The sequence below is a fragment of the Sturnira hondurensis genome, unplaced genomic scaffold, assembly GCF_014824575.4.
Source record: "Sturnira hondurensis isolate 20B ecotype Veracruz unplaced genomic scaffold, ASM1482457v3 Scaffold0018728, whole genome shotgun sequence".
NCBI lineage: Eukaryota > Metazoa > Chordata > Mammalia > Chiroptera > Phyllostomidae > Sturnira > Sturnira hondurensis.
The window spans coordinates 14,633,165-14,881,837 of record NW_028091359.1 but is presented as its reverse complement, the minus strand read 5'-3'; the positions used below and the strand labels follow the sequence as shown (position 1 = coordinate 14,881,837).

The following is a 248,673-nucleotide window of genomic DNA, read 5'->3' as shown; positions in this document are numbered from 1 at the left end:
CTCTTTTCCCAGAGCTCACCATGTGTGTTCCTTTTACGCACTTGATTCCTTTTCATTAGACTGCTAAGTCCATCTCACTGACCTTAGTACTAATGATCTTAGCTGGTACTAGTATTTGCTAACATGAGGGCTTTATATGCCATAGTAAAGATCTGGAAGTAGTTAGAGATTTACTGCATAGATATGAAAAGCAGTATGTATTTTTTTTTAAGGTTTATTTTTAGGGGGACGGGAGGGCGAAAAGGAGAGAAACATCTGTGTAGTTGACTCTCGCACACCTCCTACTGGGGACCTGGCCTGAAACCCAGGCATGTGCCCTGACTGGGAATTGAACTGGTGACCCTTTGGTTTGCAGGCCAGTGCTCAATTCACTGAGCCACTCCAGCCAGGACCCAGTATTTTAGGTGAGCCACAGTTGCAATAATTTGGGAGGGGAGAATTTCTACAGAGGTAGCATCACTAGAATGTTGTATAACACTGCCTGTCATGAAGTGATTAAGGTAAAATTGTTCAATGGTATTGCAATACAGAGGAATGAAACATCACTAAGATGTTTAGTGATGCAACATCACTAAGAGTGATGAAGCCAAGAAAGAGAAGTTCCAAAAAGGAAGCAGTCCCATAATAAAATGAGTAAAATGACAATTTCAAGCAAATTAAGTAATAGGAAACAGGATTAATGGGTTTATTAAATAGAAAATGAGCTGAAGAAATTTATCACAGAGTATGTGAACAGTGGGGCGATAGCAAGAGGGAAACAGGCAATGGAAGATTTGGGGGAGAGTGAATGGGAAGGTTGAGTAGAGTCACAGACTGACAGGAAGAAACAAAAAAGACCAAAGATAAAAAGTTACCAGAAAAAGGAGTAAGATCAAGAACACAGATGGATTCAGCTTGCTAAAGAAAGTTTGCTAGTATCACTTGACAAGGAATGGGGAAATAGGCACTCAAGACAATTCTGATGGTAACTGAAAATTTGAAATTTAAAATACAGTACTAAAGAGATGGAACAAAAGTAAAAATGTTTTTAAGCACATTTTCGGTGGGAAAATAATTGGTACAATCTCTAGAGAGAGCAATCCAGTACTTTAATATTAAAATGCATTTAACCTTTGCCCAAACTCTCCCATCTTTGAGACCAAGAAATTTGTCTTAGAGGCCAAGTAAGGAGACAGAATTTTTACCCCCACAAGGCAGTGATGAGGAGCCCTACCCTCTGTGGTGACAGAGGAGCCTGGATGTCCATCCCCATGGGCAGTAATGACCTGTCTCTCCTCTCCCTCTCTCAGACAGGGTGGTTCAGAAAAAGCCTGGTGGAATCAGAACTTTCCTGCTTAGAGTGCTGGGACAACTTCACAATGCAGTGTCAGTGGAGGTCATGTAGGGAACCGGAACTCCCACACCAATGCAACAGCAGTAACTAAGAGTCTCCTATTGCTTGTTGATGGAGGTTGGAAGTGACACTTCTATTACCTCCATTTGGAAGTAATGAGGCAGCGCCCTTCCCCTCAATCTTCTGCTAGAGTGGTGTCAAAAAGCCAGCTGTAAGAGGTGTAAATAAGATCCAGACTCTCAAAACACAAAAATGTCCACATTTCAACAGAAAAACACTTGTCACAGCAAGAACCAGAAAGATCTCCAACTGAATGAAGACAGTAGATAACAACACTTGGCTAACAAAGATACTAGAATTAACTGCAAAGATTTTAAAGCAGCTGCATTAGTTTTCTCCAGAGAAACAGAACCAGTACAAAATTATGGAAGCCAAGAAATCTCATGATCAGACTTCAAGGTGGGAACTCAGGAAAGCCAATGGTAGATTCCAGTCCAGATCTAAAGGCCCTAAAACCAGGAGTGCAGAAGATGCATGGCCCAGCTCATCAGTCAGGCAGAGAATGAATTCAACCTTCCTCTGTCATTTTGTCCTATTCAGGCCCTCAGCAGATTGGACGATGCTCACCCATGTTGTGAGGGGGACGATCTGCTTTACTCAGTCTATCAGTTCAAGTGCTAATCACTCCCAGAAACACACAGACACGCCCATTAAAATGTTTAACTACCTGAACATTCCTTAGGCCAGTCAAGTAGACACATAACACCATGATAAAAATGTTTCAATGAGGGAATTATGGGTACACTTGAAACGGGAAAATGAACAGCCTCAAGCAAATTAGAATACAGAAAATCTTAGGAGACAAATAGATACAATGAAAAGCCGCATGGACATTTTAGAATTTAAAATTACAAAAAAAAATTTAAATAAAAAGCTCACAGGCCCAATAGTACAATGGAGGTGACAAAGGTATGAATCAGGAAACTGCAAGAACTGAACAGAAATCATCTAATCTGAACAACACAGAGAAAACAGACTTTAAAAAAATAGAACCTAAGGAATCAGTGGGACCAAATAAAAGATGTAAATTTTACCTTACCAGAGTCCCAGATGGAGCAGGAAAAAAAATAGGGCTTAAAATAATGGCTGTAATCTCCCCAAATTTGGCCAGAGACATAAAGATTCAAGAAGCTGAGGAAATCAAGGTAACCTCAAAGGAATCCACGTAAAAATACAACAATATTAAATGTCTAAAAACTGAAGACAAAAAAAAAACAGTGAAAGCAGAGAAAAATGACATGTATCTATAAGGAAAATTAGAATGATAGATTTTTTTCTTATCAGAAACCACAAGAAGTAGCCTAATATTAGCTACATTTTAGTAGCTTAAAATGACGTAGCTGTCACTTTACTGTTCATATTTTTTATCTTAATTTTCTTAGGTAAGTCCCTTTCACATTTCATATAATAAGGGCTTGGTGATGATGAACTCCTTTAACTTGACCTTATCTGAAAAGCATTTTATCTGCCCTTCTGTTCTAAATGATAGTTTTGCTGGATACAGCAATCTTGGATGTAGGTCCTTGCCTTTCATGACTTGGAATACTTCTTTCCAGCCCCTTCTTGTCTGCAAAATTTCTTTTGAGAAATCAGCTGACAAGTCTGATGGGAACTCCTTGTAGGTAACTCTCTCTTTTCTTCTTGCTGCTTTTAAGATTCTCTCCTTTAATCTTGGGTAATGTAATTATAATGTGCCTTGGTGTGTTCTTCCTTGGGTCCAACTTCTTTGGAACTCTCTGCTTCTGGACTTCCTGTAAGTCTAAATCCTTTGCCATATTGGGGATGTTCTCCTTCATTATATTTTCAAATAAGTTTGCCATTTCTTGCTCTTCCTCTTCTCCTGGTACCCCTATGATTCGGATGTTGGAATATTTAAAGATGTCCTGGAGGTTCCTAAGCTTGTCCTCATTTTTTTGAATTATTGCTTCTTCATTCTGTTCTGGTTGAATGTTTATTTCTTCCTTATGCCCCAAATCAGTGATTTGAGTCCTGGTTTCCTTCCTGTCACTGTTGGTTTCCTGTATATTTTCCTTTATTTCACTTTTCATAGCCTTCATTTTGTCCTCTAATTTGCAACCATATTCAACCATTTTTGTGAGCATCCTGATTACCAGTGTTTTGAACTGTGCATCTGATAGGCTGGCTCTCTGTTGCTTAGTTGTATTTTTTTCTGGAGTTTTGATCTGTTCTTTCATTTGGGCCACTTTTTTTTGTCACAGCACACTTGTTATAATAATAATGGGTGGAGCCTTAGGTGTTCACTAGGGTTGGGCAACTGGCGTCCCCGCACTGTGATACTGTATTTGGGGGAGGGGTCCAAGAGGAAACAATGCTGCTTGCTCCATTCTCTGCCAGATTTCAGTCACTTCTGCCACTACCCGCAAGTAAATTGGGCCCTTCTGGTGCAATTCCCTGGTGGGTAGGTAGGTTTGTGCATGTTCTAGGATCCTCTGGGTCTAAGGAACTCTCCTTGTGAGGCTGGGAGTTTCTCCTGCCAACACAACCCCCACAGATGTTTTCAGTTAGAGGTCTGAGGCTTTATTTCCCAGCACTGGAAGTAAAGGGTTACATTGTCTGTCTTGCCCTCCAGTTGTTCCTCCTGGCTTATCTGCACATGAATGGGAGATTGCCTGGTCCTCCAGCCACTGCTTTGCCACAGGTCCTCTCTGCCCAGCTGCCTGTCTCTGCCCCTCCTATCGGTCTGGATGAATGTCTCTTCTTTAACTCCTTGGTTGTTGGACTTCCATACAGTTTGATTTTCTGTCAGTTCTGGTTGTTTTTGTTTTTAAATTTGCTGTGGTCCTTCTTTTGGTTGTGCAAGGAGGCACAATGTGTCTGTCTACCTACGTCTCCATCTTGGCCAGAAGTCACTTCTACCCAATAAATATCAATTCTTATCATCGTTTTCATCACCCAAACTCTCTTGTCCCTCCAAGCACATAGACTTGGAATACCAAGTCTATTATCTATTTCAACAGAATGGCTTTTAACAAAATCTTCTGTTCACAGTTCAAGAAAAACTATCAATATTTAAATTAGTTTCAGAGTTCAAAATTAAAATCCATACCTGTCTAAAATTAAATTAGGTTTAAGTTACTTCTGTGAATAGGCAGATTCTATAGGTATAAATTTAAGATGTCATTCTCTAATGGAGGAGAAGAAATGAAGGTGTTTAATAAATATTTGCTGAATGAAGGCCATGAGATAACATTCTGGAGGTAACTCATCTACATTCATTCAGTCAGACATTTACTGCACCCATGTCATGTGCCAGGCACTATACTAAGTACCAGAGAATATCAGCGTGGTAAGGTTATACACAGAATATTAGTACCTTTCCACAAGTTACAATATCTGAATTAAAATGACTGGAGCCACAGGAAACTCTTTTTCCCCCTCTACTTAAAAGTAAAGATTAAAATGGGTTTCATCAAGTATCATAGAAGAAGAAAAAAAATACACACATTTACCTTACAGTTTTTAATTTTGTTTCAGACAGTTTTCCCAGGCAGCTACATTCTAGCACGTCGTCAGTGAAAGATGACTCACTTATACATAAAAAGGCAAGTGAAAAAGGTCGATTGTCTCACAGGGAATTTGAATCCCCAAATAAATTATTTTACAAAAATATCAAACTTGCTTTTCTACTGCTAAAAATAAAAAAAAATTCACATTAAAAAATCTATAGATTGGTATATAGCAAGATACTCATTTTTACATACTAAGTAAGTCCTTCAAATAAATATTTTACACAAATTTAAGTTGCCAAAAATAGGTCAAGTATTCACCCTATACGTTTGCTTGGCTCGCTAAGACCATATTTGAAACTGACAACAGACTGACTGCAGCTCATCCCCTAAAAACAGTCGTTTGTACAGCACTGCAGCTGGGTCTGGGCAGGTCCATGGTACACACACGTGAAATGGCTACCACCACTGTGCACGCTGCTCCCACCAGCAGTTTTACCCTGTAAGAATCCTTTAGCCTATCATGAATAAAATTGTAAGAAAAGAACAAAGGAAAACATTTTGCCTATTGTAGATATTTCCTCAGTAATTACAAAAGAGATGCAGAAATTATCATGGTTTAAGGACTTTGAGAATACTGAACACGAGATAAAATTCAATACCGCTTACACACACCTGAATACAGAGAACATATGCAACACTCATGTGGAGTGAGTGACCATACATTACAGAGCCCAGGCTTCCACCCGGCCTGTTCCTGTTGCTACACTGAACTCTTACACAGCCTCGGGTCCTTCAAAGACGGAGACTTAATAAAATAATGTTACATTCATTTTTCTGTTCTAAAACCAACTTGACAAAGTAAACTGGAGGGTGGAGAGCTTTATCTCCTCGTATTTTAAAAGCCAATTTGATTTTTATTGTGATGTGATATTTTAATTAACACTATGCTATGAATAAAAATGACTGCATTATGGTTTTGTCCATAATATGCAAATCCCTTTTGCTAAAATATTCCAAAATAAATCCAATAAACAATTTCCACTTCCAGTGGCTTAACTGAGAGATGTTGTTTTTGTTTTTTTCAATTACACATTAGGATGAGAGCAGCTACATTAAAATCTTGTAAACCAAAGCCAATCACCCCAAAATCTAGAACACCAATACTTTCCATCCAGGATAGAAAAATGAACATCCAAAGTAAAGAGAGACACAAGATTGATCAAGTAACCAATCAAAAACCACTTCTCTGTTATTTGAGCTAATAGTCACTCGAAGCTTGAAGTTTCCGCCTTCATTATTATTGGTGGTTCCCAGAGTCATGGCTTCAATGTCAAATGTGACAGTGGACCCAGTGGTAACAGCAGGCAACTGATTAGTCATTTCTTTTCCATTTACAAAAACTGCACCTAGAATGTTAAGATAAAAAGTCATTTACATGTGAGCAACAACTAAGAACTGAAATAGACTGCAGATTATTGATAACACAGCTAATTTCCTAATTCAAATAAAGAAATCATTTTGGAATGCCAACTAGTCAAAGATAATGCATTTAATTAACCCTCATCATCAGGACAGAAAGAAGAGGTTAATAAAGCTTTAATAGCACATTAGAAGTCTGGTCGAGGGTTCTGTTTCAGCGCAGAGACTGCGGGCTGCAGCCAGGGGCACAGTGAACACTGACTGCACCATGCTTTCACCAGCACTTGAAAATGAGACTTGCCTTTTAAAAAAATTCTTACTTATTGATTTGAGAGAGAAGAAGAGGGGGGAGAGACAGAGAAACATTGACTTGTTCCACTTATTGATGCATTCATTGGTTGCTTAAAAAAAAAAAAAAAACAACCAGAAACTATGAANAGACTGCGGGCTGCAGCCAGGGGCACAGTGAACACTGACTGCACCATGCTTTCACCAGCACTTGAAAATGAGACTTGCCTTTTAAAAAAATTCTTACTTATTGATTTGAGAGAGAAGAAGAGGGGGGAGAGACAGAGAAACATTGACTTGTTCCACTTATTGATGCATTCATTGGTTGCTAAAAAAAAAAAAAAAAACAACCAGAAACTATGAATTTCCCATATGGATGGCACCAAAAGAAACTTGATTCGCCCTGGCTGGTGTAGCTCAGTGGATTAAGCGCGGGCCTGTGAACCAAACAATCGAGGTTCGATTCCCAGTCAGGGCATATGCCTGGGCTGCAGGCCAGTTCCCAGCAGGGGACTCACGAGAGGCAACCATACATTGATGTTTCTCTCCTTCTCTCCTTCCCTTCCCCTCTAAAGATAAATAAATAAATCTTTTTAAAAAAATAAAAAAGAAACTTGATTCCATTGTAAAATTACATCCTGTAGAATAGCAAGACTGTTTCACATGGAATAAAGAAGAATCTTGTTCTACCTATACTGCCCACCCACACAAAATATTAACATGTCTTAACATGACTTTTCAAAGTGTAATTATCATGATATAAGGAACCAAACAACCTGGGGAAATATAAGAAATTAAGCGAACTCTCCCTAGTGCCCGAATCTATGGTGAATGTAGATGACCTGTGCACACAACGCAGAGGTGACTCCCTGGAGCAAATCCCAGCTCACCCTCCTCCAGCCATTTAACCTTTCTGTGGCTGTTTTCATCACCTAAAAAATGGAAATACTACTCCTTTCCACTACAAAAATTTGTTAAAGGGGTTAAACAATTGATTATTTATAAAGGGTATAGAACAATGCCTGGTACACAGTAGCCACGTAGATATGTCATTAAGACCCGTACCTTCTCATCTCTTGCTATAATTGTGTGATACTGGGACAGACTTATATCTTGCTATAGTCATTCATATATTTCAAAGAGAATGACAGTTACTTCTCACCGTTTGTACTAATGCACACGGCTTGGTCCCGCTGTAGAGAGTCATATCCATTCTGTTTTTCTGCACACACGCCTATGCTGTCTCTCCTGTCTGGCTGTCCCACAGTTTCAACTCTGCAAATGTAGAGAGATCATTCCATCTTTTCTTAACATGATATATAACAGTTATTAAGCATAAAAATAATAATCTCATCACAAATGCTGTTAATAATAGCTAACATCCCTGGCTGGTGTGGCTCAGTGGATTGAGCACTGGCCTATGAACCAAAGCATTGCCAGTTCGATTCCTAGTCAGGGCAGATGCCTGGGTTGCAGGCCAGGTCCCCAGCAGAGGGTGTGCAAGAGGCAACCACACATTGATGTTTCACTTCCCCTCCTTCTCTCCCTCCCTTCCCCTCTCTCTAAAAATAAATAAAATATTTTAAAAATAGCTAACAATTACCTACTATTTCAGGCACTGTTGTAAAAATTTTGTATTCATCTACTGGATTGGCCAAAGATTCATTTGGTTCTTCAACACAATGGCTCTGGTAGAGCTCAGTTGTCTTTAACTTCATTTGAAACAATTTTGTTAGACTGTATTGTGAGAACTGTCATAGCAGCGTGCATTTTTTAAAAACTTACCAAAATTGGTGAATTTTTGTGCAGCCATTTTATTTTTTATTTATAATTTTTTTAAGATTTGTTTTTTAGAGAGAGGGGAAAGGAAAAAGAGAGGAAGAGAAACACTGATGTGTGAGAGAAACATTGATAGGTTGCCTCTTGCACACCACCAACTGGGGACTTGGCCCACAACCCAAGGTGCCCTGTCAGGGAATCAAGCTGGCTACTTTTCCGTTTGTAGGCCGGCGCTCAATCCACTGAGCCACACCAGACAGTCTGTGCAGCCATTTTAATATTGAAGGTGTAAGAAGCTATGCAACATTTTCAGCATGTCTGGGCCTGTCTTGCCTCATGCTTTGGACTTTTCTAAAATTTCTCAAATAACCAACATCTGGCCTCTGTGTATGTCTTACTTCTTGCTACGCATCCCCAGGCCCGGCACTAGTGGCAACCAGCCTTAGTTCACAGCTTGGCCACTCCTGAGCACCTCCAAGACCACCACAAGTAGCAGCCATCTGTGGAATGCTCTGTAGCTTATGCCAAGTGGCCCCAGGCAGGGCAAAGGCAGTGGCTGACTTTGCACCTAGCAGGACGGACACCTGGTGGACAGCTCCAGACCATGCCTGATTACAACCCTACCACCCCTACAGGGACACACTCAAGGGGCGGACTTGATGAGCGCCAAAGCCCCGGTGAAGCAAGTCCTGATCCATAGGGTTGACTCCTGCACAGCAGCTGGTCCTTACAGCCAATTGGCATGGGGTCAATCCCTTCCCATGATGCCAACAGCAGGCAAGGCTCAACTACAACAGACCAGTGCACACAGCTCACAGAGGCACACATCTGGAGCACCTGGCTCAGATGACTGGGGAGGCTGTGCCACTAGGACCAACAGGACACCTATTACACAAGGTCACTCTACCAAGGCCAAGAGATGTAACGGCTCTACCTAATACATAGAAACAAACACAGGAAGCAGCCAACACTGTGGAGACAGATCCCAAATGAAAGAACAGGAGAAATCTCCAGAAAAAAACTAAATGAGCCCTGGCCGGTGTAGCTCAGTGGACTGCGAACCAAAGGGTTTGCCAGTTCAATCGCCTATCAAGGCACATGCCTGTGTTGCAGGTGAGGTCCCCAGTGGGGGACACATGACAGGCAACCACACATTGATGTTTCTCTCCCTCTCTTTCCCTCCCTTCCCTTCTCTCTAAAAATAAATACATCTTTTATAAAATTAAAAAAAAAGAACTAAATGAAATGGAGGGAAGCCAACTATCAGACACAGAGTTCAAAACAATGGTTATAAGAATGCTCAAGGAACTTGGTGAGAACTTCAACACTGTAAAAAAAAACAGTCAGAAATGAAGACTACACTAACTGAAATAAAGAATTATTTACAACAAATCAACAGTAGAGTAGATGACACTGAGAATCAATTCAGTGATTTGGAATATAATGAAGCAAAAAACACCCAATCAGAATGGCAAAAAGAATTTAAAAATATGGAATAGTGTAAGAGCCTCTATGACAACTTCAAGCATATCAACATTCACATATGAGGGTACCAGGAGAAGAGTGAAAGAAACTGAAAACCTATTTGAAAAAATAATGATAGAAAACTTCCTCTACCTGGTAAAGGAAATAGACATAGAAGTCCAGGAAACACAGAGAGTCCCAAACAAGATAAATCCACACCAAGATACATCGTAATTAAAATCTAAAGGGTTAAAGACAAAGAATCTCAAAAGTAGTTAGTTACCTATCAGGGAGTTCTCGTAAGACTGTCAGGGGATTTCTCAATAGAAACCTTGTAGGCCAGAAGGGAGTGGCAAGAAATATTCAAAGTGATGAAAGCAAGGACCTACATCCAAGATTATTCTACCCAACAAACCTATCATTTAGAATCGAAGGACAGGTAAAGAGCTCCCCAGGCAAGAAAAAGCTAAAGAAATTCATTACCACCAAACCAGTATTACATGAAATGCTAAAGGGTTGAGAAGGAGGAGGGATGGGGAAGGAGGGGAGGGAAGAGGGGAAGGAAAAGATCAAATGTGAGCAACAAAATGGCAGTAAATACATATCTATCATAAACAACTGAGTCTAAAAATCAAAATAAACAAACAAGCAGAACAGAAACAGACTCTTAGATACAGAGGACATGCTAATAGTTGCCAGATGGGAGAGGAGTTGGGGGATGAGTGAGAGAGATGAACGGATTAAGAAGTTCAAACTGGTAGTTACACATTAGTCATGGGGATGTAAGGTACAGCATAGAGAATAAGTATGTATGGTTATTTCAACAGGAATGAAATTTAAAAGGATGATTACTTGGTAAGCTTTAGAATATCATCACTGGGGTCTACACCTGAAACTAATATAATATTGTATGTCAATTATAATTGAAAAATAAAAATGACTGAAAAAATAGTGTTTATTCATTAAAAAACGTAATCTAAAGAAAAAACCCAAAACAAACAAACAAACAAACAACCCTTGATTTTACACCTCAAAGAATGAAAAAGAACAAGATAAGCCCAAAGGTAGCAGAAGAAACAAATAAAGAATAGAAAATAATCAACATAACTAACAGTTGGTTTTTTGAAATTATCAAGAAAATTGACAACTTTTAGTGAATTAACTAAGATAAAGATGACACAAATAAAGTCAGAAATGAAAGAGGAGTCATTACAACTGATTGCATAGAACTCAGAAGGATTATAGGAGACTCCTATGAGCAACATACACTGAAATTAAATAATCTAAAAAACATGAATAAACTTCTACAAATACAACCTACCAAGACTGATAGTGAAGAAAGAGAAACCTGCCTGGCCAAGGAGCTCAAGTGGTTAGAGCATCAATCTGCAGCACCAAGGTTGTGGGTTCGATCCCTGGTCAAAGCACATACAAGAAACAGACAATGGATGCATAAGTAAATGGATCAACAAATTAATGTTTCTCTTTCTCTTTCTCTTTCTAACATTAATCAACACATAAAAATATTTTTAAAAAAAAGAAAGAGAAGATCTGAATAGACTTATAACTAGAAAGTATAATAAACCAATAATGAGAAACCTCCCCAGGGACTTCCCGCCAAGATGGAGGTGTAGGTGGAAACACTGTGCCTCCTTGCACAACCAAAATTAAGGACAATAAAGATTTAGAAACAAACCCACAACCAGAACAGACAGAAAACTGAACTGTAAGGAAGGCCGACAAGCATTCATCCACACTGGTAAGAGGCGCAGAGTCACGGCTGGTGGAGAGGGATGGCAGCAGGAAAAGGCAGTGGCTGGCAGAACGGGGAGCACAGGCGGCGCGAGGCTGACCACGGTCACACATTAGCACGCAGATAAACCAGGAAAAAATGGGCAGTGACACACACCACGCAACCAAGGGCCCTGGTGATGGGAAATAAAGCCTAAAAGCACCAATAAAAAGTGCTGGGAGAGACTCCCAGCCTCACAGGAGAATTCGTTGGAGAGACCCACAGGGTCCTAGAATATACACAAGCCCACACACCCAGGAACCAGCACCCAAAGGGCCCAATTTGCTGTGGGAAGCGGCAGAGGGGACAGAATCCAAGAAAGAGAGCAGAACAAACACCATTGCTCCCTCTCTGACCCTGCCCCCTGTCACAACCCAGCTACTGGGTAGACCTGCCCTAGTGAACACATAAGCTTCCGCCCCTCATATGTTAACAAGCGAAAACAGACCAAAACATTATGGCTCAAGCAGAACAACAACTCAAAGCCCCAGAGCCAATACTTCTAAGCAACCAAGAGATAGCCAACCTATCAGATGCATAGTTCAAAATACTGGTGATCAGGATGCTCACAGAACTAGTTGATTTTAGTCACTAATTAGATGAAAAAATGAAGGCTACACTACATGAAATAAAGCAAAATGCACAGGGAACCAATGGTGATGGAAAGAAAACTGGGACTCAGATCAAGGAAGTGGACCAGAAGGAAGAAAGAAACAACCAAACAGAAAAGAATAAAGAAACAAGAATTCAAAAAAATGAGGACAGGCTTAGGAGCCCCCAGGACACCTTTAAACATTCCAACATCCAAATTACAGGGGTACCAGAAGGGGAAGAGGAACAGAAACAAGCAGAAAACTTATTTGAACAAATAATAAAGGAGAACTTCCCCAGTCTGGCAAAGGAAATAGACTTGCAGGAAGTCCAGGAAGCTCAGAGAGTCCCAAAGAAGGTGGACCCAAGGAGAAACCCACCAAGGCACATCATAATTACATTAGCCAAGATTAAAATGAAGGCGAGAATCCTAGAAGCAGTAAGAGATAAGGGGACAGTCACCTACAAAGGAGTTCCCATCAGACTATCAGCGGATTTCTCAAAAGAGAACTCATAGGCAAGAAGGAGCTGGAAAGAAGTATTCCAAGTCATGAAATCCAAAGACCTACTCCAAGATTGCTCTATCCAGTAAAGCTTTCACTTAGAATGGAAGGGCAGATAAAGTGCTTCCCAGATAAGGTCAGGTTCAAGGAGTTCATCATCACCAAGCCCTTATTATATGAAATGTTAAAGGGATTTATCTAAGAAAAAGAAGATAAAAAATATGAACAGTGAAAGGACAGCACTCACAGTTATTAATAACTTAGTTATTAACAACCATACCTAAAACAAAAGCAAACTAAGCAGACAGCTAGATTAGGAGCAGAGCCACAGAAATGGAGATCACATGGAGGGTTAGCAACAGGGGAGTGGGAGGAGGAGAAGGGGGAGAAGGTACAGAGAATAAGTAGTTTAGACGGTGAGGAGAAAATAGGCAGGGGGAAGGCAAGAGTAGAGTGGGAAATGTAGAAGCTAAAAACTTGTGACACATGGACATGAACTAAAGGGGGGGAAATGTGGACAGGAAGGGGTGTGGGGATGTGCAGGGTGGAGGGGAATAAAGGGGGGAAGGGGGAAAAGTATAATAGCATAATCAGTAAAATATATTTTTTTTAAAAAAGGAAACCTCCCCAATAACCCACACATACATAAGGGCCAGGTCTAATTAGCTTCATAGTATCCTGAAATCAAAATCACAAAAAAAGAAAACAAGACACAAGAAAAGAAAACTAACTACAGGCCAACAACTCTGATGATTATAGATGCAAAAATTCTAAACAAAGTACTACACTATTGACAGGAGTGTAAAATGGTACAGCTGCTATGTAAAACAGTATGAGGGTTCCTCATAAAATTAAAAAAAGAACTACCACATGATTTGGCAATTTCACTTCTGGGTATATATCCTAGTGAATTCAGCACACTAAAAAGAACACATTACTTGTTTAATATTCCTGTCAAATATGCATAACCTGAATCCAATCATTAGGAAACATTAAACAAACTCAAATTGAGGGATATTCTATAAAATAATTGGCCTGCACTCTTCAAAGTTGTCAATATCATAAAAATTAAGAGAAATGGAGACACTGTTCCAGGTTAAAGGGGGCTAAAGAGCCCTGGCTGGTGTGGCTCAGTGAATTGAGTGCTGGCCCATGAGCCAAAAGGTCGCTAGTTCGATTCCCAGTCAGGACCCATGCCTGGGTTGCGGGCTGGGTCCCAGGTTTGGGGCAATGAGAGGCAACCAATGTATCCCTCATATATCATCAGTGTTTCTCTCCCTCTCCTTCTCCCTCCCTCCCCCTCTTTCTAAAAATAAATAAATAAAATCTTTATTTAAAAAAAGAGACTAAAGAGACATGACAACTGATTATACCACATGATCCAAGATCATTTTTTCTATTAAAAACATTAATTGGAATAATTAAATCTGATAAGGTCTGTAGGTTAGATACTAGTATTATATCATTGATAATCTGTTTTTAGAAAATACTGAAAATAAGACTTTGGAATTCCAGCCAAGATGGAGGTGTAAGTAGAAACACTGTTCCTCCTCACGCAACCAAACTTAAGGACAACAAAGATTTAGAAACAAAAACACAAACAAAACAGACAGAAAATTGAACTGTACTGAAGTCCGACAACAATGAACCATTCATCCAGACCAGTAAGAGGGGTAGAGTTGGTGGCTGGTGGAGAGGGGTCCCAGCAGGAAAAGGTGTGGGATGAAAACCCAGTAAGGCTCGCAAGGTAGCTGGCTGACTATGGACACACATTCACACACAGGTAAACCAGGCAGGTTTAAAAGCGGTCAGTGAGACAGACTGCGCAACCCAGGGCCCTGGTGATGGGAAATAAAGCCTAAAAGCACCGACTGAAAAACCTTTAGGGTGTTGAGGTCCCAGGAGAGGCTCCTAGCCTCACAGGAGAGTTCGCTGGGAACCCACAGGGTCCTATATCGTACACAAGCCCACACACCTGGGAACCAGCACCAAAAGAGCCCAATTTGCTTGTGGGAAGTGGCAGAGGGGACAGAATCCAAGAAAGAGAGCAGAACAAACACCATTGCTCCCTCTCTGACCCTGCCCCCAGTCACAACCCAGCTACTGGGTAGACCCACCTGGTGAACATCTAAGGCTCCGCCCCTCATACACAACAGGCGAAAACAAACCAAAACATTATGGCTCAAGCAGAACAACAACTCAAAGCCCCAGAGCCAATACTTCTAAGCAACCAAGAGATAGCCAACCTATCAGATGCACAGTTCAAAACACTGGTGATCAGGATGCTCACAGAACTAGTTGATTTTAGTCACAAATTAGAGGGACATATGAAGGCTAAACTAATTGAAATGAAGCAAAATGCACAGGGAACCAATAGTGATGGAAAGAAAACTAGGACTCAGATCAAGGGAGTGGGCCAGAAGGAAGAAAGAAACAACCAAACAGAAAAGAATAAAGAAACAAGAATTCAAAAAAATGAGGACAGGCTTAGGAGCCTCCTCATTTAAACGTTCCAACATCCGAATTATAGGGGTACCAGAAGGGGAAAAGGAACAGAAACAAGCAGAAAACTTATTTGAACAAATAATAAAGGAGAACTTCCCCAGTCTGGTAAAGGAAATAGACTTCCAGGAAGTCCGGGAAGCTCAGAGAGTCCCAAAGGAAGTGGACCCAAGGAGAAACCCACCAAGGCACATCATAATTACATTAGCCAAGATTAAAATGAAGGAGAGAATCCTAGAAGCAGCAAGAGATAAGGGGACAGTCATCTACAAAGGAATTCCCATCAGACTGTCCGCTGATTTCTCAAAAGAGACCTCACAGGCAAGAAGGGGCTAGAAAGAAGTATTCCAAGTCATGAAATCCAAAGACCTACTCCAAGATTGCTCTATCCAGTAAAGCTTTCACTTAGAATAGATGGGCAGATAAAGTGCTTCTCAGATAAGGTCAGGTTCAAGGAGTTCATCGTCACCAAGCCCTTATTATATGAAATGTTAAAGGGACTTATCTAAGAAAAAGAAGATAAAAAATATGAACAGTGAAAGGACAGCAAACTCACAGTTATTAACAGCCACACCTAAAACAAAAGCAATCTAAGAGGACAGCTAGATCAGGAGCCACAGAAATGGAGATCACATGGAGGGTTATCAACAGGGGAGTGGGAGGAGGAGAGGCGGGGAGAAGGTACAGAGAATAAGTAGTTTAGACAGTGGGGAGAAAATAAACAGGGGGAAGACAAGAATAGTATGGGAAATGTAGGAGCTAAAGAACTTGTGACACATGAACTAAAGGGGGGGATGGGGGGAGGGGTGTGTAGGATGGAGGGGATTGAAGGGGGGAAATGGGAGAACTATAATGGCATAATCAATAAAATATATTTAAAAAATACTGAAAATGATTTGGGGGGAAAAAGTAGAGAAATGATGAAGCAAATATAATATTGAGGAATCTGAGTGAAGGATTTTGGAATTCCTTGTATTAGTCTTGCAATTTTCCCAAGCTTGAAACTATGTTTCATAAGATTTTAAAAACACACAAAATACTATATGGATAAATATATATGTAGGAGGGATATGAGGAACACAAGATACATGAATTTTATCCTAATATTTCTAATATTTTATTTCTCTGAAAAAATAAAAACAGGCTAATATTAATTCTGAATAGAGGATAGCAGACATTTGTTACATTATTGTGCAATGAAGAAATTGGCTTGTCCTGATCCTGGGAAGTAACCTCTAAACCACTAGAATTTGGTTCTAGTGGAGTAATATCTTTGGTTCAAGTGATAGGAGTATCTTTGCTATTTGTTGTGGGCCCCCAGACCAGACTGATACTTTATGCTAATGAGGTGCTCAGGTGGGCCCCTAGATAGTTGATGCTAACAATCTGATTTGGAATGGGAGCAGTTTACCCCAGAAAGATCCATCATGTGATTAGAGGTTTGAGGCTTTGAGCTACATAATATCAGCCCAATCCCCTGGGAGGGCAGGGGAGATGAGCACTGAGTTAAGCAAGGAATGATTTAATCAACCATGCCTCTACTAAAAAAATCCCCAATAGCCCTGGCTGGTGTGGCTCAGTGGATTGAGTGCCAGCCTGTGAACCAAAGGGTGGCCGGTTCATTCCCAGTCAGGGCACGTGCCTGGGCTGCAGGCCAGGCCCCCGGCAGGTTGTGCGCAAGCGGCAACCACACACTGATGTTTCTCTTCCTCTCTCTCTCCTTCCCTTCCTGTCTCTAAAAATAAATAAATAAAATCCTTTTAAAACTCCCCAATAAAAGTCCTGGACACTAGAGTTTGAGTGAGCAGCCTTGGTTTCCATGCTCTTTATGTACTGCCATGCTAGAGGGCCACGCATCCCCAAGAACACAGAAAGCCTCTCGCTTGGATCCTTCCCAGACTGCATCTCTCCCTCCGCATCTCTTCCTTTGGTGGGTTCTGATCTGTATCCTCTTGCTATAACAAAACTGTAATCAGAAATGTAGTCGCTCTCCTAAGTTCTGTGAATGATTTTAGTGAATTGCAGGAACCTGACGGTGGTGTGGGACTCCCAGAGATTTGAAGCCATCTATGTATAGTTAGAAGTGAGGGTGGGCCCCGGGGACCCCTGACCTTGCAGTGGCATCTGAAGTGAGGATGACCTTTTGAAAGACTGTGCTCTTTTTTTTCCCTTCAAAGTAGGCACCTTTTTAAAAATTTTTATTTTATTTTTTTATAAAATAAAATAAAATTTTTATTTTATTTTTTTATTTTTATTTATTTTTTTTATTTAATTCTTGTTCAAGTACAGTTTTCTGTCTTATATTCCCAGAAAGACTGTGCTCTTAACCTTTGGTTTGGCCAACTCATTAAACTTTTCTTTTTTAAAATTAATAGTAGAACACAGAATACAATTTATTCCTCATTTCTGCTAATATTTGTGCTGCTGTGTTTTCATCAACTGTGGAAAAGATTCACTTCTCTTTTTAATGTTTTCCTCTTATCCTATCATTGTACAGAACTACAAGCATTCATTTTGTGTTATTTGTATGAATTAACAGGGTTTTCTCGTCATAGTGGGAGGGGTGTAGGAAGTGGGTGGGAAACAGAGGACCTTTCAGGTTTACAGCTCAGTGCCTGTCCCCCCTCGCTGTAGGGCTGTGCTGCCTTATGGTGGGGCTCGCTGTGAGGCAAGGTCTCCTCTGACACTCGCACCCTCATCTGGTCCAAGAGTGTCTACTGCCAGGCCCGGCATGATTTCTCAAAAGGCTGCTTGCTTCCCAGACCACTGGCACCAACAGACCTAATTCTTGTTTTCTGGATGATGCCCTCTGGACTCCCCTGGGCATTTCCCACTTTTCTCTGTTTCCTCACGCAGAGCACTGGGGCACTGCCAGTCACAGTCCTGCTCAGAGTCTTCGGGCGGGGCCTTCCCGCTCTGGGACTGCACATTTGGAGCCTTCTGACACCGGCCCCTCCACATTCGGCACTTTTTTCCTCAGCAAAATGATTTCCTCAGTGGATCTCCTGCCCAGCTGTGGCTTAGGAAGTACTGACAACTAATTTGGAATATAAGTTTTCTGTACCTTGCAGTTTTGTTGAAAAACCACTTAAGGGTCCTCTCATCTCTATTTTTGTTATTACTCCAAAAATTCAAAAAGTGAAAAAATTCACCACTAAGCTGCTCCCATGAGTCTACTGGTCCCAGAAGGTCCCCTTCTCTCTTTTGACCCCACTGGGAAAAGGCTTCACCTCTATAACTCCACTGAAACTGCTTGTGTCGGTCATCACCTTGAAAACCCAGAGGTCGTTCTCAGACCTTCCTTCACCAACGGACCTGTGGCAGGTGACACAGTCGATCACTCTTGGAAAACTTCCTCTGCTTGGCCTCCAGGTCACCCATTCTCCCACTTTTCCTGTCTCCCTCCTCATTTGCTAGTCCTCTTCAGAAGCCTTTGCTGGTTCTTCCTTTTCTCCCCAACAGTATTTTTTAATCTACATTTATTTCCTGGCTGATCTCATCCAATTCCACAGCTTTAAATGCTTACCTATATGCTAAATATTCCCAAGTTAATGTCTCCAGCCTGGCCTGTTTCACTGAACTCCAGAATTACACATCCAACGGTCTATTCCCCATCTTCCCTTACATGTCTAATAAGAAACTTACATTTAATTTGTGAAAGAATAAATAATATTCACCCAGAAATATGCTCCTCCTCCCTCAGTAAATGGTAGTTCTACCCTAACAGTTACTGAGTCCAAAACCCCTGGCAGTCAAACCTGACTCCTCTCCTTCTGACATTCTGCAACCAATCCTCCGGTGGACTGTTCCAGTTCTTCCTCCCAAATGCATCCGCATTCTGATCATCTACCATTACCTCCACTGCTTCTCCCTGGTCCAAGCCACCACTAGCCCCCACCAAGATTATTTTTACATCTTTCTAACTGGTCTCCGTCCCTACCCATATCACTTTACAGACTATTTTCCATAAAGCAGCCAAAATGACCTATTTGTCAGGTCATGTCACTCATTTGCTCAATATTCTTCAATGGCCTCCTGCCTTGCTCTAAGTCAAAGCAGAGTCCCACTGGGCTAGACTACCAGGATTTGAATCTCAGCATCACTATGAACAATCTGTACAACCTCAGGCAGGTTGCTTAATCTTGGCACTTCTAAGAAATGCAATCATGGCATTTCTAAGATTAAAGCCCCCAAATTCTTTGACGCTTCTCCCATCAGAAGTGCGGATCCCTCCCCTGGGATCATGATTCTATGACTGGCTGAGCAACAGAATGTACTAGACGTGACACTGGCAATTTCTAGACTCATCTTAAGAACCGACAGTCTCCATTTCCTATCTTTTGGAATGCTCATCGTTGGAACCCAGCCACCAGGCTGAGGGGAGGCCCAGGAAGCTCCTGGAAGACTACAGGTAGAGACACCAAGAACCAGAACCAACCTGCCAGATGTGTGATTGAGCTATCTTGCAAACAGATGCGCCGTCCCTGGTCAAACTACCCCAGCTAACACCACATGCGCAGGGATAACTGAACTTGCCAAGCTCTGCAAACTGTAGTTTCCTAAGCAAAACAAATGACTATTGTTGTTTTAGGCCTCTAAGTGTAGGGATGGTTTGTTATATAATAGATAAATGGAACATTAATTTTTTATGTTCCTTGAAGGAAAAAGTTAATAAAAATAGCCAGCCAAATGCCCCTTGATTCACCACCTCATGTTACTTATGAGAGGCAGGGTAGCACAACGGTTAAGAACACAGACTTCAGGGCTAGATGGCCGGGCTTTGAATACCAACACTCACTCATCTCCCTGTGCTTTTGTTTCTTTATCCGTGAAAGGAAGAAAACGCTATGAGGATTAAGGAAGGCTGTTTGAAAGGAAGCTCTTTTAAAGAAAAGAGGTAATAGAGGAGGAAAAGTAAAAATAGTCAGAGCAGGGAATCTTAGCGGCAAGGAAAGGGAAAGCAGGAATGTTGGGACAGGAAACCAGGGAGAGGCCTGGAAGGAGGGCTGCTAGCAGGCCAGGGCACCAAATGAAACTGGGCTCTCCAGACAGTGAAGAGCCAGCCAGAAACTGGCTTCTCTGACTTCAGCAGCTCCAAACATTCCAGAAACTTCAGCAGGAAACAGATTGGGCTAAGCAGCAGGGCAGTGCCTACAGGACACAACCTTCCTCTTAACTACGAGGAACACCCCTCAAACGACTGATTAAAAATTACCTTTATTCAAGTAGGCCCATCGGTCCCTCCCTTGTACATGGAGGTGCCCACCCAACTCACATCTTCTGACCTAATTGCTGATGCTTGAAATTCTTTTAAATAAGGAGAGGAAACATTTTCATTCCACATTCAAAGAAAAAAATAAGAAAAATGGAAAGGTATGGCTAAGATAATACTGATTTTAACTAAGTTTCAGTTCATTACCCTGCCAAGTAGGACCCAGTCCAGGGTCTCTGGAGGCACTAACTGATGATTTATTGAAGCCTACTGTCCACAGAGAGCAAGCGGATTTAAACTTGATCAATAAATATTTACTGAATGACTTAAGAAACAAATCTAAGTATGCCGTCTTTTTAAAAATATTTTATTTATTTATCTTTAGAGAGGAAGGGAAGGAGAGAAGGAGAGAAATATCAATGTATGGTTGCCTCTCATGAGTCCCCTGCTGGGAACTGGCCTGCAACCCAGGCATGTGCCCTGACTGGGAATTGAACCATGATCGTGTGGTTCGTAGGCCCGCGCTCAACCCACTGAGCCACACCAGCCAGGGCACTAAGTATGCCATCGTATCAGACCTTCCCTGTGTTCACAGAGGAAAAATTTAAAGATTTTATTTATTTATTTTTAGAGAGAGGGGAAGGGAAGGAGAAAGAGAGAGAAACATCAACATAAGAGAGAAACAATGATCAGTTGTCTCTACCACACACCCAGACCAGGGCGGGAAACAAACCCACAATCCAGGCATGTGCCCTGACCAGGAATTGAACCAGCAACATTTTGCTCTGCAGGACTAACTCAGCCCAACTAACTCAGCCACATTGGTCAGAGCCACGGAGGGAGAATTTAAAAACAGTAGAGCACCAGGTCACCATCAACCAGAGATAAAAGTCATAGAAGAAAAAAAGGTAAATGAACTAAGGTTACAGTAGCAGAAAAACTATAGATCTCAGCACTAATTAGAATCATGTTTACTGTTCCAGGAAGACAAACCAGAAGCAATATAGACTAGTCATTAAGTTCACAGATTCTGAAGCCAGACTGCCAGGGTTTAAACCCTAATTTTGTGACAGTGGGCAAGTGACCTCCCTGTGCCTTGGCAGCCTCATCCCGAAAATGAGTGACTACACCCATTTCCCTGGGTTACTGTGAGAATCAAATGACTTAATACAAGTAAAGTGTTTAGAACAGTACCTGGCACATAGCAAATACTCTTTAAATATTAACTGCAATCACTATTACTGTGATTTTTATTCTGATTATGGTCTGAGATATCTGGCCTAAATCTATCAACTCAGGAAGCCCTACCATTACATGGAAGTACCTTATTCTCAGGAGATTCACTAATGGAAGCATTTTTGTAAAGAAGGGACATAAACAAAGAAGGAGTACATGAGCAGAGAAAACTCATTATTTGGGCAATGACTTAACAGACTTTAGGCACTAGACTCCTTATTTCTCTTTCTCGGTTGGTATTTTTCTGATTATTAAGTCATTATTTATAAGGTAAGGGGTGAGAGGAAGTATCAAAAGTGAGAGAAAGTATATCTGATAACTGCTGACAGTTCAAATGCCTTGGCTGGCAAAGAACGCGGCAGCATCCAGATAACACATTCGGATACTGCCCATGCCTTATGTGACCAGGGACTGAGAACAAGAGGGACTTAGACGAGCATTCACAGTAAAATCTCATGAACTCAAAAGCCAACACTCGGAAGTGAGTTGGCCACACTGTGAGCGTGGTGAACAGCAGGCAAGCTTCACTTTCCTAAATCAAAACTGGGCTGTGGTTTCCAGGAAGAACTAGTTAGAAATATGGCCATAGAGAGTATATCTTAGACAACCTGAAACCACAAAAATAAAATTTTTCTCATACAGGAAGAAATGGACAAAGAAATAAAAATCAATTGGTGGTCACAGAGATTTGTTTTCAGTTTTATTTTATAGAGAATTACGTATTTAGCATGTTTACACTGATGAGTTGTCTCTCACAGAGACCACTCTTGTTGATTCACAAAGGAAAAAAAATTCTGGGCCTCTGAATTCTTAAGGTTGACTTTTGAGAGGTATTCTATTTACCTCTGTGTGCCAAGAAGAAAAGATCTAAACATGAGTACGTACTGTGTATCAAACATAAGGCATTTTATACACATGATCTCAGTTGATCTTCACAGTAAACCTATGAATACATACGCATATAAGAAAAAGGGAGCAAAGAGAAATAGAGAAATCTCCCCAGAGCACCACTGCCTATGAATGATGGAATAACGTCAGGACGAGTCTGAATGCAAAACTCACACATGCTCTGCCCTCCATCACACTGCCTACGCGTGACAGACAGTCTAATATCCACTTGCCTGAAAGTTAACGTCTGCCCACAGAAGTAGGTGGGGGCGCTGGAGTAGAGAACGCCCGTGGATTCCGAGTCGTTCCGCAGTGCTATGTTCCTTCGACTGCTCAGACTGTACCCCTCAAAGCCAGCTGTCCACTCTTTAAAAAGCAGAGGCATGAAAATTATTAGAATCTTTTCAGGACTATCATCAGTACAGACACATTAAATAAAACTTGGAAGTAGAAGAGATTACTCTTAGGAGTCATAAGCAATCTCAATAAAAGAAAAGATTCTTCTATGACAGGGCATTATGGTTAATCCTACAAATAAAAAAACCTTTTAGTTTATTCTTATACAATTTTGTCATGGAAGATCAAATAGGTGTTACTACCTAGCTAATAAAATCATGCTTGAGCTTATTCTAACTTGATTAAGAACTAATTAACAAATGAGTCAAAATCTGTTAAACAGAAGAGATCAATTTCACAGCATACAACTTTTGAGAAAAAGCCTCTATCTAGATATATAGTGAAGGTTTGGATCAAATACTGCAGTTACAATATTTAAAATCTGTGGTATCAGGGGAGGCAACTAATCCTGTGTGGCACTATTTTAGCCTCTGGAGATAAGAGCTGTTGAAAATTTTGTAAAATTGACATGACAGAATTTGAGCAGGGGATAAAAGACATGTCCCATGTTGGTCTCATCAATTCAGGGTTTACCCTTGGAAAGAAGGGTTGCCAGCGTGCTGCCTACAGCCCAGAATACAAGTGTTCTTACACACAGTTGAGCTTCAGGAGTGAGAAGCAACGGCATACCGTGGGGCACCAACGTGGAATGGCCCATCTGCGGGACGCTCCAAGGACTCCACTCCTGCCGGCCATCTCCTCGGGCGCAGACTCTGAACTGATAATCGACATTGGGGTCTATGTGTAACACTATGAATTCCGTTTCGGAGCCCACATATACATCTTCGAAATGATTTGAAGAACATTTACGGAACTGGAGTCTATAATCTTGGGCTGTAAAGTCATCATCCACCTAAGGAGGAAGGCTTCAGGTTAGGGAAAAATCAGAGAATAGCTTCTCTCGGCATTACTGTTTAAGAACTTTGAAAGGGGGCATTTGGGGCCTGGCATACAAGCCCGTGTGCTGAATATGCTCAATATCGGCTATTCTCAGGAAAGTCATAGGGATATTGCACCATTATTTCTCTTCTTTTCTTTACTGAACCATGTGTTTTAAACTTCCCAGTCTGATAGGAAAAAAATCTGCTTTCTTTGATGAAATGGCAGGTCTTCTACACAAGAATGCCAAAGATAAAACATTTAAAGTTCAAGAATAAGAATCCCAAAGTATATCATTCACATAACCAAGAAAGAATATCCAGAATATATAAAGGACCATTAAAAATTAATAGATCACCAATCACCTAATAGAAAAACGGGCAAAAGACATGAGTAAGCATTCTATAGAAAAAATATAAGATGCCAAAAATACATTAAAATAGTCAACCAAATTTATAATATGGAAAATGAACCCAAAACCACAAGGAGTATCATATTGGCAAAAATACAAAGTGTGACAATGCCAAATACTGGTCAGTATGCAGAGGTGGAGGAGGTCAGAACTGCTACCGGTGCAACCACTGTGGAAACGGTTTAGCATTACCTAGCACACACCTTATACTCTAAGTCCTCATAATTAACAGGTAGGTCTACACTTCAAAAAAATCTTACATGTGTACACAAGGAAACAATAATGCTTACAGCAGAAAAAAACCCAGAAACAAACAAAAGCAAGGGGGGTTTTGTTCATGAAGATTAGAAAATATTCAAAGGTAGTTAATTAAAAAAAATTAAGGCCCCCAAATCTCAAATCCATAATGTTGAAGCCACTATACAGTTCTGAACTCCCTACCTTACACCACCGCACGAGGATGCCTCCTGGTTTCTCTACCAGTTCTTCTATCTGTACTGGTGGGCGAGATGCTACAGTTCCGTGCTTAAAAATGTGGTCTTTCACTATGTTAAGAACCGAGTCGTCCAACTGAGCAGATAAACAAGGCACATCCACCAGCAAAGGCACTTCTGGTAAGCTGAGGAAACAAAGCTCATGGGTTTATGAGGCTTTTAACTGAGTTAAAAATACAAGGAATATTTTAGATCAGTCTAGAAGAATGTGGAAGCTCCCACTGAATAATGGTCTAGGCAGTGGGGGCTTTGCAAGACGTTACACGAAGATTCTCTCCCCAAATAAATCTAAGCAAGCAGATAAAAAGCTGGCAGGGTCACAGTTGTCAGATTTATACCAAAAGATCTGTTTTACTGAGATATGACCCCCTGTCAATGTTATGTTCAAATTTTTAAAAACTTAACGATTATCTTACACATTAGAATTGAAGAAAATCTGTAGTAATGCTATACCAAAGATTATAATCGCAACTGTCTTGATTAATAAAACTGGTAATGAGCAGTGAAACTTTGAAAAATACATTGTCTATCTCCCTTAATCAGAATCTTTAACAAAGGGCAGGAAAAAGGCAGATAGTCTAAATGTTTAAAAGTAAGCCCCAAAGGCACCAGCTCTCTTACCTGTCCAACTGAATGTGTGAGGCCTTTTTCGTAAAGCTCCACAGTTTTTCATTCTGCTCTCCTATACCGCCAAGAATGGCAACTTCACCTACAACCAGAAACAACAGGTCTAGTACAGTGAAAAGCAGCCACTGTAAGTAATCAACACAACCCATGTCTGGGTAGGTCTCTTGCAAATAATTCTTAAGTGATGCCACAAATTCCCCAAAAGTAAATAGGTAAACAGAGATTAAGAAATACAGATTGGCAGTTAACAACATAATCCTGGGGATGTAAAGTACAGCATAGGGAATAAATAAGGTCAGAAATACTGTAATAACTATGTATAATGCCAGGTGTGCACTAGACTTATCAGGGGAAACACTTTGTAAAGCATATGACTGTCTAACCACTATGCTGTACACTTTGACACAAATACAAAATAATACTGAATATAAACTGTAATTGAAAAATAAAATTTAAAGCTCTTTTAAAAAAATTCCCCCAAAACTAAAAGTGGACACTATTTGAGAAGAGACACTAAGGTTAAGCTCAAGAGGAAAAGGGGTCCATAATGGTGACATCTCACCAGAAATGTCTACTTGGTTCTATGCAAGGTAATGTGGCTTGTCAATGAATTATGTGCAAAGCAGAAGAACCGGGGATTTTTCCATCTTTCCTACAGAAACTTCTACCAACTCCAACAGGAGCCAGGAGTAATAGGGCATGGGATCTTATAAAACCAAAAGATATAGTCATGTTTTCCTAAAAGGGTATCATATATTAGATTAGAAATTACTCAACAGAATTATAAAAAGAAAATGTACATAAAGATGGTAATATATATATATAGAAGTTGGAGATAGATATATATATATATATCTATCTCCAACTTCTATGTCCTTCCACAGCCCCGAAGACCACTGCCAGACCTCTTTTCCACCTGAATGCACCTTGGAGTGACTCAAGTTTTCTGAGGTCACGTAACAAGAGCATCTCCCTCACCACAGAGAAAATAGAGACACACTGAACACGGCCTTAAAATCCTCAAACTTCTAGAAATAAGTTTTTATCCCTTGGGAGGGGAAGAGAGGAAAGAGTTTGAGATTTAAAATATTTCTGAAGTATAAAAAAAACCCAGAAGTATCAGAAGCTGTACAAACATGTATGGGCCTCACAGGATTTTCTACACTAAAAACATTTCTCAGTCCTCGGGGTGATGGGAGTGCACTCCTGACCTGTGCCGAACTGCTTCTGGGTTTGTTTCCAAAAGCAAAGCCTCCAGGGAAAGACATTCTGTGGTCCTGCTAAAAACATTTCCTCAGCCCTGACTGGTGTGGCTCAGTGGATTGAGCACCGGCCTGCAAATCAAAGGGTCGCTGGTTCGATTCCCAGTCAGGCCAGGTTCTCAGTAGGGGGTGCGGGAAAGGCAACCACACACTGACGTTTCTCTCCCTCTGTCTCTTCCTCCCTTCTCCTCTCTCTAAAAATAAATAAATAAAATAAAATTCTTTCTCAAAGACACTGTGATGGTCAAAAGCATATAAGCACTTCTCATTGAAGAGAAAACTAAAATATAATTCCTATGTCAAGATAATACTAGTACCATATTCTAAGTGGGACCAAAAAGGCGATTGATTTCCACTTGGATCGACAGATTCGTGAGCCATGCACACTTTTTCTCCTATAGCACTGACAGCATTCAATCTGCAGAATGGATGGTATTCACTTGCCTTCACTGGATCTCTTTTCCCCCAACTGCCCTTTAAATGTTGGCACCCCTTAGAGTTCCACCCCCTGCTGCCTCCTCTTCTCAGGCTGCAGACTATTACTTACTGGTTTTACCTATTTCCCTAGATTCAAACATGATGTCTATGCCACTATCTGACATCAGTGATGCCACGCTGACATCTCCAGGTATTCTCTCTCTCCTAAGCAACATACTCACCATTCCCAACTACCTCTTGGCATCTTAAGCACTTCAAAGTCACCATGGCCCAAACCAAATGCCTAAGGGCCCTCCAAAACCTACCCTTCCTCCTTCATTTCCTATGTCAGTAAACAGCACAATCGATTGACACACAAAATCAGGCTGGTTTTGGTCACTCTAAATACCTTCCTTTCTCCTCCAACCTATTTAATGTATCCAAAAAATCACCAATCATCAACATTTATTGATCAGTAAAATCATGAATAATTCTATCTCTGAAAAATCTTTTTAAAAAAAGACTTTATGTATTTATTTTCCGAGAGAGAAAAAGGGAAGGGAAAGGGAGGAAAAGAAACATCAATGTGTAGTTGCCTCTCACACACCCGCATCTGGGGACCTGGCCTGCAACCCAGGCACGTGCCCTGACTGGGAATCGAACTGGCAACCCTTTGGTTTGCAGGCCAGCACTCAATCCACTGAGCCACACCAGCAAGGGCTATCTCCAACAAATCTTAAAATCAGCTCTACCTTATTTTCACCTGTCACTGTCCTCATTATTTACTATCTGGATTACTGCTGCAACTTTCTAATTAGTCTCTTTTACCTACAGTCTTACAACCTGGAATCTGGTCTCCTGACTGGGCAGTATCATTTTTTTTAATGCAAATCTGACTAACTCTGCTGCCTAAAATACTTCAAAAAGATCCCTAATACACCACTCACTTCACTCGTGATGTTACTTCTGCTTCCAATCATGCTATTACCTCTCTTCTTCCTTGTCTCTTCTGTAGAATTCCTCCTACAGAAAGCTATCATACACTCTTCCAGAGTTAAGCACTTCCCTTCTGTGCTCCTATAAGGTCTCTCAGCACATATGCCTCTCTCACATGTGAACCACAAAGCACAGAATTTTTATTTAATGTACCTGACAAAGGCCATAGGAAGGATGCAAGGAAGGATGGAAGGAAGGATGGAAGGAAGGATGGAAGGAAGGATGGAAGGAAGGAAGGGAAAAAGGAAGGCAGGTAGCAAGACAAGATCTGGGCATGGTTTAACCAATGTAATTGGCTAAAGACAAAAATATAACAACTACAATTTCAGAAGTAAACATTAATCGTATTTCTTAACCTACTAAAAATGATAATAGAATTAAATTCTATAAACCATGAACATTCTGAAAAATTTTTTCCTTGAGGGAGAGGGAGGGAAGTAGAGAGGGCGGGAGGGGAGGAGGGTCGGTGTAGAGAAAGAGAGAGATTTGTTGTTCCACTTATTTATGCATTCATTGGTTGGTTCTTGTATGTGCTCTGACCTGGGATTGAACTCACAACCCTAGGGAATGGGGACAATGCTTTAACCAATTGAGCTACCCAGCCAGAGCTACGAAAAATATCTGAGGCTGAAAATGACCTTTAAATTGTTCTTTAACAGAGTATGTGAAACTACCATGGAACCATTTGAGAAATATCATTTACTCCTTATTTTGTAAATGATCATAATTAACACTTTAATTGCACTTACCCTGGGATACCTCACTGTATACATATCATCCTATATTACAAACTGTCCCAAGGTAGGAACATTCTAAGCACCCTACAGATGGCAATAAGCCTGCTGGTATCCTGAGAAATCAGCATAGTGTCAATCTGAATTTGCCACATTTAATAGGCTCCCTGGACTCCCACCTTCTTGGACCAAGTCCTCTGCAGTGCTAACTCCATGCTCTATGAGCTTCTGGCAGTCATCTAGTGGTTTAATGGTCTCTTGTTCAATGGTATCCACCTCTTGCAAAAGGGTCACCAATCGCTCATCCAGGAGCTTCCCAAGGGTTCCCTTTAAATCATTAAAATGCTGTTTGAGGACATCTCTTGTCTGTGATGCACTCTCTTTGATCTGAAAAGAAATAATATAAACACTGAGAGTCAGAATCACTACAAAAGGCTAATCCACAAGCAACACCTATAATAATTTCAAGGTACTACACAGCCATCATCTCCTATTCACTGAAAAACCATATGTGATTCACTGACATGAACTTGCAGACTTGCATAGAACTGGCCTTTGGGTGAGACAGAATGGGCTCCGACCCTGGTTCCATCATTCCCAAACTGTGTCAATTGGTGATTGACACAGGGTCCAGGTAATTAAGCACTCTATGCCTCAATTTCCTTATTTCTCAAATGAGTGTACTAATGCTCACCTCCTGGGGTTTGCTGTTAGCATTCAATAAAAATAATATATGTTGCACTCAGTAAAACAATCAGCACACTGTTGTTCTCAATAAATAAGTGTGAGAAAGTATTATCTGCACAAAGTAGTTCTTGACAGTAGTAATTATTTCAGTAAGAAATAATTTTAAATTAGAAGGGGATTAAAATTCATTTTGCTGAAAAGAAGTAAAGAAATGGTAGATTACAAAGCCACAATACAAAAAAACCCACTCATGGATAAAATGCCCTTATTATGCCAGAAAAAAACTAAGAATTTATTTAAAATCCCAAGAGTCTCATAAGAAGCAGAAAACGTTCATGAAAAACACACTTCTAGGACAATGACTTAATCTTTTTTGAGTCATAGTCCTCTCTGTAAATCTCAATGAGAGATTTATAGACCCACTTCCAAGAAAAATGAATAATCCATACCCTAAATAAATTTATTCAATTCCAGAGGTTACAAATTCCCTTATATCCCAACCACAGCTTGCTGGGAGCAGTAATTCTGAAAGCTGGTTTGCAGAAGAATCCCACAGGCTGCCTGTTAGAATTCAGAGTGCAGGGCTCCATCCCAGACCTGCCCAGCTCACAAGTGAATCTGTGATTCTGCAGCTCATACTTTGAGAAACAGTGCCCGAGGCCTACAGAGTCAGATTAAGAACTGTTCTCAGAGATAGGGCAGGAAAGTCTTTATATCTCACACAGATTTTGAAAAACCAGTTATCTATACAGACACCAGATTTTTTTAAACAATACAGATAACACGATTCACTTTCTCTCACTTAAAAAGGAAACTCTATGAGCACGGGCCTGTGAACCAAAGGATGGAGGTTTGATTCCCAGTCAGGCACAAGCCTGTGTTGCAGGCCGGTTCCCAGCAGGGGACGCACGAGAGGCAACCATAGATTGATGTTTCTCTCCCTCTCTCCCTCCCTTCCCCTCTAAAGATAAATAAAATCTTAAAGAAAAAAAAAAGGAAACTCTAACTATAAGCCAAACACTCCGTTGAATTAAAGCAAACACATACTTTACTTTCCAAACCTTATCATATTAGTTTCATATGACGTTATGCTTACTGCCCTAACCCTTTTGCTAATTTTATTTTAATGAGAGCATATGAAGTCTAAGAAAAACGCACCAAGAAAGAATATATGAAAATATGGATAAAACACAATATCTCAACAGTTAACAGGGAAATTTAGAGAACTTCCTATTTATTCTCTAATACCAAATTTAAATTGCAGAATACAAAATTATCTTACAGAAATGTTCACAATCACATAAAAACAAAAGACGCCCCTGCCAAAGGACAACAAATAAATACCAAAAAAGAAACAGTTTGATTGGCTTGGATGGGCAGATTATAGGAACATTTTTTTCTCCTTTTAACGTTAATGGAAGTTACAATGAAAGGTATGTGTGCAGTAATAAAATTCCTTAAATCACAGCTGTGCCTGGTGTGGCTCAGTGGATGGAGTGCCGGAGTGTGAAGCAAGGGATCTCTGGTTCAATTCCCAGTCAGGGCACATGCCTGGGTTGCGGGCCAGGTCCCCAGTAGAGAGCACATGAGAGGCAATTACACAATGTTTCTCTTCCTCTTTTTCTCCCTCCCTTTCTCTCTCTAAAAAAAATAAATAAAATCTTTAAAAAATAAAATGTCTTAAATCATAAAGGAGAAATCTTTATTTAAGTATAATTATTAACTATCTCTGTAAAGTTACTAAAGAGCTTCTACTAAAAAACCTAAGTTAAAGTTGCTTTTTTGGTTATTTTTTATTTTTAAAGGTTTTTACTTACTCATTTTGAGAGAAAATGGAAGGGAGGGAGAAAGAGGGGGAGAGAAACATCAAGGTGTGGTTGCCTCTCACGCGCCCCCACACTAGGGACCTGGCCTGCAACCCAGGCATGTGCCCTGACTGGGAATCAAACCAGTGACCCTTTGGTTCACGTCAGCACTCAATCCACTGGGCCACACCAGCCAGGACTGTTTTTGTTTTTGTGTTTTAAAGGGCCCATACTTGCCCTGGCCAGGTAGCTCAGTTTTTTAGAGCATTGCCCTGATACACCAAGGTTGCAGGTTCTATTTCCAGCCAGTCACATACAAAAATCAACCAATGAATGAATAGATAAGTGAAACAACAAATAGATCTCTCTCTCAAAATAAATAAAGCCATACTCGAAATGTGCTTGATTTGGTTTATCACTCAGCTGTGAGATCCTTGAGAATAAGGCCCTAACATTCTAGCACTAAGCAAACAAATATTGTTGAATAAAAATAAAGTTCATTGTGTATGCTTTTAAGACCTTATTGAAAGAACTAGGGAGTGAGTGTCTTATGATTTTGATACATCACCTGGAATATTGTCAGAAACGCAGAAAATCTCGGGCTCCACCCAGAGCTACTGACTCAGACCCTGAATTTTATAACAAGATCCCCAGGTGACTCAGACCTTACACATACCAGAAATGAGTGAGGACAACATGCGGGAACACTGTAATATAGTTCACACCCCCATCACCAAGAGGAAATTCTGCAGTGAACACTATACCAACCAGGGCCTATCTCACTCTTTAACGGATACAGCACACACAGGAAGTGCATTGGTTAGGTAAAGTCAATTTCCTCTTTAGAAAGAATTCAAAAGCTCCTTCAAGCTGTTGCAGGGCCTACGTTTTGTTTTTGTTTCAGAACCTCAGAAAAAAAGGAAGTATGAGAACACAAAGCTGTGAGAAGGCCAGGGCGGGGAGAATCCATTTCCAGATTCACCCCCTGTACTTTCATTGTAAATTGTTCCCTTTTGTTCATAGAACCCCAACCACTGCTGTTTCAAACTTGATACAACTTTGGCATCATTTTCTTCTCCCTGAGATACGGCTCATAATCTAAAGCCCCGGTCACCTTCAAGCCAATCATGTGACCAAGTGTGTTTGCTTAGCTTTATGAAGCTTTAAAAACATGCGGACTTCACTACTGAGTGAACTTGTTCCTATTTGATGTGGTATCATGGTCCAATGTACTCAGGGTTAGGTAATTAAATCGTCACACCAGCTCTGAGAGGTGGGTCTGCACTGTTTATGTTGAAGAAAGTGAAGCTAAAAGACATCAGGTAACTTCCCCAAGGCTTCCCAGTGCCAGAAACAATCTGACTCCAAGGACGGTAGTCTTTCCATGAGCCAGGCTGTTTAGTTCTTCTAGATCCTATCTGAAAGAGTTCCCAGGTAGACCTGTAAATTATGTATTGACTGAGTCACTTCCTGATGTAACATGTATTTCTTGTCCTTGCAGGAAGAATCCTGTGGTAGTCAACACTCAGCCCCAAATGCTATCCAGCCATTCTGGGGCAAAACCCAAGGATGGTTTGTAGTAGACTTACAAATACAAATGATGCGCAACTCAAGGTCTCAAAAAGGAAACTAATATACGTTGTTTATCTTGATTGGTAATATTCTGAACCAATTTTCCACTAAAACCTCTACTATAACAGACCATCAAAACTTACAAAAATTTTTTAATTTAAAAAATACTTATTTACAAAGTTTCCACTGTAGTTGCTTAATCCCCCCCCCAAACATATTTTTATATTAGTTGCTATATCAAGAGAAAGGATAGGATAGGATAGGACAGGACAGAAGAGAATAGAATGTGTATTTCAGGAAATTAAGTAATTGGAATCTTCACTACCTCCTCTAAAACATGCATCTTCATGATCTTACAGAAGAAATTTTTATCTTCCCAAGTTTAATCTAAGAATTTATTTTCCCAATTGTTTTGCAACTAGGAAACTAAAATTTTTAAAAATTAGACACTGGCTTTAAACACCATTAGCCAACATTAGAACATAATGATAAAAAATAAAGACAAAGATACAGTCAACTGAAATTGAAGAAGTTAACCAAAATGTTTCTTCTCAGTTCATATACTGCATTAGCTATTTGTCTTTGCACTTACACCAAGACATTAGTCACTAAAAATAATGACAGCAATAACAATACAGCAATATTGTTACTGAATACCTACTGTGTGCTAGGTACTTACATCCACGCTCTTACTTAAACTCTACCACAACCCTACGAAGAAAGCGTCTGTAGATGAGTAACGTATGAGTCAGGGAGATGAACCTGCCCACATCATAGAGCTAATAAAGTGGCAGAGAATTTTAATGGTTTGACTCATGTACAGACTCATAAGAGCTGCTGCATTTTCTTCTTACCTCTCTTATGATTAAACTATTTTTAATGCTTATTTAACAACTTTCAGAAAGAAAATCTTTATTACATGATGGGTCGTGTTAATTTTAGTGACCCCCAGTGAACCACAACTCGGTACTCACATCCCTATACAGTCCTCTCCCCTAGAACAGAAGCTGGGCCTGTGACTGGCAATGCAGTCCACACGCACGGCTACAGGGTGGAACTGATCCTCTGCCGGTTCCAGGCCTCTATGCCTTAAGGAAACCTGGCAACTTACGATTTTGCACCTTGGAGGGTCCTGAGTCACCATATACGAAGTATGTCTACCTTTCGGGAGAGAGCAAGTGAAAGGAAGAGGAGAGTAGGAAGGATGGGAGGGAGGAAGGGAGGGAGGAAGGGAGAGAAATGGCACTGAGGTCCCGCCACACAAGAATTCCAACTGACTCTAGCTACCACTAAGGCTTCACACAGGTTAACTGAACACTCCATCTTGAACATTCCAGCCTTAGCTGCCATCTAATTGCAATTACCTGAGTGTTACCAGCAAACTCAGGAGAAATGGTCGATGGAGCCCCAATCAATCCCCTGAACAGCAAGCAAATAAAATGACTGCTTTTAAGCCTTTATACTTTGACACAGTTTATGGGCCAACAAATAACCAAATCATATGATAAAACAAATGTTTAATTCTTGATTATCTGCATTAATGAATAGGATGCATATAATCGAGACCACAAATAATATTTTTAAATGTCTGCAAAATCACACCCACAACATTCATGAAGGCACTCATTCAGTATTTAATGAGATCTAGTATGTTCCGGGAACTGGACTTATAAAGATAAATAAAGCATGGGCCTGACCTAAAAAAAACTGTCATCCTGCTAAAGGAGATCATTGCAAGCACACGTAACTGTAACAATGTGCAGTATTAAGTTCTTCTGTAAGTGGGATAGCCACAACCTGCCATCAGAGCTCAAAAAGAGCATTCTGTTGGGGAAGGAAGCAAGAGAGAATCAGGGGACACTGCTCTGAATAACAGTAATATTTAGTGATACTATTATTACAGTTAATATGAGTATTGAGCCCTTCATATGTCCCAGACATCGTGTAAGCATTTTAAATACATTTCTGATTTTAATTCCCACATCGGCCAAGTAAAGTAGGTGCGATCCTTACCCTCATTATATACATAAGGAAGGAAAGTGAGGATCAGGAGAGTTAAGTTTCTCAAAGTCTCATGGCTCATAGAGGCAAATACTAACAAAGTGAAATAACTGCACATATAAGTGATTCATTGATACCTCTCAATAATGAAAACCTGTCCTGTATGTGTTTGGCTTTTTAGGTCATAAATTAGCCATGTTATTTTCCAGATTTATAGTAACAAGATTAGTTCTTCATCAAAACTATACATACATCAGCCCTGGCTGGCGTAGCTCGGTGGATTGAGCTCGGACCTGCGAACCAGACAATCGTGGTTCGATTCCCAGTCAGGGCACATCCCTGGGTTGCAGGCCGGTTCCTTGCAGGCTAACTACCAGCAGGGGACGCACAAAAGGCAACCATACATTGATGTTTCTCTCCCTCTCTCCTTCCCCTCTAAAAATAAATAAATAAATAAAATCTTAAAAAAAAAAAAAAACTATACATACATCACAATTTCTATTGAAAAGAAAGCTATACAGAAAAACTGACATTTACACAATTTTTAATTGACACCATTGATCTTAACATTATTGATTCATGAGGTGGGGTGAGTGGTGGGGGAAAAATGGAGACAACTGTATTTGAACAATAATGAAAAAAAACTTAAAAAATAAAAAAACATTATTGGTTCAGAATGCTTGTTTTCATTCACATATAAATATATATATATATACACACACATATATATCTCATTCTATATTGCAAGTAAGTTTTGGATTCAACAAGCAGATTTCAGAATGTCATGTTTAAAGACAATTTGTGAAAAGACTTATTCAAGAAAAGATGACTGAAAAGCCAATGTAAATACGTGTCTTTTGTATACAAACATGTGTGCACATTTTTTCTTGGTTGTTGTTCAGTATTGCTTCTAGAGCTTTGCTTCCTGTACCCTGGAGTACCCGAGTCAGTGCACTTGAGCCTACCACCAACCGATGCTCCACAGGTTCCTATGGAATGTACTCTAATGTACCTCTATGTTAAAAATTAGATGGTACATGGGAAATTCTTCATAATAAATGCTTTTGATATAGTATTAACCAAAAGAAAAAAATTGCTACAAAGTTGCATATAGTCTCTCAATTTTGCAAAATAATGTCTAAAAGGATAACCAAAATATTAATAATGCTTTACTCTGGTAGAATTATGGGTTATTTTTTAAGTATTTATTCCATTCTTGGTTTTCTCCAGCTCTATATTTGATCTTTTCTTAGGACACTCTGATAGGGGCATTTTAAGTACTACTGCAGTACAAATTATTTCAAAAATGTTTCTCCTGTTTTGAAAATAGGTAACAGAAGAGGAAGTAGGAGATAAAAGGAGCAATAATAGCTTTCTTTTCTCTGCTTAGCTACTAAGACTTCCTGCCCCAGTTCTCTGAAATAACTTTTTTTCCTGCTGAGTTCTATATCTGTCCTAGCCTTTAACAAGTATGCTATGCGTTTTCAAATCCTGTGGGAAGAATAATCTATAGAAAACCTGGTCTTGTACATTAGGAATACCAAGATTAGGAGTTAAGTCTTACAGAAATTATCTGAAGTCAAATAATAAAAATTAAAAATAAAATACTGTGAAAGATAAATGATCACACTGCAGATGTTAAGACACTCTAGGAAAGCACAGGCTTGAGACTGTCAATTATTCACTTGAATATCATTGTATAGTTATGTAAAAGCCTATGATATGCCAAAGAACGTTTTAATCTTGTAGATAAACCACAGAGATTTATGACAACATACCTGGGGTTCAGATTAAATTGCAGAAATTAGTAGAGAGCTGACGGAGTGGAATACTACACTGTAAGACAGTGCACCTCGAGCTGTAATGTGAATACACATCATTCCCGGCAATGTCGTTACTGGGTAGGTTATAATTCAGCAGGTCTGGGTGGGGCCCAGCGCCTGCATTCTTCACCAGCTTTCAGGTGAGGATGCCACTGCTGTGGTCGTGCACCACCCTTGTAGTAGCAAGGATCAAAGGGACAACACTGGCTAGAGTTGGGCAGGGTCCTCACCAAACAGTGTCTTGATTAGGTACCAGGATCTGGTGCTTTATTCTGAAAGAGCAGAGACTTGTTTTTGTCAATGCCCTGAGAGACACTGAATAACACCAACTAAAAGGCCCATGAAGGACAACACATTCATTTTATAAAGTGAAATATAACTGTACACAGTCTAGAATATCAATATTTCCCACCGTAGGCACCTCCAATTCCTCAAACTAATCCCCCTTCAATAACGTACAAGGATGGAGTTTCTAGACCTGGAAAGCTGAGGATGAGACCCGGAGAGTGGCAATGTCGTCAGGATAGTGCCACTCTGTAGGGCATTCATATCTGACTGGCCAGCTGACGTCACCCTGTGACATCTGGATCAGCTATCTCTACTTACAAGAAGCAGGAAAGCCAACCTGTAGAAATAAACAAGTGATGAAAAACACAATGGGAGTAAAATCTAAAAATGAATACACAAGAATTTAGGGGTTTTTCTCATCTGTTTTGATATTAGCGGTTATAGTCTACTGATCAGCATCAAAGGAAAGAGTAAATCCATGAAGGCAGTGGTCTGTTTCCCTGACAACAGTATTTATAGGGCCTAGGAGAATCTCTGACCTGCAGTAGGTACCCGATAAATACATACTGAGTGAATGAACAAATGAGTATTTACAGAAGGTGGGAGTTAATTTCTTTGGTATTTACACTTTAGCACCAAGGACTCCAGGGAGCTACAGAGCACTATTCTTAATAATTTCAACATCAATTAGGCCAGACTAGCTGTAAACATTATCTGATTTCCTGAAGACAACGAACATTTCACTAGTCTTTTACTCAAACAGTAAGAGTTACAGACTACCCCTGCATTCCTACACAGCACTTCCTTTTCTAAGACAGATGGTAGAGCACAAAGTTAACCACAAGAGGAGAAACTGCTACATGCTGGCAGTTGTTTTTGACAGAATACTTAAAAATTTTTACTCTTCCTTCTAGACTTTCAGACATGATTTCTTAACATGAGACAAATTTCTTAACATGAGATAAATTTCACGAGACAAATTTCAAATTACATAAAGGGTAAGAAACAAAAGCCAAGGTAAAAAGTATGCCAAGAGGTCTCAAAAAAGTTAAACAGTCACCATACCACCCAGCACTCCTAAGTATATTCAAACTAAAAGAACTGAAAACACATTCACATAAAAACCTGTACATGAATAATCTTAGCAACATTAGTCATAAGAGCCAAAAGCGAAAATAACCTGGTGTCTATCAATTAATGAATGGATAAATAAAATGTGGTTAGCCACCCAATGAATATCGCTCAGCCATAAAAACGAAAGAAGTACCGATAGGCAATACCACATATATGAACCTTGAAAACATTATGCTAAGTAAAGTCAGTCAGCCGCAAGGGGCCACATAGTATATACAGCCATTTATATGAAATGTCCAGAATAAATCCAAGTAGAGAATGAAACTAGTTTACTGGTTGCCAGCGGTTGGAAGTGTGATAGCTAATGGGTAAGGGATTTCTTTTGGGGGTGATAAAAATGTTCTGTAATTAGATGGACTAATGGTTGCATATCTTTGTGAACATTCTAAAAACTGCTGACTTGTACATTTTAAGGCACAAAAAATTTTTTTTCCAACTCTCGCCAGAGGACATGTTCATTGATTTTAGAGAGTGAGAAAGGGAAGAGAAAAACAAACCATCAATGTGAAAGAGAAACATCAGTCCAGTATGCCTCCAGTATGCACCCTGTCTGACCAGGGATTGAATGTGCAGCCGGTGTGACCTGACTGGGAATCAAATCACAAACTCTTGGTGCACAGGATGGTGTTCCAGCCAAGTGTGCCACCCCGCCAGGGCTAAGGTACAAATTTTATGGTATGCAAATTATCTCAAAAAAATTTTTAAATAATCCTTCCAAAATAAAATCAGCAAGAAAAGGAATATATGAATCCTTCCCCCACGAAAAATGTTTAACTAAAAAGCCATCTATTTTATGTAGCTATTCTGAAAATGACTGGGACCCTAAAAATATCCTAGCCACCAAACAAAAGCAGCTGCTTATTTTGATAACATTTTTGTTACACAGACCTCCCTTAAAATGCAAGTTGACAGAGGGCTTATTCTACAAACCCAAACATACAATCCTCCAGAATTAGCTTTGAGGAGAGACGCCGTGGTAACTGGCACAGGCACAAAATAGATTCCAGTTTACAAAAGAATTACAGTCTAGTCAGAAGGCAATGTCATCAGAAGGTACACTGTGATGGATGTTCTTAGTGTTTTCTGTCTCAATTCCGAGAGGATGGGCCTCAAAAACAAAACAAAACAAAGACCCGTACTAAACTACACTAAATTATCAGAAAGTATGTCCTATATTTAAATTATTGGATATAAAAATCTAAAAGAAGGTAAGTTTGGAAATTGAATACTAACCCATTCAGGATGGGACCATACAAAAAAACTGTAATGCATTCATTATTACACCAGAAATTACTAAGTACTACTCCCAGGTGCTAAACTCACTCATTTAGTGTCAACGCTCCTGCTTAACTGCTGATGCAGTTAAACAATGGTCCTGTTCATCCATAAGGTTGATGTATGTATGAACTGGTAGAAATATTAGTCATATAATGAGATGCTTTAATCTCTTTTCAAACTATGTCCTAGATTTAGAACCTCTATTTCAAAATAGCAAAAGGAATAATGCAGATGTTTTCAAATGGAAATCAAGATAAGGACATTGAGCCCTGGCTGGTGTAGCTCAGTGGATTGAGCGCGGGCCTGCAAACCACACGATCGCGGTTCAATTCCCAGTCAGGGCACATGCCTGGGTTGCAGGCCAGTTCCCGGCAGGGGACTCACGAGAGGCAACCATACATTGATATTTCTCTCCTTCCCTTTCCCTCTAAAGATAAATAAATAAAATATTTTTAAAAAAAGATAAGGACATTGAAAGGCCTTGAAAAGCATTCACTAAAGCAAGAAAACCATATCTAGGTTTTGCTCCTAAGCGATAAATGACGAGTAGCCTACCTAAAGGATTTTAAAATATATAAAACTAAAGCATGCTGAGTATCCTTAATGATGAGACCAGCCAAAGGCACTGTTATCAGCGCACTATTCTGCCAGTTGTACATTTTCAGATTCCAGGCAGCATGGAAGGTACCAGGATGACAACACAGATTAATATTAATGGGATGAAATCCCACTCACTCAAATGATTGCACTCGCTCAAAAAGCATTTATTAAGCATCTATGTTCACAGTAGTTGGAGAATTATCTGTCCTATCACACACTGGGAGCGGGTTATATCTTTTTGTGTATAAGTTCCAGGGTGCAGGGCAACCATGTGGCTTTCCTACATCATTGATAACCATGTCCATGGGGAACAGATAACTGCCATCCCTTGAAGTATATTTAGCTTCTCCTTTCAGTACTCCTCTTTTAAAATCTGTTTTTCCATTTCCCTACACCTTTGTATTCCACCCCTCAAGCATTTCATTCTCCTTCTTCTGACCTGCCCACACAACTTTACCTTAAATTCTAAACTACCTAGAACGGGGTTAGGATACGTGGGTGTTTTTTTTTAAATGCAATCAAGATCACATGAGATATTAAGTACTATTCTCAAGCATTAATCCCATTCATTTTAGTGTTTAATGCTGCTTCTCAATCTCTCTCAGGTTCTCTCTAATCCTCCCCTTCCAATACCTATTTTACCCCCACCCTCACCTGTCCAAAGTGTCCACCCCACGTTTTCGTCAGGCTCTCTAAAATCAGCCTCCATCCCCATAGCAGGGTTTCCCAAGAATCTCCACCTCCCCCAGCTCTCCTTAATCTTCACTACCGTCTGTGACGTCCTCGGGTTTTGCTCTGGTCCCTCATTCTCCCCAACCTCGGAACCCCCCACCCACACCACCACCGCACACAATTTAGGGAACGCCCCCTCACACTCTCCCTGGATCCCCCCAACAGTCTCTTCCTCTTTACAGCCCCCCGCACCTCCCGCACCCATTCCCAGAGCCTGCTTGGTCTCCCTGCACCTTCAGAGCCTTTTCCCTTCTCCCCTCACAGTTTTCGGACACCACCACCCCTCAGAGCCCTCTTGGCCCTCGCCCACTCGCGAGACAGGCTCCCCGGGGCCCACGGCGCCCCTCCGGGCGCGGTCGTCCGACCTGCCTCTGCGCCTCCCGCAGCCCCTGTAGCCTGTGGCCCAGCTCCCGCCGGTAGCTCTGCGCTGCCTCCACGTTCTCGCGGGCCTCCTGCAGCAGCAGCTCTGGATTCAGCTCCATCGCCACTTCGGCCGCCGGGTCCGGGCGCGGTTCCCTACAGTCCAGGGAGCCGCGGAGCGGCCCGGCGTGGCCCAGCGCATGCGGAAGCGCCGCCCCGCCCCGCCCAGGGCGGCCTTGATTGACAGCCGCGCGCGGGCTCTCCTCCCGCCGGCGTCTGGATCCTAGAACCGCCCGGCTCTCCGGCCGGTAGCGGCGCCTCCAGTTTCGCGTGCAGCGCCCGGTCCGCGGCGTCTACTCAGGACAAGCAAAGGGCAGGGAAAGGTTAGTAACAACTAACACCACCTTAATGGGAAGATAAGAAGTGCTTCCCACATTTTATCTCATTCTGGCCTCCTGGTATCTCAGTTTTTCAGGGGAGGACGCTAAGGGACGGAGTGGGCAATCAGCGTCAAGCGTGGGGATTTCAACCCAGGCGGCTCTTAAATTGTCATTGTCCCACCTCTCTAACTCAGCCCGAATACCAGCAGGGCCGATGTTATTGAGGTTCCTCTGAACCAGGTACCACGCCCAGGTCACCCAGAAGCTCATAGTCTAATGAGGGAGCCAAGACTGCCCTTAAACTTGGACCAGCGGTAGGTACACCAGTCCAGGCACAAGTCCCAGACAGATGTTAGCAGACTTTTCCTGCAAGGGCCAGGTAGGGACGTGAGTTCTCTGTTGCAATATCCTAAAAAAATGGGCGTGACGATGTGCAAATAAAACTATGGACACAAATTTGAATTTCACATAATTTTCACGTGTCACAAAATATTCTTGCAAATTTTGTCAACTGTTTAGAAAAAGTAAAAACCATTCTAAGTTCAGGGACCATACAAAACCAGGAGCCCTGACCGGTGTGGCTCAGTACGTCGGGCGTCCTCTCGGATGTCTAAAGTCGCCGGTTTGATTCCTGGTCAGGGCACATACCTACCTGGGCTGTGGGTCCAGTCCTCGGTTGGTCCGGGAGCATAGGAGAGGCAACCGATTGATGTTTCTCTCACACAATCATGTTTCTCTCCCTCTCTCTCTCCCTCCCTTCCCTGCTCTCTAAAAATAAATAAATAAAATATTTAAAAAACCAAAAAACAGGGGGTATGTCAGATTTGGCTCTGGGCCATAGTTTGCTGACCTCTGGCCAAGGATGTTAGAGCGGAAACTTGCCTCAGCCATGGAACAGAGACAGAACATGATTTAATCAAGATTACGCAAAGAATCCGTACTAGAGGCTACATCCCAGTTTTCCTGGACCAAACTAAAGTTCTTTCTACCACATTGTTTTGTGCTAAGTAAGTGACACTTAGAACTTAGAACTAGAAAAATTTAGAAAAGGGAAGCCCTTCTAGAGAAAATGGAAAATTAGCTTTACCCTGAAGATGCGGTAGTCAGGCACTTTGTCAATACTTACTGTATTAGCCAATGAGTCCCCTTTATTGTTTAAGGAGGCTTGAGTTGAGTTTTCTGTGACTCGCAACTTGATGGTATCCTAAGAGATAGAAAATAAAAGAGGGGCACAGACAGAAACTCATGGTGTAAGTACTTATGTAAAAGATAAAAATGTATACTAAAGATACTTATGAACATCCTGAATGAAGAAAAAGGCCATTGAAGTAGACTCAGGAAAGACTGACAAAAACAAAATATATTTACTTTTATATATTTTCAGCCTTGGCCTTTAGACCCCTCACCTGCAGGTTGTCTTCAACCTGGCTCCCAAACTTCTGTGGTACAGAAGTGAGAGAAATGACCGAAGCGGCAGATGGGCAAGTGGATGCTGGGTATCTGGAGATTTGTATTGAATGAGAAATTGAGGGAGAAACTTCAGAGCACTCGTGGAGAATTAGAAAAGGGGAGTGGAGATGAGAATATTACAGTTTCTATGATTTTTGAATTGAAGACTATCAGGAAATATGCCAATACAGTGCGATTATGGACTGGATCCATTTGCTATAAAGGGCATCATTGAACAACTGATTAAACTTGAATGGGTTCTGAGGATTCACTGATAAAGTATCAATGTTAAATCCTGTTTTTGATTGTTACATTGTAGATTCATAGAATGTACTTGTACAATGTGGTCAATTTACTCTCGAATGATTTATTTGGGGGGGGAAATGCACTGTATTTGCAATATGTCCATAAGTTTGAGATTTCCATAACTTTGAGTTTTGAAAATTTAAACATATAAAGGATTAATATAAAAATGTTAAGAGACTTATCAAGATTAGGACAATCTTTTAATTATTTTTGATTGCTGGACAGTATTTCTTTGTATGAATTGCTATTCAAAAACTAGATCCTATGACTTATTTAATTGTAGCCAGATGATATTCAAGAATGTGGTAAAAGTGTGCAAAAAGGGGAGTCAGAGAGTAAATAAACTGTCAGTGCCCAATACAGTTAGGAGCTTTCTGAGCAGAAGTCAGAGAGAAGAGAAAGAAACCCATTGCTGAGCAGATGACCAAAGTATTCTGGACTAAATCCATGTTTACCAAATAAGTCTCTGATTACAACTTGATATTCCAGCTACTGCAATTTTCTCAGTAATTATATCTGATCATGAATAGATAAATTAGCAAGTTGCTTTGTTTGTTTCTTATCTTATTAGAAATCTGTGCCCCTGAATCAGCTCACCTCTGGTTACGATTGAAACCTATGTGATGCCACATAGATTAAACAACAAAACAAAAGAAAAAAAAACCCAACTCTAAAGTTCTGTCTCATGGCCTGCTGGCTTCTATCACCGCCACCTCCAGACCAGTCTTGCATTGTGTTCAGTCTTCCTCTGTGTTATCAGCCAGAGTATTTACTCTTTAGGAATTTGTGGTCTAAAGTTAAAAAGACTGTTTTCAAAATGTCAAGCCTGGAGGAGTGATTTCACAAGATTTCCTTCACTTTCCTTTGTATCATTATTTTTTTGTATAGGGTGGATATATTAGATGCATTTTTTTTGCCTCCGATTAGTTAGTAGTTCAAGGAAATAAAGTGTAATGAGAGTAAGATTAGTGTCTTGGTTTTATAGAAGTTTTCCTTTCAAATTTTTTTTAACTTCATGTAGTAAAGCCCTCTAGGGTAGGATCAATTCTATTTAATTAGTGTTAGAGCACACAGAACATACTGTGTTCGACAATATTTAATACATTCTGTTTTTCACTGATTCAACCTGTACCTAAATTCTCCCATTCCCTTGAACAGTTTGCTTATTGTCGCCCTTGCTTTCACCAGCAAACCTCTGTAAAGGCCAACACCCTAGTTCAAGCCTCTAACTGGGGCGCCCAACCTTTTGGTGTCTCTGGGCCACGCTGGAAGAAGAGTTGTCTTGGACCACACATTAAATACACAAACACTAACAGCATATGGACCGTGGGCCATGGGCTGGACACCCCTGCATCATATTATGCTTGGATTAATGCCATATATTTTTTTCTTCTTTACCCCCTCCATCTATCCTGTGTATATTCATTTCACTGAATGAATATTTGAGAATGCACTGTATGCTAACGCGTACTTTATCTTCAGACAGACCCAAGTCCTACATCTCTTACATTTTTCTTCTGAAAACCTTGTTTTGCAAATGTCACTGCCCTTGCAAAAACCTTTGACGCCTATCCATTAAAGCCAAAGCTCCTTAACCTGAACTCCTTGGCCCTTGCTCTTCTCTTCATCTCCCTTCTTTTTTTTCATTCTTAAAAATAACTTTATTATTTTTAGGATTTTATTTATTGATTTTAGAGAGAGAGGGTAGGAGAGAGAAAGAAACATTGATTTGTTGTTCCACTTATTTATGCATTCATTGGTTGCTTCTAGTCTGTGTCCTGACCTGGTACCAAACGACCGTGGTGTGTTGGGACGACATTCTAACTAACTGAGCTACCGGGACAAGGTCTAAAAATACCTTTATTTATTTATTTTTATTTTTCAGTTACAGCTGGCATACAATATTATATTAGTTTTAAGTGTACAATATAGTGATTTGACATTTACAGAATTCACCCAGAGAAATCTATTATCCATCTGACATCATATATTGTTATTACCATAATACTGACTATATTCCCTATGCTATACTTTACATCCTCACTCTCCTTTCTTTCTTAAACAGCCCACTGATATTCCTATCTCCAAGACTTTATACCCTTCCCCACTTAGTTTTGTCCAACCTAGGATGACTTTCCTCACTACTTTTGTTTCGTTCATAATACCTTGATTCATTTAACGGATACTTGGTGACTACAACAGTCCTCCTTATCCAAAGGGAATACACATTCCCAGAATCCCAGCGAATGCCTAAAACCATCGGTAATCCTGAACCCTATACAGGATGGGGCAAAAGTAGGTTTCCAGTTCACATGAAAAATAATACAATGATTAATACATAATATTACAAGAATAAATGAACTGTGTTTTGCATACTCACAACTGTGAACCTACTTTTGCCCCACCCTGTATATACTATGCTTGTTTTCCTCTATGTACATACTTTTTTGCTTAAAGGAAACACTTCTCTTTGGCATATCCAAATTGCCAGCATCATCACCCTTGTCCTTTGGGGCCATTGTTAAGCAACATAAGGATTACTGGAATATAAACACTGGGACAGTCAATCTGATAGCCCAGATGGTTACTAAGTAACTAACTGGGGGGCGTCCGATGCAGCATAAATACCCTGGACAAAGAGATGGTTCACATCCCAGCTGGGAGGGAGCAGGTGAATTCAGAAAGGCAGAAGTTTTCTTCACACTCCTCAGAACTGCCTGCAATTTAAAGTGTATGAATTATTTATTTCTGGGATTTTCCACCTGTGGTTCATCGCTGGTAACTGAAACCCCAGAGAATGAAACCATGGATTGGGGTGGGGGGACTACTCCTGTAAACTCTAAGAGGATAGGAACTTTTGTCTGTTTTTGTTTACAGCTGCTTTGTTCATAGCTGACACATAGCAGCCATTCAATATTATTTATGGAATAGATGGATGGATGGATGGAGATAGCACAACACAAAACAGTGAGGTATGGGACTGAAATAAGATTAAAATCAGAGTTAGATATGCCACATCCATTGCCTTATTCCATGCATTTAGGTGACCCCTCCCCATTGCTTCCACCGAACTGCATGAAATATAAGCACCCCTGCTCCAAAGACATGGGAGGAGAAACTGAATGGTCCCAGAGAAAAGACCTCCACCTATTAACATTGAGAAGTTCCCCACTGGAAATGCCAGCTCATCTATTGATCAGACTGCAGTAGGGCCTACTGATGAGTCCTACCCAGGCTAAAAACTTTCAGATAGCTTTAGCAATTTTTAAAACAGCTTCATGGATATACCTAATTTGTAATAAAATGCATATATTTAATATATACAATTTGACGAACATTNTGGTCCCAGAGAAAAGACCTCCACCTATTAACATTGAGAAGTTCCCCACTGGAAATGCCAGCTCATCTATTGATCAGACTGCAGTAGGGCCTACTGATGAGTCCTACCCAGGCTAAAAACTTTCAGATAGCTTTAGCAATTTTTAAAACAGCTTCATGGATATACCTAATTTGTAATAAAATAATATATTTGTAATAAAATATATTAAATATTTGTATATTTAATATATACAATTTGACGAACATTTTCATGAGTAGATACCTACAGAACCATCATCACAACCAAGATAATAAACATTTCCATCACTCCCCAAAGTTTCCATGTGATCCATTCCTTTGCAGTTCATCCCTCCTTCAACCCCTGAACCGAGGCAATGGCTAATCTGCTTTGTGTCATTAGGGATTAATTTGCATTTTCTCAAATTTATGTAAATGGAGTCATACAGAATGTACTCTTTTCATCTGGCTTCTTTTACTCAGCATAAGGGTTTGGAGATTCATCCATGTTGTTCTACATATTAATAGTTCTTTTCTTTTTAGTATTGAGTAATAGTCCATGGTATGGATGTATCACAGTGTGTTTATTCATTTACTTGTTGATGGGTCATTCCCAGTTTTTTACTATTACAAATAAAAGCTGTTATGAACATTTGCATGTAAGTGTACAAATCTTTATAATTATATTGGGAAGGAGAGAGGAGAGAAAGTATACAGGGTGGTATTATGAGATACTTAAATCTTTAACCACTGTAACAGATCATTATTACTTTCTTTACTTGCTAAATCAAGAAATAGAGGAATCGATTGTGTAGGCAAGGGGCTGTTGGTAGCAGCGGTCCTGGTAGATATGAATTTGCACCCTCCTACCCCAGACTGCAGGGAACAGGCTTTCTGGGTTTCTGGAGGCAGGGAAGGAAGAAAAATTCTACAAGACAACTTGTGAGAGTTCCACAGAGGAATTGGGAGATGATGAGTATCAGGGGGACCAGTCAGACACAGTGGATGAGGTGGGCTCTGGCCTTGACATCGACCGAGAGGATGAACCATCCAGGGATGGAAAAGCAGAAGAGCCCAGAAGGAAGCACCAAGTAGTCACCAAAGCCCATAAGGAGCCTCTCAAGAGCTTGTGACTGGGAAAGGTCAGCATCCAGCTGGTAGCTCTCAGGAGGCCTGAGAAGAGAAGGCACTGCTATCATTAGAACATAGGATGATGGCTCTGACCGTCAGAATTTCATGCATCAGTCTACAGCTGAACACACAGAACAAACACTCCTGCAGGTACAGGAGAGGCAGGGCCAGCCAAGTGGCAAAAAAGGCCCTACTCTGAGAGGCCACCCACCCAGGGGTTGCTGCTCAGGGAGGCCAAGATCACAGAGGAGCTCAACTTACTTTCACTGAAGACATAGACGCGACTTCAGGCTGACAAAAAGAAGCAGGTTCACGAGAAGCAGAAGTGTCCTGAGCCCTTAAATACCTTTGTTCACTGACTGAATGGGAGCCAGACCCTGAGGAAGAGATATCCATGCGGAAGGACTGGATCCTGCTCCCACGGCTTCTGCATTGACTCCTGTCGGGGGACAGGACCTGTCTCCTCCTGCTCACTACTCACCTATCTTCACTTTTACTGATGATGAGACATTTGAGGAATGGTTTCCCCAAGAGCAGCCCCCAAAGGTCCCTGTTTGGGGGGTCTGCCCAGTGACCCATTGCCCAGCCCTATACCGGGATTCTATTACAGACATACCTACTGTAGCACTGTGTCAGCCTTCAAGATCATCTGTGAGGCCCAGAAGAAGCACATTACTGCCCGCAGACTGCCACCCACTGCCTCAGCCCTGGGCCCCTGCCCACCACCTCCTTTCTTAGCCCCTCTCCAGCTCAGGGGTTCCAGCCTTGCACCAGAAAATCATCAGGTAAAGAGACTCTAGTCCTGAGAAACCTCTTTCTTGCCTGACTTGGGTTCTCAATGTCTCCCCTTCCCCCAAACTCCACCCTCCCCGACTCTCTGTTTCTCCCTTTGTCATCTCTAATCTTTGCTCAGACTTTTTTTCCCCGTTTCTTTCACCAGCTTTCCCCTTAGTTCCTACTGGGGTTATTTGTGTGTTTTTTTAAATATTTTATTTATTTATCTTTAGAGGGGAAGGGAAGGAGAGAGGAAGGAAACATCAATGTATGGTTGCTTCTCATGCATCCCCTGCAGGGAACTGGCCTGCAACCCAAGCACGTGCCTTGACTGGGAATCGAACCGCGATCGTCTGGTTCGCAGGCCTGCGCTCAATCCACTGAGCTACACCAGCCAGGGCATGTTTTTTTTTTAATCTAATAAAATGGAAAGGTTTCCCTCCCCCAAAATAAATAGCTCTAGAAGTATATTACGGTAATATTTAAAAATCAGGCCCTGGCTGGTGTGGCTCAGTGGACTGAGTGCCAGACTGTGAATCATAGGGTCACTGGTTTGATTCCTGGACAGGGCACATGCCTGGACAGCAGGTCAGGCCAGGTCCCCAGTAGGTGGCATGTGAGAAGCAAGCACACACTAATGTTTCTCTCCTTCTCTTTCTCCCTCCCTCCCCCTCTAAAAATAAACAAACACACAAACAAACAAATAAAATCTTTAAAAAATAAATTTGGCCCTGGCTAGGTGGTTCAGTGCGTTGGAGCATCATCCCCCCAAAATTGCATACACCAAAAGGTTGTGGGTTAGGTTGGATTCCTGGTCAGGGCACGCACCTAGGTAGCAGGTTTGACCACAGTTGGGGTAGGTAGGGGAGGCAACTGATGGATGTTTCTCTTTCACATGGAAGTTTCTCTCTTTCTCTCTCTAAAATCGATAAACATATCTTCCACTGAGGATTAAAAAATAAAAATCAAGAGGTATTTACAGTCCTAGAAGAGTTATGAAGTAGCTACTCTGGGAAATAGAATTGGGGTATGAAATAGATATCAGCTGTGTTTTGATATTAAGTTTCCTAATTTTCTGACATTTTGGACCAAATATAGGCATTACTTTGATAAATATGAAAGTGAATAATTTTAAAAAGTAAGGGTTAGCCAGATGAGACAGATAATAAAAAACACAGGCACACTTTACATGCTACATTGCTATACAAATGTGAGAGTGCATTTAATTTAAAATTGATAAATGCTATGAGCTCCTAAGTAAAGGATGCATGAAATATTAGCATATCTAGGAATCAACTCAGTACAAATGATTAATAATGCAATATAGTTTAAATGCTTAGTGATTTAGAAGAATAAAAAGTGTTGGAGACATACCCCATAACCCAGCAACCCCACTTCTAGGTGTGCAACCTAGACGAAACTTCCATGTGTTCAAGGAGACAAGAATGCTCGTTAATTCACCGAACAACAGAAAATTAGAGACAATCTAAATGTTCATCACTAAGAAAATGAACAAATAAAATATTGTGTATAATTGGGTGAAATGTTCGGAAATGAAAGGGAACTAATCAGATCTATATATGAAATGAATGATGAGTGAAAAAAAGCAAATTGCTGAGTGACATTTACAGTATTGCTTTTTATGTCAATAAAAACAAAACCAAAGGTTTTTATGCATGCAAGTGTATATGCATGTAAAAGTATAAAAAGGGCTACAATACTATCCACCAAAGAGGTAATATTGATGGTTACCACTGGGGTGAAGAGGAAAAGACTGAGTTTGGCTGTGAACGTCAAGGACACTTTCAGTTTTCTTTGTAATTTTTTTGTTTACTTCCCCTCCTTCTACTCCTCCTTACACCTTCTGCTTTCTTCTCCTTACACTTCTCCCTCCTACTTCTCTTCTTCATCATTCTCCTTGGGCAGTGTTTTTACACTACGTGAGTTATTTAAAAACAAAGAAAACATGCAAAAACAACAGTGAATACTTAATGCAGTCTCCCTTACTGAAAAAATATGTCCAGGCCTAATACTTTTCAAAGAAAAAGTAATTACCCGAATTTCAACGGAGAAATGTGTACCCTTTATGTTGTCAAGACAATATCAAATACCACCAAGATGAACAAAATTGTCGATATCAGTTTGCATTACCCGACCTAACAATGTGCCTTCTTGTTATTATTTGATATGTCCTTTTACCTGTCTTGTTTCAGTCCTCACATACTGTGTAGTTAAAACTATGCAGACAAAATAAACATTCTCCATATTTATGTAACCGCAAATCTGATGTAAAAAAAGATAAAAGCTTTGAGTATCCATGAAAACAATGCAAGTGAAGTGTGGGGTTACCATCACTACAAGCCAGTAAACTACTGGTACTCTACCACAAGAAAACGGGCCAAAACAGCTGAGTTGCTGTTGCTCGCGAGGACGAATCCGCAGGAAGAAATGCCTAAAAAGTGTGAATGCAGACACCGAATGGGCGTATTTCGAAGTAGGACTCGCCAAAATAACATTTTATTCCGTATGGGAGAAATTATAATCAACTGTTATTTCGTTGTGTATTGTTCAAACTTCTACCTTTAAATAGAGGACAGCCTGGGGCGTCCAAAGTCTAGGGTTTTAATTCTGACATTAACGGGCGTTGGTCAAATCAGGTCCTCATCCGTGACTTAGGCGTGAGAATTTCGAATCTCCAAAGTCCCCGCCAGTTTTAAATTCTACGCTACGAGAATTTCGCCTCCTGTTGGTTCGCCAAAGATGTAGTTTGGCCCTCTAGACTCACCGTCCGCGCAGTCGCCAGAAACAATCCTAAGCTCCGCCCCCTCCGCTCCGGAGGGCGCGAAAACCCAATTGACAAGAGGTCCCTCCGAAGCCAGCCGGTCCGATTTGCGTTCGACTTGCTGTTCCGGCCGGGGTCCCAGTTCCGAACGTCAAGTCTGAAGTGCCTGACCCTAGGAAACCTCGCGGCTTAGTACCCGCGACCTGGGGTCCTGGTTGCCCGCCTTTTTTCACCGTCTCTTCCCGCGTTCGACTCGGCTGAGCCGGGCCCAGCCACCGCGACCGTTCTGGGCGGGTGGGCGGCGGGGAGTCCGAGACGGACCCCATATTTCAGCTCCTAGTTCCTACGGGAGCCAGCAGCCTCCATGGCCTCCAGGCATGCCAGGCTGGGCCGTACAAGGTCCTAGGAGCCGGGATTCCAGGAAGCGGGGAGCATGGTGGGGGTCCTGGCCATGGCGGCGGCGGCAGCTGCGCCCACTGCGGTGAAGGACTACGAGATTGAGGTGAGCTTGAGCATCTCCTTCCCTCTCTTCCGGGTGGGTTAAAGATGATCATGACTTTGGATCCTTGAGGAGAAAGAAGGGACATGGTGAGGCCCCACAATTGTGACATTGTATGGAACAATAGAGGGAATGTGTCATTTCTTCAAGTCGTGGTAGTTCCTGATGAACACTGGTATTGCGGGAGATTTTCGCTGGGCCAGGTAAATTAGGATTTAAGATTAATTCGACCAGTTCCTACAACCTGAAATGTTGGTGGAATTTGATGTTTTGGACTTGTGAAATGTCGTGGAGCACCCCAGGGTTAAGTCTGGGTTTGTGATAGGGTATTATAGAAGAACTTAAGCTTCGGAAAAGATTAAGTTCAACTAGTCCATCCATCTATCTGTTCTAGGAATGCCACGAAGAATGTCACTACAGGAATTAAACAAGGTACTTAAAAATTCGTGGCTGTAGGGCCTAATATAGAGCAGACAGGGGTCCTCGCATGGCTTACTGTTATTCTCTTGTGTATCATCAGTGAAATGCACTGAATTTCAGTGAAATACACTAAGCTTCCTTGAAAAGAGATTCTCATGCCTTGAAGTAGAGGAGTAGCATCGTACCCTAGACTGTCGCTGTATTTTTGAGCTTTTTCTTTCTTTTTTTTCATTTAATGCAGTTACTCACTATACAAAAGGAAGCACAATTATTCTCAATCCAAGAGGTTTAATCCACTCACAAAAATATTCAGCATTGGTTTCTTCTAAGTACAGTGGTAATGTTTTTCAATAATTAATATTAATTATGTTTTAGTATTAGCACACAAGTTCTTAGATTTTCACATTTTTAAATGTACAGTGAGTATTCTTTTTCTAGAGCATAGGGGAGTTATAAAGTGGTATGAGCCATTGACTTTGCTAGGTCATCTTAACAACCCACAATCTTCAGACCAACTTGACTATGCTAGATCAAAGACCTGCAACATTGTAAATGATTAGTAAGTATTTAGTTGCCTGGGTGACTCATTAAAAAATTAATCAGTAAATCACTACATAAATACATATGAGATATATATATTTCAAATGGGACAAGATTTTTATGAAATATTATTTAGTAACAGAACAGTGGTGGACAGTATAATGGGACAGAAACTAATAATGATATTCATTTTTTAAAAATATTGATTTTAAAGAGAAGGGGGCAGGGGAGAGAGAGAAACGTCAGTTTGTTATTTCACCCATTCATGCATTCATTGGTTGCTTCTTGTATGTGCCCTGACTGGAGATCCAACCTGCAGCCTTGTTTTTTCCGATGGATGCTAAGCCACCCGGCCAGGGCATTTTTAAACTTTTTCATCTCAAGCCAGCCTTGTAAGTGAAACATGCATACCAGTGTCCTTGAAGTGAGCCAAGATGAAACATTGACTGGTTGATTTATTTAACTGGAGCTCTTTCTTTTAAAAAAAATCAAAAATAAACCCCTCAGCCGAGGATATATGTTTTATTGATTTTAGAGAGAGAGGAAGGGAGAAAGAGAGAAAGACATTGATGTGAGAAATGAGAAACACGAATCGGTTGCCTCCCATACGCGCCCCAGACCAGGTATCCAACCTGCAACCTAGGTAGGTGCCCTGACTGAGAATCCAACCCACGTCTTTTTGATGTCTGGGCCAAAGCTTCAACCAATTGATTCACCTGGCCAGGGCATAACTGGGGCTCTATCTGATTTTTTATGTTTATTTTATAAGTTTTATTTTTCAGTTGTAGTTTACATTTAATTATTTTGTAATCCAAGTGTACAGCATAGTAGTTAGACAGTGGTATACTTTACGAAGTTATAACCCTGATAATTTCCATACCTACTGGTACTGTACATAGTTATTATGCTGTTATTGACTATATTACCTATGCCGTACTTTGTTATTTTTTAGAATCAGGTACCTTTTGTGTAGTCAGTGACTTGTTATGCTCATAATTATTAAATCTAGGTAGTTGCTCTCAGCTTGTCTCAGGTGTGAAGAAGGACTTTCGGTAGTTGAATTACATAGATTTTGATTTGTGTGTGGTCAGTTTGGTCAATTTTTTTAAAAGATTTTATTTATTTATTTTTAGAGAGAAGGGAAGGGAGGGAGAAAGAGAGGGAGAGAAACATCAATGTGTGGTTGCCTCTCAAGCATCCCCTACTGGGAACCTGGTCTGCAACTCAGGCATGTGCCCTGACTGGGAATCGAACCCGCAATGCTTTGGTTCACAGGCCTGCAATCTGAGGCTACATCACACTGAGCTACATCACCCAGAGCTAATCAATCTTTTTATTACAGCTCCTGCTTTTGGCACCCTGCTTCTATTTTATGATAATGATACTGTTTAGTATTTTAAGGGTAAGGGCCTTGTACACATTATTTTACTTAATATCAACCCTGTGATGAGGTACTAATAAACAATATTCTACAAATGGGAGAAGGTTAAAAATTAATTAAAAGTAATTTAAGTTAATTAGAAAATTAAAAATACTTTGCTTAAAGGTCCCGCGCTAGTAGATGTCAGAGCCAGCACTGGAACTTAGATCTGCCTGATTCTGGAGTCAGATACTGTGTCGCTGATACCATCTCAGGGTAATAATAGTACAATCCATTAGCATTTCTTCTAATACACTTACTATTTAATCTTAACATAAAATTTTAATTTGTGTATAATTTATTTCATCTCATGTTTTATCCAAATGGTGAGAAATTTGTCCCAATACCATTTACTACTTCCTTGCCCACTAACCTGAATGCTTCTGTTATCAAATACCAAGTTCTTAAATATACACTTAAGTCTTTTTCTGGTTTCCTAATCCATTTCATTAAGTGGTTTGCCTTTGTACATTGGTACTATACTTTTAATCATGATAGCTTTGTAATGTGTTTTAATTTAATAGGCATTTAATGTTCTCAGTCATTATTTATCTTTTAAATAATTTCCTAGTTATTCTGGCAAATTTATTCTAACAAATGAACTGAGAGAAGTTAAAATGAAGGAAAAGACTAATGGAGCTTTTTGTAACCAATAAGTTTTTTCTATTATGTAAGTTACTAATTTATGACCAACAAAAATATAACTTTTTAGCATTATACTCATTTTGACATTATGAGGCAAGCAGTAACTGTTTTAATAGCAAATTAAAGCACTGGAAAGTTTTATTCATGGTTTATGTCCTTCATAATTTTTAATTGATTAGTAAATTTTGGGATCCTAGGTTTGTTCACTGTGTACCTATTTCTTAGAAATAGAAATTTTGTTTATTTTTAACTAAAAAAGTAAAAATGGAACAGAATTAATATTTGCAGAGTTCCTACCATGTATCAAACTTCACATATTTTTATGTAGTATGTTCATTACAAATTCTGTGAGATGGGTGGTACTGTTCAAAGGTTATAGAATAAACAGAGGTCAACAGAAATTAACACATTTGTACCTAAACATAGTGGCCTTGAAACTTTTTAAAAATATATATTTGTTTATTTATTTTTAGAGAAAGGGGAGGTGAGGGAGAGGAACATCTGTGTAGGAGAGAAACATTGACTGGCCACCTGTAGCATATGTCCCAACCGGGACCAAATCCACAACCTAGGCCTGTGCCCTGGCCAGGAATTGAACCTGTGACCTTCTGCTTTGCAGACTGATGCCCAACCAACTGAGCCACACCAGTCAGGGCAAAACTTTTTATTGAAATTTTATTATATATATATATATTCGATGTGACGTTCTGATTTGAATTAGGTTTAACTTTGAAGCTCTTTTTCTTTCTGATCATGTTTGTCATTTTAGGGAGCCTTCCTCTTTTATCTAATTATGTAAAATACTAGATCCATGTTTAAAATGTATGTTTTGTATTATTTTGCTTGAAACAAACCTTTTTTTTTAATTGATAGGCATGCAAAAAGCGAAGGAAAGATGACGACAGATCTTCCTGTGAAACAATTACAAGATATTTATCACCAATAGGGAAGACTGAAGACAGGGTTTTCTCTCAACCAAAATCCAGTAATATTCTGGATTATTTTAGAAAGACTTTACCCACAAATGAGAAGACTCAATCAGCAAAAGAGTACAAACTAAAGTCATCTGCACCATTGCCTGCTGACGTTGGCAAGAACTATAAAATACCTTTGGAAATGTTCTCAAATACAGAGTTTAAGAACAGAAGAAAAAGAGTTAATCTGTCTCATCAACTAAATAACATTAAAACTGAAAATGAATCTCCAATTGAAATTAGTAGTGATGATAGCAAAGAGGACTCTAGTTTAAATCATGATTTTGTGGAGACTAGTACTTCTGTTTCACTCTACAAGAAACATGTAGAAATACATGCAGAAAGTATTCAAGATATCAGAAACCAGTCAAGCACTATGACCTCCAAAAAAAGTTCTAAGAAAGTAAATCCTAAACAAGGGACCACAGAGAATGTTTGTAAAAAATTGAGGAAAAGGAAGCTCCGAGAGGTAATAGACCTGTCTGGAAGTTTATCCTTGGCAGAAGAACTAAATCTCCTTGAAGATGGTAAAGATAATGAACAAATAATGCCTTCCCTAATTAATGAAATTGAGAGTACTGCAAATAATATAACTGAAACAACCCAGTTAACTGGTAGTACAATAACTGTCTCGTATGAGGAATTTTTAAAAAGTCACAAGGAAAATAAAGTGGAACAGATACCAGATTCTACAATGTCAATTTGTATTCCTTGCCAAACTGTTGATGATAGAGTCCAAAGTGGTTGTATAAGTGATACAGAAATCTGTGAAGTCTCCCAACAAGTACGCTTTAAGACAGTTACTGTTCTTGCACAGGTTCACCCTATTCCCCCCAAAAAGATAGGGAAAATACCCTCAATTTTCTTGAAACAAAAGCAGTTGGAGATGGAAAATAGTTTGTCTGATCCTGAGAATGAACAGACAATTCAGAAAAGAAAATCTAATGTCGTAATACAGGAAGAAGAACTAGAATTGGCAGTATTGGAAGCTGGAAGTTCTGAAGCTGTGAAATCAAAATGTACTCTAGAAGAAAGACAACAATTTATGAAAGCATTTAGGCAGCCAGCATCAGATGCACTTAAAAATGGACCCAGGAAGTCTTCTGATAAGCAGAAAGAGCTCAATGAAAAATCTTCAAATGAGGAAGGAAGAGACAATAATTCAAAAAAAATCATGGAAAATCCCAATGTCCAAATGGTTTCAAATAATGGCAATCCACAGTCACACACTAATAAAGGAAGTTTTCCTAAGGAGAGATGTAAAAAGCTGAAGAAAAAAAATAAGAAAGTGTTAGATACTGATGCTACTCTAGGTGAAAATAGAGAGGGAAATACTCGAAAGAAAGAAACAACTTTTAAAGGTAAACAAAATAAAAATAGGCTTAGAATGAGTTTAAGACAAAAGAAAAGAGAAGTTTTCAAAAACAGCCCTTTATTTAATAGTGAAAGTTTTGTTTGTGAAGATACAACAAATGATGGCCCTCTAAAGATTTTTTCTCTCCGTAACAATAAGTCTTCAAGAAAAACTAGCACACCAGTTAAGGATAAGGTTATACATTCCACAGCTGAAACTGAGGACTCCTTGGTAAATGTTTCTACACCCAGGTCAACCAGAAGATCTGCAAGTGGTAGCAGGACACCTACTACAATAATCATCAGAGATACAGATTCTGGGGATGCACAAGATTGTCCAGTGAAAGCTTCCACTCCAAAAGCAGCCAACTTCACAGAAAAGCATAGCTTGTACACAGCAGAATTAATAACAGTATCCTCTGATTCAGAGAGTCCTATTAGGTAAGGTTTTGTTTGTGTTCTAAAGTTTTAAGTATTCTACATATACTGTTAGCTGGGAATGAAAATACTTTATGCAGTAGAGAGTATTATTTTCTTCCAGAACATAACTGCTTTTTATAAGGGAAAAAAACAGGGATTTGGAAATGTTGATTTTCCACATTTAATAAAGTCAGTCGTGATTTTGGAAGAATTCCAGTACATTTTAGATGTGTTCTAAACTCATAACAGTTGCTGGATGAAATATTCTTGAAATATGAATTCTGTATATTTAACAAATGAGATTAAAAATAAATCATAGTTTTATTTCTTAGGTAAACTGCGCCATGCACTGTGAGATCTATATTTGCATTCTGATTCTGGCTATTAAAAGAGTGATCTTAGGGGCTGATTTTCTGAAAGGACTTATGATTTCTAAAATAAATAATTTATATTACAAGTTTAATATTTTATTTTGCTTACTTTTGAATTAGTAATTTGAAACTAATGGGGTGTTTTGGGTGTTTTTTTTTCTGTTTTAGAACTGTCCAGAAATTGGAGCTGTAGTTGGTTCTTTTCTGCATTTGGTTGAAATTGTTACACGTTAGAGTCATGAAACTGTTCCTGAATATCTTTTTTCCCCCCCCAGAATGAAATTTACCAGAATTAGTACTCCCAAAAAATCTAAGAAGAAATCTAAGGAAAGAACCAAGAAATCTGAAGCAATTGATGGAGATTTTACCTCTGAAACTAAAAAGGTACTTTTTAAATATTAAAAAGCCCTGTAAGTGACATTCTGGTTTTTTAAAAATAACAACTACCACTTCTTTTGGAATTAATACACTACAAGAAGATTCACATATTTCATAGATTGGTTATATGTTAACTACAACTCTTTATTATTTTTTTGCTATTCTATTTTTTTAGTTAATTTATTAAGACATCAAGATATCATTGTGAGCCCTGACTGGTGTGGCTCAGCAGGTTGAGCGTCTTCCCACAAACCAAACAAAAGGTTGCTGGTTCAATTCCCTGTCAGGGCACATGCCTGGGTTGTGGACCAGGTCCTGAGCTGGGGGCATGGGAGAGGCAAGCAATTGATGTTTCTCTCCCTCTCTATCTCCTTCCCTCCCCCTCCAAAAATGAATAAAATCTTTTAAAAAGAGATATCTTATTGTGAAGTGAAAGCAATTGATAAGGATGGAGTCTAATTTACTTTTTGTAAGTTTTGTTGGTGAGAGTTACATTCCAATTACTTTCCCTAAGGCTACTTTTAGGTCATGATTGAATGTTTGATTTATTTCTGTAAATTAGAGGCTAAAAAGCAGGGACTCAAACATGGTACTATTGACATTTTGGACTGGCTAATTCTTTGTTGAGTATGATAATCCTGTGCATTACAGGATGTTTAGCAGTAACCCTGGTCTTTTACCCATAAGATTCCATTAACATCCCAGCTTTCCTATTTATGACTCAAAAATATCTCCAGATGTTGCCAAATATTCCCTGGAAGAGAAGAAAAATCACCCTCAGTCAAAAACCACTGCTCTAAAGGGAGAGGTAGGATAATATGTAATAGTTTATCTACTTTTGCAAAATAAGCTTCTTGTCTCAATAGAGAATTAGATTCTCTCCAGGGCGAGTATGTATAGGTATGCATGTTTTCAAAGAAACTACCAAGGTGATTCTGGTATTTACTTGGGTGAATACTACTGCTATGGAAATTGGTATTTCTCTCTTTTTTTTAAACAGCTATTTTTTGGACTGCTTATCACATTCCAGGTACAATGCTTTGTACTCATATCATTAATTTCATAAAGTAACTCTTTAACCTTGGTTTATTTTATTTATTTATTTTTAGAGAAAAGGGAAGGGAGAGAAACATCAATGTATGATTTCCTCTTGTGCGCCCCCTACTGGGGGGCATGGCTTGCAATCCAGGCATGTGACCTGACTGTGAATCAAAGCAGCCACCCTTTGGTTCACAGGCCGCTGCTCAGTCCACTGAGCCACACCAGCCAGGGCTAACCCTGTTTTATAGATTAATGAACTGGCAGTTAATTGGGTAAGGAAATAGGTAATTTATATGTGTCTCTAAGAGTGATGTTCCCAGAGTCATACAACTGTAAGTAGTTAGAAAGATGGTTCTTAGCCTATTGGAAAGCACTCTAGAGTCTAGCTGATTATACCACAGCTAAAGGTTGAGTGTCTCTGAGGTGAACTTTATCCTGTATATTTTATTCTACCTAATTTAATCCTAAAGGGTAACTTCAACTTAAAAAAAAAAAACCTACCTTGTTTGTGCCATGTACTGCTTAGGATTGTGGTTCACTAACAAAGTTTCCAGCAAGACAGATCTCAAAATTTATTGTATCCAAATTGGAGCCCTTATCTGAATTTACTTAGATCAGTTATTTTATCTCACACCATTAATCTGTCAGTGAACCTCTCACCACATGACCTTGCTTTTTGAAGCCTCAGCCAGGCTTGTTTACTGCCTCTAGGAGAAGATCTCAGTCATTTTCAGGGAGAGATTTTTCATATTTTATGAGAATGAGAGTAGATTAGTTTTCCTAAGAGTTCCATATTCATAACAGCTCTTGCAACAAATATTTTTAGAATGGCTTTCAGAATGGCTCTGGCTTCGTTTTTTCATGCAGTAAATATTTAATGCAGTCCTATATGTTCAGTCTTGGGGAGACAGCTCCAAACAAGATGCCCATGACTAGACTCTCATGGAGCTTAAAGTCTTAAAGCAAATTCAGGCAGATAAACAGGCAGTTGAATGTATGTGATAAGGTTTATAATAAAGTGGGTACTGAGTGCTCTGAAAGCATGTAGATGGGATGCCTAACTTCCCAGAGGTGATAAACAGGTACCTAAAGGGTAGAAATTGTTCTCTAAACGTTGGGAATAGTTTATGTAAAGGCCCTGGAAGCAAGAGAGCATTTTTATTTCAGGGAGTGAGAAGTAGGGTCTGAGTTATTAAGGAATTTGGTCTTCTTTATTTTTTTAAGATTTTATTTGTTTATCTTTAGAGGGGAAGGGAAGGAGAGAGGGAGAGAAGTATCAATGTATGGTTGCCTTTCGTGCATCCCCTGCTGGGAACTGGCCTGCAACCCAGGCATGTGCCCTGACTGGGAATCGAACCGCGGTCCTTTGGTTCACAGGCCTGTACTCAATCTACTGAGCGACACTAGCCAGGGCTGGTGTTCTTTTTAAGTAGGGGAACTAACATGATCAGATTTGAGCTTTAGAAAAATCGCTGTCACTTCAGTGTGGAAAATAATTATGGGCCCAGCACACTTCCGCTGTGCCACTCTGCTATTATCAGTGTGGAAAATAACTAAAGCAGGCAAGACTTGAGGCTGGAGTTATCCACTTGAGATGCGATTATGTTTTGAAAGACCAGTGAAAAGTGGACGGAGGTTATTTAGGAAGGGGAATTTAGAAGATTTGATGGGCTGAATGTGAAAGAGAGGAAGAAGTGAAGCATGATACCTGGGGTTCTGTATTGGGCTTTTGAGTGTTGCATTTCACTGAGATAAGAAGACAGCTAGGTGTGAGAGGAAGATGAGGAGTTTGGTTTTGGAAAACTGGATCCTAGGTGCCTGTGGGATGTCCAAGTAGAACCATCTATAACACAGGTGGCAAACAAGGGGCCCACGGGCCAAATCCAGCCCTCCACCTCGTTTTATCTGGTCCAGCACCTTGCTTCTACCTGGCAGCAGCGCTGAGCTCTCGCTTAAGTGTTAAGGAGTAGTTACATTTTATACAATTATAAAGTTACTTCAGCCCTTTGAAGGCTACCAGAAGGTTGGGAGGCTGATGTGGCCCCCAGTGAAAATGAGTTTGACACCCCTGATATAATTAGCAGTTGGATCTGTAGTCCTAAATCTTAGCAGAGATTTGAGCCAGAGGGAAAGCTAAAGAAATTATTAGCATGTTGATGTAACTGAAACTCTGAAAATGGATGAGATGATGCAGGTAAAGTGTATTTGGTGAAAAGAGAAGCTGTCCAGAGATAACCCTGGGGAAACTCTGTAGTCGTTAAGGGCTGAACAGAAGAAAACATGGGCAAGAGTGAGTGCCTGAACTGGTGGAACAAGTTGGAGAATTTGGTGTTGTGCAAGCATTTCATGGAGGGAGTGGTCAATATTATCAAATTTGGCAGAGAAGTTTAGTGAGATGTGAATTGCAGTGTCTCTTGATTTTTAGCAGTTTTAGTAAGTGTTGAGTAGTGAATGCACAGGTGAGATCGTTTGTGTAAGTTTGGATGAGAGGGAGAGGATAATTAGGTTGATCTTGAGTTGGGTTTTTTCCCAGGTAGTCATGGCAGAAGCCAAGGAGGCCGAAGGAGGCAAACACATTATTAAGAGTGGTTGAAGTGATGTGCCCTGGAACCTAAACTGGGTGGGGAAGCAGAGGCTGATGAATAAGGAGGTAGTAGAGCACTGAGATTCCTGATGTATCAGGAACAACCAGGTAACAGCTGAGAGGAGAGGTGGCTAGGTCGAGTAGGGTGTCAGATATGATTATATATGAGGTGATAAAATTATGGTTGAACCCTGGCTGGCGTAGCTCAGTGGATTGAGCGCCAGCCTACGAACCACAGGATCACAGTTTGATTCCCAGTCAGGCACATGCCTGGGTTGCAGGCCAGTTCCCAGCAGGGGACTCACGAGAGGCAACCATACATTGATATTTCTCTCTCTTTCCTTCCCTTCCCCTCTAAAGATAAATAAATAAAAATTTATATATATATATATATATATAAAATTATGGTTGATTTTAGTTTTCCTTTTTTTCTATAAACATGAACTTTGAAAAATTATCAGAAAATAACTATTAAAAAACACAACTTTAAAGTAATAGCTGAATTACTTGCCAACATATTTTTCAACATTCACTAAAACATACCTTTTTTAAATTTGTTATCTTACAATTTATTTTTTACTTTTCTTTTTTTAAAAATTATTGTAAGTTGTTGAAGTAAAGTTGTCTGCATTTACCCCCATGACTCCTTCACAAACATAATCTCTTTTTGTATAATGGTTTGTTTCAGTTGTATAATGTTTTTTTTGTTTTGTTTTGAGTTGTTAATTTGAATTTAGGTAGATAATTTTGTCTTTTATTTTATTTTTTAAATATTTTTTATTGATTATGCCATTACAGTTGTCCCACTTCCCCCGCTTCATTCCCCTCCACCCGCACACTCCCTCCCCCACCATTCCGCCCTTTAGTTTATGTTCATATGTCACAAGTTCTTTAGATTCTATATTTCCCGTACTATTATTGCCCTCCCCCCTATCTATTTCCTGCCTACCATCTATGCTACTTATTCTCTGTACCTTCTACCCCCTTCTCCTCCTCCCACTCCCCTGTTGCTAACGCTCCATGTGATCTCCATTTCTATGGTTCTGCTCCTGATCTAGCTGTCTTCTTAGTTTGCTTTTGTTTGAGGTATGGTTGTTAATAACTATGAGTTTGCTGTCCTTTCACTGTTCATATTTTTTATCTTCTTCTTCTTAGATAAGTCCCTTTAACATTTCATATAATAAGGGCTTGGTGATGATGAACTCCTTGAATTTTTTTTTAAAAATATATATTATTTATTTATTTTCAGAGAGAGGGGAATGGAAGGAGAGAGGGAGAGAAATATCAATGTGTGGTTGCCTCTCATGTGTCCCCCACTGGGAACTGGCCTGGAACCCAGGCATGCACAGCTGACAGGGAATCGAACCATGATCCTTTGCTTCACAGGCCCGCGCTCAATCCACTGAGCTACACCAGCCAGGGCATGAACTCCTTGAATTTGACCTTATCTGAGAAGCACTTTATCTGTCCTTCCATTCTAAGTGAAAGCTTTGCTGGATAGAGCAGTGTTGGATGTAGGTCTTTGGATTTCATGACTTGGAATACTTCTTTCCAGCCCCTTCTTGCCTATAAGGTCTCTTTTGAGAAATCCACTGACATTCTGATGGGCACTCCTTTGTAGGTGACTGTCCCCTTATCTCTTGCTGCTTCTAGGATTCTCTCCTTCATTTTAGTCTTGGGTAATGTAATTATGATGTGCCTTGGAGTGTTCCTCCTTGGGTCCAACTTCTTTGGGAGTCTCCGAGCTTCCTGGATTTCCTGGAAGTCTATTTCCTTTGCTAGATTGAGGAAGTTCTCCTTTATTATTTGTTCAAATAAGTTTCCCACTTGTGGCTGTTCCTCTTCCCCTTCTGGTACCCCTGTAATTCAGATGTTGGAATATTTAAAGATGTCCTGGAGGTTCCTAAGCCTCTCCTCATTTTTTTGAATTCTTGTTTCTTCATATTTTTCTATTTGGTCATTTTTTCTTCCTTCTGGTCCACTTCCTTGATTTGAGTCCCAGTTTCCTTTCCATCACTATTGGTTTCCTGTGCATTTCCCTTCATTTCACTTAGTGTAGCCTTTATTATTTTCATCTAATTTGTGACTAAAATCAACTAGTTCTATGATCATCCTGATCACCAGTGTTTTGAACTGTGCATCCGATAGGTTGGCTATCTCCTGGTCGCTCAGAAGTATTGGCTCTGGGGCTTTGAGTTGTTCTGCTTGAGCCATAATATTTTGGTCTGTTCGCACCTGTTATGTATGAGGGGCGGAGCCGTAGGTGGGCCGACCCAGTTGCTGGGCTGTGATGCTGTATGTGGGAGCCAGGTCAGAGAGGGGCACTGGTGCTTGTTCCACACTCTCTCGCGGATTTCTGTCCCCTCTGCTGCTTTCTGCAAGCAAATTGGGCCCTTCTGGTACTGGTTCCCAGGTGTGTGGGCCTGTGCACCCTCCAGAACCCTGTGGGTCTCTGAGCCTGGGAGCCTCTTCCAGCACCTTGACCCCCGGAAAGTTTTTTCAATTGGTGCTTTTAAGCTTTAATTCCCAGCACTGGGGCCCTGGCTCGCACGGTCTGTCTCCTCTGCCTGGCTTATCTGCACGGGAATGTGTGACTGTGGTCAGCCAGCCACCCTGCGCCCTCACTGGGTCTGCCTGTTGCCACCCCAACACCTGGGATCTGCCAACTGCCGCCTGCGCACCTGGGTCGATCTGGCTGCTTTTCCTGCATGACCCCTCTCCAACAGCCACTGACTCCACCCCTCTTAATGGTTTGGATGAATGGTTCGTTGTTTTTGGACTTCTGTACAGTTTAATTTTCTGTGTTTTGGTTGCATTTTTGTTACTAAAACTTTGTTGTCTTTAACCTTGGTTGTGGGAGGAGGCACAGTGTTTCCACCTATGCCTCCATCTTGGCCAGAAGTCTTAGGCAGATAATTTTGAATACTAATTAGCCATAAAGTTCATTGGCCTGCCAAAAATTTTCCTAGTGGAACAACGAAAATCTGTCACTCTGCTACTATAGAAGCAGATCCTTAGCATTCGTAACCTTCTTACATATGTTCTAAATATTCATGTCTATTCTTTTTTTAAATATTTTTTTATTTATTTTTAGATAGAGGGGAAGGGAGGGGGAAAGAGGAAGAGAAACATCAATGTGTGATTGCCCCTCATGCACTGCCCCCACTGGGAACCTGGTCTGCAACCCAGGCACATGCCCCAACTGGGAATCGAACCAGTGATCCTTTGGCTCGCACCCTGATACTCAATCCACTCAGCCACACCAGTCAGGGCTCATGTCTATTCTTTTTAATGTTTTTAAAACATTTTTTAAAGGCTTTAAAACAGCAAATATTTATTTAAAAAACAAGCAGCAGAAGTATATGAAATGCATAAGATCCCGTAGCACATCAAGACAGAATCAGGTCTGAAGACCAGACTTTATTCTTATGTAGTGATCTTTTCTATACCTAGTACCTTTCAATCTTTCTCCGAAGGAGTCAGCCTAAAGGTTACTAAAAAAAGAACAGATGCCATGAAGATAGTGGGGAAATAACTAACAATTCTAACTTATACCACAGACGTCTTTCTGGATGTTTTTCACAAATACAACTATATTTATCTGGATAAATTCTCAGTTAGAAACAATAGCAAACCAAGCATAACCAGACACATTTTAATTCAATTGCCTTGGTAAAATTTGAATAACCATTTCTTTGCCTTTTATTTGATATAATTTATGATTATATTTTTCTACTATATATATTTTAATAGACTTTATTTAAAGAGCAGTTTTAGATTCTCAACAAAATTGAGCTAGAGGTACAGAGATTCCTCATATAATCCCTGTACCCACACATGCATAGCCACCCTCATTGTCTGCAGGCCGGCGCTCAGTCTACTGAACCACACCAGCCAGGGCCTGCCACCCCCATTATCAAAACCAGAATTGTACATTTGTTACAACTGATGAATCTCTGTTGGCAGATTATTACCTGGAGTCCATAGTTTACATTAGGGTTTATTCACTGTCCATGAGTTCTGGCATGTTCTGTGGGTTTGGACAAATGTATAATTACATGTGTCAACCATTATAGTATTATACAGAGTGGCTCCACTGCCTTAAAACTGTTCTATGCTCTGCCTGTTTCATCCCTCCCATCCCCGCTGAACCCCTGCAACGACTGATCTTTTTACTGTCGCCATAGTTTTGCCTTTTCTATTATTCAGTATAAAATGTTTGCCAGTGATCTTAATTAATATTTCAAATTTTTGTTTAGGCAAATAATACTTCAAAAAACGTATCAAAAGCAAAACAATTGGTTGAAAAAGCAAAAGCTTTACACATTAGTAGGTCAAAAGCTGCTGAAGAAATAGTGACACCCTTAAGGCGTTCATCTAGACATCAGATTCTTCCTGAAAGGAGCAAAATATCAGGCACAGAAGTAAGTATTACAAATATTTATTGGTATAAATTCTTTGCTAGTCTGTTGTTTGGGGGTGGGAGAAGGAAACCATTATAAATTTAGAGGTAGAATTGTAGCCTTGAGATGGCAGGAAGATTGTTATTTTCATTTAAATCTTTGGATCTCTTTTGCCTGCAGAATATAGTCTGAATCCTTATCGAGTCATTCAAGATCCTTCATGGCTGAAATAGCTCTTCCCTTTCTTCAAAGCACTGCCCTTCCTCATGTATAGTTTTGGCTCTATTCACACTAAATGATTCATTTGTCCCTAAATGGTGCAATTTTTACTTTTTTCAGTTTATAGTCTCATAATGGGGAGATGTATGGAGCTGCTAATGTAAAATGATCTTGTCTATGGCTACTACCTCTGTGATCCTTTTGAAATTTTAATGACATTAACTGTATGACATATTTTGAACATTTTTTTTATTTTGTCTTAGGACTCTGTAATAATAAATTCAAGTTCTACTTCTTTAAAGCATCCTGAGACAAAGCAGAAGAAACTTCAGTGTCTAAATGATGTGCTAGGGAAAAAACCTAACAAGACTCCTAAGAATGTACCTGGTAATCAGATTTGATAAAATTTATGATGAACATAAGAATGTTTTGGAGGGATTATATTTTTCTGAATGTTCTCACATTGATTTCATCACATGTCTTATAAAATATAACGATTATATTAAATCTTTTATCTATTTTAGTAAGTAAAGTTATAATGTGGTGAAGAGTTTTGCAAAGAGTAACTGAGTATATTTTAAGTTATTGCATTTGTGTATCTATCCTCAGTTGAGTTAGTGGTTCCCAAATTGGGCTAATCATCAAAATCATCTGGGTAAAATTTTTAAGAAGTAAATCTTTCTTTTCTTCTACACACACTAATTAAGAATTTCCAGAGGTAGGTTGTGGAATCTGTAGTTTAAAAAAAATTATTCTCCAAGAGATTCTGGCAACAAAATTGCCAGATTGAGGGAACAAATCATTATATAGAATTTTTTTTAATTAAAAAAAATTTAAGGAGTTAATCTTTTTGTAGTTTAAAAAGATAGAGATGTGATTTTGAAAGCAGCTGGAGGTAAGTGGAGATGATGAACATTAATGCTAACCTAAGTATTTCTTTTTCTAAGGAAAAATGAAAGTTGCACCTTTATTTCGTACCCAAAAGGCTCATAAAACAGCTGATCCTATCCTTGGTTTTGATGAAAGCAGGTCAGTCCAGTACAAATTTTTAAATGCCAAAATGTTTTATGGGTTGTATTTTACATTTATTCGTTTAACTTTGATAAGAAAGCATGTAAGATATCATTTGAAGTTCTAATAGGTTCATTTAATTAATTTATTTTTGAGAAGATTTTATTTATTTGTTTTTTAGAAAAAGGAAGGGAGGGAGAGAAACATTGATGTGCAAGGGGTGCATTGATCTGTTGCCTCCCAGACACCCCCAACTGGGGCCTGGCCGGCAACCCAGGCATGTGCCCGACTGGGAGTCAAAGCAGCGACGTTTGGGTTTGCAGGCCGGCACTCAGTCCGCTGAGTCACACCAGCCAGGGCTGTAGGTTCATTTTGAAAGATGACAGTATTGACAGTGCTCCAAATGAATGTGAAAATCTTAGTTTTTTAAAACATTTTGTGTCCATCTCCAAACAAAACAGTTGAAAAATAAACAGGCAAACAAAAATACCAAATAGCTGATTAGGAACTTATTTGGTAAATATTTAATTACCAAGCACTGATTTTGGTACTAGGAATATTACGAGGAACAAAATAAGACATGTTCCCTGTCCTTATGAGGTTTATACTCGAGAGGAAAGACAATCTATGACTAAACATTAATTGGGCCAATGAGTGAAATATTGCAGTTATTCTAGAAGGAGAGATAGAAAGTTCTATTAAAGTTGTTTTTTTAAAGATTTTATTTATTTATACTTAGACGGGAGGGGAAGGAGAGAGGGAAAGAAATATCAATGTGTGGTTGCCTCTCATGAGCCCCCACACTGGGGACCTGGCCCACAACCCAGGCATGTGCCCTGACTGGGTATCGAACTGGTGACCATTTGGTTTGCAGCCTGCACTCAATCCACTGAGCTACACCAGCCAGGGCTCTATTAAAGTTTATAGTAAGTAAATTTGATCTGTCAAGAAAGGCCTTGCTGAGGAAATGACCCCTGAACTGAAGGATAAGCAGGAACTCATTGGAGGGAGGAGCATTGCTCCAGTCGGAGGGAATAGTCTGTGCAAAGTTCCTACAGCTGATGGAGCCCGGTAAATCCAGAAGCCTGGAGGAACGCCGGTGTGGCTCAAGCATAGAGAGCCGGGGTGAGAGGTGTGAGCTTAAGCTGGAGGGGTGAGTGTCAGTCCAATCAGAGGGGTTTAAACATGGGTATGGCTGTTTGGATTTTGAAAATTTAGTCTGACTGCTGGGTTAACTTGGCAGTGTATGAAGGGTGGCAGAGTAGGGTTTAGAGTGGGTGTGGGGGTCCAGGTGTAAGATGATGGAAATATGGACTCAGATGTTGGGAATGATGTGTGAAAAAATTTAGGAGATAAATTTTAGAACCCTTAATGATTAACTAATTAGAGTCGGGATGGGGGAGAGGAAGGCGCAAGCATGACCCTCAAGTTCTAGTCTGTGTAAGTGGATAGCACAGTGAAAGAAGACCAAATTTAGGGATATTGTGTGTTCAGGTTTGTGTGTTTTTTTCCCTGTTTCAATTTTATTGATGTATGGTTGCATGTTCAATGTACAGATCTTAAGCATACAGTTTTGATAAGTGCATTATATGGAGATATAGTATGTTTATGTTACTCCAGAACAGTTACTCTTTTTCTGTTTTTTTTTTCACTACCACCACCACAAAAGTTTTCTACTGTTCTGATTTCTATTACCATAGATTAGTTTTGTCTGTTTTACACCTTCACATAAACTTTAATTTTATATATTTAAATATAATAAATATAAATATATATTTATATATTCTTTGTGTCTAGTTACTTTTGCTCAGTATGCACACACACATATATATACTTACATCAGCTTTATTCAAGTATGATGTACATACAATAATAAGCACTTATTTAAATAAACAATTTGAAATTTAACAAATGTACGTATGCGTGCAGTCACCACTACAATAACGACGTAGAACGTTTTCATCACTCTTTTTTTTTTAAATATATTTTATTGATTATACCATTACAGTTGTTCTATTCCCCCCCTTCAATCCCTTCCACCCGCACCCTCCCTCCCCCACCATTCTGTCCCCCTTAATTTATAACCACGTGTCTCAAGTTCTTTGGATTCTATATTTCCCCCACTATTCTTGCCCTCCCCCCTATCTATTTTTTACCTACCCTCTATGCTATTTTCTGTGCCTTCTCCCCCCTTCTCCCCCTCCCACCCCCCTGTTTCTAACCCTCCATGTGTTCTTCATTTCTATGGTTCCACTCCTGATCTAGCTGTCCTCTTGGTTTGCTTTTGTTTTAGGTGTGGTTGTTAATAGCTGTGTGTTTGCTGTCCTTTCACTGTTAATATTTTTCATCTTCTTTTTCTTATATAAGTCCCTTTAGCATTTCATATAATAAGGGCTTGGTAATAATGAACTCCTTGAACTTGACCTTATCTGAGAAGCACTTTATCTGTCCTTCCATTCTAAATGAAAGCTTTGCTGGATAAAGCAATCTTGGCTGTAGGTCTTTGGATTTCATGACTTGGAATACTTCTTTCCAGCCCCTTCTTGCCTGTAAGGTCTCTTTTGAGAAATCCGCTGACAGTCTGATGGGTACTCCTTTGTAGGTGACTGTCCCCTTATCCCTTGATGCTTCTAGGATTCTCTCCTTCATTTTGGTCTTGGCTAATGTAATTATGATGTGCCTTGGTGTGTTCCTTCTTGGGTCCAACTTCTTTGGCACTCTCTGAGCTTCCTGGATTTCCTGGAAGTCTATTTCCTTTGCCAGACTGGGGAAGTTCTCCTTTATTATTTGTTCAAATACGTTTTCCACTCGTGGCTGTTTCTTTCCCCCTTCTGGTACCCCTATAATTCGGATGTTGGAACGTTTAAAGATGTCCTGGAGGTTCCTAAGCCTCTCCTCATTTTTTTGAATTCTCATTTCTTCATTCCTTTCTGGTGGGATGTTTTGTTCTTCCTTCTGGTCCATTCCATTGATTTGAGTCCCCGTTTCCTTTCCATCACTATTGGTTTCCTGTGCATCTCCCTTCATTTCAATTAGTTTAGCCTTCATATATTCCACTAATTTGTGACTTTGTTCCTCTAATTTGTGACTATAATCTACCAGTTCTGTGAGCATCCTGATAAATAGTGTCCTGAATTGTGCTTCTGAGAGGCTGGCAATTTCTTGGTCGCTGAGAGTTATTGGCTCTTGGACTTTGAGTTCTTCTTGTGCCATCTTTCGGGTTGTTCTTGCCTGTTCCATAGCAGGATCAGAGCCCTAAAATGTTAACTAGAACAGGGCAACTAAGTCGCTGGGTTGTGTCGTTGTCTGTGGGGGCGGGGTCAAAGAGCGACAATGGCTCTCACCGGTATTGCAGGGCAACTAAGTCGCTGGGTTGTGACGCTGTATGTGGGGGCGGGGTCAAAGAGGGACTATGGCGTCCTGTCCGCCGCCTGCGGCCACGGCCCTCACCGGTGCTGCAGTTGCTGCCGTCACCTGGCCCACGCGTTTCGTCCCACTGCTCGCGAGTGTGCCACCGCCGTCAGCCCTCGCCCCCTGGGGCCTGCGTGGTCTATCTCACTGTGCGCGAATATGCGCCCGCGGTCTGCCCCACACCCCAGCTGGTTCTCGTCTGCCTGCGCGCCTGGGTTGGGGGCCCTGTCCTGCCCGACCCTGCTCGCTGCTGGCTCCACCCCTCTTACCGTCCCGTTGAACGGTTAGATGTAGTCGGACTTCCGTATAATTCAATTTTCTGTCCTTTGGTTGTGTCTTTGTTTCTCCAAACCTTTGTTTTATTCAAACTTGGTTGTGGGAGAAGGCACAGTGTTTCCACCTATGCCTCCATCTTGGCGGAAGTCCCGTTTTCATCACTCTTGATGATGCTCCCTCTGCCTCTTGCATGGGATCCCTGCCCTCCAGCTCCCACTCACTGGGCAGGTGCATGTTTAACACAAGAATATGCCAAATCATTTTCCCAGGTGGTTTTTCTACTTTAGGAAGAAACAAAGTTGAGAGTGCCAGTTGCTACACATTCTTGTCAATACTTGACATTATCATAGTTTTTAATTTTAGCCATTCTAATAGGCTACCACTATACATCATTCTAGGGTTTTGTTTTTCATCAGTTAATTTAACTTCAAAACTTACTGAGGTATAATTATATATGGTCAACTGTATGTATTTGAAGACTATAATTTGGTGAGCCTTGTCAGTCATACACACAGAGAAACCACCACCACTAAGGTAAAGATACTTACTTCCATTACCCCTAAAAGACCCCGTACTCTCTTTTGCAGTCCATTCCTCCTCTGGTCTCAGCTTCAGGCAAACACTAATCTCTTTTCTGTGTATTAATTTGCATTTTCTAGGATTGCGTGTTTATGAAATTATGTAGTATATACTGTTTTGTATCTGGCTTCTTTCATTCAGCATGTTAATTTTGAGATTCATGTTGTCAGTAATGCATTGCTTTTATTTTTCCTGAGTAGTATTCCATTGTCTCTGTCACCTGTTGCTGGGCTTTTGGGGATGTTTCCATTTTTAAGCTACTGTGAATAAAGTTGCTATAAACATTCCTGTACAAGTCTGCAAGAATTTTGTGATGATTGTGTTAAATTTATAAATGGATTTGGGGAGAATTGATATTTTAACAGTACTAACTCTTCTGATCCAAGAACATGGTATATATCTCCATTTAAGTTTTATTAATATTAAATGTAACCCGTAAGTATTTAGTGTTTTTAATGTTATTATCAATGGTACTTTATCTTCCAGTTGTTGATTGCTAGTACATAGAAATAATATTGATTTTTTAAAAAGATTTTACTTATTTTATTTTTAGACAGAGGGGGAGGGAGGGAGAAAGAGAGAGAGAAAAGTATCAGTGTGTAGTTGCCTCTCACATGCCCCCCAACTGGGGACCTGGCCTGCAACCCAGGCTTGTGCCCTAACTGGGAATGGAACCCATGACCCTTTGGTTCACAGGCCAGCACTCAATCTGCTGACCCACACCAGCCAGGGCTGTATATTTTATATTAGTACCTTGTACCCTTTCCCTTACAATTTATTTTCTGCTATAGGTACATATTGTAATTTAGCTACAACTTGTTTACCCATCTTTTCCTCGTTCCCTCCTATTAACAACAGTAAGAAAGGTTCACCTTCTCCTTCCTATGACTAATCCATCCAATCTGGCTTTAGATTTCACCTTTCCCTCATTCTCTCAAATAGGAAAGAAAGATAGAAGTAGAAGTTTTTTAGCCTCTTTTAATTATCAGCCCAAATTTCTATTCGTAGATAATATTACAATTCTCCTTCTGTGGCAGGCTTGGAAGGGTGTATAAGCTGAGACACACTCCCACCACACACTCTTTCCCCCTCGGCCACTCCAGCATCCCATCTTCTTCTCCCTCCTTACCTGCCTCCACTAAAGTCAAGATTCCTATGATTAGCAATATGAAGATAAGCAATAATAAGGGCACTAGTGTTCTTGCTGTTATATTGGAAACAGTATTACATTAGAAGTCCTGGTATTCACTTTTTTGAAACACGGCACTGATTTTGTTTTCTGAGTGTTATATGTATAAATGCATATTTTTAAAAAAAAGAAAAACAAGCCCTGGCTGGCGTAACTCAGTGGATTGAGCGCGGGCCTGCGAACCAAAGGATCACGGTTCAATTCCCAGTCAGGGCACATGCCTGGGTGGCAGGCCAGTTCCCAGCAAGGGATGCACGAGAAGCAACCATACATTGATATTTCTCTCCCTCTCTCCTTCCCCTCTAAAGATAAATAAATAAAATCTAAAAAAAATTTTTAAAAAAACAAGAAGGAAAAACCCCACCACTCTAAAATAGCCTGTTAACATTTTGGTAGATGCCATCATTTTTTTATATATGCTTATATACTTATTTAACTTCTTAACACTAATAGACTTGTTTTTATGATAAGCAAAAAAAGAATGGTTTATGATGAGGTAACATCTTAAGTGATTAAATCTTTTCCAATTAAATTAAAAGGTATTTATTTTACAGATAGTTTATTTTTTAAAAAAGTTTTGATAAACCTTAGCTTTCTTTTTCACATCATTTTCTTAAAAGTCAAGATACATTTGAAAGATCTCAGGATTGTGACGTGCAGCTGAAAGCAAAGCGTGACTTTCTAATGAGTGGTCTGCCAGATTTATTGAAACGACGAATTGCAAAGAAATCTGCTGCATTAGATGTGTACAATGCAGTGAGTACCAGTTTCCAGAGAGTTGTTCATGTACAACAAAAAGATGAAGGTGAGCTTGTTAGCTTGTTAATTGTTATTGAATATCTACTTTGAAAATGTTAGAAGTAATGTGGAACTATGTAAGTTGGTTTAAGGTGAGGCTAAGGTTTAAGTATAATTCTTGTATAGTGATTTTAATGGGAATTTAAAGTCTCTTCCTGTGCCTTGGACTCACTTTACCGAGGATGGCAGTGCAGGGTCAAGAAAGCCAAAGGCATCCTCAGCCTTTATCCCTTATGCCCGGGGCAGCAGGCACACTTGTGTAGAACTGCAAGTGCTTAGTGTTCTCCAGAGAGGCCCTATGATCTAAAAGGAAGGCACTTCCCATCTGAAATTGTAGCCTATGTGTGAAGAGACCATTTTTTAAGAACTTCTCACAGGAGTTCCAGTCCTGCCCTTTCCAAGCTCCCGTTGAACGTTCCAGGGAAATCTGTTTGCCTACTTTCAGAATAGCATTTGTAGTTTAGTACCATGCCTATTTGGGGGAATATTTTCTGGAATAGGTAACAAGTAGCAGTGCTTCCTTGCCCTAGTTCACTCTGCTCTCACGTGCGCCATGCACAAGAGTGAGCTGCCCACACAAGCCTCTTGTACAGTGATGTTAGTTTGATTATGACCTAATTCTATATGAATTTTCATGTTGTAGCGACCATAGTCTTACCTTACTTATGTGGTTTTTAATTGCTGGTAATATACAAAGCCTTATATCTTTTTTTTTCATTGTTTCTACCTAAAGTTATTTTTGTCAGCACAAAAACAACTTACTTTTTCCTCAACTGGCTTTGTGGTTTGGTTTAGTGCACTCCTGTTGTGAAATGTACACTATGTTCTTTTCATTTTGGGTTTCTGACCTTGGTACTTTCTGAGTTTTGTTTAATGTCTCACATATGGAAAACTTCCTAGTCTGTCTCTGTAATAATATTTCTACTTTTCCTTTTTTCCCAATGCTGCTGCTGGCCATTCAGCTTATGAAACCTTTCCTTGTTATTTTTTCCTACTTCAGCTTTATATAGCATTTTTATGTTCAGCTATAGAAATTAGTTTTGCTTGTTTTCCCCTGATTTTGACAAAGCCATTCTCAGAAACATGTTACTGTAAAACTTAGTGTATCTATTTGTAGATGAACAGATGAGGCTGGCACTGAGAGCACCTCTTCACTGTTACCTGGCATTCTGCTGAGCACTTGTAAGCATATGTGGTTTCATCCCCTTAACAACTCTAGGAGGTTGAGTATTATAGTTGCCACCCCTACTTCACACCTGAAGAAACTAAGGTTTAGGATCTTGCCCGCATTCTCCTAGCTAGTAAGTGGCAGAGTCCAGATTTGAATCCAGGTCCTGACTTCAGAGATTAAACGTTAAACCAGGATGTTAACTGACCCTGAAATTTTTACCATGAGAAGCAAGGTTGATTTAAAAAGAAAAGAAAATTTGTAGATATTTGCTCATTTTTAACAGTTGGGAGGCAAGACTGGGTAATTTTGTTAATGGTACGTTCCTGGAGGTGAGGATTTTTGTTCCTTATGTTCTCAACTGAGTTTGGATACTTTTGTGTTAACTATGTAGTTGCATGAAGTCTTCTTGTGTTTATGCACTTGGCATTTGAGAAACCGGTTCTATGCGAGTGAAGGTAATCACAACAGTCTCTCTCTTTAGAGAGCCGTTTGTGGCGTTTGATAAACCCGTACTATGCGAGTGAAGATGGTCACAACAGTTTCTCTCTCTTTAGAGAGCCATTTGTGGCGTTTGCAGCCGCCCTCCTGTCCTCTTCTAACTAAATGTAAACAGCCGAATCACACTGAAGTGGAGGTGGAAAGTCTCTCAAAATGCGTTCTTGCCCTTGGTGAATTTTCAACCTTGAATTCAAATTTGAAAAGTAATAATTCTGCTCTTGTGGTAAGTATTCAAAATCTCATCTGTTGTGTGGCATTTCCTTCACATCTTTTAGAGGAAAAAATGTGGATATCTACTATTGTAGCAAGTCATCATTATAGCCTAGTAAATATGTGAAGTACAGTTAGTTGAAACAGAACAATAGAAATATGAACTACGTCCTTCAAAAGCTATGCAAATGAAGTTTTTGCCCTCAAGGTTGCATTTAGTAACATTGCCATCAAGGTTACATTTTGTGACGAAAGCTCTAATATTGACTATGATATTGTCTGTAATATTGACTTATTATAGACAAAGTGGTTGGTAGCATTGTGCATAATGTTAATAGATGATGTGGGTCAGTTATTGAGTAGTTTATTCTTTATTTCAGTTTATGGGGAGAAGGAAAGACTTTACTGAAGAAGTAAGAAATCTTTTGCTGGAGGAAATTAGGTGGTCAAATCCTGAGTTTTCTTTGAGGAAATATTTTCCTTTGCTTCTAAAAAAACGAACTGAGCACCAAGTACTCTCTGAATGTCATTGTAAACAAGGTTAGTGATAATTATTTTTTATGTTAACATTTTCCTTTTGAAAGCACTAAGATAAGCATTGATAAGATGTTAGTTTATCAATGGCTCTAGTACTTTAGAGCCATTGACCTTGGAAGTGGTCATAATGAAGAGAACATTGCTAATGGTTGGCAGGGAGAATTTGTTCAACTGAAGTAAAGCGTCTTGTGTGATGCATTGTTAGCCCCTGCCATGCCAGCTTCTAGGGATGCCAGCCCTAAGACAGCTATTAATTACTCACTAAGGAAAGCCTTAAATGAGGTAATTGGAACTTTTATAGCTTGTACAAAGGCATTCTAAATAACAAGATATTCAGCTTACTTTCAGTATGCCTCATTTGGTTCTTGCCTTTCATTTGTATAGTAAGACAATTGGATGCTTTGAAGTAATATTACTAAGATTATTGGGTATTAATTTTTTTTGATTAGTAAGGATATGCATTTCTGTTTCTATATAGAAATTGTACAACTAGAGCCCCGTGTCAATCTAAAAGAAACCAAAAGGAAACGAGTGGAAACAGAAACCCTTAAGTCAAAAAGAAAGAAACCAAATGAGTACTCAGAAAACCCAAAAACAATAAATGGAAAACCAAAAGAATTTGACAAAAGAAGCAATTCCACTGGGACAAAACTAAATTCTTCCAAAGGTCGCTGTTCTAAAACATGCGGGAAGAATCCAGCTGCTTTGAGTACTACATGCAAAGTGGAAACGGGAGCAGTAGGAGATTCTGATGTTCTGATAATAGATGATGACAAAGCGTCTACCTCAGAAATATCTTCTATTCCTGGTAAATTTATTTTTCTCGCTCTGGTCCTAGAACTTTTGTTGTTGTTTTTTTAATCTGTCATTTCCCCTCTCTTTTAATATGTGCTCATTGCAAGTTTAAACTGGGATATTTATAAAATAAGAAGTGGAAGTCTCACTGATTAGAGTCTTGTATATAACCAGATTAACAGATTGGTGTTTGGTCTTTGATTTTTCTGTGCTTCCGTAAATACGTATGCTTTTTTAAAAATCTGGGATTGCCCTGGCTAGTGTGTCTCAGTTGGTTGGAGTGTCATCCTGTAAACCAAAAGGTTAAGGGTTCAAGCCTCAGAAAGGGCACATACTTACATTGTGGGTTCAATCCCTGGTTGAGGTGTGTATAGAAGGCAGGCGATTGATGTTTCTCACATTAATGTGTCTTCTAGCCTGCAAAGTTTCTTTTGAGAAATCAGCCGACAGTCTTATAGGAACTCCCCTGTAGGTAACTGTCTCCTTTTCTCTTGTTGCTTTTAATATTCTCTCTTTATCTTTAATCTTTGGCCTTTTAATTATGATGTATCTTGGAGTGTGCCTCTTTGCATCTGTCTTGTTTGGAACTCTGTGCTTCCTGGACTTGCATGTCTATTTCCTTCACCAAATTAGGGAAGATTTCTTTCACAATTATTTATTTATTTATTTGTCTTTAGAGAGGAAGGGAAGGAGAGAAGGAGAGAAGGAGAGAAATATCAATGTATGGTTGCCTCTCGTGAGTCCCCTGCTGGGAACTGGCCTGCAACCCAGGCATGTCCCCTGACTGGGAATCGAACTGTGATCGTGTGGTTCGCAGGCCCGCGCTCAATCCACTGAGCTACGCCAGCCAGGGCACAATTTTTTAAATAGATTTCCAATTTCTTGCTCTTTCTCTTCTTCTAGCCCCCTGTGATGTAAATGTTGCATTTCTTGAAGTTGTCCCAGAGGCTGCTTATACTGTCCTCATTTTTTGTCTTCTTGATGTTCTGATTGGTTGTTCTTTTCTTCCTTGATGTTCTGATTGGTTGTTCTTTTCTTCCTTATGTTCCAGATCATTGATTTGATTTTTGACTTCATCCACTCTACTGTTGTTTCCCTGTAAATTATTCTTTATTATGATTAGTATATCTTTTTTTTTTAAGAAATTTTATTTACTTATTTATCTTTAGAGGGGAAGGAGAGAGGGAGAGAAACATCAATGTATGGTTGCCTTTTGTGCGTCCCCTGCTGGTAGTTAGCCTGCAAGGAACCGGCCTGCAACCCAGGCATGTGCCCTGACTGGGAATCAAACTGCAATCATCTGAGTCACAGGCTCGCGCTCAATCCACTGAGCTACGCCAGCTAGGGCTATATCCTTTGTTTCCAATTGGATCTTTTCTTTGCTGTTGACCTCACTAAGTTCCTTGAGTATCCTTATAACCAATGTTTTGAACTCTGCATCTGATAGATTGCTTATCTCCACTTCGTTTAGCTCTTTTTCTGGAGTTTTGATCTGTCCTTTCATTTGGTCCATGTTTCTTTGTCTCCTTGTTTTGTCAGCCTCCCTGTGTTTGTTTCTGTGTATTAGGTGGAGCTGCTTTGACTCCATGTCTTGGTGGTGTGGCCTAATGTAGTAGGAGTCCTGTAGGGTTCAGTGGCACAGCCTCCCCTATCACCCAAGCTGAGTACTCGGGGTGCGCCCTTTGTGTGAGCTGAGTACACCCTCCTCTTGTAGTTGAGCCTTGGCTGCTGTTGGCAGCTGAATGGGAGGGATTCACCCAGGCCAGCCAGCTGCAAGGACTGGCTATGACCACTGACCACCAATCTCCACCCTCTGGGGAGGGTCACCTGTGCAGGGGCAGGATGGTGTTGGTCTGACATGGTCTGTAGCTCAACATTTTATTTTGTTTTGTTTTTTTTCATTGCTTTGGGAGAGACAGGAAGGGGGAGAAAGAGAGAGACATCAATGAGAGAGAGGGAGAGAGAGAAACATCAATATGAGAGAGACGCTTTGATTGGTTGTCTTTCTGCATGTGAACCGGGAAGCACAGGTGCTGAGCCTGGGGATGGAGCCCACAACCTGAGTATGTGCCCTTCCTGGGAATGTGAACTCTAACCTTTGGGTTATGGGGCAACTCACCAGTCAACTGAGCCACAACGGCCAGGGCAGTGTGGTAAAAATTATTTTTCATGTGTCATGTTTCTTGAATTATTATTAAAAATTTAAGTGTACACTTTTAAATCTTACTGTCATGAGACTTTATGGTTTTTTTTAAATATATATCTTATTTATTTATTTTTTACAGAGAGGGGAAGGGAGGGAGGAAGAAAGGGAAAGAGACGTCAGTGTGTGGTCACCTCCTGCACATCCCCAACTGGTGGTCCAGCCTGCAACCGAGGCATGCACCCCAGCTGGGAATTGAACCGGTGACCTCTTGCTTCACAGGCCAGCGCTCAGTCCACCGAGCCACACCAGCCAGGGTTTATGGTGGTTTTTGAGGGAGGAATTTGATGTGAAGAATTTTCAGTATAGTATTACGTTTTGAAAGTTTCTTTTTGGCATTTTGTAGAATATAAATACAGTATTCGTACTAATATTTATTGTTACATGAAACTAATATAAATGTCTAAGAATATATGTTTATGTCAGGGAACAAATATTTGATATGTGTTTTTTGCTTTAGATTCTGGAACTGAAGACACACTTTGGACAGAAAAGTATCAACCGCAGAACTCCAGTGAACTCATAGGCAATGAGCTAGCTATAGAAAAGCTGCATAGGTTGGTCAAATTAAGAAATAGTTTATGAATCTAGTTTTTTTTAAAATTTTATTCTGAAATCTAAAAGTTATAAAGTAATACATTATATGGTAAAATCTTAACAGAAAAAAGTACAGAAGAGTTTTAAGTAAGTATCTGTCTCTTCTTCCTAGAGGTAAACCACTTTTAAAGGTTTCTTGTAAGATCTTTCAGAAGATATTTTTACATATATTAGTTTCTTTCCTAACTAATAGGGTCATATTATTACTAATTCAAGTTCATAATCTCTTTGTCTACAATTTTCACAACCAAAAAGTTCTGAAAACTGAAAGTGTGTTAACTTGTTACATAAAGTGTATTGTGGTCTTTATTGATTTTGCTTATAGGCATTCATACATTTTTTAAAATAGAGATAGTAAGTGAGTGTGGATGTACTGTCACAGAGCTCTTTAGGGCTATTATGAAAGTACATGTACCAAATTACTATCCTAATATCTGAAAAATTCTGAATTCTAAAATTCATCTGGCTCAAAGGATTTCATATGAGGAATTGCAGCCCATAACAAGAGTTAACACCTTGAGCTTGGCACTGTTCTAAGTACTTGCATTGTTCTTAGCTCGTTTAGTCCTTAGAACTGTAGTATAAGTACTGTTGTCTTTATCTCGTAGGTAAGGAATGAGGCCTAGAGAGGCTGAGTATTTAAGGTCACACAGCTAGAAAGGGATGGAGCTAGAATTTAAACTCAGGTGGTCTAGCTCCAGACTACAAGTTAGTCTTTCTTATACTTAGCATTGTACGTTAGACATCTTCCATGTTATAACATAGTCTACCTAAATTCTTTTTAGTTGCTGGGTATTGGTTTCTTATATGGGTATAACATATGTATCTTTTCCTTGACTGTTGTACTTCTAGGTTTTTCCTTTTGTAGGCTAATGTAGACTATGTTGCAGCAAATACCCTTGTACATATAGTCTATCTATATCCTGTGAATTATTTTATTAACATACATTTTCTTATGGCAGTTGGTTGAAAGACTGGAAAAGAAGAGCTGAGTTGGAAGAAAGACAGAATTTGAAGGGAAAAAGAGATGAGAAGCAAGGTATTTTGAGTCCTTTTTTCCCATCTTAATGAAAAGTTTTAGAATTATATTTGCTAAAAACTTCTATAAAATATCTTACTCATTTTATATTAAGTGTTCTAGATTTTACACATTAAATTTTTAGCATTTATGGGTTTGGTGAGGTAGGATTGCTGTTTACGCAATTATCATTTTATATGCATTTGAATAATATTTCAGATCTGTCAGATAGCATTGACTTTAAAGGCAGTTCGGATGAAGAAGAGAGTCGTCTTTGCAATACTGTCCTTATAACGGGGCCAACAGGCGTGGGAAAAACTGCTGCAGTGTACGCCTGTGCGCAGGAGCTCGGGTTCAAGGTTAGTCACAGCTACAGTGGAGCCATGTCAATGCGGTAATTACCCTTGAATTAAAAGAGAGCATAAACCATTCTGCCTTTTTAAATATATTCTTTCTGTAGATATTTGAAGTAAACGCTTCTTCTCAGCGCAGTGGAAGACAAATTCTATCTCAACTAAAGGAAGCTACTCAGTCCCATCAAGTAGACAAGCAAGGTGTAAACGCACAAAAACCTTGTTTTTTTAATAGCTACAACATAGGCAGGTCACCAAGTAAGTAAATTATTTTGTCATACCCTGTTGAAAAAATAAAATCTAAGGGGGAAAATTGATAATTAGCATTTTTTAACTTATTTTTATTTTTTTAGAACCCTCCTCCCATCACTTCCACCCATGACTTTTTTTAATCCTCAATAAAAACATAAAAATGTATGTTTTTATTGATTTCAGAAAGAGAGGAAGGGGGAGAGAGAGAGAAACTTCGGTTGGTTGCCCCCCATGCATGCCCCAACCAGGGATTGAGCCGCAACCTAGGTATGTGCCCTGACTTGGAATCAAAACTGCAAACTGTTGTATGGGACGATGCTCCAACCAACTGAGCAACCCAGCCAGGGCCTGCCCAGGCTTTTTAATTATTTATTTTTAATTTTAAAAAAGATTTTATTTATTTATTTATTTATCTTTAGAGAGGGGGGAAGGGAGTGAGAAGGAGGGAGAGAAACATCAATGTGTGGTTTCCTCTCACACGTCCCTACTGGGGACCTGGCCTGCAATCCAGGTATGAGCCCTGAATGAGAATCAAACTTGCAACCTTTTGGTTTGCAGGCTGGCAAATAGCCCACTGGGTCACACCAGCCAGGGCATAATTTTTTTTTTTTATAATTGATTTGAGAGAGTAAGGAAGGGGGAGGAATGGAGGGAGAGAGGGAGGAAGGAAGAGAGAAGCATCAATTTGTTGTTCCACTCATCCATGCATTTCTTGGTTGATTCTTACATGTGCCCTGACCAGTGATTGAACTGGCAACCTAGAAAATGCTCTAACCCACTGAGCTATCCGGTCAGATCTCTTTTTAATTTTTAATTGGGCTGTTCTAAAAACAGTCTCAAGACTGTCATATAATTTTAATCCTAAAATTTACTTTAATAGGTATCTCTAACGGATAAGGACTTTCTAAAAAGCATAACCCGAATATCATAAGTAGACCTAATAAGATTAACTACATACCTTAATTTGATCTAATATACAGTTTAGTTTTCTGATTTTTCAAATGGTTTGTTCAAATCAGAATCCAAACGTGGCCCTACATCTTACATTTGATTAGTGTCTCTTAAATTTTTTTAATTTCTGTTACAATTCTTTCACCCTTTTCATATCATTTAGTTCAAGAGAATGGGTCATTTGTCATAAAACTTCTCACATTCTGGATTTGGCTGATTGTATCTTCATGGTATTAACGTATTTCTCTTCCTATATTTCTGGTAAACTGGCAATTCGATCTGTTCCTGATTAGATTCAGTTTCATTTTGTGGTAGCATACATGTAGATGGGTCTTGTGTACTTCCTGAAACATCACAGCAGGAGATACGTGATGGCTGGTTATCCCACTTTTAGTGATATTAAAATTGACTGACAGGCCCTGACCGGGTGGCTCAGTTGGTTGGAGTGTTCTGTGCACCAAAATAGTTGCAGGTTTGATTCCCAGTCCGGGTGCATGTATGTAGGAGTGGCTAATCTATGTTTCTTTCCTCTCTTCTTTCTCTTTCTCCTCCCCTGCTCCCCGCTTTCTATCCCTCTCCCCCTCTCTTTTCCCTACCTTCTATCTCTCAAATCAATAAGCATATCCATAGGCAAGGATTTATAAAAATTGATTGATGATTTGTTTCCAGTCTAATCCATCCATTATAAGGTTCCCACATCACTCTCTTGCCTAATAGTATTTTGTAGCTGTTAATGATCTTTGTTTACTGGAATCATTATTTCATTAGGTGTTAAATAATGGTGGTTTTGTCATTCACTCGGTGTATCTCAGTTAGTTAGAATTTTGAGAAGCACTGTTCCTCACCCACTATTTGGATACTTTGAAATACAGTGTGTGTAGGAAAGGTATGAGAGGTGCTTCATTCTTTCCTTTCACTTACCAGGTTAGTGTGTTGGTGCCCTCGTAATCTCTGAATTGACCAATGAGTTCTTGTATGGTTTTGGGGGGGTATTATTATGAACTCGGGGATTTGTATTCATTTACTGTGTATCAGTCCTTTGTGTTCATTTTTCTTTGCTGCTTTTAAGATTTCCTCTTTATTACCAGTTTTAAGCAATTATAATATACATTGGCCTAGTTTTCTTCCTGTTTCCTATGCTTGGGGGTTTGCTGGGCTTCTTGATATATTTATATATTGTAATAGTGTTTGCCATTGTATCAATAATTTGCACTTCTATCATATTAAATAATTATTGTTTCTTTTTAGTGGTTGGAATAATTAATTATAGCCTCTTAGGAAGTTTGATGATTGTAATACATTATCATTATATATATTCAATACACTATGTGTTAGATCTCTAGGATTTATTTACTATTCATTGCAAGCTTATACCTTGAAACATCTGTCCTATTTTCCTACCTGTGTCCCCCTGGTAAAGCACTATTTTACTCTCTTTTTTTATGAATTTGGCTTTTTTAGATTTTGTATATAAACAACAATATAGTACTTGTTTTTCTGTGACTTCTCATTTAGCATAATGCACTCTAGGTCCATGCATGTTGTCATCAGTGACAGGATGTGCTTTCTTATGGTTGAGTAATCCGCTAGGTGTGTATATCAGATCTTTATCCATTCATCCTTTTATGGGCAGTTAGGTTGCTTCCATATCTTGGCTGTTGTGAACAGTATTGAAATAAATGTGAGAGTGCATATATCTTTTTGATACCTTATTTTTGTTTTCTTTGGACATATACCCAGAATTGGGATTGCTGGATCTTATGGTGCTTTAAATTTTTTTTAAGATTTTCATTTTGGAGAAGTGTCTATTCAAGTCCTGTGATTATGAGTATCTTAAAGTAAAAATTGAAATGTATTTTCTAAAAATAATCTGGACTGATGCCAGCCCATGATCAAGCAATCCTTGGTCTATGACAAAAGTAGAAAAACAAAGACAAACTAATGAAGTTCTTTTTTATAAATTGAAATCTGTTCAGCCCTGGCTGGTGTAGCTCAGTGGGTTGAGCATGGGCCTGAGAACCACACGATCGCGGTTCGATTCCCAGTCAGGGCACATGCCTGGGGTGCAGGCCAGTTCCCAGCAGGGGACTCAAGAGAGGCAACCATACATTGATGTTTCTCTCTTTCTCTCCTTCCCTTCTCCTCTAAAGATAAATAAATAAATAAGCCCTGGCTGGTGTAGCTCAGTGGATTGAGCGCGGGCCTACGAACCAGAGGATCGTGGTTCGATTCCCAGTCAGGGCACATGCCTGGGTTGCAGGCCGGTTCCCTGCAGGACAACTCCCAGCAGGGGATGCACAAAAGGCAACCATACATTGATGTTTCTCTCCCTCCCCCCTTCCCCTCTAAAGATAAATAAATAAATAAAATATTTAAAAATTATATTTTATATTGAACAAGTTTCTTTCCTTTTTTATTATTTATTTATTTATCTTTTTTTTTTTAAGATTTTATTTATTTATCTTTAGAGGGAAGGAGAGAGGGAGAGAAACATCAATGTATGGTTGCCTTTTGTGCGTCCCCTGCTGGGAGTTGGCCTGCAGGGAACTGGCCTGCAACCCAGGAATGTGCCCTGACTGGGAATCGAACTGCGATCCTCTGGTTCACAGGCCTGTGCTCAATCCACTGAGCTACACCAGCCAGGGCAATATAAAATATTTTTTATTTTAAGATTATGCATATCAGCCCTGGCTGGTGTGGGTCAGTGGATTGAGCACTGGGCTGCAAACCAAAGGGTCGCTGGTTCAATTCCCAGTCAGGGCACATGCCTGGGTTGTCTGCCAGGTCTCCAGTAATGGGATTCATGAGAGGCAACCACACATTGATGTTTCTCTCCCTCTCTTTCTCCTTCCCTTCCCCTCTCTCTAAAAATAAATAAATAAAATCTTTAAAAATAATAAAAATAAAAATTATGCATTTCTTTCCTTGTGGTGTTAAAATGTCCTATTTTTATGAAATGATGATGGCTGAGAATTTTTTCAAACTCAAAAGTATTTGAAACCCTGTAATATCCAAGAGAGATGATAAAATCTGTGGAGATAGTGGGTTCAAAAAAGAATAGGACACAGTTGTGGAAGTGTGCCCGTATGACAGAACGTGAAGATTCTGCTGCGAGGCCATGTGAGAGTAAATAGGACATGTAAGGACTGAATCGGGGGCCTTACATGGAAGAAAAGTATATGTTCTAGAATAAAGGCCTGGAGTTTTCAGCTTCTGGAGGGGGAGGGATTACCCATTTATTTTTAAACTTTGTGTCCATTCTCCATAGCATCTCTAAAAAAACATATTCTGTATTTGCAATATCATTTTATTACAGCGTTAAGCAGAAATCGGCCAACAAAATTCTGTAATGTGCTCAGTACGTACTATTAACACTTTTCCTGCAGGCTTTTCTGAGCTCACATAGATATAGAGAAAGAGATAGATTATGAATATTATTTGCTTCAAGAATGTATATTTCTTTGAAAAAGAGTGTCTTTTCCAAATGACTAGTTTTACCTTCTCTACTGATAGACTTAAAAATACAGTAATATTTGACTATTGAGTATTCGAATGTAAAATGAAAGAAAATTTTTACATCTTTGATTTACAGCTGGTAAGAATAGAAATATAAACTGTAGATAACTCCATTTTTTACTATCTATTTAATTTTTAGAATATTTTAAAACGTAATTTGTTTTTGGCAGAAAAATTTAGTTCCCCCAAGAAAGTTATTACATCACCAAGGAAGCTTCCTCCACCATCACTGCAAAGTAGTGGGCCAAAGCGAGCACTTCCACCCAAAACTTTGGCAAATTATTTTAAAGTGTCTTCCAGGACAAAAAATAATGAAGAAATAGGAGAATTTCTGGAAAGTAATAAAGGTAAGACATTAAATTGACAAAGTAATTCTAACATTTTTAATACTAATGACCCCAATACATAAAAGTATGATCTTATTCCATGAATTTCTGTTGCTATTTATTAAACTTCAGCTATACTGAAGGTCTTTTGTAAAGGAGTTTTGCTGTTTTGTTTCAGTCTTGCTAGAGGATGTCAGTTTGAGCTTATTCTGTGGAAATATCCAGTGTTCTATTAGAAGTTAATTTTATATAAAATATTAATATTTTATTTATGCAGGAATCAAAAATTTTTTTGAACAGAAGCAAATTATTCAGACTAAATCCACAAATGCAACTAATTCAAATGTGAAAGACTATGGAGCCGAGGAGCCCTACCGGAAAAATGCAACATCTCTCATTCTTTTTGAGGAGGTAGGCAGTAGGCTTACAGAGGCATACATTCCTGATGTCTCATAATAAAAACTTACTCTAAAGATTACTGTATGTGTTACTATAAATTACTGTAAGGTAGCCAAGAAAGTCAGGAATACTTACTTGGATCTATTTGAAGTTAAAGCAAGTGAAACTGTCAGCCATAGAAGAATTTTTCATGAAGATGATTAATGATACCCAGGGTTATTAAATTTTTCCAATATTTTTATTTTGAGTCATATTTACCCAATGATAGGTGACTGCATTTCTTTGGTTTTAATATTTGATAATTTTTTTTACTCTTTTAACGTTGTAAGACATTGGAAGATTTTAGCATGGGTTGAATTCACACTATTTGTAAATTCATACATTTTGTCTCTTAAGAGACATGTAATATATCTACTAAGTATATGTAATGGCTATCCAGTAAGTATATTTTTACTGAGTACATTTATGTTTTTCTTAGGTCGATGTCATTTTTGAAGAAGATGCTGGGTTTTTGAATGCAATCAAAACATTCATGGCAACAACTAAAAGACCTGTAATTCTTACTACCAGTGGTAGGTAACAGTGGTTTTACAACTAATTACTTTTGGTGAAAATATTTCAGAAAAGCTGATTTTAGTTAGAAATGTTCCTTTGATGGTCTGCTAGTAAATTAAATCCTTTTTTCTAAAATGAGGAGGGTTCTAGATCATTTTTTAAACTAAGAATTATCTACTTTTGCAGTTGATTGGAAGCCTTGAGCAATTATAAAATTAATATAATACCTTGCACCCTGACCAGTGTGTATCAGTTGGTTGGGCGTTGTTCTCCAAAGCGAACGGTCACTAGTCTGATTGTACTCAGGACATATCCCTAGGTTGTGGGTTCGGTCCTTGGTTGGGGCGCATATGAGAGGCAACTAATGGATGTTTCTCTCCCTCTCTTTCCCGCTCCCTCCCTCTTTCTCTAAAAATAAATGAAATCCTTAAAATATATATATATGTATATATGTATGTATGTATAAATACCTTGCAAATAGTGATTACTTGAAAAATGGGTACTACTTTGAATCACTTTGTTGAGTGTTAGATATTTAGGTATCTGACAATAGCCTAGAATATAGATATAAAGATATATGAATTAGTGAAGAGGTTTTGGAAGGGAAAACAAAAGATTCTTCTCTTGACTCTTCCTCATACTATAATAGATCACCATGCCTTATTTATTGGTCAAATATTTTCTGGAACCCAACCTGTCTGCAGTTCCTTAATACTGAATTTGGCCATTCCTTAATCCCTGATAATACCTCCCTGATAATAAGGATTTTTGCAGATTTTAGCTAAAGTAAACCGTCATCAGATGGACAAAATCAGTCCACCTTCTTAATAATTAGCATTCAAAGTTGAATTTAAAAACTTACAATATATTATTATAATACAATGTATTGTATTACTGTTTCCTAGCCCTGGTTGGGTGGCTTGATTGCAGGTTCGATTCCCAGTCAGGGCAAATACCTTGGTTGCCTGTTCCATCGATGTTGGGACGTGTATGGTTAGGCAACTTATCAATGTTTCTCCCTCACATAGATGTTTCTCTCCCTCTCTTTGTCTGTCTGTCTGTCTCTCTTCCTTTCTTTTTCCCCCACTCCCCTCTCCCTTCCTCTCTCTTTAAAATCAATAAAGCATATCCTCTTGTGAGGGTTTAAAATTTTTTTTAATTCTCTAATATTTTTCATTGTAAATATTTAGTATAATATTTCTGATATGGATTACTCTAGGAGAATATGTCTATGTTAGACTCCATTTACAAATTAATGGCCCATTTGACAATTAGGGATTATAATATAAAAATATTGATAGGGCATTGGCTGAGTAGCTCAGTTGGTTGGAGTGCTGTCCCAGAATTCCAAGTTTGTGGGTTCAGCCCCTGGTCAGGGCACGTATGAGAAGCAACCAATGAATGCATAAATAAATGGAACAACAAATTGATATTTCTTTTTGTTTTTCTCTATCCCTCTCTCTAAAAATCAATTTTAAAAAAGAATTGTTTTTAAAACAATTTAAAAAATAAAAATATTGATAAAAATCATAGTAGTGACAAGTTAAATGGTTGTTTACTTAAAAGAGCATTAGCTGCTTTAGGTCGAGATAGAAATTCCATTTTTATTGTATAGTTCCCATGATATTTTGTTTTATTACTGATGAAATACAGAATGTTTTTATAGAAAAAGTGATTTATTGGTCACCAAGTGTTAAAATTTTTTTTTTCTATAGATCCAGCATTTAGTTTAATGTTTGATGGCTGCTTTGAAGAAATTAATTTCAATACTCCTCCAGTGGTAAGTTTTGAATTTTGACAATCATGAATTATATATAACAATTATATAAAAACCTGGTTTATTATGATAGTTATAATTTTAAAATGTGGTCACTAAGGATATGTTCAACTTTTTAAAGGAAACTTCTGGTTATTATATTTATTTTTAATTAAAAATAATTACCAACATTTTACTATTCAAATTTTTACTAGATTCTAATGTTCATTGTTTTTTATAATAAGTGTGCTTTATTGAATTTAAACTTACATAGTTACCTTCAATAAAGTATACAATTTGGTATGTATTAACATATGTAAACCTTCATGTAACCATCACACAGATGAAAATATAGAACATTTTTTAAAAGTCAACATTCCCCTCACCAGAAATAACCACTATTCTAATGTTTATTAACTTTAGTAGTAGTTTTTTTATTGTGAAATTTCAAATAATGACAAACATGTATCCTTTTGTATCTGGTTTCTTTTACTTAACATTGTGATTTTTAGATTTATCCAGGCTATTCTGTAAGTGGAATGTTGAGTCATCTACATTATGTTATTTGTTATAACTTTTAAAGAATCTGCCAAATACATCTCCAATGTATGAGAATTCAAGTAATTTATATACAGTAAAATTCACCCACTTTAAGTGTATGGCTCAATGAATTTTGACAAATGTAGATATAGAGCATGTCTGTCAAGATCAGGATACTGTTGCCCTGGCTGGTGTGGCTCAGTGGATTGAGTGCCCACCTATAAACAAAAGGGTCACCAGTTCAATTCCCAGTTAGGGCACATGCCTGGGTTGAGGGCCAGCAAGAGGCGACCACACATTGATGTTTCACTCCCTCCCTTTCCCTCTCAAAAATAAATTTTAAAAAGAACAATATTATCATACCTCAGTACTTATTGGCTTCAAAACTTGTCAAACCCTGTACTCATTGCATTTTGACAAGAAAAAAATGATGTTTCAGCACTTGGCACTTGATCAGGACTCATGACACTTGCACAAGTCACGCCATGGAAAGAAGTGGGAGGAACTAATTGAAGAACATGTGTGAGTGACCCATGGACATGGACAATGGTGTGGAGTTGACTGTGGGAGTCGGGTATGGGAATGGCAGAGGAGGGCAAAAGGGGAAAAATTAGGACAACTGTAACAGAATAACCAAAAAATCTTGAAAGAAGAAGAAAATGCTTCATCCTTTGGTACTCCTTGGTTTCAGCATTTGTCATGAGTTCTGGAAAGAATTAACAATGAGTACCGAGGTAGCACTTTATTTTCAATATCTCAGAAAGTTCCCTCATGGCCCAGTGTGTTTTTCTGTCACTATCATTTTGCCCACAGAACTTAATGTAAATAGAATCTTAGGTATTATTTGTTTAGTTTCTTTTTTAAAATTTATTTATTTTTAGAGAGAGAAGGAGGGAGGAGGAGGGGAAGAGAAAGAGAAAGAAAAACATCAGGTTGTTCCACCTAATTATGGTGTCATTAGTATGTTCTTCTTATGTGCCCTGACCTGGAATAGAACCCACAACCTTGGTGTATTGGGATGACACTCTAACCAACTGAGCTACCCAGCCAGGGCTTCTAGTTGCTTTTACAGAACATAATGCTTTTCCAGATTCATTCACGTTACCTATGCCAATAGTTCCTTCTTTTTGATTAATGAACAATAGTCTATTGTATGGATATACTTCACATATATGAGTATGTGTTGTCATAGTCACCTGTTGATAGATATTTGGGTTGTTTCCAGGGAAACTACTGTTAAGTAAAGCTGCTAAATACATATTTATGTAAAAGCTGAATAATTACATTAAAGTCCTTGGGCATTTGTTTCCATTTCTTTTCCTTAAATTCTTAAAAGGTGGAATTGTTGGTCCAATTACACAAGAGCCTAGCAGACTGTTTTCTAATGATTTACATTCCTACCAGCAATGTAAGGGAATGCAATTGTTTCTTGCATACTCAACAGAAGTTGGAATTATCTATGTTTTTTATATTATCGATATTAATAATTATATGTTGGTTTCTCATGGCTTTAATTTGCATTTCCTTAATGACATGATGTTGAGTATCTTTTCATGTGTCCATTTGTCATTCAGATCTCTGATGGTGTATCTGTTCAACTCTTTGCCTATTCTTTAAATCAGTTGTTTGTCTTACAGACTTTTTATATTCTGGACATAAGTTTGCATTGGATATTTGTTTGTTTGTTTTGTTTTTTAATATTTATTTATTTATTATTAGAGGGGAAGGGAAGGAGAGGAAGAGAAACATCAATGTATGGTTGCTTCTCATGCATCCCCTGCTGGGAAATGGCCCCTGCCAGGAACTGGCCTGCAACCCAGGCATGTGCCCTGACTGGGAATCGAACCGCGATCATCTGGTTCTCAGGCCCGTGCTCAATCCACTGAGCTACACCAGCCAGGGCTTTGGATATTTGTTTTGTAAATATTTTCTCCCAGTTTGTGGCTTACCTTTTTTTTTTTTAATTTTAAAGAGTGGAATCTTTCATTTTAATCAAGTCCAGTTTACCAAGTTATTTTTTTAATGATTCACGGGCTTTGTATCCTATTTGAGAAATCCTTACCATACCCAAGCTTACAAAGATTGTGTTTTAGAAGTTTTATAGTTCTGACATGTAGCTCTTTGATCTGTTTAGAGGAAAATTTTGTGTGCAATATGAGATGGAAGAGTCATTTGTTTTCCCAATAGATATCCAGTTGTTTCGGCACTGCTTGTTGAAAAGGCAATCTTTTTTTCCAGTTTGTTGTAATCAGTAGACTGTGTAAGTCCATTCTGCTCTCTTTATCCATGTGGAAACATGATCTTGTCTTGATTACTGTAGCTCTTCCACAGATCTTGAAATCAAGGGGTGTAAGTTCTCCAACTTCATGCTTTTGCAAATTGTTTTGGCTATCATGTCAATTTCTCTTAATTTTAGAAACAGTTTGTAGTTTTTTGTAGTTTATTTTGGTGTTTTGATGGGATTAGTATTCAATTTATAGATCAAATTCAGGAGAACTTATAATTTTACAATATTGAGTTTTCTGCTCTAAGAACAGTTTTTTTTTAGTAGACCAGTTTAATTATTTTAGCAATGTTTTGTAATTTTCATTGTACACACCTTGCACATATTTTGTTAAATTTAGTTCTAAATATTTAATTTTTTCAATGTTATTATAAATTACATTTTAAGATTTCAATTTCAGTTGTTTATTGCTACTATATAGAAATAAATTGAGATCTGGCTGGTGTGGCTCAGTGGATTGAGAGCTGGCCTGCAAATCAAAAGGTTACCAGTTCGATTTCCAATCAGGACATATGCCTGGGTTGTGGGCCAGATCCTCAGTTTGGGGCATGTGAGAGGCAACCAGTGGATCTAGCTGTTGCACATTGATGTTTCTCTCCCTCTCTCCCGCCATTCTCCTCTCTCTAAAAATAAATAAATAAAATATTTTACAAAATTTAATAAAAAATAAATTGATTTTATAGCCTATTATCTTTCTAAAATCACTTATTAGTTCTAGTAGTAGATTTCTTATAATTTTTTATTGATTGTCACTACTTTTTATTTCTTTCAAATTGGTACCTTAATTTCTTTTTTTTTTAAAGATTTTATTTATTTATTTCTAGAGAGAAGAGAAGGGAAGGAGAGAGAGAGGGTGAGAAACATCAATGTGTAGTTGCCTTTTGCACAGTCCCTACTGGGGACCTGGCCTGCAACCCACACATGTGCTCTGACTGGGAAATGAACCCACAACCAGACTGAGTACTGGTTTGCAGGCCAGTACTCAGTCCATTGAGCCACACCAGCTAGGGCTGTACCTTAATTTCTTTCTGCCCTATTGCAGTGGTTAGTGCCAGTGTACCTTCAATACACTGTTGAGTAGAAGTTAGAGTGGATATCTCTGCCTTGTTCCTGATACTGGTTGTGTATTTTCTTTATCAGTTAGCTGAGAGTTTCTGTCATGAATGGTATTGAATTTTGTCAAATACTTTACTCTATCTTTTGATTCAGTCATGTGGTTTATCTTGTTAAATTCTACTATCATGGTGAATGACGCTGGTTGATTTTTGAATGTCACACCAGTCTTGTATTCCTGGGGTAGTATGGCCATGATGTGTTACTGACTTTACATATTTCTGGATTTCATTTGCTCATGTTTTGTTATGGATTTTTGTGTGTACATACAAGAAGGATTTTGGTGTGTAGTTTTCAGGCCGTGTGAGATGGATTGGGTCATAGTTTTTGTAGTTTCCTTAGAGAAAAAATGTGCATGTTCAGCATTTCATAGTGTATTTAGCATTAATATTATACTGATTTACAGAGAATCTAAACACCTTGCAAAAGTATAAATCTATACTTTTACCCTCCTTCTTTTACGATTTGATTTTCAAGTGCTTTACATTTATATATATTATAAATTCCCAAATATAACTCTTGGTTTTATTGTTTTGGCCAGTCATATGTGTCATTTAAAGAAACTATAGGGGTAAAAAGTCAGCTTTTACATTTACCCATACACTGTAATTTCTGGTGTTCTTTGTGCCTTCCCAAAGACCCAAGTTTTCTTTAGTTTTCTCTTCAGATTTAAGCACTTTATTAGCAACTCTTATAGAGCAGGTCTGTTGGCATTGGATTATATTAGGTTTCATTTATCTGAAGATGTCTTTATTTTTAACTCATTTTCAAGGATATTTCCCCTAGATGTAGAAATCTGGGTTCTTCATTTTTCCAAGAGTCCTTGAAAGGTGTCATTCCATTGTCTTCTGTCATCATTGTTTCTGGTTGTAAGTCAGTAATGTATTCTTTCTTTTTTCAGGGGATGTGGTGGCTCATATGTAATGTCATTTTTTTCTGGATGCCTTTAACTCTATGTTTCATATTACCTGTTATTACCTACATTTTATATTTTTTATGTTTTTTCTGCTTGCGGTTCTTAGATATCAATAATCCTTAAATATATGTTGTTTCTCTTACTAGGGACATTTAGACTTATATTTTTCATATTTATTTTATGCCCATTTTGACTCTTTTTTCATCCTGGGAATTTAATTACAGGTATTAGACACTTTACATCTTTTCTTTTTTTTTAGATTTTATTTATTTATCTTTAGAGAGGAAGGGAAGGAGAGAGAAGGAGAGAAACATCAATGTATGGTTGCCTCTCGTGAGCTCCCCGCTGGGAACTGGCCCGCAACCCAGGCATGTGCCCTGACTGGGAATTGAACCACGATACTCTGGTTCTCAGGCCTGGGCTCAATCCACTGAGCTACACCAGCCAGGGCACATTTTACATCTTCTCACATGTCACTGAGGCATGCTCTTATCCCCTTCCCAGTTTTTCTGATTGCACTTCTGGTGTGATCATTTGTATTGATTTATCTTCAAGTTTATAGGCACTTTTTTCCCTGTCACTTCCATTCTTCCATGAGGCTCATCCAGTAAAATTTTTATTCTGATGTTGTGCTTTTTGGTTGTATAATTTCTGTTTGCTTCTTTATAGTTTCTGTTTTTCTCTGAGATTTCCTATTTGTTCTTTATGACCATGTTTTCCTTCACATAGTTTTGCTAGCTGTTTTGTTTAAAAATTTTTTTTTATTCATTGATTTTAGATAAAAAGAGGAAGGTCAGGGAGAAGAGAGACATCAGTTTGTTGTTCGACTTAGTTGTGCATTCATTGGTAGTCCTTTTATGTGCTCTAACTGGGGATTGAACCCTCAGGCTTGGTGTATATGGAAGGATGCTCTAACCAACTGAACTACCCGGCCAGGGCTACTAGCTGTCTTAAAAGGGAGTGAGGGATTCACCTGGGCCATTTCTTTCCTCCAAGTGTTGATTTCCCTTTGGTTTCCTTCTGCCTTTGATTACTCTCTTGTGCCTTCAGGTAGTTGGGTTTTTTGAGTTGATTATAGAGTTTATAGTTATTATCAGTAACAGGGTTTGTCTGATAGTAGGTACTCTCTTGATATTGAAAGCAGAATTCCATGTTTGTGGGAAGCAAAAGTCCCAGAAGAGTCCAGGCATGATGTGTGTGTATATACTATGTATATACATAACGCGTGCCAAAGGTTTCACAGCGGAACGTTTTTTAATTCTTACTGACTATAAAATAAAAATACTAGTAGTCCTATAAAATCTGTGAAATGCAATTACAGTTTTATTTGTTTTAGGTTTTCAAGGCAAAAAGCTTTCCATAAGCCATGATGGGAAAATAATTGTATATGTTTTGCTGTTTTACAAAAAATCTTAACACAATATTAATGTAACAGTAAATGAAAAATTTTACTTAGTCCATTTACCCTCAACAAATCACATGTTTTTCAATTTTTTTGTTTTTATTTCTCGTTTACCTACTCATATGCAATTATTACTGCATTGATACAATTCTCCAACTCTGGTTTTGAAAATTATAACATTTTCAGTATTATTATAGTATTATAGTGATAATTTTAATGGTTGTAAAATATTTCGTCAAAGTGTACCATTCTTTAATCCTAAGAGATATTCTCAAGGTTTAATAAAATCATCTCCGGGGTTCAGATTAGAGAATCTCCATAACAGTTACCTTGCTGTTTTAGATATATACAATGAATAAAATAAGTATATTGCTTTTACTATTTTTCTTTATATTTTTGCAGCTTGGTTTTATTCTCAATAAATGCTTAAGGTGTGAATTTTAGCAAAATTTTTTAGACATGTATTATTGATGTATTTCTATTAACTCTACAATTGACCATGTTTCTTTCCTCTCCCTCTTTTTTTCTCAGCTAAATGTTGCCAGCTATCTACAGATGATCTGCTTAACTGAGAATTTTAGAACTGATGTGAAAGACTTTGTAACGTTGTTAACTGCAAATACATGTGATATTAGGAAAAGCATCCTTTACTTACAATTTTGGATTAAAAGTGGAGGTGGACTTTTAGAAGAAAGGCCGTTATCCCTTTGTCGTAAGTTGATCTGTTATAACAGATTTTTCTGTGATAGGACTTTATATTAGAATATATACTATATCAAATACTTAAAAGATTATAATAACTTTTGAGCATCCAGGTATTACATTAATCTTAAAAATAAACATACAGCCCTGGCTGGTGTAGCTCAGTGGATTGAGCACGGGCTGCAAACCAAAAGGTCACCAGTTTGATTCCCAGTCAGGGCACATGTCTGGGTTGCAGGCCAGGTCCCCAGTGGGGGCCATGTGAGAGGCAACCACATATTGATGTTTCTGTCTCTCTTTTTCCCTCCCTTCCCCTCTGTCTAAAAATAAATAAAATCTTTTAAAAATATAAAATAAAATAAACATAGATATGTTGATTTTGTTGTTGAAAAGTTTTATAAACATTAAGTATGGGTTAATAAAATTAAAGTGAACCTAGAACAAATTGTTACGTATACATTTATAAATATATAGTTTCTTATGAACAAATAGAATCCTATTATTTAGCAACTTCCTTTTATCACTATTTAAAAGCATTGGTGAATTTCCCACATATAAATTATTTTTACGTGATTGCATTGTAAGGTCCCTGTTAGGTTCCTCAGTAGGTTATACTTCAGTTTTTCCTGAGAACCGTATTTCAGAAATGCTTTGTTTTATGATTGATCTTCAGTCATCATTACCTAATTCAAGTCACAGACATTCATTGAGGACTTTGTCTATCCAGGTCCTGTGTTTCCATAAATAAGACATGGTTCCTTCCCTGAAGAAGTTCTAGTTTGTGGTTTCCATGCTCCATTGTCACAGTTCTGTAGGTACAGGTCCTGCTCGGGGCAATACACCAATATTTAAACACAATCAAGGTGAAGTTCTATAGTATTAATTCCCTATCGGTTTTTTCTTTGATTAGTTCAAAATTTTAATATATTGCACTGGCTGGTGTAGCTCAGTGGATTGAGCGTGGGCCTGAGAACCAAACAGCTGTGGTTCAGTTCCCAGTCAGGGCACATGCCTGGGTTGCAGACCAGTTCCCAGCAGGGGACGCACGAGAGGCAACTATACTTTCATATTTCTCTCCCTCTCTCCTTCCCTTCCCCTCTAAATATAAATAAATAAAATCTTTTAAGCCCTGGCTGGCGTAGCTCAGTGAATTAAGCGCAGGCCTGCAAACCAGACGAACCAGACGATCGTGGTTCGATTCCCAGTTAGGGCACATGCCTGGGTTGCAGGCCAGTTCCTTGCAGGCTAACTACCAGCAGGGGACGCACAAAAGGCAACCATACATTGATGTTTCTCTCCCTCTCTCCTTCCCCTCTAAAGATAAATAAATAAATAAAATCTTTTCCTAAATAAATAAAATCTTTAAAAATTTTTTTCAATATATTTTTCCAATGTAGACTAACATGTAATTCAACATAAGCCGGTTGCTTTCACTATTTCTTGGAAGAAAATATTAAAAGTAGGACAGGAGCCCTGGTTGGTGTGGCTCAGTAGTTTGGGTGTTGTCCTGTAAACCAGAAAGCCACTGGTTTGATTCCCAGTCAACGCACATACCCGGGTTGCAGGCCAGGTCCCTGGTTGGGGGTATGTAAGAGGCAACCAATTGATATTTCCCTTCCTTCCTTCCTTCCTTCCTTCCTTCCTTCCTTCCTTCCTTCCTTCCTTCCTCTCTCTCTCTTCCTCTCTCTCTCTTCCTCTCTCTCTCTCTCTCTTTCTCTCTCTCTCTCTTTCTCTCTTTCTCTCTCTCTTTCTTTCTCTCTCTCTTTCTCTTTCTTTCTCTTTCTCTCTTTCTCTCTCTCTCTCTCTCTCCCTCTCTCTCTCTCTCTTTCTTTCTCCCTCCCACCCCCCTCCCTCCCATTCTTTCTAAAAATAAGTAAAATATTTAAAAATAAATTAACTAAAAAAAGTTTTTAGACATGAAAAATAAGCTGTTATAGTTAATAACTATCACCATGCTACTGGATATAAAACACTATATACTAAGACTTTAAAAGACACAAACTATGTATGGCATTTTTTTTCTTGATGACCTTTTATGTTTCATTTCTTTCTATAAAGAAAAGAAACACTCATTGGGAATTCAAACAGTGCAGAAATATGTAAAGTAAAAAATAAAGAATCTTCCTCACTTCTTAAGTGTAACCACTGTTAGACCTTTATGCATATACAAATTTTACTGCCTACCTATTTAGCAAAACTAGTACTATATATATTGTCAAACTACAATTGATTCACTTGAAAATTTGTCACTATTTACAGTTTTACCATACTCTTTCACAGCTGCATGCTATTCCATAATTGATTGGATATAAGAATTTAATTAACCATCTCTCTGGGGACATTTAAGTTTCCTTCAGTTAGTCATTAAAGCCCGCAGTGAATATCTTTATACATACACTTTTGAGCACATCTGTGAGGACTTCTGTTGGGAATTCTAGGAGTGCTGACCAACGGCTATGCGTTTTACATTTGTATGAGTGTGTGCCCACAAAGAGTATATGATGGCTCTTTTATGTGTGCCTTTCACAAACTAGGTTATCAGTAACTTTAATTTGCCAATTTAAAAGGTGAAAAAATGAACATCTTAATTTGCATGTCCATGATCACTGGGGAAGTTGCACGGGTTTTTCAGATATTTGTATTTCCTCTGTGATTTGTCTATTTATAGTTCTTGAACAAATTGTTACTTATACATTTGTAAACATAGAAGCTCTTAGTTTTACTAAGTGATCTGCTATTTCAAAATCATTAGAAGCCTTGAATTCTTGCCCGTTTTCTGTTGGATTGTTTTGTAAGCCCATCACCACCACCTCACTTAACCTCTGTATGCTAGAGATGATGTTTGTAGTGTGTGCTTTATGAATTAAGTACCTAAGTGGGGAAAAACAAAATGGGGGCACGGGATCAAAAGATGCCCAAGGATCTTAGAGTCTAAATAAGTGTTTGTTACAGTTTCTTAAAAATACAACTAGCTAAGATTTTCTTTTATTAACTTTGAAGGAGGAAACAGCAGAAGTGTACAACTTAATTGCTCTGAAGATGGCCTTGATTCCAAAAATAACCCCCAAAATACTAAAAGGAACCCTAGAGACCTTCCCAGATGTGACACTGGCTGTGTTGATACCTTGTTTGGCCTGAAGAATATTTTTTCTCCATCCGAAGACTTATTTTCATTTTTAAAGGTATTTACAATGTCTAGTTTGGAATGTTAAATTTATATTCATTCTCATCTTCTCAACACTCACTCCTGTCTTTTGAATCTTGAGGTTAACTTAAACTTTGCTTATCATTGTTACAGGCTTCAGGTTTTTATTTTAACACATTGGACCTGTGATAAATGATGCATCGGCATGCTCCAAATGCCCATGATAGGATTGAGACTAGAATTTAGAGATATTTCAGATTAAAAATTTCAGAGAAGTATTTTTAAAATAAATGAGCTTCTAATTATTGAATTGGGGTATATACTGACTACAGAGAATTTGACTCTTCAAATTAACAGTCTAATATTTTAGATTTGTAATACTGTTTTGATTGCTTAAGGGACTGACTCTGGGTTAATATATTATGAGGGGCAGTGACTTCTTACTGAGAATATGGACGACACCATTCCTATGGATAGCAAAACGCTCAAACTATATATTCTAACATTTCTTCACTCAAAATTGTTTTTCAGCGCAAAATCAGAACAAAAGAAGAATGGCATAAGCTCATCCAGCTTCTTACAGAATTCCAAGTGCAGAATGTAGATTTTTTATATAGTAATCTTGAGTTCATTCTTCCATTACCTGTTGACATCATTCCAGAAACAGAAAAGCTCTGTGGTTCATCAGGGAGTGTGGACACCAGTGCAACAACAAAACACACGAACTGCCTTCCTAGGAAACATGCTGGAGAGAAGCCATTGAAAAAGTCACAAAAAAAGAAACGTAAGAAAAAAATGGTAATTCTTGATGATAGTGACTTATTTGACACCAAATTGGACTTTCCTGAATTTCTTTGCCTACACCCCACATCTTCTTCCTCAAATCCAGAAGAAAGCAAAACCAAAGAAAGCAATTCAGAGACAAAGGAACTAAACAAATGTTTGAAGTCTAATACTGAATCTATTCCCTGTCCTCCTAAAACACCGGTGGAAAAAAAATGTTCTGCCCTTGTTTCTGACTGTTTAAATTCTCTTACGGAGTTCATGGACAACATGTCCTATTTAGACGCCCTTTTCACTGATGTAGGGGAACAGAAGGAACTTGGTAAAAATGACTTTAGCTGGACAAATGGAAAGGTTAAAAGTGGACTTTGTGATGAGTTTAGTCTTGAAAGCAGTGATGTGTGGACTTCTCAAAGCTCTGGAGAATTAAAGGCAGCTGTGGAAGCGCTCAGTTTCACTAAGTGTTCTTCTGCTATTTCAAAAGCGTTGGAAACCTTGAATTCTTGCAAGAAATTAGGCAGAGATCCAATGAAAGACCTTACTTTTTGTGTTTCACAAAAGCGCAACGATGTGTATTTCAGTCAGTCGGCTGCTAATTTAGAGTAAGTCTTACTTTTTATTTATTTTTTTTGTATTTCAATAGTAAATGTTAACGAGAAAATTATTAGGTTCTTCTTACTAATTTTGAAATGCTGGGCTTTTATTGATATTAATAATGTAGCTTCTTCACAGCATCTAAATGAATGCTGGGAAGAAAAAATAATGAAGGGACTAGGATGAGTTAGATTTGAGAGACTCTCGTATTTATTTATTTTTATTATTTCTTTATCCTCACCCAAGGACATGCTTATTGATTTTGGGGGAAGAGGGCGGGAGGGAGAGAAACATTGGTCTGCTGCCTCTCACATGCACCCTGTTGGGGGCTGAACCCAAAGCCTACGCATGTGCCTGACCAGGAATTGGACCCGCAGCCTTTCAGTTTGCAGGACAAGGCTCCTATCAACTGAGCTGCACTGGCCAGGGCTGGGAGGCTCTTGAATGACAGGGAAGGGGATTTGAATTTGCTGTGGCAGACAGCAGGTAGCCATTACAGATGCTTCCGTGTGGAAGTGGTTGATGGGTTGAAAATGATGTGGGAAATTCATCTGGAATCCATTTGATCCGGTCTAGATAAGAAGCAGGGAAAAGGAGACCAGAAGCTGATTGTGTTTGGGATTGTTACATTTTTATCAGGCATTAAAAATAAAAAGTAATGCATTACTTTTAATTTACAGCTGTGCTCGGAAGAGGATAGCAGTCATTAAAAGTGTATTTTCTGGCCGACCTCCTCTGAGCCTGGGGGTTAGACAAGCTAGTGCGACTGAATACTTGCCAACTCTTCGAAACATTTGTAGGTCTGAGAAGCTAAAAGAACAAGGAAAAAGTAAAAGGAGGTAAAGTCTCTCTAAGTTTTTAGTTAAATATTTCAAGATTAATATTCTCATCTGGTGGGAATATCAATATTAAATTGTTTTGCCTTGTAATTTTGACAGGTTCCTGCACTATCTTGAAGGAATTCACCTTAACCTTTCAAAAGAGACTGTGAATACTTTGGCAGCGGGCTTCCCTTAATATTCTACATTAACAGTGCCTTGTACAGATTATTGTGTGGTCGTTAATATACATTTTTATACTGATTTTCCTGGAAGTTTACATCTCTTAATGTACATTTAAAACAGACTATTTGTATATATTAGTGTGCAGATATTTAAAATGAAGACATGTGAGTTACAAATTGTATTTATGATGTGGTGTATTCTTCTTTAAATTTTTTTGTATTATCTGATTTAGCTTTGTTGGAGTATTTTTGTATGTGAGTGAACTGTTCCTAGCAGGTAGAAGTTCACTAAGATACTTCTAAAGATGTTTTACTGCTAATCCATACTCTTTCCCTTTCCTGGTACCTTTAATCCCCCACTTTCCAACCAAGTGTTAGTACTCTGTTGAGTTGTAAATATGAATCTCCTAGGGGATTCTTTTTATTCTAAAATAAGAATCTTTGAAACAAATTGGTATAATCCAGAATACAAAATTGCATATATAATGCATAAGAAAAATTCCTAAGAAAGAAATTATGTTTCATTTTTCAAAAAGATCTTCCTGCCCTGGCACGTGTGGCTCAGTGGATTGAGTGCAGGTCTGACCCCAAAAGGTCACAGGTTCGGCTCCAGGTCAGGGCACATGCCTGGGTTGTGGGCCAGGTCCCCAACTGGGAGTGTGCAGGAGGCAACCATTTGATGTTTCTCTCCTTTTCCTTCTCCCTCCCTTTCCCTCTTTAGCTTATAAACATAAATAAAATCTTTTTTAAAAAGGAAATCTGTTTGAAGATTTTACCTTAAAAAAATCTTCCTGATAATTTTATTTTGGTAAAATAAAATAATTTGGTATTCCTCCATCATATTTTACCATTGAATACTGAATGTTGACAAAGTGAAATCAAGGTTATGAATTACAGTTTTCATAAACTTTTTAGCAACCATCCATGTGATATTTGTATATTTTGTCAATTCAAATCACTTGTACATTTTTCTTGTATTTTTATATCATTGATATTTTATTTCATAAAGATAATGATGTTAATATATCTACTTCGGACAAATATTTAATGCTATTCATTAAAACTGTAACAAAGAAGGAGTCTACTACAGGATTTCTATATAATAGCCATTTTGTCTTAAGGTTATGTTCTGGAGAATATATGTATTTTTAATTACAAGACTTTAAAATACCACGTCACTTAAAATCACTTTTACAATTAGATAATCAAGTATACCTGAAAAAGTCTATTTATATTAGATTAATATTCAGTTACATTAGCTGGTGAATTACATTTTCACCTCGAAGAGGAAGGATCTTAATTTTGTGTAGTTGAAAATGTCCATATATACATGCTTAAAATGTGTATGAAGATCTATTTTTACTTATTTAACTCACTTTTTCTTGTATTGATAGTATATTGACTTAATTAAAGGCTAAAGCTAAAAGGCTTTATCCAATATGGATATAGGAATTCCAAATGTAATCATCTGGGTAAATATTGTATGAGTTTGAATATAGGCTAAAATTTATACAGGTTTTTCCTGTATATGAGAATAAGATACGAGGCATTTTTTTAAGTATATGCATTTATTTTTTTTTCCCTCTGAATAGAAGAGTTCACTACCCATAGAGCATTTACCTATTAATTCAATCTTTTATTATTAGGAAATTCTGATAATTCTCAATACTTGAGGAACCAAAGTAAAATAACTTCATAGAACTTTGAATTTATTTTTTTAGGTTTAACGTAATTTGAGGAAGATTTTTTTTCCTCAGTTCTTAAAGGTGATAAATTGCTGGTATTTTTTAGTTATTTTTTGTGAAAAAATAAGCAAATTTTGATGACTTTTCAATAAATAGCCTCCTAGCTTATAAATGTCTAATACAGTCACTTTTACTTATAGCTATTTCCAGAAATAGGTAGGAGGTAGAATACCACGTGACTGGCCTAAACAGCTCGATGGTTGGTGAGGCTATTTACCAAAGTATAAAACAGTAGTTAAGGAGGGGATTTGGAAGAAAGAGAATGATTTCAGACATGTGTAGTATGAACATCTACATAGCTACATTTCCAGGGTGGAGATACGTGCACAACCACATCCGTGTATGAAACTGTAGAGGTTTATGTGTGCATGGCAACAGAAAATAAGTGCTCCTTTCCTCGAAAGATGGTCTGACGAAAAAGAGTTCAAAGTAATATAATGAACCTGTTAGACAAGCCTGGTTTATTCAGGGCTTGATGGATTGAGTTTACGAAAATCCCCTTTTGGAGGCAGTGCATCAAACCCCATTCTGTTTCCAGAACAAGAAGAGGAATCCCCAAGTTGTGTTACCAGTTTAGCTCGATGCCCAGGATGAGCGCCACCCAGAAGAACTCATCATTCCCTCCTTCAGCAAATTCAGTATGGGTGGTACTTGCTTTTAGGTGAAGGTAACTTTCTCGTTTTGACTGGTTAGGAGGTATCTTACTGTTCAACACTTAAACCTAAAAGGTATAGAATCTCATAAGATATTTACAGATTTGGCCTTGTGTAAACCATTTAACAACCACAATTCCAACTTTAAATACACACAAACATGTTTTATTCTTCATTAACTCGGATGTCAAAAACAGTTGGTTTTTATAGCTTTAAAACTAATAAATAATAACATTAGAACAGACTGTATATTAATTATCAGAATTTTAAGGTTCAGGGGCAAATACTACTAATTCGTAGAAGGCGACAGCTTGGAGTAACGAGTCATACAGCTCCTCGATCCTGCAGTGCTCAGTAGAGGAGAACACCTGCCGGTAGTGCACTACCTTGTCTGCCGGGAAGGATGCGCGGGGCTCTTCCTTCAGTACAGAGTCCAAGAGGAGCTGCTTCACCAGATCTTTCCCACTAGTCCGCGTGTCCCCAATCATCAGTTCAAAGTGCTTCCCCACTGCACTGCGGTTCATGCTCAGGACCTGATGCTGGCCACCCTGGGCAAAAGTTGTATTCAGTAAGGCATACAGCATGGCTTCCACAATATGCAAATGTAACAGTACAGGAAACAGGGTTGAGTTCTGAATTGAAAGTCCCGTTTTTTCCAGAACATACAGGTCAGCTTTAGGAATCTTTGAAATGACTGAAGAAATCTTTAAAAAACAAAATAAAATAAGTGAGTAGAAATAATTCATTAAGTTTTATTATTTTGGTCCCCTCTCTGCCCCACTTCTACTACTTATTTATTTATTTACTTAAATTGTATCTTTATTGTATTTTTCTATATTACCTCTTAGTCCTCTTATATCCCCCACCACTCTATTTTAAAAATAAAATTTTAGAACTTACACAACATATAACGTACAGAACTTATACTGCTATTGACAATTCTGAGATCATTGGAAACATTTTATGGGGGAGTCAGGACAGCCACATTCTGGCTGTGGTTCTGTCAGACACAGGATGAGCTAAGGCAAACCATAACTTCTAAAAGTTGTCTTTTAGAACTTTAAAATTAGACAAGTCAAAACTTTTTTTATTAACCTTTCAAAAATTTCTACAGTAGAGCATAGGGTTAGAATTAGCCCCAAATCGATCACTTCTACAATGGACTGATCACATCAGATGCTTGATCGAACCAGTTTTCGCAGGTGTCATCATGATAATTACTGCCCATCTCCCAAACTTTCAAAGATTCCAGATAACAAATAATAGCATTTATAAAATAAGCTTAATGAATATAATGACGAAATTCTATAATATTTAGAATAATATACTTTACCACTGTTTTTCAGTATCTGCTTTTTGCTATATAGGTATTTCTTGAAATAAATGATTCCATTTTTAAAAACTCATTGGTGATGGGAAACAACTGGAATGGGTGAGTGGTAAAGACCAAAAGAAACTCCTTCTTCCTATTGTATTACGTGCCTTTTAGGAGCAGTGATTCACCTTACAGGGATCTTTAGCAGGTAGGAATCTGAATGTATAGCTGCCTTACCTCTTCTAAATAGACGGATGATACGTATGTTCCTTTCATCAACCGGAAGCACTCACTTTGCTGCCAGTCTAGTACTGCCAGTTTACGGTCAAGGTGAGCCCAGGCAATTCTTCGAGTACCAAAAACAATGGATACGATACTATTCACTGCCTGAAACAAAAAGGCTGGCTTAATTACAAGTGTAAACACTGAACAGATACAAAATTTAAACTACAAAATTGGAAAGCCAAATTAGTTTATATAACAAATAGATCTACAGCTTATGAACTGAGAATTGTTAAAGAAGTGCAGGAACAAGTATAAAAGGTAGCCAATAGCTGTCAGTTCTCAGCACCTAGCTCAAAATGGGCATTCAAACGTTGCCGCAGACTGCACCACAAAGTGGGCAACCCAGGAACATAGCCACACATTGTAAGAAATGCCACAACCCAACACTTAACGCCATGGAGAAAAGAAAGTCAGGGACGACTTCCTGGAGGACTAGGAGACTGAGTAAAATGGTACACAGAAAGTCACTTCACCCAGATGTCTGTGTAGTCTGACACCTGGCACTCAGGCCGTGGACTAAAGAGTACATGTGCCTGAAAAGGGCAGAGGGGTCCCCAGATTTCTGCAAACACTAATTTGCAATGTACATTTCAGAAAGATCGTGGACAGCTGTGTGGAAGATGGACCAAAGGAGCCTAGACTCCTCTGGGATTTGTGTTGGCTCCCTGTTTTATAACAAATTATTAAGGATTTAAGACAGTGAGGGCAAGAAACAGGTCAGAGATAATGGGAGTAGAGTTGATGTGTGAGATGGTCAAAATGCCTAGGTTAACTCCAGTTTCATTCCTGTGACTGTCTGGCATCATTAATGATGGAGGCAGCTGACCTGCCTCCTAAGATGACCATTGGAGGCAGGTCAGCTTGAGTAGGCTGGGGAGACAAGTTGTTTTTTAATGTATTGAGTTCAGGTTGCTTTCTAAGGGGAGATGTGTAACAGATAACTGGACATAAGGATTTAGCTCTGGGCCATGGCTGCTGTACCGTTGCGTCACCTCACTCTGACATGGCTCGTTAGTTTATGAACAAGTAAATTAACATGCTCCATAAATACAGAGGCAGAGAAGCTGGACCATTTCATGACTGTGCTCCTTCCTTTCACTGCTCAGGAATGGATAAGCATCCACTAAAGGCAGAATAGTTTGGCTGCCCAGACACCTACAAAATACAGGCCGCCTTTGGTTCTCAAGCTTTTGTGTGCATGAGAATTACTGAACCAAGCTGCCACAATACTTCATGGGCAACAATTTTTCCAAGGGCTTCGCTGCATGGTTTCCTCTGTACAAACCGACTTTAGAACCTAGGCCTCTAAATGCTCTTTGACACTGGTAAGATGCAATTCCATGATAATCTGAGTATAAACAGTAGTTTTAGCCATAAATGTTCATGAAAATCTAAATCCTGAAAAATTTGGTTCACATATGTTCCAGACCAACGGCAGCGGTTCTGTCGGGAGTCTGTAGACAGCACGGGTGAGCCCTGCGAGTCCCCGGAGGCTGTCTGCAGCATTCTGCTTATAGCTCCGCTTTTTTTTCCCCCTGAAAAGAGGATCCAGGGCTTTCATCAGGTTTCAAAAACTATCCATAATCCTCCCAAAACTGAGAACACTGGTCCACAAAAATTGTGCTTGTTATAGGATAAGACTATTTTATCAATTAAACTTATATATGTTACATAATATGCAATTATATCTCAATAAAGCTGGAGGGGAAATATTTTATCAAGTATTGCAACACAGAACTTAAGTTCCTCCAGCGTTTAATGTTTGATGTACCAAGTAATTCTAATACTTATTTTTAAGACAACACCGAAAAAGATTTGCTTTTTGAATGCTTTGTAAAGTGTTAAGGGGGAGAGAAAACTTTAAATCCTGTGGAGTGACTGGTATAATGTCCTAAAATCACTCCCTGGCCATACTGTCCCCTGCAGCCTGATCGCCCCTCAACATTCCTTTTCAATAAATGTTGCACAGGCCCTGGCTGGTGTAGCTCAGTGGATTGAGCGCGGGCCTGCGAACCACACAATCGAGGTTCGATTCCCAGTCAGGGCACATGCCTGGGTTGCAGGCTGGTTCCCTGCAGGCAAACTCCCAGCAGGGAACGCACTAAAGGCAACCATACATTGATGTTTCTCTCCCTCTCTCCTTCCCCTCTAAAGATAAATAAATAAATTTAAAAATAAAATAAATAAATAAATCTTGCACAGACCTGCTTCTCTGCATCAGTTTTTTCTTCCTAGAGTGCCCTCTTCTCCCAGCTAGCCTATTTTCTCCCTCAGAGATCCAGGGTGAGTTTCTTCAGTAAACTTTCCTCAACAGTCACATGCCACAGTTCTCTCCTCTGAGTTGCCAATTTACTATCTGTACTTTTCATTCTTGTTATTGATCACATACTACTTTGTACATAATAAGTTATCTATTAACATGTGTATGTCTGGTCCCACCAACTAAACTATAGCTGCCTGAAGAATCCTGTCTTGGTGCCCAGAATAGTGCTTTGCCAAGTACGTTCTCAAATATTTAGGCAATATAACGTGTTAGAAAAGGGGTATATACCTTAAGTCTCTCTCTTTCTATTTCTGGTTTGATAAGCTTTTTCAGTAGCCGGGTTTCCTGTGATTTTCTTTTTTTCGCTCCAGTCTCTGGACAAAGGATGGAGTTACAAACTTGAACGATAGTTTTATACTGGAACAAGGGCACATTTATTAAACTCTCCAGATTCTGAAATGGCCCATACTTTTCTCTGTGCTCTACAATATTGATGGACTTTCTTCCACGAAGCAATTTGAAAGCTTCAAGTTCTTTATTAGATGCTGTATTCAACACATGCAAGATGGAAGCCTGCTGTTCCGAAGAGAAGAGTTTGTCAAGTGCATTTCCAGACTCCTTTGTATTTTTGTCACACACGGCAACGTTGGGAATAATTTTCTTGGGTGCAGTGGATTTTTTCCGACAGGAATTATGCAGGGCCTGGAACAAAGACGACCTTATTGATACTGGAAAATATCTCCACCTCCCTAAAAGGAAAATATAGCAAAATATAAGTTGGGATGCTTCCTTAGTGCTAGTTGCAGCTAGACCAGAACCTTTGCAAAGTGACAAAGACTCTCCCATAATTTACGAACGAGTAGACCATATGAAGTTCTACTGAAGAATCATTAAAGTTGTTTTATAACCATATCTCTATATAACTAAATAATAGGGGGGTTTCTTTTTTATTCACAAGATATGTCTTCTGATTTCTGTGGATATGTCCTAAGTTTTACTATGTAGAAATGTTACTTTATGAGGCCTCCCCCCCCAAAAAAAACGGGATTATCTTCTGGTGGTCAGGCCCCTTGGGGTGCAGGCTTCCCCCAGCCAGGTGAGTGTTCTAGGAACCTATCTGTATCTGCACCACCTGGTGGTGTGAAGGGCTGTGTTCAGCTTCAGTGAATTTTTTTTGAAGACTCATCAAGTTTGCCCATTTCATGATGGGTAATTTACAAGTGCACCTGCCCATACCCTCACACTGTGCTGAGTGTTCAGCAGTTTTTGACCAAAAATGGCTTGACCCCAGTACCCTGCCCTCCCTATTTACTCTATCTCACCCCAAGCAACTTCTTTTGTTTCCCCAGATGAAAAATAATCCTCAGAGGGAAACGTTTTTGCTCATGTTAAAGAGGTGAAACAAGAAATGGCAGAAACACTTAAAGGCATCAGAATCTACAAGTTCAAGAACTGTTTTTGAGCAGTGGAGGGAAAAAAGCCTCAATAGGTGTATTGCCTCAAATGGAGAGTCCCTTGAAAGTGACTGAAGTTTAAACATGTATGAATAAGTGCATAATTTTTTATAAATAAATTATGTGTTTTGGGGGATACCCCTTGTGCCCACCAAGAAGCATGGATTTAAAATAACAATCTCTCATGTGTAATATAAATTTTTGTAGTAGCCACAGTAATTAAATTAAATTAAAACATTTTTTTCCCCTTAGCCTAGCAGTTCAGTTGCTAGGGCAGCTGCCCCATACTCGAAGGTTGAGGTTTGATCTGGGGAAAGGGCACGTAAAAGAATCAACCAATAAATGCAAAAATACGTGGAACAACAAATCGATGTTTCTCTCTCTGTATCCATTCTCTAAGAAAATCAGTAAATAAAAATAAAACAATACTTTCAACTGCATAACATTCTTGACATTTTTAACTATAGAGGGATCTCTAATTAATACCTCTTGTTAAGGAAATTTATTTTCACCTGTTTTTTACCCTGTGGAACCAAATACTACTAAATTTTGTAAGTTTATTTTAAATGTTTTAGCGGAGTGATAGATCTAAGTGATAGACTGGAAAGAACAGATTAAGTGACTGTGTTTGTTGAAAGAAGTTTTTCTTTCCTCCTGTACACTTTTCAAGATTTCTACCATGATTATGTTTCTGCAAGCAGAAGGAAACCTATATAAGAACACTTTGTAAATGCAGTGGGAAGCCACTCTGACCACGCGCCCAGGGGTAAGCAAGCGGCCGTTGGAAGCTGAACCCTCCGCCCGCCGCCCAGCCCCGGACGCTGACGCTCCTTAGTGCGAAGGGGCACCCTCGCTCCAGGCTGGGGGAACGGAACTTCTCGTCAGGTAAGCTGGGACCCCTAGAGGGAGCCCTGGGCATGGGGCCTGAGAGAGGAAACACTCCAGGACCAAGGTAGACGCGAAATTAACCCAGTATTCCAGGCACCCTACCTCCAGCCACGAGGGCCCTAGAGACGTTCATTTTCCAAGGCAAATTAGCTAGGTCCCCACAGTCCCATCTTCCCCCACTGACTTCCGGTTCCGGCGTGCTCTGCCCACAAGTACCCGGCCTTTCGGCGGAAAGTTTCCTGCCGAAGCGGCGTTCCTAGGGCTCCCAATGTGTGTACCGGAGAGCGTCCAGCGGGCCGCGGGCTGCGTGCGGGCGTCAGGACCCGCCCTAGCTGAGCCTCTGTAAGGGACTCCCGCGTCTGGGTCCCCACGCAGACTCGTTCTACTGCTCCCGGGAAACGTTCTTGCCCAGACAGCAGCTGAACCGAATCTCGGGGATTCTGCCCTGTAGCTTGCAAGGTTCCTCCTTCAAGGAGACTCCCTGGATCTATTCCAGACACAAAGATTGATGAGCTCCTCATTGGGGCCCTGTCTGGGGCGCACAGAGCTGAGTTTGGTGGGGGAGCTTAGACATTTAACAAATAATTGTAATAGCAGTTAGAATGAAATAACCGGGAGAGGTGCCAGGTGCGTCAGGAGCTCATCAGGGAAACGGCGGGCAGCCAGAGGATCAGAGATGGGCGAAATAGGAGAAGGTGGCGTTGGCAATGGACCTTGACAGTCGGAGCGTCGTTCAGTTAGGGAGGGAACGATGGAGGTGAGGCTGGCTCCAAATATCATTGGGCCTTGAATGCAGGATGGCCGCCACCAGGTGGCCGGAAGCTCCTGAGGTTTTTGTGGAGACAGGATGGGGGTGTGTTTCTAGAAAACTGGCCCTACAGAGAAGTGTGAGCCTGGATTGGAGGTGAAGAGTCTGGGAGCAAGGAGAGGAGCTGGGAAGCTAGTGTACCTTACCAAGGGACAGGCGACCCTAGGGAACTGAACTTGGGAGGTGCACGGATAATAGAAACAATTCTTTCTAGAAAATGGGGAGATTTTAGCTAGTTTTGTGAAAAACGGGGAAGTCAGGAGAAAGATGGCTTTTGGAGGGAAAGGTGGTGGGTTTGTGTATTTATGAGATGGCAATGCCTGGTATTATATTGTCCAGGAGGCAGTGGAGATGTAAAGGATTGTAAGTATTCATAAGAATTACTCATGGGAAACCGATTAATCCAGCCAATTTCGGGGAACTTCGGAATCTAACAAGAAATAAATGCAACTTTTGGTGCAAATCCTCCAAATCAATAGGAAACAATTTTCTTCCTTTTAACTTCAGGGTTTATACCACTCAATGAGGTGTTATGAGTTGAATTGTATCACTCAAAAAAGATATGCAGAAGGCCTAGTCCTCCCTGGCCTCATTGGAAATGAGGTCATTTCCTCCTTTGGAAATGACCTTATTTGGAAATAAGGTCATTGCAGGTGTGATTAGTTAAAATGAAAAATGAGGTCACACCAGAGGGGATGTGACAAACTCAGTATGACAGGTGTCCATATAAAAATGCCCTGTGGAGATGGAGGCAGACAGTGAAGTAATGCACATACAGACGGAGGAAGGCCAAGGTCTCATGCTGGGAGGGAGGCCTGCAACAGACTCACTCTCAGAATGGACCGGCCCTGCTGACACCTTGACTTCAGATTTCCAACCACCAGAACCGTGAAAAGTACATTCCTGTTATTTTAATCCACCCAGTTTGTGGCGATTTGTTACCGCAGCCCTAGGAAACAAATACAGGAGGCCATAAGGAGCCCTGGTGATGGATGCTTTCAGAGATGGTGGGACCCAACCAATCACCCGCTGCCTGCACAGCCTTAGACAGTTTCTCATCCTCTTGGAGCCTCAGCTTCCTCATTTGTGAAATGCAGATAATGGTACCTGCCTCACATTTCTGTTAAGAGTGCTTCTTGTTGGGAACTGGATGCCGAGAACCTGACGTGTAGTAAGGGTTCAATAAATGTTGCTTCCTCCTGAAAGCATTACATCATTTGGGAGCCAATGATTAATGAGTGTGAAGGGAAACTCCCTCATTCCTCAGAGCACTCATTCAGACTTTGACCAGCGGCTGGAAATAGTAGAGAAAGAAGCACCCACTGGGCATGACTCACTGTAAATCAGAATCAGTGTGTGGAAAATGAAAGTCGTCATCTTCCCCAGAAACTAGCTCCTTCTCACTTCCCAGGTTTTCTTGCCCAGATACAGATGTCCTTGGGTCCTTCCACTCCTTTTGTCATTACATCTAGCTTGTGTTTTTCAACGTTTTTTGGGGTGACCTAGGACACATAGATGTACATGTGAAACAATGGCTTCGTTAAAAACCACTTATGTCTTTACATGTGGTGCACCTTGCTATTTTGTATTTCCTGATTAAAAAAAAAAAAACACAGATTCATGAACCAGACAATTGAGGTTCGATTCCCAGTCAGGGCACATTCCTGGGTTGCAGGCCAGTTCCCTGCAGGGGCCAGTTCCCAGCAGGGGATGCATAAGAAGCAACCATACCTTGATGTTTCTCTTCCTCTCTCCTTCCCTTTCCCTCTAAAGATAAATAAAATATTTTTTTTTAAAAAAACCACAGATTCGTTTTTGAACTTCCAAGTCCCCGGGTGGAGGTGTCTAGTAGATAGAGGTGTAAATCCAAAGCTAAGGGAGACAACTGTGCTGGGTATAATTTGGAGGCCATCAGCACATAGAGATGGCATTTTTGTCCCACGGAGATGCATGGGATGAGGCACGGAGAGGGCTAGTATGAAGAAAGCACAGTGAGTGAAGGAGAGAATGGAGAGCAGTAGTATTGGGGGTGAGTAGAGGATTCTAATTCCACACTGCCTCACCTCGGGTGCTTGGCACCGGCTGGTCCTTTACTCTCAGATGCTCTCTCCCTAAAATGGCCTCAATTCTGCTCACCTTTTAAATGCCAACAAGGTACCCCCTGCCCAGCCCCGAGAAGCCTCCCTGACTCCAAAGCCAGAAGCATCCCCCATTTCTCGCGAACACTTCATTCCTATCTCCCTTGTAATATGTATTGACTGGAACTATAGGGCTTTTGTTTAGTTTTGCTTTGCTTACATGTCTTTGTCTCCTTACTTGCCTCCGTACATTTTCCCCAAGGTGCTCTACAAGTTACCGACTAGAATATATAAAAAATCCGTTCCTGGTGTCTCCACATCCCTCCTGGAGACAGAGGAGCTCGGTGACTGTGCCCCAGCTCTGGAGCCGGTCTGCCCTGTGCTTTAATCCCACGCCCGGCCTCGGCACACTCAGTGTGAACTGGGGCGAGTGACGCCCATCTCTGAGCCTCTGCATAAGTGCGCGCGGGACACAGGCCAGAGTTATGTCCCCTACAATACCCAACACATTGCCTGGTACGTAGCGGGATTCATTAAGCGCTTGTTGGAAAAATTAATGATTACATGTATAACATCTAAAAGGTTCATTTGGGAGGGAAAATATTAAAAATTCATTCTCTATAACTTTATGGCCTTGACATAAGCAAACATTTCGAAGACTTGACATAAAAGCACTAGTTAGTTACAAAGGAAAAAACAGATACATTGGATCTCATTAAAGTTAAGAACATCTGTTCACTGTATAAAAAAAATAACAATAATATGAATGGAGCCACTTTAAAACGGAATCGGAGCAGCCGTTGTGGAGGAACCGCAATCCCTGGTCTGCACGCCCTAGGCCTCACATCTTTGGGATGTTAAAATAGGGCAAAATAATTTCGGACGGGGCCTACAGCGACATTGTATTCCAAAGCACTGTTTGCAAAAATAACAAGAAAGCAGATATTGTGACAAGACTGAGGACTGAAAACTTACGGCAATGTTTAGAATTGATGTGCCTAAGCTTATCTTCACCTCTGGAAATGACTTCCTTCCACTGATGTAAGCTTGCTCCTTCCCTTTCTCATAAACACCCCTTGCCTCTCTCCTACTTGGAATACTATGTGGGCTTCAGAATAGCTATTCTTTTGGGATCTCAAATAAATGCTATTTGCCTCTCACTTTGGCCTGTTATTTTCAGGTTAACGATTTAAAGGCACCAGTGAAAGGGCAAGCTACAGAGTGAAAGGAGATATTTGCAGTATGTATGCAGCAAAGAACTTGTATCCAGAATATGTGTATAAAAAATGCCTACAAATGAATAGGAAAAAGGCTTGCAAACCACTGGGAAAAAATGGGCAGAAGACTTGAATAGGCACTTCACCTAAAAGAGGGTATTCAAATGATCAATTAGCAGATGAAAGGTGTTCACCTGTATTAGTCACCAGGGAACTGCCAATTAAAACCCACACTGACACCACTGCACACCCATGAGAACAGCTAAAGTGCTAAGATAACACTGCGGCTGTGGGCTGTGCCTTGGGGCTGAGGCTAGGCGGGAGTGGCAGGAACCTCGGTGCTGAAGACGGCCAGGCCCTCTGCAAAGCGTAGAGAGGTGCTTCTTGGAAAACTCAAAGCTCCCTGAGTGGTGGGGCCCAGGGCTGAGGGCACACTGTCAACCACTGACACCATTGCACGGGCATATACGGGTGCAGCAATTCCACATCCAAGCTGGGGTCCAACAGCCAGCATATGAAGGTCTCCAAAGCCTCGTCAGAACGTGTAAGTTACTGTGAGCAGCTTGCTGGGGACCGAGACAGGCTAGTGAGCCTGGACGAGCAGTAGAGGGAAATGGAGACAGATCATTAAACAAGAGTTTGCAGCCATCTAGTAAATCCTACCCTCCCTAAACCAGAGACACTTAAGAGTAAGTGGTTTGCACTTCTCCCCAGCCCGAGGGTAAATAGCCTCAAGCACCTGACTCAGGGAGAGAGCAGAAATCCGGTGAGTACCATTTACCAACCACACCCAAGGACAGATGAAGTTAAGGGAGTAAATCTCATTTTGGCTTCTCAGCACAAAGCTGGTGAGTAAACTGTTGAGATCCTCCCCTAAACTCTCAGCCTTTAAAACCCCCGAAAAGGGAGGACCTGGAGTGCTCGCTCCCTCCCAGGGGTACACTCTCCCTCTCCCCTCTGCTTTCTCACAGACACACATCTCCCAAACCCTAGGGGACCCCCGGAGGCTTGCAACCTGGGGACAATGGGCAGTGGCAGCTTGCCCTGGGCTAACCCCCTGAGCCTGTCCCCAAGGAACCCTTTTTCTGACTTCTTAGCTGAAGCAGCCCAGCCTAAGCTCATTTCTAAGCTGTTCCTTATTGCACTGTCCCTAGCTTTAATAAACGTACCCTTAATGTCACTTGGACTCATGTTGTGACATGTTTCCTACACAAAGTCAACAATCCACACACCAGACCCGGTCAGGGTCTAGGCAGACCTGTCCAGTAGCAGAACAACCCCGTGCTGGTCAATTTTTATCTCCCAGCCTCTGAGAACTGGAGACTTGTGTCATTCTACAAAAATAAATACAGTGAAGTGCAAAAGATAATACCCATAGATGAATTCATCCAAGTATCGGCAAGGATGTGAAACTCTCATACTTGCTGATGGAAGTGATACAGAGAAATCGGATCAGATCACTGGGGAGGAGTAAAGAAGGGGCTGGAGGAGGAGGTTGCCCAAGGCGATGGTAAACAATCTAGCCGGACCGGATTGGCTGAGAAGCTGAAGGCCTCCAGAGCACGTGGAGTTATGGGCGAGAAGATTGGAAATAAAAGAAGCACTCTCAGGCTCTCTGTTAGGTCCTGGCTCTCTGGCTCTTCTCTCTCAAGGATACCTGGATGATCATGCTGCAGCTGCCTGCGTTTCCCAACAGACAGTATTTTGGATGGGAAGGAGCTCCAGGCACAGCCTAGGATCCGCCTGGCCTGGCAGAGGGTGACAGGTTTATTCTTTGGGTGTGGTAGAAGACTGCCATTCTTCCAAAATTGTGTAGCTTTTGTATCTTAGATTGTTTTAGTTTGTAAACTAGCCCTATAGAAATAAGATAATTAAAACTAACAGGAGGAAAATGATAGGAGAACTCAGGTGTTGGAGAGGTTAGCCTCAATTGCTAGGCCTAAGTGACTAGTTCATGTGGAGAGCTGTTATTCCAAAATTGTGAAGCTTTTGGATAAAGACTCCTCTCCTTTACCACCAAACCTTTACCTCTGGAATTTTGCCCAGAGGGTGGCAGCGGGCAGCGGGACCCCAATTGCTGTTCGGTAATAGGAGTGTGGGTTGGTAGAATCACTTTGGAAAACCATTTGGCAGAATCTGTTAACACTGAAGGTATGTGTGGCTTAGGACCCAGAAATGCCCTAGGTATATATTCAACAGAATACAAATGTGCGTGCACCAAGAGACATGTGATGGGTTGAACTGTGTGTGTAAAATTGTCCCTATTTGACAATTACTTGTTTACAAAGGTTGAGATTTCACATGGTAAACCCAGTACTAGCATGTTCACAGCAATACTATGTGTATGAGTCAAAACCTTGACTATCTCAAATGTCAAAAGATTTGCCCTGGCTGGTGTGACTCAGTGGACTGAGCACTAGCCTGCAAACCAGAGGGTCACAGGTTCGATTCCCAGTCAGGGCACATGCCTAGGTTGTGGGCCAGGTCCCCAGTAGGGGGTGCATGAGAGGAAACCATACATGTTTCTCTCCTCTCTTTCTCCCTCCCTTCCCCTCTCTCTCTAAAAATAAATAAATAAGATCTTAAAAAACAAAACAAAACACAAAAAGAAATGTAAAAAGATTATGCACGTATTGAGTAAACTTCAACTACACCCAGCAAAGTGGATGATTTTACACACATAATGGTAAGAGAAGCCATATACTTATATAAAGTACACAAAGAGACAACCTAATTTTTATCTCCACAAATTGTTTTCCCTTTGGGGTCTAGTGACTGAACAGGGAATGGGAACCTTTTGGATGCTGATATATGCCCCCCTGTTTTTTAGCCCTGGATGCTAGTTAAACGTGTATATACTTTGTAAAAGTGCATCACATTGTATGCTAACACTTTGTGCATTTTTCTTTACATTTGTCATATTTCACTGAAAGTGTACTTAAAAGCTTAATTGTCCAAGTCACTTGAATTAGATATGCATGTACTACATATGTTCGAATATCTACCGAGGTCATCTGCCCTGTTCAGTCCTCAGTCACCGTCTGCTCAAAGGTAGCCAGGCCCCACGGAAGGGCTGCCGACCCTAGGCTGAATTACGGGGCAGGGAGCACATCACTTTTGATTGCTCCTTGGGCCCAGGGATTCTTTGTGGGGGAATGAAAACTGGTCCTACTAATCTTCGTCTGGGAGAAGTTTTGGATTTTTTCTTTTATGTCGAGTTTCATTATTATTATCTTTTCCTTCCCCACCCCAGCCCTCCTCCTTGACAGTGACCGAACTGTCCTCAAGAATCCTGACTTCTGCCCTGAACCGAGTGGCTCATTTGGTTGGGCATTGCCTGCAAAGCGAAAGGTCGCTGGTTGGATTCCTGGCCTGGGTTGTTGGGGCGTCTATGATCAACAATTCTTCCCTCTCTTTCTCCCTCCCTTCCTCTCTCTAAAAAATAAATAAGTAAAACCTTTAGATAAAGAGGAATCCTGAGCTCTGCTTGTTGGGTGTCAGTGGGCTCCGGGTCTGTGACCCATTACTGTCCCCCCGCTCTGTTCTGCACCACAGGCCTCGGCTTCTCATCTGTCAAATGAGAGAGTTAATTGTCCCTGGTCTCCAGGGATGTTGAGAAGGTGAGATAGAAAGGCCCTTGGACTACTATTTTTAAAGATTTTACTTATTCTTAGATAGAGGGGAAGGGAGGGAGAAAGAAAGGGAGGAAACATCAAAGTGAGAGCAATCAGTTGCCTCTCACATGCCCTCAACCTGGCATGTACCTTGACTGGGGATCGAACCAGCAACCTTTCCATTGGTGGAATGATGCCAAGCCCACTGAGCCGCACCAGTCAGGGCAGGTCCTCAAAGTATTATGTGTGCTTTTAAATGAATAATAACAAAGCCTTATGTATCTTGGTGCCTGGCTACTGTTCCAATCATCTTTGTATTAACTCATTTAATTCTCACAAAACTTCTCCATTAATTCCATTTTACAGATGGAGAAACGAAGGTCCAGATTTTTTTTTTTCAGTATTGCACAGTTAGAATCAGCGGGTAAATGATCACAACAAAAAAGAGCATTGATAATCTGAGACCCAGAGTCAGAACACTCGGGCTCATACTTCAACACCGCTACACATTATGTGTGTGTCTCGGTTTCCTTCTGCAAGAACAGTTTTCTCTTTGGCAAAATAAAGCCTGGAGTATCATTCTCATAAGGTTGTTGTGAACATGAAATTATATAAAGAATAAGCAAAATAAAAATTTTATACATTAAGAGATATATTAATTGGGCAGTTGATTATATAGATTAAGATGATGTGTGACTTTCTAAAAAAACAACCTCAAGAAGAAAAGACCGAGGTGCTTTATAAAATAATACTCGATGTGATTAATTTAGGTATAACTAAAGGAAATAGACGTTTTGGATTTTTTCTGAACTAGTTCAGCAGGGGAGCACCCAAGTGTTCCAATCAGATTTCCTAACAGATGTCACCCTAGTCCCTCCCCTTGCAGTTGTGACTGAGCCACTGTGCCTGACTCTGCTCAGGACCCCAGCTAATGGCCTGGAATGTAGATACATCGTTACATTGTGTTTACTTACAACATTGTGTTTACTCGCTTCTCTTGTGGTTCTGCAGATTTCAGGATGGGACCTTTCAACTCTCTTGGTCTCTCAGTCTCTGTTGGGCTGTGGTGTTTTCTGCAGGATGCCGAATCCCGGAAGTCGGGCTGCCTGTGTCACGAGGCTCTCGGCTCTTCAATACAGCTGACATCTTTTTTTACTGGGGCAAAATTCACATCACATAAAATTCGCCATTTTTGCCACTTTCAAGTATCTAATTCAGCCGCATTTAGTACATTGACAATGTGCAGCAATCAGCATTCTCTAGTTCCAGAACATTTTCAACACTCTAGAAGGAAACAGTACCCATCTAGCAGTCACCTCCGGCCTCCCCCCAACATTGTCCCCCACCCCAGCCCCCCAGGCCCAGCAACCACTGATCTGCTTCCGGTCTCGGAAGCACTATCCTGGGCATGTCACATGCATGGATGAACCAACGTTTTTTTCAGGCCCAGGTCTTGCTAGGCACCAAGGGTACAAAGATGAATATGACAATCTGCTTTTAANACATCGTTACATTGTGTTTACTTACAACATTGTGTTTACTCGCTTCTCTTGTGGTTCTGCAGATTTCAGGATGGGACCTTTCAACTCTCTTGGTCTCTCAGTCTCTGTTGGGCTGTGGTGTTTTCTGCAGGATGCCGAATCCCGGAAGTCGGGCTGCCTGTGTCACGAGGCTCTCGGCTCTTCAATACAGCTGACATCTTTTTTTACTGGGGCAAAATTCACATCACATAAAATTCGCCATTTTTGCCACTTTCAAGTATCTAATTCAGCCGCATTTAGTACATTGACAATGTGCAGCAATCAGCATTCTCTAGTTCCAGAACATTTTCAACACTCTAGAAGGAAACAGTACCCATCTAGCAGTCACCTCCGGCCTCCCCCCAACATTGTCCCCCACCCCAGCCCCCCAACCCCAACAACCAATGATCTGCTTCCGGTCTCGGTCTGTGGATGCACTATCCTGGGCATGTCACATGCATGGATGAACCAACGTTTTTTTCAGGCCCAGGTCTTGTTAGGCACCAAGGGTACAAAGATGAATATGGCAATCTGCTTTTAAGGAGATCACTGCCAATGGGACAAAATATATGTATATATAAATATATATAAAGCAATCACAGTACAATGCAATGATTATTGTAGTAGAAATATGAACATTGTGAGAACACAAATGAGGGCAAGAAGGGCACACTGTAAGAAGTACCATTCAAGTCTGGGCATGGAGACTGGAGTTTGATAGACCAATGGGGGCTGGGCAGGAGGGTGTGCAGAGGAGGAGGGAGTTGGAGGAGGACAGCTCTGTGCTCAGAGGAGGTGGACAAAGCACACCCAAAGCGCGTTACCACCCCAGGGCCTTTGCACTTGCTGTTCCCTTTTCCTGGGAGTCTTTTTTTTTTCAGCTAAGTGCCTGTGGAACTCTTCCTTCAGATCTTTATTTCAGCGTGCATGTGTGTGTAGTGCTGTGTGGAAATGTCTGCTTTTCCGCTTAGTTCTTCTGGCTGGTCAAATAATTAAAACACCATAGGAGAGATCAATAGGAAAAAATAACCAAATGTAATGCTATGTGAACATGCAGGGGTTCCATAAGAATACGGGGCCCAGGGACAAATTGGGCAGCTAAGGTTTACATGCCATCTTGAGCTAAGGAAAAAGCGGGGCAGTGGTATGGGACTTCTAAGGGGAGGACGGCGATTCGCAGGGAAATGGAAAGCAAATGCTTAGTAAACAGGTGTTTGCTGGGCCATCTTTAACAACAGGAAGCAGGGAGGACTTTGGCCTAATGGCACTTGCCGGGTTCCTCCCTGTCAATCACACCTGGTTCCTATTCCACATAGTTACCAGTGATAACAGCTCCCTTCCTGGAGCAGGTCCTCTGAGTTTTTATAGGCAGCTGGGGAAAGATCAGAGGTCCATCTCATTTTCTTAAAAATAACCAGCCTAAAATAATCAACATCCCAAAGAGGCATATTTAGGGGTGGCAAACGCCACCACCTCTCAAACGCCACCTCCTCAGAGAGGGCTTCCTCGTTCTGCCTATTAAAACAGCATCTCCCATCCCTCTCTGTGCCTTTGTTCTGTCTCCCTTCAAGCATCAGTCACTCTGATACCACGTGGTACGCAGGTATATCTGTTTCTCCCTTCCTTTTCTGTCTCCTCCGCTTGAAGGTGAGCTGCACAGAGGGAGGCCTGTGTGTTTTGTTTCTTTTTGTTTATCTGCAGCACCCATAACAGTGCCTGGCACGAAACATGCTCCCCATAACTACTTAATGAGTGAATGAACAGACACTGAGCCAGCGTTCCAGGGACGGGGGTCCGGGTGGGTTCTGAGCTGGGTCCCATCGAACACCACGTGACACTGAATGTGTAAACAGGCGGGCAACCCGGATCGGATCCTTCTGCTCGGCTGCTGGACTTTGTGCTGTTCTGCAGGGCTGCCTGTTACTTCTTTTTTAAAATATATTTTATTGATTATGTCATTACAGTTGTCCCATTTCCCCCCTTCATTCCGCTCCACCCTGCACACCCTCTCCCACCCACATTCCCCCCCACTTTTAGTTCATGTGTCATAAGTTCTTTAGCTTCTACATTTCCCACACTACTCTTGCCTTTCCCCCTGTCTATTTTCTCCCCACCCTCTATGCTACTTATTCTCTGTACCTTCTCCCCTTTCTCCTCCTCCCAGTCCCCTGTTGCTAACCCTCCATGTGATCTTCATTTCTATGGTTCTGCTCCTGATCTAACTGTCCATTCAGTTTGCTTTTGTTTTAGGGGTAGTTGTTAATAACTGTGAGTTTGCTGTCCATTCACTGTTCATATTTTTTATCTTCTTTTTCTTAGATAAGTCCCTTTAACATTTCACATAGTAAGGGCTTGGTGATGATGAACTCCTTGAATTTGACCTTATCTGAGAAGCACTTTATCTGCCCTTCCATTCTAAACGAAAGTTTTGCTGCATAGAGCAGTCTTGGAGGTAGGTCCTTGCATTTCATGACTCAGAATACTTCTTTCCGGCCCCTCCTTGCCTGTAAGGTCTCTTTTGAGAAATCAACTGACAGTCTGATGGGAACTCCTTTGTAGGTGACTGTCCCCTTATCTCTTGCTGCTTCTAGATTTCTCTCCTTCATTTTAATCTTGGCTAATGTAATTATGATGTGCCTTGGGGAACACCCAAGTGTTCCTCCTTGGGTCCACCTCCTTTGGGACTCTCTGAGCTTCCTGGACTTCCTGGAAGTCTATTTGCTTTGCTAGATTGGGGGAGTTCTCCTTTATTTTTTGTTCAAATAAGTTTTCCACTTGTTGCTCTTCTTTCCCCTCTGGTACCCCGATAATTCGGATGTTGGAACGTTTAAAGATGTCCTGGAGGTTCCTAAGCCTTTCCTCATTTTTTTGAATTCTTGTTTCTTCCTTCTTTTCTATTTGGTTGCTTCTTTCTTCCTTCTGGTCCACTCCATTGATTTTAGTCCATTTTCTTTCCAACACTATTGCATCCCTGTGCATTTTGCTTCATTTCACTTAGTGTAGCCTTCATTTTTTCATCTAGTTTGGGACCAAAATCAACCAGTTCTGTGAGCATCCTGATCACCAATGTTTTGAATTGTGCATCTGATAGGTTGGCTATCTCTTGGTCGCTTAAAAGTATTGGCTCTGGGGCTTTGATTTGTTCTTCTGTTTGAGTCATAATGTTTTGGTCTGTTCGTGCCTGTTATGTATGAGGGGCGGAGCCTTAGGTGTTCACCAGGGCAGGTCATTCCAGTCTCTGGGTTGTGACACTGTATGTAGGGGTAGGGTCAGAGAGGAAACAATGGCACTTGTTCCGTGTTCTGCATTCTCTCATATTTCAGTCCCCTCTGCCGCTTCTCACAAGCCGGCATCTTTTCAGTTGGTGCTTTTAGACTTTATTTCCCGTTGCTGGGGCCCTGGGTTGCGCGATCTGTCTTGCCCATCTTTGCCTAGTTTATCTGTGCGCGAATGTGTGACCACAGTCAGCCCCGCGCCACCTGTGCTCACAGGTCTGGTTTCCATTGCCTTTTCCTGCCAAATCCCTCTCCACCGGCCACTGACTCCGCCCCTCTTACTGGTCTGGTTAAATGGTTGTTGAACTTCCATACAGTTCAATTTTCTGTCTGTTCTGGGTGTATTTTTGTTTCTAAATCTTTGTTGTCCTTAATTTCGATTGTGCGAGGAGACACAGTGTTTCCACCTATGCCTCCATTTTGGTCGGTTGCCTGTTAATTCTTTCCTTCAATAAGGAAGACACTTTTGCCAACTCAAGTCCTCTGAAGTCACCATTTATTATTAAGTTTTACCCATACTCATTTCTTTGTTATTTAGCCCATATTTCTCTAATCCCTGCCACACAGCAGGCTGGTGCTGGGACCACAGTGGAGGGCATATCCAACCTGACCCTGTCCTCAAGAGGCTTAGAGGGAGATGAGCAAGCCAGGGTGCAATGCCAGCGGATTGTGATGCTGGAAAATACAGCGTTAAAGAGGGAACACACTTCGGACACAAAGATCCTCTTTGCAGCATTAGATATAACAGCGAAAATCCATCATAAGTGATATTCGTCCAACACCGAAGGTGACCAAATGGTCCGACAAAGAAATGCCCATAACCCATGTAGTATTGCATAGCCATTGAAATTACATCATGAAGCATCTATAATACTATGAGACACTGTAAAGAAAGTAAAAAGACATAAAATTATATGGAAAATATGGTCCTGATCATATAAAAAGATGTATAGAAAACCAGATGGAAGTTCCGTGAAAACTGGTGGTGAGACTATTAAAAGCCGAGCACTCGGTTAAACTGCCCACCATCACCATTACAGTGGAGCCGCGGTTCTGAAACTTGTTCCGAAGGCTGTTCAAGAACCGAATTGTTCGAGGGAGATGACCTTCAAGAACTGAGGTTTGACTGCACTATTTTTGTAAGTCAGCTTTATACAGTTCAACCTCATCTAGTTCACCAACATTGGAAAGAACCCAAGGCAAACTTGGATTTGAATGCCAGTTCAAAACTGTGTATCATTTAGTATACATCACCCCAGTTGGGACACGTTTACTGCAATTGCCTTTCAGGATCTCAGTTGGCCCATCTGTAAACTGGGCATATAAAGTAATCTATGCCTCAGAGTCATGTTTAAGATGAAATGGAATGATGCATGTAAGGGACCCAACTATAGCAGTCCGTGAATAAAGGTAGCCATTGTTGTGGACAATATTTAATGAGGGTTTTTTTTTTAATTCTGAAACTAACAAACAAAATTATTTGAATTTTCCAAGAGGCTGTGGTCTATTTCCCGGGAATCTTGAGCCTGGTCCAGGGCCAGGAATGTTATTGAAGGCTTTCTTCCAGCCCCGCCACAGCTGGGCTCAGCTGCCCAGAGACAGCGGTCCTGAGAGCCGGCTGGATGTTTGCCCTCTGAGTGATCCTGGGAACTGTATTTGGGGAGGACACTCTGTCCCAGGGCCTGGACTGCCCCCTCACCCCAGCAGCTGCTGTGTGGACTGAATCTGCGAGGGAAGCCGCCTTAGCCCACCCTGCCCCCGACCCCAGTGCTTCCTGTCCACCTCCGTTACAGCCTTGGGCACAGTGCTCAGCGCTCCCCACTGAGAGCAGCTTCTGCTTCCTGGACGCAGGGCTGACTCTGCTTTGCTCAAATCCCCATGAGTGGGCTCCAGAGTTTCTCTTTGCAGCGATGAAGAAATTGTGAAAATAGACAGTGGTGATGGTTGCACAACGTTGTGACTGTAATTGTTGCCACTGGATTGCACACTTTAAAATGGCCAATTGTATGGTACAGAAATCTTAAATATATATGTTCATCCTCCAAGGGTATGTTTACCGATTTGAGAGAGAGAGAGAGAGACATTGATGTGAGAGAGAACTATTGATGGGTGTCTCCCATAAGCACCCAGACTGGGGATTAAACTCACAACCAGGTATGTGCCCTGACTGGGACTTGAACCTGCAACTTTTTTTGGTATACAAGAGGACTCTCCAACCTACTGAAAGTACCTATTGTGGAGTACTGCAATATTTTTAAAAATGAAAAAAAAATCCAGAAATAGGAGGACTAAAGAAAGAGCAGACTTGTCCCGTGAGCTTTTGCGACATAACCTGGGGCTGACAGACACCCGTTAGGACACCTGGATTTCGGTCCCCGTGCATCCCCTTGTTTGTCTCTATGATGTTCATGACTTAACTCCGCTGAGGACAGTGTGCTATCCCTACGCAGCTGGCTGTCCTGGAACTCAAATGTGATCAAGTGGCGTGGAGCTCTCTGTAATGCACTGGATAAGGAAGGAGGAAAGAAAGAAGCCTCATCATAAGCAAAATACAGAGGTACCACTTCTTTTCCTTTGCGTGAAGGATGCCTGAAATTCCTTCCACCTTAAAGCTGGGATTAAGGGGTGAAAGAAGGAAAACTAAAGGAACCTCTCAGTCTCTGGTTCCTTGTGGCAAAGGAGGGGCCACATTTTCCCATGGTTGATATGCAGGACTGCCACACTCAAGTGCCAGAGGAGAGCAAGTCAGGGGGACAAAGGGACACTGACCTGGGGGGCTGGGGTGCCCAGGACCCACTTCCAGCTTTGGGTTCACCCTGGTGTTTAGCAGCTGAGAGCGGTGTCCTTGGCCTGTCCCCTCTTCGTTCCCCGACCCCCCACCCCCACCCCTAGCCTTCATACTTTAGGATGCTTTTCCCATCCTTCTCCTGGGATATTTATTTCTGTCCCTTTTTTTCATCTAAAGCAGCGGAAATGAATCATCTTTCGGCCGTTGGGTAAACAACCCCATGCCCTCTGACCCTCTGGATTCCCTCCCTGGTTCCTCTGGAGCTGCTCCGGGGCTAGCCCCCCACCCTGTTAAGACCCTCCTGGCTGGTTATTCTTAGTAATGTCCCCCTTTCCTGGGGCCTGGAGCTTTACCCCCTGCACCCTGGGGTAGATGGGAGATGAGGTACAGCATTCTAAATGATTATCCTACCAACTGACCAGAGGGGCAGTGGAAGCAGGGCCATCACTGTGTTTTGAGGACTTTGTGTGCCATGTACTGGCACAAGTGTGGATCTGGCAGTTCTCACTTTACAGGTGAGGAGTCTGAGGCTCAGAGAAGTGAAGGCTCTTGCCCAAGGTCACACAGCTAGTAAGTGATGGAGCCAAGATTCAAAGCCTGGCTTCCTGGATTCATTCCATTATACTGAGCTGCCCTGTGTGTTTGCATGTGCATTGAATTGGGGATACAGGCAAGTCAGCTACACCATCAGCTGCCAACCATCAGGGTGGAAACGTACCATCTATGTGCATTAAGTCACAGGCATATGACAGATGGGTGTTTACCTACAGGGGGGATGGCAAGTGTGTGCAGTGCATGTCTTACTAGAAGCCTGTGCGTCACTGAGAATCGTGTCAAAGAGTGATGGGAACCCGGGTTAATGAAATGCCCCTATTCAAGGCCATCTAGGTCCTGCCCACACCTGCCCACACTTCCCGGATGAAACTGGTCAGCGGAGCCCTGTCGGAGTAGCTCAGTTGGCTGGAGCACCAGGGTCTTGGTTGGATCCCTGGTTAGGGGACACACAAGAATCAACCAATGAATGCGTTAAGTGGGTGGAGCAACAAATGGAGGCCTGTGCTGTGTCTGCGTCTGTGTGTGTCACTCCCCATCCCAACCCCCGCCCCTCTCCCCTTCCTTCACTCACTCCCTCCCTTCCCCTCTCTCTAAAAATTAGTAGATTAAAAAGAACTATTTAGGGGTGCTCACATTGATGAAACCACACTTCCTGGTAAATAGAGTCATGCAACCATTTATTGGACTTCCAAAAATATGCAGATACCACTTCCAGGAGCTATGTGGGGTACAGAAAGAAAACGACTGACATAAAACTATCATTCCCTGGCTGGTGCGGCTCTGTGGACTGAGTGCCAGCCTGCAAACCAGAGTCGCTGGTTTGATTTCAAGTCAGGACACACGCCTGGGTTGCGGCCTGGTCCCCACCGAGGAACGTGTGAGAGGCAAAATTTGATGGGTCTCTCCCACATCTATGTTTCTCTTCCTTTTCTTGTCCCTCCCTTCCCCTCTCTCTAAAAGCAAATGCAATCTTTTGTAAAATGTGGGTGTGTGTTGGAGGGAAAAGGGATTTACATAAATATATGAATAACTGATGCAAAGTAGATAGAAGGTGTTCGGGACACCACGGCATGGACAGATGCTTGAACGGTTTTCTAGGAGGACCACAAGCTGGAGTGATTCCTCGAGACTGGGTATCGAGGAGGGCTTCCTGAGGAGGTGACATTTGAACGTCTCCAAATCTTTCAGTAGATGTAAAGTCTACATCAGTAGAACTCTTTGACAGATGTTAGATTCTGGTTTTCTAAGGAGTGCTGAGACGCAGGCGAATGTCTCTCTCTCCTTCTGCAGAGGTGTAAACGGAGGCCCAGCAAGGTTGAACAGGTTGTCCGTAGTTGCGCAGCTAGCAAGTGGTGGGCACGACTGGATCCCGAGCCCGTGTGACTCCGAGTGCGGCGCTCAGGTTCCTCCCCGCCCGGCTCGCCCGCCGGGCTGGGAGTGGAGTCCGAGGAGCTCGCAGAGCCCGCAGACTGCCGGACGCGGCGGGGGCGGAGCGGGAAGTCCTGGAGGGGCGGGGCCGCGGAGGCTAGGACAGAGCGGAGACGCTGCAGCTCGGTCCCCCTTCACCTGCCCGGCGAGCGCACGGACCATGGGCGGCCAGGCTGAGCCCCGCTGAGCCCGCCGCGCGGGCCATGGGCGACCGCGAGCGCAACAAGAAGCGGCTGCTGGAGCTGCTGCGGGCGGCGGGCACCGGCAACGCGCACTGCGCCGACTGCAGCGCCGCGGGTAAGGGCGCGGGCAACCTGGGACGCGGAGCCAGACCCCGGCCCTCCAGACCCTTCCCGTCCTCCCAGACCGGGTCCCACCCCGGGCCCCCCGCAGAACCCGGGTGTGACCCTCCGACACCTTCGGAGCCAGATCGTGGATTTCGAACCCGCGCTGCTGGCCGCCCCCACCCCCACCCCGCTCCTCCTGGCTCTGGACCCCCGCTTGCCTTCGGGGACCCCGTGCCTCACCAGCCTGCTCACTTCCCCAGCCGGACACCCTGCCCGCCCGGACCTCGGTCCCTGACGCCACTTCCCACACCCTCGGTCCTTGACATCCCACACCCCCAGGGGCCTCACACCTCGCTCCGGAGCCCCCTGACCGAGCAGCACCCCGGCCCCCAGGCGCCCCTGGTGGGAAATGTCAGATTCGCGTGGGAGTGTCTCCTGGCAGTCTAGGAGCCAGACTTCCCCACCTGCAGCTCCCCAGACAGGCACCTCGGTGCCGGTCCCTCCGGCCTTCTTCCCCTCTCGGTTCCCTGGAGGCTTGTCGCTTGCGCCCGCCTCGGCCTCTTGCCAGCATTCCCAGAACTCCTTCCAAGATCTTTATCCCGGTCTCCAACGTGCCGTGGCCGTGGCCGGTGGGATGCTGGTATTCTTAGTTCACCCCAGGTGGGGGACACCAGGAGAGAAGGGTTCCCAGCATCGGCAGAGCTGGACATCGCCCCAGGAACCAAACACTGCCTCTCCCAGTGTCCCCAGTCCAGCTCTGCTTTCCTCGCCCCGCTCTCCACCAGTCCGGCTCCTGCCCTCTCGCCCCGCAGATCCTGACTGGGCGTCTTACAAGCTGGGCATCTTCATCTGTCTGAACTGCTCCGGTGTGCACCGAAACTTCCCAGACATCAGCAAAGTTAAATCCGTGAGACTTGACTTCTGGGACGACAGTACTGTGGAGGTAGCAAGGGGCACACGTGGAGAGCCTGGGAACAGCAGAGCTGGGGTGGAGGGAGTGGGTAGGGCGCTCCCATTTTACAGGGAAGGAAACTAAGGCCCAGAGAGGGGCACCAACTAGGGAAAGAGAACACAGCCTGTTGGAGCTGTGGCTTAGACAGAGGCCCTGAGTTCAAATCATAGCTTTATCACTTGTTTATTTACAAACTGTGAGGCTGAGCTCGTTATTGAAACCGAGTTGTGGACCCTCAGTTTCCACATCTGTATTATGAGGATACTACTACCCCCCCATCACAGGGCTGCTGTAAGGATTAAATGAAGGCTCCAGGCAGATACAAAGTAAGTAGTCAGTTAACAGCTGCCGTTCTCATTGGCTGAAGTCCTGGACTGGAGCAGGAGCCTTCCTATTCAAGTGTCCTGAGTCTATTCTCTCCTTCCAGTCCCCCTAGCCAGGATCTATGGAGATGGTGGGCACTTGCAGCCCAGACGAAAATACCCGTTTGGCCAGAAAACCTTCAGAGCGCAGGCAGTTCTAAACGATGCTGGTTGGCTGAGGATGTCAAGGGCTGCTGGGGAAGCAGGCCCAGGGTCTCTGAGTGCCCACTCTGTGCTAGGCTACTGGGTTAGATGCTTTACTCATTCATTCAACACCTAGTTACTGAAGGCCTACCATGTGCTGGGTATGGGAAGAGAGCATTGAGCAAGATAAAATCTCTGCCCACATGAAGCTTACATTCTAATGTAGAAGGACAGGAAATCAGCGAACCAGCACATAAACCCAAAGGCTATTTATTTGTATCTTTTTTTATTTATATTTTTTCTTGATCACTGTATCCTTTTTTTTTTTAAAGATTTTATTTATTTTTAGACAGAGGCGAAGGGAGGGAGAAAAAGAGGGAGAAAAGCATCAATGTGTGGTTGCCTTTCATGTGCCCCCACTGGGGACCTGGCCCACAACCCAGGCATATGCCTGACTGGGAATCAGTGACCCTTTGGTTCTCAGGCCAACACTCAGTCCTCTGAGCCACACCAGCCAGGGCTTATTCGTACCCTTTAACTCCCCTGTTACATTTTCTTCAGTTTTGCAGGTGAGACCCCTGAAGCTCAGGGGTTGAGTATTGCCAAAGAGTCACTCCCACTCCATGAAACGGGTGGCACATCTGGGATGTGAGCCGCTCTGCTGGGGTCCAAAGCCCATGTAAAGGCTGCGATACAACCCAGTGGTCCACGGGGAGGAGGAGAGCAGGGTTTACCCTATCAACCCAGTGTATTTTGCCCACACTGCCCTCACCCCAGATGCCACTGCTGTCACTGAATGCCAACTGTTGGTCACGGCCACTCTTGATACACATGCTTCTGGGCCTCTCAGGTGTCAAAGGCCCCAGTGGTAATATTGAACTAGTACTCTATGGGGCCAGCATTGGCTTCCACCCTTCACCTACATGTACCATCTGCACACTTGCAGGGCTGTTGCTGGGGGTCCTGGCCATGTGTGGAGGGGTGGGAGGAAGAACATGAGCTTTGGAGTTAGGCCTGGGTTCAAATTCCAACTCTCCACTTACTGGCTGTGTCACCTTGGGTAAGCCACTTAACCTCTCTGAGCCTCAGTTTCCTCATCTCTAAAACAGGGAACGTCATATTGAAATGGTTAAGGGGGTCAAGTGAACTAAAGTGTGGGAACTGTAATATGCTCTGCCTCTGCGAGGCACAGTTGTAACAGCACCTCATCGCTCCAGGCTGGGGCTTTCCAGTAGCCTGGTGACAGCCTGAAGGGAAGTGTCAGACTCCTCCAGGACTGTCTTCTGACTCAGCATAGGAGCCAGTGAAAACAGTGGCCTTCTGGGCAGACCCTGGTTTCATTTCACATTTTTCAAGTTCTAATATTACCATCAAGTTGCTATTGTTTTGCAGTTTATGTCCCACAACGGGAACCTCCGTGTGAAGGCCAAGTACGAAGCCAAAGTCCCTGCTTTCTATTACATCCCCCAGGCCAGCGACTGCCTGTGAGTGCCTGATTTCCTGGTCCCAATCTTTGTCTCTCTCCCCTGTGGACCTGGTCAGCGGGTAGATCCGGGAAAGAGCTTGGTGCTGTCATGGAGAACACACAAGGCCTAGTTTAAACCCTTTTCTGTCTTCATTGTGTGGGCTGCCATTACCACCCTCTGGGACTCAGTCTTCTCTTCTTCTTTTCTTTTCTTTTCTCTTCTCTTCTTTTCTCACCTAAGGACATTTTTTCATTGTTTTTTAGAGACAGGAAGGGAGAGAGAAACATTGATGCAAGGAAGAAGCAGCGATTGGTTGTCTCCTGTACTGACTGGGGATTGCATGTGGCTGGACAGGGGATGAACCTGCAACCTAGGCTTGTGCCCTGAGTGGGAATTGAACCGTAACCTTTCGGTTATGGGATGACGCCCCAGCCAACTGAGCCAAACCAGCTAGGGTGGGACTCAGTTTTCAAAGCTATGAAATGGGACATTTTCTCTATTATCTGCCCCATTTGCCTCTGTTGTTCTCACAGGTGGTGGCTAACTTGATAGAGAAGAGAAATGCTGGTGTTTGGCAGTATGAATGTATTCCAGCTACTTCCTGTGGAGTGTTATGCTTAGGGCTGTCCCAAAGCAGCTGCCTGGGCCCCAGATCCCTAAATAATAACCATAAGAAAATAGGTTGCTAATATTTCTTGAGTTTTTCCTATATACCAGGCCCTGCGCTACATAATTATGTGCATTAATTTGTTTAATTCTCTCAACTACCCTATGAGATAAATATTGCTATTATCCCCCATGATATTGGTCAAAAACCTGAGGCTTATAGAGACAAAGTTGGAACTAGCCCATCTGACACCGGGGCCTGGGTGACTGATCCAAGGCATTGGGAAAATCCAATATAATGGAGGTGGGGAGAGGGCAGGGTGGGGGCTGTGGATCTGTGAAGTAGCAGGAGGGTTCAGTTCCCCTGGAGGCGAAGGGTCAGTGTGACGCTGGTACCTGTTGACCCCAAACCTCTGAAGATTGCCTCAGCCTGAACCTCTGCCCCAGGGACTCAGCCTCATGGCTAGGGCTGCTAGACAGTGACTAGCCCTCTGGGCAGACTGGGGCGTGGATTTCAGGAAGCAGGCCGCATCTCAGCTACCACATCTTCTGGCCTCAGCAGGGTGCTCTTGGACAATGCACACACTAACAACCATACCTAGTGGCCCCTGAATGGCGGCCAAGGCACGGCTTTTGACTCAAAAGACCTCAGTTTTGTTCTCCAAGTCGACCATGACCTAACCTCGAGGAGGTCGACCAGGTACCAAACCTCTCTGATTTGCGGCATCCTCACCTCTGAAATCGAGGTAATGATGACATCAGAGCATGGCAGTGGATTAAAGATGATTTATGTGAAAATCTCATAAGCCACAGGAAATGCTAGTTTTAATTCATTTCTCAGTGTCGGCTTCAGAATTCTGCCTCCCTGGCCCAGCTGAGGGATGTGCCAGGCTCAACTCCAGAGGGCCTGGTCATCTTATTTTTTGAAATTTTAAAATGTATTTATTGATTTGGAGAGAACAAGAGGAAAGCAGAGAGAGAAAAAATCAATTTGTTATTCCACTTGTTTATGCATTCTTGGCTTATTCTTGCATGGGGTGCCCTGACCGGAGATCGAACCTGCAACCTTGGCATATCAGGACAATGCTCTAACCGACTGAGTTACCCAGCCAGGACCTAGGACCTAATCATCTTGCCCCTCCTTTGTCACTCAACCCTGTGCTCCAACCGGAAGGGAACAAGCACTTGGTGAGCGGGGCTATGTGCTAGCTGGGCTATTATGTGCGGGGCTTTGCCCATGCTACACAGATGACTTGTCATGATTCCAACGACAGCCCTGCACTTTAACCCCTTTTAGCTGAATATTAATGGCCTCCACCCTCTAGTTCTAAAAGTCCTCCAAATTCAGCCCTGGCTGGTGTGCTCAGTGGATTGAGCGCTGGCCTGCAAATCGAAAAGATCACCAGTTCAAATCCCAGTCTAGGGCACATGCCTGGGTTGCAGCCCCAGGTTCCCAGAGGGGGGCGCATGAGAGTCAACCACACGTTGTTTTTCTCCCTCTCTCTCTCCCTCCCTTCTCCTCTTTCTAAAAATAAATGAACAGAATCTTTTTAAAAAAATTAAGTGAAATAAAAATGAAAGTCCGCCACATTCCTGACCTCCGAGGACCAGGACTGGGGCCTCAGCCTCCATTCCCTCTCACAGCCCTGTGGCTCGGGGCTCCACGGTGGGCTTGGTGACTCTCCTCGGTGTCCTGGGTGAGGACTGTGCCTTAGATAGGGCTCTTTGTTTTTGCTGGTTTGTTTCGGTTGTCAAATGATCTGTAGTTGAAGTATTTCCCTTTGCGGTTTTTAACGGGCCATGCATTCCACCGCACCGCTGCTGGCGTCACCACTGACGTCACCTCTGACGTCACGAGGGGCGGCCATCCACAGCTCAGCCCATGGACTGGGCAGCCCCCAGGACCTCTGTAATGCTTTCAGAGAGTTCTCTAGCTAAAGATCAGGGCCGCATCTGTCAGGCAGTGTCAACGACCTTGTCAAAAGCTGTATTTCCGCCATGCTTAATGTTTCTTTCTGTCTCGGGTGGTTCTCTGAGGTCTTTGATGACCAGGACAGAGGCCGGAGGCACTGCCTCAGTCTGGGCCCGGCTGTCCTGATGGTCAGTTTCACTGTGGTCCTCAGACCCTTCCCATCCCCCGTTCCTTGGGCGATGTCATCACCAACCTGTTCTGGAGACAGACCCAGGGTGCCGAGCTTGGGGGCCAGGGCAGAGGTGGCACTGACTTCCCCACCGGTGCACCTCAGGTGTACGGCTTCGACCTTGTTGGGGTCGAGCTTTGGCGTCATGGCGGAGGCCGCTGGTGTCGGAGGAACCAGGGGTCAGAACGACCAAGGAAGTTGCACCTAAGCCTCCTTCAGGCCCAAAGCCAAAGAGCTAGATAGGACTCTTGATTGAAAGTGACAGAAACCCCCTTAAAACCGGCTTAGGAACAGGATGTTATGGGTTCTGGGGATCCTGTGCAGGAAGGACAGAGGTGGAGTCACTCCCTGAAGGACAAGCGGAGACAGACACTGTCAGGCGGCTCACACCCGCCTGGCTCTCCATCTTGTTTCCGTCCCTCTGCTGGGGGGAAGGCCGCCTCTGGCTCCTGCTCCAGCTCCCAGCTTACCTCCACAGAGGGCTTCTGATTCCTGCCTCTTTAGGTTTTGCTCCTTTTGATCCACACAGCCCTGGGCAGGGCTCCGACTGACCAGTTTGGGCCAGTGCCCTGCTCTAGGTCACTCCTTGTGGTTGTGGGGCTGAGGTCATATAAACCTTGGAACATTTACCTAGAAATTGCAAGAAAGTAGCAAATAATTGAATTAAGTCCGTGGTTTTTCTGGAGGATCATGGAAGACAATACCCGATTGGGCTAACATCAACTACTTACTATGTGTCGAGCATGGTACTAGGCCCTTTACATACATTTAAACCTACTCTACAGAGTCCTTGGCCTATTCCCCCAAGTTCAGAGGAGTTAAGTGACTCGTTCTTGGTCACACAACAGATAAATGGTAGAGTGGGACCAGGTCCCAGCTGGTTGGACCCCAAGACCACCTCTCTGTCCAGTGTAGCATGCCCAGAGTTCACGAGCAGGCCACAGGGAGAGGCTGTTGGGCTCTCCAGGGTTACGCTAGGAGCTTGCAGGCAGAGGGAGCAGGAGATGACCCAGAGGAGCTGGAGTCTGTCTCACTGACCTAGAGGGCCGAGGCTCAGTGGGGATGGCCTGGTGGTTTTTGTGTAGGCCCCTGGGGGATACACTTCCCTCGCCCCAGGACACACTGGCAACGTCTGAAGATGTTTTTAAGTATCGCTAGAAAGGGAAAGCTCCTGGTATCCAGGGGGCAGAGGCCAGGGGTGCTGCCAAGCATCCTGCAAAGCATAGGACGGCCCCCACAACAGGGCTACCCAGCCCCAAAGCTGAGTGAGAGCCACTGCGGAGCCTGAGCAGGCAGGAGGGCCGCTGCTGTGCTGCTCCCACCCTCAGCTGCAGGGCCCTCGAGCACCTCTGTGGCCAGGGTGCATCGGACCCAGCTGACCAGAGCCTCTCTCTTTTCAGGGTCTTAAAGGAGCAGTGGATTCGAGCTAAGTATGAGAGACAAGAATTTATGGCCGATGGGAAAAGCATCTCCCCCTCAGGTACAGTTCATTTTCATCATCTGAGGTCTGGGTTCCAGCGAGTCCTGGGAAACACGGCGCCTATTAGGAGCGAGGTCCTGCTGAGAGGTAGCTGCTGCTCTCACTCCAGCCCCAGAGGCCTGGGTGTGGGTTTCTCTGCCTCTGAAGCAACAGCACCTTAGTCGGTGGGGTTTTATGGCCCGAGTGCACAAGAAGCGTATTTGTCTCGGGCCCTTTGCAGGGCCCTACGTGTGTAGAGTCTTAGTCTAAGTTGCAGGAAGACTCACCTACTAGGACCACACGCCTGTTCCCGGCTCATGTGGCCCCTGGTGTGGCACAGGCTCCGGAAGGCTCCTGGGCTGGCATTCAGCCTCCTCTCTGCCTCCTTCTGCCTCATCGGGGGCCCTGGGCCTGTGGCAGTGTCTGCCCCGCTGCTCTCTGCTTCTAAGCTGACACCAACCCAGAGAGCCAAGTGCACAAAACCCCTCCTCGGGGACCAGAGGCAGCCGGTGCTTGAATCCCCTGCCTACCAGGAGCACATGTCTGAAAGCCACTCATTATTCTGGCCCTCTGAAGAGCGTCACTAGGGTGGGGTCAGTGTGAAGTCACCAGTACAATTTCTCAGTACCCAGCCTACGTAAGCATTCACTGTGTTTTCTTAAGAAATAGCCAAGGAAGAAAAGTTGGGAGGAGTCCAACTGAAATCATAACATGTTGCAAATGTAGCCCCAGGTAGGACCCCCATGCCCTGCACCTGAAATAGCCAAGTTGGATTTGAGATGTTTGAGCAGCAGGTGGGCAGTTATTTTTACCCTGAGACCCTACAAATCTTGCGAGCTGCCTGTTTGTCTCAAGGCCATGGGTGTTCACTCCGTCTCGTTCCTTGGTGGCAAAGGTAACCGCGAAGGGTTCCTGTGGAAGCGGGGGAAGGACAACGCGCAGTTCCTGAGAAGGAGGTTTGTCCTCTTGGCCAGAGAAGGCCTTCTGAAGTACTACACCAAGGAAGAGGTAAGAGGCCGGACCCGTGAGGGCTCTCCTCCCTGGGCACCGGGCTGTCGCCCCGCTCAGGTCTGCATTTCAATCAGCGGTGCCTTGTCTTGTGGGGGATCTCAGCTCCTGGGGGTCAGGCACCACATGCTGGTTTTCCTTGGTTATCCAATCAGCCCAGTCCACTGAGAACACACCCTCTGTTCACTGAGAATGGGCTTAGTCTGGTCGTGATGGATGAAGCCTTTGATGATCTCTTGATTCTACTTCGTTTCTTCATACACTCAAGGCGTATTTATTGAGTGCCTACTACATGCTAACATTACTGTAGGCACTGGGCATACAGCAGTGAACTAAACCAAGCTCCTGTTCTCTTGGAGCTTCCATGCTAGTGTCATCAAAACCTGCATCAGTAGGTGATATATCAGGTGTCAGTGAGTTCTGAGAAGTAAAACAAAAGGGTGCAGGGTTGGAGGGTGCTGGGAGTGTGGTGGCCAGGGTGCAAACGCATGGTGGTCAGGGAAGGCCTCCCTGATGCCGTCGGGGCAGAGGACCCGGAAGCATGAGTGAGTTATGCAGCTGCGTGGGGAAAGGAGGTCATGGGAACAGTATGTACAGAAGCCCCGAGGGGGTCCTGACCAGCACATCCACCTGTGTGCTGATTAGAAACAATGACCCTTCTGAGGAGGCGCAGCCCCCAGGACCCCCATCTAGACAAGCAGAAGCCTGGATTCCAGTTCTCACGTGCCTGCTCAGTTGGGGTGTTTTTGTTCCGTGCACACTGCTCACTGTGTGCCACAGCCCCGGCCTGAGCTGCAAGGGTTTGGTGGGTGTTCCAGGGCATCGAGTTGGGCAGAGTTGCTGGGCAAGGAAAGGGTGGGGGGAGGGGAGCTCACCCAGGGGAGGACCAAGCTGGCCACTGGAAGACTTGTGTTGTTTTCTGGAACCATTTATTGAGACATAAATTCACACACCATACAATTGACCCAGTTAAAAGTGTACAGTTAGTGGCTTTTAGTAATTTACAGAACAGTGCCACTATCGCTGCAATCTATTTTAGAACAGTTTTGTAACCACAAAAAGAAACCTCACACCAGTTAACTAACTGCAGTCCTTCATTTCACCCCACCCCTTAGCGCTAGGCAACCACCCATCTACTTTCTATCCCTGTGGATTTGCCTCTCTGGACATTTCCTATAAATGGAATCACACGGCATGTGGTCTTTTGTAACAGACGTCCTTCATTTAGCGTTGTGTTTCTGAGGTCCGTTCGTCTGGTAGCGTGTGTCAGTATCGCATTCCTTTCTGCTCCACTGCACGGATGCCTCACATTTCCTCTGTGCCTCCATCAGCTGGTGGACCTTTGGGCTCTTTCCACTTTTCAACGAGCGTGAATGATGCTGTCGTGAACATTCACATACAAGGGTTCGTGTGCATGCGTCTTTTCATTTTTCTTAGGTATATACTTAGGAGTAGACTTGCTGGTCAGGTGGTAACTATGTTTAATTTTTTGAGGAATTGCCGCATAGTTTTCCAAAGTGACTGCTTCATTTTATATTCCCACCAGCAAGGTATGAAGGCTCCGATTTCTCCACATCTTCACCAACACTTATTATTGTGTGTTTTTAGTGGGTGTAATGTCATTGCGATTTTGATTTATGTTTACTTGATGGCTAATGATGTTGAGCATTTTTTTTTCATCTGCTTGTTGGCCATTTCTTCTTTGTAGTCATGCCCATTCAGATCCTTTCCCCCTATTTTAATTAGGTCATTTGCCATTTTATTTTTGAGTTGTAATAGCTCTTTATTCTAGATGTAAATTCTTTATTGGATGTATAATTTACTAAAAATTTAGGCTTTTGTATTTGACTCTGAGGGGGAAGCCACAGGAGGGTATTGAGCAAAGAAGTGATATAATTTGACTTAAACTTTTTGAAAGGGGCACTCTAGCCGCTGCTGGATGAAGTTGGGGCAGGAAGGAGGCAAGAGTAAACGCAGAAAACCAGTGAGGAAGCTACTGCGATAATCAAAGGGAGGAATGATGGGTTAGACCAGGATGGGGACGGACGAGGTGGTTAGCAGTGGTCACATTCTGCATATATTTTGGAAGTAGAGCCAATAGGATTTACTGGACTGGATGTGGGTGGGGGGGAGTAAGAGGCATCAAGGATGATTCTCAGATTTGACCCCGTACCTTACAAGGATAGATTTGCGGCTCGGCTCAATGGCAAAGACTTAGCTCCCTGAGGGGATGATGGAGAGCCCTTTTCCATTTGAGATGCTCGCTCGTCATCCCAGTGGAGACGCTGAGAGAGGAGGTGGACAGAGGAGTCTGAGCTTTGAGGAGAGTGTGCAGCTGGAGTCAGCAGCCTGGAACCTGGTGTAGCCAGGCGCGGGGCCAGGATCACCCAGGCAGGGGTGCGGTTGGATAGGGAAAGACGTCTGAGGACTGAGTATGTTAGTTATCTGTTGCTGAGTGACAAACCACCGTACAACTTAGAGGCTTAAAGTGTCCATTTATTATTTCCCACAGACCTGTGGGTCAGGAATTAGGGCAGGCCGTGGCTGCTCGGTGCCCTCCCTGTGGGTCCGCTGGGGCCCTCGCCCTGCTGCATTTAGCTGGCGGTTGGGCTGGGCTACCAGGCCCAGGAAGCCTGCACCCACTAGTCTGGTGCTTTGGTTGCCCTGTGGGGCCTCTGTCTCTCTGTGTGGTTGTTTCTCACTCAGGAGTCCGGCCTGAGCTTCTTTACAGCCTGGTGTCTGTCCTCCTGATAGTAAATGGGGGTGCTCCGGGTGCTTATAGGCTGGTCCAGGAACTGGCTTCTGTTGGTCAAAGCAAGTCATGCAGCTGGCCCCAGTTCAAGGGGAGGGGATATCGATTCCCCTCTTGATGGGTAGAGTGGCGTGGGCACCCTGGGAAGGAAGGAGTTGGTGAGGGTCGTGTTTGGAGGTTATTTACCACCCTGAGCCCTGGGACAACCCAGTATTTAGAGGACAGAACGAGGAGACATTTCCAGCAGGGAGAATGTGAAGGAGTGGCCAACATAGTGAGAGCAGGATGAGCTCTGAGCACTTTAGTCTTCACTCCACTCTGCTTCCCGCATGTAGAAGTCGCTGTACATTTCCCCAGTTGCTTTCATGGATAGACCAGTGCAATGCCGGACGGCCTGTCCCCCGTGGCAGCTATCTGGGGCCGAGTGAATGACGACAGGGGTGAAGAGGATTGGTCCTCTGAGTGAGAGCAGGGATTTCTTCTCTGTCTGCAATTTAGACCCCTGGAAACTGTTGCAGATACAAGAGGCGGGAAGAGACAGCAGTGCTGTGAATCAGGAGGGGTCGCTGAACCCTAGCAGCTGCTGGGAGCGGGTCCCTAAGAACATCACATCCTTGGTTGGGAAAAGTTGATTTGTTTCTCAGTCCTAAGCCAGTTCAGTCTAAAACAGTCTAAAAATAACATGAGTCGCCTTTGTTCTTTTTTACTTCTTTCCCAAAAGGGAAATTTTTAAAAAATCCTTACCCAAGGATATGTTTATTGATTTTAGAGAGGAAGAGAGAGAGAGAGAAAGAGAGAAATACTAATGTGAGAAACATCCATTGGTTGCCTCCCATCCGCACCCCAACCGCAACCTAGGTCTGTGCCCTGACCCAGGGTCGAACCTGCAACCTTTTAGTGTACTTACCAGCGCTCCAGCCGACGGAGCCACCCAGCCAGCGCCCAAAAGGGAAATGTTTTAAATTATGAAAGTAACTCACTTCTGTGTAAAAACGCGAGGTAATAAACAAAAGTAACTAAAGGATAAAGAAAGTGAGACTCAGCATAACATATCTCAGCATATATATCTGAGAATATATCTCAGCATAACAAAATGTTAATACCCAGAACACACACCAAAAAAAAAAACCCCTACAAATCAAGAAAGAAAAAAAACAATCCATTAGAGAAATGGCAAAGGAAATGGACTGGCAGTTCAGAGAAAAGGAAGCCAAAAGGCCTGCTAAGTAAAAGAAGAGACACTCAGTGTCTCTGACAGTCGGGGGATGCAGCTTAAAACCACACTGAGGTGCGCCGCACACTCACCATATGGCTAAAGTTAAAAAGGCTGGCACCACCAGCTGTCGGCAAGGATGTCGGGAAACTGAAACTCTCACGCATTGCTGGTGGGACCTGAAATAATACAACTTCGTTGGAAAACTATCTGGAATATTTTTTAAAGATTTAATTCATTTATTTTTAGAGAGAGGGGAAGGGAGGGAGAAAGGGAGGGAGAGAAGCTTCGATCCGTTGCCTCTCACATGCCCCCAGCCGGGGACCTGGCCCTCAACCTGGGCATGTGCCTTGAGAGGGAATGGAACTGGTGACCTTCTGGTGCAGGCTGGTACTCAGTCCACTGAGCCACACCAGCCAGGGCACAACTTGGCAATTTTTAATAAAGTTAAATATACACCTAACCATGTAACCCAGCCATTCCACTCCTCAGTACTTACTGGAGAGGATCAAAAACACGTCCACAGGCAATTTGGCCCTGGCCAGGTGGTCAGTTGGTCAGTGCACCGCTCCACCACACTGAGGCTGCAGGTTCCATCCCCCATCAGGGCATATGCAAGGGTCAATCACTGGTAAGTGGAACAGCAAATCTCACCCTCCTTCCCTCTCTCTCTCTTTCTAAAAATCATTGAATAAAGATTTATGTGCACAGATATTCACAGAAGCTTTATTTGTAATAGTCAAAACCTGGAAAGAACCCAAATGTCCATCCACAGCTGCGTGAATAAACAAATTGTATGTAGTCCATCCATCAAATGGAATATTACTCAGCAATAACAAGGGGCAAAGTACTAAAAATGCAGTGATGTGGATTAAGCTGAAAACATTACTCTGAGCAAAAGAGGCCTTACGCAAGAATGTGTGCTACGTACTTTCATGTATGTGAAATTCTGCAGCGAGCAAGACTGCTCTGTGCCAATGGGAGGGACGTGAGTAGCAGCTGCCTGGGGACAGGTGGGGTGGGCGGGCTTGGCTGCAAAGGGCCAGGAGGGAACTCTTCTGGAATGAGAGTGATGTTCCATGCCTTGATTAGGGTGGTGGTTACAAGGTCATGTAGGCTTGTCACAAATCAAACTTTACTCTTAAAATGGGTACCACTTATTGTTTATCAATTGTACCTCAACGTAGTTGATTAAATGAAAACAGCGAGATCCAATTTCAAACCCATCATATTGGCAAAAATGTTAGAAATTTGCTCTGTCAAGTGTTAGTGAGGAGAGGGGACAAGGGGAATGCTTCAATGTCATTTTTGGATGTAAAAGCTTTGAAAATCTTGGCTTGAGGAGACATTCATTGATCCTAGGGAGGGGGAAGAGAGAGAGAGAGAGAGAAGCATCGATTGGTTGCCCCTCGTATGCACCCTGACCAGAGACCAAACACCAAACCCAGGCATGTGCCCTGACCAAGAATCGAACCTGTGACCTTTTGGTGCATGGGATGATGCTCCAACCAGCCGAGCCACACTGGCCAAGGCTGTGGATATAAATATTGCCATTCAGCAAATCACTTGGCAATTTCCAGTAAGTCAAAGGTATATGCACTCGTGACCTAGCAATTCCGTTCCTAAGTATACACCGTGACCTAGAAAAATGCTCACATACGTATGCAAGGGACACATGCTGGCTGCAGCAAGAAATAAAAAGCAATCTCAGTATCTGTCAGCAGCAAAAGTCGATGACTTCTGGTGTAGTCATTTACAGGCGCAAACTAGGTTGGTCTACCTCAACATGAATAATGGAGACACCTGTATTTGAACAACAATTAAAAAAAAAGAAAATAAAAAATATCAGAACGACACGAATAGAACTAAAATATATTATGTTGAGTCATAAATGCAAGACATAGAATGAGCCTTACAGTACGATCCCATTTATGTGAATTAGAGCCCCATAAACACTACCTGTTGTTTGCGGATGTGGGGATGTGTGTGTAAAAGCAGAAAAAGTGAACTGGAAGAACAAACGTCTAACTCAGGACAACGAATGGCTGCAGGGAGTGGAGGACGAGACAGGGGCGGGATGAGAAATAGTGGAGAGATTTGGCTTTATTAGTGATACCATATTTCTTTTTAAAATATGGACATTTTTAATTTTCACTTTTAGAGCAAGGGGGAGGAAGGGAGAAAGAAAGAGAGAAACACTGATTGGTTGCCTCTCTTATGAGCCCCAACCTGGGACCAAACCTGCAACCTAGGCAGGTGACCTGCCCAGGAATAGAACCTGTGACCTTTCAGTCTGCAGGACAAAGCCCGGCCAACTGAGCCACACTGGCCAGGGTGGTGTTGTATTCCTTTTAATAAAAGGGACAATACTGACAAAATTAGATAAATTTAAATTTTTTTAGTATTTTTCATAGTAAATATTTTAATAGAAAAGTCTTCCAGTAATCTTTCAAGAAGCCCATTGTTAAGGGTGTTAGTGTAGGGCCCTGGCCAGGTTGCTCAGTTGGTTGAAGAGTCCCCCTGATGCACCAAGGTCGCAGGTTCGATCTCCAGTCAGGGCACATACAGGAATCAAACAATGAATGCATCAGTCGGTGGGACAACAAACTGATGTTTCCCTCTCTCTCTCTCTCAAATCAATAAATAAAAATTAAAGAAAAAGAGTGTTAGTATAAATCTGTCTATACTTTTTAGGGCATATTCATATATATAGGTTGTATATGTAAATATATGTGTGTAATATACATATATACTATGTCTATATAATATATACTATGAGTGTACATCACATATACATTATATACTGTATATATACATATTTTCCTCTGTGTGTATAATTTTTGTTTTAGTAGGTTCCTACTATAGATCCTTTCTGGGACTTGGTATTTTTCATGGATATCATGGACATTTTTCCATATTAGTAATATTGATGTAATTGAAGTAATTTTACATATGTGATGTAAATTTTTTTTTAATTTTGTTGTATTTCGTTGTGTGGATGTAACATGATTTACTTATTTAACTCGTTATCACTAATGGACATTTAAATAATTTCCTTTTTTTACTGTTATAAGCAACACGGCAATAAGCATCTTTTCACATACGTGTTTGTGAAGTAACACAATTACTTCCTCGGATTCTCACATGCGGAATTGTGAGTCACAGCAAACTACTTCATGTTTTAATAAATAGGACCAAATTCCTCTCTAGAAAAGACAGCCCAACAGAACTTTCTCCAGCAGCGGGAATGTTCTTTGTCTGCCCCGTTCCACACCCTCGCCACCGGCCGCAGGGGCTGAGTAAGGAACCGAAGTTTTATCTTTACTGAATTTCAATTTTAATAGCCACATGGGTTAACGGCTAACACAGCTCTACAGTGCTTGTATAATTTTTTTCTCTCATCAGTTATGAAGGGAAGCATTTTTTCCTCTTCCCTTCTCAGCATTAATCGGTGATTGAATGGAACCCTGAGGACAGAGAGCACCCTGCGTCTGCTTTTATGTGCTGTGTTTTGTTGATTTGGTTCGGAAAAAGTGCTACGGCTAAAAAGCTTGCGAAGTCCTGAGTTAAGGCTTCCTGAGCCCCGTTCCAGCTCAGAGAGGCCAATCTGATTAAGCAGGATGGCGGGGTGGCTGAATACAGGGCAGCAGTACATCTGTGTGTCTTGTTTGTAAATACAGATTTTATTTATTTAGTTTTAGAGGTGGGGAAGGGAGGGAGAAAGAGGGAGAGAAACATCAATGTGCAAGAGAAATATTGATCGATTGCTTCTCACATGCCCCGGACCAGGGACCTGGCCTGCAACCCAGGCACCTGCCCTGACTGGGAACCGAACCAGTGACCTTTCAGTTTGCAGGACAACACCCAGCCCACTGGGCCACACCAGGTCAGGCATCCATGTGTCTTGATATCAGAGCAAGAACATTTAAAACACATGAAAAGTTACAAACTGGTTTTCTGTCTGCACTAAGACCTTGGTGAGGGTGATAAGAACTCACCCTGGCATCTTGAGTATCCATTTCCTCTCTTCCAGGGTAAAGGCCCCAAAGCTGTCATCAACATCAAGGACTTGAATGCCACCTTCCAGACAGAGAAGATAGGGAACCCCCATGGGCTGCAGATCACCTACCGGAGAGAGGGCCACATTAGGAACCTGTTTGTGTATCACGAGAGCGGCAAGGTGAGACGTCGGCCCCAGCTCAGCACCCAGGCTCTGCGGGCCCAGTTCACCAGTCCCTGCCGCTTCCCGTTTGCCTACACCTACTGTCACCTTCTGGTCAGGGACAGAGGTGTGAGGAAGGCAGAGTGAGATCAGAGGGAGGAACCTGGCACATGCTCTGGGCGTGTCTGGACAGTGCACATTCACTAGGGTAGGTGATCTCAAAGGCGACAGCTGTAAGGCTGTGGCAAAGAGGAAAACCTGTATAGAGGATGAAACAAACGAGCAAAACTTCAGGAGCCAGACAAATGTGAATGCAGTTTGGAGTTGGTCCCAAGTTCACGGGCTTGTGACTGGAGAGACCTCCAACGCGAGGGCCTTCCCAGGGTCTCCCTGGGATGGCCCCATTCTGTTAGTGCCTGGGACACAAGGAGGTTCTTCACTCCCAGGACAGGAGAGCTCACCACTCGGAACACCAGGCCTGCATGCCCAGCCTGTGAGAGACAAAGGGTAATCGTGTTTCATTCCTTCCAAACCACATCCAGATGAGCTTCTCAATCGCCAGGTTCCAGGTTACGTCAAAGTGCAACACTACAGCAATTTGAACAAGTCTTTCTTCCTCCAAATTCCTGGGGGAAAGAATCTGATAAGCCCAGTCCAGCCTCTGCACTGGTTCAGCCACGATCCAGTTGCCGTGGCCAAGAAGGGGCGGGATAACAGCAGCCCATGTGGCTGCCGCTGTGGGTGCATGGTGGGTGGGTGAGAATGCACGGGGGCAGTTCTCATAGAAGCAGAGCTTGGGCTACAAAGATCTGTTACAACATCTACCCTAACCTTCAGGATGAGGAGGATGTTCTAGGTAACAGGTATGTGTGGGGCAGGGGGAGCAAGGTAGGTGAGGCATAGCTCCGGGAGGGGGGAGTATGCACTGGGACGGCAAATGCCCTTGTATTGAAGGAGCTCAGAGGACAGAGTAAGTCCTACTGAAGAGCTTAGATTCTCTAATTTGCAAGTAGGAGATCACTCGGACCCTAGGAGGTGCAGGGGCATGGGGACCACCTGGACGGACAAACGGAGGCAGAGCCAGCTAGAGCAGCTGTTCACCTGCCAGGAGGTGGGGGTGGCCCACGCTGCCAGGGGTGTGTTCTCCCCACAGCAGAAGGTGCCGTCAGCTGTGGCCTAGGTTGCACTCCAGGCAAGGAGCAGCCCCACTGGAGAAGCACCCCCAGGTGCACATGCCCCCACCTGAAAACCGGTCTTTGACATCAAGTGTGTCCTGCTGACCAGCATCACGTCTTCTGAGAGATTGTTAGGAATGCAGAATCTCAGGCTCCGCCCCACACCCACTGAATCCATATTTGTGTTGTTGTTTAAGATTTTATTTATTTATCTTTAGAGGGGAAGGGAAGGAGAGAGGGAGAAAAATATTAATGTGTGGTTGCCTCTTGTGTGTCCCCTGCTGGGAACTGGCCCGCAACCCAGGCATGTGCCCTGACTGGGAATCAAACCATGGTTGTGTGGTTCACAGGCCTGTGCTCAACCCACTGAGCTACGCCAGCCAGGGCCTGTATTTGCGTTGTAATGAGATCCTCAGGCGGTTCCTGCACCCGGGAGAAAAGGTCAAGGGCTGTCCTAGGCCACTGTGTAACTCTCATGCAGTTTACCGTGGTCCTTCCCCATGACTCTGGGGTCTCCCTGTCAGTGGCTTTCCACCTGCTCAGGTGGGCCTCCCCCCACCCTCGGGCTCTGGCCTTGGCCCCCCAGATGCCTGTGGTCAGCCCATAGGCCCCTGAGTGGCACTGGGATGTGTGCACGTGCTGAGTGTGTGTGCCCAGACGTAATGACACAGACAGCTTCCTGCTGTCACTCTCAGTTCCCCCACTCATCTGATTGGCTGTCCGTGTGTCCTTCGTGTTTGTCTCTGCAGGAGATAGTGGACTGGTTCAATGCCCTCCGCGCAGCCCGTCTGCAGTACCTGAAAATGGCCTTCCCTGAGCTCCCAGAGCCTGAGGTGAGCTAAAAGTGGACTCCAGCTTCCGAGTCTCCTCTCTGCCACCTCCTCTCCTTGTCTGCTGACCTCGAGGACACTCAGAGGCCAGGCCAGGCTAGGTTGGTTTGTAGGCAAGACCTTGAAACTGGGGGTTGGGTACTTCAGAGGGAAATCAAAGACTTCCTCTTGGGGAGGCTAGGGGACTGTGGCCTCACACACGGTGAGGTGGCCCCCAAAAGGCAGTTGAGGCTCTCCCCTTCAGGGTGCCGGGCATCACCCACCATGTCAAAAGGCTCAGGATTTGGGCATTTCTTCCTGACGTATTCCCCTTCTAAAAGGTACAAATAATTCTCACCGTACTGCTTACAAAGTGCTTTAGAGCCCGTTTTATCTCCTAATTCCTTTTAGCTGGCAATCCTGAAGCAGGCAGTTAGGTGGAGTGATTATTCCCATTTTACCGATGAGAAACTGAGTCCCAGGAAGGTCAAGTGGATACCAGTGGTCGTTTTCCTGCTCCCACCCCCACCTTTGCCCTTTTGGATTCTGGTCTCGTGAAGGTGGTGGGACCTTCTTCCTTACAGTTCTAGCAGGAACAGCCTGCCGTTCATGGCCCAGGTAGTGCTGAGCCTGGGAATGTCATGGTCATTGTCTTCAGATGGCGGGGGCATCCACATCCATCTCTCAGGCTTGGCTTGGCTGGGGAAGCCAACAGAGTCAGGCAGAGGATGCTGCCTCGAGGCCGGCGCTCTTGTGGATGCTCTGCTGTTAACTTGCCGTGTGACCAGTTCAGGTCACCTCACCTCTCTGCATGTGTTTCCAGATCTGTAAGGTGGTGGTTGATCTGGGTTGTCCTCAGGGGCCCTTACAGCTTTGAGGTGCTATGATCTGGTGACGGTTTTAGGCCCTCCTCTAAGAGGATTTTGTAAGTGATGGGGGTGGAGAGACCATGTTAATCCTGGGACTGTCTTATTCCAAACTGTTCGGTCCTCCTCAGAAGCCTGCATGCTCCTTCCTTCCGAAGTTTGCAGGCAGCCAGGTGCCTGGATGGGGCCACTGCAGGCCAGTGGAGCACTGAGACAGCACCTCTGCGAACGTGGTCCCAGCCGGCCGAGGGCAGGGTGTTGTAGTCTGCAGAGTCAGCACCCAGGGCTGGGGAAGGCATGTTCCGGGCGGGGGGGGGGGGGGGGGGGGGGGAAATGCTGACTGCTGACTGGAGAGGACAGGAGGGCAAAGTGCAGATGCTCAGCCGCATTATCTGGGCCAGCTCTCCAACTTGCTGACCCCTGCAGAAAAAAATTGGTGTTTGGCCAACATCCTTACTGTCCTCTTGCCTCCCTCATCTGCCTCGTTACCCCTCCTCTACCCCCAGTCTCCTCCCTGCCAGCCTCTCTCCCCGGTCCTTCCTCCTTTTCTGTCTATGTGAGGTCCTGGGCAATTACTCAGGTCTGGTTCAAGCTTAGGGATCCAGATGCCAGAAACCCAGGGAGCCCTGGTGGTGGTGGTGGTGGTAGCGGGACGGGGGGGTGGGGGGGTGCAGTGTTCCAGAGCTAAGGAACAAATGGACTCTGCAGCCAGAGAAGCTGATGTTACCTAGGGCAAGTCATCTCACCTCTCTGAGCCTGTTTGCTCATCTGTCGCCAAGGTGACGATGCATACCTGTACCTCGAGGGGCTATTGTGGGAAACGAGTGAGCCGAGGCAGCTGAGGCACAGTAAACAGTGCTGCACCCTCATGCTTTTCCTTCTCCCAGTCCTCTCCCTGGGCCTGGACCAGCCCTGCCTTGGCTTGGGTTATACTGTTGAGCAGTGGGGACTCTTTTTTCTCTGAATGATGGCCTTCGAGCCTACAGAACATGCTGTAGGGCAAGGGGAGCGGCACAGTTTGCATGTCTGGCTTTGGCTCACCGTTGTCTCGCTTTCAGACTTCCCGCTCCTGTTCCCCAGACCTGGCTCCCCCTTTGCCTCCTCCCTGGGCCCCGGGGCCCTGGAGCTCGCCCGCTGCTCTCACGAGGCTGGGCTGTCCTTGGCAGCTCTGGGCTTGGCCGGTCAACCTCCTGGAGCACAGGAGGCCAGCACCAGTCCCTGGAAGCCTCTCTGGGAATAGGATGGCGAGCTGGAAGGGACCCTGGAGGTCATCAAGTCATCCATGGAAACAGGCTCAGAGAGGCGAAAGGTGTGATCAAGGGAATGCAGCTAGTTGAGGTCAGAACTGGAGCTAGAACTCCTGGTGCAGAGCTTTCCCTACGTTCCTTCTGCTGTCTCCTCCTTGGGGTCCTGCGTCAGCATCCCCGCCAGTGGCCAGGTCTTGCCAGGGGACTAAGGGGAGGTGTGTTTATGCATTAGCGTGTAGTGGTGGGAGGACCACTAGTGTCTGTCCCGTGTCCGCCAACACTGGGTGTGAATCCCAGCGCTCCATCCCACCAGCAACGTGACCTCGGGAATATCCTCCACACTGTACCATTCGGTGAGGATGGTAAAACCCACCACCTCACAGGGCCTGATACACAATAGACCTACGGGAGACCTGGAAGCCAGAGGGTGTCCTCAGCGCCCTGTCTGTGCCCACCTCCTGGGCTCACCGAAGCATTCCTTAAACTAAGTCCTTAAACCAAGACTCGGCTATGCTGGGAAATCCTGCAAACATCTGGGGGCTGTCATCTGCCTCTGTTGAAATATTAAATTGCATCCATACCACATTCCAAATATAACCCTGTGAACCATGAGTATGCATCCTTCCCCATTCCACACTTCCCCTTTTGGGGGAAGCCAAGTTTAGTATGAAGCCCTGAACCCCTGGGGTGTGAGTCAGGGGCTCACTGTATGTCTCTCTTTCCCCAGCTCGTGCCCCTCATCACCAGGAACTACCTCAAACAAGGCTTCATGGAAAAGACCGGTCCAAAGGTACATTCTGCTGGTCCCCAGGGCACTTCCATGACCCCTGTCCCAGCGGGCAGTAGGGCCGGACTTGGGAGGCGGGACAATGAGGAACAGGAAGTAAACCGATGTGCGAGGTCCTGGGGTCCAGGACCCAGTGCTTAGCTGGCCGGTGTGACTGCAGGTGCCCCTCCCTCTCATTGGCATCCTCCCTCCTTATCCACACCACCACCCCCTTCTTTCCTCCTAACTCCCAGGAAAGCCTAGCAGAAAGGGACTCCTTGGGGGTTGGCTTTTGCCTTTTCCAGAACTGTGTGCACTGGCCTGGGGTCCCACTGGGACCGTCCACATGAGTCAGGGGCTAGAGATTAGTCTGCAGAAACACACCTACACCCCCATCTTGGGTGTCCACGTGGGCACGCCCCTCCCCAGCACAAACTCAGTCTCTGCTCTCATTTGCTAAACCCCTCCTGGCCCCCCAGGGGCTGCTGTTCCCACTTATCTATGAAGGAAAGGAAGCCTGGTGGCTTCTGTGTCTCCCACGGAGGATGGGGGATGGGGTGGAGGCTCCAAGTCAGAAGGCTGGCTGGACAGGGTGCCATAGTTGTAAGGAGAGGACGGGGAGGAGGAAGGAGGAGAAAAGGAAGGGACAAGCAGAGGGAGCTCCCTAAAACGACACCCAAAAGCGGCAGCATCTCAGTGCATTTTTTTGTTAAAGGTGGAATGTGTTGCCAGGATGGTTGTTAAGATGACCGGGAAAGGTAGCAATCAGTGTTAGCAGTCACTGTGAAAGGAAGCCTCATCTTGAAAACTAGTCAAAGGCTTGCAGGCTTTGTCTCCTTCTTTCAGCAGCCGGGGCACCCCCGTCCCGGGATTCTTGCTCACAGGCTTTCTTTGCCCTGACCTAGGTTAGACTTTGGCCAACGCCAGTGCTCTCAGCATTGTTGAGCAGGAGCCATTTCTGGTAGATCCCCAGCTTCCTTTTTCTGAGACTTCGTGTGCACAGTCTAAGAAAGAGGAAAGCGTCTCTTCCCACCCGCAGCCGCACCTGAAGGCAGCGGGGTGAAGCGGGCAGCGGTGAGGAGGCAGGCGGGGCCTTCAGAACTCCAGGGCCTCAGGGAGGGTGACTACCCAGGGACCGGCCTGTTCCCTGGGCTAGTGGAGGCTGGCCCTCTGACCCTGTGCTCCCCGGCTTGGCCAACCCTGGTACAAGGTTCCCTCTTTCGCAGCAGAGAGAACCTTTCAAGAAGAGGTGGTTTGCCCTGGACGCCCAGGAACGCAGGCTGCTCTACTACAAGCACCCGCTGGTAAGAGCCACTGCCGGCCCCTCCCCAGTTCACCGCCCCGCCCCCACCCCCCACCCACCCACCCACCCCCCGCCACAGAAGGAGGCGGGGCCAGTGTTGGTCAGGGGCTGTGGTGAAGCCACAGGGCTGGAGAGTCCTGGCAGGGGACGCCGTTCCACCTTTGCTTGTCTCTAAGGGGTCTCCTGGGCATCAGGCTACCTCTCCTCTCGCCTGCAGGAAGGCCTTTATGTTTATCCAGACGTAGTTCAATAGGTTGTTTCTTGTCCTCTAGTCTCCAGTTCTAAGCAGAAGGCTGGGAAGTGTAGTGGTTAGGAGTGTGGGCTCTAGAACTCAGCTGGCTGGGCCCTGGGTTCAGCCCTGTTGCTTTTGGTGCTGTGCCCCAGACAGAGTACTGAGTGCTCTTTGCCTCGGTTTCCTCCTCCGGAAAATAGGCTTAATAACAACGCCTTCCTGAGAGGTTCCTGAGAGGTTGCGTGAGGATTGTATGAGTTACTGCCTGTCGAGCCCTTGAATCCCTCCCTGCTGCACAGTGTGATCTCGTTTATAGTCACAGCCTTTCTTTTTTTTTTCAATTTTTTTAGTTTTTTTATTTGTTTATCTTTAGAGGGGAAGGAGAGAGGGAGAGAAACATCAATGTATGGTTGCCTTTCGTGCGTCCCCTGCTGGGAGTTGGCCTGCAGGGAACCAGCCTGCAACCCAGGCATGTGCCCTGACTGGTTCGCAGATCCTCTGGTTCGAAGGCTCGTGCTCAATCCACTGAGCTACGCCAGCCAGGGGCAATAGTCACAGCCTTTCAAATCCTGGGTCCCGCCCAGCAGAAATCCCCAGTTGGGACACGCCCCCCACCCCTGCCCTGCTTTCTAAAATAGAGCTAGGGGGCCATTGAGGACGCAGGTGCCCCTCCTCCCTGGGTGTGGCCTCTGATGACCACGTGTCCTCTGTTTTCAGGACGCCTTTGAGCTGGGCCAGGTGTTTCTCGGGAGCAAGGAGCAGGGGTACGAGGTGTACGAAGACCTGCCCAAGGGCATCCGAGGGAACCGCTGGAAAGCGGGCATCACCGTGGTCACCCCCGAGCGCAGATTCGTCTTCACCTGCCCCAGCGAGCGGGAGCAGCAGGAGTGGCTGGAGAGTTTTCGGGATGTGCTCTCCGGTCCCCTGACACCCCTCAACCTCCTCAGTAAGATGCAGGGCCTGGGGGCTGCTCTTCGGGTCGAAGGCAGGGGGCAGGCAGGGGCTTCTTCTCCTGGGCTCCTGGCTCCTGGCCACGCTTTTCCATTTTCTTCTCTTCCTGCCAAAGGAAAGTGCGGACAGTGTGCGTTGCTGCTGGGAAGCCCTCTCTGTCCACGCTAAGTTCCTCTTTCAGGAGCCCTTCCCCAGTAGCATCTGGAGGAGGTTGGCCCTGGCAGGGCCTGGTTAGATACCCTCTCCACTCTGCTGAGTCCAGGGCCCCAGCAGCCTCTGCCAGCCCCCTCCCCTAAGGCCCTCTTCCTGGGAAAAGAGCCTGTTATCATTAGCTCAGGTCACACCTGCTGGGCAGCTCCCAGGATTTTGGGTTCCTCCCCACTCACAGAGGGAAGGCTATTTTGGGGGCCCTTTTTTCTGGGTCCTCCCTTCTGTCTGCCCTCCTCCTGCTGCCCGCTTCACTCCAGATATGCCCCGGGTAGGCTTCCCTGTCTGCCAACAGCCCTGTGAATAAAAGGGAGACGTTCTGAGCTAGAGCAGGAGCCTGTTGGCTCAGGGCCCGGCTTCTGGGGCCCTAAGGAGAAGTTCTGTGTTTTGGAAAAGTATAGACTTAGCAAGTGACCCTACACGGCTCCCTGGGAGAAACCCTCGTGCCCTTTGAGTCTGACCAGTGTAAACACAAACTCTCCTCACTTTCCAAAATCTCAGAGCCAGTGCGCCTCTGAAACAGACTCAGAAGCTATTCCTGAAGCTCATCAGCGGCGCCTTCCCCTGGCGGCCTGTGTGTCCGCGTCTGTCTGTTTCTGTGTCTCACTCTCTGCTCTTCTCTTTGCCGAGTGTCCCCTCTGCCTCTCACCCTCTCAGTCCTTTTAAAATTGCGGCTCCCCATCCTCTGCTGTCCCTTTCCTCCTGTAGGACTGCACTGGCATGGCCACCCCCTCACCCCTCTTCTTTTCCCCTTGCAGCTGCATCAACAGAGAGTGGACACAGCAGCAGGTGACCCACTAGTGGATTGAGCAACGGGCTGGCCAGTAGCTACGGGAGCGCTCAGTGGGAAGGAGTGCTCAGCTCGGCCTTGGTTATGCAGCAGGAATGCCCTGCCATTGGCAGCCATCGCTGGCAATCGACTCTGCCAAGGCTAAAGTTTGGCCTTCACCCACCGGCTCCCTGGGCCTCACCTCTGCCCAGCCCTGGGGGCGGAGGTCTGGTACAGGAGGTCCTCAAGGCTCAGGACCTCCGCGGTGAAGGCGCTGCCATGGAAAGGACCCCACAGTGTGACACAAGTGGCATGCTTGTCCAGCATCCCCCCACCCCCCAAAAAGTTTAATCTGACTCCAACCATGAGGACATAGTCAGACAAGTCTGTGTTAGGGACATTCTGCAAAAGAACTGGCCTGGACTCTTGAACAATGTCCGTGTTGGTGTTGTTTTTAATTTAATTGTTCAAGTACAGTTTTCTGTCTTTTACTCCCATCCCAGCCCACCACCCCCAGTGTTCCCCACCTCCCTCCCATTTCCACCCCTGTTAGTTTTTGTCCATGTGTCCTTTATGCTTGTTCCTGTGAATCCTTCCCTTTCCCCCTGAAATTCCCTCCATTCTCCCCTCTGGTCCCTGTCTGCCTATTCTCTATTTTAGTGTCTTTGGTTATATTTTGCTTGCTTGTTTGTTTTGTTGTTTAGGTCAATGTCCAGGTTGTGACAGATAAAGTAGGTGGGAACTGTTGGAGATTGAAAGACACTAGAGAGCAACACCAGGCAATTTGTGATTCTCGATTGGACCCTGGGTTTTACAAGACAGCTATAAAGGACGTAAACTTGAGTATGGATGTATATCAGCAAATAGTGTGGCAAGACTGTGATGATTGTGTTTGCATAGGCCAGCGCTCTTGTTCTTAGGTCATATGTATTGAGGTGGTCAGGGTAAAATAAAAGTTTCCATTCACAACTGACTCTTGAATAGTTCAGCAAAAAATAAGTGTATGCGATCATGTATATGTATAGTGGCATACACATCTAGAAAGTGTATACATACATGTACTATATATATACCACATATGGAAGGTGGAATATATATATATATTGCACATATTTATATACAGGGGGAGAAAGAGAGTTGCTGTGCAAAATGGGAGCAGCTGATGAATGTACAGCAGTGATTTTCAAACTTGTTCATCTCCTTGCACATAAACTAATTACTAAAATTCTGCGGCATGCCAAGAGTGTATTTTTTGCCAGTCTGACAAAAAAGCACGTATCATTTGGATTCATTCACACCAGATAGCTATTGTGCTGGCCGTTGTTATTTTGTCATTTGACAATCTAAGGGGAAGATGTCAGTGCCCCTGACTGAAAAGTCAGGTGGTGCATGTTTGGGGGTTTATTGGGTTTTTTTTTTTTGGCTTCCAAGCTTTTTAATAACATAAAATCCATTTATTTGATCAATTTCACATAGCATCTTTGTATACCATGCAAGGGCAAGGCCCGTGAAAGGAAAGATGCTGTGCTTGGTCTCTTCGGGACCATGGTGCGCCAGATTCGGCTTAGACGGCGTTGCGTGTTTTGAATTCCTTTCGGCACATCAGTTGAAAATCGCTGATCTAGATGAAGTATAAATGGGTCTCTCTTGTCCTATTCGTGCAAACTTCCTACAGATTTAAAAGTGTTCAAATTGAAAACTTGGGGGATTTTTGTTTAAAAAACATCCATTTTTCTGCCCTGGCTGGTGTGGCTCAGTGGATTGAGCACTGGTGACCTTGTGAACTGAAAGGTCAACGGTTCTATTACTGGTCAGGGCTCATGCCTGGGTTGTGGGCCAGGTCCCCAGGAGGGGGTATGTGAGAGGCAACCACACACTGATGTTTCTCTCCCTCTCTTTCTCCCTCCCTTCCCCTCTCCCTAAAAATAAATAAAATCTTGAAAAAAACACACACATCCCCTTTTCACTACTAAAAATCAGTGTTCTCCCTACATGAATAAAAAATGTACCTGGGAGAGTTCCATCTTTGTGCACAATTTAGAAGAAATAAAAGCCTAGATAATACGAAAAGCCAATGTTCGCATTGATCATTCTGGAAGGAGAGAAGGCAGCCAAGGAGACAGCTCCCCAGGACCCTGGGGCAGACAGCTCTTCAACCCACGTGTCCAGCTGCCTGGCTACAAACTCGAGCCTGCTGGAAAACTCGCTTCCCCATCTCTGTGCCTTGGCTTTTTCCTTTCAAATGAGGAAGCTGTACTAACTATTGGAAGCAACGAGTTCAATGGAAGTTCAATGGAAGCAACGAGTATTTTTGAGCACCTCCAAGGTGCCCGGCTCTGTGCCAAGCCCTGGGAGGAGGCAGGAACCCGATGACGTGGTCCCTGCAGTCACCGATCACAGACTACGGGAGGCAGACCTTGCGCGGGAGGGCAGGACAATGAGGTGAGTGTTCAGAAAGGGGAAGCGCGGGCTGCAGTAGGGGGAGCGTGTGGCACTAGGCTTTACCCTAACTGGGGGCAGAAGGGGACCTCCTCCTCCTCCAGAAAGTGATGTTGGAGTGGAAAGCTTAAAGCTGTTAAGAGGTGAGTCGAAAGGTTTAGGACAAGGAAAACACCCTAGACTGAGGCAAGAAAATGTGTGAAGATTCCAAGATGGGAAAAAGAGAACTGAAAGAAATCTGGCCGAACTGTGACGGAAGTCGATCATCAAGGTCTCTGCTTAGGATTCTTTTTCTCTTCAAGTGCTGTGTAGGGAGACATTGGGTGTTCTCACTTCATTTCGGTGGAGACCTAGAGGGTTGGGAGGTTTTTAAAAAGAGATTCTTTGCTTTTCGTGGTGTTTTCCTTTGGATCTCCCAGAGGACAAGCAATACCATCGTGTTATTTCTGAGTCTTCCCGACTGCTCAGATAGAGAAGTGGCTGGTTCCTCCTCTGGCTCCTAAAGCATCTTGGAAATGTTTCAACACTTCCTAGGTGTATTAAAGGTCAGTTTACTTGTCTTTTTTTTTTTTTTTGTCTCCTCTGAGCTCTGTTGGCTGTATTCTACTAAATTCTCAGGATGAGAAAATAAAGGCATAGTTCTGCCCTCAAGAAAGAGAAGTAAAGCTACTTGAGAGAAACTGGGGTTCTCAGGAGCTGCTCCGAGGGGCAGAGAACAGATATGAGCGAGAGACGGAGATGAAGGCCCAATGAAACGCAACGCCTGGCGGAGGCCTGGCTGGATTTCTGCCTTTGGGTGCCTAGAGGAGTCCTCTTACGTTAAATCCTCTTCTCCCTTCGACTTGTTAGTACAAGGAAGTTTCTGTTACTTGAGTCAAGCCTGTCTCATAAAGCCTCCAGAAGAGGTACATCTATGCTGAACCCTAAAAAATGAATAGAAGATACTTGGGTTGGGGTAGGGGAAGAAAAAGAAAGGAGTGTGTACAAAGGCCCATAGATAAGAGAGAACATAGCCTGTTCTGGAACTTAATTTTATTTATTTTTACAGAGGGGCAGGGAGGGAGAAAGAGGAGAGAAACATCAACGTGTGGTTTTTCTCTTGTGCGCCCCCCACTGAGGACCTGACCCATAATCCTGGCATGTGCCCTGGACTGGGAATCGAACCTGAGACCCTTTGATGCACAAAGCGGGCACTCAATCTATTGACCCACTCCAGCCAGGGCTGTTCTGGAAACTTTAAATAATTGAATATGGCCAGAGTCCAGGTCATTGGGGAGAGGAGGAGTAAGAACAGATGAGAGTGAAGGGGGTCTGCTTCCAATAATGGTGGAGTAGCTAATTCAGAATGACCATTTCAGACAACAAAAACTCTGTAGAGGCTACAGCAAAACGATTAACTGAAGGCCCTGGAAAAGACCTAAGCAGGAAGAAACTACAGAGAAGTTACCACTAGAAAGCAAGGAGTGGCGTGGGGGAGGTTCTCATTTTTTGGCTTTTCACAGGGGCCTGCCCACTTATGAAGCTGTTGAAAAAGAAGACAATTTAGTGATCTCATGTTCTTCGCCAATGATTTAGGTTGAATTTGACAAGTTACAATTATTTATTGTACTGTTAATTCCAACTCAAGATTTTCTTCACACTATAGGAATGCTTCCAAAATATGTGATTATGTGTTTTCTGATATCACCCTGTGTATGAATGAGTTGCTTTTGAAGCTCCAAGGAAGGGAAACATTAATTTGTGACTTAGCTAAACTTTTAGAAGCATTTATGTTGAGGCTTGCTCTCCCTCTTGGGAACACACCTACGCTCTTCTTCCCTCTCAGGTTTGCATCTCCGAAACTTTAAGGGACCCCAGGAGACTTACAAGGAGAGCAATGGGCTACAGCAGCTCATCTTGGGCTAAGCCCCGACCCTATCTCCAAGGCCCCCTTGCCTCTGACTTCGCAGTGAGCCAAAGTAGCCCTGCCTGGGCTCTCCCCTGTTGCTTCTTCTGTTCTGAGCCCTTGCTTGTTTCACTGTTCCCAGCTTTAATAAAGGTACTCTCTCAAAAAAAAAAGGTATGTTGAAACAAAAACACTTAATAATACAGATCAATAATAATTTTATATATCCTTCTAACATGAATTAATATGCAGAAATATTTAATTACTATACTCAATAACAATATATAAGTTGGCCACAAAAACTGCAAGAAAATTGTGAAGAATGCTTACTGATGTTAAAGTTGCTTTTAGCTCTGGCTAGTGTGGCTCAGTGGAATGAGCACCAGCCTGTGAACCAAAGGGTCGCCAGTTCAGATTCCCAGTCAGGGCACAGGCCTGGGTTGCTGGCCGGGTCCCTGGCTGGGGGCTTGTGAGAGGCAACCTGTCTCTCCCACAGTGATGTTTCTCTCCCTCTCTGTCTCCCTTCCTCCCCTCTCTCTAAAAACAAACAAAATCTTGTTTAAAAACATTGCTTACACTTATCCCTTTGAAATAAGACTGAGTTCACACTAGAGTTAGTGAATTTATTCAACTTGAACAGTCATGGTTTCAAACCAACAAGCTTTTGCTGCGATCCACTTTTTCCAAAAATGAAAAAGTTTTGTTAATGCAATTGTGTTTAAAAGATTAATTTTAATTTTAATTTTTGACAGTTGATTTAATTATAGAAAAACTTGGATTTATACTCAAATCCACTGGGCCACACCAGCCAGGACAATTATAGGAAAAATTTTACGCATATTTGGAACAACTTGGGTATGTGAACCTACTTGTTCAACTATAAGTTTTATGAAATCTAATTGCAGATCAACTATTTCCAATGAAAATTTAGTATCCAAATTGAGGTGTGTCGTAAGGGTAAAACATGCACTGGATTTCAAAGACTCAGCGGAACTTTAATGTAAACACCTCATTAAAATGTTTTATTGACTACATGTAGAAATGACAATATTTGTGCCCTGGCTTGTGTGGCTCAGTGGATTGAGTGCCAGCCTGCAAATCAAAGAGCCACCTGTTCAATTCCCAGTCAGGGCATATGCCTGCCAGGTCCCCAGTAGGGGGTGCTCGAGAGGCAACCACACATTGGTGTTTTTCTCCCTTTCTCCTTCCCGTCCCCTCTCTAAAAATAAATAAATAAAGTCTTTAAAAAATTGACAATATTTGGGTATGTTGGTTAAATATAATATATTTATAATATAAATTAAGTATTTATTTCTTTTTACTCTTTGAGATATGGGTACTGACATTTTTTAAATTTCATGTATGGTGCACTTTACAGGGTGGGGCAAAATTAGATTTACGGTTATGGATACACAAAACTAAATTTATTCTTGTATTATTATTTATTAATTATATTATTTTTCATATGAACAACTATAAACCTACTTTTGTCCCACCTGTATATTTCTTTTTTTAAAAATATTTTATTTATTTATCTTTAGAGGGGAAGGGAAGAAGAGAAGGAGAGAAATATCAATGTATGGTTGCCTCTGCTAAGGACACACAATGTATCGTGTGTCCCCTGCCGGGAACTGGCCTGCAACCCAGGCATATGCCCTGACTGGGAATCGAACCGCGATCCTTTCGTTCGCAGGCCCATGCTCAATCCACTGAGCTACACCAGTCAGGGCCTCCACCCTCTATATTTCTACAGGATAGCATTTGACTTCAGATTTTACTTTAAGAAGGTTGAAAAAAGAGAGAAAAATAAATCCAATATAAGTAAAAGGAAAGAAATAGTAAAGCAGAAGTGATGAAAGAGAGAACAGACAAATAACACAGAAAATGAGCAAAGCCATAAGTGGATTTTTTTAAGATCAATAATAATGAGAAACTTTTAGCCAAACACAAAAGAGAGAGTGAAAGAGAGAGCACAATTGAAGAGACTGGCAGCAGATCGGGCAGGGCTTTATACACCCTTTAAAGGCGTTTGGACTGACCATGTTAAGCAGGGAAGTCACATAATGAGATTTGAACTTTAGGGAGGCGGTGCAGCAATGTTGAGCACAGGCAGAACACAGACCAGTCGGGAGGCCGTTGCAGCAAAGCCAGAACAGCACAGTGATGTGCGACTGTGGACCTGTGCCTGAGGCAGCATGCCAGCTCTTCTCTCCCACTCGTCCTTCCTACACATTCTTCTCCTATTTAGAAAAGAAAGGAACACCTCCCGCTCATCCCAAATCTGGTTATAGAGTGCCTTGCTCTGAGGCTTAAAAAGTATTGTAATGCCAAAGAAAGACACAAACTGGAATACTAGTAAAAATTAAGATTTTAAACAATTTTGGTTTTTACATTAAATAGTAAAAATGGACTCTTTGTACTGTTATATAAAGTTTAGTATTCAGCACATGTGTGGATTCATGTAATGACCACCACAATCAAAACAAAGACCAGTTATATCACCTCAAAACCTCCCTTGCATTCTTTACAGCCACACCCATCCCCTGCCCCCTGGCAACCACTGACCTCTCCTTTATCAGTACAGATTTATATTGTTGAGGAGGTCATACGATGAAAATCATTCAATATGTAATCTTTTGAGACTGGCTTCTTTCACTCTGTACGTGATTGCTATTCATCCAAGTCATTGCATGTATCAGTAATTCTTTCATTTCTTTTCCTGTGTAGTAATCCATTGTATAGGTATACCATAGTCTGTCTATCCAATGGAATAGTATTCAGCCATGAAAAGAAAGGAATTATTGATACATGTGACAATACCCAGGATTGGTATTGCTGGGTCACATGGTAGATATATGTTTAGCTTTATAACAAATGGTCAAACTGTTTTTCAGAGTGGCTGCGCCATTTCACACGTCCACTAGCAATGTATGAAAGTTCAGGTACTTTGCATCTTCACCAGCACTTAGCGTTGTCAGTATTTTTAACTTCAACCGTTCGAATGGGTGTGCTGTGCTATCTCCGTGGCTTTCACTTGCATTTCCCTAGTGACTCTGACACTGAATATCTTTCCATGGGCTCATTTGCCAACCTTATACCTTCTTTGGAGAAGTGATGGTTTGTGTCATTGCTCATGTTTTTCACCGGATGGTATGCTTCCTTATTGTTGTTTTTTGAGAGTTCTTATACACACTGGATACCAGTCCTTTGACAGACATAAGACGTGCAAATATCGACATGGGATGTGCAGATATTTTCCCCCAAACCTTTCATTCTCTTAACAGTGTCGATGAAGCCTTCTTTTTAAAAATTTTTTTATTTGCTTTTAGAAAGAGGGGGAGGAGAGGGAGAGAAACATCAGTGTGAGAGAGACACATCAGTGGGTTGCCTCTCATATGTGCTCCAACTGGGGACTGAACCCACAACCTAGGTGTGTGCCCTGATCTGGAATTGAACTGGCAAGTTTTGGCTCTGCAGGGCCACGCCCAACCACTGAGCCACTCCCAATTAACAGGGCCCAGTGAATCCTTCTTTAATGAAGGCATCGAGGTCAAGGTTTATTACATTCCTTTAATTCCTGCAGATTTTTATTGGTGACAACACTTGGCATTAAAAATCGGGTGTTTTGGCTTATGTTGGATGTTTTGAATTCACATGTTATAAAGCGGAGTAGAAGTAAGGATGATGTATATTTAACAACTCTTCCTTCCCCCAACAAAATATGCTTCATCTCTGAGAGAATCCAGTAAGAGCAAAGCAAAGAAAGCACGGGTAGATGTTAAGGAAATTGCACCTTATTTCATTCAGCGCACAAACTCATGGACCTCGTCCTCTGTCACCTAATAGTATTAGAACCCAGTGCCACAGGGATGTGTATTAACACACCTACCTGACCCTGGATGGTATGGCTCAGTGGGTTGGACATCAGCCCCCAAAGCAAAGGCTGCAGGTTCAATTCCCAGTCAGTGCACATGCTTCAGTTGCAGGTCTGAGACAACTGATAGATGTTTCTCTCCCTCTTTTTCTCCTTCCCCTCTCTCTCTGAGAATAAATACAATCTTTATTTAAAAACTTACGTGAATTTAACAATGATGTCAGACTCTGACAGAAAATGAGTCTGATTTGACAGACTGATTTGACTGTGAGAACTGGCCTTGCCAATTAGGTTATGTGGCAAATTTTTGCATAAAGTAAACGAGTTAAATCTGTAGCCCCAGATTTTTATTTTTTAAATAGGTTTTACTTACAAATTTTTAGAGAGAAGGGAAGGAAGGTAGAAAGAGAGGGAGAGAAACATGAATGTGCGAGTAAAACATAGTTTAGTTGCCTCCTGCATGCCCCCCCATCTGGGGACCTCGCCCACAACCCAGGCATGTGCTCTGACTGGGAATTGAACCAGTGACTTTTGGATTCACAGGCTGGCAATCAATCCACTGAGCCACATCAGTCAGGGCATGAAGAGTAGCTTCAATGTTCTCACACTACCCCCATCCCCCAAAGGTAGTTATGTGAGGTGAGAGAGGTGTTTGCTAACCTTTTTGTGATAATCATTTTGCAATATATACAATATCAAATCATCATGATATATACCATAAGGTTATATGTCAATTACATCTCAAACTGGGGAACGAAAACTATTGTTTATCCACAGATAAATGCATTTGAAAAAGAACAAGCTCATCCATCTCATAGAGCTATAATTCCAATAATATTTTTACTTTTTGTTTAACAATTTTTATATACATTTACAATGTATTTGTTTTTATTGACACCTAATAATAATTGTAATGATAATCTGATCTGAAAGAAAAATTTAACAAGAGCCTTTTTGTCATAAGTAAAACAGATTTAAAATTTCAATATGTTTACATATTTTTGCTTCTGAGAATTATTACCAGGTGATAAAAATGATTAGAATGCGATAAAAGGCTTCCATGTATATATTACCTTAGAATACAGTGCTGTGGAGAAAGCGCAGTGGAAATACAAGTTCATGAATATGAAAGAATGATACAACTTCTGATGTAAATGAAAAACTTGTTCATGATTTTTACGGCAAGGGCTGAGTACTCCTACCCTTCCTGCATGTTTCTGCCTAGAGCTTTTAGAAACGAGTTGGAAGATCACTGGCTAATCCACTCTCTGAAAAAGCGCAGGTGTGTGATGGAGAAGAGGTGAGGCAGCTAGAGGGAGGCCTGTCACAGAGGAAATTTTACTTTTTAAGACAGAAGATCTGACCATGTGTTTGGTATCACGCCTGTTTTTTCAGAAAAGAGCGGCGTGCAGAAGCCGGGAGTTTACTGCAAATGAGGAGACCCTGGAACTAAACCCGGGCCATGCAGCTGACCCCGGAACAGTGTGGGTTTGAACTGTGGGGATCCACCTGCATGTTTTCCTTCCTGGGCGTCTGCGGATGCAGAGGGCCCACCGAATCCAGTGATCTAGGCCATGTTACTTAGGAGACCTGAGTGTCTGCGGATTTTTGTTTCCCCGGGGGTCCTGGAACCAATCCTCCTCCCCTCCATAGATACTGAGGGACAACTAAGCTTGGGTAAAGTCAAAAGTTATAGGTGGATTTTTTTGAATGCCCAGGGGTCAGTGTTCCTAACCCTCGAGTTGCTAGGGGGTCAGGATAGGCTAGGTTATCCTGCCACACCCACTAAATCTCAGTTAACTTAACACATCTCAAGTTGATTTCCCTCCTTTACCACTTGTCCTAATGTGGGTTAGCCAGGGGGTTGCTCACCTTCGCCATGAAGAGACCCTGGCCACCAGGTGATGGCTTCATCTCCTTAGTCAGGGCAGCTGGCAGAAAGAGATACTATAATACTCTTTTAAGTTGATGGGAAGTTCACAAGTCTTATTTCTGCATGTTTCAAGTGGGTCAGAGAAGTGCCAATCCTACCAGGTGCCTAAAAGGGCAGGGTTTGGAAACGTCAATGAGCAGAGCTACTAGGTAAGTTTTATTGACTACTACCCATTATTTCCAGTATTGGAAATAGCCACAAGTTTGTATTATCTGGTACCTACTTTGAGACCATTTAAGATAAGGGTAAAATATAAGACATTGTTCATTCATTTCAACGGATGAGAGCGAAATGGGCTCTGGTCCCTGCCAGTTATTGTCATGTGGGCCTGGAAGCTCCTTCGCCTCTTGGGGTCTTTGGAGAGGATCTGATGCTCTTCCATCTCCAGCGGTTTTCTGGTTGTAACGCGCTTAGGTAACGTGCCAGCAGAGTGCAGTAAGGAGACAGCCAGACAGGCCTGCATTGTAATAGCGATTTTAAATCTAGGGTCACTCGACTTTTAATGTTTGACTCATCTGGGAGAGGTTTTTTAAACCACCCGCGGCCGGCCTCCTTCCGAAACCCTTTGGGAGCGCAGCCCGAACAATGGTATTTTTAAAGAGCTTCCCAGCAGGGTGCTCTGGGTGTTCTTTAATCCCTTACCGCTTGTTCAGAGGCTGGATGACACCTAGTGGACGCATTCTCTTAAAAGAATCTGAAATGGAATTCTTTTTCTTCTCCCAAGTGTGGTCGGGGTTGCATTTTAATGAGGGGAAAACAAGCTAGAGGAAATCTCTGGGGCCCTGGTGGGCTCCCCACGGTTTGGGGTGAGCTGATTTCCCGGGGCAGGGGGCTGCGGGGGCGCCAGCTCTGCACAGAGGGTGCCGCGCGCGGGGCGGCGGGTCGTGCGAGTCTGCTTTCTGCAGGACGGGAGAAAGGAAAGAAGCCGGGACTGCTACGAGGAGAGGAAGAGACAGCGAGAGGAGGGCAGAGGAAGAGCTAGGGAGGAGCCGCAGCGGACGTAGCTGCGGGCGGGCGGTCCCCGGTGTGGCCCTGCTTCCGGGCGGCGGTCTGGTCACCATGGCGGGCCTGGACAGCGGCCTGACCGTTCCCGTGTGGCTGGCCGAGGATGACCTGGGCTGCATCATCTGCCACGGGCTGCTCGCCTGGCCCGTCACGTTGCCCTGCGGCCACAGCTTCTGCCGAGCTTGCTTGAAGCGCTTGTGGGGCGCAGGCCCCGCCTGGTGGTGCCCGACCTGCCGGGAGGGCAGCAAGAAGCCGCTGCAGCTGCGCAAGAACACGCTGCTGCAAGACCTGGCGAGCAAGTACAGCGGGGCGGTGGGCGAGGGGGAGGGCGCCCCCGGCCGGACGCCGAGCCCCGCCCCCGGCCCCGCCCTCCCGCCCCCCGGCCGCGCCGCGCAGTCGGTAGGGTGGCGACTCTGGCTGCGCTCGGTCGCCCCACCTGTCCCTTTCACCTGCACTTGCTCCTCCCCCTCGATGGCTCTTCCTCATCCTCTCTACTTTCAAATTACTTTTCTCCATCTGAAAGTAGAACCTGCCCTTTTGGAAACTTCAGAAACGTATGGAAGAAGCAGGGGAAAAAATTCAAATCTGAAATTCTGTCAACTTCTTTGCTCTACTCCTTGGCACAGTTACACGTCTTTCCACTGTCTGTCTAAGAAATTTTTTATTGTGGTAAAATATATATAACAAAATTTGCCATGTTAGCCATTTTTAAGTGTATAATCTAGTGGCTTTAGTTATGTTTACAGTGTTGTGTAATCACCACCACTGTTTCTAGAACGTTTTCATCGCTACAAACAGCTCTGTATCCACTACGCAGTAACTTTCATTCTCCCGCCTCCAGCCTCCGGTAACTTCTAATCTACTTACTGCCCCCATGAATTCGCCTCCTCTGGATACTTCGTATAAGTGGAATCGTGCAACATCGGTCCCTTTGTGTCCAGCTTCTTTCACTTACGGAGTTTTCAAGTTTTGTTCGCGTTGTACCCTGTGCCCAAACCTCATTCCTCTCTGTGGCTGAGTAGTATTCCTTCGTATGGATGTATGTACCACATTTCTTAAAAATCCACTCATGCATCCATGGACATTTGGATTGTTTGCACCTTTTGTTATTGTGAGCGATGTGGCAGTGAACCTGGGCAAACAGGTATCTGAGTCCCTATTTCCATTTCTTTTGGATAAACACCTAGCAGTGTATTTGCTGGGTTATAGTGTAATTCTGTGTTTAACTTATTGAGGAATAGCCAAACTGTAATCCACAGAAGGTATTCCATTTTATAGTCCCATCAACAAAGTAGGAGGGGTCAATTTTCCCCAGCTTTTGCTCCTGGGACTTAACGGGGTTCAACCATAATCTTTCGCCCCAGACATCTGCAAGTTCCCTTGAGCTTGCAGCATTTGTGAGCCATGCCCACCGCCTGCCTTTCTGGCCTGAGCCCCGAGTCGGGAGAAGCAAAGATGAACATCCTGCCGTTCCTTCCGGCAGCCCCCAGCCAGCTTAGAACAGACATGCATGACCGCTTGAGAATAAGGTCTGCTCTGCTCCTTCCAGAGCCAGGACCACGGCGGAGGCTGGGAATCAAATGCCGTCACTGAGTCAGGGAGGGGGTGGGGAAGGGCAAGGGAAAACACTGCAAGCTCTTCTACTGCCAGGTTGCTTTTTTTTTTTTTTTGATTCAGTGTTTTCCAGAGTTTTGACAAAGTTGATTCTGGCAGTTTCTGCTTGTTTTCCAATGTTTCTGTGGGGCCCCATGAGGGGTGGGGGGATTGAGAGTTTGGCGCTGTTTACACCATCCTTTTGTTGTTCTCTGGAGTCCTTTTTGTTTGTTTGTTTTAGTCTTCACCAAAGGATATGTTTATTGATTTGAGAGAGAGAGGAAGGGAGAAACATCTATCAGTTGCCTCTCGTATGCGCCCTGACCAGGGCTGGAACCCACACCCTGGGCATGTGCCCTGACGGGGGATCAAACCCGCAACCTTTTGGTGCATGGGATGGTGCTCCAACCAACTAAGCCACCCAACCAAGGCTCTCTGAAGTCCTTTTAAACAGAGTTGAGGTTGTGTTGTATAGCCAGGTTATGTCTTTGTGAAAAGAGTGAATTAATAAACTTTATTTTTTAGGGCAGTTCTAGATTTACAGAAAATGGAGCAGATAGTATAGGAAGTCCTTCTATACCTCTCACAGTTTCCCTTATTATGAACACATTGCATTCCTGTGGTACATTTGTTACAATTGATGAACCAATATTAATACATTGTTATTAACTAAAATCCATAGTTTACCTTAGGGTTCACTCTTCATGTTGTACAGTTCTACGGCTTTTGACAAGTGTTCGAGGTGATGTAGCTACAATCTGAGTCATCATACAGTTTTACTGCCCTGGAAACCCCCTGTGTTCCTCCTATGTGCACCCCCACCCCTAACTCTGGCAACTACTGATCGTTTTACTCTCTCTCTAGTTTTGCCTTTTCCAGAATGCCATATAGCTGGAATCATACAGTATCTAGCCTTTTCACAATGGCTTCTTTCGCAAACCAAAATTAAGTGTTGTGGCATAGCTCATTTCTTTTTATGCTGAATAATATTTTCTCCATTCACCTTTTGATGGACATATCGGTTGCTTCCATTTTTTTGCAATTATGAAGAAAGCCTGTTCTCTACTTTAAATCGTGTATACGGCATTATCCCTCCAGTTCTTCAAAGTCTTTGTTGATGTAGTTTATAGTGACTGAATATACTTTGCATTGGCTTCTACATTAAAATGATGGTCTTTGGAGGGTAGGACTTCTCTTCCTTTTCGTTTTCTGCGTTTTCTTACTTTGCCATGATAAGTGTGCATTTCTCTTACGGACACAAAAAAGCAATGCCATTGTTTTTAAGAGTTTTTAATTTGCTCAGGTGCCTGGGTAAGGGGTCCACTCCAGAGTTCCAGCTGCTTGGATGTTTAGGAGAAGAGCCTAGAGATTTCAGAGCAGTGTCACCGTCGCTTTAGAGTCTCCAAGATCCTTTCACCGTGAACAGTTAGATAGCTCCCTCTCCCTTTGGAGGAAGGAGGGATGGTCACTTTCTCTTTTGAAAGGAGTGGGCGGACAGGGGATGAGTCAGAGGCGAGGGAGGAGCTTAGACCCCAGCCACAGGCCTTACACTGCACCACTCGCTTCACCAGCCACCACCCCCCTGCCGAATCTCCAGGCTCATTCCCATTTTTTCTCTGACTTTCCCTGTTCATAGTGACCCCTAGGCTTCGCTTCACACTTCCATCCCCCCACCTTGGTCCTGACAGATGGACTCTGGTTTCCTGTGATGGCCACTGGATGATCATTAAGGGAAACGGGCATGCAAAAGATTTGGGGAGCCTACCTTTTTGTCCCCTGAATATTTCTGTCCCTTCCTTGCTTGCCCCATTCTCCAGTCTTTACCCTCTGTCTAGAGGGTAAAGCTGGGTCCAGCTTTGTGTTCTGCTTTGCTCTTTTAAAGGTGGTGGCACCGAGGAACATCACAGAAGTAGGTCAGGAGCTGGCAAAGCTGACGGAACAGCTTGTAGGCATTGTCAGGAGCCTTCAAAGTCAGACACAGCTCCCAGAATCTGGACCAGACAATAAACTGAACATCCCGGGCACGGTAGGCTCAGCTGGGAGAGAAGAGGGTGTCTGTGGGGGGTGTGGGCAGGGCTAGGGACAGCTTCCAACTAGAGCAACATGAGTATGTTCACAGTGGAAGGATGCACTAAGTTTCAGTCTTTTACCATTCTCTTTACTGCCCAAGGGGATGGCTGGAAGTTTGGAATGCTTGAGGTGAGCTAGGAAAGCTTCCAGTGGCCCAGGTTCCATCCTCATCACTCCACCTAACCAGCCCTAAGATCTCCTGTGGCCTCTATGCAAACCCTGCAGGCAGGCTAGTCCTCATCATCACTGACCCCGTGGCAGCCTTTGGCACAGTTGGACCCCACCTTCATCCGTGAAGCTTTCTTTTCCCTCAGCCTCTGCGAGACGCATCTTCCAGCCTTTCCCTGTTTCTCTCTGACTGTCCCTTTTCTGTCTGTTTTGCAGGCTTGCTCTCCCCTGCTTAGCAGTGAAATGCTGGGATTCCTCAAGGCTGAGCTGTGGGTCCCTTTCTCCCCACCACACCATGGCTTTAATTAGCTCAGACAGAGCTCCTTCCTGGGCACTGCTCTGAGCTCTAAGCTGGGGTCTTCCTTCTCATATTTTCCCCTTGGTATCTCAAAGGCACATCACTTTAACGTGCCCCCAAAACGTTCCTTCTCTGGAATTCCCCGCCTTCCTGGCACTGCTAGTCTTCCTGCACAAGCCAGAAATCTGGGAATCGTGTCCCTCCTCCTTCACCTGCTCAAACATCTCTCCTTTGACACCTCTCTAATCCAGGCTTAGGACCATTCTCACCTGGATCGCTACAGCAGCCCCCTAATCGCTCCACTCTCCCCCTCTAGTCTGCTGTCCTCGGGGTCATCAGAGCGACCTTCTTAAACACAAATCTGATCCTGTAACTCATCTGCTTAACAGGCACCAGTGACATCTGTCTGTGTAGGATTAGGAACCCGTCCCCCCTCACAGAATCAACGCGTCTCCTGTCTCATTTCACCCAGCTCTTCCTGGCTCTTCAAATTCCAGCCACATGGGAACACACCACTCCCTCCAGGGCGTTGCCACACATTTTCCCACTACGGAGTGCACTCCATGGAATGTTCTTTCACCCTGTCACCTAGTAATGCCTGCTCATGCTTCAGGGCCCGACTAGATCACCACTTTCTTGGAGAACCCTTCACTGACTTCCTTGAAAAGTCCAATCCCCGTGTTAGGGGCTCTCATGATTTCATGTACCTTTCATGTATTGCAGCTGTCACAGCTGCGACTCGGGAATCATCAGTGACACAATGCATTAGTGTCTGTCCTCCCTCTTCTCCTGCGCTAGACTGGAAGCTTCATGAGGATAGAAACCCCGACAGTTTTTGTTCTTTTGTTCGCCCTTGTAGCCCCAGGCCTAGCACAGCACTAGACACTTCCCACTGAACACAAGCCAGTGTGGGATGCAGTGTGTGGGGTGGAAGGTCAGTCCGAGAGTCTGACTTTCAGACCTGGTCTTGCCACTCACCAGTGTTATGACCTTGGGCAAGTCATTTCACCTTTCTGAGCCTCAGGTTCCGATCTAAAACAGAAATAATGAGGCCAATTAGTCTGATGTGGGGATTAAAAGGGATTTTGTATAAGAAAGTGCTTTCGCAATGTGAAATATAGAACAATAAAATGAACTATGGCAATTTTTAGTTCCCCTTCATGAACTTTAGCTTCTTTTGCAAAATGGGGACGATAAACCTACCTTGGAAGGTTGTTATGCGTATTAGAAGGGAGCAGTGGAAGTCAGTCAGTAACTGGTGCCCGTTACTGTTACGATTGGTGGAAGAAAGGGGAAATGGTTTATGGGAAGCTGGGCAGGAGCTGTAGGTGGGAAGGAGCAGGTGGGAGGCTGTGTTGGGGACTAAGAGGCCCTGAGGTTAAAGAAAATCAGTGAGGATGTGCTGGAGGCCCCAGAGACAACAGCCTGTGCAGACAACAGGCTTATGCTGGCTCTGGGGAAGCTGTATGATAGGATAGCGGTCTGGAGGTTAGTCTAGCCGGTGGAGCTTGTCTCAGTGGCTTGCCTATCTGTGTTATTTATTTTGTAAAGCCGCTATTATACCGGCCTAAAAACTTCTAACTTTTTTCAGCATTACTTAAGAAATTAATATTTATTATACAAAGTACTAGAAAATACATAGCAGTTGAAAGAAAATAAGGGAAAATCGCCCGTAAACCCATTGCTCTTTAATATTTTTGCTGCACTATGTGTTATTCCAGATTGTTTTCAAGGCATATAATCTGAGGGCCTAATTATGTGGGTGTTTTTTTTCAGATTTATTTATTTAGTTATTTAGTTAGTTTTAGAGAGAAGGGAAGGGAGAAAGAAAAAGGAGGAGAGAAACACTGACCAGTTGCTTCCTGTATGTGCCCCAACTGGGAACCAAGCCTGCAACCCAGGCATGTGCCCTGACTGGGAATTGAACCAGTGACCTTTCAGTTTGCAGGATGATGCCCAGCCCACTGAGCCACAGCAGTCAGGGCCCAATTATGTTTTTAAAAACTTGTTAGGATGTGAGTGGAAAATTATAAAATGGTTGCTGAACTGGAATATACTATTAGATGTATTCCCAAGGAGACTTTCATCATTTTCTAAAAAAATGTTTCATTGACAGGCGGACCACTCCTTGTCTTCTCCAAAGCCAGTGGCTTCCAACACGCCTGAGAAAAAAATGAGAGACATTCTGCTTGACCTAGAAGGTATCCAGGGAAAATTACAGGAAAACTTTCTGGGTAAAGAGTGCCTTGAAGAACAAAGGCAGGGTGAGTTGATTTTATTTGGAGGGGAGGATTAAATACACAGGTTGGGGGGAAGTCATAGAGTGTTCCATGGCTTTGTTTTTGGAGGATGTGATCCCAGAACCCAGTGGCTTTGTCACTGTGGTGTTGTAAATAAGGAAGGAATGGGCTGAGGTATTTCGTGGCTGGCTATGTTTGGGGGAGTGACTGGAGGTGGAATGTAACGCAGGCTCTTGAAGTGATAGAAACTCATTTTCTAAGACGTATCAATTAATCTAGAATCTGGACCAGAGTTGGCTCACTTACCACTCATCTGTATTACCTATCAGAGGAGATTCAGAAATAGGATACTTTTTATTCTTAACTAGTAAAGGTATTAACAAACATGCAACTTTATAAGTAGTTCTTGATTGATTCTGTTAAAATGTAATCTCCAGAGAGTTTGTTAATACTAAACAGTAACAGTGTAGACAAGAGCCTTTCTGTCCGGACTCTGTAGGACCTCTGTTGTTCCTACAGAGGTCGTTAGAGAAAAGCAACGAACGCCCGTCCCGTGGACATCAGCTCCGGTCTCCCTTGGCTCTGCCCCTGCTCAGGCCACCACCAGCTTTATACATTTTAGAGATATATCTCTTAAAGCTTTTTTTAAAATTTAAATGCTCTCGCTCTTTAATTTAAATGATCTTGCTCTGCTTAAAAAGTCGTTCCTCATTTAAGTGGAGAAACATGATCCCTTGGGAAAGTTTTCTTTAGGAAACCAAGTAAGTACAGTTTATTAGTTGTTACAAAAACGATCTGAGAAATTAGTGCCCTCTTGGCAACTGTGTACTCCTGACTTTGGGTTCCTTCGTGATTTTATTTATTCACATGAATTTTTTAAAAGATTTTATTTATTTATTTTTAGAAGGGAAGGGAAGGAGAGAGGGAGAGAAATATCAATGTGTGGTTGCCTCTCGTGTGTCCCCTGCTGGGAACTGGCCTGCAACCCAGGCATGTGCCCTGACTGGGAATAGAACCACGATCATGTGGTTCGCAGGCCTGCGCTCAGTCTGCTGAACTACACCAGCCAGGGCTATTCATATGAATTTTTAATTAATTAAAAAATTCAATATATAGATTTGAACTTAAAATTTTAAAATTAATTTTTAAATTGAAAAATCAAAACAATATAAAAGGACATACAACAAGTCTTTCCCACTCTTGTCCAGTTCCAGCTACCCACCTTGTCAGTTAACCATGTTTATTAGTTTCTTGAATGTCCATGCAGAATTTATTTATGCAAATACAAGCAAATCTGAATTTATATTCTTAGCTCTCTGAATCTTTTTTCACACAAAAGGTAGCATGCTGCATATACTGTTCTGCATTTTGCTTTTCTTCTTTACTTAATACATCTTAATACACATGTGAATCGGTACCTTAAGCATTTTCTCTTTTCTATAGCTGCATGCTATTGCAGCTCATGGACATGCCAACGTTGGTTTACCCAGCCCTCTACTGATGGCTGCATGATTGCTGCTGATTGGTTACAATTGCAAACGATGTCGATGTTAAAAACTAGACATACATCATTTTATAGGGGTGCAGACATGGTGCCAGTAAGGGCTGTGGAATCATAGGGTGAATTCATTGGTGATTTTGCTATCTGCTGTCAAATTGCTCTCTGTTGGGTCTTATCTCCACTCTCACTGGAGAAATGTGTGTCCCCAGAGGCTGCCAGCTGCGTGGGTGGTCAAGCCTTTGTGATTGTTCTTTTTTTGCCAGTCTGATGGGTTAATAAAAGTCCTATTTGAGTGTTCCGTATGTTTAATGTGCACTTCTCCACAAATTGTGTTTATATCTTGTGTTGTATCTTTAAAAAAGGGACTTTCAGGAAATTTTTTATAAATTTGCAGGGTTATTAACCTTTTGACTGTGAGATGACTTGCCAATCTTGTTCCTCAGTCTGTCACTTACCTCTTCATTCTGCTTGGCATGGACTTCAGACTACCACGTAGACACTTCTCTGTTTTTTAAGTAATACATTTTACCAATCTTTTCTCCTATGGCTTTTAGATTTTACATTTTCATTAGAAAACTTTACCACCCCAAGTTTAGAAGGGAATTTTGCTGTGTGTGTCTGTTATCCTACTTTATACCCTACATTTAAATCTTTGGTTTCACATTTTACACTTCAGTCTTTGCCCCGTGTCCTGGCATGTGTTCCAGTGACTTTTAAATGATGTTTACGTAGTTCCACTTCAAAGACACCCCTTTTTTAAAAAGATTTTATTTATTTATCTTTAGAGGGGAAGGGAAGGAGAGAGGGAGAGAAATATCAATGTATGGTTGCCTCTCATGCGCCCCCTGCCAGGAACTGCATCCCCTGCTGGGAAGCAGCCTGCAACCCAGGCATGTGCCCTGACTGAGAATCGAACCGCGATCGTCTGAGTCGCAGGCCCGCCCTCAATCCACTGAGCTACACCAGCCAGGGCTCAAAGATTATTCTTTTATCCTGCTTTTATATTTAATGATGTTGGCCTGATTGAAAGTTGCATCTTGTTTAACAGGAGAAACAGGGTTTCTTAGAAAAATGATCAATTTCCACATTATTGAAGAATGCATTTAATTTTTTTTTTAAGTTTCAACTGTGGTAGCACACACATAACATAACATCCAGCACCTTACCTGTTTTTAAGTGTACAGTTCAGTAGTGTTAAGTACATCTGTATTGCTATGCGACCAAGCTCCAGGTCTTTTCAATTTTGCAAAACTGAAACTATATTGTTTAAACAGTAACTGCCCACCCCCACCCCCCACCCCAGCCCCTAGCCACCGCCGGTTCCACTTCCAGCCTCTGTGAATTCGATTGCTCTACACACCAGATATGGGTGGAATCATGCAGTTACTGTCTTCTTGTGACTGGCTTGTTTCACTCAGTATAATGTTCTCAAGGGTCATCCAGGTTGTAGCGTGTGTCAGAGTTTCCTTCTTTCTTCAGGCTGACTTTCCCTGTGCACACACACTACCCTTTGTTCATCCATTTAGCCAGCAGTGGGCAGTGGCAGTGGGCGGTTCTGCCTCTGGGCTGTTGTGAATAAGGCCGCTATGGCCATGGGTGTGCAGATGTCTCTTCGATATCCTGCCTCCAGTTTTTTAAAATATGTGCCCAGAAATGGAATTGCTGGATCACATATATGGCAGTTCTGTTTTTAAAATTTTTGAAGAATTAGGTATACTTCAGTATTTTTTAAAATTCAACTTACAGGATGTTAGTATGCCTTAGCAAGTACAGTATACTTCTTTCTTTGTGATTGTGTGGTTTTGATTATTTGGGCCAGTCCAGAACATTTTTAAAACAAAGAATCTGGATAGGATATATTCCTATTTCCTGAAACATTATTCCCTGATATTTTCACCAGATTGTTTTTAAAACAATAGACTAGTTGTTCTCCGAGTCCCTGCTTTAACAGCTGCCAAGCAATTTGACGGCCTCATCACAATGGTCTCCTTGGCCCCAGTGAAAGCGCACCGTGAGGTGCTGCGGAAATCGCCGTGGAAATCGCGTTCTGTGCCTCACGAGTCGGCTTAAACAGAGCAGTGCTGCCGACCCCTGTTCCTGGTAGAGGGTCATTTTATATTCCCAAGGGGTCCTGGCTACTTTTTAAAAAAGAAAAAGACTCTTCTTTAATAGAAAAATGAGATTGTTTAGATACTAGTATACAGAAATTTCTCGCTAATTAAATTTATATAATAAACATTTCTGTAAAATCATTTTCTGCTCACTGAAGCATCAATTTTTTTCTTTTACAAAACCTATCATAACCAGTGGGTAAACAATTAAGGTTATACCCTGAGAAATTAATATGTCATAAAATTACAAGTATTTAATGGTTACCAGTGTTTTATTCAACAGTTACTCAACATTTATGTGTGTACATCATCTACCATTTTTTAAAAGATTTTATTTCTTTATTTTTAGAGATAGGAAGGGAGGGAGAGAGGGAAACATCAATGTGTGGTTGCCTCTTGTGTCCCCCAGTAGGGGACCTGGCCTGCAACTCAGGCATATGCCCTGACTAGGAATTGAACTGGCGACTCTTTGGTTTGCAGGCCAGTTCTCAATTGCCTAAGCCACACCAGCCAGGGCCTCTATCATTTTTTTTTTCAAAGTATCTTTAAGAACCAGTAAAGTGTAGCTTATTTTCCTCTATCAGTAGGGGGGAAAATGGTGACTTAGCTAAAAACATTTTTAACACTATGATTAACAATAAGTAAAAATCCTATCAGCTCAATATAAGCACAGTGGTGCCCACCTGTATTTCGATCATGGCTTCTTGAAGGATAGCTCTCCTGCTCCCGTCACCTCGCAGCCCACACCCGAGACAGGGTCTTCTGTCTCTTCACAGTCTGACTCTTAGCTTCCCTTTAAGCTGCTCTTACTTCAAACGACAAATGGGGGAAGATTTCACCTTCAGAGTCCACACTCCAACATTTCCTTTACTTTCTCCTCTTCTCCCTAGTACATGCTCGCTGGAAGCATACAGTAGCTTTAAGTTAGCAGTTAAACTTTAGTACGTTGAGAGAGAAGTAGAAGGTGTCAGCGAGTTGAGATGACTCTCACACCAACTCGTGTTTTCTGGTTTTTGTAACAGTTTAAAGCGCTGACACGGGGTTCGTGGATATTCCGGGTGTCAGGGTACTGTGATCCCCTGGAACTGTATTAGTTAATTTATCTGATGAATATACATCAAACACTTCCTATGTACCTGGCGCTAGGCTTGGTTCTTAGAACACAGAGATGCCCAAGGAGCCAGCAGTGAGTTCAGAGCTCACTGAGGAAGGAGTGGGGAAGTGCACAGTGAGAGCACGGGCTGGCCGCGCCTGAGCTGGCTGCGCTGCCCGGACCCGTCCCGACACCAAAAGGTGCCACTGCAGAGGACAGCCAGCTGCGTGTCCTGGTCACCATGTTTACACACCTTCTCCTTGCCTTTTTTAAATAGCTTTTTTTAAAAAATGTAATCTTTATTGTATTTTTCCCATTGCCTTTTTTTTTAATGGGAGCCCCCCCCCCCATTGTTTTTGATTCCCTAGTTAAAAGCCTGCAAAGTCCATCCTCCTCCTCATGCCCACTGACTGATGGGGGCCGCTTTGCATCCTGGCTTGTTCAGTGTAAGTATGTGGTCTGCTGAAAACCTGTGTTGGGCCTGCCGCAGGGAGGAGCTGCGGGAGCATGCAGTGTCCATCTCCCTGCTGCTGGGCCTGCCCGCCCCGGACGAGGTCCCTCCACATGGGGAGCTGATTACAAAGACAGAGGGGTTGAAGGCGCCCAAGTGCCAGTCTAAGCCAGACCCGTGGGTGCTCAGAGCCCAGGCCACCTGTGGGCATCCATGCTGGGTTCACCTCGCACAGCAGCTGCCCATTCCCCCACTCGGTTAGCTCCAGCCCTGTCCCAGTCTGGAGTAGCCACTGAGGGCTTGGGTCCTGGAGGCAGACCGCTTGGGTCTGACTCCCAGCCGCAAACTAGCTGTGTGACCTTGGACCAGTTGTACAGCCTCCCAGAGCCTGGGCTCGGTCATCTGGAAGGGGGAGATAACAGTGCTTACTTCCCTCGTGGGATTGTCACGAGGGTTAAAAGAGTGGAAGTGTTTAAAGGTGTGCCTGGAGTAGCAATGCTACGTAAGTGTTAGCATTGATTCACTCAATAGGAAACTGTGAAATACACAAAAATGAGTGAGCCGTGATCCTTTATCAGGAAGCTTATGTACTGCTAGAGAGGTAAACAGCCATGGCAATAAGTCCCCGTACTTCAAGTAGAAAATGACATGTTAGAAAACAGGGAAAACACTAGAGGTGCTGAGAAAAGCAAGAGGTTACTTTTTGCTAGGCGGGATTCCAAGAGGGCTTCCTGAAAGAAGGGTACTGGTAAACGGAGATTAAGGAGGAAAGGGGTATTGTTAGTAGACAATATCAGGGTAATGACAGAGAATAGCAAGTTGACATAGCAGATTAATGCCAGCAGGAGTAAAACTCTATCACAGCCAAAGATGCAAAGCTGATTTTTGCTATTTGAGGACCTTTTAGCATGGACAGTCAGAGATGGCTGATCATGGTCTTATGTTTTCAGGCTCCATCAGTCCAACCTTCGACCTGAGGAGCCTGTCCTGTAGCCTGGAGGTGTCCAAGGATTGCCAGAAGGTGACGGTGTCTCACTTCCAACAGCCTTATTCCTGGAGTCATGACAGGTTCACAACCTGCCAAGTCTTCTGTTCCCAAGCCTTCTCTTCCGGGCAGCACTACTGGGAAGTGGACACTCAGCACTGCAGTCACTGGGCAGTGGGCGTGGCTTCCTGGAAGATGAGTCGAGACCAGATCCTGGGAAGGACCAGGGACTCCTCGTGCCTCGAATGGAAGGGAACTAGCCAGCTCTGTGTGTGGCACATGGTCAAGGAAACCGTCCTCAGCTCAGAAAAACCTAAGGTGGTGGGCATCTATCTGGACCTTGACCAGGGGAAGCTGGCCTTCTATTCGGTGGCTGATCAGGAAAAGCTTCTGTGGGAGCGCCCAGTCTCTGCCTCCTCGCCCCTGCACCCTGCCTTCTGGCTGTATGGTTTACATCCCGGAAATTCTCTGACTATAAGGCCAGTAAGGGTATAAAGGTTAAATAATCACAGGGGTTTCCCATCCTCTCTCTGTGCCTTCAAGCAGGTTAGCAACTTGACAAGAATCCCACTCCTGACGGTAAGGGGTATGCAGTAAAGGGTTAATGCTGCAGGTTTGGGATGTTCAATTGTGAGCATTAGAGAAAGGAAGGGCCCTTGACTGGCTCCTGGGAGGCAATCTCTAATCCTTGGAATATCCTGCCTGATGAGAGGGTCTGTTTACCTGGGGGCCTTGGGCCATGAGGTATTACCAGCTTGATCTCCCAAGAGGCTGGAGACCAAGGTCAGCCACCCGGTTGGAGAGGCCTGACTACCTGACTGCCTTCCTCCACTACAAGCCCTGGACGCCAAGGCCTGGGTGAGTTTCCCTGGGTTGACGATGCACCTCTGCTCCTCACACTTTGTCACACACTGTTGCTGGGAGGATTAAGCACTGTTTCTCTGATTCCACCGGGAGAGGATTTTGCTGTCTCCTGGCTCCTGCCCTACCTGCCTTTTCTTTTTTTTTTTACTGTTGATTTTAATATGTAACTTTTCACTGTAATAAACTGTAACCAAGTGTATAAAGCTTTGCTGAGTTCTGGTTAATCACTGAACCTGAGAGTGGTTTTAGGGACCCCCGAACACAAGGGGCATGTTATGGATCTCTGTGTAATAATGTTTGCACAAATATAGCGACTTCAAGCAGCATATGTTTCCTCTCTCAGCCTCAGTGAGTCAGGAGTCAGGGCACAACCTGGCTGAGGCCTCTGCTTCAGAGTCTCACAAGCTGCAATCGGGGTGTGAGCTGGGGCCACGGTGTCATCTGGGGCTCAACTGGGGGCCAATCTTCTTCCAGACTCCCTGGGTTGTTGGCGACATTCACTTTCTCTCCGGGCTTCCATTTCTAGGGAGTATTGGTTTGATATGGTTTTAAATCCATTTGTTTAAGGCTTAAGTGAAGTTATCTGAATCCTGTTTGTGGCAAAGACAAAAAAAATGTTTTTAGAAAGAAAGTCGTTTTGATGTATAACAATGAAGTGGGTTGTGTCAGGATGCCGTGGTTTCATCTGTGGTTGTTGATAAGCACTTGGTAGGGCGACAGCTCAGGGGCCCTGCTGGGGGCTTATTGATAAGAACAAGTGGAGCAGCAACGACGGCAAGAGGACACTCGGACTGTGAACACCATTGGTGCTGCCCTGGTGGACCTGTTGAAGAAGACTGCTGGCCGTGTGGGATTGGCTGTGTGTCAGAGTCCGCACCAGAGGCTAAGGATGTGCCACACAAGGATTCTGGAGCAAATCCCTAAACGTGCAGCAAATAGGACGTCTACAGAACAGGTTACAAGGGAGAAGCTGGATATGGCTGAAGCGGAACCAGATGTTAAAAAATCAGAAGACCAACTTCAGGGGGGCTGCATAGAAGAGGTGTTCTTCAGGCTGAAAGTGGACTAAGTCTGGCGGGGAAATTGATACAGAGAGAGCCATGGGAGCCTTTACCGGAAGAGACTCCTGCCAGCCAAAGGCAGTGGCCAATATAATCACCATCAAATGGCTTGTGTGTTGATGGGAAATTATGTAATTAAATGCTCTATTATATCTAAAATGTTTCCATATTATTGACATCTTATAATCAAGAAAATTGATGCAGAACATATTTAGGAGACTTGTTTAAACTGATGATTATGGTGATAGGCACTTGCGAATTAGTTTTTGTTAAAGCATTCATTTAAATTATTTCAAGATGGTATTTTTGAAATAGAGGTTCTGGGAAGACTTGAGAGTGAATTAGAAAAATTCTTATATGTTGCAATGGAGAGGCCACATTCAAAAAGGGAAATATTTTAGTAATATCTTCAACACATTTAATTGTTTTTTATTCTAAAGAAATCAAAAGAGGAATTTATTATTGCTTAAACAAACTGTGTAGGTCAGTGTTTGAAGTGAATTATAAGAGTAAAAAACATCAAGTTAGAATTCATTGTACAGTTCAGAAAATTGATTTTGTATTTAAAAGAAAGATTTCTTGCCCTGGCTGGTGTAGCTAAGTGGATTGAGCTCGGGCCTGCGAACCAGACAATTGCGGTTCAATTTTCAGTCAGGGCACATGCCTGGGTTGCAGGCCAGTTCCCAGCAGGGGACACACGAGAGGCAACCATACATTGATATTTCTCTCCCTCTCTCCTTCCCTTTCCCTCTAAAGATAAATAAATAAAATTAAAAAAATGAAAATAAAAGAAAGATTTCTTTTTTTTAATATATTTTTTAAAGATTTTATTTATTTATTTATCTTTACAGGGGAAGGAGAGAGGGAGAGAAACATCAATGTATGGTTGCCCTTTGTGCCTCCCCTGCTGGGAGTTGGCCTGCAGGGAACTGGACTACAACCCAGGCATGTGCCCTGACTGGGAATCGAACCGCGATCCTCTGGTTCGCAGGCCCACGCTCAATCCACTGAGCTACACCAGCCAGGGCAGAAAGATTTCTTATTTACAGTTGTAGTTGAAAGACTTTTTTTTTTTGCCTCATTTAAGGAAGTTACTTTTCTGGCCCTTAACTAAACTACATCAGAAGAGAGAATTTCTTTCTTTTTTAAAATATATTTTATTGATTATACCATTACAGTTGTAGAAGAGAGAATTTCTGTAAAATAAGAGATACTAAGAGTTCCTGAAGTTTATCTGGTGTATAGATAGGATTATATTCAAAACGTCTTAGTTGTATGATTATGAATTCCAAGTTGAATCACTCAGTAATTTTACTAAGTTTCCAATTCTGAGTGTAGCTGGGTATCAAACAGAAGATGAAGCTGTTCAAGGAAAGAAGCAATTGACAAGTTTAAGGTTAAACCAAAATAAAACTACGTTTCAGATGTCCTCACCTTTCCTTCATAGCCCTCATCGCTGACAAGTACTGAGTTAAACTTGACATTTCTTACAGTGAACGATGGCACTGCTGGGCTTTCGAGTGCGCATGCGTGTGCATGTGCGCATGTGCGTGTGCTTTGCTGTCTCTGGCAAAGCAGATTCCTTAAGAATGTTCAGAATGGGAAAAGATGCTATTTTAATTTTTTCCCATATATTTCTCCCCTTATAGAGCTGTACATTAAATGCTAAATAAATATTAACTGGAATAAAAAAGACTACCAATACAGAGAGTTTGCAGGGAATATCTAAGAGTGTCGGTCTGGGCAAGGCAACACTTTGCTGACCTAAATTAACTCTGGGGCATTAACTCCCACTGTGGTAAAGGTGACTTTCACCAGCAGTGGCAAAAGCCTCGCGCAGCTTCTGGAAGGAGATCCTCTTGCCCAGCGCTGGTGCCATTGTTCCCTGGCAACGTGCTCTAGCGACGGGGGACTATTACTTTTGCCCTGGCAGCTCTTGGTTGGCTAAGTCTTCTCTTTCAAGTATCAGGTCCTATCAAGGTACATCTCGACTAAATTTGGTTTTTATTCCTTCCATCTCCCCTTGCTTGGGACAATAGTGTAATGAATCTGTCATTGGTTCGGAGTATGTTATTTCTTTATTGGCTAAGAGACATTTTCCTGTATGCTATTGGCTTGTGAAATTATTATAATTCCCACAGTGAAGCTGTGTTAAATAAACTATTGTCAAAGACAAATTCAGTCTCTGAGCATAATTTTTCCCCCCAAACAAAATGGGGTGGGGGCTCACGAGGGCTATCTTTTAGTCTGGCCAGCACAGGGTATGTTGTTCCATACTTGATTCCTCCTATTTGTTTCTAAAGATTTTATGTATTTATTTTGAGAGAGAGGGGAAGGGAGAGAGAGGCAGAGAAACATCAGTGTGTGGTTGCCTCCCATGCACCCTCTACTGGGAACCTGGCCCAGAGCCCAGGTACATGCCCTGATTGGGAATCGAACCAGTGACCCTTTGATTTGCAGGCCAGTGCTCAATCCACTGAGCCACACCAGTCAGGGCATGACTCTTCCTATTTTTAAAAATCATTTTATTATATATAACAGAACAGGTACAGAAAACTACACAAAATATGTGTGGAGCAGAATAAATTATTATAAGGTAAACACCGTCAGGTAAAGAACTAAAAGTCTGCCCCCCCCCACCCCAGGGGCTCCTTCGTGTGGTCCATCCCAATCACAAAACCCTCCCTCCACCTGAAACAAATTTGGACTTTTATAGTGACCACTTCCTTGCATGTCTTTAAAGTTATGTATCCCTAGCCACCAGGGTTTAGTCTTGCCTAATTTGAAAAACAAGAACAGAACAAAAACCAAAAAACTGATGTCTTCTTCTTAACAGCTTTGTTGAGATGTAATTTTCATACTATAAAATTGACCTATTTAAAGTGTAAGTTTAAATAGGTAAATATTTAAATAGCCCTGGCCAGGTAGCTCAGTTGGTTAGAGCACCTCCCCCCTTACGCCAAGGTCATGGTTCCATCCCCATCAGTGCACACACCAGAGTCAACCAATGGAAGCATCAGTAAGTGGAACAATAAATAGATGTTTCTCTCTCTCTCAAAAAATCAATAGAAATTTTTAAAAAGTGTACAGATCAATGTTATTTAGCATATTTACAGAGTTGTGAAATCATCACCATCTGCTAATTTTAGAATATTTGCATGATCCCCAGAAAGAATCCTCATACCCATTAGCAGTTGGTATGCCTTTGAAGTCTCCTAACCTCCATGCCTTCCCCTTCCCTCTCCTTTCTTTACAGTCCCTCTGTAGGATGTCAGGCTGCATAGCGCCCACAATGGAGATGTGAAAATTCAGTTCCGTTGCTCTGGGCTGGGCTTTGTCCCACAAACCAGCCAGGCAACCTTGGACAGGGCATTTAACTCTTCACTTCTCTTTCCCCTGTAAAATGGAAATAATTGTTTTCCTTTCCTTACCTTCTCCAAAGGGTTGCTGAAAGAACTGAATAGGTTTGCCGAGGACGTGGGGGAAATGCCAGGATGATTATAGCTGCAGAGACAATGGCAGAACCGAATTTTAATATCACGTGCCTTGGCCTTTAACATCTTGAGATTCACACCTAATTTTGGCACGTATCCTCTGAAAGAGGGGCAAGCAGAATCCTTCTGCATGATGACCTTCTGCACAATTTGCTCTTGGTCTCACAACCACCCTGTGTAGAGAATTTTACTGTTTCCTTGATAGCACACAAGGAGGTGGTGGGGTCCAGGAGAGGGCTTGTGGCTGGACCAGGGTCAGAGAGTGGAGTGTGGCAGAGCCGGGAGCAGGCCCAGCTTTCCCACTCTCAAGTCTGTTCCCTTAATACCCTTGGGTGCGGCCTGGCCCCACGCTGAGAGCAGGACCTGGCCTTCCACTCTGATGGGACACAGTTAGCTCTAAAGTCGTGGGGTGGTCCTCTATTCGTAGAGTGGTCTGGGGCTAGCCGAACAGGGACAGGGCTCCTCTGTTTGTCCCGATGACCATTAAAAGGCTATGTGTGCCCTGGCCAGCTTGCTCAGGTGGGAGTGTTGTCCTGATGCTCCAAGGCCTTGTCAGGCATGTGCAGGAGACAACCAATGAATGCATAGGTGGGTGGAACCACAAACAGAGTGATCTTTCTATCTCCCAAATCAATGAATAAAATGAAAAACAAAACAAGGTTTTTGAACAAGTTTCTGCGTTCTCACACTTTCTGCATTATGGAGGTTTTGTCTTCTCACCTAGAGTCACCATGGTGTTTGCCTTGTAAAAGTGCTGAGAATTTAGGAGGCCAGAGCCACCTGAGGTCCTTTGCTTAAACACTTCCCTTTCAGGTACGTGCATAATGGGGCCTCTGTGAGCATGGGGTTTTTCAGCTGGTCACGTGATTTCCCCAAACTGGAGCCAAAGCCCAAGAATCATAAAGGTAGAGAATGAAGGTTATCACTTTGGGTTTCCTTGCTTTTGTCTCGAGTTTTCTGTCAGTATATCCCTTTCAGTACCCTATGGAACAATGGCACCCTTCCCTGGAACAAAACATACAATCCCCCAAAGGAGAACTGATGCTGAAATGGCTCTTTACAGATGAAGCAGAAGGACCTCTCGCTTGGGCCTGCCTCGTGTGGGGAGCAAAGGCCCTCCCAAAGGGGGGACACAGGGACTCCGTGGGGAGCTTCTCACCCTACCTGGAGATGCTTCTCTCAAAAGCTTGTGTTTTCTTTCAGGCCTTCTCTCTGTTCAGTGCTTTTTTTCTGGGGGTCAGCTTGTCTGTGGCGAGGGCTACCTCTCTCTCTCCCTCTCTTCCCCTGTGCTTCACACGCAGTCTCTCTCTCTCTCTCTCTCATGCTCACCAGCTCCTGAGACAGCTACTGGAATGCACTATTGTGCCCTCATTGGGGTCCAGGGCTTTGGGTTCCTGGAAGAACCACCTGCTAAGCAGGAAGCCACAACCTGCCACCCTTTTTTTTAATGCTCCGAAGGAGAGAGAAAGTGGGAGATAAAGAAAAGTACCGATTTGTTGTTCCACTTATTTATGCATTCACTGGTTGTTTCTTGTTTGTGCTCTGACCACAGGTGCTCTCCCCACACCTTGGTGTATTGGGCTGATGCTCTAATTAACTGAGCTCTACTCGGCCAAGACAGCCACCACCTTCTGAAGCTCACAGCAAATTCTAAGACAGTTATATCTATCTGTCCCTTGCTTCTCTTCAAATATTTTTTTCTGGAAAAGCTGTTTTGAAGACTTTATTTCCTAGCTGATCACGGAAACAAACCAGAGATGGAGACGTCTCTGGCCCTGTCACAGGGGAGGAGGGAGAAGCCCCTTCCCCAGGTGCACCTGGGACTTTCGACAGGAAAGAGAGACTCTTCCTCGGCACGTGCTCAGCTCTGTCATCACCCACTGCTGCTGAGCCCTCGCAAATTCATCTGCATTCCTGATTGCTCAGAACCCTAATTGCGGCATGATTTTCTTCTCCTTTTACAGGACTGCGGGATTGTTCTTTAGTTATATTTAGGTTAATGCTGAAGGTTCGTTTTTAATCTGGGGTTTACCTTCCTAATGAGCCACAGGTTTCTTTAAGTCAGACAGGCTTTCTCAAGCTTCAGCCTTTGTGTGCCACGATTCCCGTGACATCTGTTTATCTCCTGTACCGTTATTTTCCTTAATATTTTTTCCTAAACCAACTCACTCCCCCTCCCACCTCAGGTACATTTATTTCAAAAGGAAACTTTAAAATGTTTAGGTAAGTGGAAACCAGAATCCTGTGTTTTAAACAGAGGGGTAATTCGATAGGTATGTTTCCAGGAAACGAAACAGGTTGACTAGCTTGATACTGCCGTCTGCCTAAGGCTCTGAACCTGAGGTTTGCTCAGGATCGCGCTCTCTCTCTCTCTCTCTCTCTCTTTCTCAAAAGGAGGTTATCAAGTATTAAAGACATGCTGAAGCTTTCACCTTGACTTAATCAGGATGGAAACAATAGAAAAGGGAAACACAAGGCATAAGGGTCCCCGTTTCTGATGTCCACACACCATGTATGCTTATCTCTTGTTCCACAACTTGAGGAAACAGGTTTCTAAGAGATTGTCTGGGGAAACACTAAAGACTGTGTCTTCCTTCCCTACACAGTGAAATGCTTTCACCTTTGTTTTTCATAGTAAATCCTCCCCGGGGGAGAAAACCTTTATGGCTTCGATCAGTCACCATCTCCAGGGCAGGGCGTCTGGGGGTCACCGTAGGGTCTTTTCTCCCGCCACATTCTGTGCTGTTGGCCACCAACTTCTGACTGCATTCTGCTGCCTCCAGTCATCTCCACGCCAGTCCCTCTTCTTCCCTCTGCATCTGCACTGTGGTTCAGATTCTCACTACTTCTCTGCTTGTTTTGGGTTTTTGTTTTTTTTTTAGATTTTACTCTCTTTTTTTTTGCCCTGGCTGGTGTAGCTCAGTGGGTTGAATGCTGGCCTGCAAACCAAAGGGTTGCTGGTTCTATTACCAGTCACGGCACAGGCCTGGGTTGCGGGCCAAGTCTCCAGTTGGGGATGCATGAGAGGCAACCACACATTAACGTTTCTCTCCTTCTCTTTTCTCCCTCCCTTTCTCTAGAAATAGAGACAAGGGAAGGGATAGAGAAAGGGAAGGGAGAGCACCATTGATTGGTTGCCTCTTGTTCGCCCGCGAATGGCGAATGGGGACCCGGCCCACAACCCAGGCCTGCGTCCAGACCAGGAATCACACTGGTGACCCTTTGGATCACAGGCCAGCACTCGATCCACTGAGCCACACCAGCCAGGGCTCCGCCTGGTTATTTTAATTCAAGCCTCTCTTACTCTAGTCAGATCCCCCTCCCCATCTAATCTCATTCTGCTAGTGCCAGCTTTCCAAAACAAATCAGATGTTGTTCCTCTGTGTAAAACTCCCCAGTGCTCCCTGGTGCCTGCAGCAGACAGGGCCACTCCTCCCTCCACGCTTACCTAAATGTAGCCCGTGTCCTGTCTGTCATCCCCCCATCCACCCTCCACCGCAGCCACCCTGCCTCGTGTCCTATCATGAACTTTTGCTTGGCCCGGTTTGCTTGGCCTGGAGTGTCCTCCCCCTTGTCCAGAGGGAAGGTACCATGGAAAGTAGTGCACAACGAGCTTAGACCAGACCGAAGCTGACCCACTAACACACAGTCAGGACACTGGGGCTAAAACCATGGTCATTTTCCTAGGTGCTTCCTGGGGGATATTTGCATGGGGTATGGGATCGTGTTGCATGGGAGGTCATCCGTGAACACGGCTATGCAGGGAGAGCAGAAGGAATGGGACAGTCACACAAGCTGGTTTTAGCTAGGGGTGGGGTGGGGACAGAGGAGGTAGAGAGAGATTTAGATTATGAGATGCCACCTCTTATAGAACGTTTTATGGTTATTTTTAAAAGATTTTGTTTATTTATTATTTTTTAGAGAGATGGAGAGGGAGAGAAATATCAATGTGTGGTTTCTTCTCACGTGGCCCCTACTGGGGACCTGGCCTGAAACTCAGGCATGTGCCCTGGCTGGGACTCGAACCAGTGACCCTTTCGTTCACAAGCCAGCACTCAACCCACTGAGCCACACCAGCCAGGGCTTTTATGGAACGTTTTTGAAAGGGGAGGTTAGGGTACATAGGCAACAACATGGAGGGTTCTGGTGAGAAGCTGGATGGATCCCGAAAGACGAACTGCCTTGCCCACAGCTTGCCTCCCACGACGAGTCTGTGTTGTGTGTTGCTGCCTTCCTCGCACCTGGCACAGAGCCTCACACGTGAAAGCAGCAAATATTTGTTCAGTGACTTCCACGTGACGTCCTACATTAATGTCTCACAGCATTGCTATTCTTTTAAATATTTCTATTAATTTTACTTAAAAGATGTAATTATTAAATTCACTTTGACATTTTACAAAAGACGCTTGTACTAAAAATTAATTCATAATCTTTAACACTTTTCTTTGTACTTTCATCTGATGTTTTTGTACATCTGTTAGGGTTCTTTTAACTTTTATTTATTTATTTTTAGAGAGAGGGAAAAGGAGAAAGAGAGGAAGAGAAACATCAGTGTGTGGTTGCCTCTCACGTGCCCCCTACTGGGGACCTGGCCCTTAATTCAGGCATGTGCCCTGACTGGGAATCGAATTTGCAACCCTTTGGTTCACAGGCTGGCACTCAATCCACTGAGCCACATCAGCCAAGGCATATATCCATTAGTTTTTAATTAACCAATGAACTCATGTGTATGCTTGTAAAAGTTGAAAATTGCCAAGTATAGAAGGTAAAAATTACATAAATGAACATATACTTAATTTTATATAGTTGTAATTGTAGATATGGTTTTATATTTATATTTTTCGCTTACTTTGTAAGTTCTTTTCCATATCTTAATAGCCATTAGTTTCAATGACTGCAAAAGTTCCAATTATTTCGTCCTACTTAATTTAGATATTCCTTTTTAAAATATATATTTTATTGATTATACCATTATAGTTGTTCTATTCCCCCCTTCATTCCCCTCCACCCTGCACACCCCTCCCCCACCTTTCCCCCCTTTAGTTTATGATCATGTGTCTCAAGTTCATTAGACTCTATATTTCCCCCACTATTCTCGCCCTCCCCCCTATCTATTTTCTATCTACTGTCTATGCTATTTTCTGTACCTTCTCCCCCCTTCTCCTCCTCCCACTCCCCTGTTGCTAACCCTCCATGTGTTCTTCATTTCTATGGTTCCACTCCTGATCTAGCTGTCCTCTTGGTTTGCTTTTGTTTTAGGTGTGGTTGTTAATAACTGTGAGTTTGCTGTCCTTTCACTGTTCATATTTTTCATCTTCTTTTTCTTATATAAGTCCCTTTAGCATTTCATATAATAAGGGCTTGGTGATGATGAACTCCTTGAACTTGACCTTATCTGAGAAGCACTTTATCTGTCCTTCCATTCTAAATGAAAGTTTTGCTGGATAAAGCAATCTTGGCTGTAGGTCTTTGGATTTCATGACTTGGAATACTTCTTTCCAGCCCCTTCTTGCCTGTAAGGTCTCTTTTGAGAAATCCGCTGACAGTCTGATGGGAACTCCTTTGTAGGTGACTGTCCCCTTATCTCTTGCTGCTTCTAGGATTCTCTCCTTCATTTTAATCTTGGCCAATGTAATTATGATGTGCCTTGGTGTGTTCCTTCTTGGGTCCAATTTCTTTGGGACTCTCTGAGCTTCCTGGATTTCCTGGAAGTCTATTTCCTTTGCTAGACTGGGGAAGTTCTCCTTTATTATTTGTTCAAATAAGTTTTCCACTCGTGGCTGCTTCTTTTCCCCTTCTGGTACCCTATAATTCGGATGTTGGAACTTTTAAAGATGTCCTGGAGGTTCCTAAGCCTCTCCTCATTTTTTTGAATTCTTGTAACTTCACATTTTTCTGTTTGGTCATTTCTTCCTTCCTTCTGGTCCACTCCCTTGATTTGAGTTCCAGTTTCCTTTCCATCACTATTGGTTCCCTGTGCATTTCCCTTCATTTCAATTAGTTTAGCCTTCATATGTTCCTCTAATTTGTGACTAAAATCAACCAGTTCTGTGAGCATCCTCATCACCAGTATTTTGAACTGTGCATCTGAGAGGCTCGCTATTTCTTGGTTGCTTAGAGTTATCGGCTCTGGGGCTTTGAGTTCTTCTTGAGCCATATTTTGGACTGTTCGTGCCTGTTACGTATGAGGAGTCCTAGGTGTTCACCAGGGTGGGGCAACTCAGTCGCCAGGTTGTGACGCTGTACATGGGGGCGGAGTCCAAGAGGGGCAATGGCAGTCTCCTCTGCTGCTTCCAGCTGCTGGGGCCTGCTCGGTCTGTCTTACTGCACGTGAATGTGTGAACACGGTCAGCCTGCCGCCTTACGCCCTCACTGGGTCTGCCCAATGCTACTCTGGCTGTCTGGGTGCCTGGGGTCAGAGGATCCTTCCTGCCCGACCCTGCTCCGCTGCTGGCTCCACCCCTCTTACCCATCAAGTTGAAAGGTTCGTTGTTGTCAGACTTCCGTATAGTTAAATTTCCTGTTCTATGGCTGCATCTTTGTTTACTAAACCTTTGTTGTATTCAAACTTGGTTGTGGGAGAAGGCACAGTGTTTCCACCTATGTCTCCATCTTGGCGGAAGTCCAGCTATTCCCCTTTAATTGTATTTTTTTCATTTTTAAACCATTGTATAAAGTTTCTATAAATAGAACATGTATGGGTATATATATTTCTTTCGAATTATTTTCTCAGAATATATTTAATTGTAGTGATTTCTTTGTAGAGATAAACAGAAATTATAGATTTACTATTCTATGGAATTTTTTATTTTGTAGAAATAGCATGTGGCCTAAACATTTTTGAGAATCACTGGTTGGTTTATAACTCAACAAAAGTTTTAATGTCTCTATGGTGGTTAAAAATTACATTAAACGCATTTTTGCCTTTCATTTGCCTTAATTTGGGTGGACAGACTAATCAATTTCCCTTTGAAAAGATAATGCAGGCTAGTAAATTAATTCCAAATTTTAAAAAGTAGCTGTTAAGGGTGATATGTGAGCATGAAGTACATATTGAGCAATGTGATACATGCTTTATCTACATTATTTTATGTCATTCTAACAAATACCTAAAATATAGCTCCACTTTGCAGATGAAGTTGAGGTTTTTTGAAGGAGTTATATAATTTGCTTAATGTTGCACAGCTAACGAAGTATTAGAGATGAAACATGGACTCCAGAGTACATGCCCTTCCCATTCCATAAAGGAATTCAGGCCACTTGGCAGGAGGATGGCCTGAGCGTCTTCTCAATATCAATCACCTAACTGAGCGTATTTGTTTTACAACCTGTAGCTGAAAGGAGCTTGAGAAAATGAAAAACAAAATGTATACCACCTCATCAATAGATGAGAATCTTGTCTGGAAAAAACTTCTTTTCAACAAAGTTAGCTATAATCAAATGCCTTTTCATGAGTAATTGTGCTGAGTGATGTACTGTCCAGCAAAATCAAGCAAATAGAATCTCTGTCCTCTAGAGGCTAGTCCATGTGACTTATACAGAGGACATGGATGTTTGAACAATGACCAAAGAACAAATGCATTAAAAGGCAAGATAAAATAGTTGCCCTGTATCAAAGCACTGAATTTTTCTATTCCACTAGGAGCGGGCTTGGCAGGAAAAGAAAGCCTTCCTGGAAGAATGGGAGGACAAAAGTGAAGAATGGGCAGATGATGGAGGTTGCTTTCAGTTTAACTTGAGAGACCAAAGATAGATGGATCTGACAGGTGGGACTGATGCCAACCCAAGTCTGATTTGGCCTCCGTCCCAGGACTGTGTCTAACTCACCAATCAGAGGCCAGCCTCTTGTTCCTCCCAATGTCAGTCATTTAATAAACATGTATCTGCCCGCTGGCCCTGGGTATTCCACTGGGCTGAGACTCAGAGAGTGGCTGTGTTGCAAGTTCTTCCTTTCACAGGCATAAAGGACAGATCCTCTTATCTCCTGGCAGAAGTACTTTGTTCAGACCTCCCTGCATCCCCGTGTAGTTGAGGAGGCAGGAAGCCTCCCTGTTGATTACAGAGCTCCTTCCTAGCAGCACCCTAGAGGAAAATTCCATCAGTGCCTTTTAGATACCAATCTATTCTCTTAGCTGTATCCAACAGACTTGATATACAGATGATCAATCTGTAATACCCCAACAGTAAATCCCACTGCCAGTGACTCCATCCTCAGGCTTATGTTTTGCTGCAGTATGTGTCATCCTGTGGCTCTATTCTTAGGCTCAGAGGTGTGTAGAAATCTCTTCCCTCACATTATATTTACCCAACATTTATGTAATCACTGACCATGTACCAGGCACTCTTTCCTATTATACGTTTTCCTATTACATTAACTCATTTAATCTTCATAACAATTTCATGAGGTATTATTCTTATTTGGCAGCTGAGGCTACAGAGGAGTTAAGCAATTTGACTGATGATATATAGCAAGTAATTGACAAAGCTGAGCTTCTTTAGACCTAGGCAGGCCAAACCCAGAGTCCTTGTTCTTAGGAAATAAGGAAATCACTAGGAAAATTTCATAGGGACTCCTGATGGATGTCTGTTATCATGTGAGAAAGACATAAAGCTCAACACAAGACAGGAGGTTACAGGTTCAGAAACACAGCTGATCAGGAGATGGAGAGGGGCTGTAAAAAAAAACTTGCATTGCCTGGGAAGCGCACTCTGGCATGTTGGATACCCCCCTCCCACTCTAGTGAGTGTTGGTCTCTGTTTGTACCAAACCACTGACTGTTCCCTGCTGTAAGTCCTTTCTGCAGCCCTTGAGTCTGTATTTTTAAGTAAGTTTCATTTACAAAGGAGTTCATAACAATATCTTGGCAATGCTTCCTCCAAATAAATTTTTTTTCCTAGTCCCTGGCTTTCTGGACATTTCTCCTTGCCAAACTCTTTGCCCACCACACGTATCTAATGCCGCAAAGGCCTGCTTCTTCTCACACTCAGGAGGAAGACCCACATAATTAACGTTATCATGCGATGGCAATGCTGATGCAAAGCTCCTGGGGTCCAGATTCTCTAGGAAGTATTGCTTGGAATGAACAGGGCCCTAAAGAATTTGCTCCACTGTAAAAGGCCGTTGTCTTTTGTGATTTGATATTTGTGTGATTTTGTTTTAAGTAAAAGCTTTTCACATACATTATTTCACGGGATCCTTCAAAGAACTTTATGAGGTAGAAGGCTAGGAAGAGATTAAAGACTTCATTTGGTGGAGTGGAAACTGAGGCACACAGAAGTGATGTGACTTGCCCAGAGTCCCACACTGGGAATGACAGAGCCAGGGCTCCATCTAAGCTGTACTGCCTTTGGGCTTTAGTGTCACTCCGGACTTCGCTTTTCTTACCTACATCATAACGGAATTTGAATAGGTAGGTGCTCTGTAAGGGTCATTCTAACTCAAACGTTTTATAATACTAAAATTTGGAGGAATACTTTTCCCTGAAAAACCATATCATCAATCCTCCTGAATTTCACATTTCCACCCATGTTATCTGCATCCTGGAATATGACTTCGTTATTTCAAATTCTCATCTCAAAACATCACGCCAGCAGTCGTGCCCAGAGTAGGGGAGGGGAGGTTCCTGGGCTCTGCGCTGCGCTAGCCTGACGGCAGGGGCGCTGCTTAGGTCGGACAGGCGTTCGCGTTCTGAAAGCCCTTGTCCCTCGCGGCACCCCGTCGACCCCGCCGCCGCCGCCCGCGGAGCCGGAGGAGGTGGAGCTGGCTCTGTCCCGGCTCCGAGTGGGTTTGCAGCGGAGTAGGCGGTGCGGCGGCCCCGGGTGGCGGAGGCTCGGGCGGGGCGGCTGGGGAGGCTGGCGGGCAGTGCCAGCCGCGCGGAGAAAGCGGTGCCTTGGGGTGGGCGCTCCTGGCCAAAGGAGTCCGCTCCATGCATGCTGGCGGAACCCGGCCCCGACGAGCCGCCGAAATGAAGAAAGACGTGCGGATCCTGCTGGTGGGAGAACGTGAGTTCGCGCACCGGGGCTAGTGGAGGCCACCGCAGCCCCTGTCGTCCTGCCCCTGCTGCCCTGGGCCTCCTCGTCCCCGGTCGCTTCACTCTCCTCCATCTGCGCCCCCAGTGCGCCAAGCCTCTTAACTCTGCAGGCGGCCGACAGCCTCCTACCTCACCTGGGCCCTCCTAACGCCTCCCTCTTCTGTCCTCCAGTCGGCCTCCCAAGCCATGTCCTCCTTAGTCTCTGTCCGCCCGGCTTCATCCCTTTTAAGCTCCTCTCCCTCTTTTCCTATTTAAATCCGTTCCTTCTGGACCTCAGCGTCTCTGAGGCCGCCTGCTTTCAGACCCTCTCGCCTTCCGTGGAGATTCCCTTGTTACTGCAAAGGCAGGTGCCGGAACGGGCACACTAACCAATGGGATGGCGTGAACCGGCTCCCGGGAAAGCTAGGGGGAGGGGTGCAGGGCTGTCGACTTGTGGGCAAGGTCAGGTTTCTGCCTTTTCCTTTCCTTTTTTTTGAGCGCTGTCTTCTAAGCATTGACATCAAGATATGCAGTTTTTAGTGATACTTGTACTTTTCATTGGAATAACTCCTGGTACACTCAATAATTCCTCATTAATTTACTCACAACTTCAAGTTATAAAAGTACTCAATGAATGAATAATTATCTGGGAAGGGTCCTTCAATTGAGAGAATTATTGTTACCCTAAAACCTACCTCCCCCCTCGTTTTAAGCATTATTTCATAGTTCCTTGATGAATAACTTATCATTAACAAGAGGTACACGTGAGACCCACACAGGCATACGCAGGAGACCCCTTAGAGATTTCACCTTGTGAAGATATAATAAAGGAGAAATGCCTTCTGTTCACTGCCTTGGGGACAAAACAAACTTCTTGGTATCACTGTGCAAGTTATATGACTTAATTGGTAGGACTAAAATAAGAAAGTGCGTTGGCAGGACGGGATTGTTTGTTTTCAAGTCCATTAGTTAATACTCTGCCATTGCTGTTTTGAAGCATTCTATTCTAAACCCCGTTCCATTCTGGAGTAGCCCCTCCGGGTTACTGTGATCCACTCCCAAGGAAGAAAGCACACGCATACTTGCCTTCTCCTGTAGTGTTGTTTGGTAGTCACTGAAATCGCTGTTCACCTGCCGTTTGGAGCAGTTTTCCTTTAGAATAAGGAGTTGGAAGTAAACTTAGCCAGTTTGCCTTTTGATGCGAAGTTGTGAATTTTAGTCTTTATTTATAACTATATCTTTATCTGTATTTTCCATGGACTTCCTCGACAAAGTTCAGAAAGGTGTTATTGAACGTGATTCATATGGATGCGTTTGGAAAAGCAGGGTAGGAAAAGTGAGGTGATCTGATTAAAAAACTGGTCTTTAACTGTATCATAAAATGGTTTTATAGCTTAGTAACTTTTTTATATATAAAATCTTTATTATATATATTTCCATTGCCATTTAGCCCCCTTCCATCCCCTCCCCCCAGTTTAGTAATTTTTAATGCTAATTTTTGAAAAGCTAAAATGCAATGTTTCATGAGTTTAAAATATAGGAGGCAATTATGTATAATCATTTTGTCTGTAAAACACCTAATAAAAATGCTATACATGTAAAAGATATTGTCAGCCTTAGATCATTTAAGTAAAAATGTTAATAGTATTATTTACTTAGAAATACGTAAAAGAATTAAGCATTTATTAGAAAAATTACAGGCTATGTTCTGCAGAAATGAAAACAAATGAGAATTGATAAAAGTATACATGCAAGAGCTTGATCAGAGGGAGAAACTTGACACTAGAGAAAGCCTTAGGTTTTGAGGAGTACAGTTTACTTGGAAAGGATGGTACCAGAAACTGTAGGCCAGCTACCATATATGTAACTTCTTTTTATGTTTAAAAATACCAGAAAGAGTTATACTTATTTGATATATGTCATTGTAATTAGGTATGTTAATGGATGGCATTTTGGGGGGAATGTTTGGAGCATTACTTTTTTAGATTTAATGTAAATATTTGATAGCTGTTAGCCTAACCGTAGCATTTTTAAATGCTAGGTAACTATAAGTGTGACCAAGGCTATTTTAAATAATGCTGGTCTGCTAATGCAGATTTGTCGGAATACCACTTTGTTAGAAAAAAGTAGTAATTCAGTTGTAGTTTTAAGATGTCAACTAAGGAGAATGGGAAAAAAAACCAAAGGAAAAGGGACACCATCTCTGGTATTGTTGCAAACCCTATTTCTTCTCTATCACTTCAGCACATTTTATTGCGATTAGTGTCTATCCCTGAAACCACAGAATAGCAGCTTCATTCATCAAAGCCCAAAATAGTTGTGAATAGTTTCAACATTCTGTTGCTAAACTTACACTGTCCTCTGAAGGTGAAATGGGCCCTTTTTTGGCCCATCCAGAATCTGAATTATGACCCATCCAGGCTTTGCTGCTAACTGAATTGCTTGATATTTATTTAGTGGTTAAATTAGAGAAGTTAGGCTGTCTGTAAATTTTAGGCGTTTATTTGCAGTGAAAGTGTTTTAAATATCATCTTCACCTCATCTTAAATATGGAGCATATTGAATATCATGCAGGCCAAAAGAAATTACTATCCTTAAAATAAAATTTTCTTAAAGTGCATTTTTAAAAAGATTTTATTTATTTACTTTTAGAGAGAGGGGAAGGGAGGGAGAGAGGGAGAAAAACATCAGTGTGTGGTTGCCTCTTATGTGCCCCCTACTGGGGACCTGTCCCACAACCCAGGCATGTGTCCTGACTGGGAATCGAACCAGCAACCCTTTGGTTTGCAGCCCGCGCTCAATCCACTGAGCTATACCAGCCAGGGCCAAAATAAAATTTTAACAATCTTTAAAAATGCTACCACACCAAACTTAGTTCTTCAGGTTATAGGTTTTCATGGTCAAATTTGTTGGCCAAAATTTGTATTTAACCAGGTTTGCATTAGAATGCTTAACAAATGTCCTTGTTACAATAAAATTAGCACGAGCTTTACTGCCTACATTATAATAAAGCGCATAAGATAGTTTTAGTTTAGTGAGGTGTTATTTTTAAATTAAATTGAGATATAGTTGTTTTCTACTGGTTAGATTCAGTAGGAAAGTGGAACTGTTCCCCCCCCTTTAAATGTTTCTGGTAGCTCCAACCTGATTAGTTTATCAACTGGAACCTTTGCCAAACTAGTTCAAGGTGACCTAGGCTTTTGTAGTATCTCCTTAACTGGTCTCCCTGCTTCTAATTTTGTTCTTTCTCCATGTAGTAGTCTGCGTCATCTTTGAAAAGTATTTCAGATCTTGTTACCCATATTTTTAAAATTATTTATTTATTTATTTTTCGAGGAAAGGGAAGGGAGAGAGAAGGAGAGGGGGAGAAACATGGATGTGTGAGAGGAACATAAATTGGTCGCTTCTCATCACTCCCAACTGGGGACCTGGCCCACAAGCCAGGCAAGTGCCCTAATTGGGAATCAAACTGGCAAACTTTTGGTTCACAGGCTGGCATTCAGTCCACTGAGCCACACCAGCCAGGGCTGTTACCCATTTTTAAAACCCATCGATGATGTGTGCTTTCACTTAGAATAAAGTCCAAACTTTAAAAAATAATATGTATTTTATTGATCATGCTGTTACAGTTGTCCCAGTTATTCTCCCTTTGCCCTCCTCTGCCTGGTACCCCCATTCCCTTCAGCAGTTCCCCCACTTAGTTCATGGCCATGGGTCATGCATATAAGTTCTTCCGCTTCTCCAAGGAGGCTTGCAAAGTCTTTCAAAATACGGCCCTTGCTTTGTTCTTATATTACTCTCTCCTTCACTGCTTTCTTTACAAGAAGGCCCCGACCCAGGCCTTACCACCAGTCTTCTGCATATTTCTTCACTTGGCTTTTGTTGTTGTTCTTTTGTTCTCTGGGGTAGAAAGTAAGCTTCAGGAGGGCAGGGGAATTGCCTTGTTTATTGCCAGTATCCCCAGTGCCTAGAATAGACTTGGCACAAAGTAGGCAAATAGTTGCCAAAAGAATGACTGAGTTCAGGCCAGTTCAGTATTTTTTTAGACTTCCCTTGTTTTTCGAACCACTCCTCAGTCAGAAAAATTTGATCATTCTGCTTTGTTAAGTCCAGTCTGATGTGGTTATTGTTAGAATTTGAAGGGGTAGCCCTCGTGCTGTCTCTTGTTCCAGGCCCTTAGCTTTATTTTCTCTGGGAGACTCCTGTGTTCTGGCAGTAAAGTAGACCAGTGACTTACAATGACACTGTCATGTCTTGGCTGCCAGGAATTACAGTCCTTGCCAAAAAGAGGTCAACTTCTCTTTGAAACACCAGAAGTCCTCTTAGATTTTAAGGGGTTGGGAAAAGATTCTTCAGGATTAAACTAGGTATAAGAGTCAGAGAAACTTTAGGAATAAGCTAGTAGTTTTTTCCTTTTCTTCATAAACATTTATTTTTATTGGTTTTAGACAAGCAGGAAAGGAGAGAAACATGTATTTGTTGTTCCACTTATTTATGCATTCATTGGTTGATACTTGCATGTGCCCTGACTGGGGATTGAACCCAGAACCTTGGTGTATCGGGATGATGCTCTAACCAACTGAGTTATCCAGCCAGAGCTACTAGTAGTTACTTCAGGAAAAAACTTCCTGTGGTCCTTATAACGCGGTATAACTCTCCATTCTGGTCTTTGTAAGAATGACATTTGCAGATTCAGCAGCTCAGTTTCAGTTATACTGTGTTTAGTCCCTGGGTGATTCTTCCGACCAAGGCTGCATCCTTTCTCACTGTCTTTTTTGCCCCTCTGGCACCAGTGGGCAGTGGTGTGGATCTGGTGCGAAGGAGAGGGGTAAGCCCCAGTGTTAGTCCTCCTGCAAGGCTTCATCTGCATGTGGTCAGTAAAATTTTCCTTTGGGACAGTGTTCAGCTTTTCTCCAAATGTTCAAGTTTTCCATTTAAAGCTATAATTCCATAGTCACCCTCCTCTCCCCTTTGTGTTCTAATTCAATAATTTAGGAAGAGCCGACAAGTCTTCTTCAGAAGCAGCAAATAAAAGCGAGGAGTCAGCCCCGCTGAAGCAAGCAGTGTTTGCTGTCAAGAAAAATAGCCGATATGGCTGGTAGGGCGGTGATTTTCACTGTATGAATATTAGGAATTTGCTGTCGTTTAGAACTAGATGTTCAAAAGATGTGATAAAAGACAAAGAAATTTTTAGCCTGGCTAAATCTAGATAATTTGTTCTATAGTGATGAATTATGTTTGCCACAGACCTACTTGGAAGCATGGAGTCTCACACAGAATGTGGCATGTTGTACTGAACTGAGCAGGGAGGCCTTCCGTTCTGGGGACCGATTGTGGCCATTCTCCTTTTTCTGTGGGTTACTTCACTGTTCCTCAGGCCAAACGGCGGAAACAGAGATCAGATGGCTGGCTGGCAAAGAATAATATTTTTGTTTTTTATATTAATATTTATGTTAAATACTGTGTGCTTTTTGTATCTAATTTTAAATGAAATTATCATGAAACAGTATTAGATAAAACATCTATACTGTATTTTATAGTAAATATAAAATTTAACTGGTCCAGTAATTAGAGAAGAGCTTGGGACTTTGTTCCTTTATGAAAATAATTTTTATCAGTTAAAAGTATGTTGTGTTTATGCTCATCTGCCATTTTTAAGGGGACTTTTTGATCATAGGCTTATATAAGTATTTTTTTAATTTAAAACATTTTAAAATTCAGAATTTTAAAATTCTAAAATGTTTTTGCTTATCTTTAAGGCACTCATTCATTCCTCAACCAAAATTAGCTTAAAAGTGGCCAGACAGTTTTAGTTTTAAACCTGCTTTTTATTATTGTTGTTGTTATGATGATGATTATGTTTTGGTGGTCTCGCTCAAGGGTGGGTTAGGTAGGCATAAGAGAAGCGAGTAGCCCTAGATTAGTTTCACTTAGGCATTTCTTAACTAAATCACGTCTGTGTGAGCCTTTCTGTTATTATTTTTCATATTATTTATTTATTTACTTTTACTGTTGTTCATGTTACCGCTGTCTCCATTTTCCTTCCACCCTCGAGCTCTGTGACCCTTTATTGGTTAAAGTGTCTGTCATCTCACTGTTGTTCCAGAAGGAAACCCCAGGTGGGACCAGGGAAAACATGCTCATTCTCTCCCAGACTCGCTGTACTCGGTCTCTCTTCTAATTTTGAACTTGTTTTCAAAAAGGAAATTGCTCTTGGATTTTTATGTGGAAAAGATTTATGTTGATTTTTATAAGGTCTTTTATTATGCAATTACCTCAGAAACTAGAGGGAATTGTTTTATTGTAGTGAGTGTCAAGCTACCTCATATTCTCTAACTAGTGAGGCAAGGGATGAATGGGAAGGATTCCTATAAGTAACTTGAATCAAAATGTTCCCACTCTTGGTGGCCCTGTCTTGGACGTCCGTATGATCAAGGACAAGTACAGCTCTTCCATAGTGTGGCCTTCACAGTAGGCACCCCCTGTGCTGCCAGGGTGTTTCCTGTCGCTCTCGGAGGCCTGCCCTGTTGGGAGAGACCGGGCAGCGGGTTTGGACTTTGGCTGGAGCTGCTGTGTGCGGGCAGCCAGAACTGCCTCAACGGGCTGAGCTGAGAAGGAACTTGAATTTCCCGAGAATGTTGGTCTTTCTCTTCTGAAAATACCAGGGGGGGTGAAGGGGGTCCATGGAAAACGCAGAAAGGGACTATGGCCAGGAAAAGATTGTTCTAATGAGTTTTCACAAGAAAGAAGAGGAGGAATCATCGGGGTTATGGTAAAGGCAGGGGCTTGAAGGTACCACGGACCACCCACTGAAGTTCTGAATTGTGCTGAGGGATTCCCAGTGAGTCTGATACAGGAGAACAAGTCCTAACTTCCTTGGAAACTAGCAGTCCTTTTGATGTTGGTGGTTGATTTAAGTTTGATCATTTCGTGTAACATTGTGAACTGTTAAAAGTGAGGTAGCTTTCTTTGGAACCTGGTGAGGGCTTTGGAGTTGTGGGGTATAAGTGAAATTTTAGAAGCGTAATTCTGAAAGGGGGATTAATGAGAAGGTTCAAGGTCTTAAAGGTATTAAGGCATACAGAATTCTCAAGGGCCAAGTGAGAGTGAGATTCGTTTTCCTTTTGATCACCTAGGAGCATCTGAATTACTGAGTATCTGATTCATTTTTCCCATTCCCAACATAGTAGATAAGGTTAAGAATGTAGAGGTGTGTGTATGAGGTATCCAGGAAAGTTCTTCAGAAATGGCAACGTTTCTGGGCGCATCTGTGCTGTTGGAAGTATTGGGATTTTGGAGACACTAGGGAAAAAAACGGACATCTGTACTGGGGCCAGAAGGCCCAGAAGTTTAAAGGTCACAGGAATTGTACAGCTATTGGATCTTATAAAAGGTTTGTTTTAACTGCCTGGGAATTAATACTCCTTACTCAAATGAATTGCATAAAGTACAGGGCCCTGTGGACTTGATTGTAATTCACAGCAGAAGCATTCTCCTGTTTGGTGATCGACAGAGAGCTCTGCTGTGTGTGTTATTTGTCTTCAGTCAGACATCACCACTCTTTCTTCACAAGGAACCCTGTTAGGGCTCTCTCCCAAATGTATTCTTCTTGCTCTGCAGCATTACTTGCCAAGAAGAAAAAATAGACAGGAGGCCCAAGTTCTAGATTTCTGGATGCTGGATAAAGAGGACAGCGGCATGGCTCATTTTACATAACATAACTTTTGCCTCATTGTGCAGAATGATGTGGAATTGGGATGGACCGTTGTGGGTGTTGAGAGGAATGCTGCCTGAGCTAGCTGAAGGTTTGGGGTGCTGAGTCCCTAAGCAAAGCCATGATGAAAGGAGTTATTTAAGGAAAAAAGTTATGGAATGCTGCATGTAAGACAACAAGTTTTAGAAACTACTGGACCCTATATTGCCTGGTGAGTCCCACTTGTTCTTATAGGTAGATGAATATTCCTGCCAAATCACTTTCCCATGCACGGTTAGTCAGTTAACAGATACAAGTTGGAGATCAGTCTGCTATTTCTAGGCTGCTTTCAGGTGTGTGATCTAATGCGGCTTGCACTTTTTCCTCTGTTATAGGCCTGTTTTCTGGGGGTAATGCAGGATGGTTTATACTAACCATAGAATATCAGCATTTATACTGTGTAGTCCATTTAAAAACAAAGATGAGAAAATTGAAGCCTAGAGAGTGTCAATGACAACTCTGGGTCCCACTCTTAATGACCAAACAGGTTCCCAAATCCACATTTTCTGGCCCATTCCAGTCCTCACTTAATTCCTGTAATTCAAGCTCATCATCATCACAACATGTGTTTATTTAATGCATGTCGCATATTGTCCCAAGCATTATCCATCTGCCATTTTAATGAACTCTCTTAACCAATTCAGTGAAGCTTCTCAGCGTCATATTTGAGATGAGCACATTGAGGCTTGATGACTTGCCTGAAGAAAGACAGCTAGTAAGAGCTGGAACTAAGATTTCAGTTCTGGCTGATTCCAAAGGATGTATTCTCATTTTTCTTTACAGTGAATATTTGGTATACTATTTATTTAAAAGGTATAGAGAATAATACAACAAATGCCCACCACCTGGCTTAAGAAATGAAACATAACTGATAAAGTGAAGCCTGCCCCACTCCGTTTCCCTCTCTCCCTCAGAAGTAGCCAACCATGGAATCTCCAATCGGCGCCCTTTACCACAGAGCCGTGCAGCTCCATTTACTAAGTGCGTTTCTGAGGAGCTAGGGATTTGGCAGTGAACAAGAAAGGCATCTTCCTGCTCTTGTGGGGTTTCCTGTAGGTGATAGTGAGATACTTGTTCCTTAATCTTTCTGGAAAAACCCAGTAGCTGGTAGGAAGTACCAGGTGTTCACCAAGGTCAGCTGGGGAGGCCTTTAGGAAACCATTGGTGCCGCGCCAGAAGGCCGCCTGGGTATCACACAGGCCCGGTACTGTCTTGGGAACACACATGCCTTTTCTCCTTTAAGAGCTTTTCTGTTTCCTGCTGTGTTACCAGCCTTCGAGGGGAAGAAGATACTCCCTTCTCCTCCTGTGCGTTCCTGCCGCCCCTTCCTTCCTTTAAGTAGGGCGATTGGACGTAGCACTTGACCCACACCTCTGTGTGGCAGTTTTATCCGTCTTGTTTAATAATGCATTTTCCATGTTATCCCCACTCAAGACTTGGTCCAGGTAGGTGGCAGGTGTGTCTAAGTGGAACTCACACTCTTGGGTAGAATTTTTATTACAGTGCTTCTCAGTTTTTTGAGCCATCACTTCCTTTTATAAACACAAAACTCCCGTACCCTCTGCATTCTGACAATTTTTGGATACTGACTGGTGTCCTACAATTCAATTCAATTTTAACATTAATTGTTTGGTGCTAGCATCAGATCTCACAAGTTAAAAGTCAAGGTTTTCAACAAGATCACCCTTACTTTAGATGTCAGCTTGCGAAGTGGGGCCCCCAGACTACCCACGCTTATTCCTGGCTGACTACAAATTTGGGGCTTCCCGTTAGCCCCTCGGGTTTGATAATTCACTAGAGTGCCTTGCAGAACTCAGGGAAGGTCAATACTTATGATTACACAAATGAACAGCCAGATGGGGTATACAGGGCACCACAGGACGAGGTCTGAAAGGGCCCCCAGCGCAGAAGCTTTCGTTCCTGTGTAGTCCCGGCACACCACCTTCCTGGCTCGTCAGTATTCACCAACTGGAAGGCTCCCCTGAGTGTTAATGTCCAGAGTGTTTATATGGGGCTTCATTATGTAGGCGTGATTGATCGAATCATTGGCCACGCGACTGAGATCGATCTCTAGCACCTCCCCCTCCCTGGACTTTTTGGGTTAGGGCTGGAAGTTCCAACACCGTAATCATATGGTTGGCTTTCCTGGCAACCAGCCTCCATCCTGAAAGCAATCCAGGCCCTCCCTTACCCACAGTGAGTCACAGCCAGAGGATAAACTTGAGTGTGGCTGAAAGAGACTAGCAGAAGACCCTCCTGCCACTTAGGAAATTCCAAGAGATTTTGAAGCTCTTTTCCAGAAACTGGGGATAAAGACCAGGTGTATTCTTTATTATATCATACCCTCCTTTAATGTTATTTGAAATGGCAACATTTTTATTGAAAACAGATTGAACAAAGTAACTTTAGAATTTTTTAAATTGCCTCAGCAGTTACCGGCTATCCACAGCTCTTCAATTGCTCCTAAGAAAAGCACTGAGAGGGGTAGTTCCAGAACCTCCAGGAGGTGGGACTCATTTCCCAAACGGCAGTGCCGAAGCTATAGCAGTACTCTGGTGCTGGGCAAGGTGACACAGTGCATTCAGTCTGGTTGATGCGATGGAGGTCCTTTTCCTAGTCATAAAACTAAGAAAATTCAGCTCATCATCCAAGGGTTCCTAAATGTATTGGTATTGCATTAATGCAAATGCATGCATGTTAAGTATGTACCTTATGTTCATAACAGTTTGGTATAAGTTGTGTGGCACAGGGGTAGTTCAGAGGAGGAAGGGGAGGGATATAGTAACCCTGGGGTGTCTCTAGGGATGAGGTAGGATTTGAGATGTCCTTGGGAGATGGCTAATACTTGGAGAAGCAGAAGGGAGAGAGGTGATGGTATTTTAGGTGAAGAAAACGACATGTGAGGAGACGGGATTTACCGTGGCTTCTTTGTACTTAGACACAGTGGTATGGCCTTATTTGAGCAGTTTGTGCATGTGAAGAATAGTGGGAAATGAGACTAAATAGATGAGCTGTGTTAAATTATGTATGATTTTCAAAGGCCAGGAGAATAGTTTCACCTTGATGTGGTAGGTAATTGAGAATCAAGGAAGGCTTTTGATCAGGTGAGTTAGAAAATGAAAAGAATATGTGAGAAACATGGGTTGGCATTTGTATTGTTGGCAGATTAGTGAGAAGAGAGATTGGAGAATGGGGTAGGGAATTGGAAACTGGGACCTGCCTGGTATGGCTCAGTGGATTGAGCACCAGCCTGCGAACCAAGGGGTCGCTGGTTTGATTCCCAGTCAGGGCACATGCCTGGGTTGCAGGCCGGTTCCCAGTGGGGAGCATGCAAGAGTCAACCTTGTCTCTAAAACATTGATGTTTCTTTCCCTCCTTTTTCTCCTTCCCTTCCCCTCACTCTAAAAGTAAATAAAGAAAATCTTTTAAAAAATTAGAACAATTTGAGCCTCCGAATAATGACACTAACAGATTATAAACTGTAGAATAATCCACGACTACCATGCTAATGTGAATCAGAAGGGAAGTCTTTTCCTATGGTAGAATGCAAAGTAATGTAGAAGGTTTGATAGAAATAGAAATTTTTAGGAAAGTCATGAATGGTTGCTAAAGCCAGTAGGCAAAAGTTTGATGAGAAACAGGATATTTACATAGTCTCAAAGTATCTCCTCATAAGATACTTATTAATTACAAAAGGGAAAATAGTAACTTTATAGTGGAGGAACCTGGCAGGCACCACCTCCTCCAAGTGATGACAGCCGTCATCACCAGTAATGGGACAAAACTGGCATCGCCTCTCTCCTGCCGTGATGCACTGAGAAGGGTGCAGTATCACTCTGGTGGCATTCTTGCCAAAAATGCAAAACCTGAACTTAATCATGAGATGGCACCTTACAAACCCATCTGAGGGATATTCTACAAATTAAATGGCTTGTAGTTTTTACAGATATTAAGGTCATGAAGGATAAAAAAGATAGGAACTCTTCCAGATTAAAGGAGACTAGAGAGACATGGCAACAGAGTGCAGTATTTTATCCTGGGCAGGATAAAAAAAACACCCTGATTTTTCTTTTCTATCAAAGATAATAGTTGTCCAGATGTGAGATGTGATTAAGTCTGTAGATTAGGTAATAGTGTTGTATCACTGTTAATTTCCTGATCTTGACAGTGCACTGTGGTTATGTAGGAGAATGATCTTGGTTTTAGGAAATACGTACTAAGGTTCTTAAGCATAAAGGGTCATCATATCTGCAGCTTAAACTTATGTGTAATAGTATTTGTGTATGCAATGCCTGCTGACTTTAGAGGTCCCCATTCCTTTTCTGTATTTTTTAACTTGCGTTAATATTGTTTAAAGTCTGGCATGAGAGGGAGAAAAGAACACTGGCTTAGCCATCAGGAGATAGGTTATTCTCTTAGGTGTACAACTCACCTTTTAGTGAGATCTTGAGGAAATCACTGTCTCCGGGCCCCCGGGTCTTCATCTGAACACAGTTATCGGGAGCTGGGTAAGCTGACATCGATGATGAGGTTCTAGCAGTTCCGTGATGATGGCCTCTGGCCTCACTGGCATGGTCGGAACTCAGCGACAGTGTTTGTTTTCAGCCACGTGAGGAAGCCCAAGCATTCTCACACCAGTCCGTTGAAAAGAGCCATGGAAATCAGAGCTGGAAGACGTCCGTTACACCATCTAATCTGTCCTCCCCCAGCAGCACTCACTTGTTCACGGCTCGCCCTCTGGGTTGCGAGCAGTGCGCTCCTTTCTAGCTGTTTGTTGTCTTTCTAGAGACTGGTGTTTTTTAGTTCACCCATTCTTTTAGTCATTAAAAAAAAGAGTGCGACTTTTCTTAATTTTAAAATCTTCCAGTTCTTTTATGTGTAGACTTCGGGAATGGTCATTTGCCATTATGGCAGAGATTAATAGGCAGGGAACTGTGGTCCTCTAAAATAACGAAAGGGTTTGCTTGGTCAGCAGTTGGATGTCTGTGGTAGTAATTGTATGATCAGAAAGTGATGGGAATGGAAATCACATTCCAGAATAAAAATTAGGATTTTTAGCTTGTGCATAAAAAAGGATAGGTTAGGAAATACAACAGGAAGGTGTCTCTGCTCTTACTAACCCTTTCAATATGATACCCTAAAAAACGAAGAATGTAAGGCTGTACAGTAGATGCTCTGACCTTTTGGTAAGGATGTAAGTTGGTTTATTCTCTTTTGGAGGTAATTTAATAATGTCTGTTAAAAACAAAAGATTATGCATGCCAACTTGAGTTCCATTTCTAGAAATTTATCCTCTGGAAATACTCATTGTAGCATTGTTTATAAAGGTGAAAACGTAACAATGTGCGTTGTTGGATGGTATTGTAACACAGCATACAATGGATTCTTACACAACTATCAAAAATAATGTAGGAAGCTTTTAAAATGTTAATATAAAATGGATTTATTATTGCTGTTTTTAAAAAGTGTGATAAAATATAGAAACCATAATATTTCACATTTTAACCATTTGTAAGTGTACAGTTCAGGGACATTAAATGCATTTACAATTTTATGTAACCATCACCACTTTCTAGATTTAAAACTTTTTTTATTATCCTCAATAAAAACTCTGTACCCATTAAATGATAACTACCCCCAAGCCCAGAGATTGTTATAAGGTGAAATGTAACATTGCCCAGGTGCATAATTAAGTGATGAACGAGGATTGCCAAATAGTATGAGTTCTGTGATTTCAGTGTGGTACATCTTTATAATATGTTCATTTAAGTGTAGGCGAAATCCAGGAAACTGTCTATATTAAACCATTAATGGGGGGCATTATGGAAGAACTTTGCTTTTAGATCATAAATTTTGGTAATTCTTTGTTAAACAATGAGTATGTGTAATTTTTCTAGGCAGAAAAAGAGGTATACTTTATTATACTAAAACTTGGTAATTTTGATGGCTCTGATTTTAGCTAACACAGACTTTCTGTGTGGTTGCTGAATTTGAGCTTATGTAGAACCTGAACACTTTATTAAAGTAGTAATTTTTGTTTTCACAGCTAGAGTTGGGAAGACATCACTGATTATGTCTCTGGTCAGTGAAGAATTCCCAGAAGAGGTAAACATTTTTATTTCTTTCCTATTTTTAAAATGTTTTCAATTTATCAAAATTGTGCCAAAATGAAACAAATTCTGCCTTTTTTGCATATATTTCCTTTCTAACAGTCATGACTTTGAAAAGGCTTATAATATTTTACACAAGACATCTCTGAAATACAGTACAGAAGAACCACACTAGCTCTAAGTTCCCCTCCATCCTTTGCATTTCCTACTTTGACCTTGGCTAGGATATGTGTCAGCTCTGTGCCTCATTTTTCTCATCTGTGAAATGGGAGCTCAGTGGAATATTAGAGATGATCTAATCTGTATAATCCTTTTTTTTCTTTTGGGTAAATTGTTTCTTAAAAATAAAATGTTACTCATAAGCCCAGAACAAAACAGATGAGTATTCCTTTAGTTAAAGTTAGGGTGGAAGGTCTGGATCCCCACCTGCCTTTCCCCCAATCTTTGAGAGAACCACTAGGATTTTGACACACATCTGAAAACCACTATTACTATCTACTTCCATCATTTTACAAGTGAAGAAACGAATTCATTCTGTATTTGCCTACCTTCTGAGGTAGGATTACGGTGGGTCTCAAATGAGGTAAGATGACTAATGGGAGTGCCACCGAAGGTGAGGTGGCTTCATTATATCACTGGCAATAGATTTATTTACAATTTGGAAGTTCCATTATAAGGGATCGCTGCTTATGACCTTAGGTAGTCAGGATACTAATGTGAGGAATGGGACCAAGGCAAATGAAATGAAAATTCATTTTTTAAGTTTTCTTTCTTCACATAGCAGATGTTATTAGTGCCACAGTTTATATTTACCCTTTTTAAAAACTTGTTTAGGTAGGAATATCTGTATAATTTCAGTATTCAGACAGAAATATGATGTGATAGTATTTTCAACAGTGGCCATATAACCATTCATTATTTCTTTTGCTTTTTTTCCCTGTCAAATAAGATAGATGGTTAAATAACTAACTACTTAATTTATGAAATGAAGCATATTTTCATATGTGGTTTATGGAATTAGCAACATTAATTACAATCACTTAGGATGTAATACCTGAAAGTTTTCTATGATAGTTTAACTTAGTTTAGAATTACTATTTTAGGAAAGTCCTGTTGGGTATGAGTAAGGGATTTTTAAATGAATAAAATCATCTAGTCATTCCAAACAATGTAATCATTAAGAGTAAGACTTATAATATACCCAATCACTTATCTGCTGGAAGAAATGAATTTTGATAATTTGTTTTTTTTTTAAAGATTTTATTTACTAGAGAGAGGGGAAGGGAAGGAGAAAGAGGGAGAGAAACATCAGTGTGTGGTTGCCTCTCACATCCTCCTACTGGGGACCTTACCTACAACCCAGGCATGTGCCCTGACCGGGAATCGAACCAGTGATGCTTTGGTTCACAGGCCTGCGCTCAATCCACTAAGGTGGTATCAGCTCAGTACCAGCTAGAGTGATAATTTGTTTATTTGAGGATTATTTTAGATTAATGTAGTTTCTCATTTGTAGAGTGTCTTAAGCCTTCAACAAAATAAAATGAAAACAACATATTTTTTAAAACTCTAATGTTTTTAAAAATATTTTATTTATTTGTTTTTAGAGAGAAGAGGGGAAGGGAGGGAGAAAGGAGGGAAACATCAATGTGTGATTGCCTCTCACACACCCCCTACTGAGGGCCTGGCCCACAACCCAGGCGTGTGCCCTGACTGGGAGTGGTTTGCAGGCTGCCGCTCACTTCACTGAGCCACACTAGCCAGGGCTAAAAACCTAATGTTTGAAGTGCCAAATTTAGATACTATTTCAGGCTGCATCAGATCTGAAGTATCCTTATATGTTCTGTGCCCACACAGATAGAAATGTGTATTTTTTAATGGTTTATCATATAGCATTAATATACATTTGCATCTGTGATAAAGCACAAAATAAAGCCATTTTTGAGCAAAAATAAGCATTTAAAAGTACAATGCATACCTGTAATAATAGGTATGGATGAAAGGAGCCTATATATAGATAAACTCACATATTCTATGAACAGGTTTGATTGATAATATCCAAAGGTTTTTCTTTTCTGTGTTTGTTTTCAAATGAAGGTTCCTCCCCGGGCAGAAGAGATCACCATTCCAGCTGATGTCACCCCTGAGAGAGTCCCAACGCACATTGTAGATTACTCAGGTAATGCACAACCTGTTGACCTACTGGAGGTGAAGCTGTAGGGATGATTTAATCATCCTCAAAGAGGTATTTACTGAGCTTTAGAAAATGTTAAACAGGGGTGGTCCTTTTTCTCCAGCAGTAAATGGTCACTTGCTGTTCTCGTCTCATTTATATCTTCTTGCTAACTCCACCCAGGCCCTCCTAAAGGCCCCGTCTTTCAGTGCTGTCCCTAATCTAAGTCAGGTTCAGCAATAGTGAGAAGGAAGGAGGAGTGGTAAATGACAAGAAGTAGGTACATCATTACCCTCCTTGAATTGGCAGGTTTTGTTATCAGACATGCTATGGTGGTTTGGGAAGAGTTCCAAATTTAAGACTTGTTGTTTGTTCTTTACTTTTCAGCCTGTGTCTCAAATAAAATAATAGTTGAAACAGTTGTAAGCTTTCTTATTACATTGTACAATAATAGAAGCACATCTGTATTGCTTTTAATAACTTAAATTTTTATGTACACTACTACTTGCTTTTTAATTATTAAATTACTTTGTTTTGTGCTGGGACTTTTTATTTTATTTTTAAATTAAATTTATTGGGGTGACATTGGTTAATAAGATCATACAGGTTTCAAGTGTACACCTCTATGGTACACAGTCTGTATATTGTATTGTGTGCCCACCACTCAAACTCAGATCATCTTCCATCCCCATGTAATTGTTCCCCTTTACCCTTTACTGCCGCCTGGGACTGTTTTCTCTTAAAGGGCCAGTGGTAACATGTACCACTCCGATGGGTGGTTTTGATAATGGGGGAAGCTTTGCGAAGGGAGGAGGTACATGGGAAAATTTGTACCCTCCACTCAATTTTGCTATGAACCTAAAGCTGTTTTTTAAAATGGGTCTAACTACCTTGATAATACTTTGTTTTGCTAAACTAGTATTCCGTGTAGCCTAAAACAGAAATATTAGTACAGTATAGTCCAAAACATGATGCTTTGAATACTTGAAGTGCGACTAGTCCTAAATTGAAGTGTAAGATGCAAGTGAACTCAGAAGACTTAGCATGAAACGTGAGTGTAAAATAGCTCATTAATAATTTTTCTGAGAATATATTGGAATTTTAATATTTTTGATATTTGGGGTTAAATAAAAGTAATTTTGCCCATTCCTTTTTACTTTTCTTAAGGTGACTACTAGAAAATTAAAAATTGTATCTGTGCTTGCTTTACATTTCTGTTGGAGAACACTGTTGGAATCTGAGGGGGGTTGGATGCTTTCTGTTACAGTTTCATCTCTAGCTTTACTCATAGAATTATTCTTCTTTAATATGTGTGGCCATGTAATTAGATTCACTTCAGTATTAGAATTAGAGTCTTAACCCACTGATTATTCAACATATGAAGAGATATTAAAAATGACCAGTTATTTAGCATAATATGAAGTACAGTTCAAATCATTTATGATATTTGTGTAGCTCAAATAACAGGAACATTGGGGGGAAACATGTAATGTAAGATGATCTGAATTAATGTGTGAATAATGGCTTTGCTCTTCATTTGTGTGCTTCTTTGTCTTACCTATGTCATGCCTGTCTCATGCACTTTGGGGTTGTGGGCGCATCCCCTCACTGAGACCAGTTCTGGTCAGAGATACCCTCTACAGAGGGAATTCTTGACTCCTCATTCTCATGCTCTAGTTTTGCTTCTGATACCAGGTTGATATCACTCATATCTGCTATCTGGGTCTCAAGCTTGTACTGCCCAGATTCTCATGTGGCCCTTTAACCTTGTATGTGGATAGACTCTTTGTCTGGGCCTCTGACTTCTCGGCACCCAGTTTTCTAGCTTGGGTTTCTAATCTCTTCTGCCCGACCCTTCTCAACTCTGGTCAGATACCGGCCTAGATTTATAACACAATGCCTTCTGCTCTTCTCTGTCTGAGTTATCCTCTTGCAAACCTGTCTGTCAGTGCCAGCCACTTCCTTATCAATCTCTTCTCCCTACCTCCCTTTGCCCTCATCTTTGCCGCCAAGTCTGGCGCTTTACCAGGAGACGAGGAATACGGGATGTTTGAGGGATGTTAGATGGGCATTGCATGAATTTTAGCGTGGCCATTAATTTTTGTGGATGTGTGAAAATTTTTAAACTCTTTTTTACTTTGTCATTTGTAGAAGCAGAACAGAGTGATGAACAACTTCATCAAGAAATATCACAGGTGAGTTAAAAAATAGTTGTAAGGTTTTTGTGGGAAAACAGTGATGAGTATAAGTCTGCTTTTTTTTGTTCTCTCGCTTATTTTGATGTCATTGCTGACTTTGAGAATGTATTTTTGCTGTAAGTCTTTAGGAACTTTTGTTTTTAGAGACGTGCTAAGTGTTTCTTATTACAAAAATGCTATTTGTTAATTTTTGTTGCAGGCTAATGTCATCTGCATAGTTTATGCTGTTAACAACAAGCATTCTATTGATAAGGTATGACCATGTGGCTTTTTCACTATACTTCATTAAATTTCAGTGGGGGCACTTTCAGAATCGATCCTTAACTTAGAATTTGAGGGGTCTAGAGGCCAGGTCCTTTTCAGAGAAGATCCTTATATGGCTTAGCTCTTGTTAATTTTCATTTTAGGTAACAAGTCGATGGATTCCTCTCATAAATGAAAGAACAGACAAAGACAGCAGGTATTTTTTCTCTCAAATTTTGTATATTGAAAAATATCAAAATTACAAAAGTGTTGCAATAAGTAGTATGATGAATACTGTAAACCCTTCACTTAAATCCACCAGTTGTTACCATTTTGCTGCATTTGCTTTATCTATAGATCTGTCTCTGTTTGCACACACACGCACTCCTCTTTGGGGGAGGAATTATTTGAGGCAGCACAGATATTTGAGAGCAAAGCACAGAATAGAGCTCTGATACTGTAGTGATTCTCCATTTCAGACATGAAATATTTTGATAATCTTACATTTTTCTTTCTCAAACTGCTGCTTGAACAGTACACACCCTCTCTCTTGAGAAGCCCCTTTGTTGAGGAATGTCCCTTCAACAAAGGGACGTTTTCCCTTGTCACTGGCTGCTCATCGTGGTGTGTGTAAGAGCCCCGGACTCGGAGGAAATCGAAAGACCTTGGAGATCTGGTTTGGCTGCTTGTGAGCTTTATGACCTTGATTTCATTGAGCCCATTTCCTCAGCTGTAAGCACAGCTGAGGGTAATACCTCTTGTGGTATTTAAGAACGCAATGAAATAATGATGTGTAAGTGCTTTATAAGTTCTCTGAAAAACTCTAGGGATCTTCACTTAGGAATTTATACAGGGAAATTTGTTTGAAATTCTTTGGAAGACATGTATGTGACAGAAAAGGCAGAACATACACTCTATATTTTTCTCAGTAGGGTGGTAGTTGTAGGTGTATATGCTTTGAATTTTAAGTCAAAATGGAAATAAAACATTTTTCTTGTAGCATTGTATAATTGAACATGTTATTTATGAAGCATTTGAGTTTTTTTAAATGTTAGGAAAGCAACTAATATCTATGTATTATACACATCTGGTCCTTTACTTGCTTTTTTATTTTTATTATTTTATTTTTTAAATTTAATTTCTATTATATATTTTTTCCATTACCATTTAGTCCCTTTATACCCCCCTCACTCCTTACTTGCTTTTTTAGATTTGTTTTTTTAGTTGGGCATTTTCGTGCTTTGAAAACTAGAGATCTGGTTCTAGATAGGTGCCTGTGGTCACTGACCCTTGTTTCCCAGTCTGCTTAAGGAGACCTTAGACTGAGATGGCATTGTGTGTGCTGTGCCTTGCAGCTCCAGTGGCTCCTCTTTGGTTTTAAACTTCACAGTGACATACTGTCAAGGAGAAAAGAACAGTATGACCCTCTAGAGCCACCCTGTCCAGTGCAATAGCCTCTAGTCAGTTGTGGCAATTTAAAGTTAAATTAAGTGAAATGAAATAAAACTAAAAATTCAGTTTCTTGAATACACTTAGTTGCATTTCAAGTGATTGTAGTAATGGACAGTACAAAAGAATGTTTCTGTTATCACAGAGGGGTGTGTAGACAGAGCATCCACCTGCCTGCTCGGACACCTCGTCTTGCTAATTGTTAAAGCTGTTCCCGGGAGGGACTCTTCAGAGAAGGCAGTGTAGCCAGGATCTATCAAGGACTTGGTGGGACCATTGGATTTTTAAAATTTGGCTTTACTATGACAGCTTCCTAAAATGCTGTGGTTAGCTTCCTGGTCCTTCTAGTATCATCTGAAAGTGGCTTTTAGCTATGGCTGGTGTGGCTCAGTGGATTGAGTGCTGGCCTGTGAACCGAAGGGTTGCTGGTTTGATTCCCAGTCAGGGCACATGCCTGGGTTGTGGGCCAGGTCCCCAGTTGAGGGTGTGTAGAGGCAACCACACATTGTAGTCTATAAGTCTATGTAGTCTATAAACTACAGTTATATTTGTTTTTAAGTATACAACATGGTGATTAAAAATTTATATACTGGGGCCCTGGCTGGTGTGGATCAGTGGATTGAGCGTGGGCCTGCAAACTAAAAGATCATGGTTCCATTCCCAGTCAGGGCACATGCCTGGGTTGCAGGCCAGTTCCCAGCAGGGGACACACGAGAGGCAACCATACACTGATATTTCTCTTCCTCTTTCCTTCCCTTCCCCTCTAAAGATAAATGAATAAAATCTTTTAAAAAAATTTATATACTGGCCCTGGCCAGGTGGCTCAGTTGGTTAGAGCACCATCCCATACACTAAAAGGTTGTGGGTTCAATCCCTGGCCAGGGCATGGTATGAGAGGCAACCCATCAATGTTTTTCTCTCCCTTTGATGTTTCTCTCTTCCTTCCTGTCTCTGTAAAATCAAGAAACATAGCCTTGGGTGAGAATTTGAAAAACAGTAAAATAAAAATTTATATACCTCATGCTGTGATCACCACACTCAGTCTAGTAACCATCTGTCACTGTGCAAAGTTACTACATTGTTACTGCCTGTATTCCCAGTGCTGTACACCACATCTCTGTGGTTCGTTTATTTTGCAACTGGAAGTTTGTACTTCTTATTCCCCATCCCCTTTTTCCCTTATTATAATGGTTCTTAATTGGGGGTGCTCATCACTGTCATCTGAGGTACTTAAGAAATATAGATGCCTTTGCCCTACCAATAGAGTATTAGAATTGGTAGGTTTGGAGTAGGGTTTGGACATTTGTATTTTTTTCAAGGTCCCTAAATTATTCTGAGCATACCTTTGGTTGGAAACTACTACATTTTTGGAAACTCTTCTCTGTTTGGAATATATATTTGGGTTATATAGTAGGTCAGATTTGTTTAAATGTAAATAACTACCCTAAGAGGGTAAATAAATACTTGTAAGTTTTCCTCTTGCAATCTGGAGTTCCAACAAGATGATTTGCTTTCACTCTAGAATCTGTTGCAGTGGCACAAATAACAGCTCTCCACTATGCTAGTTCTGTTTGGTTTCCCCATTTGGATTTCTGATAGGCCTGTCAGAAACAAAATCCTTGTCTGAAACAAAACTCTTAATTCCCTGCCTGCCTCCCGACCCCGAAGAAAAACCTCTCCATCTTTTCTGTCTCAGGGGGGTCTACTCATTTTGTCTAGCTAAAAACATACATATTTTTTTTATTTTTGCCTTTCTCTCAACCTCCGTATCTAATCTTCCAGCTCTAACACACTATATCATCCCATAAATATTTCACTGAAAGATAACAAAGGACCGCATTTTAAAAGGTCCAGTGATCACGTCATTCCCCCATGTCATTCCCCCATTCCCATTTTATGCTTACAACAAAATCTACACTCCTTACTACATCTGTAAGTCTTTACGCGTTTGGGTTTTTGCTCCTCTCTTCAGCATTTCCTACTTCTTCTTTTTCGCTTGGGAGTCTCCGGCCACTCTGGGATTTTTGTTTTTGTTCTTTGGACAACGGATGTTTTTCGCTCTGGGCCCTTCGTGCATGCTGTTTCCAGTCCACTCTTCTCTGGCTCCTCATATGGCAGATTCCGTTTCCTTGTTCACTGTTGACCCAAATGCCACCTTGTCAGAGAGATGTTTCCCTGAGTATCACACGTAATTACCATATTTTGCCCTGTATCATGCACACTTTTATGCCCAAATTTTTTAGGGAAAAATAAGGATGCACATTATACATGGGTAGTACTAATTCTGTATCTATATGAATGTTTTAAATTTTTTAATTTATGCTTATGCATTAAAAGTATAACTCTAGAAAGTAATAACTATATCTATATGCAAAATAATACATTGGAATACAATAATTGGTTTTGTTTCTAAATATAAGTAAGTAAAAACTTGAATTAAAAAAATTAAAAGATTTTTTTCCTGAAGGTTTGGGCCAACAACATGGGTGTGCACATGCAGGGCAGTGCCTCATACAGGACAAATAGGGGTAGTCCCCCTTCATTACTTCGTCCTGTGTCCCACTATTTATGTTCTTCATAGCACTTACAGAATTGGAAATTGTCTTGCTTATTGTCCATTTCCTGATTTTGACTGGTAGGCAGGGATGGCACTTTGCCTGTGTCCTTAATCCTAGAACAGTACCTGGCTTCTGGTAGGTACTCAGTAAATATTTGTTAAATATGCTGTCTAGAGTGGGCTTGAGCTGACTAAAATAGAGGGTTCATATTGGGGAGATTAAGTAAGGCTTATTACTTAGAGTGGGTTGTGATGTACATTAAAATATAAATCTAACGGGTTTTGCCTTCCTTATTATTACAATGTACCCTGTTCATTTCAGGCTGCCTTTGATATTGGTTGGGAACAAATCAGACCTAGTGGAATACAGTAGCATGGAGACCATCCTCCCTATTATGAACCAGTACACCGAAATAGAAACCTGTGTGGAGGTATGCCTCATTTGATTTCGAAGTTTGTTGTTGGTGAATTCTCACTAAGCTGAAGTTTGGAACAAGAGACTGGGAGACGTAGCGGGGATGCATTTCCTGCTATTGGGGAGGCCGTGTGAACGAGTCAGAGAACCAGAAGTTGGTCTCTGAGCTCTCTGCGGACAGTCATCTTGTGAAGATGAAACACATCTAAGAAAATATGCGTCGTTCAAGGAATCTTACTGCCTTAAAGTGATAGTTTTAAATTGTTTTTAGCTCTCATAATTTCTTTCAGAGACTAAAATTTTAAACTTTTTTTTTTTTTAGTGTTCAGCAAAAAACCTGAAGAACATATCAGAGCTCTTTTATTATGCTCAGAAAGCTGTTCTTCACCCCACAGGGCCCTTGTACTGCCCGGAGGAGAAAGAGGTAATTACCCCTTGGCCCCCAGTGTGTGTTAGCAGGGGATGGAATGTGTAGGTAGGGACTCGAGTGTGGTAGAGATTTTTTTAGTAACTCTTAAGTATTGTTGTAAGCTTGCGAAATTCACTGCTTATTGTACTTACATTTTCTAGGTACTTTTCTTCAGGTACTCACATTAAATATTCAGAAAAGTATTCCAGCTCAAATACCGTTTCACGAAACGGCCTTAAAGCAAACAGAAGAATTAGTGATAATAACAGCCTGAAGTCCAAAGACTTAGCTAAAGGTCTGCCTGCTTTGTTGCTATAAAGCCCCCAAACTTGGAAACACACACAAAGGAGAAACTTGTGCAGTTATTTGACGTGGGTCCAACATGTGACACAACCTGGAGACCCTTTTGTTCTATAGCTAAGAAACACAGTAGTGTCTTCATGAAGTATCTAAAATTTAACAGTGTTTTGCCATAGAACTTTTAAAATTAATTAATTTTTAAATTAACGTATAACTCACATGCCATAAAGTTTACTCTTTAAAATTTTTATTTTAGTTGTTGTTCAAGTATAAATTTATTCTTTTGAAGTGTACAGTTCAGTGGTTGTTAGTCTATTCACCCAGTTGTGTTTTCATCACCATTATCTAATTCCAGAACATTCCATCATGCCAAAAAGAAACCCTGTACCTATTAGTAGCCACCCCCCTCCCGCCCTCCAGCCCTTGGCAGCTAGTTACCTGCTTTCTGTCTTTTTGGATTTGCCTTTTAGGGACTTTTCATACACGTAGAATTATACATGTGGTCTTTGTATTTGGCTTCTTTCCCATCATGTTTTCAGGGTACACCCATGTTCTCACATGTGTCAGCCTTTCATTTCTTTTAATGACTGAATAATACTTTACTGGGTGGATATGTTCCACGTTCTGTTTATTCACTCGTCTGCTGATGGATTTTTGGATTGTTTCCATTTTTTGGCTATTGTGAGTGGAATTGCTATAAAGATGAACAGACAAGTTTGAACATCTGTTTTCAATTCCTTTGAGTGTATATTTAGGAATGAAATTGCTAGCTCACATGGTAATTCTATGTTTAACTTTTTGAGGAACCACTAAATTGGATGAAGTTCCAGTTTCGCCACACCTTTGCCAACACCTGTAATTCATTCCCCTCCAACCCCTTTTTATTTATTATAGTCCCCTAGTAGGTGTGAGCACTATCTCCTGTTGTTTTGATTTGTATTTCCCTGTGGTTAATGCTGTTGTTCAGCTTCTGATGTGGTTATTGTCTGTTGTATATCTTCTTTGGAGAATTGTTAGGTCTTTTGCCTATTTCTTGAGTTGTCTTTGTGCTGTTGAGTTTTTAAGAAATAAAAATGCAGTTTATACTGTTGGTGAGTGGTTGGCTAACTTTGACCTGTGGGCCAAATTTGGCCTGCCGTTTGTTTTTTGTATAGCCTGTGAGCCCGTTTGTTTTTTGTATAGCCAGTTGTTTTTTTAAACAACTGAAAAACATCAAAAGGAGTGATGTTTTGTGATACAGGAAAATTACATGACATTTAGACTCCATCGTTCATGAGTGAAGTTTTACTGCGACACAGCCGTGCTCGTTCCTTTGTGTCTGTCTGCGGCTGCCTGCCTGCTGCAAAGACAGAGTGGAGTCGTGCAGCAGAGCTTGTGTGGCGCTTCCGTCACGTCTCAGTGCTGACGTGCTCGACGGAACTGCTGAGAGCTGCTCGGTGCACTGCTAACTGCACCGTCGCAGTTACAACTTGACAGTATTTGAAGCACTAAGTGTGTTACTGTACCGTGATGTTTTGTTTTATTATCAGTGCTTTGCCTATCCTGCCAAAACAGACGAAAAAGGTTGATTTTTAGTTGGCAAAGCAGATACATGTTCTAAACTCAAATTACAGTTCCCGCAAAGGAAATTTCCGTCTTTCATACTCCATTTGACTGCAGTTGAGGAGCTTCCGCCCAGCCTTTATTACTGTAAAAAATTTTTTGCAGCTTTTAATGAAATATAATTTCTAATACTTTTAAAAATTAGTCATTTTGGTGTTATATTTTAAGGTGATTAATATTTCACTGTCACATTGAGTCAGTACCTTAGAACACTTTAGCTTCTGATGAGTTTCCAGCTTTCATGAAAAATATATCACTTTATTTTTCTTTGAATTACATTTTTAATGAAGGTTTTTAGGATATGAGGAATAACCACTTGCACAAAATAAAGTTATTTTTAGATTCTATTTTTTATATTTTTCTCGCTATTGCTACTCTTTGCAGCGCTTAGGTTATTATGTAACACTTTTAAGAGAGTAAATAAAATAACAATGTAATCTTCATTAATCTTGAGGATCTAGTATTAGGATCACATTAATAGAAGCAATATCTTACTATTCGTTGTTTTTTTTTTTTTTTAGGATTTTAAAAAAGATTTTATTTATTTATCTTTACAGGGAAAGGGGAGAGGGAGAGAAATATCAATGTATGGTTGCCTCTCGTGCGTCCCGTACTGGGAACTGGCCTGCAACCCAGGCATGTGCGCTGACCGGGAGTTAAACTGCAATCTTTTGGTTGCCAGGCCCGCGCTCAATTCACTGAGCAACGCCAGCCCGGGACTATTCTTTATTTTTAAACAATTCTCCCATGATCGTAGATGTTATATGTGATAGTCCATCTAGTACTCTTTTATAAAGGAAGCCCTATGCAGTGCTCTCTAAATGTCTGATTTTTTTCCTCAGTTCTTTCTAATCTCTTTATTTGTTAGGTTTTATCTTTTTCTCATTACATCAAATTGCTCTTCTAGAGATCCCATTTAAAACAAAAAGAGATTGTCTGTGTATGTTTGAGAAAATAACTCTTTCCTTTCCAATTTTTAAAGGAATTTCTTTTCGGCATTTGAGTTTGATAGCATGGTCAGAACTCATTGTTACTGTTTGCTCTGGACTGACGTTAATAAGTGTACATTTCCTCACCTGGCCATGTAATTTCTGTGCTTGAGATGTACCCATCAGAGATCTGCTTCCAAGTTTACACAATGTTCAGTGGTCTTCCTGAGAGTTCTATTTTCTCACAGTTGTTCACAGTGATTATCCTGTAGCAATTATACAAATTAGAAGCTTGTGGGCCTTATTTTAAATAGCCAAATATTTGTTCTATCCATTATAAATTCTAAAACAAATGTTAAGAAAGTCGTCAAAATATATTTCCAGCAGCAATACTTAAAAAGTTTTAGAGTCACAAAAGGTAGGATTCTTTTCAAATGTAACTCTTACCTGATAATAGGAAACTAGGAAAGGGTACTTTGACAAACATATGCACAAGATTAAAACGCCTATTTTCAGCTCTGGCTGGTGTAGCTCAGTGGATTGAGCACGGGCCTGTGAACCAAAGGATCGCGGTTTGACTCTCAGTCAGGGCACATGCCTGGGTTGCAGGCCGGTTCCCAGCAGGGACTCATGAGAGGCAACCATACATTGATGTTTCTCTCCTTCTCTCCTTCCCTTCCTCTCTAAAGATAAATAAATAAATTTTAAAATCTAAAAAAACCCCCACAACTGCCTATTTCCAAAACTCTGCTACTAGAAGGTATGGGTGGTCAAAAATCAGCAGTTGATTATACCTCACTAAAGCTGAAATTTTTTTAAAAATCAAAAGTTGGGAAAGAAAGCCCTCAGAGTTGTTTAAATTCTTTATGAAATGAGGGAGGGCATAAATAAATATTTATGTGACTGGGAGAATAAATCTTCTCTAAAGATGAACTGCCCTTGGAAGACTCATGGTCATGAAGGGAGAGGTAAACTGTTCCGAATATTGGTCCTCATTTACTTAAAAAGTTTTGGGTATAGAAGTAAATGGCTTTGCTTCGGTTCATTTTTTGTGTTGGTTGTATTTGCTATTCCATACATGACAGTGAGAATAGTCAGAATTATTCTTACCCTTATTTAAAATTATTTTAAAATCCCAACTATTTTCATGAAAACAGTTGCTTCTCTTCTCAATGATTTACAGATGAAACCAGCCTGTATAAAAGCCCTTACTCGTATATTTAAAATATCTGATCAAGATAATGATGGCACGCTCAATGATGCTGAACTCAACTTCTTTCAGGTAGCCCTCCTTGTTTTCTGACATTTGCATATCTTGGTGTTTTTCTTTTATTTTTGGCTGAGAAAAGCTATAGGAATGTATTAGCTTAAACTATGATTATGTTGATAAACTTGAGGGTTTTTTAATGTAAGACTCTTTTATACATCAAGCTATTTAAGTCTTTGCCTAGGGTACAGAACTGTCTTATGTGTAGGAATTGAGGAGACTCCTTGGTAGCTTTGTTTCATGGTGCACAACGGATGTATTAAAGATGCTTGAGGTCTGAACTCTGGATTACTTTTCTTTCTTGATTTTGTGAAACATAGCTTCACAAAGAGCCCTGTGTTTTAGAAACGTGGTGGGGAGAGTAGAGACAGTGTCTTTCCTTCCAAGTATGACATGTTTTACATAAATAAGGCAAGACAGAGACCATCGTAATTTAGAATTTATTTCTTTTGGTTGCAACTCACTGATTTAGTATTACTTTGTAGATTAATAATTATATATTATTTGTGCTTTTAATGCCAATTTTAAAAAATATATTTATTTATGTATGTCTTCATTTTTTTTTGCTAGAGAATTTGTTTCAACACTCCACTAGCTCCTCAGGCTCTGGAAGATGTCAAGAATGTAGTCAGAAAACATATAAGTGATGGTGTGGCTGATAGCGGATTGACACTGAAAGGTGAGTGTGTGGTGTTTTTCCCCTTTCTGAACTTCATAGTTTCAAAATTTGGCGTAAGGCGAAGGTCTTTATAGCCTTATCTATATTTTAGAGAAATGTTAGTATTTACTCATATGCCTAAAATCTGACTTGAGTATGTAGGAGCTGGAAGAGACAGGCTGTTTGGTAGGGGTTGTTGTCCTGACTGTCAGCATAAACTAGAGGAAGGGATTGGTTAGATCTCAGGAATGCAGGGGTCCATGAGAGGAAAAGAGACAAACAAATTTATCTTAAAGTTTTTTCAACTCATAAGCATCCTTTAAGTAGAAATTTTTAGGGAAGACATTTTGTCTATCAGTAAAATTTACCAAGTGCAAAATGTTCTCTGTAGAATGTGTGATAGAATCACAATAAAATAAAAGAAAACCAGAATATTGTATTATAAAAGTTTCCTTTGTTTTTATCATACAACTTTGTGAATGTCAGTACATTCCTTGAGATATATTTTTGGCTCTCCCATCTGGCGTCTTCTCTTGCTGGCCTGGGTGTTATATGAAATGGTTCTGAACTCACCTGTTTTTACTGAGACGCTTGTGATTTGGTTTTGATTGGACCTTCAGTATACAAAGCGTGTATGCGTATGTTTATGAATGTGGCTCTTGCCAATTATGTGTTACTGCTTCTCTCCCATGGATTTTGTGCCCTTTCTCATATCTGCTATATTCACTAATTCATCTTATTTCAGGTTTTCTATTTTTACACACGCTTTTTATCCAGAGAGGGAGACACGAGACTACTTGGACTGTGCTGCGACGGTTCGGTTATGACGACGATCTGGATTTGACACCTGAGTATTTATTCCCCTTGTATGTACCTTTGGCTTGCTGATTGATTTCACTTGTCAAGTACTTTTTAAAAAATATTTATTTATTTATCTTTAGAGGGGAAGGGAAGAAGAGAGGAAGAGAAACATCAATATATGGTTGCTTCTCGTGCATCCCCTGCTGGGAACTGGTCCCTGCTGGGAACTGGCCTGCAACCCAGGCATGTGCCCTGACTGGGAATCGAACTGCGATTGTCTGGTTCGCAGGCCCGTGCTCAATCCACTGAGCTACACCAGCCAGGGCTTCACTTGTCAAGTATTTTAAAGTTTTATTTAGCACATAGGAAGGCATTGAGGTACTCAGGAATAATTTAGATTTATAGAGAGGTTTATAACAAGGTTTCTCAACCTCAGCTTTATTGACATTTTGGTCTGGATAATTCTTTGCTGTACAGTTGGTCCCATGCATTATAGGATGTTTAGCACATTCTTAGATGCCAGTAACACCTCCTCCCCTCTGCTGTGACGACTGAAAATGTCTAGCATCTCTAGAAATTGCCAAATGTTCCCTCAGGAGTGAAATCATGCCCACTGATTTATAGCAAGGCTCAAACTTTTCCTTTTCTCATGGAAAATAAAAGAATTTTTAAGAATTCATTTTATAACAAATTTTGAAATCGGTGAATTTTACAATGTTTTTGAAATCAGGAGAGGCGAAATCAGGAGAGTATTGATATATTGGTTAGTTTTTTTTGTTTTCATTAGTCCTTCTCCTTCCTAAGGTTTATAGCCTGTTTTTGTTTTTGTTTTTTTAAGATTTTGTTTGTTTGTTTTTAGAGAAAGGGGAAGGGAGGGAGAAAGAGAGGGAGAGAAATATCACTGTGTGGTTGCCTCATGCGCCCCCTACTGGGAACCTGTCCTACAACCCAGGCATATGCCCTGACTGGGGATTGAACTGGCAACCCTTTGGTTTACTGGCCGGCACTCAATCCACTGAGCCACACCAGCCAGGGCTATAGCCTGTTCTTAGCTCAAGATAAAATAACTATTTTTCTTTAATAATCAGTCTATTTGTGATTATTTTCCTTTAGATAATGCTATTTTAAGTTCTGTGTATTTAAAAGTAGACCCAGAATCACCCCAAAACAGGAGACTCCCTTGCTGGAGAATGGCAGTCCTATAACAGGGAGGTGACCACCCAGTGTCTGGCCTTTGAGGCTTCAGCCTCTTCTCCGCTTTTCAGTGGCATGTAATCTTCATGGTATCCTTTTTCAGTTTCAGCAAGGCACCTCCAGCCATGTAGGCGTTAGGAAAGGCTGTGTTGTTTTTCTTTCCCCATCATGAAGGAAGCAGAGTTCTTCTGGTTGTATCAGTTCTAAGATGAAACCTCTCATCAAAGTTATTAAACCTTGGTTCAAGTAATTTTCCAGATCTTTCAATAAATCTGTATTAAGTGAATGATTGAATTTGTTCCAGGACTTTTGCAGTTTTCTGTGTCATTTATGTAGGTAGATAAATCATTTAAGGGGTTGCTTGTTGCTTTCTTAAGTATGGCAGTGAGGAAACACCATTTCTTACAGCTTTGTGGCTTACACTCTTATCTCTTTCAATTTCTTTATGTTCTCTGCCTTGAATTTTATGCAGAATAGCCTCTTAGAGCCACCACTTGAAGCTTTCTAGCTTTCTTAGTACACTGTCTACCTCTGTCCTTCACACTGCTGCTAGATTAGAAAGATATGTAAGTACAGATTTGGCCATGGCACTTCCCCTCAAGACAGGATAAAGCCCAAGCTTCTTAACATGGTATACAAGGTCATTCATGATCTGCTCATGCTCACTCCCTGCCTTCATTCTAGAAGTAAGTACTGAACTATTTATAGTCCACCAATCATGTTTTCTACTGAAGGCGTTTGCCCTTGGTGTTTTCACTCTCTCCCTCCCTCTCCCCTCAAATTAATGCCTCTTATCTTTCAAGTCTTAATTCAGGTGACAGCTCTCCCTTCCACCCCTGGGCTGGAGACCTTCTGTCTCCTGGGGGCTGCCCGGCATTCTCAGCTGACCCCACTCAGCGGTGCGCTCTGATTCTGTTGAGGTAGTGAGGTTATCTGTTTGTGGTTCAGCTCTCACTTGAATGTGGTTCCTTATAGGAGGAAGCCTGTCTTCTTTTTGTGTCCCTAGTACTTAGCTCAGGGCATTTGATAAATGTTTGCCAAACTAAATTTAGGGTGGGTCAAAAAGATCAAATCAGGCAGAAATACGTCTTTTTACATCATTTTCAGTTCATTACAGTGTTGGCATAATTATGACTTACAACTTGTTTTTATATAGGAGGTGCAGACCCATTATGGTTTGATCAGTATTATTTGTAAAATTTTTATTTCATCCTGCCCTTCATATATTTAACAAAACCTTACATGTCACCTGAGAATGAGTGTCGCTATGACCCTGCAGGATTGCTGTGCCCCTCTAGTGACTTTTCCCGGGAAAATCTGAACAGCTCCTGCGGAGACATTTTGTAAATGGCATTATCCCACAAAAAGTTTTATATTCATTTCTTAAATTAAATTTTAATATTTGATTAATGATTTGTTTTCCTCTTAAATTCTTTTCATCAACAGGCTAAAAATACCTCCTGATTGCACAACTGAGTTAAATCATCATGCATATTTGTTTCTCCAAAGTACCTTTGACAAGCATGATTTGGTAAGCTTGCGGCTACAGTTTTCCTTGATCAAATATTTTTCAGTGAGCATTTAATAACTGCGTTCCCTTAGCTGCGGGGCACTCATGTCACAGAGCCAAAAATTGCGTATACTTTCTTAAGTTAAATTAGCAAAAATACTTTATTTATTTACTTTACTTTTTCAAGATGAAAAGGTCTGATTTCTATAGACTCTTCTGTAAGTTTTCTTATATACATGTAAGAAATTTTCTTGATAAAATGTAAAATTTCTTGTCATGTGTTAGTTTTTAGAAGCGTAGTAGCTTTACTAGACTAGGGGACTTTTGGGTTTGGGCATTATTTTCTTAGATATCTAAACATTACGTGCACTTACTTCCTTGTGTATCTTCAGGACAGAGACTGTGCTTTGTCACCTGATGAGCTTAAAGATTTGTTTAAAGTTTTCCCTTACATACCTTGGGGGCCAGATGTGAATAACACAGTTTGTACCAATGAAAAAGGCTGGATAACCTACCAGGGCTTCCTATCCCAGTGGACGTGAGTACAGAGCTCATCTGTTTCCTCTAAAGTTACCACTAGTTTAAAAATACAGTGCATTACATTAGTCATTTGCAAGTTTTTCCGATTTTACGAAGCGTTTCAATTATAATAAGCAGGATTTTTAGTGCTGTTGTTTCTAAGATGAACTTTAGATGTTCTAGAAATTTATCAGGGAGGGATCTGTTTGCTTTTGGATGGCGTGCAGGGAAACCATTACAAGTCTTACATCAAAAATGAGCTAAATTTTCATACTTTTTTGATGAAGGGAATTGGAAACAACATTGCTACTGCACAATTCTTACACCTTCAGAATATGGGGAGAGCATATTTTACTTGACACTGGAGACTTAATTTAAGGGGGCTTTGTTGTTTGATGTTAGTGTACTCTTAGTGAGCGTCTGTCTGCAGTCTGGGCGCAGCATAGTTACCATTGTGTCTGGGGTGCTAAGAGAATCCTCTGGTCGTGTGTGGTGACATAATTACATTAGTCTTGGTGAGACTAACTTTTTGAATGCCAGAATCTATTCTTTTTTAAATCATAAAAAAAAAACAACTAACTGATTTCAAGTACCTTTCTGTTACTTTTGCTCCTTTCACAAACCTTGTCCGATTTAATTATCGTTAAGTTCTCAACTAGCCATTAGTTGCCGCATACTGTGTTTGGGTTGGCCAAAAAGTCTGTAAGGTTTTCTTCTGTAAAATAAAAGACACATTTTTTCATTTTTACCAATAAGTTTATTGATTTGGATATTTTTTTATTTTTTTAAATTATTTATTTATCTTTAGAGGGGAAGGGAAGGAGAGGAGAGAAATATCAATGTATGGTTGCCTCTCGTGAGTCCCCCGCCAGGAACTGGCCCACAACCCAGGCATGTGCCCTGACTGGGAATCGAACCGCGATCCTGTGGTTCGCAGGCCCGCGCTCAATCCGCTGAGCTACACCAGCCAGGGCTGATGTGGATATTTTGAGTATGTTGGCTATCTCCCATGTGGTATAACGTTGAATGTTCTCAATTAGTGTCTTGATTTGATTGTTATCAATTTCAAGCGGTCTACCCAACCGTGGAGCATTGTCTAGTGAGAAATCTCCAGCATGAAGTTTTGCAAACCACTTTTGACACATTTGATCAGTCACAGCACCTTCTCTATACACTGCACAAAACTTTTGGTCTGCATTTTTACCTTTCTTGAAATAATAAAGCATAATATACTGAAATTTGCTTATTTTCTTTCATCTTTAATATTAAAATGCCTACATAGAAGTTCACCAATTTGATCATTCTTTTTAAATGCACGCTGATATGTCAGCTGTTACAGTCTCAACAAAATTGTTTTGAATGAAGCTAAAGACAACTATAAATGCTACTAGGCCATCTTATGGAAAAAACCTAAAGAACTTTTTGGCCAACCCTAACTTGAGAAGCAGATTGTATAAAAAATCCCAGCTCTGGATTTTACCAGCCCCTCACTGCTCGTTTGTGTGGCCTTGCTCTCTCAGGGTGGGTGGAGCAGACACAGGAGCCCTCCACGTCTTTGATTCTCCTCCCTTCTTGGGCCTAAGAAGAACATTGTAGGAAAAATCGTGGTTGGGTGAATGGGAAATTAAAGTACTCTGATAAAACTTCTCCGGGTCTGGTGGTAAAATTATTTGAGCTACTGGAATTTTTTTTCTATAAATGTTCATTGAGGAACTTCTCACATTTTAAACTCTTCTGTCTCCCAGGCTCACGACCTATTTAGATGTGCAGCGGTGCTTGGAGTACCTGGGCTACTTGGGCTATTCCATACTGACTGAGCAGGAGTCTCAAGCTTCAGCCGTTACAAGTGAGTGTCCAAGGACTGATGAGTAAAAAAATTAGAAAGATTTATAAGATTTTCCTTCGACATGTAAAAGCGTGAAAATAAACATGTCTTTGCTTGTTGTCCATGTCTACACTCTCATTTGTTTTCCTTTTGATTGGGTCATTTCCTTCGAGTTGAGGTGCTTGATCTTATAGTTTATCGGAAAAAAAAAGAGTAAAGGTTTTACTTCCAGTTTACCCCTGAGGTTACTCCGCTGATAAATCGGGGAAGACCATGGGCGTTCAAAGTATGGTTTGTCCTGTTTTAATGTTCTTTGAACATTAAAAACAATGCCAATAACACATGATCCTGGTATTGAACTGATAGAACATGTCTCAGCTTTGTACCATTTTCCACATTAATCAGTTTTTCATGAATCTGGTAATTCTTGTCAATCAGTGTCCTCCACGTGAAAGAAAACCCATGAGTATGGACATAGCACACTAGGGAACTGGCATTTGAAGAGTTTCTTATATCCTAATTGGTGAGGGAAAAATGCTGTATCTTTCCTAATTGTTGAGGGGAAAATGCTGTATCTTACAGGAAGCTGCAGCATAAGACAACCAATCTTAAATTGACAGAGCAAGTACCCTTTAACACTTAACCGATTAGACGGTATTTAATTCAGCATCAAAGAGTAAGGAACTAATTGCTAGTCAGCATGAGGGTTTTTTATGCAACAAAATACTGTGGACATCTTTCTGTATCGCTGATTATACTTTTATATATCTTTAATGCTAAATAATGCGGCATCATGTGGATGCTTAGTTACAGTTGACTCTTTTAAGCTACAGCTTAAAGGCTCTTTATCTCAGGGAGAGATCCCATTGCTCCGCTGATACAGCGTCCTCGTCTTCTGGCCTGCCTCTTTTACAGATGTACATTTGAAAGGCCAGTGAACCCCAGAGTGCATATCCCTTTACCATTTATAGATCCAAGAGACTGCAGATTTGAGAGAGCATCCTTGAGTTTGCAAACTTGTTATGACATACAAGTTACAAACTCAAAGATACATACACGCATAAAATCAATGAAATATAAGGCTGACTTTATTATAATTTGAATTCATTTTTAGGATATCATTTCTCTTATGAAAGTATACTAATTTTATGATTAAGTAAATTTCATTTGGTTACTAGAAGTTCACTTTATAGCCAGCTTTCAGAAATGCATCTTTTCCAGTGAATGAGGCCTTTCTGTATTATATTTAGTGCTTTTTTAAAAAGTGTGTTTTATTGATTATGCTATTATAATTGTCCCATTTTTTTCTCCCCTTTATCCCTCTCTGCCCAGTACCCCCATTCCCTCCAGCATTCCACCCCTCTTAGTTCATGTCCATGGGTTATACATACAAGTTCTTTGGTTTCTCCATTTCCTAGACTATTCTTAACCTCCTCCTGTCTATTTTGTACCTACCATTTACACTTTTTATTCCCTGTACCTTTTCCCCCATCTTCCCCTCTCTCCTCTCCCCTCCCCACTGATAACCCTCCATGTGATCTCTGTTTCTGTTATACTGTTCCTGTTCTAGTTGTTTGCTTAGTTTGTTTGTTTGTTTTTAGGTTCAGTTGTTGATAGTTGAGTTTGTTGTCATTTACTGTTCATAGTTTTAATCTTCTTTTTCTTAGATAAGTCCCTTTAACATTTCATATAATAACGGCTCGGTGATGATGAACTCCTTGAACTTGACCTTATCTGAGAAGTACTTTATCTGCCCTTACATTTTAAATGATAGCTTTGCTGGATAGAGTAATCGTGGATGTAGGTCCTTGCCTTTCATGACTTTGAATACGTCTTTTTAGCCCCTTCTTGCCTGTAAGGTTTCTTTTGAGAAATCAGCTGATGTCTTATGGGAATTCCTTTGTAGGTAACTGTCTCCTTTTCTGTCACTGCTTTTAAGATTCTCTCCTTATCTTGAATCCTGGGTGAAAATTATGATATGACTTGGTGTGTTCCTCCTTGGGTCCAATCTCTTTGGGACTCTGGGCTTCCTGGAAGTCTATTTCCTTTGCCAGATTGGGGAAGCTCTCCTTCATTATTTATTCAGATAAGTTTTCAATTTCTTGCTCTTCCTCTTCTCTTTCTGGCACCCCTATGATTCAGATGTCGGAATGTTTAAAAGTTGTCCCAGGGGTTCCTAAACCTCTCATTTGGTTGAATGTTTATTTCTTCTTTTTGTTCCAAATAGTTGATTTGAGTCCTGGTTTCCTCTCCTTCACTATTGGTTCCCTGTATATTTTTCTTGATTTCACTTTATCTAGCTTTCACTTTCCTTTATTTTGCAGCCATACTCAATCATTTCTCTGAGCATCCTGATAACCAGTGTTTTGAACTCTGCATGTGATAGGTTGACTATCTCCATGTGGCTTAGTTCTTTTTCTGGAGTTTTTATCTGTTCTTTCATTTGGGCCATATTTCTTTGTGTCAGCGCACCTGTTACATTGCAAGGGGTGGAGCCTTAGGTATTCTCCAGGGTGGGACCTGGTGGAAGGAGACCTGGTGCATTGTGGTGCTATGTGAGGGGGAGTGCTCAGAGAGGGAACACTGCTCCGTTGGCTCTTGCCACACTTTCCCTTCCCCTACTAATCACAAGTAGGTTGTGCCCTTCTGGTGCTGATTCCTGGATGGGTTGGGTTTGTGTATGTTCTAGGACCCTGTGGGTCTCTCCAACGGACTCCCCTGTGAGACTGGCAGTATCTCCCACAGCCACAGCCCCCACAGGTTTTTACAGCCAGAGGTTCTAAGGCCTTATCTTGCCTGTGCTGGAACCCTGGGTTGTACAGTCTGTCTCGCTCCCCAGTTGTTCCCAGAATGTAGGACTGCCCAGTCCACTGCAGGGGCCTGGCCTACTCAGTTGGCCAGCCGCTGCCTTGCTGTGCATCCTTTGCACCTCTGCTTCCGGTCTCTGCCCCTCCTGCCAGCCTGGGCAAATGTGTCTTTTTCCTTCTTCAACTCCTTGGTTGTCAGACTTCCACACAGTTAGATTTTCTGGCAGTTCTGGTTGGTTTTTGTTTTTAAATTGGTTGTTATTCTTCTTTTGGTTGTGCAAGGAAGTGAAGCATATCTGCCTTTGCCTCCACCTTCTTTATTTAGTACTTTATTTCACATACATCTTGACTTTTGTACAGTATGTTTGTTTATGGATAAAAGTGATAAGTAGTAACACCCTACTGTGCAGAAGGTAAAATGGAGGCTCAGTGAGTCTCAGTGGTACATAATTAGATTCTTTTTTTTCTTTTTAGTAACGAGAGATAAAAAGATAGACCTTCAGAAAAAACAGACCCAAAGAAATGTGTTCAGATGTAATGTAATTGGGATGAAAAACTGCGGGAAAAGTGGAGTTCTTCAGGCTCTTCTTGGAAGAAACTTGATGGTAAGAATTCTCAGAAATTTTTATACTCACAAGTTTACATATTTTTTATAGCCATTAACCTTATTAGAGGTTAATCCTAGGTCACTAGGATTCAGTGACCTATGTATATTATTAGTACAATCTAAAGTGTAACAATAACCCTTTTGAACTGGCTTTATATTTTGTTTTGTTTTGTTTTTTTACTCTTTATTTATTTTCAATATACTTTCTTTTTTATTCAATTTATTGGGGGTGGCATTGGTTAATAACATTATACAGCTTTCCAGTGCATATTTCTATAATACATCATCTGTATATTGTATTATGTGTTCATCATCCTATCTTTGTGTTTTTTGATGATGTTAGCTATCATTTGCGCTTTTTTAAACCAGTGTTTAGATGAGGATTGAATGAATACACATGTGAAAGCCCTAACAGTGCTTGGCATGAACTAAATGTACAGTAGATACTTCGAATTGATACTGAAATCTAATTCTGACTGCTGCTTCGAGTGAGGAGGTTGATGTGTTTCCAGATGAGTCTCCTGTCAGGCGAAATTACAGTGTAATGAGAGTTGCCAGCAGGCGGCTCCGGAGCACAATTTCAGTAACGGAGGTCACTTCCTTTTCAGCTGCTGCTTTCACTCTGTGCTGAACAAATGCGTCTTTTGTCTTAGACCTTACAAACTAAGAAATGTAAAGTCAGTGTCCCCTTCGTACTCGTAAATCATACATAGTGTGGGGGAGAATACCCTCCTGTTTATGACGGACCCACAGGTATATGTATTGATGACAAGTAGATACTGTAATATTTTACTGTAAATATTGAACATTTTGGTTGTTTTCAGAGGCAGAAGAAAATTCGTGATGATCATAAATCCTACTATGCGATTAACACTGTGTATGTGTATGGGCAAGAGAAATACTTGTTGGTAAGCAATTGTATGGAATGTAAAGATTATTAATTACTTGATATATTTTTAAAGTCTCTTTGAAAACTAATTAGGTTTGATTTAGTAGTTGTATGTGGAACTTTTGTGTGATTTTTTTTTCCCACCGAAATTGATTTTAACTCCCTTGATATGTTTGGTGATGACATGGGTGTAGATAGCTGTAAGTAAAATGCATCTATTTGTGTGCTTAATTGTATGTTACACTACAATACGGAAGTAAAAAAAGAACTTTCTACTTCTTCCTGCAGTTTTGTTTTTAAAAATTATCCTCTCCTCTTAATTAGAAATTAATATGAAAAACTTAGAGCAAGTGCTTGGTGCTGTATGTATGGCCTGAATCGAATTTTATCTATTTAGCAGGGAAGGAACATAGTTAACAAATGTGTGAGCCTAAAAAAGCCAAGAAGGGCATAACTGAGAGGGGGCTCCGAGACCTGGTGGAAGGAGAGCAGGTGTTGGCCAGTCACACTGCAGTGAACCCTAGTGCACCACCGACTAGCGCTGGCACCTCAAGCAAGTGGCTTACTTCCTCTGAGCCCGAGTTTCTGACTAAGTTAGCTAATCTGAGAAGCTCCTAACAAGTGATAGGTACTAGAGAAAGCTCATTCCCTCTCTTTTTCTTTTAGGAAATAACTTATTCTGCCAGACAAATGATCAGTTGAATTTTATACATATTTTACTCTTTATGATACAAGTTTTGTCAGTTTCTTACTAAACCTAGTTTATCCCTATTCTTTCCCTACTAGTTCTACCCAGTGTGTACTCAGTAGATACTGCTGACTGTTAGCTTTCCTGTTGTTATTCTTACATTGTTCTTTGTAAATTGGTGTCTTTCATGTCTGAATACGCATGCCATATTGTTTTATTTGGAATATATTGAGTCACTTCTGACACTGCATTTCCCCTTCTTCTCCTCTACAAAGAGGCACTACCTTATGTAACTCAGGTTGGATCATTATCATATCATAGATGAGGTATTTCTTATAAAGTCTTATAGTTAACATTGAAAAAGTATAGGCAGTTAAGTAGAACAGGAAGACCACAGTGCAAAGAGCTCTTTGCTTTGTGTCTTTGATTGGTGGGAAGAAAAGGTGATGTAGAAAGAAAATAGGCTTGGAATCGTAACTATGTTCAGTTTTTAGTCTAGTGATTTGTTAGATGTGCTATCTTAGGCAGTTGGCTTAATCTTGTTAGCCTGTCTATCTATAGAATGTAGAGAATGCAGGTGAAAGGCCTGCCCAGAGCACGTCAGTCACTCAGGAAAGGGCAGCTTCTGTAGATCTTAATCACCTTTCTGATTCACAAATTCAGAAGCTACTTGTTTATCTGCACTTCCCACTTCTAAAAATGGCCTGAAAATTTATGCATAACTAGTATTTTTAAAATTAGGAACAAGTTAAGTAATTAAACATCACGACTTTAATTATACATTGATATTATGATACTGTTTCTCATTATCTTTTTTTTCCCCAAGATGCATGATATTTCAGAATCGGAATTTCTCACGGAGGCTGAGATCATCTGTGATGTTGTATGCTTGGTATATGATGTCAGTAACCCCAAATCCTTTGAATACTGTGCCAGGATTTTTAAGGTTTGTTCCTCTTTGGGTCTGTAACTAACTTTAACTTTATATGGAGTTTAATGGAATTGTAATGTGGTGTTTTCTAACCAAGGAAATCATCCATGGAACTTTTAAAAGACACATACATCTATGTCCTGTTTCGAAACATTCTAGTTTTATTCTGAGGTGGTAAGGTGCTAGACATTGTGTTTTTAAAGACATTTTCTTCACACGTGACTCCAGTATGCTTTCCTGGTTATGAAGCTTTGTATTAATGGAAGCTCTTCTTGGCTGTTAGCAGTGCACATGGATTATATATTGCCATTTACATCAAGCATAATTATGGAGCCAGGGGAAAAACCAGAGGCTTGAAAAGTTATTAGTCACTTTGAGATAATCAATAAGAATTAATCAGAGTAAAAAACTATATGTTGCGCTTAACAATAACTCACGACCTTTGGACCAACTAAAGTAAAAAACTGTGTTCAAAGGAATTTATTCTAGCATTGTTTTTAGTGGCAAAAAACTGGAAGTAATTCAAATGTCTAAGAATAGAAGGATGCTTTACCAAAGTAAGATAAAATAATCCACCCTGGCCAGGTAGTTCACTTGGTTATAGTGTCATCCTGATACACCAAGGTTATGGGCTCGGTCTCCAGTCAGGGCACATACCAAAAGCAACCAATGTATGCATAAACAAGTGAACAAATTGTTGTTTTTCTCTTCCTCCCTCTCTTCCTCTCCCCTCTCCTTCTTCCTCCGTCTTCCTCCTCCTTCCTCCTTCTTTCCTTCTAAAATCAGTCAGTCAATTTAAAAAACAATAAAATAATCCAGTGGACTATTAAGCAGTCATTAAAAATAATGGTTTTGAATTCTGAAAACATGGTAGATTCAGTATTATACATTTTTAAATGTTTCTATCCGGCATGACTGCAATTACATAAACAGTATATAAATGCTTGTGCTTAACTACTACAGGTAATATGAAAATAGTGTGCTTTGCCCGGGCTGGTGTGGCTCAGTGGATTGAGTGCTGGCCTGTGAACCTAAGGGTCTCTGGTTCAATTCCCAGTCAGGGCACATGTCTGGGTTGTGGGCCAGGTCCCCAGTAGGGGGCACACAAAAGGCAACCACACATTAATGTTTCTCTCCCTTTCTCCCTCCCTACCCTTCTCTCTAGAAAGAAATAAATAAAATCTTTGGGATAAAAAATAAAGTAGTCTGTCTTAGGGTAGAGGAATTGATGTGAATTTTTTTAAGGTGGATTTCTTTTTATCTCAAAATATTGTATCTTTTTAAGAAAAAAATTTCAAATTTTATTGAATTTGAAGAGCATTACAGGTTTGTATTGCTACTGGCATTAGAAAAGTGGCCCCGGTCATATGAGACTGGCCTGGGCCACTGCCAGTCTCCGCCTCTTAGTTCACTTGCTCTTTGAAACTGTTGACGCTTTGCCTATTTAGAGAAAACTCTTAGTACACATTTAATTAAACTGAGTGAATTTTGAACTTGTCATCAGATTCTGATTTCTTTTTTTATTCCATAGCAACACTTTATGGACAGCAGAATACCTTGCTTAATCATAGCTGCAAAGTCAGACCTGCATGAAGTTAAACAAGAATATAGCATTTCACCTACTGATTTCTGCAGGAAACACAAAATGCCTCCACCACAAGCCTTCACTTGCAATACCGCTGATGCACCCAGTAAAGATATCTTTGTTAAATTGACAACAATGGCCATGTACCCGTAAGTACTTGCTGCATCGTCATTTTCATGTTGCATGGGACATAACATGCATGCCATCATTAGCCATGAGGGTGGGATCTTCCTTTGTCACATAGAAGTTGTTCAGCAACAGAAAGAGACTTTGTAATGAGAAGGTACAAATTTGAGTACATGCAAGTTTGGTTTGGGTGCCATAATGGTATATAAACAGTACTTCTAACAGTGTTTGTGTATTTATGAGCAGGCTGTGACTATGTCGATAGGATAGTGCAATAAAACTCAGCCCCTCACCCAGCATTAAAAAAAGCAGTAGTCTTGCTGCAGTAAAACTGGGTTGGCACATGTTGCTTTATGCTTATAAGGCATTTCCATGTGAAAAAAGTTCATTTTTATGTTGATTAATTGACCTTAAGTGTGTGAAGGATTCTAAAATCTGTTACGAATTTAAATTATGGGTATCTTTGAGTTCAGGACATAATGTCTTTTTTAAGTGCTATGAAAGGTAGTTGGAATTGGAATTTCTCTAGATGAATGTTTCACATTGTGTTGTGCCACAAGTGTTGTGTACATTTATTGTATATCTGTACATGCATATGCACAAGCACTTACCTGTGGTCACCTTCATGGCTGGCTGGCTGGCTGACTGCCTTAGGACTGCATGGCTGCCAGTGGCCGCCCCCTCAAGTGCCGTGTGTAAATTCTGTTTTGTAACAAATAGTTTTTCAGGCAGTGCGTTTCTCAGGACTTTATAGTTCATCCTATTTATGATTATCTTATTCTCTAAATTACTTTTCTTATGGAAACTACAGTATGAAATAGAGTAATCCTACATTGCTATAAACTGAGGCTTTTCGGAAAGTTGTTAATTTGTTACAGATTTTTCAAGTCAAAGTTAACTTGACTGCTGTTTCATTGACTAATTAATACTTTTAAAAATGCAGTAAGCCCTTGAAATTCATTTGCTGTTGAAAGACAAGCCATTTCTACTACCATAAGAAGAGCGCAGCCTTATTTATTACGCGTTTTGCCTTTGCTTTGAAACCCTCGTGTGTGTTGTCCGCAGAGAGGATCATTGCAGAGGCAGACTCCCCTGGGACCCAGGCAGCACTGGTAGGCTAGAGAGTTTGAAAAAAGTCTGGGTCTTTCTAAAAACTGCTTTGTAAGTTACCTTTTCCTTGTGCTTCGGTGGGATTTTGTTGACATTTTCTCATAGATGAGCAAATCTCCTCTTTACCATAGTTAACATTTAGTAAGTAGCCAGAAACGCACTGCTTGGTCAGGCTTACTGCCTAACTGTGTATTATGGTGTCTTTTTTTACTGTATAAATGCACTATTTTAATCTTGTAAACAACTGCAACTGTGTTTTTAGATCTGCATCTTTAAAACATTTTACTGCAATTTGTGTGTGTGTATGTGTGTGTACATATGATAAATGTACATACTTGGATACTTGTCCATATGGTTAACCCCAAACTCCTTCTCATGAAGCATCTCCCTGTTGCTAAGCATACTTTGCATCCCTCCTTTTGGTGGGTGGAGCCTGTGTATGTTGAAGAGTCAGATTCAATTTATAAAATAACAGATGGATTCCAGTATGACAGCTGGCAGTGACTTAGTAGCAGTTCTATGTTCATCATCACAAGTCAAGTTTTAAAAAGGAATGTCTTGAGCCTATAAGAGTTTTTTAAATAAATTAATTCTTGTTTTTTTTTATGTTGGGAACTAGGCATTATTGGGATGCTGTTAACCTCCACAACCATGCCACCTTGCACTGTGGTCTCACCAGATCTTACAAGCTAAGCAGTCAGAATGGGCCAGTCCTTTGACTGAGAAGCCTCTAAAAAATGTTCAGGTGTTACAGGAAGTGATGGCATTGATTCATCAGGTGGCGCTCTTCTGAGGGGCTTCTGCACCAGTGCCTCTTCAGGGGTGGTGTGGTGGCTTTGTCCGTCTGAGTGGCTCTGACCACTGGGCAGTTGGAGACCCCCCTGCTTCGGTTGTTAGGGCGGAGATGAAGTGGGTTTCCCCTGTGCCTGTACCAACGAGTGCAACTCCACTCAACCAGAAAGGAGTCAGAAAGCTTCCCTAAATTTCACACCTAATGCCAATTGGATCCATTGTTGATTTTTACATTCTCACCCAGAGTTTCATGCCATCATACTTAGCTACTGTGTTTTAGTAGCAGATGAAATTAACCCTATATTTTGTTCAAGATGAAGCCCTTTGATTTCCTTTGGGAACCAGGGTGCTTGATAATTTAAAACAGTGTTGTGCATATCTCATCAGGGTTGAATACACCCCTCTTTTGGCTTTTTTGTGTATTTGCCACTCTCCTTCCTGGTTTCCAGGCATGTGTGTGTACTGAGGGAGGTGGAGGAGGGGGTGGTTGTTTAAATGTTAGCTAACTTGTCCATTTGGTGGGTGGTATGGCTTCCTTAGTTTTTGTTTTTATTAATTTAGATGAGGGTGCCATCTATTGCTGTGCATATTTATTCCACTATAACTCTTGGAATAATAATTCTAGCCCCCCCTGTCTTTAGATTTCCTATAGGGAGGGAGGAGGGAGCTATGGCTGTTGAGCGTATTTTTGATGTATGTGGAATTCTGCACAACTTTAGCATGCCCCACACTATCCTTTTCCTTAGTGTTGCTTATGCCTAAGCCTTTTTTTTAAGTTGGCACACCCTGATTTGTGCCGTATTTGTAAGTAAGAACTCAACTCCTGTCCTTCTGTGTGTTTTCGCAGCCATGCCCGGTTACGCTGTATGTGCACCTGCAACAGGTGTACATTTTGCATCTGTCAGAACTTCCTCAACTCAGACTTGCTGCAATCTGTAAAGAACAAAATCTTCACTGCAGTTCTTAACAGGTTCTTAACTTTATTTACTGGGTACCAGGCATTCTGTTAAAATACAAAAGAAAACAGTAGATAACGATTTATTGTGTAGATACTTACTACAAAAACAAGTTGCTGACTGATGCCCAGCTACCTTCCGTTAGAATTCTCACTGTGGTGACAGTGTTCAGAGTTGGAATCATTCTTAATAATGTCTTTGAATTAATAGATATATTTAGGGGACCGTAAGAGTTTAGGTGTTCTTTTTTCATTAAGGGAGTTAAGTATCTTTCATAATAGAGGATAATATGTTTAAGATTAAAATCTTTTGGCTGAGAGTTGTAGAAATAGATTAGGACATTCGTAGTAAAGACACATTGATCCCAAATGTTATACTGTGTTTAGCTTACACTTGAATAATACCACTTATTAAAACCATACTAACGTGAACAATATCTTGGGTTTGAAAAATTATCTATCGTAAGGACCTGGAATATTTACTTGAAAGAGCATGGTTTCTGGAAATGAGGGTAATAACCAACTTGAAGGATTCAAAGGAATATGGAAAAGAAAAAAGATCCGTAGTACTAGTTTTTGAGGTCTTTATAATAGAGTCCAATATATGACATATACCTAGAAAGTAACATGCTTTGGTAAAAGAAAAAAATAGGATATATACATTCCCTCAAAGCAATGAACTTGGGAGGTTATATTCTTATTTTGGTAATGCTACCTTAGTGCAAATTGATTTTACATTTGGGGGGCAATCAAGCGCCTGTATAATATTAATTTTATAGCTAATGTCAATTTTTTTATTCATCTAAGGATGAATTAGGATTTTGAAATCATTCCAATGTCATTGTCATCTGGGCTTGATTAATATGGTAGGTGTGGCTATGACACAAGGAGACTATCTCTTATGTGAGCCAGAAGCTGACTACGAAAGCTTTCTAAGAGTTTTGGTGAGGTTTTGAGCACCTGCAGCTCTGGAATGAGAATGCAGCCGTCTCAGGTGACTGCTTTGGAGGGATTACCACCCTCATTTGGTGGTAAAGTTCTGCCTCTGTCCTTTGAAAGGCATCTAATAAAGCAGTAATACAGATTTTCCCACCACGACTGTGAAAACTGCAGGCTAGTTCAAACCAAACAACATTCAGGAGCTCTGATTTGGAAGCGGTTCTAAAATCCTTCTGGCCTAACTTCCTGTTAGAACACCTTCCTGAGAGACTGCTGTTTCTGCTGATGGCTTTCCTCATTGGAGAGGGGTTTTGCTTTTGCTTTTTTTTTTTTTTTAACTAAAATGATTTCCCTATAACTTTCTTTCCTTTAGTTTTAGTTCTGCCCTTTAGACCAACATACGACTATTCTACTCCCTCTTCAACATAGCAGTCCTTCAGACATTTGAAGACGGCCATCATGCCTCCCCTAATTTTCTCTTCTCCAGGTAGAACATCCCCATTTCTTTCAGCCTTTTCTTAAGTCAGGTATTTTAGTGACTCCATCACTCCTGATTGTCCTCATCTCAAAGCCCCTTAGGTTTTGTGGGGTGGGGGTGGGGTAATATTTTATTTATTTATTTTTAGAGAGAAGGGAAGGGAGGGAGAAAGGAGAGAAACATTGATGTTTGAGAGAAACACCACTTTTCACAATCCCCCCAGCCAGGGACCTGACCCGAAACTCAGGCATGTGCCCTGACTAGGAATCAAACCAGTGACCTTTCAGTTTGCAGGTTGGTCCGTGCTCAGTCCACTGAGCCACACCCGCCAGGGCAAAACCCGGTAGGACTTTAGAGTGCCTCTTGAAAGGCGCCACTGGGAATGGAGGTCAGTGCTCCAGGTGTGATCTGGCTGGTGTCCCAGTGAGGACAGCACCCATCTGCTGCATGACTTAACTTTTCAGCAGTCCCAGCTCACTGTTGATGCACATTAATCTTAGGTTAATTGAAACCAGATATTTTTCAATTGGAGTGTTATTAAGACAGTGTCCCCTCCTCTCTAAGTGTATACTTGGCATTTTTAGTTGATTCTTTGAATCTAACTGCAGATACTTATGGATCTCTATTAAAAGTCATATTCTTTTTGGTCCATTTGTTCTAACTCAGTCATTTCAAACGTTATTTTTATCATTTGTCCCATTATATATCTCTCTCAGCATTGTGTTACTTGCGCATTTGGTAGATATGTCGTTGTTATGTTTCCAGTAGTTGATTAAAAAATACTGTTGAGTTCCCAGAGACTGGACAGAGAGAGAGAGCCCTAAAGTGGGCAAGCCCTGTAACACTCCACTAGAGAGCTCTTCCCAGCGATAGAGGCTCACAGTTCTTGGGGAGAGATTATTCTGTCACTAAAGATATTTTATTATCCAGTCCATATTTTCTGAAAGATTCTATGGAGGACCTTTTTTTTAAAGCATATATAATTTCTACCACATTCCTTCTATCTACCAGCAAAGTAATTTTATCTAAATAGGAAGTGACTTTTTGGAGTCTTATTCTTGGCGAGCCCACCTTGGCACCTAGTAATTGCTGATCACAAACCGTCTATTTTATTTATTCTAGGACTCTTGATTGTCCAGAATTGCAGGTTGATTTATTGTCAGCATCTTAATGACAATTTTATTCTTAGATTGGTTTAATCAGCTTCCAAGGGAAATAGGTTGGGTGTGCATTACTGGATGAGCTTGCTCGTAGTACATTACTCTGTACCGTGATCCTCAAAGAGAAATCAGTACATTGTGTGGTATCTGTTTATAAACTAGAAGAAATTTAACGGTCATGTTGAGGTACATTGCTGACATCCGGTAGTCAGGTGTGGAAGGAATGAGAAGGATGAGGAAGGAAACCAGTGTCCCTTTCAAAGAACTCCCCGCCATCCCTGTAGCCTTTCAGTAATTTATTATAAAAGCACAATAGAAATTTAAAGTTGTATACCACAGTTTCCTCTAGTTTACAAAAGGATGTAGGTAAGATTGATGGAGGGTGGAGGCCCAAATTAATGCCCACAAGGATCTGGATGGGTAATGCGAATCAGTGAAGGTGTCCAAGTTCACGAAATAAGAGGGGTGGGGACCGTGATGGCCCTGTCTAAAAGGGGGCCCACAACTCAGCTCTGGCCATCTAGGTTTTTTCTTTAAACTTTAACTATATTTTCAGTGATCTTGGTCCCATGCTGTTGCCAGATCTTCTGATTCTATGAGACTAAAAATGGGATTTGTATGTGAAATTTCCTGATATTTAAATAATAGCAATTAAATTTTAAAAGTACTAATTAGAATAAATGTTTAAAGGCTACCAGTTCGCAACCTCAGTCTTAAGATAAAGCTTAGAGTTGTAAAAATGGAGGCAGATAGACACAAAAGTGTACCCAAGGGGTGAGGACCTCTCCCACCCACCCCTCCTTTTCCATCTTACTTCTTGCTCATGAAAATTTGAAAAAGTTACAGGGTGACAAGGTGAGAATGAAAATACCTTGTCCTAGTATTTCTCGGGTTTTGGCAGCCTTTGGTGGTTGGTCACCATTGATTTACTGTGCTAAATATACCTTAATGCTACAGAAACAGAAAGGGCTGAGTACAGTCCACTTAAGAACTTTTCACTGTGATTCGGTCAGGAGAATTCTCTCTCCACACAGTCTTAAGTCTTTGGTTTTGAGAAATCTGCCATGCCTGATACTTGACTTAGGACTGTCAAGAGCAGTTTTCAAACTTTTATTAAAGCTGAAAGTTTCATCAAATGTCTGCAAAGAAATTGATAGATATCGACACATACATGCTGGTCTGAGTTAGCACACTGTCTCAGCGCACACGTGAACGTGCCGACCAGGAGCTCCCTCCAGAGATAGTGCGTGTCCGAGGCCGCGTTTGCCCTGTATCACGCGCTGCCTTGATTGACTGATGTAAATGCCTAAGTGCCTGCTTTGGGGAGGATCTGCATTGAGCTGGGACACAATTTGAGGGTGAGGAAGTTAATGGAGTGCCTTTCTAGATGCTACGTTGTTAAATTTTTTTTCTTTAAACTTTAATTATCTTTTTAGTGATCTTGGTCCCAGGCTAAAAAAGGAAGTATTTATAACCTGATGGCGAGAGGATTTAAGCCTATTAATTTATACTTAGGCAGTTTTAATAGATTCATTTCTGAAATCATCCATTTTTTCCGTAGCTATGTGCTATGTGTCTTTGACCAGAAAAGATTGTCTTTTTGTTTGTTTGTTTGTTTGTTTACTGGCAGTACAGATTTTAAGTAGAAAGTAGTTAATATTTTTTTTCCAATTTAATTGAAAGTATGTTGATTTCAAAATATGAGAGAAGGTGCACTCTCCCCCTCGGGGGCAGTCAGCGCCATTCCCTTTCTCTTCTCCCACTTCTTTCCCCACAAGCAGGTATCTCCAAACCTCTAAAGCAGTGGGCAGCTGCAGCTTGTCTCAGACTAACCCCCTGAACCCGCTCCCAAGGCCCCCCTTCCTCTGACTCCCCAGTGAGCTCAGGCAGCCCAGCCCAGGCGCTCGTGTTGCTTCTTCTATGCCGATCCCTTCCTTGTCTCACTGTCCCAGCTGTAATAGATGCTTCCTCACCTGGACATCTGTGCTGTGACATCTTTCCTACAGCAAGTCAAGAACCCACACACTACAGCTGGCCTTAGGCAGACCCACTTAGGGCCAGACCCCTGTCTGGTAACAAAAAAAAAAGGAGAAAATATGAGAGAAGTATTAAATGATGTATCTGGCATGTAACTTTGGTAATTACGGCCTCCCCTCCAGATCTGGATAGTTTATGTTTTTCTTTCAAATAACTTATGAATAACTGGAATTATTTGAATTTAAATGCATTTGGAGGATGAATAACATGGTCAGATGGTTTTAACGTTAGGCAGTGCTTTCATCTCACATAGGGTGAATCATGTTACTGGGTAAGCTTTCAATTATATTTTTATTCTCAGTATATTCTCAAATTATCTTTTTGATGTGGAAGAGTGAGCTTGATTGTTGGTTTGAACTACCCAGGATTTCGGTTTATTAAGTATTTGTTATTCTGACTTCAGAAAACTCTATTTTTCATGAGCATGTTACTGTACTACAGTGTGCTGTGTGTGAGCTTTAGTTTGTCCCTTCCTTCCCTTCTTCTAGGTGTTCATTTTCATTTGTTTGTCTCTGCCCTTTAGTCATTTTTTTAACTCCTTTCAAGCCCTTTATCAGCTAGTTTTCTGTGTATAATCCACTCATCCTAACCTATAGATCAATCAGAATTGTTTATTTTACAGTTCATTATTTTGGTGTGATTTTCTTTGATGTTTATTTTGGCTTTAGGATTTCTTCTATGCAATTTTATTTGCATTAGCCATATAGATTATTTGTTCACGTTACTCCTTACGTTTGGTAACTGTGTTTTATTTTAGAAACCAAGGGACCAGTCAGTTCACACTGACTGCTTGCAGAGCCCCAGTGGTGTGATGGGCAGTCGGCACGCCATTGCATTCTCACCCTGGTTTTAATGTGTTTGTAAGCTGGATGTGTGTGACATTGAAGCCATTTGTTACTGACTTAATTTGCCCATATTGCTTTAATAATCACCTAAGTTCTTTTACACAATTTAAAATCATGTTACTTAATATAAGAACCCCCACCCTTTTTTTTTTTTTGAAGAAAAGATTTTACTGTTGTCATACCATAATAAACTATCTCTTCATAGGATTGCTTTATGAAAAGGGTAGGTTCCTACAGATCTTAATGTTACCGAGATTCTGTTTGGAATTTAAGAATTCTTGGGATATTATGTTATCGTAAAATACTGTATACAAGGAAGTCTGTCCTGTGTTATTTCATGTGGAACTTCTGTATTCCTTCTTTGAGTTTGGATATATAGTTACAAGTTTAAAATTATACAAGAGAGTATGTCATAGGTTCTCATTAAGTAAGCTGCTGCTGCTTCTAATGTAAAATATTTTTGCCATTTGGTTAATATATTAAAGGGCACACAAGGTGGAGTTCGCTTACTCCAATCTTTAAGTATCAGTAGTTATCATATAGATACTGTGTTTCCCATGGCATATTTCCCATGTACCTGTGATCCTCTAAACTTGTATTCTTCCAATGCTTGCTGAAGCATTTTTTGACATTGGTGCACATCTGTGTCCTTTTCCAAGGTATGTTACTATTTAGGCATGCTCAGTTAACAGCTTTCTTAAGATTTTTGTGTTGTAATTCATCTCTTTTGGATACTATATTTTGATTTCTTAACCTATTTTGAGAAATATCTTAATAGGATAGTCATGCCTACTAGTTCAATTAGGAAAATTGTCATTATTAAAATTATTAGTAGTAGTAAAGACATTTTTATTAGAAATTTCAACAAATTACTTTGCCAGGCAGAAGCATTGACAGGAATAAAAGCAGAGAGATTTAAAGTTCTTTTTTAAAAAAGTGAGTTATTGCCCTGGTCAGGTGGTTCAGCTGGTTGGAGCATGGTCTCATACATCTAAAGGCTGTGGGCTCGATGTCCAGTGAGAGCACATACCTGGGTTGCAGGTTCTGTCCCTGGCCAGGGCTTGTACAGGAGGCAGCCAGTCAGTGTTTTTCTCTACCCCTACACCCCATCTCTCCCCCTTACTCTGGTTCTCTCCCTCTCCCCCTTCCTCTCTCTCTAAAATCAATAAAAATGTATCCTCGGGTGAGGATTTTTTTAAGGAAGTTATTAAAAATATAAAACTACAGTTTGGTTGACCTCAGTACAATTTTCAAGTTGAGATGTGTAATTGAAATAGCAAAAAGCTATATATGATATCTGTGAGCCCTAGTAACTTAGGGTACATATATTACCATTATATAGGCTCTTTCAGAGTATTAACCTAAAACTCCATACCTGAGGTACATGTATGAATAGAATTATAAAATTAGAAGATCACTCATATTAGTGTATTGTACACTTCTGTTTGAAAGGATAAAATGGGTGAGAAAAATGAAAAAATGGGAAATTCAAATTTATTTCTGACAAGCTGTATGGGAAGACTGATAAAAATGGGTCAAACTACTTTTTCTACAGTCTTGACTTTGTTGCTTTTGAGTATGTTCTACTGTACTTTTCTTCTGCATAATAGGCTGCAGCCTAAGCAAGGTTGGTTGATACCTAGATGTCACTGAATTCTCCCTCTTCCCGGCATTCTAATTTTTGCAGACTTGTAGATATCTTTAAAAATAGTTTTTATATCCCAAATATGTATGTCCTGTGATGCATTATTTTAAAAAAATTAAAAATTACCTGGCTGGCCCTGGCTGGTGTAGCTCAGTGGATTGAGCACGGGCCTGCGAACCAGAGGATCGCGGTTCGATTCCCAGTCAGGGCACATGCCTGGGTTGTAGTCCAGTTCCCTGCCGGCCAACTCCCAGCAGGGGATGCACAAAAGGCAACCATACATTGATGTTTCTCTCCCTCTCTCCTTCCCCTCTAAAGATAAATAAATAAAAAATCTTAAAAAAAAAAGAGTAGCATTTAAAAAAAAAAATTACCTGGCTGGTGTAGCTCAGTGGATTGAACGCAGGCCTGCGAACCAAAGGGTCACAGGTTCCTTTCCCAGTCAGGGCACATGCCTGGGTTGCAGGCCAAGTCCCCAGTAGGGGGTGCATGAGAGGCCACCACACATTGATGTTTTTCTCTCCCTCTCCCTTCCCCTCTCTCTAAAAATAAATAAATAAAATCTTTTTTAAAAATTAAAAATGCCCTATTTAGGAATAGCTAGAATAGGTTTAATGCTGTGAGCACTTTAGGATATGATTATTTTGTGTTTCGAAACATTGCAATTGATACATTTCCTTTACTAATTGATTAAAAGCATTGAACCAATAAAGATTTTGGGTCATGTTCGTGTATGCAGTGTAAGTCACAGAGTTAGTCAAAAAGCATCTTCTATGCCTTCTTTAAGGCACTCTGTGCAAAAGTACGTGGGAATGTTGGTCACTCCGTTTTAGGCCTGGGGTGACTGTTCACAAGCACAGTTTGTTTGTTTTTTAATCTTCACCTAAGGATATGTTCATTGCTGAGAGAGAGAGGGATTTATAAACTGTTACTCTGCTTCTGCTTGAGACCTAAAACGACAGCAGTGACTCAGTTCCTAGCAGGTATGGAACACACCTGAGACGGCTCTGTTTCTCCTCGAGCGTCTCAGTCAGCCCAGCAGTGCTGCCCATCACAGCTGCTTTCTCTTCTGTAAATAGAACCTAGTTAGTGCTGCTTTTAAACGCACTTGGTAAAGGCATAACACAGTTCTGAGTGGCTTTCCGGTCTAGAGAAGAGTGGTTTTCCACGTCTGAAAGTGCCTAAAACAACTACTCTGACATCGATGGCATCATTAAAATATATTTTCTGAGTCAATAGTTTCCTTAAGTGTTTAAGTATCTCTGAGCATGTCCCTGTATTGGGTGCCTTATATAAATATGAACTGCTGTTTTGCCTATTGAAGGCTCTACTACACCTTGGGGGATATAATTACTGTCTTGAAATGCAAAAGAAAACTAAGCAGTAAAGTCAGTCAGAATACATTATTTTTTCTAAATGGTAATACTTTCTTAAAATACAACAAAGGGAGCTGTGTGCAGCAGATTTCATACTTGAATATAGATGAGAAATTATTTTGACTGATTTTAATGTGATTACAGCTAGCTTTAATCCTAATCCCTTTCTTTCCCTAAGTAAAAAAATAAATGTAAAAAAGTTTTTAAAAAATCCTCCATCAGTGAAAATGTACGAAAGTCACATAGAAACCAAAGCTTGAAGTAAAAGCTCTGAGGCGCTTTTAACCTGCCTTCCCCGTCCGCTCTGCTCATCTCAGTTGACTTGGTGAGCTCTGCACCCCTGTTCTGGGTTCCTAACAGTCTCTGAGTTTGGGCTGTTGGACTCGGTTTTTCACAGATGTATTTTGTAGTTTTTGGTACTCTCAAATTAGAAGCATCTATAAACTTCATGACTAATAATTGTCAGCCGCATTTTGAACAAATACTTATGGTCACCACATACTGGCAGGTACAACTTAGGCTATTGCTTTCAGCGGCTTCCCTCACTTAGCATTTGGGAATGAATGCTCAGACCGGCCTTGAGGGATATATGGAGAATGTATATTGCAGCCTTAGGTTGCCTTGCCTGGTGTGCAAGTGTTTGAAAGAGCACATATAGATAGATTTTTCTTTAGGTTTTGCAGTTTGCAATAGAATACATTTATTTTAAATATAGAAAGCGTGAGATGCATCATATAGGGTGGCAACTCAGTTTCCGTGTGGGCTGTTTAATTGAGAGACGTTATTTTCAGTCCCCTTCTCTTGTGAGCTCTGCTGTGAACTGCAAACTGTGTGCATGTGTACAAAAGGTTAAGAGCCCGGGTAGCTGAGTGGGGTGCCGTGCTGTTAGCAGACGACGAAGGCAGTCTTACTCACCAGGTGCACGCCGTCAGCTCTGTTGAAGATTCCATCTTCATGGAGTCATCTCACGGGCCGCTTTTTCTTGAAGCCAGGTAACATTGCCCACAAGCAGTGGGTTGGCCTTGTTGCAGTTTTTCCAAGTGGAAAAACTAAAACCTAAGTAAAAATAAATAAATAAATACAGACATACAGACAGACATACGTTGCCTGCTGAAATAACTAATTCACAAGGTGGAATGAATTTGCATTATCAGTTTGCCTTGTAAAATAATACTTATGGAAGGAGTGGTTTTTCTCTAATAGGAGCGGGGGCGGGGATAAGCAGTTGGAGTGTGTTGCTTTGCCAGGGTGGTGAGCACGGGCCACTCTGGGCCGTTCCGTAGTCCTGTTTCTGGGCTGCACAGATTGCACTTTGCGGCAACTAATCTGTTTGCTCGCTCTTTGACTGTCACTGAGGCGAAGTAGTTTTGCACAATCTGTATTCTTGGCTCTTAACTCTTTTGCATATGTCAGTGTCTTGGTCTTTTAATGATGTCTGACTTTTGCTTCAGATCTGTTTGTTAGACTTAGTTGTCAAATAACCTGAACTAGACAGCCTCTCTCAGCTCTTAATTCTGTAAGTTTACTCCATTACCTGAGTTGTGTTCACCTAACTAAAACTTCCGTACCTGTGAATAAAATGTTCCGGCCTTTGCTTTAAAGCTTTGTCCTCTTCATGGTAAGCTGTCATACTTGAGACTTTTAGCGGGGCTTAGCTATGTTATTAACTGAGCATGCTCACAAACTCAGTTTGTGATACAGGCTGTCCCTGTTCTTGTCATGCATAATATGGCTTTCTTTTTTTTTTACGTCATTTACTTTTCAGTCCATCATGTTACATTATGTCCTTTAGTTGTTACCATTGTCACTGCCTGTCTAATACCAGGGTTTGTTTGTTTGTTTGTTTGTTTTCCCTTAATTAGCATTAACCACATTAATGCAAACTGCTAAGTCCTACCCAACCCCTTTGGTATTATTTTGGTAAATTTTTATGGGGCTCAATATTTCCAAAGTTGACTTGAAGCATTGCTCTTAGAAAAGTATTGTCACTTGTCACTTAACTGCTTACAAGATAGCTTTCAGTTCCTGGGGACTCACGAATGCACATTAAGTTCCATGACGTTGACTCTCAAAGTCGTGAGAGCCCCATCCTGCCTTTCATCTTGAACGACCATGGCGGTATTACAAAGTAGTACGTTGATTTGTCAAAGTCCTCCATTTCCCATGTGAAGAAAACGTATAAAAATTTAGATGTTGTTTACTCCCAAGTAGTAGCTAATTATAAAGACGTTTATTTTTATTAGTGTCTACAGTATAAGGTAATGATTTTCTAAGCAGTGTACGTGTGGCCATATTGGTAAATATTTTTGGTAAGCATTACTGTACGCAATTAGGCTGACAAGTGTGCTTATACTTCCCTGAAAGTAGACTGTTAACACTGGTATTTTCATACTAACCATGTTTTAAACATTAATTATGTTTTCTGACTACAGGCACGTGACACAAGCCGACCTCAAGAGCTCCACGTTTTGGCTTCGAGCAAGTTTTGGTGCTACCGTTTTTGCCGTTTTGGGCTTTGCTATGTACAAAGCATTATTGAAACAGCGGTGATTAAAAAAAAATACCGGCCCCTACCAAAAACAAATACTTTTATGTACATTCTGAATGCTTTAAATTCTGCTAGAAATTGTTGACATATTTATACACGCAGAGTTACTTTATTAATTATTTGTAATTCATGATAGTTATAACTGCAGTATTGGCTAGCATATGGAAAGAAACAGCTTCACGGCCAGACTAACATGGCTAACTTCCAGAGGCCAAAAGGGAATATTTTGTAAATAATGTACATATTCAGGCAAGATATGGTCTCCCAAACTGAGTTCTAGAAATGATATTTCTGGATGTTTCTACGCGGTCTCGTTTGTGCTCAGCTGCCTCACTCGCGTAGGTTTAAGTCAGCCCAGATTGTGTCTACTCGTGGGTCACTTATTTATTTCACACTTTCACAGAATGATCTTTGCCATTTTCTCTCCGTTTTTACAAGCAAACAAGTCAGTGTCAGCTTACCAGCACAACTTCCCTCGGGCGCGGGTGGCGGGCCAGCCCTGCAGCCACCGTGCAGGCTGGGCCACTGCAGGGCTGGGCCAGAGGCTCCCTGTGAGGAGCCGGTGAGCCAGAGGCCCTTAGCAGAGGCGTGACTACATGATGATGTCGTTTCCTTTGTCGCTGTGTTGGATTTTATAGCCCTTTCAATCAAATGAGAAAAAGATTTGTATATTACCGATATTTTTAGTTTGAACAGACAGTCGCCATTACGACTGTGGCATTTCCTCCCGAGGTACGTGAACCGTTCTAGAGTGGCCGTGTCTGCTGTAGTGCATCCCAGTAGCTGCATGTGTCACCGAGTGTTCTGTATCCGCCTAGGGGAACCGAGAAGCAGCACTTTTTTTAAATGGTACAAGTAAATCTAATGAATATAAACTCTCATGATAAACCTATTTTTTCCATCATTGACCTTTTCAAGTATTTAAATAAATAACCACTGTGTACCGTGATCTTGAGTTTTTTTTGTCTTACAAAGTAAAATGTTTCTGTACAGATATGGGTGAAATCCTGTGCTTTCTCTCTTTAAAAAAAATTTATTTATTTATTTATTTCTAGAGAGGATAAGGGAGGGAGAGAGAAAGAAATATCAGTGTATGGTTTCCTCTCACGTGGCTCCCACTGAGGACCTGGCCTGCAACCCAGGCATGTGCCCTGACTGGGAATCGAACTGGCGACCGTGTGGTTTGCAGCCCACGCTCAATCCACTGAACTACACCAGCCAGGGCTGAAACGTATTTTTTATCCAAAAGGTAATACCCATTAGGAAAGAAGACAAGTATGATTTATATGTATAAGAGGAAATGTATTTTAAAGTTGCGGGGACATCTGTTCTTAGAAAAGGCCAATTGTTTTCCTCTGCACATACCTACCTAATGTGGTTTCTGCTATGAGTTACATGTTTATTTTCTCCTTTAGCATGGACCCTTTTTAATTCCAAGGAATGTTTTCTCATAGGATCACACTTCTTGAGCAACATAACTCAGCTACTAACAGCATAACTCACTAACATAGGCTTGTAGGTAACGCGGGCCATGTTTACTTACATACTTCCCTATCTCCCCTCCCCCTGTGTTTATTATAGACTTGAGGGCTCCTCATTTTCATTATTTTCTGAGAGAATCCCATTTACCAAATAAATTTCTCAGTTACACAGCCTCCAATGACAGTTAATTCTTCCATTCCAAGTTTCTCCTTGTTCAAACTAAAATATTATTTTAAATGAGTATTCCTTATTGATTGCTGCATTTGTGAGAAACAGAGGCAAGAAGGTAGTTTGTCAAGATGTGAAAAGTGGTATGTTTATATATTTAGATTTTTCTCTCTTAATCTTTTTATTTGAAGTCAAAGTGTCTGATTCACAAAAGACAGCCCAGCAGTGCCCTAGCTCTCGCCTGCTCTTGACACGTCTCCCTGGCCGGCAGCTTCTCTGCCCTCTGTGGGGGGGGGGGGGGGGGGGGTTGCAGAGGGTTGNGGGGGGGGGGGGGGGGGGCGGTTTGCAGAGGGATGCTCACGGGTGTCTCCTCTCTGACCTGCAGGCTCCCGTGGGTAGTTTTCATTTCGTGTGCC

The 248,673-nt window shown here is 41.8% G+C and overlaps 6 protein-coding genes and 2 pseudogenes across 11 annotated transcripts; 6 read left to right on the top strand and 2 right to left on the bottom strand.

Annotated features, from left to right (window-relative positions):
- Positions 1-4,858: 4,858 nt before the first annotated feature.
- Positions 4,859-41,244, bottom strand: CRLF3 (cytokine receptor like factor 3). The gene is made up of 8 exons (XM_037070030.1): positions 41,040-41,244; positions 28,934-29,141; positions 25,340-25,427; positions 24,666-24,843; positions 23,564-23,786; positions 22,771-22,903; positions 7,733-7,845; positions 4,859-6,269 (listed from the first exon to the last, which is right to left on the bottom strand). Exons 1-8 carry the CDS (start codon positions 41,154-41,156, stop codon positions 6,013-6,015), a joined length of 1,317 nt encoding a protein of 438 aa, XP_036925925.1. The 5' UTR covers positions 41,157-41,244; the 3' UTR covers positions 4,859-6,012.
- Positions 41,245-46,291: 5,047 nt separating this feature from the next.
- On the top strand, positions 46,292-51,385 carry LOC119003583 (vacuolar protein sorting-associated protein 72 homolog; annotated as a pseudogene).
- On the top strand, positions 51,230-101,930 carry ATAD5 (ATPase family AAA domain containing 5). The gene is made up of 23 exons (XM_037070027.1): positions 51,230-51,694; positions 55,590-57,484; positions 58,110-58,218; positions 66,097-66,261; positions 66,723-66,846; positions 67,407-67,488; positions 73,546-73,730; positions 75,449-75,615; positions 75,983-76,142; positions 76,618-76,947; positions 79,598-79,694; positions 80,697-80,773; positions 80,972-81,111; positions 81,213-81,363; positions 85,995-86,171; positions 86,428-86,561; positions 87,028-87,121; positions 88,820-88,884; positions 95,647-95,827; positions 98,818-98,999; positions 99,494-100,347; positions 101,020-101,178; positions 101,278-101,930. The coding sequence occupies exons 1-23, from the start codon at positions 51,626-51,628 to the stop codon at positions 101,354-101,356; spliced, it is 5,676 nt and encodes a 1,891-aa protein (XP_036925922.1). The 5' UTR covers positions 51,230-51,625; the 3' UTR covers positions 101,357-101,930.
- Positions 101,931-103,580: 1,650 nt separating this feature from the next.
- On the bottom strand, positions 103,581-110,404 carry TEFM (transcription elongation factor, mitochondrial). The gene is made up of 4 exons (XM_037070160.1): positions 110,048-110,404; positions 107,892-108,352; positions 105,293-105,442; positions 103,581-104,444 (listed from the first exon to the last, which is right to left on the bottom strand). Exons 1-4 carry the CDS (start codon positions 110,076-110,078, stop codon positions 104,007-104,009), a joined length of 1,080 nt encoding a protein of 359 aa, XP_036926055.1. The 5' UTR covers positions 110,079-110,404; the 3' UTR covers positions 103,581-104,006.
- A 16,934-nt stretch (positions 110,405-127,338) lies between these two features.
- On the top strand, positions 127,339-153,074 carry ADAP2 (ArfGAP with dual PH domains 2). Of its 3 annotated transcripts, none has more exons than XM_037069939.1 (12): positions 127,340-127,525; positions 128,328-128,458; positions 130,366-130,457; positions 134,587-134,666; positions 135,541-135,653; positions 143,652-143,798; positions 145,705-145,788; positions 148,605-148,667; positions 149,873-149,947; positions 150,896-151,124; positions 152,095-152,546; positions 152,822-153,074. In XM_037069939.1, the coding sequence occupies exons 1-11, from the start codon at positions 127,432-127,434 to the stop codon at positions 152,127-152,129; spliced, it is 1,143 nt and encodes a 380-aa protein (XP_036925834.1). In that variant the 5' UTR covers positions 127,340-127,431; the 3' UTR covers positions 152,130-152,546; positions 152,822-153,074. The 3 variants fall into 3 exon arrangements, with proteins under 3 accessions (XP_036925835.1, XP_036925834.1, XP_036925833.1); XM_037069938.1 differs by having other exon boundaries at positions 149,870-149,947; XM_037069940.1 differs by lacking the exon at positions 150,896-151,124 and having other exon boundaries at positions 127,339-127,525; positions 149,870-149,947.
- A 1,308-nt stretch (positions 153,075-154,382) lies between these two features.
- RNF135 (ring finger protein 135) lies at positions 154,383-176,819 on the top strand. The gene is made up of 6 exons (XM_037069763.1): positions 154,383-155,089; positions 161,382-163,640; positions 166,717-166,887; positions 169,487-169,634; positions 174,684-174,761; positions 175,717-176,819. Exons 2-6 carry the CDS (start codon positions 163,296-163,298, stop codon positions 176,244-176,246), a joined length of 1,272 nt encoding a protein of 423 aa, XP_036925658.1. The 5' UTR covers positions 154,383-155,089; positions 161,382-163,295; the 3' UTR covers positions 176,247-176,819.
- LOC119003582 (NADH dehydrogenase [ubiquinone] 1 alpha subcomplex subunit 5-like) lies at positions 176,491-178,012 on the top strand (annotated as a pseudogene).
- Positions 178,013-190,916: 12,904 nt separating this feature from the next.
- Positions 190,917-247,556, top strand: RHOT1 (ras homolog family member T1). Of its 4 annotated transcripts, XM_037070444.1 has the most exons (21): positions 190,917-191,172; positions 204,980-205,038; positions 207,138-207,219; positions 209,365-209,408; positions 209,611-209,664; positions 209,819-209,871; positions 213,983-214,091; positions 214,398-214,499; positions 218,499-218,597; positions 219,153-219,261; positions 219,986-220,106; positions 222,682-222,766; positions 223,138-223,283; positions 225,010-225,110; positions 228,371-228,501; positions 229,328-229,411; positions 230,907-231,026; positions 232,543-232,745; positions 233,788-233,883; positions 235,472-235,594; positions 246,492-247,556. In XM_037070444.1, the coding sequence occupies exons 1-21, from the start codon at positions 191,097-191,099 to the stop codon at positions 246,607-246,609; spliced, it is 2,115 nt and encodes a 704-aa protein (XP_036926339.1). In that variant the 5' UTR covers positions 190,917-191,096; the 3' UTR covers positions 246,610-247,556. The 4 variants fall into 4 exon arrangements, with proteins under 4 accessions (XP_036926339.1, XP_036926341.1, XP_036926340.1 ...); XM_037070446.1 differs by lacking the exon at positions 235,472-235,594 and having other exon boundaries at positions 190,918-191,172; XM_037070445.1 differs by lacking the exon at positions 233,788-233,883 and having other exon boundaries at positions 190,919-191,172.
- Positions 247,557-248,673: the final 1,117 nt, after the last annotated feature.

What these genes read in the sequence shown, in the direction of transcription:
- ADAP2 (XM_037069938.1), top strand. Translation starts at nt 127,432, where the DNA reads ATGGGCGACCGCGAGCGCAACAAGAAGCGGCTGCTGGAGCTGCTGCGG. An exon ending in GAAAAGCATCTCCCCCTCAG is followed by an intron (nt 134,667 to 135,540) that starts GTACAGTTCATT and finishes TTGGTGGCAAAG; the next exon opens with GTAACCGCGAAGGGTTCCTG. An exon ending in TCTACTACAAGCACCCGCTG is followed by an intron (nt 149,948 to 150,895) that starts GTAAGAGCCACT and finishes CTCTGTTTTCAG; the next exon opens with GACGCCTTTGAGCTGGGCCA.
- TEFM (XM_037070160.1), bottom strand. Translation starts at nt 110,078, where the DNA reads ATGAACGTCTCTAGGGCCCTCGTGGCTGGAG. An exon ending in TAGGGCCCTCGTGGCTGGAG is followed by an intron (nt 108,353 to 110,047) that starts GTAGGGTGCCTG and finishes TTTTCCTTTTAG; the next exon opens with GGAGGTGGAGATATTTTCCA. An exon ending in TAGAAAGAGAGAGACTTAAG is followed by an intron (nt 105,443 to 107,891) that starts GTATATACCCCT and finishes TTTTTGTTTCAG; the next exon opens with GCAGTGAATAGTATCGTATC.
- ATAD5 (XM_037070027.1), top strand. Translation starts at nt 51,626, where the DNA reads ATGGTGGGGGTCCTGGCCATGGCGGCGGCGGCAGCTGCGCCCACTGCG. An exon ending in TGAATGTCATTGTAAACAAG is followed by an intron (nt 76,143 to 76,617) that starts GTTAGTGATAAT and finishes GTTTCTATATAG; the next exon opens with AAATTGTACAACTAGAGCCC. An exon ending in CAGTCGGCTGCTAATTTAGA is followed by an intron (nt 100,348 to 101,019) that starts GTAAGTCTTACT and finishes TTTAATTTACAG; the next exon opens with CTGTGCTCGGAAGAGGATAG.
- RHOT1 (XM_037070444.1), top strand. Translation starts at nt 191,097, where the DNA reads ATGCATGCTGGCGGAACCCGGCCCCGACGAGCCGCCGAAATGAAGAAA. An exon ending in GCACATTGTAGATTACTCAG is followed by an intron (nt 207,220 to 209,364) that starts GTAATGCACAAC and finishes TGTCATTTGTAG; the next exon opens with AAGCAGAACAGAGTGATGAA. An exon ending in TTCATCAAGAAATATCACAG is followed by an intron (nt 209,409 to 209,610) that starts GTGAGTTAAAAA and finishes TTTTTGTTGCAG; the next exon opens with GCTAATGTCATCTGCATAGT.
- CRLF3 (XM_037070030.1), bottom strand. Translation starts at nt 41,156, where the DNA reads ATGGAGCTGAATCCAGAGCTGCTGCTGCAGGAGGCCCGCGAGAACGTG. An exon ending in TCCTCGTGCGGTGGTGTAAG is followed by an intron (nt 23,787 to 24,665) that starts GTAGGGAGTTCA and finishes CTTCCTCCTTAG; the next exon opens with GTGGATGATGACTTTACAGC. An exon ending in TTCCACGTTGGTGCCCCACG is followed by an intron (nt 22,904 to 23,563) that starts GTATGCCGTTGC and finishes TGCTTTTTAAAG; the next exon opens with AGTGGACAGCTGGCTTTGAG.
- RNF135 (XM_037069763.1), top strand. Translation starts at nt 163,296, where the DNA reads ATGGCGGGCCTGGACAGCGGCCTGACCGTTCCCGTGTGGCTGGCCGAG. An exon ending in CAGCTGGGAGAGAAGAGGGT is followed by an intron (nt 166,888 to 169,486) that starts GTCTGTGGGGGG and finishes TTTCATTGACAG; the next exon opens with GCGGACCACTCCTTGTCTTC. An exon ending in CCTTGAAGAACAAAGGCAGG is followed by an intron (nt 169,635 to 174,683) that starts GTGAGTTGATTT and finishes TTGATTCCCTAG; the next exon opens with TTAAAAGCCTGCAAAGTCCA.